Source organism: Osmerus eperlanus, chromosome 15 (genome assembly GCF_963692335.1).
Source record: "Osmerus eperlanus chromosome 15, fOsmEpe2.1, whole genome shotgun sequence".
Classification (NCBI taxonomy): domain Eukaryota; kingdom Metazoa; phylum Chordata; class Actinopteri; order Osmeriformes; family Osmeridae; genus Osmerus; species Osmerus eperlanus.
Window position 1 is genome coordinate 11,457,069 of NC_085032.1, and position 263,949 is coordinate 11,721,017.

The 263,949-nt window shown below is 46.8% G+C and overlaps 12 protein-coding genes and 1 long non-coding RNA gene across 20 annotated transcripts; 9 read left to right on the forward strand and 4 right to left on the reverse strand.

Moving 5' to 3' along the window:
- Positions 1–75,514: 75,514 nt before the first annotated feature.
- On the reverse strand, positions 75,515–102,521 carry fam49bb (family with sequence similarity 49 member Bb). Of its 3 annotated transcripts, none has more exons than XM_062480059.1 (12): positions 102,379–102,521; positions 93,866–93,960; positions 84,672–84,754; positions 83,865–83,986; positions 83,498–83,603; positions 80,655–80,794; positions 78,624–78,701; positions 76,865–76,981; positions 76,664–76,743; positions 76,384–76,510; positions 76,111–76,181; positions 75,515–75,620 (listed from the first exon to the last, which is right to left on the reverse strand). In XM_062480059.1, exons 3-12 carry the CDS (start codon positions 84,742–84,744, stop codon positions 75,557–75,559), a joined length of 978 nt encoding a protein of 325 aa, XP_062336043.1. In that variant the 5' UTR covers positions 84,745–84,754; positions 93,866–93,960; positions 102,379–102,521; the 3' UTR covers positions 75,515–75,556. The 3 variants fall into 3 exon arrangements, with proteins under 3 accessions (XP_062336043.1, XP_062336044.1, XP_062336045.1); XM_062480060.1 differs by lacking the exon at positions 102,379–102,521 and adding an exon at positions 99,603–99,811; XM_062480061.1 differs by lacking the exon at positions 102,379–102,521 and adding an exon at positions 99,479–99,526.
- Positions 102,522–103,092: 571 nt separating this feature from the next.
- Positions 103,093–105,511, forward strand: eef1a1l3 (eukaryotic translation elongation factor 1 alpha 1, like 3). The gene is made up of 7 exons (XM_062480058.1): positions 103,093–103,293; positions 103,378–103,557; positions 103,649–103,945; positions 104,031–104,179; positions 104,273–104,531; positions 104,627–104,861; positions 105,185–105,511. Exons 1-7 carry the CDS (start codon positions 103,150–103,152, stop codon positions 105,289–105,291), a joined length of 1,371 nt encoding a protein of 456 aa, XP_062336042.1. The 5' UTR covers positions 103,093–103,149; the 3' UTR covers positions 105,292–105,511.
- Positions 105,512–105,573: 62 nt separating this feature from the next.
- asap1b (ArfGAP with SH3 domain, ankyrin repeat and PH domain 1b) lies at positions 105,574–141,306 on the reverse strand. The gene is given in 30 exon segments (XM_062480057.1): positions 105,574–107,291; positions 107,586–107,708; positions 107,900–108,426; positions 108,605–108,669; positions 108,806–108,884; positions 109,536–109,688; positions 111,612–111,837; positions 111,990–112,097; positions 112,535–112,602; positions 112,759–112,874; positions 113,574–113,659; positions 115,164–115,350; positions 115,456–115,511; positions 115,513–115,548; positions 115,784–115,829; positions 115,831–115,915; positions 117,182–117,351; positions 118,126–118,174; positions 118,307–118,394; positions 119,550–119,619; positions 119,714–119,814; positions 120,850–120,936; positions 121,037–121,112; positions 122,366–122,451; positions 124,882–125,011; positions 125,430–125,479; positions 126,357–126,431; positions 128,066–128,211; positions 129,389–129,461; positions 140,566–141,306. Coding segments are annotated over 30 exon segments (3,363 nt in total). The 5' UTR covers positions 140,692–141,306; the 3' UTR covers positions 105,574–107,216.
- A 1,218-nt stretch (positions 141,307–142,524) lies between these two features.
- Positions 142,525–150,691, forward strand: nfx1 (nuclear transcription factor, X-box binding 1). The gene is made up of 23 exons (XM_062479594.1): positions 142,525–142,644; positions 143,020–144,033; positions 144,198–144,359; positions 144,511–144,588; positions 144,717–144,822; positions 144,954–145,025; positions 145,386–145,525; positions 145,663–145,762; positions 145,931–146,148; positions 146,500–146,597; positions 146,778–146,808; positions 146,920–147,002; positions 147,131–147,239; positions 147,574–147,693; positions 147,936–148,015; positions 148,119–148,349; positions 148,489–148,562; positions 148,650–148,751; positions 148,851–148,988; positions 149,163–149,229; positions 149,337–149,482; positions 149,764–149,868; positions 150,076–150,691. The coding sequence occupies exons 1-23, from the start codon at positions 142,620–142,622 to the stop codon at positions 150,149–150,151; spliced, it is 3,375 nt and encodes a 1,124-aa protein (XP_062335578.1). The 5' UTR covers positions 142,525–142,619; the 3' UTR covers positions 150,152–150,691.
- Positions 150,692–151,272: 581 nt separating this feature from the next.
- Positions 151,273–176,026, forward strand: smarcd3b (SWI/SNF related, matrix associated, actin dependent regulator of chromatin, subfamily d, member 3b). Of its 3 annotated transcripts, none has more exons than XM_062479271.1 (14): positions 151,273–151,446; positions 165,018–165,205; positions 166,979–167,068; positions 168,397–168,439; positions 169,886–170,008; positions 170,263–170,385; positions 171,024–171,119; positions 172,498–172,599; positions 172,748–172,909; positions 173,163–173,260; positions 173,376–173,511; positions 173,756–173,878; positions 174,221–174,322; positions 174,524–176,026. In XM_062479271.1, exons 1-14 carry the CDS (start codon positions 151,435–151,437, stop codon positions 174,575–174,577), a joined length of 1,452 nt encoding a protein of 483 aa, XP_062335255.1. In that variant the 5' UTR covers positions 151,273–151,434; the 3' UTR covers positions 174,578–176,026. The 3 variants fall into 3 exon arrangements, with proteins under 3 accessions (XP_062335255.1, XP_062335254.1, XP_062335256.1); XM_062479270.1 differs by lacking the exon at positions 151,273–151,446 and adding an exon at positions 160,015–160,300; XM_062479272.1 differs by lacking the exons at positions 151,273–151,446; positions 166,979–167,068 and adding an exon at positions 160,016–160,300.
- Positions 176,027–178,266: 2,240 nt separating this feature from the next.
- Positions 178,267–183,743, reverse strand: chpf2 (chondroitin polymerizing factor 2). The gene is made up of 5 exons (XM_062480410.1): positions 182,392–183,743; positions 180,867–181,431; positions 180,462–180,644; positions 179,578–180,288; positions 178,267–179,393 (listed from the first exon to the last, which is right to left on the reverse strand). The coding sequence occupies exons 1-5, from the start codon at positions 182,667–182,669 to the stop codon at positions 178,830–178,832; spliced, it is 2,301 nt and encodes a 766-aa protein (XP_062336394.1). The 5' UTR covers positions 182,670–183,743; the 3' UTR covers positions 178,267–178,829.
- A 1,590-nt stretch (positions 183,744–185,333) lies between these two features.
- abcf2b (ATP-binding cassette, sub-family F (GCN20), member 2b) lies at positions 185,334–190,978 on the forward strand. The gene is given in 15 exon segments (XM_062480411.1): positions 185,334–185,373; positions 185,376–185,459; positions 185,659–185,871; positions 186,090–186,272; positions 186,745–186,916; positions 187,690–187,785; positions 188,052–188,154; positions 188,284–188,379; positions 188,558–188,677; positions 188,826–188,915; positions 189,101–189,211; positions 189,330–189,392; positions 189,598–189,726; positions 189,892–190,095; positions 190,228–190,978. Coding segments are annotated over 15 exon segments (1,821 nt in total). The 3' UTR covers positions 190,345–190,978.
- si:ch73-173p19.1 (uncharacterized) lies at positions 190,742–199,064 on the reverse strand. Its single transcript, XM_062480408.1, has 17 exons — positions 198,887–199,064; positions 198,006–198,112; positions 197,687–197,835; positions 197,181–197,338; positions 196,828–196,986; positions 196,204–196,663; positions 195,877–195,978; positions 195,140–195,230; positions 194,711–194,934; positions 194,280–194,522; positions 193,996–194,094; positions 193,619–193,812; positions 193,255–193,429; positions 192,990–193,146; positions 192,638–192,791; positions 192,188–192,299; positions 190,742–192,057 (listed from the first exon to the last, which is right to left on the reverse strand). The coding sequence occupies exons 1-17, from the start codon at positions 198,899–198,901 to the stop codon at positions 191,885–191,887; spliced, it is 2,772 nt and encodes a 923-aa protein (XP_062336392.1). The 5' UTR covers positions 198,902–199,064; the 3' UTR covers positions 190,742–191,884.
- A 6,845-nt stretch (positions 199,065–205,909) lies between these two features.
- slc4a2b (solute carrier family 4 member 2b) lies at positions 205,910–234,173 on the forward strand. 3 transcript variants are annotated; one of them, XR_009932253.1, is made up of 25 exons: positions 205,910–206,117; positions 211,231–211,411; positions 218,116–218,281; positions 218,473–218,693; positions 219,456–219,583; positions 220,972–221,204; positions 223,853–223,989; positions 224,720–224,809; positions 225,487–225,667; positions 225,886–226,021; positions 226,391–226,607; positions 226,714–226,819; positions 226,938–227,122; positions 227,246–227,459; positions 227,786–227,992; positions 228,132–228,280; positions 228,446–228,640; positions 229,204–229,437; positions 229,611–229,700; positions 229,809–229,975; positions 230,269–230,522; positions 230,634–230,803; positions 230,967–231,140; positions 231,323–233,623; positions 233,758–234,173. XR_009932253.1 is itself a non-coding variant. In XM_062479090.1 (24 exons), exons 2-24 carry the CDS (start codon positions 211,352–211,354, stop codon positions 231,401–231,403), a joined length of 3,795 nt encoding a protein of 1,264 aa, XP_062335074.1. In that variant the 5' UTR covers positions 205,910–206,117; positions 211,231–211,351; the 3' UTR covers positions 231,404–234,173. The 3 variants fall into 3 exon arrangements, 2 of the variants coding, with proteins under 2 accessions (XP_062335074.1, XP_062335075.1); XM_062479090.1 differs by having other exon boundaries at positions 231,323–234,173; XM_062479091.1 differs by lacking the exon at positions 224,720–224,809 and having other exon boundaries at positions 231,323–234,173.
- A 4,211-nt stretch (positions 234,174–238,384) lies between these two features.
- LOC134035060 (B-type lectin plumieribetin-like) lies at positions 238,385–239,796 on the forward strand. 2 transcript variants are annotated; one of them, XM_062479853.1, is made up of 3 exons: positions 238,385–238,515; positions 238,835–238,928; positions 239,502–239,796. In XM_062479853.1, the coding sequence occupies exons 2-3, from the start codon at positions 238,839–238,841 to the stop codon at positions 239,760–239,762; spliced, it is 351 nt and encodes a 116-aa protein (XP_062335837.1). In that variant the 5' UTR covers positions 238,385–238,515; positions 238,835–238,838; the 3' UTR covers positions 239,763–239,796. The 2 variants fall into 2 exon arrangements, with proteins under 2 accessions (XP_062335837.1, XP_062335838.1); XM_062479854.1 differs by having other exon boundaries at positions 238,465–238,515; positions 238,818–238,928.
- A 1,520-nt stretch (positions 239,797–241,316) lies between these two features.
- Positions 241,317–242,606, forward strand: LOC134034960 (B-type lectin plumieribetin-like). The gene is made up of 3 exons (XM_062479699.1): positions 241,317–241,464; positions 241,786–241,879; positions 242,292–242,606. The coding sequence occupies exons 2-3, from the start codon at positions 241,790–241,792 to the stop codon at positions 242,556–242,558; spliced, it is 357 nt and encodes a 118-aa protein (XP_062335683.1). The 5' UTR covers positions 241,317–241,464; positions 241,786–241,789; the 3' UTR covers positions 242,559–242,606.
- Positions 242,607–244,301: 1,695 nt separating this feature from the next.
- Positions 244,302–245,377, forward strand: LOC134034920 (B-type lectin plumieribetin-like). Its single transcript, XM_062479628.1, has 3 exons — positions 244,302–244,489; positions 244,668–244,761; positions 244,975–245,377. Exons 2-3 carry the CDS (start codon positions 244,672–244,674, stop codon positions 245,242–245,244), a joined length of 360 nt encoding a protein of 119 aa, XP_062335612.1. The 5' UTR covers positions 244,302–244,489; positions 244,668–244,671; the 3' UTR covers positions 245,245–245,377.
- Positions 245,378–248,342: 2,965 nt separating this feature from the next.
- LOC134034813 (uncharacterized) lies at positions 248,343–263,942 on the forward strand. The gene is made up of 3 exons (XR_009932279.1): positions 248,343–249,018; positions 250,190–250,239; positions 263,913–263,942. It is a non-coding gene; the product is annotated as an uncharacterized LOC134034813 (long non-coding RNA).
- The last annotated feature ends 7 nt before the right edge of the window (positions 263,943–263,949 follow it).

The following is a 263,949-nucleotide window of genomic DNA, read 5'->3' on the forward strand; positions in this document are numbered from 1 at the left end:
AGAAAACGACAGAACATTTTGGGAGAGAAAGAGTTTGTCATAGACTTTGGGTTATGGATCTGTATGCACGTGTAATTCTTTCACTATTTTTCCAAACAATCATGTGTTCCACAGCACACAGCATTTTGAAGATCTGAATACCATCACCGGACATCATAACCTTGCTGGCCTTATACATAAATGGAACGGCTTCATGTAAATAGTCAAATGTTTTCTTGACATTTTGATGGCAGAAGCAGAATCCTGCAAACAGAGAAACTCAAGTGTTGAAGGTTCGTCCGTGGGCTCTCCAATGTGTTTGGATTCCAAACACGACTGCAGTGATCTCACAGTAAAAGTCAGCCTGAAAAGCCCTTTGTCACAATGCGACTTTTCAGGGCTGTTGGTCAATCGGTGCTCAGATGGAACACTGATAAAAAGCTGCTGAATGGCTGGAATCTGTAGGCCTTTTTGTATCTGGATGTGTGGGGGCAGTCCCAGCAGAGCAGGATGGAGAGACAGTTCTGTCATGTGTTTTATTCCAGTGATCCCCATCATGGTGTGGGATACTGGCTGGATTACCCCTAACACTCCTTTGAGGGCTTTGCTGCCTTGATGTACAATCACACAGTCACTTTTTATGCAGGGGGTTTGTGAGTCAATAAAGCCCTGTGTTAAGTTTACGTAGTCAGACAGGAAGCAGGAGGAAGCGAAGGAAGTAAGGGAGCGCGAGAGGAGAAGCAGCGGAGGAGGCTCAGGAAAGTGCAGGAAGTGTCTGCTGAATGAACAAGTCAAAAAGGACACAGTGAGTTGCAATGATGCAAAATGCACTTTTGGGTGTACAGAAGTACGGTATACTTTCTTTTTCTCTGTCTCTTCCTCTATATTTTACTCATACATACAACCTAATAAGGTCATTAGTATGAGTCAGAATGGACTTTGGCGGACAGATAGGGAGACATAGAAAGGGCAGCAGGATAGAGATCTTGCCCCACTCTCCAGGTTGTGTAGACAGTATGAGTCACACTCTGCCAACAACATGTTTGATTTTGTTGTCCATTTACCTTCAGCAACAAGGGAAAGAACAATGATTCATACCAACTGGCAGACTGAGCTACATACATTGGTATATCAAACAGTTGAAGAGAAACATTTGTGCACATTCCAAAAAATCACTTTCTTGAACTGACAAATGCAGAAAGGAAATGGAAAACTAAGGTTTTGATTAGGGGTGTGGGGAAAAATCAATTCACATTTAAGTCGCGATTCAGTCTTCTAGCGATTCACATCGATTCACAAATGTAAAACATCGTTGTACTTGTATTTTTTTTTTTTATGTTATATATTTTTTTTTTGCATTAAAAATCGCAAAAATCGATGTGTGAACCCAAGAATCGATTCGAATCGGGAGGTACCAAAAGATTCCCACCCCTAATTTTGACATATCAGTGTTTCATTGGGAAGAAAAGATAACGAATGTTTCATTCATGATATGATGGACAACAACATTTAAACACCCACAGCATTTTTTGCCTTCTAACACACACCGTGGGAAATATAAACCCAGGTATGTCTTATCTGCCTGTCTCATCGAGCAGCACGCCTCCATTCATTAATTGGTATTACGGGGTGAGATCCGACCCCATGCAGTATCGTGTGTACTGACAGTATGTGGGCCAGTTCACAGAGCACTTTAATGAGCATTAAAACAATGTTAATGAAATATTAATAGCCCTTTTTCAGGGCACGTGCCAAGTCACTCCATCAGGCGCTCAACAGGGGTCGGAGGTCACCCCTCTCCCTGTCTGGCTGCATTCATTAGCCTGAATGACACTCCTCAGTGTCTGCTGAAAGGTTAATTCACATTTACTCCAGGCCAGTCTCAGAGCGGAAATCATACAAAAATCACTTTTTCAACAAAGACCAACGTTGGATTTTTTTTATTGTTGCCTGAATCATGTGCATTTGAACTCTGAAAAAATAATTATTTGTTCCTCCAGGCGATAGTAGCCAGAGGGACTCTATTCCAGAACTCGATCTAAAAAATGACTTCATTCCATGTCTACCTGACTCTTCAGGTGTATTATTAGAGCCAGGTCTTCTGTCTTCGCCTGTGTTCCCTGGCTCCGTCTGGCCGTGTTATTTCAGAGGCTGGCATGACTACTGAGTGTGACAGCACTTGGCTCCGGAGGTGAGCGGTGTGTCGGCCATGGTGTTTCGCCAGCTGTGAGAGTGGACACTGGCGCAGGGTCACCACATGTCCCAGGGCAACCCTTCACACCTACAGATTGCCAAATGTACACCATGTAGACTAGTATATCCTTGGGCTGTCACGGTAACCCAATAGCATGTTCTCGGTCACGAAATTGAACTGTCTGCATGGCTGTGTGTTTCTTTATAAGGTTGAGGGCTACAAGGGGGAACAACATCAAGAAAGCGAGAAGCATTGTGGAGAAAAGGTTGATGGGGGGGGGGACCTTAGAGCTTTTTTGTTCATTAAGGATGTGTGACCTGCCACCTTCACCACACACCAGCTTGACAAGGTCCTCCTGTTTAGGTCTGACTAGGTCACTGGGTAGCCATGAACCAGTGTAGAGTGTCCATCCTTTCCCTTCAGGGTCTAATACTTCTATGGTGTGTCACAGACAGCCCCCGCCCACACACCCTCTCCTTTTGGCTCCGATAGCAGGTTGAGGACACTGATCGGCTTCCCTTTGGTGTGCTGACGGCCTGTCCCTTAACAGGGGGATCTGATTTCTCTCTACACCCCCCTATGTAAGGCAATAGGAGATAGACAACAGCCTGCCATCTGGGGAAAGCGATACCACTGCTGAATCATACTATTAAAGTGCAACATCTTTCTTTTTTTCAATTTTTTTGTTTGCATGGCTGTTCTCTTTCCATGGCCTGGCCTCTCATTTCAGCCATGACAGAGAGACAGGTCTATCTTATCTCCATGGATGAGATACAATGCTTCCCTGTGCCTATCAGAGCACACAGGAAAGAGAACCTTTAGACTGCCACCTCATGTCGGACTCCTTTGAAAAGTTTAATTACTCTCCTTGACTGTAAGGGCTAGCCTGCATTCTGAGAGAAGGATATGGTATGAAATGTTGGAGCCAAAGTAAACCTCCACCCTCTGAGTTCTACACACCCCATCCTCAAATAACAAAAATCCCAAACAAATATTAACTAATAGGTTAGTTTACTAACAGCCCATTAATCACCCCTTCGCTCCGCCCATCTCACCTTTTGGTGTGTTAGTGTTCTTACGGGAGACAGGTGGAAAAGGTGGAGGGTGACAGCATGATAAAAGCAGAGGAATCCTTAATCCACTCACCGGCAGTAGCTCCCACCCCTGCCCTTTACTAATGGGGCTGATGTGGGAGGAGCAGTAATAGGAGGGCTGCTGTCTCGTGGCTGTGGGACCAGCCGGCTCATCTCGGCTCTGATAAATAGTCCTGTCTACGGGGAGGGGGGGGGGGGGGGAGCTGGTAGGGAAAAAGAGAGCCGCCCTGTTTTCCCATTGATTGGGGGCCCGTTGATTTGTACCCAGAACAGATGGGCCCCCTGGGGGCCCGGCACTCATTCGCACCTCCCCTGCCTCCCTCTCTCCAGCCTCCTCCATCTTCATCAGCTCACAGGCTTCAGAGCACAGCGACCTGGCAGGCCGGTGCACAGGTCACCTCTGAGGCCGCAGAGTTGCTAGACGTACAGAAATCGATGGCCCGTTATTTCTCACAGGGAAAGAATGCCGCTGTGTTGCCGCAGCTTTACTGTAGCTTTAGCTGTATTGTTCTCCACTGCAGGGGAATCGGCATCTGGCATTGTGTGTTGCCTGGTTGTCCCTATGGGGTTTTGTGCACTGTGCATACTGCAGCTACCAGTACATTTACAGGGACCATCCTTGTCCTGCTACAGACTCTGAGGTTTTCTGGTGACAAAGGACATCCAGGCCTCTAGTGTGCAATACATTGTGTGCGTGTCCTCTTACGAAGGTCATTGTATAGGCCTGCTCTCAGATGATGCAGTAATTAGATTCAGGCCAAATATGTGGATCACTGAATAGGACATTTGTGAATGTGTTGCTTTCATCAAGGTCGGAAACTCTGACACTATGAGGTGTAGTCTTAGTCAATCTTTTAGCAATTGTTCGATGTATTGAAGACTAGAGAGCTCAGAGTGTGGCACACTGATTTCCTGTGCTGGGATGACGTCTTCCTGAAATCTAATCAGGTTCTGCAGAATCTGAAAAATGCTGCTCAGGCTCCAACGGTTTACTGTACAGCCCCCCATTCTCCTGGACAGACTAAAAGTCAGGAGATTTCAATTCATAGCACATGTTCAAGGGTGCAACACACAGATTCCAAAGATTGTTAGTGACTGACTCATAGCTGACCATTTCCTGCCACTCTTTAGTCATTGAACATAGTGCTCCATGATATCTATTAGATACAAAATGTTGTATTTAATCCATTAAGGCTTCAGTAAATATCTTGCATAAGGATCCTTTATTTTCTGTGTTGGCGCTGTCCTAATACTGAGCTGACTGAATTCCGTGGATAGGGCTTGTCTTTCCTGCCTGTGCTGATAGCTGTTAGTCTCTATCAGGGAGTCGCAGAACCACGAGACGTTTTCAGTTGCTGCTGAATCACTTCTAAACAGTACCTGCACAGCAGATTATGAAGCGGCCTTCCCAAGAAAGTGGTTGTGAAAAAGGACCCTCTTTAAACGTCCGTTGGTTGTCTTAACCACCTAGTTAAATGTTCATTGTGCTGGACTACAAACTAACTGTTTCAGTAGGACTCATTCGACCTGAGGAATCTCAATTTATGGATTTAGTCTTCACAGTGGACTGTTGTTAGAGATAGCCACCCGTTATCTGCCACCATTACACACAGATGAAACTGCAGTAGATCATCAGGAGCTAGTCTGTGTAAGTACTTCAGTGGACCGTGAGCAACTGATTAGTCTTGAAATGGGTCCGTTGCAAACATCTCAATTAAATATCTATACACACACACATTTACACATGTGCACATACACATGTACACATGCACATACACATGTACACGTGCACACACTTACACACATACTCAGTGCTCAGAGACAGACACTTCCCTGCATTAGTAATGAATGAGAGGTCAACGTATGTGGATCATTAGCCTGAACACCCAAATGCATGTGAACTAATCAAGGATTCATCAGGAGAATATGAAGTCCTTCTATTTATGTTCTGTCCATTCCTTTAGTCGCTTTCTCCTTCCCTCTCCCCCTCTCTTTTATCGCTTTCTCTGTCCCCCCTTCTATCTCTTTTTGCCTCCATTCTGTCTCTTCTTGTACGAGTTCATAACCTTCGTTGTCAACCCAACCTCTGAACAGCAGCCAAGTCCAGGTGTCAGGTTAGATACAGACACATCAATATATAACATATGAACATCCTGCTGCTACACCTGTTCGCTTGTGGTTCCACCTCAGAAGTGACATGCTGGCATATGATCAGATGGTTGGAGGCTCTCCTTTGTCCAACGTCCCATAATGTCCTGACAGGGCACTACACAAGGCTACACCTCCACGCTTAATCTCTCTGAGCCTGAGCCAACTCTAAATGCACTGATCTCTTCTTTTCAGAGAGACAGCCCTGTCAGCAGAGCGCTGAGCCCCCCCCAGCCACCTCCCCTGACTCGCCATGCCCTCAAAAGGAGGTTGAACCTGGGAGCAGTGCAGCGCAGTGTGGCCTGGTAGTCATCAGCCTCCTGGAGGTGTTTTGTTTGAACCCTGTTTTTATTAATTTACTCTACGACGCAACTGTGTCTCCGACATTAAACAAGTACGGGTCGATGTGTAAATATTTAGCCTTCTATGTTTTACAGAGTTCAAAGGCACCCAAAAGAAATGAATGGAAGATTTTCCTGCACTTCCTAATAATGCACACAGTGTTTGTGTGTCTGTGTGTGTGTGTTTGTTCTATATACTGTATCTGCATACATAGATAAAAGAATTGGCAGCAAATTGCCATATTTGAGTGTTCATGGTCCAATAAGTCCCACATTACTGCCCTATAAAGTGCTGAACTAACATTCTTTTTAACCAATAGTGGCTTCATAAAGATAAACATGGCCAATTAATTTGTGGCACATGTGGGTAGTTAGTGTTCAATGTTGAATAGAGGACATATGGTACTGGACCCATTTTTACTGTCTCCAGATTGTTAGAATTAAGATTCAGTGTAAGTCTATACACAATATATTGTCCATAAGGGACAGGTTAGTCTTAATTCTGCCAGTAGTCACTGTCAATCATCCAATTGACAGACTGTCTGAGGGATAACCGGTATTAAAGGTCAACTGATGGGGGTCATTCCCGCAGACACGAGGTCACTGACGGGGCTCAAATGTCAGTGTTGGTCCACTGTCCAGACTTCCTCACAAAGGGGGAGACCCCTCATGCATTTTAGGATTTATTGTCTCAGAATGTAAGAGCCCTCTTTTAGATGAGTATTTAAAGTAGCTGGTGTCATTGCCATATTATCTTAACATAGAAGTTGACATTGCCGCAAAGATCACTGTCAAAAGTCATGTTAAAGTAATGTTTAAAACAAGTGACTCAAACTGATATGAATATTTTTTTACGTAGTTAGGAACTGACTGGTTTTACCTCATGACAAACACATTATGGGAAACACAATGGTTAAGGTGTATGTGCAACTGATATGCAAATGTCCCTAACCCTAAAAGAGCATGCAAGTTCACACAGACATTCCCAGAAGAAAGTTTTAGAATGACGTCTAGTTAGGCTCTTCAGGCATGTTTTGGCACATTTAACAATTGTAGGTTGACGTACAAATGAAGACATTCAAATGTGTCTGCTTGTAAGTACAGCGGATGAACGATCCAGTAATGTAGGAGGATGACTTGAGATTGTTGGGTTATATACTGAGGCGACCATTAGGTTCTTCACTAGCGCACTGTCATTCCGCTTGGGGGGTTTTTCAGAGGAAGAGCAAATTAGGAGTCAGGAGACAAACAGACTCAAATTTTGCGCCTGATTCTTTTAGAATGACAATAACGTTATTCACTTAGCAGGAAGTTGAACTTCTTCTCCCTGAATACTAATGTAAAGGGTGGCTGTTCATTTATTTGATTTGCGTGGGATGCATACATAATGACTGGAAATGAAAATGAAAAAAAATGATCATGAGCAGAGAATCATAGCCCTCTGGGCCAGAAACAATTGGATCTATTACAGATTAAGGCTGTTGTCATTGCCTTGTGAGAACACCATGTACTTTTTATTAGAGTAGTAACTCTGTAAATAACTGCCGTTTGGCAGTTGTTGACCACTAGATAAGTGAGGGTTATCTGGTTAACAAGCCATCCTCTTTTCGACAGTTGGAGTGTGTAGCAACAATGAAAGAAACTAATTCAGGCTATAATAAATATTATGCAAGAGTCATAAAGCGAAGAGAGTCTTGAAACCTTTAATATCATTTTACAAACCAATGGGACAGGATATACAACACCAAGTACATAACATGGATTATTTATTTATTTAGCCGTTTGAGATGCAAATACTTTGCGTTTTGAAGAAAACCATTTGACGATCATAAGTTACACACTCTCAATCCTCCTCTGATCCTTGTCTTCCTCCTTCTAAGTCGTTGTAAAAGAAAACGCTTCTCCATTCATTTTAGGTCTGCACCTGTCGAGACGAGGGTCAGGCCTTCAGGTTTTAACGTCCTGGATTTACAGCCCTCAGCTGGAGGGGCGTCCTCTCTCCCTCCCTATTGGACGGCTGGCCGCAGCAGCTGTGATGGCGTCAATGGCACCTCCTGTCAAAGACATGGACGAGCAGGAAGGCTCTCGTTGCCTGAGAGCTGAGCGATAGCTCTCCCGATTTGACATGGCCTCGCCATCAGCTGTTCGGTTCCGTTTACGCCACAGAATCTAGGTATAAGAAGTGGGTTCAGTTTTCCTCATGTGTTTCCTTGGTATAACTCTACCAAACGGGAGTGAATATTGTATTTCACTGTCCTATGGTAGGTGCCTACTGAAGTAAGGGCATGTTTTAGCTGTGTGGTCTTTGGCTTCAGAAAACTGACTTTTATGAGCTAAGCAGTTGTGTGAGGGGAAACATTAGCAATGCTTGGTCATTACAAAGAGGGGCTAACATTTCACCAATTTATTTCTGCTGCGACTTGGCAGTTATGACATGTTGAGGGATCGGCAGTATTTCTCTAAGTGGGAGAGAGAAAAGTCTGGCTGTCATAAAGTCGGCTTGGCTCTTTCATCCATCTGGGAAGTCCTACTACATTACCCAACAGCCACTGCTACAACCCTGGCCCTGGCCCACTGGAGCAGATGTAGGTCAGAGTGTGTGTGTGGGGGTAATCCCTGAAACTGAGAGCACTAATGAGCCTGATCTCTTTTTAGGAGGGCCTGGCCCAGGATTCACACAGAGGACACTACATCATCACACACCGTTAGGTGACAAGGTTTCCCTGCTGCCATGTCTGTTCCTCAGTGTGTATTTATGCATGTGTGTTTGTGTGTGTGCGGAGGGTGGACACAGGCTGGACTGGTGGGCGTCAGTGGGATGTTTATCAGATACAATACAAAAGTACACCTCAGTGTTGAGCTCCCAACATGACTGGTGACTGGGTTGTCTTCCCTCTGTGTACGGTCTGACTCAGCCAACCAGTGTATTGACAGTACACTGCTGTGGTGGACAGAGGAGGTTGTCTGAACTTTCTCACCCAGGTCAGACTTTTAACCTGACCCCATGATCATTTCCGCTGACGGGGGCCCCCGGCGTGCTAATCTGCTCTAATGGCCTGTGGGTAATGAGCTTGCTGTCGATGAATGACGGGCAGCAGATCGTTGAAACCCCCCCCCCCGCCCCACCCCACTCCAGCAACTAGCATGGCAACTGCTGGCATGGATACTGTTGCAAATTCCACATGGATCATATAGCTGAGTCGAGATGGGTAGCACCTGGAGTTTGACAGATGACTTGCAGGGGCTGACGTTCCTTATACTAAACTAGTTACAGGCAGATGGTCCTCGATCCCACTGGCCCAGACCAGGTCCAGGCTCAATGTCACATTTAGGCTAGCAGACGACAGAAACCTTCCATGAAATTGATCATGCTTTAAAACGTTCCTGATTCCTGCAGTGGTGACACTGAACTGATGTTGCATCGAGTTTAGTGGATGGAGTTCTGAGAGTGAGAATCTGAAAGCGAACGGCAGTGTGACACTGCTCCGTAATACTTTTTGTTTCAGAATGACTTGCTGTTCTCAGGTCAAAAGGAACTGCATCCACAAGGCACTTGAGTAGTGAGCTCCAGACACGGCTACAGTAACACCTCCATCGCCCCCCACAGCTAGCTTTCCCCCTGTATGAACTACTGAGAACCTGGCAGCCCTATGTGGCACCAATATAGTCAGGTGACTTGGTTCAATTTACACCTCGTCCAATGGGATTCCTCATCCTCATCCAACCGTGCGCCGTGTAGGGAAAGTTACCGGTGTCAGCAACTGCTTTCACGCTCCGGCGCTCTAACAGTTGCAGTGCGGTTGCTCTGTGGTTTTGGTCAGTCAGAGTTCATACAAGAAAGTGCATGTACAGTATCTGTCAGGGAATGACTGTTAGGTGCTCATTCAGTTTCTGTCTCTCTCCTTCCCTCTATCTCTGCCGTTTGCTCCAGTGGTGGTCCTCTCTCGTACGTGTGTCTGTCAGTGAAGGGCTTACCCCCGCGCTGATTTAGCCAGGTCGCCTTCACATCGCGAGCGGATAACATCACATGAGCTGGGGGCGGAGGCGGCGGACGCCGTTCTTTACTCCAGTCAGGTCCTGTTTGCGACCCCCTCCCTTTCTCATGCGCATTCCTTTCATTGGTTTGTCACCCGCCTGCAAATACATCTGTACAGACGTGTGACCTCCATACCTTAGCAGCTAGTCAGCTGTCCAGCACCAGTCACTGTCCAGCACCAGTCCCCCTTGGCACCAGTCACGCCCCCTGTAGGGGCGTGACTGGTGCCAAGGGGGACATGAGGGACAATGATCAGGGCAATCAATATGTCAGAGGGAACACGATATGTGAAAGGAGGCTTTCCCGTTGGTGAGGGGTTCATGTAAGAAAACTGTGTATGTCTACTATATATATCTGTCATTGGATACAGCACCCTTGGGAAATATATGTGTCATAAAGTCATGTTTACATACTACACTAGCAGCAAAACCTCTCCTTCACTCAACCAACCAGGGTTACTTACACAGTGTGAACCACAGCAAACACAGAATCCTGATATAATATATGAGGATATATTGGCTTTTCAGGTGTTCCCAGGCTATTGTGTTTCATAACTCTGACAGAACATCTTATATTGAAAATGGTCTTGAGAAAACAGAGATATCCTTGAAAGGATGTCATTCACATTTAGTCATTTTAGCATTCACCTACAGTAGACTGCATGGAAGAGGTTTAGTTTTTGACAAAGAGTTGGCCTATTTTTTAAAAAGAGGCCAAGGACGTGGCTGAGGACAAAGAGAAACGCAGTAGTATTTGTACACATCTTGAGCAGATTTCTTTCTTGCATTCACTACAAACGTGCTGTAGATGTGCAAGCAACGGTCCTCATAGTCCTGTCAAACCACCCATTGCGAATCACCAATTGTGGTGCAACATGCTTAGAGTACAAGACATCCCAGACAAGAAATATTCCCCTCAGCAAAAATCAGTATCAGGAACTGAACAGACGGTAGCTTGACCTGTCAAAAACAATCTTCATTCTGTTCTGCTAGTTTTCAGTTTCACTGGACATCGTGACTCCTGTCGTTAGGTGTACCTAATAGATGAGGGTGCCTGTTAAAAGATAACTAAATGGTTCGAACATGCGCTTCACAAGTGCCTGTCAAAACACCACAAGTAACAAGGGTCTATAGCAGACAGTGAAGATCATGAGAACACTGTTAAAGCACCCTCTATTCATAACCAAAAGGCACCGACAGTCTTGTTCTGATATTTCTTCTGTCTGCAGATCTCTCAGTCACTTCTGCTTTTGGATTTCACTGATTCATAAGTGGACCTGAAAGTATATTTGATGCAGGCGCTGTTAAACTGTGACAGACCTGCCGGTTCTGGTAAATGCCTGCCATCTGAAGAACACTATGCTAACCAGTCATATCAGTAGCTGTTGCTCGTTCATTGCACCTCTGACACGTTTCTTCTCTGTGTTTTGCAGGAGCTTTGTTAAAGACCCCACTCAGGGCACCCAAGGACACAGAGATCTGTCAAAGACTTGGGCCTGCAAGAAAATAATGCATCTTGGAAGGAACCACTAAGGATATTTAGATTATAATTAATCACATTTTACTCTGTAACCCTTACTTCCAGCTATTAACATAATGGCCAATTTAATTTGGGACTCTTTCAGGAAAGGGTGTTCTGATTCTGTTAATCACTCACAAACAGGTTGTAGATACAGCTTACTAAACTGCCCATTTCCTTATTTCCTTTCAGTCATAATGAATATTCAAGAAAGACCCACCCTGAATGGGGCCCCTGGGGTAGTGCACACTGTGATGTGTGGTCGGGAAGTACCTAGTGTTACAACTGTCACGTTGGCCATCCGCAGCTCAGTTAAAGGAGCCGTCCCTTGTAGAGCCGCGAACAGTGTGCAAAGTTACCCAACCCTAAAACACAAAACAGCAGACAGTCAGGCTTGAGAATAGGCCAAGCAGAGAGTAGACAGGGAGCAAAAAATGGGAGGGCATGTTAACCACTTGATTTACAGTATGTCCTGAGTCATGTTTCAGAAATCCAAATTATTCAGTCAGAGGAGCACATACTGTATAAGGTGCTGTACTGTATTGTGTAAGTTTACACGAAGACCAGAACCATCTATTAATGTGGACTGATTATACATGTACTGTATATGTGTTTGTCAAGAGAATGTATTATATTTTCATATGAATTGAAATATGGAATAGGTTCTGTTTTCCTTTTTTCCTTTGCTCCATGTCTCTGTATCTTGATGTCAGACTGCCAGAAGCTTCCACGTTTAATCTCCGTGTAATCAGCTTTCTGTCAATCACATTCTCTGAACCAGGAGCCCCGAGTCTGAATAAATCACTCAAACGTTTATCAAAAGCACATTTTACTGTACTTTTTATTGTGTGATGTTTTCCTGTTGCCCTGCCACCAGACTTACTCATTCAAAACTAATTCAAACCTGGGAGATCTGCTTAACTACCTCTGAAGAGACACAAGTAGAGAAATGTAAAGGAAGGAAAGAGGACATTAAACATTGACAAACATGTTACATACCTGCATTCCTTACCCCTTAAAAAAAAAGAGATACATATCGTTAAAGTATAGAGGTATTTTGAAGTTCAAAAAGACCAATTTGAGTCATTCAAGTGTTTCCGAACAAACGAAACAAGACTCCTTTACATACGACTCATCACTGATTTGGTTCATTGTTTCTGGCTCACTGTATTTTTTCCCCTGCTGTCTGCGCCCACACACCTGTTGCCTTTCCATACAGCTTTCATCAAGTTCACTCAGCATCACTTATAATGTCCCTCACTTTATCCCGCTGGTATGTGCAACCACAGTAAATGTCATGTTTTGTGTGACTCATTTTGTTCCATTGTCCTCTCACTCTATTTCATTTTAAACTCAATTAGATATCAAAGCGAGAGAGAGGCTGAAGAAAACAGATCTAGTTAAAAGGAGGCACTGCCAACCCCCACTCTTTCAAATCAAATTTCAAATCAAATCTATTTGTATATCCCTTTTTACACGCAAGCATGTCACAGAGGGCTTCACATATGCCCATAGAACTGCCCCTCAACCAACCTAAACCCTCAAGGAAGACAAGGAAAAACTCTTTCCCTCCCTCCCTCCCTCCCTCCCTCACTCCTTCTGGTATGTTCTGTCATGCTCCCCCCCCCCCCTCCCCCCATATCTACGCTTCACTGCTATGTTAGCATCTGAAGATGTACGCTTTAGGTAATAAATGAACTGGGATGCCCACACACACACACACCTACTGGCAAAACTTGAAAAATGGAGTCTGGACAACCTGACACCAAGTGTGGCGATGGATGAGTGACTTTCCCATCATAGAGCTCTATCATGGCCCTGTACTGCTCCGGAGGTGGCTGCAGACGAGTGAACAATCACAAACACACAACCGACCACTGAACCTTGGACTCACTGATACAGAGACACACACACACATGCACGCAACTGTCTTTTACATTCAAGTACGCACACACTCTCTCCCATAGACCTTTCAGTCACACACGTCACAAAGCTATGCGTAAAAACACTACAGTTCCCAGGTGCTGTGTACCCTCCCTTCCCCCACCCCCAGCCCCTGTCAAGGTGTGGGTTACAGGGGCTTTTGGGGCCAGGAGCTGTTCTTGGATTTGATGTCATACAGTATCTTTCCCCAGTACTCCAGGACAGCTTGAGATGTGTTTGTGGCCTTCCTACACAATCTGCTGTGCATGCTTCACAGAGAGGGGAATTTACAGATTAGTAATTGAGAAATCCTCAACCTACCTCAAGCTACATTTGAGCTCTTACCGTAAAGAATCAAGATCACCATTTGTAAACTGCAGCGTAAGAGCATTTCCTCCTGCCTGCTGTGTGCCCAGCATGTTTTGAGCTCCTGTGTTTATATAGTGAAGGACAGGGACTGGCTTTAGGACAAGCAGGAATGTTAAGAGCTGAAGGAATCTCTGCTACAGAGGCTCTCAAAGGATTCATGCGTTATTTTCACAAAACCCGTTTTAATAACGCTTGAACAGTTAACTTCTCACAACAAAGCACTAGAATTGTGATCTATTGATACATCACATGGCTTCTTTACTTTCTTTCAACGAACTCAGAAATAATATTTCAGGAAATTTAGCCGACTTATGTTTGATTCAACTGCAATAAATTAATACATCTACAAAATGCCAAAAATCCCCATGAATGCTTAGCAAAAACTTTGCCTCCGGACTTGCCAGTCATGCAGTCCTGTTGGTGGACACTGAGAAGGTCAAGGATGTTGGGCTAAACAACGCATGAAGGTCAGACCCAGCGAATCCCCACAGAGGAGCCAGAGCTGTAAGCTGCAGTGAATGGCCATTCTGTCTGTCTGTCTGCCTCCTCTTGTCACAATGCCTCCCCCTCCTGCCTACAGCGGCAGCACTCCAGCCTGGTCAACGCCTTCCCTCCCTTTTGATGTGGCTGTGTGTTTGTTCACCAGCGCCAGTGGTCTGTGCTCCCATTCAGCAAAAGTGCCACAGGCTAAATCCCCGGTCCTGGCACAGGCAGGGCGGCGTATTGTTTGCCGTTCACACTCAGAGGCGTGAAACGTGCTGTCTCTTTCACCCTCCTCCTGGCCTCAGGCCTGGCCCTTGGCCCTTGGCTTCTGGCCCCTCGCCTCTGCGTCCGGTTCTCTTAGGCAAAGTGTGACTTCTCACCTGAGGTCAGGCGATCTGGAGCCTTGACCCATTAGGCTGACAGTCAGCCAGATGTAGTAACACCACTGGTAGTCTGACTATTCTTCCCTATGGTGTGCATATTGGTGTTCTCCATGCACATTATACAATGTGACACACAGTCTTAAGTCACCACTGACTGCTCACCTATGCCACCTGACTCACCAGGGAGTCAGGTGGCTGAGCGGTGAGGGAATCGGGCTAGTAATCCGAAGGTTGCCAGTTCGATTCCCGGTCATGCCAACTGACGTTGTGTCCTTGGGCAAGGCACTTCACCCTACTTGCCTCGGGGAAATGTCCCTGTACTTACTGTAAGTCGCTCTGGATAAGAGCGTCGACTAAATGTAATGTTTGTATTCTATTGATATAAGGGAATAAGGTGGCTGAGCGGTTAGGGAATCGGGCTAGTAATCCGAAGGTTGCCAGTTCGATTCCCAGCCATGTCAAATGACGTTGTGTCCTGGGGCAAGGCACTTCACCCTACTTGCCTCGGGGGAAGTCCCTGTACTTACGCTGGATAAGAGTGTCTGCTAAATGTAAATGTAAAAATGATTCAATATTTATTACATTTACATTTAGTCATTTAGCAGACGCTCTTATCCAGAGTGACTTACAGTAATTACAGGGACATTCCCCTGAGGCAAGTAGGGTGAAGTGCCTTGCCCAAGGACACAACGTCAGTTGGCATGACCGGGAATCGAACTGGCAACCTTCGGATTACTAGCCCGCCTCCCTCACCGCTCAGCCACCTGACTCCCCCCCCGATTACATATACCTACTATATATTTAATTATTTAGTTATTCAATAACTATTATAAGAATTGCATTATATTTATTCTATAACTATGTATACAGTATATACCTGAACAGATCTTTGTTCTGTGAGTGTTCACATGCAGAAACCTGAGCAATGTTCTCTTGAATTTCCTTCAGGATCAATTAAGTGAATCAAACTGAATTGAATTGAATAAGTCACAGTGAGAGGATTCAATGCCTTTGTGGTCATGTTATTGAGAGTCAACATATTGACCGAGGTTATAGATATAGACAAAGCATATCCCTTTCGAAATGATCAGTTGTTATTTGAACATCAGTTAGAATATAAAGATAAGAACACTTACAGTTTCATAAGAGGAAGTAAAGAAGTCCACCCCAATGTTATCAGACCCAGCCCGTTCGACTGGAGTTCTTTGCTTTGTTTGATATATATTAACATTTCACCTTGCTGAGTCACCACTAAGTAGAATCATTAAATGACAATCAGCGTCACATTAAAAGTCGTTTTTCACATAGGTGATAAGAATCTCAGACTGCATGGCAACAAACTAATGCAACATCAAATAATGTTTATCAAAGATTTGATCAAAGACTGAGATAAAAAGGCATATTCTCTTTATCTGCCAATCTCTTCTAAATCTCCTTTAAGAAAGGAGATGCAGCTATTTGACATTGATCTGAAAATTCATTCTGAGTCCTGATAGTACAGCCGTAGCCAAAAGTATTGGGAGCGACATTTGTGTTTGCAAAGCTTGCTGAGCCTTGGCATAAAATGACTGCTAAAATAATTTCAGTAAGTCATATCATTAGCACAGGGGAAAGTGTGAACTAGTTCTAGCCAGGTGAAATCACTCATTCTGATTGGATTTTAAGAGCAGACTTCTGTAAAAGAGGGAACTATTTGCATATATTGAAAATTTTCGCCCCAAAAAAGCTTTAAAAAATATGAAATTTTCCTTATTGTATTCCAGTATTCTATATAAACATGTGAAAACATTTTTCCTCAAATACTGAACCAGCAAATTTTGCAAAACACAACATTTGACATTGCCAAAACTTATGGCCACGACTGTATACGGTGGTGCACATTGTATGGTATAGTATTATATGGGACAGTAAAGCACAGTATAGCACAGTATAGTACAGTACAGTATATTACAGTATAGTATAGTAAAAGGGAACCAGCCCTTCTTAGCCTGATCTTCTTTTTTCGACAGCTAAATCAGACCATATAAGGAAGGAAGAGAGCTTCATTCACAAATCTGCCTTCATTGCTGTGCCTATTGGATAAAGAGTAAATCTTACAACTACAATGCAGCCATTTGTAATCACATGGCAATTTATTGCATTGGTGAATTTACGTTTACATTTAGTCATTTAGCAGAAGCTTTTATCCAAAGCGATATGTGAATCAAAAGATCAATTCCCCCAAAGTATTAAAATGCAGAAATACCCTACACATCATCTTCATCATACTGCACATTGTATTTTTTTCAGAACCTCCACCTGAACAGAACCTGCACCTGATCTGACCTGATGCACCTTGCATGTTGACAGGACAGGGCACAGGTTCTGTGAGTCATTATTGCCACATCATGGTAAGAAACCAAACTGTAAAATACCGGTTCTTTGTCCCTGTACATTTTCACTAACAGACATTCTACACTGCTGTTGTGGTGGTTTGTGGTCATAGTGAGATGCCCCTACTTTCTAGAAGCTTCCTTTTCTCTGCAACGCCTCTCGTTATTTGAAACCAAACAAGGATCACCTTATCCAATCACAGCACAGATGTTGAGTCACAACAGGGAGTGTACGTACAGGGACTTTGTCATTTAGTAGAAAATGGACTGTGTACAGGATATTCCACAAATTCTCTCAAGATGAACCTACATAATGGATTGCGCTTTGTCTTGTTAATTGACTAATCTGAAATGAATGACCCTAATTAAGTTGTCTTAATTGGCCTGATGGTCCTGCGTCAGTGGCGCGGGTCAGCACAGGTGGAGAGGGTGGTGCTACGAGGTCGCTAGCCCTTCCCATGAGCACAGTTCAATCAGTGCACTCCAGGTAAAAATAGAACAGACCCATTAAGCATTAATATTTCCTTATTAGCTAATCCTCAATTAAAATGACTTCTCAGTCCGGCAGTCATTTAATCCCTTTATCTAATGGATCAGGTCCCAGTTGACCTGGTGTGTGTGTGAGAGAGAGAGACAGAGAGAGAGTGTGCGTACTGTAAATATGTGTGTGTGTGTGTGTGTGTGTGTATGTACTCCTTACATGTGTGTGTAGATGAGGCTCCCTGTGCGTCTACCGCAGTAACCGGAGAACCGTGAGGTGGTCGGGATGGGGGGGGGGGGGGGGGGTGGTGGAGGTGCCTGTGTTCCCAGCCGTGTTCCACAGGCAGCCGAGCGGTGGGAGGTCGTCCAGATCATCCACTTGTCAGTAGTGCGTTCCATTACACCCGCTCCTCGTCTCAGGAGCCAGCCACACGGACACATGCTGCTACTCGCTCCTGTCCCACCCATCCGCCCGCCCACATGTGGGAAAGCACTCCCGAGGAATCATGCTTCACTAGCCTCCATGCTCGGCCTCTTTTATTTCATTTAAAGTCATCTCTTTGTTTGGGTTAGGGAGATTTCTTAGAATAACACAGAGGATGGCAAGGCACAGTAAAAGGGCCTTGAATTTCCAATGTAAATTCAACCTGAAGTCTTTAATCAAAGACTTGGCATCGAATCACAAATAAGTAGAATACACCTCAAAGGTACAGTATGTTTATGCTGCTGGGGCAGCTGAAGTGTATAGCAAGCTGTCAGAAGTCAGTGGAGGCATCTGTCACTATGTTTTTACACAGCGTTCTACAAAAGGGACAGTCTCTAACAACCCTGGCGTGCTGCTAAACCTGGCACACAGTTGATGGAGATGCGGTCATGACAGATGAGGTTTTAGTCAATAATTTATATGACAATGTAATTGTTAGGTGCTCTGTGACCAAATGGTGTTTACTGTGTAACTCTCAGTGCGCAGACATTCTTATTGTTTTCAAATAACATTTGAGAGGATTTATATTCACCTCTGTCATTCCATACATCTGCTATGATGACAGTATGTCGTTGTGTTGATCCAATCTCCTCTTTACTTTGATATAATATTAACTATTACTCCAATTGTGAAGGAATGGTTCACAAACCTAGACCAGCTTTTTACAGTTAGCACACATGTTTAAAACTGGGGAAATTAATGAGTCAATGTCAGAAGTATTTTGTCCTTCAAGATGTGTGAAACTAAACTAAGTGACAAACGGCAAGTGTGTCTCATTCAAGGAGATTCAACCCCTCAATCTTCAGAATGGAGGGGGGGGGGTCCTGCCGGGGGGGGGGGGGGGGGCCTACCAGACTCTTAGTTTTGACCAACAGTCTTAACCTCAACCTCACTCAACTTCGTCTTCAATTTTCTGTGGAAGGTTTATTTTTAATAGTGTGTTGAACCTGTGTTGACACGGTTTAATCTTCTAGTTAACGGCACAGAATTGATTTGCTTTGCTCTGCCATGACTATATTTCTGTTGACTACAAGGCGCTGCAGCTGTAAGATAATTGTCTGTATACAGACGTGTGAATGTTTCTCCATTCATAAACATACCAGGAAAAGGATTTGCTACCGCACGGTTGGTCAGATGCAGAGTACTATCAGGAAGTAAATGAACAGTTCTACTCTCACTTACAATACTTATCAGCATGTGATTTCCTGGTCTAAAATAGACTGCCCTGTTCACACAGCCAAGGGTGATTGTAAGTGTGCAACAGGACAGTGATATGGTAAACTGATGCAAAATATCTATCAGAGGGTCCCGTCTGCTTCGCCCATGTATGAATGTACTAACTGTACCATGGAGATACAATATTTGGAGCCAAAAAGAATTGGCTATGTACCAGAAACCTTTGTTTCCACAATGCCTGTTTGTGCATTCATTAAACAATTCAAAACTGTCTTTGTATCACTAACAGTACATACAAATATAACTTTTTCTTGTCAAATTTAGAAGTACTCTGTGCGGCCAATCTGACCAACTTTGGATCCAAAAACTCAGGGTCCACAAGAAATGTGTATACCAGCTGATCCACAGAAAAAACATAGCAGGAGGGGCAGGATAATGTGTCAGGTGAACTCTGCACATCGGTGGGGGGAACAAGCAAATTACCTGTCTGTTGACACATATGCTGCCAGTTATACCCGCACATATATGAAGGGGCCACAGAGATGACATGGGACATTCCCCAGTGTTGACAAGAGGAGGTCTTCTTGGGTAAACTTTCACTTTGAGCTGCCGGAAGATCTCAGTTAAGTTTCTTGCTCTTAGCAACAGAAGACAAAGAAAAGGGGGAGATTTTAGAGGGGTAGGTGAGAGAATTTTTTATATGGATACCAAACGTATATCCTCAGCATTTTGATGGTAATGAGCGTTAAGTGGAATCTTGATGTGATTTTGCACTTTTGAAGAATATTTATTTCACCATGTCAAATATATGGGAAGGTAAGACAATAGAGATCTTTGTTTATCCTTTTTTAATATTTCCCAAGTGTCCGGAAATATAACCTTCTAAATGACAGCACTTGAATTGCGCAATATTGCATTTGCAAAGCAACCTGGAGATGAGTTATAGCAACAAATTGTCTTTGTATTGTGGTGAGCAGGTTAACCTTGCGTCACTAAACCTCTTGCATTTGTTTGTGTTTAAGACGGCAGAAAGGACGTGAAGTGACGGAAGTGAGCTTTTACCTTCTTTAGAACTGTAGTGAGCTTATCACCACATTGACGGTTCAACCATTTCTAGGAACAATTGTCACCTATTCAAAGAATGTAGAGCACAAACTCTGTGACCTGCTCTTAAAATAAAACAAGTTTCCTATCCGTTTCTGTGTCTGACACGTGGCTATGGAAAGTAAAGTAAGCCCATTATTTTAGCTTACATGAGTAAAAAGTTGCAAACAACTTTCACTTTAAGATTAGATTGTGGTTATGCTGAGTGGAATTGTGCATTGTGCATTGTGCTTTATACTACTGCTATTTGAACATTTAGAGTCCCTGTAAAATGAAAACGAAATGTGTACAAATAAGACATCCACACAACGCTTGGCCTGATTTTTGTGAGGATATTCCTAGACGTTTGTGTGTTCATGTGTGAGTTTTGGCTACAGCAGACTCCCATGTGGACGAGATCCTGAGCGCGCTCAGGAGGATGTCAGCATTTTGGGATATTAATTGGGAAGCGGGTGGTTGCTACCCCCCCACACCCCCCCCACCCCCTCCCCCCCCCACACACACACACACTCTTGCCTGCTGCTCACCTGTTCTGTCAATGCGTTTAGGATTAGAATTGCAAATAGCAGAAATAAAAAAGGAAAGTAGAAATTATTAATGATCTGGCTGTATGAGGTTCATCAATGGGCGGTTCTAGTCCATAACTTTACATAAAACCACTTGGCATTACATGTGTTTCTATGTTATGGCTGCTTGGAAAGCAAATTTGTGGTCTACATGCTGTCAGTTGGTCCTCATAGGAATACCCAGACTGCTGAGTCTGGGTCTGATTAGACTTTAAAAATAAAAGACTTGAAGTGGGAGCCTTTGAACCCCCAAAGCAACCAATCCAAGGATATATAAATAAAACAATCCAATGGGGGTGGAGCGTAAGATTCCAGAAAAAATGAATAACAATATTGTTGTATTCTGTTGTATAGATACATACTGACTGGAAAAGGTTCTACTGTAACTTTTCCAACTTCACTTATTGCTCTCCCTGTGAGTCTGACATAGCTGTGGGGTCATGGCGAAGCTGGGATCTAAGACGCAGGCGACAGCCTTGTGACGTCCAGAAACGGCGAACGCCTCCAACCCTTTCTTTCACAGAGAAACCACAATTGGATAAAAGCGTATAATTTGCTGCGCGTTGGCGTTAAGCGTCTCTTTCATATAATGTGGCCCCTGTTGTTGGAGATGGGTAGCCCTGGAGGAGGAAGATCATCCACAAATGACAGAGGACACACAAACACGTAAACTTACGGACGGAAGTTCACTGGGTCCATTCTCCCTAGAATAGCACAGAACCCAGCTTGCTCATCAGACACTGCTCTTACAACTCTTAACTCCAATGATAAGCCCAGTAGTAAAATTAACTGTTGACTACAAATGCATACCAGCTCAGATGTGGCACAGACTATCTTCATTCTCATCCTCAGGCGTTCCGTCGATTCAGTTATTAAATTAAATCCATGGAAAACATTGTGTCTGTTTCTCCTTGTGTAATCATTTCCTGATTTATGATGCCTACTAGTCATACTTCGGTATGTAACTACAATGTTCTTACAACAGATTGTAGGAGATTGTAGACTTGTAGTAATTAATATCACCTCAAAGTGTTATCCGATAATGGTGTGAAAGAGCCTTGGGACTGCTAGCAGAAGTTTAAATAGGAACATGATGATTCAACTGAAACACATTAGCCTTTCAGTAGTCACTTCCTGTGCTAGCCTTTCAGGGGATAACCTTGGCCACTCAAGATGATAAAACAGCATACTTAGGCTGAAAGAAACGATGCGATTGTCTTGTTGTCGTTTGCCTTCCAAAAGCCCTGCAGATTAAATGTCGATTTTGTTGGTCACCACACACAAAAATAGTCCAGACAGGACAGCCGTGAGCAATGAGGATCATGTGGTACAGTGAGACAGCGAGCGTGGGGCTCGGCCGGTCCTGCCAGTGAATGGCGGGTTGTGTTGGCCCTGAGGGGAGTGAGGGCTCAGGATTCTGAGAACATGAAGGTCCCTCTGTGTTCCTGCTCAGCACACAAGTATGCATCTCATTACTGGGCCTGCCCTGAAATAACTCCTCCACTGTGGCCCTAAGACCACCTCTGCTGCTGGCCCGTGCCGTCTTGCCCTCTAGTACCCTGTTTTCCCCTGTCATCCTGCTCCATGTTACCCTGTCCTGCCCCGCAGCATCCTGCCCCTTGATAACCTACCCCTGTACAGAGCTAATCCCCCTGCTCCAGAGTGCACCTGCCAAAGTATGGCAGACATCTACAGTGGCCCACTGTCTCAGCTGAGCTGCATTCCAGGAGAGCTTGGTTAAAGTAGTACTACTAAAGGCATGGACTGTGTGTGAAGTTCATACACATTTATACTCACGTCTGGTTGCACTGTGAATGGAGTCCCACTTATTTCCACTCCAAAGCTTCTGGTTGGAATGTTATAGCTAACTGACCATCAAACAATCAACATTGATTATTCCACCACTGGGTTCATAATGCATGACTCATTCATAGAATTCACACACGCACACACACACACACACACACACACACTCACTCGCACAAACCTCACATCTACATGCTTCCGGTTCCTGGAGACATCCTGCCAGGTCTTTTTCATTTCAGTACCAGGTCATAAATCTGTCCTGGCCCCCAGTAGGAAGCTGGTTCAGCCTCTGACAAGACATGGTGGTCCTATTACACACACACACTCATGCACACACACCACCTCTATGACAGAGACCCACAGCTGCTGAATGGCTGTCCCTATCCCTCACTGTCTAAGCATGGTCCTGCCCCCAGCCCTATGCTCTCTACCTGGGATCACTGCCAGAGCCTGGGATGAGATCCAACTTGGGGCAACTAAAATGTCCAAATACTGTCTAATACCTGGGTAACCTTAATTTGGCTCACCAATGCAATTTATCCAATCATACCAGTCATATAAACCCCAGCTTACTTTGTTTTGATGGACATTGTAATTGGTCTTTGTAATTGACCCAGGTCTAGTAGTGGGGAGCCCTGAACATCATTGCAATGCTGCCTTCTCCCTTATGTCTCTTTATTTGGTCTCTCTCCTGTGCTCTTCCCATGCTCCCAGTTCTTGCCCTGATCAATCACACTGACATTTAACTGCTGATTGATGTTTAGTGACTCGTAATGTTGCCTTGACAGCTCTCTCACAGCCAGTTAGACGGAGAGAGTCAGTATTAGAGAGGGGATGGGTGTGGTGGGGAGAGATAAGAAATATTTGAGAGAGGGAGAAAGATAAAGGGAGACAGGGAAAGATATAAAGACAGAGAGACAGAGAGACAGGTGGTGGTGGTGGTGGGGGGGTGTTCAAAGATCACTAATTTCATTAGTGATGATCAAATTAATCCTCTATCTAGATAGAGATTTCTACTCAATATCAGCTAGCAGGGGTTCTCCAGCAGATACAGGAGGCCCCCTCTCTCACAAGTCAAGGTGACCCTGGAAGTGAACTCGTGGGAATCAGTTTTTGAATCATCTACCTTGAAGCCGAACATACCTCATGTGTCAAACCCATTTGAGGAACTGTTGTCACCTCAGAATAAGCACCAGCTGGGTCACTCTTGCAAAACACACCACGTCAAGCGCGCTATGCATCCGGTCCCAAAACTTGCCTGACAGTGCTATGCTATTGAAGGTAGAGCTATGCTACATGTCAAAGGCTTTTTCCACACTGTCCCGTCCCGCTCTCTTCTAGGTGCCTGTCCTGCTGTGTCAAGGTCATGCAGCTTTCTGTACACGTGTGCCTGTAGCTTTGGGTATGTACTTTCTTTCTCCTAAAAGCCTAAAAGCGACTGTAAAGACAACTTGATTTAATGTTCCTCTTCCTTGCCCTACAGTGAGAACAGCACTGTGTGTGTGTGTGTGTGTGTGTGTGTGTGTGTGTGTGTGTGTGTGTGTGTGTGTGTGTTGACACGCATGCGTGCAAGTGTGTGTAGATGTGGACTTCACGTGTAAGCGCTCCATGTGACGTACCTGCTGTTGACACGGTGTGTTCACAGGCTCCCGAGGGACCCTTGAAGTTAAGAGCCGTCCCTGAGAGCAGAGCTGCAGGGTTAGAAACTCACCTTCTGATCTCCTCCAAGAAGTCACATTCCAAGAATTCCTCACCGGCGCTTCCAGGGGCTTGCGTCTATGAATGGTTCCTAAGAAGACAGTTAACACCCTCTCGAGTCATTTTTTACTCTCTCACTTTCAGGAAAGGCACCATGGTGCACCATGGTGAAGACAGAGGACATTTCGTGCAGTTGAACTTGGAGTATTTCTTAGATAGAAAATATTTCCTCTGAAGGTCTGGTTTCTTCAGAGGAATACAGTATACTGGTTTAAATGTCACTTTCCATTCCATTTCAATTTCCACATACATTTTCTATGTTATCTCTTACATGACTTCCTCTGACTAATGTATGTCATGATGTCAAACATCTCTCATCAATCTCGTAATAGAAGGGATGATGTGTTTTACCGTATCAACCATTTTTTTACTGTCTGCCTGTCCAAGCCAGCTCTGGTCAGCCCAACTTACTGGCACTATTGGGCAATCCTGCACAAGTTTGGGAATGCTGGTGAAACTGAACCTTACTCCATGTTATCAGTAACCTCTCAGAAACTCTTGTTGCCCTGTTGTACCCTCAATCTCAACCTTTTATCACACGTCATGTGTAAAAGCCATACATGGAATATCACAAAGGGTTTTTTTGTATTCAAATTAAGTGATTAAAGAGTAAAACCTTAGGGAAATATGTTCGTTAATTCATTGAAAATGCCAGCCATCTGCACAGAAACACACATCATCCTGATTGTGTGATTAAACCTACTAGCAGATGTAGCAGCATGGAGTACTGGTTTAATGGCTGTTTCTTTCAACCATGTGCTCTCCCTCCCTCTCTCCCTCTGTCTCAACCTCTCTCTCCCTGCACTCTGCTTTCTCTCCCTCCCTCCTCTACCTGTATCTCCCTCTCTCTCCATCCCTCATTCTCTTACCCTCACCCTCTCACTCTTTCTCCCTCCCTCTCCTTCTACCTCTGTGACTGTCTTTATCGCTCTCCTCTGCCAAACCACAGTAAATGCTGATTGATTGCGGTGGATAGCCTCCACGTTTGGAGTGGTGGGCTTAGCCGAGGTTTACTGCCAGGTTATTAACTAATGGAGGAGAGATAATCCCAGGTGAGTGTCAGGCCCTGGGACCCGGCGTCCAACAGACAGCCTTCGGTTAACCTTTCAGAAAACGCTGAGGCAGCAAGCTGCTCTCTGGGTGTTGTGTCGTTGGGCAGACTTCACAACCCCGCATCTGGTCGTAAAAAATGACATGATAGGACGGCGGAGGGTCGTTCTGTTAGGGTCTGTGCACCACAAAGGATAATGCGGCATTCCAAAGATCACGGTACAAGGGCGGTTGGTGTTTCCTCTCCACCTCTGGGTCAGGAGACAATCATGGTAAATCGTATCGACACGTAATGGTACCAGTGCTGAAAAGAGCACAACAATTCATGAGAGCCTTTCTTGTTTTACCAATCACATGGGATGTGTGAGCTCCTTCATGTGAAGGTTGACTGGAGAGCAGTGTGTGGTGTTCATTAGAGGGGCCTGTCTCAACGCCCAGACGTGGCTCCCTCCGTCTGCCACTCTCTTTCACAGACCAAATGGCTTAACGACTTCATGTGTCACCTAGCCCTGCATCCATATGGTCCTTTGTTTCCTGTGGACAGTGTGTCAGTATGTCGGCGTGCTCACACAACCCCGCCAGCCCCCTGCCCCCGGCCCCCTGCCCCCAGCCCCCAGCCCGCTGCCCCCAGCCCCCAGCCCGCTGCCCCCTGCCCCCCCCCCCTCTCGCAGAGCATCTGAGCATGTCCAGAAGCAGCAGGGAAGATAGAATGCCCCCTCCCCCCACGCCCACCCCATCCCCCACACCCCCGGCTCAGGTGGGGAAGATGAATCATAACCATAGCCACAGAGGGGTGAGGGGGGTTGGGGGGGAGTCGGTAGCGCGGACCACGGGCTTTGTGGCTAGACGGTGACATCATAGGATGTATGTTCTAATCCTCTTACTCTCTACCGCTGGGGCTGCCAGGCTTGTCAGCTGACCCTCTCTCTTGTCTGCAGTAATAAACCTCTCTCTAGCCCACAGTGAAGATGGACACAGGCTAGGCTAGTTACTGATTACATTGAAATCAAGCACTTAGAAGTTGCGGAGGGGAAAGACACAGAAAGAGACAGTAGGAGAGAGAGAGAGAGAGAGAGAGAGAGAGAGAGAGAGAGAGAGAGAGAGAGAGAGAGAGAGAGAGAGAGAGAGAGAGAGAGATAGAGAGAGACAGTGTGTGTTATTGTTAATTGAAGAGTCAATGTAAGTCACTGTGTGGGCCCTTGAGATAGTAAAGGCAGTGGGGCAGTGTTACCAACCCCGACCCAGCCCAGAGTTTACACAGCAGCACGTTCTGTACCACTTTGTTCATGCTTTATGTCTTCATTGGACGGAGGGGAGCAGCTGGGAGTTTTATGGTCTGGCTCCACCAGGACCAGAGGCAGACGCCACGCTGGCCTTGAGTTATACCCACCGCCATGTCGTCCCCCTCGCAGCCCTCTTTGATTTAAACCCGGGACCGTGAGATGCTGGGAGGCCTGTGGGGAGGGGGGCTGGGGGCTGGGTGGTGGAGGACACGGAGGTAGTAGCAGGGGAGAGGATTTTTCTTGAGGTTGTCAGGACTCGTTACAACCAGGCTGGTTAACTTCCCTGGAACACAACAGGAGTGTTTACAGACCTATAGACGATGGGTCATTCAGTTCAACCTGATGGTCCTTGACGAACAGGGCCCAGAATCATGTCAACACCCCCGCGGGTTCATATAGGTAGTACAGACACACAGGAGAGGGAGAAAACAGCTTAGCCTCTGACACACTGTGCCAGGATTAGGAGAAGAAGCAGTGTTAGGAAGGGCTGACACATCACATTCCAACCTCTCTCAACAACTGAAGATTACTATTAAAAACGGACTACTACGCAGGCCAGATGCAAACCTGCTCTCACATGTGCACCACACACAAACATTGCAATCTTGTTTCAAGAGAAAGAGTAGATTGTGCATGCTGGATCCTGCCTATCTGGGGGTACTCAATACTGTTGCAGCTGCCGGCTTTCTCACAGAAGCGATTTCAAGGACGCCAAAGTGAATCAACCATACGCCAAGTCGAGGAGTAGGGCGGGCATTAAGGACAAAATCCCTAATCCACACAATCCAGTCCTCCTTGGCTAATTCCACATCTACAGCCATTCAAAAAGGGCCGCAATAAATGCATGCACACACACACATCCTCGTAAACACACGAGCGTCAACTCTCACGTTCACACACGCTCACCAACGGCACACACTTGCCTGAACACACCCACACATACTCTTTCTCAATCTTTTTATCTCTACCTCTCTCTCTCTCTCTCTCTCTCTCTCTCTCTCTCTCTCTCGCTGTCTCTCTCTCCCTCTCTTTCTCTCACTCACTTTCTCTCTTGATTTTGTTCTATTTCTCCCTCTTGCTTACACACACACACTCTACATTTTTTTTTTTTTTAGCACATTGATGTTTGATTTGCATGAAGGCTAATTAAGAGGACAGGGGATTTAGTGTGCACGCCTTACTGAAGAGGCACATAGCGGGAGGTCTCTGAAATACCAAACCTCATAGAAGATAATAAAGCTATGAATAATGATTATTTTCCCATTCATATGACAAAATTCCTTACATGAGCTGTTAAAGACGACGAACAGAGAATCCACAGTGTGATGAGATTTCAAAGTGATGCGTGTGTGTTTGTGTGTGTGCGCCATGTCTGGAGGGGAATTGATAGCAGAGTAGAGAGGAGGGAGGGGGAGAGTGTGTGTGGAGAGTGTGTGTGAACGAGCAGCCTGTCGGTGTCTGCTCCATCCTTCACCCTCCCTCTCGTCCCAGAAGGCCTTGCTGCCTCTCCTCTTCCTGCTGGATTCTTATCAGGGAGCGTTCGTCAGGGACACACGTGTCATCGCTCTGACACTGACCGTGGGTCACGGCAATGCAAACAGACGAACACACAAATCCAAATGGGGTCGGAGAGAAACAAATATTTGGCCGAGACCCCTTCACTCGAGAGCGGCCCGAACTGTTTATGACCAATTGTAACGAGGTCAAGCCAGATGGTCGCATGGCTGGGGGCGGAGCCGATCTGTTTGAACTGTTTCATTATTATTATAAAAATGTTTCTTTCAAATCCTAAGAGTGACAGACAAAGTTGGCATCATGAGAATGCTAGTATTACTACTGATAGGGAGCTTTTCAGGAAGAAGATCTGAGTTCAAACTCCTCCTCCCCTCCCCCAACCCCCTTACACACACACACGCATGCAACTTGACAGGAAACCAACAATATAATCCTGTAATAAATCATTGGCTAAAACAGACAGTTTAGTTGCTGCTGTGCCGAGCAGAAAAGAGCAAAAGCTGCCTAGCCACTGAGCTCTAGCGACATGCAACCCTCCAAAAAGCAATCGTAGTGGGCAGCACTATGACACGCACCCTCGTCACCCGGCTCTGTTTCACTCACACTTTCATTCACAACAAGCGGAACAGCAGGAGTGCAGCTCCATCTATCTACCACATCCTACAGGAAATAAAGGGATGAGATACATGGTGTGCTGCCAAAGGTCCTACAGTAGCACTGCTGACAGGGATTGACCAGGTCAGGCTGATGGAGAATCATCTAGCCAGGCCAGAGGCCCCCTGAGATGAACAGACACTCCACCTCTCCAGGTGGCACACTTAAACTGTCGTCTGTTGGTGGTGTTTTGTATGAGCTGCAGATGTTGCTTTGTAGTATCTTGTATCACCCCCAAGGTATATGTTGGGAAAGCTATCATTTTTTCCCCTTGTTTGCAAAGGATATTTGTGTGTTTGGTAGAGAATGAGAAAATAGTGTTCAAATAGTCTTTGATTCTTTTCTGGTTGGATCTCCCTGTGGGAAGATGTTTTATCTACCCTGTTTTACATTAGGTGGTTCAGGCTCTCTCTCTCTCTATTTCTTGCTCTCTCTCTCTAATTCAGCAGCACTGTTTGGTTGTTTCAGCTATACATTTACATTTAGTCATTTAGCAGACGCTCTTATCCAGAGCGACTTACAGTAAGTACAGGGACATTCCCCCGAGGCAAGTAGGGTGAAGTGCCTTGCCCAAGGACACAACGTCAGTTGGCATGACCGGGAATCGAACTGGCAACCTTCGGATTACTAGCCCGATTCCCTCACCGCTCAGCCACCTGACTCCAGCTATAGCATCGCTTCTTTCTCAGGTGTCCCTGTCAGGGGCCTGAGGGAGGGTGGCATGAGACGTGGCCATGCAGTCGTCCTCCCAGTGTTTTGTTGTGACCCTGGCCGTCCAGTTCCATGGGAGATGATGCTTCTGACATTTACAGCCTCAGTGCCTCCATCTCCTGACGCACGCACTGTTTGCTCTTTGTTTTATTGAATGTGATGAGTCACTCTTTCCCCTTTGCTGTCTGGCGTGGCCGACTCGGTTTCCAGGGCGATATTCCTCTCGGTGATGATTGATTAGAAAGCAAAGGGACGGGGGATGGCGATGGAGGTGCACCTGTGGAAGAGGCTATGTTGTGTGTGCTTGAATGTACTGGATGCAACTTTATGGAATGGGAGTTGTGTGTAGTGTGATGACCACCACATCGACCGTCCATCTCATCACAACAAATACGTATGTAACTCTCCACTAGTAGACAGAGGTGATTTCAAATGGTCTGATTCAGATTTGCCTGATTTCGATTCAGTTTCTGATTAAATCATAGATGCAGAATTCTATTTGGCATTTACAAAATGACATGCCTGAAAGTAAATTCGGATTTTGTTAGGATGTAGTCTTGATGTTTTTGTCTTGTGTTTTTGGATCTCCCCCCCCCCAATTATCGAACGTATTGTTCAGCTAAAACATTTCTTTCATCATTCAGGTCATTTTTCCTTTCACAAAATGATCTGCCCTCACTAGGGAAATGGGTGGGCATGATGAAAGGCTGCCCGTCTGTTTTCTGGGCGACCCATCACCAAAAGAGATGTTCTCCCTTGGCTGAAGCACCGCAGCACTGCAGCGCAGACACAAAAACAAGCCATGGGCCTTTGTTTGATTATCATAATGTCTGTAGCTTTAATGAGGATACCACACAGTGTGTGTGCTTTTAACGGGCCGTTTTCAACCCGAACGATGGAAGCGTGGGGTCAGGCTGAGGGGTAATGAGAGGAGAGATGCTGAGAGAATCTGACTGGGCTTGGACGTTAATCAGCACATTCCCCCCTGTTTGTCTGTAATTACACAGCACAAATGTTTCCCATAAGACAGCTGAGGAAGGGGGCTGTTCTCAGAATGCAACCTCCTTCTCAGACTTTTTTATTTTATCTGTCTCTCTTTCTTTCTCACTTTCTCTTTCTTGTTCATTCTCCCTTTATCTCTTTCTGTTTCTCTCACACGCTCTCTCACTCTCACACACGCACACACACACACACATACTCTCTCTCTCACACACACACACACACACACACACACACACACACCAGAACAAGCCATTTCCTCCTACTCTGTCTCTAAGTACCTGCAGGGTGAGTGAGTGGGCAGGCGCAGCAGTCCAAAACAGCCACAGTAAAGAGGCAGCCATTAGAGCCATGCCTTGGGAATAATTGTGTCTCTACACAACAAGTGGAAAAGAGAGAGGAGGTGTCTGACTTTCCTTTTGAGCGTAATCACTCTGAGTGGTTAGAGTGACCACCGACTGAAGAGAGGCGTGCATCAACAACCGAGACACTGTTTAGTAATGTTGTCTCCAACAGCACCACACAGGCACAGATGTCATTATTTATGCAACCAAGATAGCTTTACTAAGACATGTTTGCATAAATTTATTATCAGCCCCTGTATGGGACAAAAGGTATATCACTCTGACATTGACAGACATTGAAACACCAAGTTCACCAGAGCACAGTCAATAGGTTATTCTTGATAGACGTAATGATTGAAATAGTGGTAATTCAGATTGACACACAAGAGATTGATTGATTCCTCACAGGCTAATAAAGCTATCTGTCCGGATGGTTCAGATAACACACTGTCCTGTTTGACAGGGTGGGCCAGGACAACAAATCAATGTCTCTCAATGACACCATAAGGGATGACAGCTCATGACTTTGACAAGTACAGGAGATTCACAAAATCATCAGATGGACCCCTTTTGACCCCGTACATGAATCCTAACGGTGTCTCTTCCTCATCTTTTCTCAGTCTAATTCGCCCCTCCCCACACACATCACCCCTCCCTCTCTCTCTGCCTGGCAGTGTCCTCTCCAACAGTTACATTTAAAAGCCATCTCTAATTGCACATTATCTCCCTGGAGCTTGAAGTGCTCCTCCGCTGCAATGATAATTGATTCCTGTCTTTGTGTCACAGTCACCGCACTCTCTTGACTTATAACCCTCCCCTCACCCTGCTCACAGAGACCCCCCATCCACCCTCTGCTACACACACACCACTGTCCACATCCACCACACACACATACACACTCACACATACACACACCGCTGCCTAGAACACAAGAAGCTTCCCTGACCAGGCAGATGTCTAAATTAGCTGTGGGCGTGATGGGGGTGTTGGTGATGGGTATTAACAGTACACTTCAACAGAGGTAGAAATAGATGTTCTCCATGCCAGCCAGTGGCAGTGAGTTCTACACATAGAGGAGAAGGTCACCAGCTGCCAGGCTACCTGTGCCATGCTGAGGCAACAGGGACTGGGCATGAGGAGGCTTCAACCAGTGGCAGCAGAGAGAGTAAATCACTTTGCTCTCACAGGGACCTTTTTCTTAATTATTTATTTCATTTCAGATAATTAGGACCTTCTCTGCCGTCAATTAACCTACACATGTAAGCAGCTAATTGCAATTATTTGGTTGGTTAATCACTTGTCATAAGAATGATAATGTCTTCCCTTAAACGAAAACAGCATCTTTAACCAACAATATTACATTTAGATGGATATCTAAATGTTAGATAGATTTAGATGATATGGATAGATGGATATCTAAATGTTAGATAGATTTAGATTTATATGGATATCTAAATGTTGCAAATTATTGTAAACTGGTTAGGATCACAGAAACCTCAACTAATCTCAACAAGTGTCAGTTGCTCTATTTCCAGAGAAAGTCAAATCCTCAGTGAGTTTTTATGTAGAGTCAGAACAGTTGACGGGTTGTATTGATTGACTCAGCTTGCAGTCTGAGCAGCCAATAGCGTGTTTTCAGAACCCCCTCCAGAGTGAGGGCTGGGAAGCAGGTGGGTGTCAGCTGGTCTCATACATCACGTCCCTAACAGCCTCTTCTGCAGCTGGAGGGGGACAGGAGGAACAAAACAGAAAAAAATGTCAACAGAAAGAAGGGAAAGAGAGCCGGAGGGAGTGAAAGACCAGCAGCCCCTGACGCGAAACACATCCAACTGAAAAAGGAAATGTTAGGAAAAATAAGAAGAAAAAAAAGGGAAAAGAGAAAGAAAGAAAGGCAAAGTAAAACAAAAGAGTCAGCTGCTGGAGTAGTGCGTGAACAGCTGGTGCCAAAAACAGAGCTGAGGACAAAGTGGGCTCTGTTTGGTCTGGAGCCGGGCCAGGCCGGGCCAGGCCGGGCCAAGTCGACTGAGGGAGCCGCCAGTGGGACGTGAGGCCTACAGGAGCACTGTTATATAACTGGAGGGGGAAACCTCATAGAGAGGCAGCATCAGAAGTGTTCTGGACTCCCAAATGATATGCTTTGATTCAAACTCAAACCAGGGAGGCGAGGATTCAGATCGTTATTTATAGAATGCTGTTCTGACTTTACACCATTATGAAGGCGAAAAGTAACATGCTTTCATACAATGTGCTTATTCCCTCTTAGAGACAATGGTACTGACAAGGACTTTCTCCCTTCAGAGAGAAAACCAAACACGGTAAAATGTTTGTAGTGTAGAACACCCTGTATCAACACAGTGACTGTCTTTGCTGCCTTGGTTTGTTAGGGGTTAGGATAGGTGAACTGACTGACAATACAGATGTGTGATCTTCCTCGCAATAGAACACAGCCAAGCAAGTAATGCAAGTAGGTAATCCTGAGGTGCTCATTGTTCACCGCCAAGAAAAATTTCCTTCCATCCCAGCTAAACATTTGTCCGGCGGCTGTAGCTCACAATATAGGCTTTACCACATTGAGTCGTGCCAGAGTATAGAAATAGTAGGACATCTTACAAAAACACCACCTTTCCTACTCATTAAAACTCTGTATGAATGCATGTACAGTGAAAACCTATCTTTACAGCTCCGGAGAGAGTTAAGACAAGTATATAATGTGTGGAATACAGGCTTTCTTCATATGATGGACAGGCCTCTATGAGGCTGTTCATTTGTGGTTTGAAGCCAGTGGAGCCAGCTTACAGGCTATAAGATTACACAAGCAAGGCGGAGGGCTGAAAAGCCACTGGTTGCTTGTGTGTATATTTCCATGTCATAAAACTTACAAGCCAATGTTTTGTTTCACTGTATGGTTTCATGATTTATTTATGATGTTCATGTGGGGGTGAATTGCTGAATAATTGCTGGTGTGTCACGAAATCCTGTCATTTTTAATTACTAAATGATTTTCTCCGTCTGAGGTTTGGATGCAGGGGTCTTGTCCTCACTCTCCTTCCATCTGACCACTAAGCCTGGTCCACTCTCCCTCCATCTGACCACTAAGCCTGGTCCACTCTCAACGGCAGGTGCCTCGGCTCTTGTTCTGATACTTTGCTTCTTTTGTGTTTGTGTTTTGACTGATTCTGCTTCAGCTAACATTGGTACTCCATCATCAGGCAGCTGCTGTTGACCACAGCTCAGAGGGCAGCTGTCATGTATGTTTGAGTGTGTATTTATGTGTGTGTGCATGTACATGAAAATATGTATTAAAGGAGTATTGAGACTGCATTAATAGTGCCCATGAGCTCATACATGAGTAACTACGTTACTGTGGTTTACTAGATTGATTTGATGTTATTTGTGTGTTTTTTCAAATGGTTGGTCAAAACTGAAAACTCATTTCAAAAAGAACATTTTGAAGAATGAAAGGGCAGCTGTTGGTGCTGGTCTATTAGGTCCCCAGAGCCCAGTCCTCAGGCTTAGAACAGAGCCCAGTCTGTTGACTGTAGGCCCGGGAACTACCTACTCAAAACTGAATGGTGCCCAGCCCATGACTACGCTATGTCTAACATGCAAAATTGTGAAATTTCTGTCAATTAAATTACAAAACAGCCCAAGATTTTTCTGACTGCCCACCCAAGATATATAATCCTAGAACAATCTCAGGCTCAGTGGGTCTTAGCTGTGTACACAGTTTCACTGGTGGGTGGGAGAGAGGCACCTCATGGACATGCCCGGACCTGACTCTACTTTCATCATGCATGGGGCGTTTTAATCCTGTTTAATATCTCTGTTTGCAATCTTTCCCACTCTATTGGCACATCTTCCCTCCATCATGTATTATCTCTCCTTCTCCCACTGGAAAACCTTTAAGTACTCAGTCTGGGACAGGGCATTAGCTACTCAGCACTACAGCACCTCTCCTCACACTGCACTGCTGAGGTGAGGAGGGGAGCAGCAGAGTCTTTAGCGTGGAGCTCTGTTCTGGCTCCCCTCTCCTCTGGTCTCCTCTGGTCTTCTCTGTTCTCCTCTGTTCTCCTCTGGTCTCCTCTGGTCTCCTCTGGTCTCCTCCCCTCTCCTCTGGTCTTCTCTGGTCACCTCTGGTCTCCTCCCCTCTCCTTTGGTCTTCTCTGGTCTTCTCTGGTCTCCTCTGGTCTTCTCTGGTCTTTTCTGGTCTCCTCTGGTCTCCTCTGGTCTTCTCTGGTCTTCTCTGGTCTCCTCTAGTCTCCTCTGGTCTTCTCTGGTCTCCTCTGGTCTTCTCTGTTCTCCTCTGTTCTCCTCTGGTCTCCTCTGGTCTCCTCTGGTCTCCTCCCCTCTCCTCTGGTCTTCTCTGGTCACCTCTGGTCTCCTCCCCTCTCCTTTGGTCTTCTCTGGTCTTCTCTGGTCTCCTCTGGTCTTCTCTGGTCTTTTCTGGTCTCCTCTGGTCTCCTCTGGTCTTCTCTGGTCTTCTCTGGTCTCCTCTAGTCTCCTCTGGTCTTCTCTGGTCTCCTCTGGTCTTCTCTGTTCTCCTCTGTTCTCCTCTGGTCTCCTCTGGTCTCCTCCCCTCTCCTCTGGTCTTCTCTGGTCACCTCTGGTCTCCTCCCCTCTCCTTTGGTCTTCTCTGGTCTTCTCTGGTCTCCTCTGGTCTTCTCTGGTCTTTTCTGGTCTCCTCTGGTCTCCTCTGGTCTTCTCTGGTCTTCTCTGGTCTCCTCTAGTCTCCTCTGGTCTTCTCTGGTCTTCTCTGGTATCCTCTGGTCTTCTCTGGTTTTTGTTCTCCTTTGTTCTCTGGTCACTTTTGGTCTTCTGTATTCTGTTTTGTCTGTTCGCATCTGGTCTAATTCACCTGCTCGTCCCTTCATCCTGCTCTTACAGAGAGCAAGTCAGGAGACATGGAAGCTTGTCAGTGGCATCTGAGGTCCCTGATTCAGACACTGAATATAAAAGGAATCTGATCATCGATTTTACCATCCTCTCTGGTTAACTGGGATTAATCTGATACAGTTCATTCAAATAAATATATTAGGGGGGGATAAGACCATAAAGTAATCACACTGACAATCCATGATGTCCTTCATGATGTGTATTTAGGATGTTTTCATATTAAGCTGGTATAATCAGCCCAGAGGGCTACATTCTGTTTACAAACCAATGTAGGGCCCATTCCTTCGTTCTTTCCATGGAAAATATCTTAGTTTCACCTGGTCCTTGTTGGTACATGTTTGAGATGAATCACCTCTGCATTGTTTGATGAATCCATGCTACCCTGGGTGAGCGTGATAAGCATCCCAAAGATGACTGACACGTTTGAATGAAGGGCCTAGTTCTGTGCAGGCACCCGAGGACTGAGTGTGGCGTGTTCCTTAAAAGAGAACTTGATGACCGGTCTTGTCGTACGTTATTGCCTTCAGACATAAATACATCAGACGTCGTGGACGAGCCGCGAGACGCTGAACACCAGCTCATTTAATGAAATGGAGACGTCAGTGGGAAAATAGACGTCTTGACTGAGACGCTATCAGGCCTCGTCCACGTCTGCAACACTCCATCATCTTTGTTACCTTACCCACCTCAGCGCACAAGACCCTCTTCCAGCCTCGCAGCACATTTCATTAACTGCTGTAGCAGCGGGTCTGGCCATTACACTGACTGCACGACATACTCCCCTAATGTCTTTTCAGTGAGGATGCCATAAAGATCGGTAAATCACAACGATGGTGGACATAAAACGCTCTAATGGAAATCAAGTCTTCCGAGACAGTCTCACTCGGTCTGAATGTGAATCGGGTCCTTTCACGCTGAGGGCTTCACGCCGTGCAGGTCGTGTGTGTGCTTGTCTGGACCTCTGTCCTCAAAAGCCTCTGACTTACGGTGTTCATTTTAGGACATCCTCAGAGCTCAGACTCAATTCTCATTCTCAAACGAAAAGGCATCAGGTCTCAGACCAAAAGTCGTCAGACTCAGGCGAAACGGCTTCAGTCTCAGAAAAACCTCTGTCATTCTCAGACAAAACGCTGTCAAACCAAACGGCGTCAGAAAAACCTCTGTAATTCTCAGACAAAACGCCGTCAAACCAAACGCCGTCAGAAAAACCTTTGTCATTCTCAGACAAAACGCTGTCAAACCAGTCAAGCACATAATGTGACAACAAAAAAATAAATTATGACTTGCAAACTCACCTTATTAGAAGGCTGCACACTCAGTAGAAAGTTTGGTAGGCAGTATGTGTCGCATCATGATGACGTAGCCTACATTCGTCACACACTTTTTGACGCCGTTTGGTTTGACATCGTTTTGTCTGAATCTGAGATCTGAGGATGTCCTAAAATGAACAGTAGGGTGTTCATTTTAGGACATGGTGAAGTTTGTTTGTAGTATCCATGGCAACCGGAACTAGCTTGCAGAAAAAAACTATTTCGTATTATATCAAAAGTAAGTTTTCTTGCTAGTTTTGTTTGAGAATGACAGAGGTTTTTCTGACGCCGTTTGGTTTGACGGCGTTTTGTCTCAGAATGACAAAGGTTTTTCTGACGCTGTGTGGTTTGACGTCGTTATCACTGAGAATGACAGAGGTTTTTCTAACGCCCTTTGGTTTGACAGCGTTTTGTCTGAGAATGACAAAGGTTTTTCTGAGACTGAAGCCGTTTCGCCTGAGTCTGACGACTTTTGGTCTGAGACCTGACACCTTTTCGTTTGAGAATGAGAATTGAGTCTGAGATCTGAGGATGTCCTAAAATGAACACCGTACTGACTAGGTAAGATCAATTGTATTTCCATGTAGAAAGATTGCATATTAGGCTCCTTGCAGACTGGAAGTGACTGCTTGACACCATACTTGCATCTTTTAATAAAAGAGTGATTTGCTGGCCTCTCATTGTCCCAGGTCAGCTGACTGTATGTGACGTCAGTCCTCCCATAATTCCAACTCCCAGAAGATAAAACTAAAGTGATATAAAACCGTTAAATGAAACTGCCTCATCTACAATTAGCATTAGAGCTAGGTGTAAATATTGCTGGTGCTAAACGTCAGATTACAGTGCTGGAGGGATTTAATTGAGGAGGTATATTAATCACTTCTCTGTAATGATTACTCCGGAAACAGATTCCTACTGTACATAATCGAAGAGGAAGATTCAGCATTATCTATCCTGTGTACTTTACTTGAACCTTTATCCATTATATAGATAGCTGTTTCCCTCTCCCCTCACTCCTCTGCTCCTCCACTGACAGGATGACTCTGTTTACAGGTTGCCTTTAGCTCCGAAGCTCCAGTTGTGCTACAAGCCTTTCTTTGTTCTCGGTCTTTTGTCCCTCAGGTTTAATAGGCTCTTTTTTATTACTTCTTAAACTTCAGAGGGCAGGCGGTACTTGACTGGCCTTAAATCTGTTTGGAGATTAAGCTGCCACTAACTACCAGCTGCTCTCACTGGCACTGCCAGCGTTCCTGTTGCCATGGAGATACCCAGTCATGCCAGTCACACATAAGGCCTGGCTTAGTGCCATGGTTGCCTGTGTGTGTGTGTGTGTTTGTGTGTGTGTGAGTGTGTGTGTGTGTGTGTGTGTGTGTGTGTGTGTGTGTGTGTGTGTGTGGGTGTGTGTGTGTGTGTGTGTCTGTGTGAGTGTGTACATGTGTGTGTGAGTGTGCTTGTGCATTATTAGAGAGAAGAAAGTCAAACCATGTGGTCTGTCATCTGCCAGAGAAAGAAAAGGTTTCAGCCAAGGACTCGATTAACTGACATTACCAGCTGTTTGTTAGCCAGGGCTGGTTCTTACAAGTGGTTAAGCAGAGTGTGTGTTTGTTTGCTTGTGTGTGTGTGTGTGTGTGTGTGCCAGAGTGTGTGAATCCTTTTGAACAGTCTGTATTGATTATAATTTCTGAAAAAGATACACTGTACTGTCTCTTTAAATGCACTCTGTATTCAATTGAATTTGTGATTTTTTTACATCTAATTTGTCCTGTCTGAGCAAAACACAGACAAACTAAAAAACATTATGGCAACTTAGTACCCCAGTGAGTAGAACATGCATACAGTTTTTCACTGAGTAAATCTTGTGACACAAGCAGGGAGGAAACCGCTGTGGTCAGGTTGCTAGGGAGACCAGGTGAGAATGTGTGCTCTGTGTGTGCAGCGGATGACATAATACATTCCATGACGGCGAGGAGGTAACGGGGCGAAGAAAGAGAGTGTGTGTGTGTGTGTGTGTCTGTGTGGAAACGGGGGAGTAGATTTCCTAAGTGTACTACAACATGCATGTGTTTAGCGTGTCTCGATGCAGGCTTCCTTTGAGACACAGGAAAACAAAAAGTCTCAGATTAAGACGATAAAGTGAACCAGCCACACAAGTCACTCACAGCCACATCCTGGAGGGACTCGATGACAGTGATGTCACTGCTGCAGTCAAAGATCAAATCAGTCCCCGTCGACCGTAATATAGGTACCTTGCTAAAAGGATCATGTTTCTACTTAACACCGGACACTTCCCTTCCCCACGTCGAAGCAGAGCGGCAGAGGTGGTTGACCAGGATTGTGTTGCGCACCCTCCTGGAGAGATTCTTCAAGATCTTTTATCCCCATCCTCCTCAATGGGATCCATCGTTTTCACACCACATCCTGGCATTGTACTGCTCTCATTAATGCGTCAGTTCAAACGCTGCTTCCTCCCCCAGCCAGAGACTGGCTGTTAATGTGAGCCCTTCATCTGGTGAAGCTGCTTAGGTTTCAGTCTTGGGCCCCCATGTTGAGATGAAAGGGGGACTAATACCTAGTGTGAGACTGGTATCAGTGCATGGCTGCTACTGTGAAGGGTGGTGAGATCTTGACTTTGTGGGGCTTGATCACTGAGCAAGAGGAGTAGGAGGAGGGGCTGGAGGAGGAGGGTGGTGGTTGAGGGGGTGAGTCTCTCTAATCTGTAACCTGGTAAATGAATGACTAGGGGCATTGGGGTAATCTTCCTGTCTTACTTTCTCTCTTTCTCTTCCTCTCTCTCTCTCTCTTCATTGCTCTCTCTTCCTCTCTTTCTATCTCTTCCTCTCTCTTCCTCTCTCTCTCTCTCTCTCTCTCTCTCTCTCTCTCTCTGTCTTTCTGTCTCTCTCTTTCTTTATCTCTCTCTGTGCCTGCAGGTGGAAGATTTTTGTTCCAACTGAGAGACCAGCCATCTCCCAGACGTGTGTTGCAGAGCTACAGTCCAACCACTGTTCCTTGTTTGTTTGGGTCCCCATTAGCTGAAGCCCTAGCAACGGCTCACAGAAGACTTAGTAACAAGGATCCCTAAACCCCAACATAAAAGTCAGAAGATAAGACAGTAAACCCTCCAAATACTATCAATCTCTCACTCATCTTCTGTTGAGAAGAACCTTTTTACAGTAGCAAACCCTTTGACCATATATTGCAATTTCTCTCTGTGAGCAGTGTGATTGAAGCAAGGCTGTGGGTATCTCCAACATGTGTTGAAGAAACCCTATTATGACCGGTACTGATTTGGCTCAAGAGGTACTATCCTGCTGGGAACCCACTAGACAGCCAGCCAGGAGAGAACCAGGTGAATCTAGGAATCTCTCTTTGGACTGTAGTTGGTAAATCCACAGGGGGTCTCTTGGCCATCTCTTATCTCAGTTTATTTTTGTCCGGATGAAATGAGAGTGTGTGTCTGTGTGTATGACACGGGCTGAAAAAATCTGGTGTTGGGTTGTTCCTGGGCTCTGAAGACCTGACAATGTGGAGCTTCTGAGCCACAACTCTAATTATAAAGTCTGGACAAGCACGGTGAAAGCAAACATCACATGCTCTGTCGGACGACAATCGATTCCCTAGAATATCCAAGCCTTTGATGGTGGTAGCAAGGATTTTTTAAATCTAACACTGGAGAATGAGAATGTTGTTGCAAAATGAATATTTGATCAAGCATCTTCTTTCAGTCTAAATGTATGTAAAGATTCAATGTGAGATTTGCTGTTGATGTGCACAGAGAACCAGCATGATTCACTAGACTGTGATAATGCATGCCTTTCCTAGACACAGATTACCCTGAGTAGTTCTACAGGGACTACCAGTCCAAAATGTCATGCCTCAAACCCAATGAATTACATGAAGATCACATAATTGTGTCGTACGTTAATTATTTTAAAAAAAGGCTAGAAAATGCCTGCATGCTCACCCCAAAATCATTATCCATCTAGGGATTGTGTTCATCCTCTCTCGGGTTAGACCCCCCCTCAGTTAATCCCTGCTCTCTGGCCCCTGGCCATGGCGGGAAGGTCTAATGGAGGAGGACCGCGTGCCCTCTCTCAGCTGCCCCCCCCCCCCCCAACCCTCTCAGCCTTGCTCCGACCCCGCGGCCCTGCCTGTGAGGTCCAGCCACTCTCCCCTCGGCCCTCCCCAGGCCCTCCCCTGCCCCCTATGGATCAGAGCCAGAACAGCCAGAACACAGTGTGGGGACCGTGTCTGCACTGCAGCTGAGAGTACAAATTCACCCCAGTCAAGGCCAACTGGTTCAAACACTACTGGTGTTCCTCAAAGTTGTTATCATATACATTTATTCTCAGATTACTCTCTTTTTGTTTGTAACTTGTTGGGTGTGATTTTTTGGGATAACGGTTTTATAATGTGTTGCCTGAGACAGATGAGGAAATGTTCCTCCAAACACCAGGACCAAACAACTCCATCAAACTCTTCACGTCAGAGCTCAACAACTGTCAACAAAAATGTCAACAACTGTGCACTCTGTACACAGAGACAGTTTACCAATCTCATGCTCAAGAGGACTTCATGGTTGGATGTCAGGTGATTGCATTCAACTTTATTCATCCCTGTTGCTGTGCATGAATTCAGCAAGCAACTTCCTGATCATCACATCAATCTTGATTACCATTCAATCACACAATCTCTTCTGATTTTTACAGCGTTTAATTCCACAGCATTTCCATTAATTGTTTGATTCGATATGGGGATGTTCAGTTCCGCAGGGTGATAGAAGGGGGAGAAATAGAGTTTGTCATTCCCCAATCACATTCCCATGTCGTTGGTGTACTGTTGCGTTCCTTTGAACCCTCTCGATTCACATGCATTCCAGTCCCAATAGGAGCTGTCACTTTGTGTGGACATTGTCCCTGGAGTGTGTGTGGCTATAGGCGATGCTAAGTGTCCTCTCTGGCCAACTTGTCTCTGTTATGAATGGACAGACAATGAGACTCCCAGTGTCTCTCTCTCTCCTTGACCCGTCCGGGGTCTGATTCGCCTTGGCAAGGGGGACGGAGCTCCAAAACAAAGCTGGAGGAGACTCCTCCTGAGGGGGCACATGGGTCAGCCCCAGCACCCCGCTAACAGGCCATTCCTCCAGTGTGTGTGTGTGTGGGGGGGGGGGGGGTTCAGAGTGGAAAGGAGACGCAAAGGCGCATAGACAATGGGATGAAAGGAGGACCCTCTGAAACCATTACGTTCTGAGGAAGTGATGGCCATGAATGATGACAGTGAGTGAATAGGGACTCTTGAGGTGGGAGGTACGCAGTACTAATGGCTATGGATGCCCCATTATGGCAACACAGGGAGCTGGTGGAGAGACGGAGACGTGGCAACCATTTTTTTGTCCCCCATGAACCTCCCCCCCCCCCCCCATCCCTCACACCCCTGACTAGGGTTGCTCCTACACACAATCCACAACTGACGTAGGGATGGTAGCTGTCCCTCCATAGCCCTCCCCCCCTCCCTTCCTCTCTCACTGGGGACAACGTGACACCACCGTGGCCTTTGGGAGGGGGACACATGTAGGGACGAGTCAAATAACTGTAACGTCGAGCCTTTCACAGCTTCCCTAAGGAGCTGGGTTTGATTGATGGACTTTCTCTTTCATAATTGGGTGTCCAGCAGGATGTGCTTCATCTGAGTGTTGAGGGATTAGGGGTCTGTTGTGTGCGAGTGAACGGCCTCTCACCAGAGATAATAGATACACTTCTAATTGATGTTCGCTATTGTTATTGTCTTCCTTTGATTCGTTTGGTCTTTGTGATGAATGTTGACACATTAGTTGGAGGGCTTTTGTGAAACAAAGAGGGGTGCCATGTTGTGGATGGAGCATGGTCGTCACTCATGCTTAGAATCAGGACCAGTTGTCTATACTGTACATACATTACAGTTACATTACGGCAGCAGGAGAAGGCCTTCAAGTGATCAGTGCCGACAATGTTATCAGGATTGTTGCAATGCCTGTGTGCCATCCTCAAACGAAAAAACCTCCGAATTCTGATTCAGATTCTTATTTGACTCGTGCTCTGTTCCACACATTTCAATTGTATCATGGCCTATGGAGAAGACCTCATCTCCAGTGATTAAACACAATCAGGGCTTGGATGAAAATGCACAAATCTGTGACCTGATCTCACATGGTTTTAGCTCTACTTTAAGGGACCGTACTGTACCTTTGGGTGCACTACCATCTGGGGAAATGTGATGGTGTTTAAGCAGATTTATTCGAGTGTCTGCACTAAGATTATATCACTGCCATATGCTCTTGATTCAGAACAAGGACTTATTTATCTCTGGCAGAGAGCGTCCCTACTGTTCATCCATCTTCAAGGCTGTCTGTAGGTCACTGTTTCAATTTCTCCAGTCTGAAGCATTTGATTATGCTGTATGTCACCTTCTTATGACATTGCCACCAGAGAATGTTCAGGTGTGTATGTTATAATGGACAAACTGATTTATTTGTGTTGATTTTGTAGAAAGCTAAGCAATAAGCTGATGGATGACCCGGCATCCATCAGGGCATTTATTTTAAATGTGATATTGTGGGTAACAAAGTGAAGGTGTAACAACTATGATATTACATTGTTTGTGTTTCTGTTATTTCTGTTGCATAAAACAGCACTACCAACCAATCTGCTAGCTAACCCATGTTTTCAATTCTCAAGGGGACAATTTCCTGTATGAATACCTTTTGAAGCAATTAAAGTTGTGGATATTGTACAAAAGGACATCCTCGCCTGTTGTGTTTAAGTTCCTCACTAGGAAGAAGAGGAAAACCCATTTAAAATGTGAAAGCTCAGCTGACTAGGATTTAAGTCAAGTTAAAAAATATCTTCAAGAGGAAATGCTTTGCATTGATCTTTTTTTCCCACTCATAACTTTGACTTTTCAACACTCAATCTTCCAGAGCTCAATCCACCCTGCTCACAATTCTAAAACACCACAAAAGGCAAACGATTCACTAACTTGATCTGGGACCTTCACATAAAACACTGTCCCAGCTGGATAGACTTCATAAGTTTGACAGCCACAGAATGTTGGCGCGTATCTCTAACCAAAGCTCATTCCCAAACATTTCAGAGGATGGCCTATTTCTAACTTCCATGTTTCTTCCTGTATAACGGCCAACAGTGACAAAGCATGAGACTCCAGATCAGTCTTGGTCCAGCATGACTGGGAATGATCTGTACATTCTGATGGTGCTCCACAGATACTGGGTGTGCTGCAGAAGCACGTCTAGACTGTAATTATGTAGACCCAAATAGCCTGTTTTATTGGCCTCCAAAGGGGGCGGCCACATGTTCTGGAGGTCTTTAAAGCAACACTCCACAATCCACAGCTGTGTGTGACTCTGACACTTATAGTCTTCGGTGTAAAGAGGGCTCTGGAAAACCTCAACAGAGGTTCTTTTTTCATATTTCTTTTAATTCTTAACTGTTTCCTTTTTTTCCGGGAAAATGTGTTTGTCCAGCCACAAATAGGCATTCCAGAAACTGTGAGGATGTTTCTTGCTACATGATATCCTAGAGTAGTTCCTTGACTGCACATGGCTGAATGCTGGAACTGGGAGAGGACAGACAAGCCGTGGCCAGGATAAGGAATGCAGCTGACTGGCTGTGTGCTCTCCAAACTTAGAGCTCAGCATGGCTAGTCTGGGGCCTTCTTCCCTCTGCAAATGGACCAGGGTCAACAAAACATCCAAGTATGAGCTTCCATACATGGTGAGGCCACTTATATGCACTGGTTCACAGTTCCACATACTTTAAAGGACACAAAGCAGTACTTTGGGCCTCTTCAGGGGTAAAGGTGTCACATGTTGTTGTTTAAAGTGTACAGTATCTATAAATACACAGTGTGAAAACCCTGAAGATGCCTGGTAAGCTCTGGTCCATGTTATCAGTCGAGTTCTGCAGAAGGACTCTTTCCCCAGTTTGCACTTCAGTAGAGAAACGCTGAAAAGGCACGCCAGTCCACACATCGGCATTAGGAGGGATCTGATCAAAGACAGATCCACTCATAGTCCTGTGGAGGACGGCGCTCGCTGTCTGATGCCTTGACGTCCGGCTGTGGGGCTGACAGAGCAGGCAGAGGCAGGGAGGTTTGTACACCACCGGGGTTCAGCTGTTGGTCTGTAAGCCCAGTATGTCGATGATCAGGCCCCGGTGGGATCCGGGGTTTACCCTGGATCGTCGAACCGTTTAACATTGGCCAGGTTTCACCTCTGGGATCACCAGAGCTCATTAGCATCTCTGATGTTAATCCATGTTGACTGACAGCGTAAAGATTCTGTGAAGATCAGCGATTTATAATGCTGGCAAGGCTGTCTGGACTGTAATTAGATCTGACCAAATTATATCTAACCTTAACATGGAGCATCTTACATCTAACTATATTGTTGATCCTCATTTGCAGGAAAGATCCTTGGAGAACAAAATGTCACAAAATCCTTTTACAATTTTTATTTTTACAAAATACTTTGTAAAAATGCAATGTATTGATTTTCAGGTTGGTGAATTTTGGTATCAAAGGCACATAGATATTTTTGACTTTTAGGAAGAAAAAATTATATTTTAGACAGAAACACATCTTTTAGACAGAAACATGTTTGCCTTTCATTTTAACCCACAAAACAAGCTTCACATTTAATTGCCTTTTGTTTGCTAATTAGATAGCAAAGTGGCTTTTGTGTTCTGGTGCACTGTAGCACACATGATTACATTTTCCTATAATAACCCCTCACCCCACCCCCTGGTAGCTGGTGTCATGGGGCCTGGTGGCGATGCCCTGACCTGATCTGTGTCCTGTGGTAATTAAGGTGGACTGGGCAGGGGCAATTAACGTGTTCTAATTTCCAGGCTGGCTACAGTGCTGGTGTGACCTCTGAACTATGGAGTATGACAGGTCAGAGAGGGAGGGGAAGGACATGAAGGGAGGAACACAGTGGGATGGGGGGATAGACAAGGGCCATCCTAAACCTTTATAGACCTTCAGGAGATGCTAAGCTTACACATGGGTTTGTTGTACACTCCATAGACCACCCAGATTGTATGAATGGTAGTTATTGATTGGTTGCGACATACATTAAACACATCAACACAGCCCAGCCCGTTGTTTATTTGATTATTATAACATTGATGAATTCAGTGTTAACAAAAGAGCCAGGTAATGGCTGCTTTCTAGTCTTTTAGTCAACTGAATTTTGTGTCAATTGAATGCCACGACAGAACATAAAAACGCATGCCTTTTTTATTGGAAGCTATTTAACTGCCCTTGCTAATCAAGAAAACCCTTGATCTTCATTAGGGGCTATGACCTATTTAGGCGTCTATGGTTTTGCCTGTCTCATTAAAGGCTTCACGTCAGCTTGTATGGTGCATGCGATGCTGGTCTGTCTGAAAAGGAAAACATCCTTCTTACAGTAAATGTTGTTGAGTTTGTGTTACTATGCATTGAGTGATTCTCAATGATCTGTCATTCAGACGTTGTTCACCCCCCACCCCCTCCCCCAAAACTGTGTGATCCTTCTCTGAATCTGTCAAGTGCTGTACAACCTTTTTGGAGACAATAACAAGAAAAGCAGACTTTGGCCAATGGTGCCATATGTCAACATAGACCTTCTGTATGTGTACTGACATGGAATCGAGAATCGGCCATATGTCATGAGAAATCTCAGAACTCCTCCCCCATTACAGGATATCCAGTCCCTCAGACTTGTCTGATGATTAGGTCATTATTTAGATTCATATTTAACCGACTCAAACAACACATCCTCCTAAAAGATCATTAGATGATATCATATCAATGTCTGCGGATAGATGAACGATAATATAAGCAATTTCATATTTGTATTGATATTGTGATAGTTAAAGTAATGCTACTTTCAGTCTATTGAACACACATGTAAACATGTACATCTAAGCCCGTATGATGTTTACGGTCACAGCACATGTACAAAGAAGGTCGTCTGGAAACGAGCAAACAGGGAAAAGCAACCCTGAGCCTTAATGCACACAGTCTCCTGCCGGCATGGCAGACACAAGCGTACATACAGTAAGGAACCTTGAAGCGTTGCAAGGCCAGACATCAAACAGCAATATTAAAGATGGCTTATAAGGACCCAGAGCCAAAAATGTTATCTATGTGGTCGGGATTCTTTCTTCAGGAGAGCCCTAGGGAGAGAAAGGTGAAGGTGAAAGTATATTGTCGAAAAGTCCTTTTTATTAGATACTGTCAGTCAAACAGTATCTTTTCAAGTAGTTGCGCAATTGCAGTCAAAGCTAACATAATAATGGGCTGTATGTTTAAAGGGAAGAACAGTGTCGTTTATGATGATGGGCTGTCTCTGTAGTTGTTGCTGGCCGGAGGAACTGAGGAACAAATCTCTTCTTTGGCTTCTGGGTTGGAGAAAAGTCTTCATTCCAGAAGCTTCAAGACTTTATAATAATAATTTATATAGCACATTTCATACAAGAATTGCAGCTAAATGTTCTTTACATAAAATCAATAAAAACAATAATAATAAAAACAATAATACAAGTGATAAAAGTAATACAAATAAATAACAAAAAAATTTAAATGGAACAAAACAAAATACAAGCCGCAGTCTTTGCGGGAATCAAAAGCACATATAAGCAGCAGTCTTTGCGGTGTCTCGAGTCCGTCTTAGACTCCAGCTGCCTTTGCAGTTTACAAAACATATAACATTAATAAAAGACTTCATTCTAGAAGCTTCTGGGTTTATTTCAAGGAGCCTGCTGTCATTCTTTCTTCCTTCCTGTCTCAAATTATTATGATTTATTGATACATGTACACACTATATAGACTTGTTGCAACACAGCAGTTGTTTAACTGAGTATGAGAAAAAAATCAGACCAGACCAGAGTTCTTCCTCTGGAATTCTTTATTTCTGTTTTTCTTTCTGGGTATATACTTATTGTCACACAGCAGTTGCACGACATACAATACATGCTACACAGTTACCCCCCCCCCCCCCCCACGATACAAAGTTGCATCGTTGTAAATGCCCATATAGAAAACCCAAGCTGCACACCACCACTATCTGTCTCTGAGCAATGCTCTGACGACATGACAACATTCATGGACTTGTTTCTGGGAAGCTGTTGACTTGAGCACTGCGTGCTGGTCATCTATTAATAAACTTCCGATCTCAAGTCAAGTGTACCGGGAGAGGGGGCAGGAGAGAGGCTCTTTGAAATGCAAGAGGATGGGTGATTCCTGTGGCCCCAACCTTTATGGGAGCCCAGTCAGCAGCAAGCTGGGCTGCCTGCCAGTGATGTAATGGGCTGGATATCAGCCAAGAGGTGCAACAGGCCAAGCTGGACCCTGAGCCAGCACAGGACACACACACAGAACGTAAAGTACACAGAAACACACACACATGATGTACAGTACACACACACACATTTAATAACACACAAACACACAGACGTACATTATCACAGGACACCAATAACATCAACATTTTAGGAGGTGGTGTGGCAGGGCCTTTTTGAAAACACTCAGAGAGATGGGGTAAGATTTGGGCCAACCTAACACACAAGGGGATTCAGACCATGAATGATAGTCAGTGACAGAAGATAAAGGAACAGCATGGTCATGGGAGCTCTTCTCAAAGCATGCCTGCTTAGATATGGTAGTTCTTTATGAGCCTGTGGGTCTGAGCAGAGAAGCTTACTTTCAATAGGAGTTCTCAGAAACTGGTGTGTGTGTGTGTGTTTGTGTGTGTGTGTGTGTGTGGACTGACAGCTGATTGCCCTGTGATTTAATCTTGTTAGGGATTTTCAAAAGTGCTGTGTCCACTCCGATCTGTAGATAGAGTAGCATACAGCCTTTGTCTGACAAATTCCAACGCTCAGCTCCTCCCCCAACCCCATCCCAAATAATGTAACAATGGACCCCCTGGTGATGTCACCCCCCTGTCAGCAAGCGGGACCCTGCCACTGGGAAGGCAGGATAGGACATTCTGTTACTGTCCACAGGGGCCATCCTATAGATCTCGGACTCCAAACTCCAGCCCCTCTCTGCATCAAAGAGTCCTACAAAGGTTTCAAGTTCAAGACGGGGGGGGGGGGGGGCTGAGTAGAGGAGATATACATTAAAAGTGTTTTGAAAGAAAAAGCTAGTACCTGCCAATGAGCGTTCAAGAGCCGTACAAAGGAACCCATGGATGTCATGTTTCATGTGTGGCGTGACACTTGCATTCAGCTCATATTCAATTACCGGGAGCGGCGTGAGACTGCAGCTGCCTATGTGAACGTGAACATGGCTCTGGCCCTATATTTAACATAGGCTGACATTTTCTACCACAACTGGTTCATCATCAAGCTATAAGTACTGGTAAGGATCAGGTAAATATGTGAGGACATGTCAGTTGTGTTCCACGTGTTGCATGAATGACTGGATGAGCTTCACCTTCCACAAAGAAAGCAGGTTCCGAAATTTCCACTCGACTTGTGTGCGTGTGAACATGGACAGATGTGTCCTGAGTTGGTACACTGGGCCGAGGGGCAACTCGTGTTTCCAAGAAGTAACATGCTGCTCACTTCTGTTCAGTTTTAGGAAGTGAACCCTGAGACCCCCTGTCAACTTTAATTACAGCGCACATGGAAATACACGCAGAGCTGCCTGTTTCAGATATGGTTACACACACCGAAAGGATAGGCATAGAATGTGATTCAAGATACATATTATATGTATAGAATACTGAATTAGGTCATATCATCTTACTCTCCCGCCATCTTTCGCTCTCTCTCGTTGTCTCTCTACCTCTTTCACGCTGTCTTTCCCTTCCTCTCTCTTCCTCTCTACTTCTTCCTCTCTCCCCCTCACACATCTCCTCCCACACACCACACACATTCCTCCTCCTCACGTGTCAGTCCCAGTGGTATCCTGTTTGAGTCAGGCCTCTGCCTGACAACTGTAAATCATTACTGTGACTCTATTAACCTGACTATGGCCCAGTCCACCACCACCACCACAACTACAGCAGGTCCCACCAAGGGGGAAAGGGGGGGGGGGGGACTGTCTACAATGGCCAGTCAGGGCAATATGGAACTTACATGTAACAGTTGAAAGATAACCTTATGTCCACCTTCCCTAATAGGAAGCTGGATTCATATTGAAAGTAGCTGTGACATACTGAACACAAGGCCTCTTCCTGAACAAACCAACCAAAAGCCACCAAGCTCTGGCTCTGTCTGGGCTAGATTGAAATGTTAGCATATTTAAATGTGACACTCATATTTCACTGATGACACTCACCAACCCACATCAGACCATTTACAGAGGGATGGAATAGTATGACAAAGGAACAAAGCTGGGTGGTTTCAGAGGACATTTCAAGATCATTAACGAGCCCTGTGAACACACAAACAGTAAACACTTTAACCCAACCAGCAGCAACATTCAAAGGACATACGCCAAGACCTAGATCCAGAAAAACCACGTGTGTCTGGATGATGCAGGCCCAGATCCCCCCTCACCACCTGTAGGGGGGTGTTGACAGATGCGCCGGCGGCACCTCTCAGAGGAGCCCATGTGAAATCCATCGACGGTAAGCCACAGAAATGCTGATTTGGCTGCAAATGAAAGCGTGGGGCTTCCTGTCACCAGGCGATAAACGGAGAGCGCCTGGGCTTGTGATCCTGGGCTGGTCGTTACAGGGCCTGGGCTTGTGATCCTAGGCTGGTCCTTACAGGGCCTGGGCTTGTGATCCTGGGCTGGTCGTTACAGGGCCTGGGCTTGTGATCCTGGGCTGGTCGTTACAGGGCCTGGGCCAGGGTGCAGCCAGGGGTATCCAGAAGCTGATAGGTGCAGTAGTCAGATGGCCCCAGACATAATCAATTTGTTTGAGACTTCTGCACCAGCCTGAAAGTTCATACGGTAGACAGTTTTGACCACACAGTCCCTGAGGTAGCCAGACGTTGTAACAATGACCTTTTTGTTTTCCCAAGAGACTTAAATATGAGGGCATTGAGTACTCCAATCTGATTACAATGAAAAAAAATGTCTGTTTTAAAGAACAGAAATATAAGATTTATCCTTTCATTATTGGGTCTGTGTTCCCATCAGATCCCAAGCTGTTAAAAGCTTTTCTTTCTGAGGCCTTCTCAAGCACCTGGGCCAGAGGGCACCCAGCGGGTCAACTCCAGACCACTAATGACCACGGTGTGACAAACAGACTGAGAGACTGTAACTCTACAGCTTCTGTTTGTAATCAGAGACTCTGACTTCCCCATGGAACTGGGAGCTCACGTCTTTGATGTGAAAGTGCTCAACCTCCACAATGCCTTCATAAAAAAAGTAATATGCATTTCTCCTCTGACTTCTTCATCTGGGGGCTTGCGTTAGAACAATCTTAACCAGAACCCCCTGCGTTGCACTTTCAGGCTTCACAAAGAGCCACAATCCCCCTAAATGAGGACAAAGCATATGTTTTCCCATAAATGCTTGAATTTGGCCGGTTAACGATGCCTGCTCAAATAGCCCCAAACCAAAGTAAATAGCCTCGATTGCTAGTTAATTTATTGGAGACAAGCGCCACACTGAGATCAAAAGGGTCGTGCTCGCTCGTAGCACCTTCAGTGCAATGAATTTGCTGACCCCACAGCCCCTGTGAATATTTCCATAGGGGGCATGAGGGAGGCCGGAAAAGAGACCCCCGGAGGAAGAGGTGGAAGAGGGAGGGAGGGGCAGCACACATGAGGTTTGGGTTTGCGCAATTCTCAGAGAGGCTTGTAAATCATGTGGATGGGAATCCTGCTGCAGCCCTGCCACTGGGGCTGATCCAGACATCCAGGACAGCTATTACCTTGACAACCACCCCTGACAGAACACACAAAACACACATGCATGACAACATACAAAGGACACACACCCATGGCCCTACGATTGATGACCAGACAGATGCTGTTGACGGCAGGACCTTGCCTTTGGTGTGTTCTGAGAATGCTGCGGACATGCACACACACACACACACAGACAAACACACAGACAAACATACACACACACTCACACCCACACACATGAGTGATCTGACCACAGCATTGCTTCTTTAGGGGAAGTATCCCTGAGTTAGGGTGAGGGTTGGGTTTCATTGGGGGTCTAGTTTAAGGTTATGGGCTCTGCAGTTTCCTGCTCAGCCAACACATAAGCAGGGGTTAAATGATCAGACATGAAACACAATATTGTCAAAGACGCCAACGATGTCAGTTTAACGGGTTAACATTAGGTCACGTCTTCATGAAGCACATTGCAATTCTGGATCAATTCAGAGATAAGAAATCCCACTCAATGGTAATATAGTATAAGTAATCAGGCTAGTGGCCGAGAGCCGTTTCAGATCATTACTGACGTCATGTTTGTTTACATTAGTGACCCACAGACCCTTACGATCCCCCGTGGTGGACACCATGCCGGGCCACTTTGACCATGGCCCAGAGCGGAGCATCCAGAGGGGACTACTTCAGGGCACAAAGGAACACGCCATCCGTGCTTTTTTGCCTCGCGACATCCTGCGACATCCTCTCTGTTTACATAGTGATTTGCTACCTGACAAATGTCTAAATATAATTTGAACCAATGGCATGTGGTAAATCATTAGTCATTAAAGCTCCAGTAGCAGTCAAAATTCCACAGCAGCAGCTGCAGGGATTTTGATGTCTGGGTGTGTTTGCCATATGCTTACAAGATGGTGAAACAGGATGGACCGTACAGTACCTTCATATCCCTTTGAGGGAATTCGAAATGACTCATTTAGGACTTGTGTTCAAGCTGCTCTTCACAGCAAATTGTGAATTGTTAAAAGTGTCAATTTAACACACATTTTAATACTCTCATGACAGTTGTAAAGCTCTTTCTTGTAAGTCGCTTTGGATAAAAGTGTCTGCTAAATGACTAAATGTAAATGAGAGTGGACCTGTCTAAACAATCAACCAGTCAAATGAAAATGTTGACGTTTTTCTGTGTTGTTTTGCCGTTCATATTGTGTACTTTTTACCAAGTATGACTGCAGAAAGATCTCCAACATACTTAGTGTCTCCAGTATGAGACTACTGTTGTGCTATTGTTTTGAGTTCATGCTGAATACCAAACACAATAGGGACCCAACAGGGCTTTGCCCTCAGTGTGATGTTGATGTGTTGCATTGTATGTCTATGTGTCTGTTGTCATTTTATATGGGTGACTGTGTCAGTCAGACCATCAGTCAGGAGGTTCACTTCCTGCTGGGACTGGACCGCTTTGTTCCTATTGGACCCCCTGCAGCTCCATTGAGACACAGTGGCCAATCCCATTGAGGATCTCAATTAGGTTGTTGTGCTTATTAACTCCTATTATCAACGCGGCCTGGAGATCTGCTTGTGGCTGCTTGCTGGAGCGTGATTTAGAATGAAGTGTAAAGATCTGCACCAGACCACGACCCTAACCTTCTCTGAGTTCAGGGGTCGGAACTAAAGACATTTCTCATCACATTATTCAGTTTTTGTGTCTAAACTGGAAAGTCAATGTTCATCATTGGAGCATTCAAACAAATACATTTGTATCACAAATTGTATCACAAGACTCAACCGCAAAAAAAGAATACTCCCATTGGGCTGCTTCTGTGACTGGGCCAGAAGCAACAGAGGTCCTGTTGAGCTCGTAACAAGCATCACACTAAATTACCCTCATCACAGGAGTCTGTCACCTCCTTTAAAAGGTCTGATTGGCTGAGGATACACTTCCCTGCTCGATGTGTTGGGTTGTCATGCAGGACAGGTCCAGAGGCCCGGTTCAGAGAAAGCAGAGAGAAATTTGGGAGTCTATATGATCTTACCGATTGACTGCAAAATGATTGGTTTAGTTGAAAATTAATATCAATTGGGTGGACACAGACACACTCGCCAGACCCTGATGGAAGAACATTCAGGTCACTGAGAGAGACCAAATCTGCCCGTCTAAACCATTTGTGTGTGTTGTTGTGACACTTGTGACATCTTTAAACATAGCTTGGAAACGCTGTGCCTTTCTCAGAACATCAACCTTGTTTCTCTGGCATCAGTTTATAGTTTCCCTGGCCAGGCTCCCGTAGGATCTGGTTCAACGTCTCCAAGACGTGCGACATGGATGCCACTCGCACCTTGCTGCTCTTGCCCACTCGCACGCAGGTTCCTGGGTTACTCTGTCCACACCGAGCTACTAAAGTTGGCATTCATCGATGATTTAGAAAGCCCTGGCATTCACTGGATTTACTTTATGTCCCCTGCGGACGCCGTGCTATGTCGGGATGTAGGTAGATGCCAATCAGGTGAATCTGAAGAGAGCAAGAAATGTAGTTGTTGTGGGAATGGGAACGGTTGCATGTCTGTGTGTGTTTGTGTATGTGTGGGCAAGCATTTATGAGTATAAGTGTGAGTGCATCTGTGTATGTATGTGTGTGTGTGGGGGGGGGGGGGGGGTGAGTGCAGGGAGGCTAGCCAGTGGATAATGGAATGTGCAGGCGTAACCCTAGCCACCAAATATGTGTGGCACCCCGAACCCCTTGTGTGTTACTCTCAGCCTCCAACCGTAATGAAGGACTCCTCCACTGTGTTTCTGTTGGCTGGTTGCGTTTGTGGGATAATCTGCATTTACTAGAAACAGAACAATACAGTGTCAGAGGCAGGAAAGTTGTACAGTTCAACTGGTGTCTATGGTGAGGTAACAGACCTTTATCAATGACTCAAAATGTCTTAAAAAGCCATTGAGATGCCACTACATGTTTTGTGAGGACGGAATGGATGTCTCTCCCCGTGAAGCGATCAAAGGGAGGTATTCAATCTTTTATCTCTGTCTGTCGACTTTCCCATGGTCTCCTGTGCCCTGGCAACCGGAGATTGATGGTGACATCAGCTAGGACCACCAGGGTCCCGAATGGTCTCTAATGGAAATACTGTTTAGCAAGGAGCAAGTCAAGGTTAAAAGGCTGGTATCTCGGAGGGGCAGCGTGATAAATAACTGATGCTTCTCTGCGACTTCTGATGACATCTGTTGAGACGTGACAATGAGTGAAGGCACAGTCATTGTGAAGTGTCTTGGTTGCCACCGAGTCACACTGGATTTTCCTTGACCTTGCCGGTGGGTCATCAGGTCTGAATTAAAGGTTCAAACAGCGGTTTGACACATTTCCCCCAGTGAAAGGAGGCTGTCTGTCTGCATTTAAAATATATCTGTTTAGCCATGTCACATTCATTTCACTGTAGTTGCAGTTTTTGACAAACATGTAGACAATCAGGTGACTGTTCATTCCCTCAAACCTTGTCTTGGGTCAGACAAATGGCTGTCCCCATAAAACCATATAGTGAACTGATTTAGTAGCTTCAGAGCTGGTACTGTACACATACTGGTACATGTACATCAGTCCTGCATGATAAACATCAGCTGGCTAATTACAATCAATGCCACAACATTGCTCAGACACAGAAAAACATTTTCATGCTCCCCCCAGCCCCCCTAACCCAGCCAACCCCCCCTCCCCTCCCCCTCCCCTTTCTCCAAAGACAGCCATGCTCTTACACACTAATGCAATGCCCTGGAGAGCTTTACATATTGAATGAGCAAATCGTGCAGGAGACACACTGTCCATCCATTTTCATCCTTCCCCAGCCATCACCCCCCACCCTCCTTCCCCCAAAACCCCCTACCCCCTCAAAGACACTGGGCACCGGGGGCAGCCCAAAAATAGGTCGACACAACAGAAAGTGCTGGCAGCCAGACATTCCAGCCATCAAATGCACCTTCGTTCAGAGGAGTGCCTCCCCCATGCCCCCTCCATGCCCCCCCCTATACCCACCCCCATGCCCCCTCCATGCCCCCCCCTATACCCACCCCCATGCCCCCTCCATGCCCCCCCCTATACCCACCCCCATGTCCCCTCCATGCCCCCCCCTATACCCACCCCCATGCCCCCCCCTATACCCACCCCCATTCCCCCTCCATGCCCCCCCAGGCCCCCGCCATGCTCCCCCATGCCTCCCCATGCCCCCCCATGCCCCCTCCATGCCCCCACCATGCCCCCCCATGCCCCTGCCATGCCCCCTCCATGCCCCCCCATGCCCCCTCCATGCCCCCCCAGGCCCCCGCCATGCTCCCCCATGCCCCCCCATGCCCCCTCCATGCCCCCCCATGCCCCCCCATGCCCCTGCCATGCCCCTGCCATGCCCCAGACATGCCCCCCCATGCCCCCGCCATGCCCCCCCATGCCCCTGCCATGCCCCCCCATGCCCCTGCCATGCCCCAGACATGGAGAAAGGATGGAGGCTGAGTCGTCAGCATCTTTCCCCTAAACCATGCTATCTGCTTGAGTGAACCTCCTAAATGGAGACAGCCAGTGACCTGAGAGAGGTTGTAAAAGATGATAATGATAATATTACTGCAAATGCTGTAAAACTGGAAACAACTTAATGCAGCAAAGAACATTGTATGAATAAAATGTAATCATAATACTGATGAAAGTGGACATTTTTTGTATTGACTTTTCTACAATGACATGTTAACACTTGTCCAGGTTAAGGATGGAATCATGTTACTGTACCCCTAAAGCTTATTCAAACAATTCTGTGACCTGTGATCTGACCTGACCACTCTTAACTATTTTACAGAGTCTACAGAAGGATGTTGTGGCCCAAAGTTCCTAACATTCATTGCTTTACGTACAGTGATCTGCCTCCAGAGGAATGCTCTGGAGGCAATGTCGGAAACTAATCACAGTACAGTAAATCAAGTCATCACTTAATCATTTAAAATTGTTTCAAAGTATACCCTCTCAACATTCTTTTCATCTTTTTAAAAGTGTCTGTGGTTTGGAAACTGCGGAAGTAAATTACAACCCCTTTTGTCAAGGCCCTAGATGAATGACTTAAACATTTTTGAAAGTTTTAAATGATTTATTTGCACTTGTGTGGAATATGCACTATGAGGGTGTTCTCACTGTGAACAGGTGACAGGTGTTTCAGGTGTGTGTGCGTGCAGGCATGTGTGTGTGTGCGTGCAGGCATGTGTGTGTGTGTGTGTGTTGACAGCAGCATCTGTTCAATTGCATGAGGGCGCCCTCTTAGAGAACTTGTCCTAAAAACACAAGCCCCAACTTTCACCTCTTGTGAAAAAGAAAGTATAAACTGAATACAGAAAAACCTGCCTTTTTTTAAACATAACAGTTACTGAGTAAGGCTAGCCTCCTGCAGCAGTAATATACCTACTTATCTATGTTAAGTGCAGACAGTAGAGTGTGTACATCTATTACCAAGTATCAGGAAACAGACCTGTGGATCCATTAACATGAAGGGACGTGATAATTACACGACAACTCTGTCAAAACAGACTACTTACAACTGTCAGCAAAAAAAAATATTATACGAAGTTTTATGCAGCTGATCTACAAACTTGTGCCAGAACAGAGACCGTCTCAGAAATGTGTCTGCTTTCGTCTAACAACCCACGCCACAATTAACACTCCCCTTCCCAGCAGGTTGGCCACGTAAGGCTCCGGAGGTGTTTATTGGCTGTTGGCATCCCAGCCTTCACCCTTACACACACACACACACACACACACATGCTTCCCAGACATCCAGGCCCTCCTGATCACCTTCCAGACCAGAGCTGGAGGGGGGCCACAGGGGGCCAGTCTAGCACTTAGGCTCCTAAGGCCCAAGCAACCACGGGTGGACCCCCACAGACGTGTCACAGCTGAGGTGCCATGGAGATACCAGGAGGAGAGTTAGAGAGGAAGTGACAAGGGTTAACCCCTTCAGAGCAGAGTGAATGTCAGTAGCGTGTGGGTTTTTCACTGTGGGTCAGGCACCCATGGCTGTTGTGTTCTGTGTTTCACAATAAGGCACATTATTTGTGTGGCTTTTATCATTAATTATTTATATCTTTATCTTGCATTAGCTTGGGCAGAATTGTTTGGTAAACTGGGCATGGCCTCATAGTCTAGTATGCCGTCAGTAAAGCCCTGAGACTGACTGTGATGTCGCTGAAGTGGGGCTCATATCTTCCTGTTAAAACAATAAAAACTAGAGAGGGTACAATTTCTGGGGAAATTGTAGGGTGTGCTTGCTTGCGTCGGTTGCACAGGGGTCCGTTTTTGAATGACATTTTTTAAACTGATATTTCTGTATATTTTATATAAAAATGCATACTTATTATTTATAAAGATTACATAGATTTAAAAGCTTTTTTTTTTGCTGCTCATTTACAACTGAAAATACGAGTGAAGTGTAGAATGAAATAGATCTTCTAATTTCCCCTGCAAAAGGCATCCTCATCGTTGAATCAAAACGAATAAATTTGGCAGACCGGTGTAAAAATTGACCTAATCTCTATGACTTAAACGTCCTTTTACGTTTTTCCCTTCTCGTGATATTTTAAGGCATTTAGCCTACTCATATTGCATTCATTCATGAATAAAGAACCCCCTTTGAAGATTATTCTACGACGTTACCCGGCAGTAGAAGATTGAATCGCGATTCAAACAGTACCATCTTCTAACTGAAAATATGCCCCCAACAACGTAAATAAGCTTGACATTTATTTAGTGGAAAATCGCTTTCATAAAAAGCTCACTGGTAGCGATCATTGTCAGTAACAACGCAAAATGCGATATAGCCCTGTGTGGAGAAGCTGCCCCAGTAAATTGTACTACTAGTACAGTAGACTACTGCTGTGTTCGTCTTGGTAGCGATTGTGTTGGTTGAATTGGATTTAACGTTCCGTTGTACGGTTTAGGCTGAAATTAATTATTTTCATGAACAGATTGACAAAGCTTAGGCTGTGGCAATGAAGTTAAGGTTAGCAGTTAGATAGACTTTTGATTTAAGTAAGGGGAGTGCCGAACATGTTCTGTCGCCGTTTGACTTCCTACAGTACAGCTGTGTAGATGTTTTTGTAGTGTCTCGCGTAGGCTACAGCGTTGCAGTGAGCAACACTGGTTTGAAACCACAGGTAATGATAATTTCACCCACAAATCGTTTACTTGTAATGTAATGTCATAATAAATCCTACAACGAAAATGTATTTGTGAGGAATGTTTATTTTAAAGATTGAAAACAGATGCATCATAGACCACTGTAGTATGTGTTGCCCGGGCAACAGAGGCTAATGTCATGCTAATGCTTCAGTGAAATAGTAGACTAACGTTTCCAAAAGTAGATGTGGGCCTACTTCCTTAATAATATCAGCTAATATTGTACATTACATTTCATAATTGTGTTTCACATCACAAAGTAAAATGAGTAAATAGTTATCACCCTGGCCTCTTTGCTTGTGGCGTTTCTGCAGCTGCCTTGCAGTAAAGCTATAGTTAGCCTAGCTATCCCCCAAGTTAACAGACGTGAAACGAATGTTCTGCTACAGGTAGTCACGCGTGTTTTCGTGACGTTAGTGACGTAGTGACGTTAGTAAAGTCAGTGACTGTGGCTAGCAAATTAGCCACCGTTAGCTTCACTTTTCACCACAAAAACGCAATTTCTACTTAAACCATGCAACGGAACGTAAATAAAAATACAACCAACGCAATCGCTACCAAGACGAACCTTTTGACACCGCCGTTGTGTATGTAGTCCAAATATTGACTGATCCTTAGGGGGGCGAAAATAAACAATAACTAGAAACGGCTGTTCCTACGAAACAGCAATGAGAATGCTGAAAACCCGAATGGGGATAGCTGACCATGCTAAAAAAGCAGAAATTGTGAAAATTTAGTAGAAAGTTATAAGCTGAAGCTTCAAAGCAACCGAAAGGTTTTTTTGAAAGGGGCTGGAGCAGCATTCCAACAATGATTTGAAAGGATTTACCATTACTTTTAAAGGGAGAATAATTTGCACAAAAACCTTAATATTTTAAAAAGTATAAAAGTGAGAAATGAGAAAATACCCGCAAGCTGAAATTAATTTAAAAAATGTGTGAGTCACAAAAGAGGCAGTGTGGAAGCTGAACTGCATCATCTTAACAAAGCTAAGAGCTAAAATAGCCTACAATGCGGGAGAAGCTGAAAGCTGAACTGTTAAACAGAAGAAGAAGTAGGCTAGCTAGTCGTAACAAGAATATTATCGTTTTAACAGCTGAAATTATAGTTGGGATAGTATAGCAGTAGCAGATGTAGCCTACCATTGAGTGCGTTTACTCGGCTTTCTTAGTAGGATTCAATGTGTTGATGGAATGAAACATACAGCAGTAGAGCCGATACAGGAAGACACGGCGACACTTTGTTGCAGAAGGATGATGGTGCAAGTTTTGTCCGTGGAGCATACAACGATTAATAAAAAAGAATCATGTAGACGCGCTTATTGAGTAATCGCATAACTAATTACACATGTAAACGGAGTAATCTTATTATTGGCATAAACCGACAATTGCTAGTAATCGTGTTTCTCATGGTCAAGTAAACGTACCAATCACCTGTGTGAGAGACTGAGTGGTGCGTGTCTGTCGTTACGGTGGTGGTGCAGCTATGATTGCTAACGCGCTAGTGATGGGTCGTTCGCGAACGATCCGGCTCTAAGAGCCGGCTCTTGAAGGTGAACGTCGGGAGCTGGCTCGCATATCTGAAGAGCCGACTCTATTTTTAATAGATTAATACAGCATATAAAAACTAAATGATTATGAAATAATGAATTTTAATTGTATTTAAAATAATTGACTAATTCAAAGAACAACGAAAAAATACTTGTAGGCTTAAAGGCGCACACGATCATCGTCTGTTCCTGTCAATCCTGCATGAGGGAGGGCCGAGCCAACTCACACAGTCAGAGAGTAGTCAAAACTCGGAGGAGAGCCATGACAAATCAATGCATTTTTAAAGATATGTGGTTACGGTCGAGTAATTTAATCGAATTGTTTTCACACCTATCATAGTCAAATTCATAGTTAAAACATGTATTTTTTAAAGAGCCGTGAGGGAGCCAAAAGAGCCGACTCTTTTTAGTGAGCTGAGCCATACGAGCCGGCTCACGAAAAAGAGCCGGAATGCCCATCACTATAACGCGCTGAGGGCAGAGAATAAGAGAAATGTAGCTAGAATCCACACCTCAAACAAGATAACCTAGACGCAAAACTGTACGTCCAATCCAAAATATAAGGATATTTTCCGAGACCCAAGATTCTGCCGAAACCAGAGATATTCTTTATATGTCTGTGCAGTCAGAAATACGACTCTACCTGCAGTTTCAAAAACGTGTTCCTTTTGCTTTCCTGGTGCTTGTTTGTTTGGTTGCCACGGTGATGGCGCAGCTGTGATAGCTAACGAGCTAGGCAGAGAGAAAAACGAACATTTACCTAGCATCCACACCTCAAACAAGTTGACCTAGACGCAAAACTATACGTCCAATCCAAAATATAAGGATATTTTCCGAGACCCAAGACTCTGCCGAAACCAGAGATGTCCTTTATATGTCTGTGCGGTCAGAAATACGACTCTATCGGCAGTTTCAAAATCTTGTTCCTTCTTGCTTTCTCTGACTGATTTTACTCACCTCTCCATTGAAGTTAGTGAGAGAATTTGAAAGGCTGCTCTCGCTTCAAGGCTCATAGCTGAAAATCTGTAAATGTGAGCTCTTTAGTGGTTACATTGGCTGAAAGAGGACAATTTTTCCTACATTTTAAGGTATAACTTGTTTCTGTAAGTTAAACTATATGAACGTTAGAGGAATTTGTTTGACAAATTAGTTGAATATCAGAAAAAGAGCAGCCAGCAGAGTGTGCCACTCTGCTTGCTGCTCATTCATAAAAATCAAGAAGGAGCAAACATTTTAATGTATTTCAAACTGTCATAATTCAAAATTGGCTGAACATTTGAAAAAGCTGAATCATTTGGGAATAGCTGAATGTCTTGTGAACATTTTAAAGGTTGAATGGTGTCTCTAGCTGAAAGTAAGCTGAAGTAGTTACGTTTGAAAGAGGAGGAAGCTTTTTAATGATTTGAAAGGATTTACCATTACTTTTAATGGGAGAATAATTTGCACAAAAACCTTAATGTCTTAAAAAGTATAAAAGTGAGAAATACCAAAAGTCATAGCCATCATCTCCTGAAGGAGCTGAACGTTTTGATACAAAAGTTGTAGGAATCGGTTAAAGTATGCAGAACGAGTTAAAGGCCAAAAAACGGCGGAAGAACTGAGAAGTTGAAAAGCAATAGTGAGAATGCTTAACAGCATTCTCACAATAAATAATATATATGTGAGAGAACAAAGGTTGTGCCCTTGCCGAAGGCAAAGCACACCCAACTATGATCATTCTAATAAGCCAAATTCCATTTGACCATGCCGTTGAAATGTAACTCAGAAAGTAACTCAGAATTCCATTGTACAGTTTTGGTGCTGAAATAACCGTGTCCTTTTGGTGGTACAGTACTGCGTGTTCCTCCATCCAGAATGCAGGTGCTCCGCATCTCCGCCAGATTTAGAGCCGGCTGTCTCCTAGCAACAGCACCAGGAAAAGGAAGTCCCACCAGTTACAGTGCTTAGTGTTATTCACCAGATTCTCCTCGGGCCCTGTTTGGCTGTTTGGTGGAAAGTAGGGCACTGGTGCTGCTGCCTTAGCTGAGCTGCTGAGCGGGCAGAGATGGAAGGAGGGAGGGAGGGAGATAGTGAGGGAGGGAAGGAGGGAGGGAGATAGTGAGGGAGGGAAGGAGGGAGGGAGATAGTGAGGGAGGGAAGGAGGGAGGGAGGAGAGGTAGGTTGTCAGAAGGAGTCGAGTAGTGATAAGTAAACTAAAGAGAACAGGAAAAACAGGGAAAGAGGGAGCTGGATGAGAGAAAGAGAGAGTCACAGTACAGTAGATGGATGCCGGTGGTTCATTGGGTCACTGAGAGGCTGGGCGAGGTCAGGTTAGCTGGAGGCTTTTCTGGACATAATCCTGACACCCACGCAAACACCCACTGACATTCAAACACAGACACACTGGTATAAGATCATATTTACAGTTTTTCTCAGCCGCTGATAGAAACTTTCCAAATTTCACTGATGTGATAAAGACCGTTTCAAGAAATCAAACAAGGAAATGATGTGAACTTTCCTCTAGTATTTTTCAGTGTGATTGTTATGGTACACGCCTGCATCTCAAACATCATCACTTATTGATTTATGAATCCATACAGCGGAAGACTAGGCTCTTTAGTGTTTGACAGGGACAGTTGGCCCCTCGCTCTTTGTGGCTCCGCCCAGGACAGATTAGGGGCCTGGTCTCATGAATGACACCAAGCGGTCCTTTCTCTCCGAACCCTTTCACACACATCCTGAATAAGTGTAATTCTGAGAACTGAGTCGTTTTAACGGCAGAGGAAGCCCTCTAATCCTGCAGCGCTCCCGGGGGGGGGTTCACGCTTTGACAAACGACTTCCCAGTGAGGGGAGAGAGAGAGCCCGCAGGGAGAGAAAAGGAGTGGAGATTCTATCTCTTGGCAATCGTAAAGATTTCACACTGTTTCAATGGGAGCTCCTCCCCCCTGCTCTCTCGGTCTGGATGTCTGTAGAACCTGGGTTTGGAACCTGGAGAACAACAATCAGAAACAAAATTATGAACAGCATTTACAGTAAATCCATAGACAAAGTACATGTATCCTTCGTCTCCATGGGGAGGTGAGGTCAACATATTGTAGAGAACATATCATAAACAATAAATACAATATAGACAAGGCTATATGCAGGGAACCGTTACTGCATGAATAGTAGTTGTAAAAATGAAGGTCATCAAGGCCATGTCATGTAATTTAGCACTCTGTGGGGTGTTGATCTGTCGCTACGAACATAGAGGGTAATAATGGCTAGAACAATGTTTACAGTTCTAGAAGACCTCCCGCTCATAAAGGTCAGCCATCAAACGCCAGGGGAGTGAGTGACGATGACAGATGCTGCCTGGTCCAGTGGAGGCCTACACTACCGAGAAGCAGAGAGGAGAGGAGAGGAGAGGAGAGGAGAGGACAGGACAGGACAGGAGAGGACAGGACAGGAGAGGACAGGAGAGGAGAGGACAGGAGAGGACAGGAGAGGACAGGAGAGGACATGAGAGGACAGGAGAGGACAGGACAGGAGAGGAGAGGACAGGAGAGGAGAGGACAGGAGAGGACAGGAGAGGAGAGGACAGGAGAGGACAGGAGAGGAGAGGACATGAGAGGAGAGGAGAGGACAGGAGAGGACAGGAGAGGACAGGACAGGAGAGGAGAGGACATGAGAGGAGAGGACAGGAGAGGACAGGAGAGGACAGGAGAGGACAGGAGAGGAGAGGACAGGAGAGGACAGGAGAGGACAGGAGAGGACAGGAGAGGACAGGAGAGGAGAGGACAGGAGAGGAGAGGACAGGAGAGGAGAGGACAGGAGAGGAGAGGGCAGGACAGGAGAGGACAGGACAGGACAGGAGAGGACAGGAGAGGACAGGAGAGGAGAGGACATGAGAGGAGAGGACAGGAGAGGACAGGAGAGGAGAGGACAGGAGAGGACAGGAGAGGAGAGGACAGGAGAGGAGAGGAGAGGACAGGAGAGGAGAGGACAGGAAAGGACAGGAGAGGACAGGAGAGGAGAGGAAAGGAAAGGAGAGGACAGGAGAGGACAAGAGAGGAGAGGAGAGGAATTAAAAAAGAAAGAAAGAGAAAAGGGATGGAGGGAGGTCATAGAGCAGGAAAGAAAGAGAGAAATAGCAAAGAGAGAGAAAACAGAGAGATAGAGAGAGAGACAGAGAAAAAGGCAGTGTATTGTGGGGGGTCATGGAGGACAGAAACAGACAGCTGACTGAAGAAGAAACCATGTCCTCTTGGGCCCTAACAGCTGAGCCCAGGGCATGGCTGGGGGGGGTTAGGAGTTGAGATTCATCTTTGATGAAGGGGGAAGGGGGTGGGGTTGCGGTGGAGAAACCATGTGGAAGAAGAGAAGCAGTCTGACTTTGCCTGATGTTTCTTAAGCTGAGCGGAAACCATTATCCAAATCTCCAGAGCATTAGCACAGCCAAGAGGGCTACGCTAGCTGAGAGAGCTCAATGTCCTACCAACAGGTTGCACAACATAGGGTTACTGGCTGGTACTAGTAACCAACTGTGCTATGATTTGAGTTGTACATTCATATCAACACACAGAAGACATGTACAGGACAGCTTCTGTGTGTGTGTGTGTGTGTGTGTGTGTGTGTGTGTGTGTGTGTGTGTGTGTGTCTTTGTGGTACAGTGTCTGTGTGTATGTGTGTGTTCCTGGATCAGCCTTTGTAATATTTTGTGTGTGTGTGTATGTTCAGATTTGGAGATTAAAAAAACCGCCAAACATGTTTCCAGTACACAGTGGAGGCTACTGCATGTTGAAACACATGACAAAGGATACAAGCAAGTCAATCAATCATTTAAATCACTCCTGGCCTAAAACTGACCCTGAATATTGACAGCTTCTTACTGAGACAAAAAGACAACTACCTTTCTGCAAGACCTGCTTCACCAACTTCTCAACATGCGTTCAATTGAAGAAACCTGTTCACCATGTCGACCTTCTGCTCTCTGGTCCTTGTAAACAAAGACAGACACAAGCTCTTGACTGGAGAATCAGGAACACACTAGAAGCACTGAGACATGCTTCATGCTCAGCCATCGAAAGATCCCAGAGATGCTACAAAGTTTAGGCTTTCATTTCCAGTACACGGACGTTTATGTAAGCCCTGGGTGAATAGCAGAGACCTCTTCATGAGTTCCTGAGAACGAGATTAACAACACAAGCCTAATGCACTGTGGTATTTGATGCGTGTAAGAACCAACAAACTGACGAGTGCGGAAGCATCAACCCTCGGCTATCGGGAGGAAGAGGGTGGGCTCTGCGTGTGCTTTCGAACAGATGCAGACCGAATACATTAGCACATTTCTAATGAGCAAATAGGAGGCACAGCACTGCAGCGCCCACCGTCATCTCCACCCCTCGTCTGTGTGAGAGTGCTGGTACTCTGGGGGTTAAGGGGGGCATTAGCCCAGGGGGCCTTCTGGTGGCCGCAGGGCAGTAAAACAGAGGGGAGGAAGAGCCACCTCTGTTCAGGCTACATGACCCGTGTCAGCCAGGTGTGGTTCCCCACGTCTTCAGTACTGTAGATAGTTATCTGACCAGACCCACTCAGGGCCAACCCTGTGTTTAGTAAACCTGGCAGATCCTGCGATTCATCACTGAAGCAGATGTTGAGATGTTGCAGGTCGACTCTTGCTCACTTGCAAGGCTGGTTCCCCACTCAACTCCATTCCACCCGCACTCCCACCCCCCTATACAGACACACCCCCCCACCCCCAAAGAGTTTACAGTGACAACACATCCAGGGCATAGAGAAGTACTGCCGTCCATGTTGCATCATAGTTGTAGTGTGTATCTGTGTAACTAGTCTATAGATGTTTTGCGTGACCTTGTAAATGAGTTGTATAGTCATGTGACCTATTTTTCAGGAGGGGAAAAACATAAACACCGTTTTCTCACCGATCCTGAACTGTGTCAACACACCGGCTGTCATTTTTTTCTTCTGGTCAGAAAAATTCATCCCAATCTCGAGTTTTTACTCTGCAGGTGATCTTTTGTTGCAACACAAAACAGACAAAACCGGGCCAGCAAGTCTTTCTTTGTAAATAGAGCACATCTTAAAAATATATATATTATGTTTTTTTTTGTATATTCCATTAACCCTGATGACTTGTATACCTACAACAATGGTTCCAATCTAAACCTATAAACCAGCTATATAACAGGCTTTTATTTTTGTCCACAATATATTATACACAGTTATAAGTTAGTTACTGTCACTTTATCAGAGTTTCTTTCATTCATTTATGAGTTCATTTTTTTGGTTCTTCAGAGAAAGTAGGTTTCCATGAACAGTCAGTCCTCTTCAAGTCACACCACATATGTTTGGCTGCAGCTACCCAGTCTGCTGCTCCTCTCCACCATGGCTGGAAATGGCTGCCATGGACACCCATCTGGGTCCCATTCAGTTTCCTTTACCACTAAGCTTGTACAACAGGACAGGCGGCTTTTGACAGATTTAGAAAGAAGATAATCTGATTAGTGAGTCGTGTGGAAGTGGAACATTGAAATGATATTACATTCCCTTTTCAATATGTTAAATTGTTAACATGTTAACAACACAAAAATGGTAAAAGTAGGAACTTGTCAATACTGTGTTACGGGGTGTGAGAGCCTAATAAAAATCCTTGAGGGGAGTGGTGCTCTGGCTTGATTGGAGGGATGAAAGAATCAGAGGCTTCTACAAAGCCAGGCCTGTTACCAATACATCCACATCACAGTCATGATTTTCGGAAAAAATACGTAAACATTTGCTCAAAATACCTGAACCAGGACACAGCTGCTACTCACCACTCCATGAGCCAATCATCTCAACAAACTCCTTCCCTTATCTTTGAAGCCTCAAAAAGCTTCTGTTATTTTCTGAAGCAAAAAGAAACTAATCAAACAGGTGTAATCTCCGCCATGGCATCATCTCGTTGGAAGTCATGTGTAATGTAACCCCGCCCTAAGGTGCCATAAGGCTAAGTTCTGCTGATTGGTTGGTGAGATAAAGGTGCAGGACTCTGATATGGAAACCAACATCCAGTTCAATTCATGGAACCAAATCCATTTGGAAGCATTGGTGTGTGCTGGACACACAATAAAATCTGTGTACACCCAAAACATGAAGGCAGGCAGTTGGGGTTTGTCACATTGTTCCTATGAAAGGATGAATATACCTCATGACTGAATTCAAGCCTCAGTTTATCCTTTTCTGCCGTGTCATTCTACTCTATAGCCCTCTCTCTACTGTATGTTCTGTAAAAAACATAGTCAATTATGCAGTTTACCTCGGAAATCTGGAGAAAACGGAAGCCATAGTCTTCAAAATTCAGCCATAATGAGATTGCAGGGAAGTATTTTCATGCGTGATGTGACAGTTGTAACACACAGGAATGTAAATATTTGCATTTTTACTCTTGGTTTCAGATTGGACTGCTTGTTCCTGGTGATGGGGAGGTCGGGGTCAAGGAGGAGCAGGAGACACTGAACTGATGGGCAAGATAGAGAGGAGAGGAGAGAGTGGGAGGAGAAGAGAGGAGAAAGGAGAGGGGAGAGGAGAGAGGAGAGAGGAGAAAGGAGAGGGGAGAGGGGGAGGAGAAGAGAGGAGAAAGGAGAGGGGAGAGGGGAGAGAGGAGAGAGGAGAGAGGAGAGAGGAGAGAGGAGAGGGGAGAGAGGAGAGGGGAGAGGTGAGGAGAAGAGAGGAGAAATGAGAGGGGGGAGAGGGGAGAGGGGAGGAGATCATGGCACCATGGCTGACTCGCTGCGCTCCACTGTGAATAAAACATGTCATGGCATGTCGACGACGACGATTGAGCAGGTCTGCATTATTCATGAGGGGCGGAGGACGAGCAGAGGGGAGGGGGCGGTGTGAGGGGGACGTGTGTGTGTCTGTGTGTGTGTGTGTGTGGGGGGGGGGGGGTAATGTGCATGGGGAGGCGCAGGGGTGTGGCCGGCTAGGCGTAGTCTGCGGAGATCAGGGGGCACCCTCCTGGCAACAGGCTCTGGTCTGATGTCCTCACACGGCAACCAATGCCAGGAAGCAACCATATCCATCAATTATCCAGCATCAATTTGGAGTTTGGAGTCAGGAACTAAGGATTTCAGACTCAATCAAATGCATGTTCTTTTAATCACAACAAATAAATGAATTGTCTTTAGAAATAACTAACATGACTAACTGGATGTCTTGTATTGCTTAAGTCAAATCTCAAATATTCTGTTAAGTAGAATACATTAATCACTTAATTCATTAGATTATGGCGGAAATGTTCTATAAATGTGTACATTAAAAAGTCTAGCCACCTTCATCAAAAAATCAATACCATTAATGGTTTTCAATATAACACATTTCTGTGAATAATAATGAGAACTGGTGTGTGGGTTATGCAGTTCAAGTATGGAGTGATGAGAGTAGGGTGTGGCTGTCTCCAGCACTGGTAATGCAGCCTAGCCCTCCGAGATAAGACCCCCTGAAGAGCTGAATCAGGATTTTCCCGGTGCAGTGGAGAGCAGAGCTGAGCAGAGCAGAGGAGTGGAGAAGTGAGGAGAAAAGAGAAGGAGAGAGGAGAGGTGGGGGGTGGGGGGTGGAAACGTGTATCTGTCAGCACCTCTTCAAGTCAGGGTTAGGCTAAAGCTGGTGCTACTACTCCACCTGCAGGCATAGGCCGTGTGTTTGAGTATGTGTGAGTATGTGTGTGTGTGTTTGTGTGTGTGTGCGTGTGTGTGTGTGTGTGTGTGTGTGTGTGTGTGTGTGTGTGTGTGTGTGTGTGTGTGTGTGTGTGTGTGTGTGTGTGTGAGAGAGAGAGAGAGAGAGAGAGAGAGAGAGAGAGAGAGAGAGAGAAATATTCAGGAGAGAGCTGGACAGAAAAACGTAAAGTTTACAGGTTAGTATTGTAGTTATTTTTCAAACTACCTTTTATAAAGTTACCTTTCCACATGGTGTTTTAGCTTGTTTTGTTTTTTTAAAACCCTTCTATTTTTTAAGTGCAGCTCTTAACCTGATGCAAGAAAATAGCACTGAGGCAGTAACCATATGCTGTTTTAACCTTTCAGCTTCTCTAGGAGACACGGAGGGTCAGTATTTCCTCGAGAGAAGAAGGAGCAGAGTGAGGGAGAGGCTTATAATGACACGCCTGTCCCCCTGACAACATGACACGAGGGAGGAAGGGAATGAGGGTGGAAGGAGAGAGAGAGAGAGAGAGAGAGAGAGAGAGAGAGAGAGAGAGAGAGAGAGAGAGAGAGAGAGAGAGCTTGTTTTGTTTTTTTAAAACCCTTCTATTTTTTAAGTGCAGCTCTTAACCTGACGCAAGAAAATAGCACTGAGGCAGTAACCATATGCTGTTTTAACCTTTCAGCTTCTCTAGAGAGAGAGAGACAGAACTACATACTGCCTGGCTGACTTGCTGGGGACACAGGTCAGCTCCCATCCCTCAGATTGGAAATAATAACAGAGGTTGGAATGTGTGGAAAGACCTTATTCCAGGTAATATGATTACATATTATGGTCATTTTCTTTGGCACAGGCAGCTTTGACACTTCCTCTTTGTGGTGGCATAGACTTCCCTATTTTACCGCCTGGTTCTTACACAAAAAGAAACAGTTAGAGGACCTGAGGTTAGAACAGGACCACCTCCGAAACGGAAGCCGGTTCTGAAACATAATCATATTGCTGTGGAAAGCTCAAACCAGGAGATTTCACACAGACACACACACAGACACGCACACACACAGACACACACACAGCCAGACTCCCCATTCGGAAGGATGTTCTGTGGGACATGACTCAGTGATTGGCGTGCTGCAGAGTCGAACCGCAGCTGCACAGTCATCAGAGCTCTTCCCATGATTTACTGTCTTCCAGGCTGACAGATAACGGCCTCCTCCCATCAGGACCACACTGTGAGGAAACCACCCAAACCCCCCACCCCCCTAAACACACACACATACACACACAGACACTTCTCAGCCTGCCTGAGGAAGCCTAGAGGCTTCATGCACAGTGGCTGTGAAGGTAAGAGTGACATGCTGCGAAGGTGAGAACATATGGAAGAGTCAGGGTAGGGTAATAGTGATATCCAGCGGGTATCATGAGTGGCTGGTTATAGATACTGTCCTCCCAAAGTTGGAGGTGAAGGACAGGGTGTGGCCAGCTCTGACTGGCTTCTATCACACATAGGGGTCAGGAAGAGCTTCCCGTGGTAACTCCAAACCACACGACCAGGATTACCATGGTAATCCTCCAAACCGACGCTCCTCTTCAGGAGCAGAGGAACTGAATGTGGCCCCGCCTTGCTCCGTGCTTTAGCCCAGCTAAACTTGCGGGATCTGACGTTAATCTTGGCGACATGCTTTGGTGCAGTGTTGTCCTGTCCTGACCGCCAGCTCTGCGGAAGTGTGAACAGATGGTGGGAGGTCCAAGGTGTGAAGTCATGTGGGGGTCATGGGGACATCTCGTCAGGCTGAGCCTCACATCCCAGGATAGGTAGACATCATTACAGGAAAGACTTGCTTCAAATCCATTTTTTTTTTCTTTTTTTCGTTCAAACGTCCCTGGGTCATAATTGCTTCCTTATACCGATCGTTTGTAATGATCTTAACTGTCCAAGTCTATGCTCATCATGGCTTCTGGATATTTCAACTTCAATATTTGGAGGGCGAGGTCTCGTTTGATGTGATTAGGGCCAAGGTGAAGGCGAACGTGGAACCGAGCTTCTCCGTGCTGCTGTGACCAGATCTCTGATGAGACGCAGGCAGCAGGAGCATGGCACTTCTTCCTCCTGAGACTCAAACACACCTGTTCGTCACTCATGGTTCTTCTACTCACCATTACCTTTTGTCAGGCTTTCGTTCTAAATAAAAAGTTGTTTTAATCATTTAATAAATAATACTGAACTCAGTTATAGTTTCGCCCGAGTTTCGACAGTTCAACCTAATCTTCAATGATTTTATTCAAGAATTTTACTTATGTGTTGAAGAATAATTCTTTGAGTGTAACAGTTGGTTGTGACCGACTAGAGATCAGGTCATGACTCTGGAGAAGGAGGGGGCTCCCTCCTTTACTCCCCGAGTGGTGTTGTGACATTTTCTCTTGCATGAGGTTCCTGGCTTGTTGTCCGCAGGTCTTACCCAAGTTCACAGCACTATCAGCGTAACAGACAGAGAGGACAACATCCATGATTCAGTTTAGCTAGCACAAAATGTTAACCGTTGATGTTCTGACACGGCTGATTAACCAAATCTCTGATAATAGCAACGTTCTGGGGGAAGTGGGAAATGTGTTTTGTGTGTGTGTGTATGAGTCTTGTGTGTGTACTGTATGTGTGTGTGTGTATGTGTGTGAAAGAGTTGGGCGGTCTACAATAAGATAGCCGTTGCTCTTCTCAGAAAGAACAGAACCCACAGTTTAGTTCAGAGGCAGTATCGTACTGTCAAACCGTCTTGCATTAACTGCTGGTTATCGAGAAACTGTGAAAACAGACCAAGTATCACATGCATAAATATATTGCATACATACGTATGCATAAAAACGATTGAAAGGGGATGCAAATACAAAATTAGTTCATACATTTCTAAGATCTGTCTGTTCCAAGCCGCACAAGCAGACATATAGGACTTATTCTCACCATAAAGGTGTTTACTATGACCAGGCAAGATAGAGTTCCATTCTCTAGAAGTTGTATCCTGTGTAAAACTTGTATTTTGACCTGTGCCCTTCCTGCTGTTCTCTGTCAGAAACAGCCATCGTTCATCCTGAAACACCACCCGTTGCCATCAGAGGCCGTCTGAAGGGCTGTGACAATGCAAGCCACATGGCGACGGGCTCCCAGCACGCCCCTGACCGTCAGGGGTCGTGAGAATGAGATGTTCCAAGCAGAGAGGTGTGAGCAGCATCATAAGTCATCATAACCCCCACCCCCCCCCCGCCTTTCGTCTATTGGGAAAAGGTGTGTGTGCGTGCGTGTGCCTGTATTTGTGGGAGAGTGCAGTGTGTGTGTGTTTTCTAGAGGTCAGCGAGGCCCAGTTTCCTAGATCATGTCTGTCTGAGGTGAGCGGAACCAAGTCCTGGGAAGAGGGACCACTGTTAGCCAAACCCCAGAACCCCTCTGGGAGGGGCAGCGCAAGTTCAACAGTGGCAGAATTACGACTTGTTCCCTCGGAAACTGTGGATAACACTTCAGGATTATGGGTGGTGTAGTTTCATATCTGATGGATGAGCGGTTGAGCCAGACGAGAGGTTAATAGGCTGTCAGACCCAAGGTGGGGCCCAGTGGGTAGGAGTGCTTTCATCCAGATCTCCCAGAGCTCACGCGTAGCCTGAGGAGGAGGCATGGGAGGAAGGATAAGGACAGGAAGGAGAGAAGGGACTCCATTGAGGGGCTTTGTCGGAGGGGGGAGGGGGGGGCTAGAGAAGAGCAAGGTTCCTACAACATGCTGGGAGGTTGTCAGGGTGACGGACAGCTATCCTATCAGACATTGCTGAATGCCCAGCATGTCACCTATTCTGCAACTTGGCTATGCTTCCATTCATGTGCAGGGCCAGATTAAGGATTCTCGTGTTCAGTTTTCGCTGCTCTTGCATGCCTCCTTGGCTCCTTCACTCTCCACATCCCACCGTTCCTCAAGGAAATTCCAGACCCACTCAACAAAGCTCACTCCCTCCCTATCTCTCCTTCCCTTGCCCTTCCTGCCACCCTCTCCCTCTCTCGCTCTCCCTCTCTCTCCCTCCACGTCTGTGTTGATGCAGTGCTGCTGCAGAGCCGAGGGACACACCCATCAACTCACACTCGTCTCTCTCTCTCTCCCCCTTCACAAGCTCCTCCTCGCTCTCTCTTCTTCCTAACCTTCCTCTCTTTCTCCCCCTCTCTCTCTGACCCTGAGTGGTCCACCAACATGCTGCAGAAAGTGGTGCAATGCTCATCTTCTTACTCCCCTTCCCAACGGGGAAACAAATATGAAAGTTGTGTATGAATTAATAATATTGCTATGGATTTTCTGACTTCCTCTGAACTGTACAGCTCCTCTTAAGGATACTTTCCTTTTTCTCTCCCGTGAGGGAAGGTTATTTCTTGTTTTATCAGGATGTATCAGCTATACAAACCAGACCCCAAGTGTTTTATCCATGGGCTTTTTTAAGGGCACAGCATGGTAACAACAGTTTATCCAAACACGATTTAAGACTTGAGCTGGCAGGATCCCAGTGTAGCTATCCCAGTGTAGTGAATGAAAACCTTGATGTCAGGAGTCAGGGAAGTCCAGGTGCCTTGAAGATGAATCCACTACTGGAGCCGACTGGGATGGCAGTAGATTTGAAATGGGTCAAGGAGGCTGACGCACTGACCGATTAATCCAGAAGAATGGTGGATGTAGCATTTCATAAATTATTCAAAAATTATGTTTTTAGTATAACTGCTAGCCGCACAAACACACTTTCAATATCCTTGACGGAGGTAGTAAGATAATTTCTAACTGCAATGCAGGTTGACTAAGCTTTAAGAAATGGTGACCTCTTCTGGCCCTCCCTCCTACTTGTGATACAAGGAGTATCAGACCCAATAGACTGATCTCTCCCTAAACTAAGCTTGTGTCTCCGTGTGACCAGACAGTTGATCTGCATATCAAACATCCCATAATACGCCATAGACAGTCTCATGAGTGTAGCACAGAAGCATATCTGGAGGTTTGCATGATCCAATAATCTCATATATAATAAATGGAGAGAAAAAAAAGCCAGACGTTGAAAACAAGGGTTCTCCTTTTTTATTTAGTTTCCAGCCGTGACGTACTGTCTATCTACAGTACATACTCCCCACCATGACTCTGATTTGCACACATCACAGTTTGAATTGTCAAATGAAAAATACAACACAACTATGGAAAAAAAAGACATTTACGCACAAATCGAAACCTATAAAAAAAATATATAAAAACAAACAGTACTCTTTTTAAATCATCTCAAATTAACAAGTACCATTTTAATAACAGAACATTTAACACAGTTGAGCAGACATTTTTAATTGAACCATTAGTTTTTTTAAATAGAGGAACAATACTAATTTCATCATGCAGAAGACGCAATATTAAATAATGAATCAAACAAAAATAATATATATTTCTCTATATATTTCTCTCTTTAAAATTTTCAAGTCAAAAGCAATCCCGTCTCATTGCACAAGAAAATAAAATTACAAATAAAAAAACATAAGAGGAACCCAAAATGCTTTCATAGCTGCCATTAGTTATATGGCCTTTATCAAAAACATGAAATCTCAGGGACATCTCTTTTTTTTGGCACAGAAAAGACATTAGAACGGCAGTAGCATTTAGCATGTTTACAACCCCCCCGAAGAAAAGACAAGGGTGGAGCTGCAGCTCTTTTCCCGGTACAAAAAAGAGAAAAAGAAGCAGAGACATTCTGTGCACCACAAGGACCTGGAGAGGAGGGGCTCCTGGGGGGTGAGGGGCTTCTGGGGGAGAGGGGAGGGGCTCCTGGGGGAGAGGGGAGGGGCTCCTGGGGGAGAGTGGAGGGGCTCCTGGGGGAGAGGGGAGGGGCTCCTGGGGGAGAGGGGAGGGGCTCCTGGGGGAGAGGGGAGGGGCTCCTGGGGGAGAGTGGAGGGGCTCCTGGGGGAGAGGGGAGGGGCTCCTGGGGGAGAGTGGAGGGGCTCCTGGGGGAGAGTGGAGGGGCTCCTGGGGGAGAGGGGAGGGGCTCCTGGGGGAGAGGGGAGGGGCTCCTGGGGGAGAGTGGAGGGGCTCCTGGGGGAGAGGAGGCCATCCTGGGGGGGAGGGGCTCCTGGGGGAGAGGGGAGGGGCTCCTGGGGGGGAGGGGCTCCTGGGGGAGAGGGGAGGGGCTCCTGGGGGGGAGGGGAGGGGCTCCTGGGGGGGAGGGGCTCCTGGGGGGAGAGGGGCTCCTGGGGGGGGGGGGGGTCCTGGGTGGGGGGAGGGGGGGGGTCCTTGTCTGGGGGGGAGGGGGGGGGGGGGTAAATGAGGCAAGCAGTTCCAGTTCTACTGCAGCATGCTCTTGATTGTCTTGTTGGTTGATTCATCATTCAAATGCTTTGTTGTGTACCTGCAGTGGACAGACAACACATATCACTGCCAGGATCGCAGTGTGTACAACTCAAGGCGTGTGTGTTATCTGTAGTCAGTGAGTGTTTTAATGTGCCCTGCAGAGTAAGCCTTGTCCAGTCGTGTGCTAGGTTTTTGTTCCAGTCCTGTGGCTGGAGACTTAAGGCCCTTGCACACTGAGTGCGAATTTATCGTATGCGTTTTTTCGCAATCATCAGCCTCAACATTCGGTGGCTCTGAATTGCCCAAAAACCTATCAAAATGCCGGCTATGGATGCGAAAAACGCATAAAATCAGGAGGCAGTGTGTAAGCGCGATTGAAATAACGTGAGGTTGTATTTATTTTTTAACGTGCGAACATTTCGGACACGAATTTCGGACTCAGTGTGCAATGGCCTTAACACCTCCAGGCTCTGGTAGCTCTTCCGGGAAGGAGAACCAGGGTGAAAAGAGCCCTGTCCTACCGCTGAGGTGAAGATGGAGCCGCTTACCTGAGAGCGTTGAGAAGACCTTCCACGCTACTTGGAGGCTGGTCCCTGAGGACCTTGATGCAGCCTTTCATCTGAGGAACACACAATGTCACCAGAGATCAGTACACACACAGTGTTTGACATGTCACCAGAGATCAGTACACACACAAAAACATCAAGAGAAAGTTGAATAAATTTAATAATTTGAATACATTGAATAAATTAAGAAAAACAACTAATCAATCCCCTAAAAATACTAAGAAACTGAAATGAGAAATAACAGGTCTGACTCACATCTATTTTGGAGGACTTGGCAAAGGCCCCCACAGGGTGGACATAGTCATACAGGATGATGACGCCCACCATGACCCTCAGGCAGAAGGACACAGTCTCCTCACTGGTGAAACGACTACGATACTCCCTGGCCAAGCACGAGGGCGGAGCCAGGCACAAGGGCGGAGCACACATGTTATTAACGGATCAATAAGTGGAATATGAATTGACCCATAATTAGATTCATGAATTGATCCCTGTCAGGGTTGGCAGTGTCAGATTAGGAAGAAACGTGACTTACGGTGTTTCCAGCATGACTTTACACACACTGGCCATAGTGCTTAAACAGTCCGTTGTGTTCTCAATGGGCAAGTTCTTATTCTGAGAAGAGAAAGATAGTTCAGATTGTTCTACACGTTTCTCATCAATACATCCCTCAGTTCACCCATGTCAGTTACAGGTGTAATTTCAAACTAGCAAGTTTGTAAATCGTCTGTCCTACCTCGGACACAAACTTTGTTGTTCCATCGCTTAATGTTTTCAACATGGGTGTGGCGTCGGCGTAGAACAGAGATATCCGATTGGCCAGCTCGTTGTTCACTTCATTCTCTACCTCTGCCTGAAATGTGCCATTAGCATGAACATACATTTATATATATTCACTTTCAATATTGAGTCGCAAGGACACCTTCCTGCTTCTATCCCACCTTCGCTTTCCAAGGAAGGAAAGCCGTGAATAATTCCTTACAATGTCTGGATCACACCTTAAAATCTCATCACACATGCACTGAATACATTGATAACAGACACTTCTCGTCTTGTCCAAAATGTGGTTCAAATACCTTGACAGTGACTTAAGTGCTGAGCTGTAGGGAATGCATACTGGCTGGGGGATGGAGAGGGAAGGGAGGGAGAACAAGAGAGAGAGAAAGAGGTACAGAGAGAATGACAGAGAGGGGGGGGGTGAAGACAGTAAAAGGGAGAACGAGCTAGAGAGAGAGTGACAGGTCCTAATAGCCAGCCGTCTGGCTCCATTTGCCTAATGGCATATCCTCGCAAGGGGGAATAAAACTGCTGGCCGAACAGATCCAAACGTAGACGTGCGCCTTGATAAACATGGGGGAATTTCACTTAATTTGATTCACTAAAAGGCCTATTGAAAAATTCAACATTTCACTGAGCGCTCTCTAGAATGTTTGTGATGCTATTGGTGTCTGCTGTGGCTTTGATGTGTGGTGATGTGTACAGTCGAGATATAGGTGACTGAATGGGACTCAAATCCTTCATTGCCACAACAATAAAGACACAGCACGTCTAAACCAAAACCACTGCAATACCTATTGAGAAAAGCAGGACTTGAAATATCGGAGTTGACTTTTTTTTTGTGTCACTTTTTTTAATCTTCAAATTTAACTGCGATATTTATATCCATTTAAAAATGCAGAAAGCAAATTACACAAACAGTATGCTTTCAGTTGGGTTTCAAATCTGTGGAATCCATTTCCAGCTTAATCACTGTCAGCCTACACAGCCATCCTCCAACAGCATGTCAGGTACAACTTATGTAGTTAACATACAGCAGTTGGAATATGTAGGTGATAATGGAAGACTTAATTGTGTGGGGTTTCCCTTGTCTTCCAGTTTGTCCCAGGGGTTCAGTATTGTTGACACTCCGGCTGCCCAGGGCCTCTACCCTCCTCGGGGACCCTAGCCGGAGACACGCTACTGATCTCAAACCAGCTCCTCTCCTCTCTGTAGGCTCAGACCCATGGGGGGGTGGCTATGCTGGTGGTCTCAGATTCTGATGTGCAGCCCTCCGCTGTTACACTTGGCTACGCTCCGGCACACCTCTCAAATATACACCCCCCCCTCACACACACATACACACAACCTCTGGAGCCCACTTCCTGTCTGACACACTCCCCCTTGAACTGAAGATAAGGGTACACATCTACTCCTTCCTTCCTCCTCTCCTCTTGTGCTGTTTGACGTCAAATTAGTTACTTCTTCTCAAACATAGCTTTCCTTCATTTCTTCAATGAGGGAGAAAAGGAAGGAAGGCCAGAAGGAAGGAGAAAAGAACACGAGGATCTGGGCAGGGTGACAGTCCCAAAGGTGTGACAGAACGGGAAGGGACACAGAGTAAACCCACTCCTGGTGGCCATGGACATCATGTCCTGACTCCCTAACCATTGAGCTTGAAGCCCCAGGGTCTGGGTCTCAGGCCTGGGTCGAGAAGGGGCATGTCTGGCCTTGCTCACCGGTACGTTGTTGATCCTCATACGACTCAGGGTCCTCCGGTAGTAGCTGAAATCATTCTGAATGGCAGGATTTGTCATCTGCAAGCAAGAAGAATGAAATGAACATGTATTCATCAAATGAGAACAGGGCTCGGTGGTGGGGGGGCGGGGGAGGGAGGGGGTGTTAATAAGGTAGCGCACACGGCCTGCGGGGGAACATGGGGTTCTGGATCAAACCTGTCCGTCGTCATGATAGCACGTTTTAGGAAACAGGGCAGAATCATAGCTGCAGGCCAGTCTGACGCCCACTGGAACCCTCTCTGATTCCCATCTATTAGCTAGAGTGGGTTCGGCTTTGCGTCTGCTTCTAAGAGGCCGCTCCTGTTAGCGAGAGGCTGCCTGCCCCCCCCACCCCCTCACAGGGGGCTGGGCAGCGGAGTGGTGGGCTTTAGTGACAGGAGCATCAACAGTGGGGAGGGGGAAGGGCGTCCAGGCTGAGGGACTAGGTTAGCGACACCACAGAGAGCTCCGGGGGTAGAGGCATGGGGGGGGGGGGGGTTTGGCTCAGAAAGAGTGGGAAGCTGTCAAGAGTAAAAAGCAGCACAATGGCCATGGCCTCCCACATACACCGCACTTCACAGACACCTTTATTTATTTCAGATATTTCCTTCGGTCAACAAACGTCAAGCGCACAGACACAGGGACTAACTTTCCTTTGGAAGGTCGGAGTCGGATCATCCGCGTCGACATCTACAGCCACCTGTGTGAAGGCCTTTGCGGCGTTGCACGGTCGACAGGAGACGCTGGGTTTGTGTGGTCCCCCTCTCTGAGCAGCCCGCCTGCACCTCCCAATCACAGACAGACCACACATCTACGGAAGGGTCACCCCACACAGCTTCCTGTAAAGAGGATCATTCACCCTTCTTCCTCAACCGCACTGACCCTCCCAATAAGCCACGGGCCAATCAAGCTGCTCCAATAGGAGACGGCTGGCTAATTAACCCCCGAGTTGGCCACATTACTCCAGACCTGTGATGTCAGTCGTGTGAGCAGGGTAATCCTGCCACAGTAGACTGGTGTCCACAATCTGCCGGCCAGACAGCCCATCTCGCCAGCGAGCGTCTGAGACGGAGACACAGCCCTAAGTAGGTCAGGGCCGTGAAAGATTGATGAATGGCCCTGTCGTGCCACCTTATACCCCCCTACCTTCATGCCCCTACCACCCCAGCACAGGCAGGGGCACTAATTGGGGCGGCACAGCAGAGTGCCTGAGGGGTGACAGGGCGTTGGCGCTGGTGTGCGAGTCTGAGGGTGTATGTGTCAGGATTGGGTAGGTTCATTTCAGTTCAAAATTGCCTGGGTTCACGGAACTATTTCCCTGTCTGTCCTAATGAGCCCAGTGGGAAGGATGAGATCGCTTTTGTCTGCAGCCTCCATACATTACCACACGTCCTAACACGCCTGCTGCAGCCTCCATACATTACCACACCTCCTCACACGCCTGCTGCATCTACATGCCAGGGATTTATGCTAATTGGAGTTTGCTGTCTGGCGTTCAAACAATCGGGAGATCAGTTTGCCTCCTCCCTCCTATTGACTAATAAACGTGTGTGTGAATGTGTGTGTGTGTGTGAATGTGTGTGTGAGCCAGGGGCTTCCATCCAGTGACACAACAGGGTATTATGTTGTCTTACTCCTCACCTCAGTTCAGCCACATTTAAGGACAGGGGGCCAAATCCAAGTCGCCAATTAAATACTTATCATTAGCTCATTGGCTGCAGCTTAATCACAGAGGCACTAATTAAAAGAATAATAACACCTCGTTAGGCCACTGAGAGCTAGCAGCTTATCATAGGAAAAGTACACGGTGTTCTGGGAGAGGGCCCTGCCCACTGCAGCCCAGTGCTGGGGGGTAGAAGGGAGGCTTCACTGAGTCCGTGTTAGGCCGAGGTGAGTAGAGTGGATTGGGGGAAGTGAGAGAGAGAGACATAGACAGAGAGAGAGACAGAGAGAGAGGAAGGGAGAAAGGGGGAGAGAGAGAGAGAGACTCACCTTGAGCTCGTCAAAGCGCAGGGTGAAGTGCAGGATCTCGGCAAACTGCTTGGCCAGAGCCTGCTCCCTCTCCAGGTGCTGCGTGGGGTCATCGTACGCCTCGCTGGTCAGCGCCCCCAGGAGGCTGCGCAGTGCCGCCTCTGTCATCGAGGAGCAGGGTGAGGGTGGGGACAAAGAGTCACACTCAGGTTAGGAGCAGATTAGGGGGGGGGGGGGTGTGTGTGTGTGTACAGCAGCAGGAAGAGTCCCCCTCTTGGGCGGGTGGGGGTGCTTGGGGGTCTTCTCTTGCTCAGATGGTGATACAATATGAGACTAATTATCTCAGTGGCATGAGATTAGGCTAGGGGGTGGGGGATGGTGGCATGGCTGAGTGTGTGTGTGTGGGGGGGGGATCAACTAGGATTACACTTATTGATGTGACAGTGGATAATTCCAAAAACTGAGCCTGGCTGACACTACAGGACACACCTTGGGATGCATCAGCCCAGATGGGAGAGGGGGTCTGAGCTGTGAGGAGGAACCACGACAAGAACATGAACACTGGACATAAACCCTGAACACTTCACTGAGGGTTGGGGTTGATTACACCGTAGGTTCAGATCTGTGACATTGCTTGTTAACTCTACAAAGGACTCTACAAATGACACTTGGAATGGCTTGAATACATGTGTGAATGAATATATTACTGGAGGAATGAATAAATCATTCAAATAACCTGCCTGAGATCTTACAAACTCCAACCAACAGTGTTGTCTTAGTTCATAGTCCGAGTACAGCCTGCGTCTATCAAAGACCACGTTCAATAATTCCCAAACAAGACAAACACACGTGAGCTAATACCTAATAAGGTTGTTGGACAACAGCACCGAGGCCTGCACACAGCTGCCCCTCATCGTTATCCATCCTTCTCTACCACATACATGAACTGGCTACAGGAGGATGACCGCTCCAGGAAGAAAGAAATACCTCCCCCCCCTCCCCACTACTGTCCACTTCAGGTAACCGTGGAGGGAGTGTTTCAGAGCCCAAATGCAAGCTGGCAGGGCAGTGCAGTAAATTGAGCATGTTTGCCATTCCGTAATGACCCCTCCCTCCCCCGCCTGCTTGGCCCAGCGTTTAAGGGCCCGGCTCTGATTAAAAATGGCCTGAGTGGTGCATTTTTTCCCCCCTTCCTCCTTCGCCCTTGTCCCAGTCAAAACAGGAGTTCAGATGGGGCTGCTTTTAGAGCTGACGGGATGGAACTACTCTAGCATGTCTGGGGTCTGGGGCGGGGGCGGAGTCCGGGGGGGGGGGGGGGGGCGTCTGATCGCATCAGGTCACGGCAGAGCAGGCGAGCGGAATGCTGGCTAGCAGGCTCTTCAGCCCCGCTCGAGGGAGGGGGGCCAGGTTGGGATGTCCAAACCCCGCTGACCCATCATCTTCATCTTCCTCCTGTCCAGGAGTGAGAAGCTTTGGAATAATATGTGTTTTGAATGGTGCGTCATGTAGTCATAGTACCGGGTCAGATCAAATGTGAAGGTGGCTGATACACAACCTGTATCCACAACACAGACAGCTCTGGTGTCAGCGCCATATCCAGAAGATCCACAGCCAGCAGGGGTCTGGGAGAGGTTGAGGCTGGGGGCCTGGGAGAGGCTGGGATTGGGGGACTGGGAGAGGCTGGGGGACTGGGAGAGGCTGAGGCAGAGGCTGGGGGACTGGGAGAGGCTGGGGGCCTGGGAGAGGCTGAGGCAGAGGCTGGGGGACTGGGAGAGGCTGGGGGACTGGGAGAGGCTGGGGCAGAGGCTGGGAGACTAGGGCTGAGGACCTGGGGCTGAGACTGGAGGAGAGGCTGGGGCTGAGGATAATTGCCTGCCTAGCCTCGTTCTGAGAGTGAGGCTGACCCTGGAGTGAGAGCAGCCATGCGGAAGGCCAGGGTGGGAGGTGACCTACTTCATTACATAACACAGGCAGCCTCAGCCCTGGATGTGGCGGGCTGGCGGGCGCGCGGTCTGGCGCCAAATGTGTTCATTGACTGCTGGCTCATCCGCCGCCAGGATTAAAGGGTTAAGGTCAGGGGCGGGCTACGGAGCGGGCGACGCCCCCTGCCCTCAGGGTCAAAGGCATCGTTGGTCTCCCCCCCCCACTCCTTCCCATCTCATCCTCTCTCCCTCTCTCTCTCTCCAGTCCCTCTCGGCCTCCTCTCTCTTCCCCCCCATGCTAATGAGACCTATAGCCTATTCTGCAGGAGGAGTCATAAAGAGTGCAAGGCAAGCATCCCACTGATGAACACAGAGCTACAGTGGCTTACATGTTAGTTATTGTGTCTCCAAGCCTGAGTGTGTGTGTGTGTGTGCGCGTTTCTGCTGCTCAGCACACGATTCTGCCGACAAGCACACAGACGGTTACGGTCATGACTGTAGTGAGAGAGTGTGTGTGTGTGTGTGTGTGTGTGTGTGTGTGTGTGTGTCGCATCACTTACAGAGAAGGTGAAATTAACCTCTGGTACAGGCATGTATCTAATCTCATGCATGTGCACAGTGTTTACCCCTGAAAGCCACGGGTGAGTAGAGGGCATGTTGAATCTTCTGTCTGTGTTCTGCCTTCCCTCAGGGAGGGAGCAGGGAATGTCCTTGGATCTATCAATCTATAGGCTTGTGTGGGTGTCATTGTCGTTTTTGTACTCTGACCATGGAGAGTGGAGGAAGAGAAGGAGAGTTTGAAGGAAATAAAGGAGATGGAGGATAGGGAGGAGGAGAGAAGCAACAGAAGAAGCAAGGGGGAAGGAGAGAAGGAAGACAGCGGTGAGGAAACGAGGTGTGGACGAGGTGAACGAAGGAGGAGGTCAAGGTGATAGCACCTACCTAACCTCTGGGAGAACTCGTAGAACTTCTTGAGCTTGCCCACGAGGGGGACCACAGCGGCCCAGGCCTGCTCCTGCAGACCCTCGTCACTGGGGTTCTGTATCGCCTGGCAACAGAGGATCCAACACAACATCATCATCACCTTTACAAATAACTCGACACTCTTTCTTTTACACCAGGGCTCCATTAACCAATAACTGATCTTGTGTCCCCAGCCGCCATGTGGAAAATAAGATACAATTATTATCTAATCTTATCTGGTGGCTAATTAAGGTGAAAGAGTGTGTGTGTCTGTGTGTACAGTGTGTGTGTGTACAGTGTGTGTGTATACAGTGTGTGTGTGTGAGCATGGGTCTGGCCCGGCTACCTCTCGGATCTCCTGGCCGGCTCCCTTGTAGGCCTGCAGCTCGTCCAGGATGCCCTTGGCGTCCTTCAGAACTACGTCCACCTGCTCCCACAGCTCGCGCTCTGCCTCCGTGGGCTGGGCGTCTGGGCCACACACAGACGCTAGCATTACTAACACGGCCAAGCTAATGTATAACAGAATCTAAAAGTCAAGACGGAATCCTGCAGGAGAGAAGGTAAGCCACGCTTGGAAAATATCTCCACCCAGGAGATACCCCCCACCTCCCCACCCTCCTTCCAACACAGCCAGCGCTGTGCTGCTGCGGGGCTGTATCTAGGTCATTAAAAACACCTAGGTAAGGCTGAGGAGGGAGCAGAAGTACTCCTCTCCATAGAGATCATCTGGCTTTCTAGCGCCTCCTGTCTGCTTTGACGGAGAAGTGCTCCTGCTCTGGACTATGAGGAAGGAGCTACAAGATAAATGTGGACGAGTTCTGAGACCTGGAGCCAAATATCACTGGAAATAACTATTGGAAATAACCTCTTTGTGTGCGCACAGCACACAAAGAGGTTATTACAGCAGGGAAACTCAAAGTTAAGCAAAGTTGGAGAAGCTGACTAGAGTCTTGAGGCAGAACATGGGGTGGTGGAGGGGTAAGGAGCAGAGTTAAGTGCTTGGGTTAATAATGATTAAATATGGATGAGATCATTATGTGGAGACAGAGAGAGAGAGAGAGAGAGAGAGTAAGAGAGAAAGAAAGAGAGAGGGGAAGAGCATTATATTACATTTACAAGAGCAGTGCTATAAAAACTGAAGAGTGAGTCTCACTTTCAAAATCGAGGAAAAAGTTGGGTTCTTGTTCCAGATCTGTGCAGGTCAAAACTTTTAGGAGGTTTCCCATGTTACCACACCTGTAGAGAAACACAGAGAGATATGTGAAGAGAGAGACAGATATTATTTTGAAGAAAGAAAAACAAAGCAATTGAATATTAATAAGGGCACACCACTTACACCCCTCCCCCCACTTGGGGCCCCTATTGTATTCTGCCTCTGTGCCCCATTACCCATCTGAACCCAGTAACCCAGATGTGCCATCACACACACACACACACACACACACACACACACACACACCAAGTTCCCCTTGGACCCTTGTGGTTTTCCTGTGCCACACAGATGTCAACTCCAAATAGACTGCCACCCCTCACAACAGGGACCACTTTACGGGAACAACTTTAGACCCCCTCCTCCTCGCTGGTCTCCTCTTCCTCGCGGTCTCTCTCACACATACACAGAGAGAAGACGTTGCTCTATACAAACCAGCACATTCAATCAACCACAGAGTCCTGTGGGGTCACGTGCTGCATAGCACCATGGGGCCCCCCAGTATCTGTCCAGCAACTATGAGAACAACCCCAGGCAAATACCTAACTTTGTCCTGTGTTCCCATTGGCCGGCGACAGCAGAGTGTCCGACCAATCAGCTTCAACGGGCCAGTCACCACACAGAAACCAGATGGACCCTACAGTGTAGGTGCAGATAGAGACCATCGTCTGGAAGGTCTGGTGTGAAAGACATCACTCGGTGGAGGCCTTAGAAATGTGTCGGGTACCAGTTCCAAATTGAGAAGGAACGGTTGGTTCTTGGAAAAGGAGGCCAGAGGGGGGGGGGGGGGGGGGTTACACCACATGAGAGTTGTATCTAGTGTGAGAATCAAGCCTCCCCCCTTCTCCCCCGGCCTCCCTGCTCTCTGTGAAACCCCCAGGTGTGTTACCTGGAAGAACACACGGAAACCTCGAAACAGTCTGAGCCAGAACACAGTTCTTACAGTGGAACACCTCAAGCTGTTACTGTGTTCTACTGGGTCTCCACGGGTACATGCAACACACACACACACAGCAAGGGGTCTTGGGAAAGATAATGTCTCTCATTCTCACACACACCTAGAGGGATCTAGAGTCTCAGCAAAGATAACATCTCTCTCTCTCTCACACACACGCACACACACACACACACACACAATGTGGGTCAGTCTCATCTTATGTAAGCAGGAGTGACAGTTTGAAGACTAAGGAGCACCTCCACACGTGGTGATGTTGGGAAGCAGGCCAACACAACCAGGACAGACGGTGACAGAGTGGATATGACCAGTGACAGGTTGGTAACCTCGGTGACGGCGTGAGTTTGGTGGGTGTTGTGATGAATCTAAAGGGGAAGATTCGGCGATCAAGGAAGAACTTACTTGCTTACTCAAAAAATGGATTACAGATGTTAATGAGTTCAGGCCTGGATCATTGGTCCATCAGAGCCTGGTGCTTGGTAGTTTAATGAATGACGAGGGTATGGCTTATATACTTATATACAATGGAGTATAGTTTCCATAGATTTCCTTCCTCCTTAAGTAGTAACACAGAATGAAACACTGTTCATTTTCAGGCCTTAGAGGGTGTACTATAACAATATACATAAATAATACATACAGTCTCCTCACTATCTTAAGTTTGAAGGCTCGTTTCATGTAGAACTGAGTGACAACTGCAAGATGACTTTGACCTTGACTTAACAGGTGCCACGCCAAGGTCAAATTTATTGTTACACTGGTGGTTGGAATTTGAAAGACGTGAACATTGTGCAAGGTAAGATGAATCAAGGCCAACTGAAAGGTTTTCAAATAGCCTCGAAGCATTCTGGCCCAGGTGTGGAGTAAGACTCCCTGACTGCCCCCCCCCCCTCCCTCCCTCCCAGGACTGACACGATTTCGACACAGCTCACGGCCCACCAGGGAGGAGCCAACCTGACACCTGCCACAGCAGCCGTGCCCTGCAGCCCTCCGCTAATACACCCGGAGTGGCAGCCTGGCACACTGGCTCCTGACTGGCACCTGCTGGGCAGGGTGCAGCAGAGGGCCCAGAGTGCCCGCCAGGCAGAAGAAACTAACTTGATGTGAAGGAAATGGTGTGTTGTAGAGGTCAGGCTTAAGGAGGGCTACTAGTCTGTGATTCAGGTATTTGCATAACTGGGCTATTAAACAAATTAAATATGAATAATATACCATATACAGTGTCTGCATTGTGGGTGTGATGGTGCTGTATTATATATTAGCACACTTTCAAAAATATCTCACTTTAATTTTTTTTATCACACAAAAAAGCATTAACATTTGATTTGAGTAAATTACCCCTAGAAAAAAAGATCCAGCTCCAGCCAAATAGTGCAAGCCTTTCATTCCCAGGTTGACATGCAGTGTGAGTGGGCACTGCCTGCCCCGCCCTGCCCTTGTCCTCAGTCCTCTACTGCCATCTCTCATGCAGTGGCTGAGCACGGTAGCAGGCAGGGATCACAGAACCACCGTGCCAACGTGGGCACCGCCTGCCCACAGCTCCTCTGCGCCTCAGGAAAACGAGGTCATTTTAAGGACGGGGATTTGTGGGGCTGCAAGTCCAGTGAAGGATCTTGAAGCCTGGGGTTACAGTCACGTGAGAGATTAAATGAGGCCATGTTTTCCCATTTTTCTCCCTCTCCAGCGATCATATTATTTTGTCATGCCAGCAAAAATGTATTTTTGAAAACTGTAAAATTACAGACCTGCAGCTTACTAAGAGAACATGTTCAAGCATAAATCTGTTTAACCAGCCCTAAAAGCCTTCATATATCTATCGGTGCTGCCACATAAAAATTATAATACATCTCAATTAGCCAAAGAGTGTAACCTGGTGATTAAGGGTCATTTGTGGGCTGATAGAGTGGGTGTGTAGGGAAGAGTGGGTGTGTAGAGAAGGGAGGACGGATGGAGAGGAGAGACAAGAAGAGGAGACGAAGGGAGAGACAAGAAGGGAAGACAAGAGGAGGAGAGACAAGAAGAGGAGACGAGAGGAGAGACAAGAAGGGAATAGACAAGAAGAGGAGAGACAAGAGGAGGAGAGACAAGAGGAGGAGAAACAAAAAGGGAATAGACAAGAGGAGAGACAAGAGGAGGAGAGACAAGAGGAGGAGAGACAAGAGGAGGAGAGACGAGAAGGGAATAGACAAGAGGAGGAGAGACAAGAGGAGGAGAACGAAAAGGGAATAGACAAGAGGAGAGACAAGAGGAGGAGAGACAATAGGAGGAGAGACAAGAGGAGGCGATAGGAGAGCTGGCAGAGAGTAGAGGAATGCCAGTGAGACAGTCAGAGGAGGGTGTGTGTCTGTGTGTGTGGGGAGGGGGTCATGTCCCCCCCCTTCGTGGGTGCAGACCCTGGTAGTAGGGGGGCGTCAGCAGGGGCCAGGCTCTAGTGCAGGGGAAACAAGGCGGGGGTGTTGTTGTTTTGGACTCCCCCACTGAGAGATCGCGTGCTCGTAAGGAGAAGAGGGGGGGTTCGTCTAAGGCCAAGGGGCATTACTTCACAACCGGGTGCCCGCGAAGTGCTCTCATTGGCTGAGCTGCTCTACCCAACCCGGCGCTGTATCCATGGAGTCAAAAAAAGCTGGTGCCATTGACAACAAGCTGCCAGCCAATCAGAGGGGCGGTAAGGGAGAGGAGTGGGTACAGTTGTAGTAAGACTTGAAAGAACATGAATATATTCATACAGATGAGGTAATGTGCCAAAAAACGTCCGGATTAGAGGATGAGGGAAGGAGAGAAAGAGGGGGGAAAGGGGGGTGCTGGAGAGGATGAAGGAATGTTTACACATCACCGAGCACCAAGAATTTGCTTAAGCTAACAACAATGGGTTACGTAAAAAAAAAATATATATTATCAAATTAAGTACATTTTTAATAACCGAAAGGCAAAATGTCATTGTGTTTTTCTTGAACACTTCCACATTAATACTGACATGTTATTAATTTTTTCCCTGAACAGTCAATTTCAGAGGCTATGATTGGTCGATCAAAGGTCGATCAGAGTCCAGAATAGCAGCCGAGATGACAACAGCCTGATGATGAGGTGACGAAGATGATGAGAATGGAGGATGCTAACAGAGCCACGCCCATTTCATGTCTCAACCTTTGCATAACCCTCCAAGATGGTCAACCACACACACACACACACACACACACACACACACACACACACACACACACACACACACACACACACACACACACACACCCCTCCATATAAAAACACCCCGAGCCTTCCAGGAACAGTGCAAGGCTCTCCATTGCGTTATCCTACATAAACAGCTCGGGGTGCTGGGTAAGGGAGTGCATTCCACTACTACAGCATGACGAGCCACGTGGCCAGCCTTACTACGGCAGCCCAGCCCTGCCGTGGGGGAACCATCACGCCTCCCCTCGTGTGCCCCGCCCCCCATCCCCCGCCCCAGCGCACCACAGACAACCCGGCTTGATCTCGTGGCCGCTGCCGTCGAGTTGAGCACCCGCCTAGGGCATGGAGACGTGGGGGTGGGGAGTGCCTGTGTGCGTGTGTCTGAGAGTGCCTGTGTGCGTGTGTCTGCGCCTAGCCAAATACGACGCGCTGTTGCCTGGCGCTATATCGGAATAAGATCATGGGGATGTAACTAAGAGTGTGTGAGCAGCGCGAATGAGGGCGCGGTTGGCGTGCCGGCTTGTGCGTGCCGGCTTGTGCGTGCCGGCGCTTTTGGGGAGGGACGCACAAGGTCAAATTTATTGTTGGTCAGTGTCAGACTGCGGCAGAGAGAAAGAGGGGGAGAGAGAGAGACAGAGAGAAAGAGGGGGAGAGAGAGACAGAGATAGAGACAGAGAGAAAGAGGGGGAGAGAGAGAGACAGACAGAGAGACAGAGAGAAAGAGGGGGAGAGAGAGCGACAGAGAGAAAGAGGGGGAGAGAGAGAGACAGACAGAGAGAGAGACAGAGAGAAAGAGGGGGAGAGAGAAAGAGGGGGAGAGAGAGCGGCGCAGCTTTAAACTTGACCTAGATTCTCTGGGTGACACGCCACATCGCATTAGCCCAGTGGGCCGGGTCTGGACCCACCAGAGCTGGCTGACGCTGGTCCAATTAGACAGGCAGAAAATTTGGGAGCACTTCCTAAATACACGAACAGCCCCTCCATACCTCCTACCACACCCCTTATCCCCCTCCCACCCCGATCCCCCGGCAAACTACCCCCCACCCAGCTGACCGAGGGAGCTTACAGGGGGCACATGGTGGGGGGAGTGGATGGAGTTTGTTTGTTTATGGTTTGAACTGGATCACCCCATGGCGGCCACGCCCCTCCTGTTCAGGTTGCAGGGGTAAACACAAACCTAATGCCCCCTTCACCCAGATACGGGCTGAATCAAAACAAACGTTTGGGGGCATGTCCGATAAGGATGTGAAAGACGAGAGCCATAACAGCCCTTCAAAACCACACTCAACAACACCATAGCTGATCTCTTACAATCATCATCATCATCATCATCATCATCATCATCATCATCATCATCAGGCTGGCCTGCTGTAACCCTGCCATACTTATGCACTGCACATTTCCCTCAATCTCGCTTATTGTAGGATAATACTTTTACACCTTTTGGGGGCAAAATTCCTACCGTGGATATCAACTCATAACTCCATGTGCAACATGTCAGGACCGACAGACGAGCCTTCTATTCTGTCGTACTCCATCCTCCTCACTCCTTCCTTCTCCATCTCACTCATGTTCACTCTTCTCCATCTCACTCATGTTCACTCTTCTCCATCTCACTCATGTTCACTCTTCTCCATCTCACTCATGTTCACTCTTCTCCATCTCACTCATGTTCACTCTTCTCCATCTCACTCATGTTCACTCTTCTCCATCTCACTCATGTTCACTCTTCTCCTCCATTCGTATCATCAGAGGGATCACCGCCTCTCTGAACTGCACCTGAACAAGGCCGGAAACCATGGAAACAACCTCACGCACACACACACACACCCCAGACTGCTGGAGAAGGCCTCGTCAGTGGGAGAGACAGCAGTGAGAGGCTCTCAGAGGGGACGTTTTCATCAGTCATCCAACATCAATGACCCTCAGGCCGTCACTGAGGAGGGGCTGCGCGCGCGCGTGTGTGTGTGTGTGTGTTGGAGGGGCTTTGTGTGTGTGTGTGTGTGTTTGGGGGGCAGGCAGATTAAAGACAGCTCCTCTAGCAGAGCACCTTACACAATTATAACAGCATGTCCACAGCCCTCCTGCACCAGCACTCCTGCACCAGCCCTCCTGCACCAGCCCTCCTGCACCAGCCCTCCTGCACCAGCCCTCCTGCACCAGCCCTCCTGCACCAGCCCTCCTGCACCAGCCCTCCTGCACCAGCCCTCCTGCACCAGCCCTCCTGCACCAGCCCTCCTGCACCAGCCCTCCTGCACCAGCCCTCCTAACCTTCATTCCACCAGCAGTGTCCTCCCGCTAGCTGACTCATGCTGGTCACGACATCGTGAACATGCATCTCAGCCGAGGCGACGTGGAGTCAACCGAAATCGAGTGCGTTCCGCCACATCACCCAGCCTCGTCCCACCCGGGACTCAACCGTGTGCTTCTAGGTTTGATTTTTCCGGATTACAGTGGTAGGATTAAGGTGGGGCACGGTGTAAGCTGGTTTGAGAACAGGGGGATATTTTGGAACGGCAGCTTTATTTGCAATGCTCGGAGCGCCATCTGCGGGACGAAAAGAGAAATGCACAGAAGCTGCAGACATGGTGGAGGCGACCACTCCCAAATGATGGCTCCATCACACAGCAGAAGAACAGGCCACACACTGAAGGGACAGACAGGCCAGCACATGGAAAGTAACACACCTTTTTTTCTTCTAGTAAACTGTAAAGCCTTCACCTAAGGAATAAAGGCCCAATCCCTGAGATCCTCTTCATTTATATAGATGAAGACATAGCTTTTAATATCGTTCTTCAAACTCTTCAGAAGCATACAATTAAAGATAAACCTCTGCTTATGGATTGTAATACCAGACGGGCAAAATGGCAATGAAAGGTGATGAAGTAGAAATATAATAATAACAGCTCTGTTGCCATGCAATTCAAGCAGCTCCTTCAAATATGTGAGATGGACTTTCCAGGTTGATTTACACCTTGTGAATACTATGTAGTGAAGCTAGGAAATGTTGGCTAAGAGCGCCACCTGGTGCTCACACAGAGCTACAACAGATTTGGATTATATGGAGAAAAAAACTGGCCCATTTAAGGCAGAGAGGGAGAGAGAGAGAAAGAGAGAGAGGGGGGAAAGAGAAGGGGGAAGAGAAGAGAAGGCGAGAGAGAGAGAAGAGAAGGTGAGAGAGAAGAGAAGGTGAGTGAGTGAGAGAGAGAGAGAGAGAGAGAGAGAGAGAGAGAGAGAGAGAGAGAGAGAGAGAGAGAGAGAGAGAGAGAGAGAGAGAGAGAGAGAGAGAGAGAGAGAGAGAGAGAAGAGAAGGCGAGAGAGCGAGAAGAGAAGGCGAGAGAGCGAGAGAGAGAGATAGATGGAAAGAGAAGGAGCAGCTGGTCTAAGGAAGTAGCAGGCTCTGGGGAGCTGAGAAGGAAGGAGAGAGCATGTCTACCCCTCAGTGGTATGAATAATGCAGATAGGGGAGATCTGAACACACGCCCTTTAGGTTCGTAGTTAACCCAACAAGCCACTCTCTCTGCCTATGCCGGTCAGACATATCATCTCCGGGTACCCATGCATGGCTTCGGCTAGGGGGCTGTGGATGAGCATCACCCATGTGTAAATTGTAAGGAAAAATAATTTCAGATGTTTTAGTTAACAAAGCATATTAATGACCAACTCAGGACCCAATCGAGACCCCTAAACTGGCTTCCTTAATGTGCAGGCCCATTCAGATTGACCATCTGTAGTGCCACAACTCTACTCTGTTATTGTGACAGTTCTAACACCCTTCATCACCAGCAGCTGGCAGCGTTGCATTGTTATTACAGTAGAGCTGAACACCACAGAGCTTTACCTCAGGATCCAGCCCTCCGACATCTCCTCCTAGCTTAAACAAATCCATCCAGTCACAGTCAAACACCTACTTGCCACAGTCTTCCCGTCTCCATTTACGATACACGATTTTCAATTCCTTGGCCTACCTGTCATAAACCGTGCCAAGATTAGCTTGCCGTTCGTTCAAGTTAAGCTGTTGTATTTTCGAGTCCCACACTGAGCTTTAAGGAGACCGAGGCAGCTAGGGGATTAGCCTCAGATAACTGACTACACTGTGGTGGATCGCAAACTGACAATGAAGAAGCTGTTCTGTGGACAAAACCACCGTCAGTGGAGCCTTCACGTGGGTAAAGAAAGTGTCTGAAAAACAGACAGAGGCCTCTAATGAGTCACTCTTACCATAGAAAACAATACTAAAGAAATAATTATAATGCTGAACAGCTCAACCCCATCACAAGCTAAATACCTATAACCTTCAAATAAGAAGACAAATCTGTGATTCAGGATTGGTCCTTAGTCAAACAGGCCAACCCCCCCCCCCCCCACACACACACACACGGTCATCAGCCAGGTCTTCAACCATATGGTCAGGCTGGTGACCCTACGCACTCTGGTTACATAAGCAGTGAAGGGAGAATACAGGAAGCTCCAGTATAACTCAAGCCCGCTCTAAAACCCACAATACATTTGATTTCCGTGCCAAGGTTACAAAAACACAGAAAGGATCTCGACCCTGGTGGGGTAGAGGGCAACGGTGGCTAACTGGCCAACCTGAAAAATAGGGCCTATGTCAACAGGAAACCCGTGACAACATGGAGAGGAAAGGAAGAAGAAGAACAAAAAGGAACTGCAAAAGTGGGAACAACCAACCCCTATGTATACATCTCCTGCCAATAATTCAAATAATATTTTAACTGAGATAAAGTTGAAAGCCCTCTGCAGCTTTACATATATGACGCTGACAGCCTGTCCTAGATGTATGACAGAGACTAGTCAAGGATGCACACAGTTGAACAAAATATAGAATACTCAGGTTAAGATTTTAGCTCCACAAACTGTACAACTGCTGAGAATGAGCTGCAGGAGTGTATACTGTCCTCATTTCACCAGCTAAGCAGGACCAGGGATAGGCTGGGCGGAGCAAAATGGCGGACATGGGAGTCATATTTACCAGAAGAGGAGCAGACAGGGGCAGGAGGAGGGAGCCCCAGCCTGCCGGATGGCCGAGGATCACAGTCCTCCAGCGGAGGTTTGAGTTTCTTTCCTCTGAAAGCACAGGTAAGCACAGCACCGGTAAGCACAGCACAGCTAAGCACAGCTTCACGATAAAAAATGGGCATCGGTACAAACAGCAAGGCAAGTCACTAACAGGTGCACCCTGCTATTGTCCTTCAGCAGGCTAGTTGTCTTAAGGAGATCGTGCAGACAGACTAATGGAACACAGATAGGTCACACACACACACACACTTCCTATTAGGCAACACTTCCTCTCATTCAGTGTGTTTTTTTTTTACTTTGTTTTCCACTGCTCTCTCTGTTTCCTCCTTTGAAGGTGCACTTTACAGAACCCTGCAATTCCATTCAGGGCCTAGGCTTGAGAGGCCATCTTCATGGCTCAATAAGTTATCTGCACTCCCAATTTAAGAACAAGTTCCAACTCCCAACCGAATTATGTCAAACCACAAGCGAAGGAAATTGCTCTGTGCGTTAGGTGTGTCGACACGCCTAACTTTTAGCACCACTTGAGATTTGAGAAGTTAATACTGAGATGGTGAAACAACAGCCAACTAGGGCTGGGAAAACACAGCCAGGACAGTCGTGTGAGGGCATCACCACCCGGAGACTCCCTCGCCGCCTGCCTGCCTACAAACTGCGCTGCCAAAGTGGTCTAGTAGTGCTGGTCACGCATGAATGTGATCTGACTCCCTGGTCCGAGGCTTCCGCCTACAGCCGGGACTAACTGCGAGAGTTTAAATTGGAGAGACAATCGATGTCAACACTGCATTCGCAGTGAACTGATGGAATGGGACGTTTGAAAATGAGCACGAAGCCTCAAGAAAGCTATAAGAACTGAGAGAGGGAATACGATAGTAGTTAAGAGCTGACGCCTCACAGAGTACACACAACATCCTCTCTCACAATTCAGACGTTCCTGCAACTATGTTCTGCTTTCTCGGCCTGCTTGGAACACGCACAGAGCTACCGTACAGTGGAACCACCTGTAACACCGCTTCGTGTTCCCATTCTCTAGTGACCCAGCTTTTTTAGCTCAAAGCTAAGCAGCTCTGTTCCAGGCTAAATCCACTGGAGTGGGCTTCACTGGGAATGCTCTAATGACATCTGTGCCAGAATAGCATGGAGTCAGTTATGCATCACATACAGCTGCCAGGGATTTAAAGGGCTGTCAGGCACACAGTGGAGCCAGCCTGGTTCACTTTAGTAGCATAACGCGGGGTAAGACGTTACATTAGACCAATGCAAATACAGTTTGGGAGTTCTGGGTCATAATTGGTTTACTTTGGCAAAGATTACTCTGAAACGTCTGAACTGGTAAATACTAAAAATCTAGCCTTGTCCTTTGAATAATCCCCTTTTCCCCATATGGGAATGAACGGACAAAATCTGATAAATTTAAACAGAAATAAATGATGTGTTTGAACTCTTGAACATCAGTGTGCAGCATTCTGGGAGGGGGGGGCGGTCGGATAGTGCAGCATGATGTGAGAGCGCTGAGCTGCTCTACAGGAGATGTTTCTGTACAGCCTACTGCACAGAACAAGGTCAATATGTGGGACAGCATGTAGGCTTGCTGTAGTCCACGCGTGGAAAAATATAGGCTGCAAAACAAGCGCTCGCTATGGATTAGGATGGTAGCACTCAATAGGGTTCCCATGATGTGGGGGTCTGGTGATCCATACTGTAGTCTGTAGGAGGGTTAGGCTGCGCTTCGTAATGCTCTCCATCTCACAAACTACTGTACTTCTCAACAGGGATGTTATGAGTAACGCTGTTTTATGGTTGCATCACCATGTCAACAATACCTACAACGTCACGTTACGGTGGAAACCTCATGGCAACGTAACCGACAAAAGGCCCATTTTAGAAAACGGGCGTCAGAGGGTAACATGGTTGGTTGAGAAGGTTTTACCCTCCACTGTGAGGAACAGAAGAAAATGGTCAAGGTGTGAAACGAAATGACAAATACACAAGGCAATGGGAAGGGAGGGACATTCAGTCTAGTGTTTAACAAAATCATCCCTAGCTGGCCTGAACCACAATAAAAATTTAAAAAACCGAGAGGTTACCGTGGCAACTGCGGCTTCGGTTTCCCCTGCTGTCTGTAAGTGTGTGAGGGAGGGCTCGGAGCCGAGGTGGAAACAACGAACTGACTCACTCCCTTTTATTTGAGGGAGTGTGGAAGATTGCATTCAAAATAGAGCTGGTTACGTAAACCCTAGAGGATACATCTCCTACTGCTTATCTCCAACCAGCTCCCCAACTGACGCCTCATTTCCCTACTAAAACTCATGCAGATCAGTGTTCAGATAGGAGGAGGGGGCTTTGACACTTCGACGAATTTGTGTCACAACACATTTGTAACAGTAGACAGAGGAGATGCTTCGAGGCATCACCAGTCTTTTTCCATCACAATCACGTATACCGGGCATCAGAAACCTGAAAGTGAAGCATTCACATTGTTAACTGTTCAAAATATCCCCTACGAGGAGTTTCATACTTTGGTAAGAGATACAATACATGATGCATAAAGTATACTGAATAAGTAGACGGTTCTAGAGAGGGCGTTTTAACACAGTTAAGCCTCCTTTGATAAAAAGCCCAGAGCGGCCATTATCGAGGTCTCCTTTCTCCGTTCTATAGCTCAGAGTATGGAGGACTCGTGCGGGGGCACCGTGGCAACAGAGGTGTGAAAAATGACTTTCTGCCCCGCTGTTTTGCCATCTGTGGCATCATCTATGCTTGAGTCGCAGGCAGAGGACAGGGCATTATCATGCCTAGGTTTGCATCCTAGAGTCAAATAATTACAGCTCCCTTAGCAACACGTTGCCAGGGGTTGAGGATGATCTCTCACTGTGTTCCTCATAATATAAACCTCCGTTAGTGAAAAGGCATATGTTAGTTACACATTGAATTTCAACCCAACTTCTTTTAAAAGGGCAGTGTATTGTATCATCAGTATTGTCACCTTGCAACAAAGCATCCTGTGATGTCGCCCATCAGTCAGTCAATCCAAAAGTACTTGACTATTTACTCTTGTTCCGGTGTGTTGTGTATATGTTTGTGAGCAGTTGTGAGTCTGTGTGGGTGCAACAGTTCCTATTTTTCCAGAAGATCATAGATAATCTGTCCTTATCTTTAGAGTTATTAATAGACTTATTTTAACTCTATGCAAAAGCCATTTTGCATGTTTCCATTAGGGATGTACCGATTAATTGGCCAGCAATCAGCACTGACAGGTTATAGGCTAAACATGTTATATTCAGTATCTGACGACTACTTTAATGGCTGATTACTTGTGACCAATTCAAATGTCTGAAAAGGCATCATGTTTGCTTACCAAATGTTTTCAAAGGCCTAATGTTTTTTTCAATGGTAAAACAGGTAAAATTGTGCCTGGCTGCTTGGATAAAGTGAGAACTTTCACACTTAGTCAATAAACATGTTTTAGAAGAAAGTTTTGGATCAGGATAACATAATTGCTACTTGTAATATAACAGAAATGTCAATAATATAACAGAAATGTCAAAACAACAAGCCAGTCATTTTATCACTGTATACCTCATTTCCATGTGATGCTTAGTTAAGACACATGGGTTATGATATGCACAAATACATTTGAATTCTGCAAGACGCCATCGTTTCAAATCCCTCAAAGACAATACTCTCGAAACCAGTGGAGTTTCAAAGCACAACAGTCTGAATATGAAAAGGTAATAGAACAATTCCCCTACTCTTTACAGGCTGTTAAAAGTCACACAAAAAAGGAAGTGAGAAAGTTAAGAGGAATGTCCAACCAAACTTGCTAATGGACTACTTCCATAGCTGGCACAGTGAGTCATACTCACCACAGGGACACATCAAAAACAAACAGCCCACACTAAAACCAACACTACAACCATCACCTCAACTGGATCATCTCCCTCTGATCATTCAGTAGGACTCTTAACTACACACCAGAGACAGGAGGATGGATACCTCAGGGTTTCTATTAACCCTTGTGCTGCCTTCGGGTCACATGACCCAAAGGTTCATAACGAACCACCGTTGTGTTTACCCAATTTTACCCAATACAAAAACAAATAAAAATTATTTTCTTTTAACCATTGCAATGTGGGGGGTCTGAGACAGCCCGACAGTTAAAATAAAATGCTTCACTTTGTTTTTGTAGGAGGTACATTTGTCGCAATACGACGGTGGGTCACAATGACTGATGGGTCAGAATGACCCGAAGATAACACAAGGGTTAAGCTTTCAGAGGGAGAGGGGGGGGCACAGCAAAGGTCTCCAACAGCAAGAGGGGATCTCAGATTCCCCCCCTCCCCTCCTCCTAACACACACACCTCATTAGCATCTCCAGGGAACACTCCGAGAGACTAGAAGTGCGATGAACCCTGCCCTTCTTCCTCACATGCATGGGTGAAGTGTGTCAGCATTTCACAGTGAGTTTGGAGCCTGCAGGACATGCACAGGCATGTGCTTGAGATGAGCCACAGCAAGTTCACTGCTGTAAAGAGAGCTTTGACGTTGCTCTGTGTGTGTGTGTGTGTGTGTGTGCAGACAAATACCCACCCAAGTACAGACCAGAGTGCACATCAGAAATATCGATTCCACTTGGCTGAAATGTGAGGTCCAGGAACTTTGGGCATTTGTTTATTCAGCCCAAAAAACAAAGCAAAGCAAGAGATGCATCCTCAGAAGCTAGGCGTTAAGTGTCTTTCTAAAATGAAGGGTTATGTTACTTTGAGTACCCCCAAAAAACTTATTCTCTCTCTCTGAAGAGGGATGATACTGCTGGAGAGCCCAATGGCAAACCAATTTATAAACCAACTTTCAATAAAATGTTAAGTCTAATACTAACATGTTAGCTCTTTAGGATATGTTTAGCTCTTTAGTATTAGATTTATTTATACATTCTGCTTTTTTTAACCTTTTTTTGTTAAATTAAGATCCGTATGTTCATTGTATGCACCTTCCTGCCACAGTAAATGTGTTTGTGTTAACTTACATGGCAATAAAAACCGATTCTGATTCTGATGTACTGCATGCACGTGTTCCATTACATTTGAAGGTTCTAATTTCTGCATGGTAAAGGCATTACTCAAAGCAGGATATCATCTTGTCATGTCAGTTTCACAGGTAAACATGTGGTTCGTGTGAGAAGTATAGGCTACGGAAGTGATTAATACCGAAACACACTCAACAGATTTTCAGAACCGTGGCGTGGCGCACACCGAGATAAACGGTTCTTAATCGGATTCCTTCATAGTACAGTAGGTGAAATTCAACCTAGATTTGAGCTCTCTACCACCACACTATCTGGTGGAAAACAATACAAAATTTGAGAGTAGTTCGTTTTGCTCTGTCCATACAGTAGCCTACTAACAAGAAAACGGTCTGAAAGAACACATTTATAATACATAGTAAAACAGATCTTTCATGACAAGAATTAAAAAATATCTCACGCAGCAGCATGAGCAACGATCCAAGGTTTAGTTCAACCTTTATAGGTCGTGCAACTGTTCAAATAATTTTGTAAGTAGCATACCTCCAACTCAAGTTTTCTGGCACGCACTTTCTCCCAGTCTTCGACACATCTGCTGTACAGAATCAGTATATAGTACTACTACAATAGGTTACAATTGTCAACTGTGTCAGTTCATCATACTCACTTCTATGAACTATGGAGAGACGAAGAGAACCGCGCTGCTCACATAGCGTTGAAAGGTGCTTCCGACTGCCTCTGACACTACAAGACCACAGAAAGCATACCATATAAGAACGACCCGGTAGCTAAATGTATCGCTGCCTCAATTGTTGGGCGTGTTCGACAAAGTCGAAACTTGGATAGTAGTCTACCGCCTGCCAATTCACGCTGACGTCAATAGTCTTTGGCCGTTATGCATCTTGCCTCCCTGCTACAGGGGCAGCACACTTGCTAATGGAAAACACAGGCAAATAGCCTACTGTCTGATGGGAAGTCATCACCGATTTAGCGCCTTCAAAGCACTTTCTTGGGCGTAGCTATAGGATATTACCTACTGTTGTTGGCATGCAGGGATAAATAGGGATACAACGCCTGCTTCTATCCAACGACATGCATCAAGCGTCATGCAGCCTAGATGCCTAAGTGGTCCTGAGGAAAATGTTAACTAAGTAGGCTACGTGTTTGATTCTAGAGGCTCTCCGACAGCGCCTAAAGCTTGTCAGTGGGTGACTGTGATGACTCATAGTGAGAATACAGTGCAGGATTAATCAATGCATTGCGATGTATTGGAGAGCATAACTGGGTCAACTGAGCCGAGTTTGCAGTGCGTACAGAATTTCGTACTTATCCGTTTCAAGGGCTCTGAGGGAAAGACAGATCTCTAGCTAGGACTGATATGAATGAATCTAGGGATAACTTGTCGGGTATTATATGCTCTTAATAATATTAAATGTAGCACCAAATGTCACTACTCAACACCATATAGTTTGCTGTCATTTGAGCAGTGCTAGTACTCTGAAGAAGTCATGTCTCTCCTAACTGTGGCTCTTTTCAGACTATGTTTTGGAGCTGGGTCCTAGCTCAAATTCCATGTCCACATTCTCCAAGCTCTAATCATGCCAACAAAAACAACCTGTAGAATTCTGTCAGCAAAATGAAGACACAGACAGTTCCTCTATTGTCTACAGTTATAGTCCTCCTTCATATTCTAATTCAAGCACAGTCTCTATAAGCAAAAGTTCTCACCGTCTGATAAACCTTATCTTTCCTCAGACAGATTTATGTTGAACCATATTTGTGCCGTCACAAAGGAAGTCTGACTGAATCCACTGCAGCATTAGGTTTTGCTTCCTCAATTCAGACAATGTAGGCAACAACTCCACAATGTAGGCAACAACTCCTACAACTCCACAAGCTGGTGGTGTCGCTAACACAACACTTCACATCTACTAGTTCTGGGGAGAGCAAAAAGTTACACGCAGGTGTACATATAATGTAAACTAAAACTTCACAGCAATACACTGAGGATGCTGAGAGTCTGATTTGTGGTCATTATTCTCTCAGTTTTCAATGAACATGTGGCCGACTGACACAAAGAATCGTGTGTTTTCATAAGCAGCATCTGTTCTTACAGGAGACCGTCAGACATGTTTTCAACCCATACAGGAAGCATGCTGGCAAAGCATGTTTACCCATGACTCATGGGGGACTCATGGCTTTAAGGTCATTATAGTGTAACATCCTAGGAATGAAGGCCTTCCTACAACCCTGAGTCCCTGTCCAACATGTCTGTAACCTAGCACATGGAAAGCTCTCATATACACACACACTTTGAAAACCAAAGGTGTGAGGGCACAGTTTCGCTGCTATCTGGTTAACCAACACTGAAAATAGTTTTGTACTGCAAATTAACTACAGTATATTTCATTACATCTACAGTACTTTCTCTTTGGTCTTGTTACTACACTGGTTGTGTGCTGAAGTCTTTACTGGTTGGAACATTCTTTCACTCATTTTCTTATTATAGCTTGCCTGCTTCTCTAAATTGATTGTGTGTATGACTGTGTGTGCCAGTGAGTGAGTGAGTGAGTGAGTGAGTGAGTGAGTGAGTGAGTGTGGTAAGCATCATCTTCTTGACCTGGTAGAGACTGCAGAGAATGGCGTGAGATCTGATTTGTCACTCTGCATCAGACTGACGACTGCAGAACAACATACCAACGGCAACTTCCTGAGGATCTCTTCTACTTTCAGGGTGAAATGAAAAGGGTCAAATTATTCAGCTTGTTCTGCATGTACTCCTGTCAGTCCTATTCAACCTCCCTCGTGGGAAGCTTTGTATTTGTTAATAATATCTGACCATCTTATCTCATGATGAACCAAATCTAACAATGCCATTACTACACCTTCACTGATTCAAGCATTCTTTTCTGGTTAGAAAATACATCCGTTTCATTTTCATTTGAGGCAACCGCACCTTGCCAATTCATTCATTTATATTTCCTGTTAACGGATCGCAAACAGGTAGCTATTGCCATCTGAGTCATAGCCATGGCTACTATATCCTGTTGGAACAGTTACAATAGCAAACATGTTCAATCCAATAAGGCGAATGTCTAGTGAAAACTACAATGCATGAGCGTCCATCGGTGTACATAAGAGATAATAACAGCTGTTCATGTTTATGCGAAGTGAAAAAGGAAGTCAAATGTAGTTTACTAGTCTATCCGATATCTAAGACTGTCACCTCATCTGCAACTTGAACACACGGTATTAAAGGAATAAGTAGGGACTGGTTTATAACGTATGAGCTACCCCCAATGCATGATGCTCACAGGTCCTTGTCTCACGGCTGAATCAAATTGTTCTTACACAATTGATCAAAGTAACATGCGTTTTTGACAACTGAATTTGATAAAGTTTCATTATGGCGGACAATATTTTTGTAAGTTTTTTTTTTTTACCTTGGGGTTCGACACGCAGGGATCGGCGGTAGACGTTTAGACAACTATCCTACCACGTTAGCTACAGAACAGTCATTGAATACCGAATGCTCCTCTTACTGTCTGCCTTTTCCGGGTTTGTGGTTAGGTTCATTCGTTTTTGTTACAACAGTCAGCCTGTAACGGCACAGGCAAAGCGGTGGGGGGAGACCTGAAATTATGGGTGTCATTGCAAACAAAGATATGAAAGCAGGTCTCTTTAAGGTTGGGATGGTCCAGTGAATAATTCAAATCATTTCACGCATTATAAATAGTCAAATTGACAAAGAAAATATATTGGACACGGCTGACACAAGCTTACATCAGAATGACACTGCAGGGTATGAAATACACCGCGGGATAGCCCGGGCAAATGAATCGGAAAGCTACCTAGTAGTTGAAGGTTATTGTGCTGAAACAGAGTCTATTTGATTTACTTCACCGTACACCTTGTAGGGGAGGGATTCTCACCTCTCAAACATCCCTTGACTTAAAAAACAAGATCAAGCAAACGAATTACCCATGTTAAGTAGTTAATTCTGATACAACAGCTAAAATCACCAAATGACTAGCAGAAACATAATTTAGAACGCTCTGTGAACCATTTTCACCTGATTTTAATTAGTCTACCAATCACCTACTCCTGATTTCAATTAACAATTAATGATCAGCTATAAAGGCTAAACAAATGAGCTTCTACTCCAGACCATTTCAAATCAAGCTAACATTCAGCGTCTTATCAAGTTTAATAAAATGGGAAAAGACAAAACCCACATTAATGTGGTGATCATAGGCCATGTCGACAGCGGAAAGTCTACAACCACCGGACACCTCGTTTACAAATGCGGTGGCGTAGACCCACGAACGATTGAGAAATTTGAGAAGGCTGCAGCCCAGGTAAGAAACTGGCACGAAGGCGTGGCACTAGATTAATCAATTTTAAATTATTGAATTCAACTTAGTTATTTCTTTTCTCATTAGATGGGCAAGAGCTCCTTCAAATACGCTTGGGTTTTGGACAAACTGAAAGCTGAAAGGGAACGAGGTATCACCATTGACATTTCTTTACTTAAGTTCAACACTCAGAAATACACTATAACGATAATTGATGCTCCTGGCCATCGGGACTTCATCAAGAACATGATTACCGGGACGTCACAGGTTAGTACATGCTTGCAGAACAGGTTAACCTTCGGTTTAAAGGTAAAAGGATCAGTTATAAGTCTTAACATGAGCTGACATTTTATTACAGGCTGATGTTGCAGTTTTGGTTGTCTCCGCTGCCAAAGGCGAGTTCGAAGCTGGCATCTCGAGGAACGGCCAGACCAGAGAGCATGCTTTGCTTGCATACACCCTTGGCGTAAAGCAAGTGATCGTCTGCGTGAATAAGATGGACCTGACGGAACCGCCCTACAGCCAGAAGCGTTACGATGAGGTGGTCCGCAGCGTGTCAATGTTCCTCAAGAAGATTGGCTATGATCCCTCCTCGGTCCCTTTTGTTCCCGTTTCAGGATGGACTGGGGAAAACATGCTCACCCCGTCTCAAAAGGTAAATATTAAGTGACTCGTTTTCAAAGCCATCTTTACTTAACTTTGATTAGGTTACCCTAATCAAACATTTAACATATGTCTAGATGTCCTGGTTTAAAGGATGGAAAGTGAGAAGGAAGGAGGGCAACGCAAATGGGAAAACTCTGCTGGAGGTTCTTGACTCTGTCCACCCCCCAGTACGCTCGGCCACCAAACCCTTGCGCCTACCCCTGCAAGATGTCTACAAAATTGGAGGAAAGTTAAATTTCAATTTGAAGTTGTAGTGAATTATTACGGTCTCTTCATACCATGCCATACCAGTTAACTTACTGTTGTCATCTGTTGCAGGAGTGGGCACTGTTCCAGTGGGTAAGATTGAAACAGGAGTCCTGAAGCCTGGCATGGTGTTGACCTTCTCCCCAGCTAAGCTTACTGCGGAGGTCAAGTCCATCGAGATGCACCACCAGGGTCTGGAGACGGCGCTGCCAGGCCACAACGTGGGCTTCAACATCAAGAACGTGTCGGTGAAGAACCTTCGGCGCGGCGATGTGGCCGGCAACGCCGTGCACGACCCTCCCTCGGATGTCAGCAGTTTTGTGGCGCAGGTTGGCATGGCAACTATACCCAAGAGGGTGGGGAGTGGCATGGACTGTACTCAACTGTAGGTGAAATCCATTAACTCTTGTTCTTCCTTCCTCAGGTGATTATACTGAACCACCCTGGTAAGATCAAGACGGGCTACTCGCCTGTTCTGGACTGCCACACAACCCATGTGACCTGCCGCTTTGCCGAGCTGCAGGAGAAGCTGGACCGGCGCACAGGAAGGAAGCTGGAAGACTCCCCACAGGTCCTCGTGTCTGGGGATGCTGCCACCATCAGGATGGTCCCCAACAGACCTCTCTGTGTGGAGAGCTTCTTTGCCTTTCCCCCGCTAGGTAACGTTAACTAGATGGCTGAGCGGTTAGGGAATCGGGCTATTAATCAGAAGGTTGCCGGTTCGATTCCCGAAACAGACGTTGTCCTTTGGCAAGGCACTTCACCCTATTTGCCTCAGGGAGAATGTCCCTGTACTTACTAAGTCGCTCTGGATAAGGGCGTCTGCTAAATGACTAAATGTAACTAACATTGGTAACTGAGGAAGTAGTCTTATTGGGTGGATATGCATAAGGTGTCCCATTTAGTTTGACAGTTGCATGTTTGAGCCACCCTTTCCCATGGAACTGCAGAGGGACTAACTTGTTCCTCGTCTTCCCTTCAGGCCGGTTTGCTGCCAGGGACCTAAAGCAGACGGTGGCTGTGGGAATAATCAAGTCTGTGGAGAAGGACCAAGGATCAAAGAAGCTTGCAAGAAAAGCCCAGTCTTAAAATGAATTACTTTATTTATCAGTCTGCTGGTATGAAAAAGCGATGATGAATCTTTAAGTTAAGTATTTATATAATTTTAGTGTTGCAACACAAAAGTACTTTGTTTAGTTTTTTGGCTGAAGTGGCTTTTTAGATGGGTCTGTAAGGACTTGGTAAAATTAATATCCTATTTGTTAGGTTAAGACTGAAGAGCTTTAAAATAAAAATCCTTTGACTTGAATTGTCGTTGACGCGTCTGAAGTCTTGGTTCATTAGTCTTGTAAATGAAGTGACAACACTGGGTAATAACAACAAAACACTTTTATTAATACAATGGAATGGACATGGGTCCCATTTACATGGAGACTGCAAGTTAGTGAAGTGGAGACTACTACATGAATCCAGTTACCTAGTCTTGGGACTGGGTGTACATAGGATGTTAAGACTCGATCTTCAAAAGTCTTTGTATTACATTTAGGATTCAATGCATCCACCAACTGGCTTGTTACAGTGAACTCCAGTTCCCACGGCATCAATGTGTACTTTCTTACGTTTCAAGTTAATTTATAAATGAGTGGCATAAACCTGTGACTGGGACCAGGGGCTGGAGTGGTGGTTGTACATTGGAAAACCTCAACAGGCCTTCTGAGAAACACCATTGCTGAGATCAACCTTGTTGAGCATCCTTTATGGAAAGTAGTGGCTATCTGCGCAGGACAACCTGCCTGCTCTAAACAGTGGTTCTTGAAACCCTGAGATGAGGCCTAAAGCTGGGTTCAAGTACAACCGTGCTGAGATTCTCAGGCATTTCTATAACTGATTTTGGTAGCTGCTGCCTTTTAAAAAAATGCCTCCATTTTGAAACCTTGTTACCAAAGGGTCAAAATGAAGATGGGGTGGACATTCTAAAACCTTGCCTGGTCTCAGCCTGGTGGTGTCCTGATCCCACCTATAAGCCACGTTCTTCTCCCTTCCAGTCATTATTACACCATGCAGACAGTACTCACAACAGCGCAGGGTTAACTGTGGTCCCACAGCACTGAGACTGTGTGAAGCAGGAGGACTACTAGTGACCTGTGATGTCACACACGGTCTGATATTCCATTGCACAGAAGCTGCAGGTGTGGATAGTCAAATAGAAACCCTAATACATGTACAATTAGCAAGAACAAGAAATACATTTAATGAATATATAGTTCATCCTTAGATGAGGGTTTATTGAGGATTCGGTTGGAGTCATGAGGGTGTGACCTAGGATGGGAGCGTGCCTCCTCTGTAACATCTAGGGGGTTGAGCTCAGATCCAGGACAAGGTGGAGGACTAGTTACCTGACCCATTTCATATTCCATCTCATATTTGGCTTTTTCCAGAAATGCACTGTAAGCAGATGGTAATGGAGTTTCATGGATGACCAGTCAAATCAATACAGGTTAAGTCCAAAAACACCACTGCCCAAAACACTTGGTTATACGGCAGGCAAAGAACATGGAACATGTAACATAGTTTTACATGTTTTGTACAATAAAACATGTATGCTCTCACACACACACACTCACGCACAAATATATATACATACATATATACACAGTAACAGCATTAATGGGAGACTTTACGGTAAGTGCTAGGTGTGTAGAGAGGCTAGACTGCAGCCAGGCTATAGGATTAAGATAATACTGCAAGAAGGAGAGTAAAAACATTCTATTAACAACAAGGATGTGCTCAGCCACCCGTGGCTACAAGAGCCTACATGGGGGAGTTCTTTTCTTCTCTGTGTTTTCTTTAGAACGCTTGTTTCACGTCAGGGTTTTGTTACAGTAGCTATTTACAGGGCTTCTAGCAAGAGGGGGTGAATGGGCGGGGCTGTCGGAGAGAAGGGAGGGAGACTTCTTTAGTGCAGGCCTGTCTGGCTGTCAGTCAGGCTGTCAGTCAGGCTGTCAGTCAGGCTGTCAGTCACTCAGGATATGGACAAAGGACATGGGGAACACCCCTTTCCTCTCCGGGTGTCCTTCAACGTGGCCAATCTGGAGTAAAAGAAGGAGAAGGGGTGAGAGAGTGTGTCAGTGAGAAAGCGAGAGCAGCACTGTGTACTGATTAGCTACAGGATACTGAGGACCGAAGCTGTAAATGCCGGTTCAGAACCAACAGCAGTTCTAGAACCTCCGAACCATCTTTACATACGGTAAAGAATACCGAATAACACGTCGAGGCGGAAGCTAGGCATGAATCAAACACAATGTGGAACTTGTAGGGCTTCCGAGAAGTGTTCGTGCTGTTGCCGTTTGCTGTTGTGAGAGGTTTGTCAGGAGCGTACTCACCCACCACTCCTGGTCCTCTTCCCCAGTCACGATGATTACCTCTCCCTCCAGGAACGTCAGCTCATCATCATTGTCAGCCTGACAGTCATAGATGGTCTTCACCCGCCTGGTTTTGGTCTTACCCTGGATAAGCACATGTGCATATCACACAGGCGCGCACACACACAAACCACGTAAGAATGTCAATAGAGAAAGGCAAAGTGTGCAATTGCAGTGTGTGTTAATGTGCAATGGAGAGACAGAGTGAGAAAGGCACAGACGTAGAGAGATGTAGGGAGAAAGAGAGAGGCAGAAAAGGCCAAAGAGACATTTACCGTGTTGATCTTCCTGGGTAAGGGCACAGGTGTTTCTGCAGCACCCACTGGGCTCCCATTGGTGTCTTCGCTGGACTGTGGGGAGGGGCTTCCCGGGTCTGCTTGCTGATTGGGTACCGGCGTTTCTGGAGGATGTGGCTTGGGGGCCGGCTCTACGGGCGGGGCCCTGGGACTGACCTCTCCAGACCCAGGCTTAGGGGGGGGCACCTCGGAGAGCTGGGGCTTCGGGGGGAGGTCTTTGAGCTGGGGCTTGGGGGGCAGGTCACCTAGCTGGGGTTTGGGAGGGAGGTCAGACAGTTGGGGCTTAGGGGGCAGTTCTCCAGGCTTAGGGGGCAGTTCTGAGGGCTGTGGCTTAGGGGGCAGTTCTGAGGGCTGTGGCTTGGGGGGCAGGTCGCTGAGCTGGGGCTTGTCAGGCAGGGGGGATTTCTGGGGGGGGTCGGCTCCTGGGGGGGACTTCTGGAACACCTCTGGGGGCAGGCTGGGCTTGTCCATAGATGGGTGAATAGTGTCAATTTTACGCAGGGCCACTGGAGAGAGGAGAAGGTAAGTTTACTTTCAATGTATTCACCCCTACTTTGATTTGTGTGTGTGTGTGTGTGTGTGTTCAGGACACGACTAAACAAAATGAATGTTTGCACAGCATTAGGTGATAATGAGAGTTGTGCTACACTGATGCAGAGAGGGAGAGAGAGGGAAAGACTCTACCTTTCTGAGGTAGTTTGGGTAGAACCCTTGGACCAAGAGTCGACTTTGTATTACTTGCAGTAGTGCTGAAAACACACGTTCAACAGAAGGAAGAATGAAAAAGTCAACCAGCAATAAAAAGGACTTTACACTGTGTATTTTACACATCTTTATCTACTCATCATTACAGCAATTAATCAAAGCCTCTGGTCACGGCAGTACCTTTGCTGCTGGGGAATGCCCTCAAACTTGTTGGATGCAAGAGACATCCTGTTTCCTGGCGGAGGGGTGGAGTCACTTCCTGCGATGTCGAGAGAAACGTGAGGCGTGGATAAAAACCCTTAACCCCGTAAATATTTCCAAACCAAGCAGATCACATGATCAGGGAGAGGGCGGGGAGGGTGGGGGGGGGGGGGCATCAGGCTGAGCTTTCTGTTAGGCACCAAACAGAGTAACCATGGGAACCTGGTCGTTAGGAATGGGACCAGACTGACCAGAAACATTTACTGGTTGTGTTAGCTATTGGGAAATGGTGTTGTTTCTCACAAACAACCGTCACACCATATAGGGAAGAAACAAACAATGACACTAGTTCACACAACATTAAAACAACATTCAAATGTAGTTTACTGTCCAAACAGGGTGGCCTGCCGACTCTAATAAACCAGTCTATGACAATTGTTTGGAGTACAGTATGTTCAGCTATTGCTAAGCCTACATCTTAGCACTACAGATCCAAACCTGGGCTTGTGGGCAGGACCAGACAGGCTTTACTGTCAAATGTGGTATTCAATGTATTCACACCAAAGCCAAAGACTGTGTCCTGCACTTCATGAACACTACTTTTGATTTCCTTCTCCTGATGTGTTATTCTACTGTATCATCCGATTTATCATCAGGTCTGCGAAGGGGGCTTGTATCTGCTGGGGCGGGTGTGGGCCTCTGGACTCACCCCCGTGGGAGCCCCCCCTGCTGTGTGACAGAGGGCTGGGCGGGTCAGAGAGGGTGCGTTTGTGACCGGGGGGAGGCGGGGGGGGCCTCTTCTTAGACAGGGTGGAGCTTCCGCCCAGGGTGAGGGTGGAGGGAGGGCCGGACGAGGGAGGAGCTGGAGGGGTGACACGCACACACAGACACACACACACATTGACACACACAAACAATAATAGCACATGAGATGAAAGGACAGACAGGGGTCACTCATCCCATCCCCTTGGACACCAACGAGGAGGGACGGGTTTTTTTGTTGGGGTGTTGGGGGGATGAGGGGGGAGGGGAGGGAGGAGTCTGGCCGTCATCCTTGGGTCCGACAGAAGGAGACATTCACCCCCACAACCAAGACAACAACAAGGGAGAGACACAACAGGAACACCTGGACAGATACGGCCGACACAGGCCGGCATGGGAAACGTGGTGCATACGTTTCCCTGTGTCGTTGATGGCGAGTCAGGGAGTTCTGGTTAGTAGGTCTCTAGTGAAAGGTTCTTGTCAGATTCCTAGTGTCCCAAAGGTCACCACAGAATCATCCCAAAGAGGTAGGGAGGCTGGAGAACAGCTAAGAGAAAGCTCAGCCAGGAGAGAGGCAGCAATGGTCACACTTTCCAGCTCAGGAGGTGGTGGTTGCCTGTATCAAGCCTGATTCAAACACAACACACAGAGCAGTGGTAAGGAACCACACTTATTCTACCAACCCACTGTTAGCTAGGTGAAGGCCCCCCCTGGCTTCCCACGGTCTGTCCCCTTGAGCCGGAGAGTGAAGCACCACAGAGGGAGGGGTGTACATGAGGTGTACAGGCAGAGGGGGGAGGGGGGGGGAGAATCTAAAAAGGGGATATTCACGGATGTATGGTCGAGTGCCCGCCAGAGTGGCGTAGTGCGAGTGAGAGCCGAGGAATGCCAAGTGTGGCGCTGAAAAAGGAGAGGGAACAAAAAAGAGAGAGGGAAAGAGAGGAAGAGCGATGAAGAGTGTGGGAGGAAAATCGGTGCCAGTCTCTGCCAGAAACTCTCCCACGCTACGAAGCGCAACATGAAGTCTTAATCAGCGATAGGCAACGAAAGATAAGAGAAATGGCACAAAGCTAGGCGGCGGGAGCAGGATTATCTCCCTCAGGATAGGAGTGCGGCCCGGCCCTAGCGCTCCCACTAACTCGTTTCATATCCTCCAGCTATTCATTTACATGCGACTATGTGCTGCTGTGTGCAGTTCCCAGCGAATTGAAATGTGTATGTGTGGGTTGCAGTGTAAGGCTGGTTTGAAGGGGGGGGGGGGCTGTTATTGTTAATCAAGGTTCTGTCTTCGCAGCAGGACGCTCTCGGGCGGTTGTTTGTAAAACCTGTCAGAGATAATGAGGAAGTGCTCACGTTTTACATAATGAAGCATCTACATTGTCAAGCTCTTATCTGTTCTGTATACACCCACCCTTTTACACACCTCCCTTACCCACCCACCCTCCCTCTCACCTTACCTTCCTCTGCTCTCCCCCTCCCTCCCCCCCCCTCCCCCCCTCCCTCCCTCCCTCCCTCCCCCTTCCCTCCGCCCTCCTTCCTCCCTGGCTCCCGTCCTATACACTCCCCTGCCCTGCAGTCATCTTTTCCTGGAGGTTTCTTGTGTACGCAGCAACCGTCTCCACACTCTCCTATCCACGCATTGACAAATTACATTCCTCTTCTGGGCATGCATGTGTGTGTGTTCTGTCTGCGGTTGTGTATGAGAGTGTGCGCACGCCCATGTGTGAGTTCGTAGCAACTTGACTGAACGCCATTGACATCACTGTTGTACCTCTACATAGAACAAACATCATCAATTACACATCCTGCTGGTTATACAAATAATACCAAGAAGCTGACCACACGCTGCAGCCAAACTTGACTTCTATATCATTTGCATCATGGCGTAGACATTTGGATGGAACATTAATGCAAATCCCAAAATTGGTCCAACATGATACTGTTACAGTATGAGTCATGTCACGTTAGACAATGCAAATGCAAATTAGATCAGTGTGTTGGGTGGTGCGTGTGTGTGTTTCACCTTTTCCCTGGTTTCTGGGGGGCAGAGGAGGGGCGTCGGCCACGGGGGAGGAAGTGAGGTCGGTGGAGGCGCTGTACATCTGATTGGTGAAGGCAGTGTAGGAGAGGCGCTGCTTGTCACGGTGGCCAGCGAAGCCCGGCAGAGACAGCTTGTCATGAGGGGACAGGCTGGACGAGTGGCAGAAACTCTGGGGCCTGGGAGAGCGGTCCTTCTTTATGGGACTGGGCTGGAGAGAGAGAGGGAGAGAGAGAGCGAGAGAGAAAGAAAGAGATAGAGAGAAAGAGAGAGAGAGGGACGGTGTTTGGTCATATGTTGGGTACATCTCCCTGTGTGGAGGCTGTGCTCAGGTTAGAAACGAAGGTCAAGGTTCAGTCTCACCTTGTCGTCCAGGTCGTCATCACTCTCGTCCATCTCCTCCAGCCGCAGGCTCCACTCGTACTCCACATGGATGTGCGGGTAGAACTTGCCCTCAGCGGCCTGCACAAGCTGAGGCGCGCACACACACACATTTAGAGGTGATAATGGAGAGCAGTGGTAATCATAGCAGTGTTCTCAGCTTGCTGGATGCAGAGCTGGTCTGCTGCCACCCAGTGGTGGTGCACTGCCATTACACTGGTTAAGTGGCCACCACCAACACCTGGTCGAGGGGTGACATCAATGACCAGTAATGAGGCAATCATGAAATGTTGCCATCACACTCAAGTGCTTACTGTTTACTTAGCGTTTGTGTGAAATGATTGGGAGGACACAAGTGTTGTCAACGATGCCACTCTTTACATAATGTCAGTCTAATAAATGGATGACAGAATATAAAGCTATTATCCAAGTCTATAATTGGAGTTGGAATTATAATTAATGAATGTTTTCATATCAAAATCTACAGATGGTGCATGCTAGTACACGTTCCACAGTGAGATACGTACTCCCTCCTCGCACTGACTGTTCCTCAGTCGCCTGGCAACATCCAGCGCAGTCTCTCCGTTCTGATTGGCTGGAAGGAGGAGGTACACTTCAACATTCCAGTCTGACGTACCAAGCAATCGAGGTACGTTTGATTCGCCTCACAGTTGGCGCAGATCCATGGGCTTAATTCCAAGGAGTGACCTAAATCAAGGCGGTGTCTGAGGTAGGATGCAGGACTACTCACTGATGTCAGTGGCTGGCTTGCCCCTCAGCAGCAATTTGAGACACTCGTGCTTCTCGTACATGCAGCAGTAATGCAGGGCGGTGTTCCCCCACTCAGTCTGCTTATCCAGGTTACCACTGAAGCACACACACACACACACAGGTTAGAGCATGAGTGCTAACCCTGAGCCCATGCAGGTAAACCTGTCAAGAGTGCTCTCTAATTCCACACTGTAGCCTCCAGCAACACACTGACCCTTAAATACACATCTGTATTTCCACCTGAAAAAACCCACTTCACACCAACTCTGACTGGCCTCTATTCCAACACCCCTAGTCCCCAAATAACTACAGAAATGGCATACATTATGATGATTGGGCATGACATTGTGCAAGCATGACTTATTTAATGAGCAGCCTCCCAGTAGCAACCTGTCTCTACACCCATCTGCCAGTACCAGCCTCTAAAACTTCCTCCACATCCATCTCCTGGTAACAGCCTCCATAACTGCCTCTATCTTCTATAGTAAAGAGGGAAAAGAGGAGAGGAATACATTAAGAACACAGAATAAGTGCGTGACCCAGTTCTGTTAGCCTTGTGGGAATCTGAGCTTTGAGCTCATCTTCCTTCTTATCCCCCTCTCTTTCTCTCTCTATTTCTCAATTTCTATTTCTCAATTTCCCATTCTATATGTGTGTTATCTCTTCCTTTCTGTCTTTCATTCTTCACTTCTCTCTTTTCTCATTTGGATACATCTACGGCTAATCGTGGTAATACCATGACATGGATGAGGAAGAGACGGGGAGAGAGTCGTTGATCTGATGGGCTCACGTTACCTGTTCTGCACCAGGAAGTCCACCAGGTGCAGAGAAGTCTGGTCGGCCGTGCGCACAGAGTAATGGAGGGCTGTCTCTCCCACCTCCTGCAGGGGGCGATCACACACATCACACGCTCACCAAGAGCAGCAGCATCCATTCTCTCCCCCCTCTGTCTCTCCCTTTCTGTGTCTGTCTCTCTTTCCCCCTCTCTATCTCTCTATCTCTTCTTTCTTTCTCTCCTTTTCTCTCTGCCTCTATTTGTCTCCTCTCTGTTGCTGTAGCTCTCTCTCTCTCTCTCTCTCTCTCTCTCTCTCTCTCTCTCTCTCTCTCTCTCTCTCTCTCTCTCTCTCTCTCTCTCTCTCTCTCTCTCTCTCTCTCTCTCTCATCTCTCTCTCTCTCTCTCTCTCTCTCTCTCTCCTCTCTCTCCTTCTCTCTCTCTCTCTTCTCTCTCTCTCTCTCTCTCTCTCTCTCTCTCTCTCTCTCCCCTCTCTCCCCTCTCTCTCCCCCTCTCTCCCCCCTCTCTCTCCCCTCTCTCTTCCCCTCTCTCTCCCCCTCTCTCTCTCACACACACACACTTTCTCCGTCATATTGTTCTCATCTCAGTTTCTTGTGTTTCTCCCCCACTCCCCCCCCCCCCCCCCCGCCCCCCGTCCTTACCCCCGTCCTAACCCAAACACTAGGCACACGACTGTAAACAACTGCGGAGAAACAAAATGGCTTCTAAAAATAACATCTCCCAAGCAGCCCTGAGCAAAGTCATGAGCTTGATTCCAACATTTCTGTAATTGGGGAGATTAGAGTGTTCTAATTGGCGCAGCTGCATCTGACACACTGATTCAACACAGACTTCCACCCCCAAAATGGCTGCAAGTTACTGTTGGTTACCACCCTTGAAGTGGAAAAGTGACTATATATCCTTAAAGTGAAACCAGACATTAGTTTCAGGTTTGGGTTTAATTGTGAGGCCAAGAAGTTCCAGGACTCCAGGAACTTGGACAAACCATAATGGCCAAGATGTCATAACGCTGGCAGATCCTTAGCTGTCCAGTAATCATCCTGGCTGTCTGTGTACAGGGAGTGGTTATATCCCCCTGACATGACATGCTGGATCAGATAGCGGTGAGTCAGCTTCAAAGCTCTAATCTGCACACACACAGTGAGTCATCACACACAAGCACACATTCAGCAAGATTTTTCGGCCCCAGGGGTCTGGCATCTGACACCACTTTATCACAGCCACTGTACCTCTGGCTAACTAAACAACTATTAGAAAAGTCCCAGGAAGGACGCGGTCGACACACACTTTTAGAAGTGGATCCGAGAGGTATTCATTCATCCTGCCTTCATGAGGAAACTCCAAATCCCTACTGAAGCCCCGCTTTCATCAGGACTGTAGGCAGACACAGAGGGGAGGGGCTGGCGTACTGTACACAGACACAGAGGGGAGGGGCTGGCGTACTGTAGGCAGACACAGAGGGGAGGGGCTGGCGTACTGTAGGCAGACACAGAGGGGAGGGGCTGGCGTACTGTAGGCAGACACAGAGGGGAGGGGCTGGCGTACTGCGGCGAGACACAGCCGTGGTGGGTCGTCTGGGAGGTCACACTCACCGGCCCCGCCTCTGGGAGGGGCTCCATAAGCTCCACCCCCTCGGCGTACACCTGGATGAGGGAGAGCAGGTCGCGGGACTTGACCGCCTCACACAGCTCGCTCATCTTGGCCGAGGCTGACGTGCACGTCTTGCGTGCAAACTTGTGGTCCATGTACTTAGCGTTGATGAACTCCTTCCTAACTGTCCTGTAGTGGGGGGGGGGGATGCTTCAGTGGACTGACAGAGACCACGGCTACATGTAGGAAGTGTTTGCCGGTTCGAGGCACTTGTTTGTGAAGCTGCGTACGTACATGTCACTGGCAGGGGATGGCTTTGGGGAGGGCTGGGGAGGGTTTCCCTCCATGATCTACATTGAAACTACTGTTCCCCACGTTCTTGGCCAGCTGGAGAGAAACAGAGGGAGGGAGAGAGAGAGAGAGAGAAAGGGGGGAGGGAAAAGAGAAAGCGAGAAAGAAAGAGCAAAAGAAAAACGCTGCATTAGTATGGATCACAAACAACAGAATCTGAATGGCGATTGGCCATGTTGGCTCTTGGACCAAAAAACAAAACAAAAACAAAAGATGAAATGGACAAATCAAAAACATCAACCAAGAACATGAGTTCTGCCTCTCCCCTCACCAAGAGCTCGGAGGTGCCTAGCTTGTCCAGCTCCATGGACTGGATGGGAGATGTGCACGCCCATCTCCCTGTGGATGCCTGAGCACTCAATGCAAGTCAGAATCCCCAGGTTGGTGGACAGCCACTTGGGATCTACAAACAGAAAACAAAGAGAGAGAGCGAGAGAGAGAGACAGACAGGAAGAGATAGAATGGAACGAGAAAGAGGAAGGGAACGAGAAACAGAAAGAGAGCGAGAGGTTGTGAGCGACCAGGGTCTGGGTATCTGGGTAACCCCAATCTATTCATTCATAATGTGGTGTCACTGGAAGCTGCCAGACAGACAGACAGACAGACAGACAGACAGACACCCCGTGCACTTGGCCAGACAGACAGACAGACCACTCACAGGCCCTACAGACGGCACTGCAGGTGGAGCTGACAGTTCTGTGCCAGACAGGCAGACAACTCATGAGTCACAAACTCAGGATAACCAGACCTGGGCAGCCACAAGGTCAGGGATTGCCAACACAAACAGTGACATGTTTTCATCTGAAGCTGTTAATGATCACACTACTGATGTGTTGAATTAGCTCCATCTCTGGTAGGGAGCTTGTGGGAATGATATAACAACATGATGTAATGATGTTGTTTCTCTGTAATAGCCTGTTCCTTTTTTTATTGTTTGTTCTCTCCCCGTGGGTGTGTGTGTGCTTTTGTGCTAAGAGGGGCAGATGGGTGATTAGCTAAGGTGTGTGTGTGTGTGTGTGTGTATGTGTGTGTGTGAGAGAGAGAGAGAGAGAGAGAGAGAGAGATAGAGAGACCAAAGGCCAGGGTGCCTCTGGTCCTAGGAGTGCTGACTCTCCACTTCCACATGAGGGGGAGCTCAGTGTCAGGACGGAGGCCCTGCTTCCTGAATGCCAACACAGCCACAATCACACACACACCTTGAAGCCGCTTGTTAGCTAGCTGGAGGGGGGGGGGGGGGGGGGGGGGGGGGGGGGGGGGGGGGGGGTAGAGAACAGCCATGAAGCAAAAATCCCTATATGGTAGGGGGGGGGGGGGGTGTAGAGAGTAAAGAACAGCCAGGAGGATGTAGCGACAGTTGGAGGGCTGGCAGGGTCTGCTTGGCTGACGGACGTCCTTGAAGATGAAGAGGATGATGATGATGGAGAGGCTGGGGTGAAGCTCAGAGCAGACCTTGCTGAAGCGGGGCTGTTGTCTCCCGGCGTGACAAGGTGAACGAGTGGTGAGCAAGCACAGTGGAACCGGAACACTTTACAGACACACAGCTACAGGGACACCGACACACACACACGCATTCACTCCATATATTTCTGTCTCGATTTTATACAGACACACACTCACCATCTCCCTGTTGCCTTGACACAGACACACACAGACACACACACTTGTGTACCTGAAGCTCCACAGTCGCAGCACAGTTCGTTGCCAGGCATGCGCAGCACGTCCTCGATGATGGCCTTGGTGAGATCCTGCACGCCGTCCTCCTCCGCCCCCGCGCTCTGCTCCCCTCGGAACGCCATGTTCAACGCCTCCTCCTTGCTGTTGGTCAGCACCGAGATCCAGCTACACAAGCCGACACATACACAAACACATCTGGTATCTAGATGTTTTTTTGTTGTTGTTGTTTTTACACAGATAATGCTGCCTATCACCACTACCATCTATTTTGCTATAGGGGACTAAAAAGGGTTTTTCTTGATATAGCCTAAGCATAGTTACTTCAGTTCACACAGACAATCTTTAAAAACTTCACTAGGCCCCAGGATGTCATAGGCTACTAAGGCCACAGTTAACCATCATCCACACTCACACACACACACACACTTTACAAGTCAGACAGGCAGGAAGTAACTGGCCTTCAAACATGAGTCAACACTGCTGGAAGTACCTCCCCAGCAGTTCACCCCACCGCACAAACACACAATCTCTTTCTCTCTTTCACACCCACACACACACAAACACTTTCTCTCTTTCTCTCTGACACACACACACATCTCTGGCTCTTGCTAACTTCCCAGGCCTGGATGCAGTCCTGATGCTCCTCAGCCCTCGCAGCCCTACAAGCACCCATGTGTGTGGGCCTGTTTGTCCAAACCTGTCTGTTACTGTGCATGAGCGTGTTCATATATGTGTGTGTGTGTGTTCAGGGGAAACAAGGGTGTGTGGTTACAGGGACCTCGCTTCTTGGCAACCACAAGTCAGCGGCCTGTAAAATTGGTGTAAATAGTATATACCCTATGCATACTGTGTCTATACACTATTTTAATGTAATCTAACCTGTATTTAACGAGAACATACTGTGTGAGTGTGGTGATGTGAGAGTCCTCTGGTACTCACATGACAAACTCCTGTTCATCCTCTGCCTGGAAATGATATGTCCTGTTATCTGGGGGGGTGGGAGGAGGGAGGAAGAGAGAGATGCAGGGAGAGTGAGGATGTGACTTCACAACCAGCTCCATCTACTCTGCCGGGGTCTGGGACCGGCGGCACCTGTTGCCGTGGTGACAGGCTTACTCACGGGAAATGAGGTCGAAGCACTTCCTGTCCTCGGCACTGGGCTTCACCTGGCAGGTCAGCAGGTTGAGCTTCACAGGCTGACGGTTAGACTGCAGGGATGGAGAGAGAGAGAGAGAGATGGAGAGAGAGCGATGGAGAGAGAGAGAGAGAAGGAAAAGGGAGAGAGAGAGAAAGAGAAAGAGAAAGAGAGAGAGAGAGAGAGAGAGAGAGAGAGAGAGAGAGAGAGGGGGGGGGGGGGGGAAGCAAGATTGATAGATACAAAGATTAGACCCAATCTCCCTTCCCGTCTTATTATATAAAAAGAGCAAGAAATAAGTGAATTTGAAGCTTGCACTCGCTGCCTCCTGGCACCAGCGTCTTCACGTGCGTCTGTGGGGTCATGTGTGTGTCTGTTAATGAAACGTGAACTGTCTGTGATGAGCCCTGGGGTGGAGCTGGCAGGCTGGCATGGTGCCAGGCTCTGAATGCCACCCAGAGTTCAGAGCTGCCGCAGGGGCTGCTGGGAAAAACAACACGGACGGGCCAAACGCCTCCAGACAACTCAACACTAAACAGCCTTGATGGCTCTCTATGGATTTGGAAAAACCCTTAGGATACAGAGGCGATTCTCCATGTTCTTGTGAACACAGAGAAGGGGAGAGGGAGAGGGGGAGAGAGAGAGAGAGAGAGAGAGAGAGAGAGAGAGAGAGAGAGAGAGAGAGAGAGAGAGAGAGAGAGAGAGAGAGAGAGAGAGAGAGATGACAGGTAGGTGAGAAAGAGCAGAACAGAGCCTACTGGGATACACAGTCACATCCACATTCAATCAGCTTTAGTACAGCTTTATAACACATGTAACCCCAGTGACTGTTGACAGTCGTGATTGTACAGTAAGAGAATCTTGTGGGAGACAGTATGACACAGAACACTGTAACACATAGCAGAGCCACAAGCCAGTCAGAGAGAAGAGATCCAGCCAGTGGCACGCATGCACACACTCACATGCACACACTCACACACACACTCACAGGCACGCGCACACAAACACAGGAACAGATGACTCACTAACAGCAGTGGAAGGAGGTGGATGGTCATGGGGGGGGAGTGAGAGGAAGAGGTTGTCATGGAAACCACATCCGTGTCGATTCCTCTCAGGCAACAGATTGATACTGTCTCATTCACACGCTCCAGGCACCCAGGTTTCACAGTGTGTCAGGAGGTTGTATGTGTGTGTGTGTGTGTGGGGGGGGGGGGGGGGCTCCACTCACCGTGGCATGAGCGATGGTAAGAATGCCGCCCTTCACCGAACACTGCCGTCTCTGCCACACCTTCCTCAGCCTACAGGAAAACAATAACATCAAAAAACAACAACCACAAGTTGGTGTGTTTTGTGTGTTTGGGTTTATGTGTGTTAGGTGTTGCGTGACCCTACCCATCGCTTTTCTTCATCAGGTGACCCTTCTTCTCACAGCCAAACTCCTTGTTACCCTGCAGCTGATGCATGCTGTAGCCCCCCTTACTGCTCTGGGAGTCCTGCACACACACACACACACACACACACACGCCATACATAACAAGCATACAAACATGCCGCATGAGATCCTCTCTAACACAATCAGACACACATCAGTACGATGTCCAGGAGCTCGTCCACAGGGGGACCTGTTCTAGAGGGGCCGTCAGGACCACATGCTGCATGCTCGACGTCCTCCCTCAGGAGGGAGAGTCCCACTCATCACTCACACACCACTGACAGGGGAGCATGCCGAACGGGCACCGGAACTTACTCTTCTAGACTTGAGTCCAGACAAGCAGCAAAGGAGAGAGAGACAAAGAGAAAGAGAGAGAGAGAGAAAAAGAAAGGGAAGAGCGTGAAAGATCTAGCTGGTGAAGGGAGAGAGTGGCGTGTGTGTGTGTGTGCACAGGTATGACCGAGTGCATGCATGCTTGGGTTTGTGCGAGTGTGAGCTTGATTGCATGCTGGCCTGGCGTGTGGGTGTGTGTCCGCTTTTGTGTTTAAACTCGCGCAGGAAACCAGGGCAGTAGGTGTGTGTATGTGTGACTGAGTGGGAGGCAGGAGCGAGACATGTGACGTGAAAGCAACCTGGCAAGGCCCTCGTGCAGCTAGCTAGCTGTGAACACACATCTCGTGCAGCTAGCTAGCTGTGAACACACATCTCGTGCAGCTAGCTAGCTGTGAACACACATCTCGTGCAGCTAGCTAGCTGTGAACACACATCTCGTGCAGCTAGCTAGCTGTGAACACACATCTCGTGCAGCTAGCTAGCTGTGAACACACATCTCGTGCAGCTAGCTAGCTGTGAACACACATCTCGTGCAGCTAGCTAGCTGTGAACACACGTGTGCCTGTGAGGATCCAGCGATGACTAGCGAGCGTGTGCTTCTTATGTACGGCTGCTTGGGGTGCTCGAGGAGGTCATAGCATGTTTCGGTCTTATTTAAGTGAGCCTATCCTGGTTCGGTCTGGCCTGGTGGAAAATGGTTTAACCTAGTCTGGTCTGGCCTGGTTTGAGTCTGGTTTGGCCTGGCCCGGTCTGGCCTGCTTACCTCCTTCTGGTCCAGCTGCAGGGAGGACTTGATGAGGTCTCTGAGCGCCGTCAGCTGCTTCTTCTCCTCATCCTGGGTCTGCTTTATCTGAACACAGAAGAACACACTGCATCGGTGAGGGGCAAACACACACACACACACACACATATATATACACACACACACACACACACACACAAGCACTTACATTGTAGAGGTCAGCAGCCAGCTTCTCTATGTACTGCTTCAGTTTATCTGCTGTTTTCAAGCCGTCCTGGAAGAAGCTGAAGAAGACGGCTCAGGCATTAGAATGTCAGTGGCAGCAACATCTCTTCACAGTGATAGTTCAAAAGGCAGTCTTTCAGTATCAATTACCACTTACTAAAGGCCACGTGTCACAGTGATGCCCTGGACGTTATAGAAGGTCACAGGGACAGAGGGGACTGAATGAGAATTCAACTGCTGCAGCTTATGTTTAATGTATACCACTGTCTACTCTTCTGGCTCTTGGCAGAGTTCTCTCTCCCTCTCTATCTCTATCTCCCTCTCTCTCTCTCCCTCTCTCCCTTTCAACCTCCAACTCTCAAACTTTTCTCTCTCCTTCTCCTTCTGTGATCCATTATGGATCAGCAAGTGGCACACACCTGCATACAGCCCTGCACATCTGCTTATCATCACAAGCAGCCACCACAACTCTCTCTCTCTCTCCCGTTTCTCTCTCTGGCCTCTCGATCCACCCCTCTTCCTCTGCACCTCTCTATCTGTCTCCCTCACTCCTCTGCCCTCAGGCAACCATCCATCTCTCCTTCCTATCCTCCTCAAATAACAACTTGGTATTCCTCATAACTTTTCTTCCCCCAGCTCCACACGCAGACAGCCAGCTGCAGACACTGCCATTCTCCTCCCTCTCGCCTGTCAGCAACCCTGGTCGTCAGGTGGCCATTTTGGCTCTGGTTGAGCTGATTACCAGAGAACGACATTGCTATTGTGACAGGGTGGCCTAGCAACGAGCAGGCTGACGGAGCCGGAGAGAAACTCGTTGTACTGACGCGGCTCCGGTGCAGTAATCCTGGCACGAACGACGCCCACTATTTACCCACAAACCCCCACAGCTGTCAGAAGGCATCTGCGTGATGACCATGCATATTTATGAGGGCTAAATATGACTGCATTTCAGGGACCTGTGAATCATGCAGCAACTCATCCAAGGAGGACATGGGGGGCAGGGAGGACAGAGAGAGTTGGGGGGGGGGGGGGGGTTACAGACAGGGGAGGGGAGAGAAGGAGTGAAAGAGTTGTTCTAAGTCTGGTCCGCAAGGTGCACAGTGACATAACTCTCTCAGAAAAAACATTTTCTCAGAGAACGTATGGTGAACCCAAATGCAGTAGATTCAGCGGAGACTTGCTCCATATGGAATGTTTGCTTTGGACTGTCTGGAGGGACAGCTGGTTAGGGTTCGACTGCTAGGGGACCAGCCCATTGGTCCTTAGAAGGACAACACGGACAAAATAGTTTTTTAAATTGTATTTGACTTACTTGCACTGGGCGTGGTAATACTTGATCAAATTCTGTAGAAGATCCACTCCTTTCTTGGTCTTGATCTCGTTGACTTTGATCAGGTACTACAAGACAACCAGAAGAGGTGGACAGTTACAACCTAAAATTTAAGTAATTGGAAGAGGGTAATATTGGACCCAGAACAGAGTACTTCCACTCTGGATCATGTCCATGTTCAAACTAAGTGCTTTGAACCGCACCCATCTCTTAAGAATCGTTATTCATGGCATAAAATAGATACAAGACATCTGCCTAGTTTAGAATAATACCTCCCAGTATCATTATTGTGGAGAAGCACACGCTTTTTTGGAGAGAGCGCTTGGATTGCCGGGTGTAGAAAATTGTTGTTGGCTGGCGCGTGTTGTTATGGCAACAAACATATACATGTTTATCTTTTATACAAAGGAACAATACCTTGGTGTGACTGCAGTGACTTACTATCTGCTCTGGTGGAGAGAAAGGTTCCCTGAAATGCAGACATTTAGAAAGCTGCGGAGTAACAATCTCACCTGAGTGCACACACGCTTTTAAACACGCCTTTGATCTTTGCCTCCAAACCTGCCCGGATACCAACAGAACGGACACCGGCGAACACCACAAGACGACACTTATCAGAAAGGTTTTTATTAGAATGTCATCTTCTTCCAGGACATAAGCAGAGCAGGAATCTCTCCTACCCTGCCCTACCATAATTGTTTTTCATTTGGGAAGGTTTTCAGAAATGTTTCCTCTGCCCTCGTGATGAGTCTGGTCCTCAACCGCTAGACAACACAGGAACACTTTCCTCAGAACATCCTGCCCAGCGAACAAATAAATAAAACATAATCTTAATCTGAGTTTATCCCATGGCGTGCCAATCCTGAACAGCTTGCAAAGAGACGCAGCTAAAGACCTTTTCCAGCCCCATGGAGGAATCTAATCTATCCCAGAATGCTTCCCTTTCAGCGCCGCTGTAAAGCTTCCTTGTACTGCTTACCATGCAATCCTACGGTACAAAGTGTTTGTGTGTGTGTGTGTGTGTGTGTGTCTCATCTGGGCGTCTCTGAGTGTTCGTGCACCGAAGGCAAACACGTTTCCCCAATGTTTGTCAGGGAGCACAGCACAGGATCCCTAGGTTCCTGTGCTGTGCAGGGGGCTGTTTAATGGGGCGCTGTGTGTGCTTTGTCTGCTGTGTGGGGGTGCTGTCTGCTGTGTGTGCTGTATGGGGGCGTGGTCTGTGCTGTGTAGGGGTGCTGTCTGCTGTATGTGCTGTATGGGGGCGTGGTCTGTGCTGTGTAGTGGTGCTGTCTGCTGTGTGTGCTGTATGGGGGCGTGGTCTGTGCTGTGTAGGGGTGCTGTCTGCTGTATGTGCTGTATGGGGGCGTGGTCTGTGCTGTGTAGAGGTGCTGTCTGCTGTGTGTGCTGTATGGGGGCGTGGTCTGTGCTGTGTAGGGGTGCTGTCTGCTGTATGTGCTGTATGGGGGCGTGGTCTGTGCTGTGTAGTGGTGCTGTCTGCTGTGTGTGCTGTATGGGGGCGTGGTCTGTGCTGTGTAGGGGTGCTGTCTGCTGTATGTGCTGTATGGGGGCGTGGTCTGTGCTGTGTAGAGGTGCTGTCTGCTGTGTGTGCTGTATGGGGGCGTGGTCTGTGCTGTGTAGGTGTGCTGTGTTTGTGAATGCAGAGGCCTGCCTCTGGGTGCCGGGGCTGTGTGTGAATGAGAGGAGTCTGGTCGCAGCCAGATAATGGAGGGCCTGAACGACGCCTCCTCCAACCTGGCAACATAGCCTGGGATGAAAGATGGAGAGGATTCTCGGCTGTGTGAGTAATGCAGAGAGAAATAGAGGGGGAGTAAGGAAAAGAGGGAGAGAGAGAGAGAGAAGTGAGAGATATATAGAGAAATAAGGAGCGAGAGAGAGAGAAATAGAGAGAGAGAAATAGAGATAGGTGAGACTAACATAGAAAATGAGAAAAGATACAGTACTGCACACATTCGCCCACGCACACACATTTCTATAAGTTAGCACACAGCCAGCAGGCAGACTACACTAAGCAGCAGTTGGTCGAGCCCATGGGTCCCTTTAATCACACACTGACAAAGGGAGAGAAAGAGAGAGAGAACCAGAGAAAAATAGAAAATGATAGAGAGAGAGAGAGAGAGAGAGAGAGAGAGAGAGAGAGAGAGAGAGAGAGAGAGAGAGCAGAAGTGTGGGCGTCCATGCCCACCCATGGCTTCTCGTCTCTGGCAGCGTTAAGCAAATTGAGCTCAGCTCAACTGGCAGTTTGTTCAGTTGCTCTGGGGGCAGATAAGCAGGCAGCACACCGATACATATTGGTTTGCTAGCAGTCAGAGTCACTCGGATGAGGCCTCTTAACTACTGTAACTGCTGTCACACTGAAGATCAGAGCATGAGCCAGTCCTTCTGGTGGTCTCCATGTCTCAGAGAGAGCGGTGCCCTCGGCATGGTCAAAGAAAGGATTGTGAGCTCACATGGAGAGGAGAACAGGACTGGCCTCTGACCTCACACATCTGAAGCTGAAAGAGGCGGCGCTCCTTCTCCATCTCCTCAGCGATCTCTGCCCCGGTGATCTCCGTGCGGATCATCCCGTGCTGCTTGGCATGCTCGCGCTTCTCCTTCTCAATCTTTGTACTGATGGTGAGAGAGAGAGACAGAGACGGAGAGACACAGAGAGAGAGAGAGAGAGAGAGAGAGAGAGAGACACAGAGAGAGAGAGAGAGAGAGAGAGAGAGAGAGAGAGAGAGAGAGAGAGAGAGAGAGAGAGAGAGAGAGAGAGAGAGAGAGAGAGAGAGAGAGAGAGAGAGAGAGAGAGAGAGAGAGAGAGAGAGAGAGAGAGAGAGAGAGAGAGAGAGAGAGAGAGAGAGAGAGACAGACAGGTTGGTATTTCTTCTCTATGGTCAAAGTTGTAAGAGTCAACACCAGGGACTAGATTAATGTCATTCAATGGAAAAACTCAAATCAGTTAGTCCATACATCCCAATCAATCAACCAGGTTAATTACATATTTACACTGCATAGATATAAAATCTCTCTGTAAAGACACACTTACAACTTAGCCTCATAGTCCTTCCATGCTTTGTCGAAGGGCTTCTTGATATCCTGTAGGGAGGGACAGAGTTACATCCATTGCTGAGCCAGAGGGGGCCCCCCTATACCACAGCAGCCAACATTATTGGGAGGTGATGCAGAAAGAGACCCTACTTTCCCATCTGTATATGTGCCGAGTCAAGCAGAGTTGTTCATGGCAGAGGCGGTAAAATGTCACTTTGTCCATGGTGACAGACAGGGTCGCTGATAAGGAGCCTAGATAAGGATCTAGAACATTTGCAACAAGTGAAGATCTTGTCCCTCTTCACTATGACAACAGAGGAAGGAGGGGAGGGGGGGGGGTTGGGGGCAGGCAACGTTGTGTGTCTTCCTGGAATGCGTTTCCCATGCTCTGGCCAGGCACACAGTTGATATCCCTGAAGGCCCAGTGACCACGCCCATGGGTGTCTCCGACCTCACGGGTTCACGAACCATTTATCTGGAGCACTCGCCAATCACTCTAAGCACAGCACAAGGACGCGTGTTTACCCCTGCAAGATTTACAGGGCGATCTGTTCACCAGAGTCCCCCTCCCCCTCACGCCACACACCCTCTCCATCGCTCTCTCTCTCTCTCTCTCCCTCACACACAGTCAGGGAGGGAGATAAATGGAGAGATGTGCTGACTGGGCGTCCTCTTCCCATCCTGCTTTAATGCTGGGGCCTCCCACAGGGGCCAGGAAGAGAGGAGGAGGAGAGGGGGAGAGTGAGACAGACTGTGTGTGTGTGCAGGAGAGAGAGACTGTGTGTGTGCACGGGTAGAGGCGAGAGAGAGAGAGAGAGAGAGAGAGAGAGAGAGAGAGAGAGAGAGAGAGAGAGAGAGAGAGAGAGAGAGAGAGAGAGAGAGAGAGAACAGAGGGGCAGAAAGATTCCTTTCTTATAAATCTTACCCCTTTGACTCCTTTCAGATCCCCTTTCAGCAGTGAGTCCAGGGTGAAAATCACATTATGACTGAGGCTCTGGAGCTGCAAAGGAACACAGGAGGAGAAAGAGGGAGGGGTGAGCAGAGAGGGAGAAAAGAGGGATGAGAGACAGAGGAAAATGGTTAGAAAGTGACTACTGTAACTTTGCTGGCAGCTTCTTTTGAGTCCTTCTCTGTTCAGGCTACACTAAAGAACATGGGCACATAAACATGATATGATCGCTTCAGGTTTTGATAGGCACGGTTGACTTGTCAAATAAGGGGCTCCAATTAAGAAAGTATGTCTGTTATTTAGATTCACAGCTCCGACTGCTACAGCAGATTCTTGGAGGCCATTTGGACATAAGGATCGGAGTTCCTGTCATCCCGGGCCAAGTCCACCCGAAGACACATACAGCACTGGGCCAGGACACAAACAAAACCTAATGGACGTTAATGTGCTTCTAAAGTGGCTGTGCAGTAAACGGCCAACGTCAATATCAATCACCTGCTAGCAGCTGGTGCTCTCTTAGAGCTGACCCTGCGGCCTCTGCTAGCCGGCTCTCTGCTCTCTCTATTTCCCTCCTTACTGTCCTACTGTCTGCCTGCCTGTCCTACTGTCTGCCTGCCTGCCCTACTGTCTGCCTGCCTGTCTGCCTGCCCTACTGTCTGCCAGCCTGTCTGCCTGCTCTACTGTCTGCCTGCCTGCCATACTGTCTGTCTGCCTGCCTGCCCTACTGTCTGCCTGCCTGTCTGCCTGCCCTACTGTCTGCCAGCCTGTCTGCCTGCTCTACTGTCTGCCTGCCTGCCATACTGTCTGTCTGTCTGTCTGTCTGCCTGCCTGTCTGCCCCTCTCCTCCTCTCCTGCTCTCTGCCTTTGCTTGGCCAAGACCAGTGGTATTGCTGCCGTCAATTAATAAACTGTCCCTCCTTTTATTACACACACACAGCAACAAATGTTAGCAAAGGTTATGCTATCTGAAACAGAGAAAGGCCTTTTGTCATCATGATTTGGGGAACCCTGAGAATATATATGCTCTTCAACAAACACACACAGACATGTCACGAATGAGGGATTGTGAGGCCATTAGGAAAGTTGGAAAGTTGCTTTATTTTACCCTTGTTACTGGGGCCTACAGTAGGCAGTGCCAATAGGTGGCTGATTGAAGAGGGTTCCAAAGGAGCACACACACACCCACACCGACACACACACCCACACACACCCACACATGAACACAGTGGGTCTTGGACGTGAAGCTCAGTGTATTTCTGGAGCCTAATCTCAGTGCCAGGCCGGACACAGGAAGAGAGAGGGACCAACATCTCCTCCAGCAACCATCACTCACTCAGGACTCAGAGCCCGTTCCCCACAGAAACGCCGGGGGGAAAGGACAGGGCGCAGATAAGAATGCAGACGGTAAGCAGGCTGTCCGGGGGGAAGATAAAGCCGCAGGCAGCTAAACTGTCTGATGATTTTGTCAGTGTAGGCTTTCACCATATAGACATCGATGTGAATGTTCTTATCAGCGGAATATTGACCCGTCGCCATGTCTGACACGCACACACACACACACATTCCATTCTAGGCCAAGAAATACAATAACAATCTACTTTTGAATCTACAGGACACGGCGCTAGGCTCTCTTTTCATGGCGGTTAGCCTAGTTTGAGAAGCCTGCCAGGACGGAGAGGACTCACCAGGTTCTTGAGGAGGGTGGAGAGCTCCTTGGTGAGGGAGGAGAACTTGACGAAGGCTGTGCCCAGGTCCGGGTTGTCCCGGCTTATGAAGTTGCTGCCAAACTTGTCCAGCGCCTGGGCATAGTTCTCCTCATTCTGGACGTGGTCTGGGGGGAGGTGGAGGAGGAAAAGGAGGAGGAGAAAGACAGAAGGACAAGGAGAGGAAATGGTGCAAAAAGGGGAAGAGGAGGATAAAGGTTGTTTTAAGTCTAAGCATGTTTGATGGGAGTGCTCTGACAGCTCACAAATGTAGGGTAGCTGTGCGAGGAGTGTGATGCTACATAGCTGCAGGTTGACCTCGGCCTGGTGGTGACAGTGTACAGTAGCGGCCTGGAGGCCGGGAGGCAGAGGGTATAAGCAGAACGCCGTAAAATGAGGTCACATCTAACGCGATGATGCTGGTGGGTCCATTCTAAGAATGTGTATGTGTGTCAGTGTGTCTCAGTGTGTCTCAGTGTGTGTGTGTGTGTGTGTCAGTGTGTCTCAGTGTGTGTGTGTGTGTGTCAGTGTGTGTGTGTGTGCGTGTGTGTGTGTGTGTGTGTGTGTGTGTGTCAGTGTGTCTCAGTGTGTGTGTGCGTGGGTGTGTGTGTGTGTGTGTGTGTGTGTGTGTGTGTGTGTGTGTGTGTGTCAGTGTGTCTGTGTGTGTGTGTGTGTGTGTGTCAGTGTGTGTGTGTGTGTGTCAGTGTGTCTCAGTGTGTGTGTGTGTGTGTGTGTGTGTCAGTGTGTGTGTGTGTGTGTGTTGGTCCTGGCAGCTCCTTGTGTAAGAAGCTCAGCAGGAGTCATCAATCAACACAGAGGCATCCATCTGCCCTTGTCGTTACAGCAAAGGAACAAACCTGCAACCACAATCAGGAGTCCCTAGCCACACTGCACCGTCAGAAAACACCAGAGTATATTTACATTTTATATTCCAATATCAAATATATTTTTTCAATTTTATATTAGCAACTTTTATCAAAAGCGACCTACAAAGACTCCATAAAGGTTTGCAGAAAGAAAGTCCTAGAGTTAATCACGGGAGAGAGGATCTGACTATCTGCTTAGTCTCTACAGAATGTAGGAATGTTATTGTGCACATAAATAGACTAATGTTGTTTTAATTAGTTGAACGGAGGACTACGTGAGTATCTGTCCGTCACTTTTAACTCGCCCGGAACATTCTCATCCGTGTTTTTTTCATCCTGTCAAGTTACAGACTAAACACAACCATTCGTGACAAACTGCAGCCCAGCAAACCCACCCCTAATGCCCTGCTCACTGCAGGATAAGGGCCTTCTCTCTCACCTTGACCGGAGTTGTAGATGGCCTTGACTGACTTCTTGACCTTCTGCAGAGATGTCCTGTCCTGGTCCAATGCCTGGTAGGAGACAAGGGCAAGATGAGGAGGGAAGGGAGGAGGAGAAGAGGAGAAAAAGAGAAAGGGAGACAAGGTTGTTATGAGATTTACGGGCTTTAAGAAGGGTGAACATCAAGATCAAAACACAGCAAGCCTCCCATGCTGTAAATATCCATGAGTTTATGAAGCAGACTCTGGATCTCACAGTGTGATACTGTCAAACAATGTGGTTCAATGTGAGTGTCTCGGAGTGATCATGTTATATTTCCTCGATTTCAGTCAGTAGAAACAAGGCAGCGGAGACTCTGAACTAGAAGCAGGTGTCTATTTCTGTTAGGGATGCCTGTTGCTTTCAGCACGGTGAGACCTCTCCCATCCTCTCTCTGAGCAGGGCGTGCAATTAGGAGACTTGTGGTGCCCCGCTTCTCTCAGCCTCCCACAGCAACGCTGAAAAGGCCTGAGGGGGTGTATTGGCTTGTTGTCCAGCTGCCGTGTGCTACCGTCACAGCACTATTTAGTCAATCATCAGTAAATCAAATTGTCCACCACCAGACATGGCTGCTTCACCATGTGATTTGGATCTTTCAGAGCTTCCCAAGTCTCCAAAACCCGGACAGTCAGACAAAGACCCGAGACACAGCCAGACACAGACACACAGTCTCCTGATTATTCATGGCTTCTGTTGATCCTGCCTCTTCTCATTCAGTATGAAACACTAGGGTCTAGGCCTAAACAACAGCCACCACTGCATACCTTCCCCCATGTCAATATCAGTGAATGGAGTAAGAAACTCTGACATGGTTACTGATAGAGGCCATCAATACATAAACAGTCTGCTTTACTTCAGGCTCCGCTGGTCAGAACGGGGGAGGCACGGCCAACGTCCAGCTAATTACACTCCACCACGTAATTAATCTGACCTTGAGGTTTGTAGCCGTGGCTGGTGCTTGCATGGCTCTACCCTCATTACGGCCTCAGCACTGACCCTGCCTCCAGGCTCTCTGGCCCCGCCCACAAGCCTTTGATCTCCCACACTGGAGGAGGGGTCAAGGCCTAATTTCTTGCTCCAGTCTCTCTAACATATGCTGCTTCAGACTTGCTCTCATTAAACACACACACACACAGTGTATGGAAAGGTTTTTGTAATATGACCTCATACAATCCCATTATACGATATTATGTGTTGTTCCCAGTCTAGTCTTCGGTAGTGCTTATTTCGTAACAGCAGTTTTCCATGTTGCATGTGAGCCTATACAATCGAGGAAATGATTACCAAAAGCCCGATAACATGGATGCAGACAAGGTCATCAGGACCCGCCAACTCCCCCTCAACCGTAATCCATGTCAGATTAATACGAGGTGCAGCAGGCAGAAATGCTCCAGTTTAGGGGGAGGGGGGGATAGCCAGGTCAGGTCATATCTGAGTGGAGGAGAAGAAGAGTATCTGAGGATGTGAAGAGGGAATGGAGGAGGGAAACAGGAGAGGAGGCATAGAAGAAGAAGGCCTGGTGAGAGGAGCCCAGGGGCCAGAGTCTGGCCAGGCCACAGCGGGCAGCTTGGATCCCGGCCGGAGACCACGCCGCGACCAGCTGGCACCCCCCGCCAAAGGTCAAACCTCAAATCCGCCCTGTGTCTGTGCTGCATGTAATTAAATATTCAGCTTTGACACCAGCATGTTCTTACATTAGCGGTGTAGAACACGCACGCTGGTCTGTTAAAACGCGTTAACACGCTAACCTAACAGTCACGGAGCTCGAGCTGGAGGGGCAGAGGAGGGGGAGAGCTGCTAATGTGTTGGAGGCGACGCTTGGGGGAGGGGGTTCAAACAGGACTACCGGTACAAAGAAGCGGACCAAAGAAAGGCCCACCATCCACACAAGCGACATTTCTTAAATTTGTTTTTTAATTCTTTAAATGTAATTCGCTATGGGCTACTGTATGTTTCAGCATTACCAGAAAACATTTTTGAAACAGGCATACACAAAGTAGCAATCCAAATTTGAAGCCAGAATAAAATCAATTGAACACAGCTAGCTTGGCACACAGTCCTCTGTGCACCCTGGAAACCAGCAAGAATGCATCAAAACTCTGCCCTCTCAAAGCCTGCAAACTATTCAATATAGTCAATGCTTTGTTCTAATCTAGCAACAGCCAATAGTGAGCTCTGAAACGACCCAGTGGGAGGGGGGAGTGGGCCAGGGCCTCCGACGTTGTTCCAAGCATTCACTACTCCAGCAGGAGGAGACGATTTTAATTCATTTATTCTGATACAAGGAGAAACATTACATTTCCAGAACCCTCTGTGAGTTCCTCCTGTTGAGTAGCTCCAGGACTAAAGGCTGTGAAGTCTGACGTGTGAGTGTCAGAATGTTTTTAAGCCCCAGGCAGGTCTGACCCGAGCAGGGTGGGGCATGGGGGGTCAAGGGGCTGGGGGTGAAGGGTACTGGGGTGTCTGACGGGAGTGTCACCAGGAGAATTGTCTCTTCACACTTCCTGCCTGATCCCTTATCCTGCCTCTGCAGACGGCCTTCCCCAGGAAACAGGAAAGAGCTGGGCCTGTCGCTGAGTGGAAGTCACTTCCTGGTCCCTGTCCAATTAGATGACAGACAGGGTCCTGTCAGCTGACGAATGATAAATTCTCCCAGCAGCCGGGAAGTGGTGCTCTTTCTAGGTGATTCATGGCTGTACTGTGTTGTTCCCAGTCATTTTCTCTGCAGGATTAGTCCTCCTATCTTTCTCTCTTTCTCTCTCTCCCTGTTCCTTACCTCATTAAACCCAGGTCTGTCTCTCTCCTCTCTCTTCCTGTCTCTTCTCCCGGGTCGAACAAGATCACACGTGGCAGACAGAAGGGTGGTTACCACGGAGATGTGATATAGCTAGCAGTCTCACACATCAGCACCACATTCTTCATTTTCTGGAAGTACAAGCAACTATAGAGGAGTTGTTGAGAGTTATCTGTCTGTCTGCTTAAATGAATATCTAAAATACAACAAAAGAAACCTATGCAGTGTTAAAGGCCTCTGTCCGTAGGTGGTAATCAAACAAACACAGTTAGCACTTAAAGTGTATTTTGACAGAAGATTCTCTGGACTCTAACAGGAAGGGTGGAGAGTTTTCATTGGCAGGAAACGAGTGAACATCCCTTTAACTGGCCTGAAGCACGAGAGAAAGAGCGAGAGAGAGAGAGAGAGAGAGAGAGAGAGAGAGAGAGAGAGCCCTGAACTTTCAAATGAAAATGGGTGGATGTAACATTTCCAAAAGTAGCTGAGGTCAGGCTGCAATATCCGTCTCTTACATTGACATGATTTCAAATGATTTCAATGTTGTATAACAGCAAATGGTTTTGACAAGACAGACCATCCATTAGATGACAAAGAAACACCTCCCATGATGAAGAACAGGTCTCTGAGTGAGCAAGGTTACACTACTAAGGATTATGGGTAATGGCGAATAGTTATTTAGGCAACAGGGTCAATAGGTACGCTGTGATTCTAACTGACTTAGGGATTAGACTGCCGCCAACAGAGAGTGAGAGGGTGTTTGAGGCTAAGTCTGTCATGGCTGTTGGTGTTGGCAAGGAGGGAGGCGGAGTACAGGAGGAGGAGGAGGAGGGGAGGAAAGAGAGAAGACAAGTTGAGAGAAGTCTGTAGAGAAAGGGACAAGAACAAGTGTGACATTCATGGGCTAGTTGACAGATGTTGTGACAGAATGATGCGTGAATGCTTGTGTTAATTTCACTTGAGATATTACTTATTTATATAAAAGGAGAAGTGAAAAGGAGAGGTAGAAGTTTGAGCTGGACTGAGAGGGAAGGTGCCTGAGAGAAGACGATAAAAGCATGAAGACCAAGTCTGTCACCAGAAGCTGCTCCATGTAGCCCAGTGAAAAGAGAAACAGCAAGAGAGTAGCGAGAGCTCTCAGGCGCCAAACATCAACCTCAAGAGTCTCAAGACAAAAAAAGACCTGACATTTATCTCCAGAATGTGATCTCACTCTCTCTGTCCTTTTTCTATTTTGATAAAGGAACCACATCTGCCATTCAACAACAAAGATCACGATGAAACAGGATATCAACTACCCAGTTAAGAAAAGACCTGAAGAGGCTTGTTTGTTTCTCTCTGAAGCAAGTGTGTCACATGCCAATCAATAACAAAGACGGCCAGATGCTTGCATGGTACTTAACACAGCTACAGGGTGTCAACCAAAACCCTCTGATCATACCTCATTGCTGTTTGTTCAGCTCAAACACTGTTCAGCAACAAACTGGGTGACTGTAGAAATGAGTAGCCACCTTTCACAAACCTGCTGAACCTGAAGTCCGACGATCCCTATAAGCTGGAAGGTAAACAACCTTCTGGTAGTAAATGTTTAAAATACTTCGCCACTCACCGTTTGTCAATGTATAAACCCAGAGGATGGCATGCTAATACAAACCCCACCAGCTAATACAAACAAACCCTGGCACGTTTCAAAGCGGCCGCGTGCTTTAGCACAGATCTCTCTTATCTGTGATTGGCTGATAGGTCTCTCACCTCGCCTTCCTGGCCTCCAGAGGAGGAAATGGGCCGAATCCTGGATGTGACGACCCAGGAAGGAGCTGCCTGGCTGAGACCATGCTGAGGACCTCCTTTCTGGGTGGACAAACAAGCATTGCTAGCCATCTTTTTTTCTCATCTTTTTTTTAAAGATAATTTACATGTCTGACACGTAATGACCTGGTTAGCCAACCCCAATGTTTGGGATGGCAGCGGACAAATCTGCAACCCCACCCTGCACCACAAAACAGCCAATCAGAAGTGGCATATTTCTGTCATCCCCTGTGAAGCTGAGCGTTCAGCTCCTCGCCACATGGTCGCCTAACCCTCTCGGTCAGAGTTCCGGATCCCTGCACTTTAACAGCATTCCTTGGGAGTCCTGTGCGGACACGTCTCCAATTTCAGCTTTTATGGGATTCCGGAGTGCAGCCCTTCCACCAAACCACAGGTGTACATACAGTCCACTCCAGCCGGCTATTGTGTTCACAACACACTCGAGTCATGGTAACTAGCACCAAACTTGTTACAATGTACTTCTCCCCTAAAGACTTCGCCGTCGCTGTTGTGGATATGGCCGCAGCAGATGTGCTCACTTGAAACCATTGAGAGGACTGCTACAGCTGAAATCCTTTGGTCTGCCCTGACTCCAAGCCAACAATATGATCCTGCTGAAGCTAGCTTGTGTAACGCCGTGTCGGAGCCATGTAGCCCTCCGCCGGTAGGCATGTTCAGCTCTTCAGATGAAAAACCGTATCAAGTGCCCAGTTGATACACGCATTCACACATCAGTCAGACACATAGCCAATATATAGGTCTAAATACAGACACATGCACGTACAAATCACACACTGCACACACACACATACACACACGGTTCAGGGCATAATACCATCCACGCTCTGCTCTCAGACATCGCTGGAGTGTTTATGCCTGAAGGCAAAAGAGTATGCATCAGTGAGTCACCCTGTCTCTGCGGTCCTCAGGGCCATCCTGGAGGAAGGCCACAGACGTCAGCACGCACACACACACATGCCTCAGCACACACACACACACACACGCTAGCATGCACACACACAAACACTTCGGTCCACACGCACACCCTCACAAACACCTAAGCCCACACACACAAACAATCTCCTCAGCACACACAAATACACCACACACCTCAGCACACACACACAAACAGATAATAAACAAGCGGATGCTTATTCAATGGAAAACAACTGCTGGTGAAGCAAAGCAGATTTGGAGTTTCTTTGTTTCAGTGGTGGTGGACACCCACCAGATCCATGGCACCCCACTGACACCACACAGCCCCAGGACAAAGCCATCATCTAACCCTACTAAGACCCAAGTCTACCCCAAAAAGAAATCCTTAAGAAATCTCCGAGCCATAATTCCAATCTGTTGTGGGTTTTCCTCTTTCACAGCGGGGGTACGGGGGGGTTGGGGCAGGGGGGAGTGTTTGTGTTTTTGGTGCATTTGGTTCGCTTGCTTGTTTGTTGGGTTTGTTTGCCATCTGAGAGGAAAATCTGATAATCAGTCTGTGTGCCACAGCTGTTGGCCTACCTTCCTGCCACAGCTGCACTGCATATATCATCAAGGGCTATTAGCAGACAGCGGATTAGCCCCTGACCACGCTTAGGTCGGCCAGCGGGGCTTTTAGGCTCTGATCCCCTCTCTTTCCCTGATTTAGGCAAAGGGAGAGTGGGGGAGACGTGGGGAGGGCTTCACATCTGTCTGAGGCTGGCAGTAGGGGCCCTCTGCTGAGAGGAGGGCTGCTGTTTAACGGATGATCCTCTCCCTCGCCGGCTCTCTGCTTCCCTAATGGACACGCTGACCCACACGGATCAGTCATGGCTGACGTGCTTACTTGGCGCTTTTCAAGCTGGAACCTCCGGTTTTGCTTCCATGAGACAGAGCCTCTGGTGGAGTTATGAGGGACAATCAAAACCATTTCCTGTTTACCTTAAAAGCCGTTCTACATGATAGGCTGGTTTTAATGGTTTTAATGAGGTTTTTCCTATGACAATGTAGGTTAGGTGGCATGGAAAAGAGGAGGGTACAAACTGTCTTCCATAAACAGACCTTCTTTGACACAAGGGATAGATGAAGAAAAAAGACTGCTTCATCAATAATGTATCCAGGCACATCTGTCCTAAACTGAAAATGATGTTGAGGTACTGCAGGAAGTCTTAAATAGACGGCACTCACTATATAAAAACCTGGTATGATAAAACCTGCCTTGTTTTCATGAATAATTCATGTTTTTTGTACAACTTGTTCTAGTTGGGAAAAACGCATGCAACCAAACAAAGAGAGGACATTGGAAATATTTTATGTTGATGGGTGATGTGGTGGATGGAAAAGGAAATGTTTTCCACAGAAACAACTCACATTGACCAGTTGTCCCCTGTGGCAGTTAACAGATAACAGTTCAGTGTATCCTTGGGTCTCTTTAACCTCTGATGGTGAGAAGTGAGAACCAGAGGGAACCAGAGATTGATTGCAGTGCACTTCTGTCATTGGACATGTTGAACTAGATGAGGGGGAAAATATGTGATGTATGTCTCACTCAAATTGAGATTTAATCTCCTGTAACAGTAAACAACGTGACAAAACAGATAGTGTTTCTTGCCGGTGGCATGTAGTTAGCATATGACATGGATGAGGAATCACATGACAATGTGTCATCCGTATCGTGAGGAGCTTCCATTTTATTTTTCCAGGAAAAATCCTCTTAGCCTGTCGTTCCGATATCTTCTCCTCTTTCCAATCTCGAAACGTCATGACTATTCCATTCCATTCATGAATGCAAACTTTCCTAGTCAACTGAAACTCCCACTTTTAGTCCAAATCCGGAATAGTCTCGGCCAGTAAATTAAAAAAAAAAAAAAATCACATTAAACTGGATACTGGAGCATGAAAAAGAAATAGGGCTGTTTCATTTATTATGCTTCATTGGAAAAGCATGACTGTGACGTGGTGAGAGAAGTCTCTGCCAATATACTGAGGGGTTCCCTAGTTCTGGCTGGAAAACGTCCTGGGGCGTGGTGTGAAGCTTCTCTGATAGCTGACCCATCTGATCAATCCAAGAGTACAGAGATCGTCCGTCAGACAGCTCAGCATTGAAACTGAAAACCTAAAACCTAACAATTAGCTCGTCATATTGGGATATGTGTCCCTGTCTGGAGAGAGGGAAGCTGCAGATAATCCTGGTTTAAATAACAAACTGAGTGACGCAAACCTGCATGTGAAGGCCAGAGAGAAGGGAGGGCCTTGTAAACAAGTCACAAGTGCCTGACCCCTTATTGCTGTGATTTACAGGGTTAAGAAGATCAACAAGAGATCTTGTCAGATGCAAAGATCAGGGACCTGCTAGTTTCTAGGCCTACATAATGACCTGCCACAATGCTATAGCATAGCCATTACCCAACTAACATTTTACCAAGATGTGCTGCTTTCTCATATCAGTCAAACAGTACATAGGCCTAGTAGGATCTTTCAACAAATCTTAGGTGGTATTCCACATACTTCCATCTGTTTTATGATGTCACTTCCTGTTTTGCAAGACAGGGCGGTGGTAATCTGAGACTTATTTATAGCCGCCCTTCTCACCGCTTATTGTTTACATTTTGTTTTTTTTAAGACACTAACCCTAATGTAATGAACATGTCAGGGCAGAAGGCATACCCCCTCTTGTGAGCTTTAGTCATGACTTGAGGTCAACTGTGTGACTGGCTGGGTTCTGTTCCGCATGGTGGTCAGGGAAAACGTCTAGAAGTATTGTCTCTGAGCAGTAATCAATAATGAATGTGTTGAGTTGGAAACGGAAGGTTCTGGTGTCGCTGATGTGAGTCTGTTTTCTTGCCACCTCTCAGATGAGTAAGTGGGAACAGTGGCGAGCAGGCAGGATGACGACAGGCCCTGCAGCGGGCCAGCTATCCCCCTCAGGTTACACACCATGAAATATTCACCCTGTACCTTTGCATAATTTACCTTGTCAACATACTGAGGAAATGACTCTGAGGCACTGAGAGATCTAAGAGAAAGGTTACTGAGGGCTTGAGGGCCGCTCAAACCTTTGGGATAATGGTTTTCAGAATGACTTCAGTGAGGATGGAGAAAGCTCATTGTACTATACGAGCAATAAAATTGATTCAATTGGGACGACTATGTATAACTCCTCAGTATAAATACTACCCATCCATTATTGAATTAAAAGCTTTTGGCTGAGACCACACAGTGTTTATGGGAGGTGGACATGTGTATTTGTAGGGCAAGTGAGGTTCTAAGCAACACTGACAAGCAACACCTGGCCACCTGTGACAAACTCTGACTTTTCGGATATGAAGTCAGTATTAAACACATGTGTAGCCTAAGTCCTCTGTCCGTATGAGTTTGGAAAATGCTCCATGGCACACAAGCCTCACACTCTGTTAGAAGGCCACAATGTCAGCATCGCTCAAGTCTTGCTGTATTGTACAGAGCTGAAACTGAGTTGAAACTCGAGAAACGTTTACACCACTGCGGTACATCTGGAAGGTGTATAGCAGTACCCTAACTTTGGAACTGAGAGAAACCACCCAACTGCTGATAAATGTTTCAGAATGCTCGCTTCACTGGCGTCTCATTTTTGTTTAAAGAGGAAAGATTATACGTTGCAGGTCTTTGTTGCCATGGGTCCGACTCGTCATATGATCATGCTAGAATTCTTGAGTGGCTGTTGCAGGCAGGCGCACATGGCGGCCTTTCCGACAGATGTTTTTCGTTTGGGCTGCAGTCTCCGGGCTCTGGGGCACAGAGCCAGCGAGGTGATTCATGACGAGAGCCTTTCCTTGTTACACTAAACGAACAAAAATGTGCTCTGTGTGGAGAATAAACATGGGTCTGGCCCTGCTGTCCAGACTTTTCTATTATTGTACTATAAACCTTCAGGGAGAGAGAGGGACCTAAGATGTGGACATGCATGGCCAACCAATAGTGAAATTTGGCATTATTCCTGTACGAAGACTGCGGTATGCAGATTGATCAAATTGTGACCCTCCTACTTCAATACAGTACGGTGCCATCAAAACAGTATGTGAAGCCAACAGCATAATGCTTCCGACGACATCTATACTTGTTCTGTAAATGTATGCCTTGTCAGTGCTTGTAGAGCATCTTGGTTAATTTGTTGTTCCTGTAAAGATATTACTGCCATTAGTGAAGGAAAAATAGCATGTTTTGTCTTTGATCCACAGCTCTATGCTACTGTGGTCCACAAAATATCAAACATTGCCCTCAGCTGCAGCATCAGCTGAATGCATTTGAAGTCGAAAATGAGGTCATGTGTTAGTTTTAATATGGACTGAAAAAGGTGCGTGCATCTTTTGATGAGAGAGGCTGGGGCAGGGGGCAGGGGACAGGGAGTAGGAAACAGGAACCTAGACAACTTAGCCTTCATGGTCCTCACCTGTCTGCCCCCATTACACTCATCTGTTTGATCAGAAGCGCCATCACATCGCTGTGTGTGTCTGTGTGTGTGTGTATATGGTCTGTGTGTGTGTGTATGCAAGTTCTTTGGGCTCACATGTTGTGAGAAGACCAGGCCACTCTACAGCTTCATATGCCCAGAACAATAGAAATAGTCAAGCTGATGCCTGGCTGATGTTCAACACCAAATTTGTGTAAAGCTTCCTAATCCTCAATCCTGCTCTCTCTCTGTATACCCTGTCAGTGGCTGGATGGTCCTCTCTCTCTATCCCTCTCTCTTCCTCCTCCTCCCCCCCCCCTCCATCCATCTCTCTCTAGCTCTCTATTCCTTCACCCTCCGCCCCCCTCCCCTTCTCTCTCTATCCCTACCCCCACTCTGTGTGGACAGCCAGGGCTGCTCTCTCCTCTCCTCCCCTCTGCTCTGTAGCTGTATGAGTTATGTAACAGGGACCAGCGAGGAGTGGGCCTGCCTGCACACCCTCCTCCTACTCTGAACTATACTATTTCAATCCCATCCACCCCCTCCGCCTGGCACCCCAGTGGCAGTTTCACTACAGAATTGACTAAATCTCATCACACAGGGCTAAAATGGTACCTCTCTTTATCTCTTAACAGTAGCATGGAATTGTCTCATATGTTAGGAAGACCTCTCTTTTTGTAAGACCAGTCTCATATGTTAGGAAGACCTCTCTTTTTGTAAGACCATCACTGACATTGTGGTCCACAAACGAGGTCTTTAGGCCTTTGAGGTTAACATAGATTACATTTACCATTAAACTACTCTAACAAGGCAGTGTTTTGTGGCTTTTATGATGTCATCTACATGTAATTTGCATTTAGTGCTAAACAACACACCGCTGTTGGGATAGTTCGTCCATTGATCCACCACCAGTATGTGGAAATGGGTTGTTGGCTACTAAACCAAGGAGACATGCTTAACTGGAAGAATGGTATTTGTATGTGGATAACCTCAATTGTGGAAATTATAAAGACAACACAACGACCGTCTTTTTACAGTGATGATTCATCAGTGCGCAATGGTCCTTCTAATAGCGTTGTGCTCCATTGCGCACTTCCATCCATCTGCGACCAATGTTAACAAGATGTGGCCTTACCTCCTCCAGAACGTTGACCGTGTTCCGACAGCTCTGCAGGCGGGTAGTGAAGCTGGAAGTCGTGGGGGAATTGTAATCCTCAGTTGTTTCCGAGAGAAACTCGGACACCGATATTTGATCCGGCATCCTTCAGCAGGGAATCGCCCAGAGGATGATGGAAATAATTGCTCAGAAAGTCTAAACCATGAAAAAATAAACTGGCAAAACGGTATTACGTGATCTGACGGAGAGTATGTGTGGAAAAGAAACTGCTAGTTTACTAACGAGATAGAGATGTGACAAAGCTGTCTCTTCTCCAGTTACTTGGTAGGTCCTCCTATGACTTCACTGTCCCCAAGGGGAAAGGGGAAAGGGAATGCACACAATTTCGGTCTCCTCCCTCGGTGCGTTGTCTATCCCTTGCTATGATTATCAAAAAAAATACCGTTAGCTATGTATATTTGCCTTTAACAAAAGCTGCGAAGATGAAGGCTATGTGAAATAGCGGATTGCCTCATTACAGGCAATTTGAGGATGTTCAACAAGCCTTTCGTTGTCGTCAAAACATTCTATAATGTCCAGTATTTTCTATAATGTATCATGGTCCGTAATATGCAAGTTGTATCAATTTGCTGCAATGTCTCGGTTTTCTCTTCTTTCCCTCCTCTTCTTTCAGTTTTTTCGTTTTAAATGCACAACGCTGTCTTGATATTCACAACCACTCTCCCTCCCGCTCGCGCTCGGCCACTCTCTCACCCACCCACCTCGGATGACGGAGACAAACGAAGAAGAACTCTGCGCATGCCTAAAGGACATTATACTCAAAGACGATCAGATCTGCAGATTAAAATAATGTTTTGAGACTTGCAATCAACACACAATCAATGTACTATCCTAATGCATTCTCATTGTAACAATTGTGTACTACATTGGCATTTAACTGTTTCATAACCATTTATCAACAGCTAATTTTCAAAAGTTGAAAAGTTTTAGTAAGTTTTAGTATAATAATACATTTTTTTTACATTTATTTACATTTGACCTGGTCAAATATGTCTACAATTGTTGTAGTTGTAGTAAAGACACTGTTAAATACAACATCCACTTGACAAACTGGATGTCGAGGACCTCATGATCAGTCAGCTATTTAATCAAATAAAAAGGAGTCACATGCCACTGATGTAGAAACTGTAGGCCAAATGGTATGTTTCATACATTATTCATACAATTTAGCAAATACAGGGGTCCTGTAAACTCTTTCATCGAGGCCCCTTTTTGTGAAGTTGTGAAAACCATCTGATATATACCAGCTTGAATGATATTCCGCGCGCATCACAAGAGGCTTTTTAATTTAAGAGGGGAACAGTGACAACCCAGATCTACTTACATAAGCATTGTTTTGTGTTTAATTATTTAACTTTACCTGCCCATCCCATAAGCAATGATCAAATAAAACATGTTAAACTAAGAGAATAGAAAAATAATCATATGTACAGCTATTCTTAAGTAGTGACTGTTTAAATGATTTAAACGTTTTTTGTGGCTTTGAGTGGTGAACTCACGCATTTAATGTTTCGGGTACATAGCGCCTTCTCGTGGTAATTTATTGAACACATCTCCATGAATAAGATCAGTTGTTCTGCGCACCAGTTTATCCATATAATTTAAAAATGGCTATATACATATTGAAAATGGTATGTATACATTCACACGTAGATTATAGTTTACATTGACAGTGAAACATGCCTCTAAACAAGTTAGAACCTGTTTTTGTCAGTGTCAGCAGCATTCGTTTCAATAAAGTTGGATGACAGCTTCAGCAGGAAGCGTCGTCACACGCTTCGTGCGTGACCACAACAAGGAATAATGTAAGGCTATAGCTAGCTGTAAGTGCTTACAGTTAATCAGATAGGTGTAGTTGATATCGTGGTAGGTTTCGTTGCTATATTCACGTGTAATCTCTGTTCTTAATTTCAACAGTTTCTGTAAAAAAAAACGGCTTGCTAGTCACGAACTACGCGGGGAAAGAAGAGCGGGACCTAGGAGCGACGGTCAGCCAGTCAGCTGTGCGAGGAATGGCTGAGGGTTCGTCCGTCTCAGGTAGCTAGCTAGCTTAAGTTGTATCGTTAAAGTATCAGATAGCTATCAGTTCTGTCAGGGAACTGATAGCTATCTGGAAACTTTTTGTCTGGGTGAATGGGAAGTCATATCACAGGTCTTTCAGCATGAAGGTGCACTTTTCGTGTGCCAAATAAGCTCTCGTTTGCCACTAACTAAGGCTAGGCTGCGTTTACGCAGTGTAATGTCGACTCGGTGTCAGAGATTGCATCATAGGCAAGACCAAGTGAACTTTGACAGCCTATATATCCAACCACTAGTACACGTTTCCTAACATTTATGCGTATAAGCCTGGATATCTATTTACAAAGGTCGATCGGTAGGTCGATCACTTTCTACCTTTTTGTTCATATTTAGACTCACTGGAGCTCAATCCAGATGGGGCATCACGACAGAAGCACAACCAACACCGGTCCAGGAGGGGTCGTACCAAACCAGACCACAACCGTAACCTGAGTGGTCCCAATAACTATGGTCCAGCACCCCAACACAGTCAGTTTCATGAAGATTCCAACCCCCAATATGTCCATTACAGTTCAACTTTCCCAGGGAATGCCTACCCTCCCTTCCAGCGGGAGGATAGGGATGCTCCAAGAGGCAGAGGGAGAGGGAGAGCAAGAGGGGGAAATGGAGGTGGTGGTGGTGGGGGCCATGGCTCAGGCCCAGGATGGCAGGCTCCGAGGTGGCAGAGGCCTGGGGGAGATGTTGGCCTATCAGGGGGGTACCGTGGTGGTGGGGGCCAAAGGCCTGCAACTCCTCCTGCACAGAGGCCTGATATAGATGGTTCCAGCTGGCGGAGGGATCCTGGGTTGAGGGACATGAGGGCTCCCTGTGAGGACCACCAGGACACCCGACCCAAGAAGCCCCGCAGGTTCAGCCAGGAGCCCCATCAGGGGGAGGTTGGTGACAGGAACCAGAGAGCTGCTCACCCCTTCTTTAAGAAGGAGAACCAGGAGAACCGTGCTGCAGGAGGAGGAGGAGGGCGAGGGGGCTGGGAGTCCAGAGAGGAAGGCCGCCCATCTGATACGGGGAACCGGCATCCTCAAGGCCGGAGGGCGGAAGGCGGCGGCAACACCTCTGCCGATCTGCACAAGAAATTCCCTGAACCCAAACGACGACAGGGTCCGATCAAGGAGCCAAACCAAGCAGAGAGGGAACCAGAGAGGGGAGCAAGCGCCCGAGACTGTTCTGCCCATGACGGGGGGGGTAATGGGGTGGATGAGGAGCAGAGCTGGAAGAAGGGCAGAGGCCAGGGGAGAAGGACCCCCCTGCAAGACAGAGTGCAGAGGAGGCCCCCCCATCCGGACCACAGGTTTGGCCCTGGACAAATCAAGAGAGACGCATTGCCCAAGAACAAAGAGACACAGACAGGTGAGATAAAGATGTGCTTCTCTGTGACTAAGTTGTTTGAGTCGCATTGTACATAACAAATACACACCACAGACATTTCTTCATAGACATGTTACTTAATCGATTCCCCCCGTTCTAAATACATTTTCTAATTCCCCTTCGTCCTCTTAACCCCTTCCTCCCAGGGTGCCTGATCGAGCAGCTGTCGGAGGAGAAGTATGAGTGCATGGTGTGCTGTGAGGTCATCAGGGTCATGGTTCCGGTGTGGAACTGCCAGAGCTGCTACCATGTCTTCCATCTCAACTGCATTAAGAAGTGGGCCAGATCTCCGGCCTCGCAGGCTGACGGTAGGCAGAGCGTTCCACGGACAGATTTATATTGTAACAGGAATAAAACCTTGAGACTTAAGGAACTTAAGCAGGAAACCACCTTGAGATTCCTGATAGGGAGATGTTTTGCAATTGAGGACTGGCATGTAGACTGTGCTCTCGTCTGCAGAATCGACTGAAGGCTGGCGTTGTCCGGCCTGTCAGAACGTGGTCTTCAAGCCTCCAAATTCCTACATCTGCTTTTGTGGTGAGTGAATACTGCTTGGCCTTCACTACCACTACTATCAGTCAGATTTGTGAAAAACTGTCATCAATGAATGGTTTATTAACAAATAATAAATGAAAGTACTTTTCTATTCTCCCCCCACCCCCCAGGCAAGGTGACCAATCCAGAGTGGCAGCGCACAGAGATCCCTCACAGTTGTGGGGACATGTGTGGGAAGAAGAGGAGCGGGGCGGACTGCAACCATCCCTGTAACATGTGAGCCTGGATCCGCCATCTCAAACTCAAGACCCATATGATAATTCTCCCTCCAAATATCCACATAGGATCAGAATGGAAAAGGGTTAAGCTCCATGAAACTGAATATCTATCTGCCTTTTTGTTTGTAGTTTGTGTCACCCTGGACCTTGTCCTCAGTGTCCTGCCTTCATCCATAAAGCCTGCATCTGTGGACGAACTAGGTATCGAATTTATCCTTTCACTGAAGTCTTATCATCATAGGTCCCTATGCTGTTTAACCCTTGTGTTATCTTCGGGTCATTCTGACCCATCAGTCATTGTGACCCACCGTCATATTGCGACAGATTTACCGCATACAAAGACAAAGTGAAGCATTTTCTTTTAACCGTTGGGCTGTCTCAGACCCCCCACATTTCAAAGGTTAAAAGAAAATTATTTTAATTTGTTTTTGTATTGGGTAAAATTGGGTAAACACAACGATGGTTCGTTATGAACCTTTGGGTCATGTGACCCGAAGGCAGCACGAGGGTTAAATGATTAGGATCACTGTGCGTTGTGAATGAATGTCCTTCTCTCCGAAGCCAGCCAATGCGCTGTGGCCAGGCTACCTCCATCCACTGTGACACAGTGTGTGGAGCCACTCTCAACTGTTCCCAACACACCTGCTCCCAGGTGTGCCACAGTGGCCAGTGCCAACCATGCCAGCTCCAAGTCCAGCAAGGTGAGCGTCGGCCAGCACCACGAAGAACTATTGTGATCTGATATTCGGTTTCAGGTTGAATATCTGTCTTTCTGAAGGCCTTTTTAGCAAACGTTACATTCCTACTGTCTCTACCAGTTGCTGTCTTGTTCTTGCAGTTTGCTACTGTGGCGTTGTCACTCGTGAAGTGCTGTGTGGGACGGATAAGGAAGCGTTTGACAGCTCGGGACACTTCTCCTGTCAGAAACCATGTGGGAAGTGAGTTGTTCCAACCCGAGGCAGTCTGACATTGTAATATGTCATTCAATTAGCTTCAAAAGACTCGCTAACATTTCTGACGACCCACCTCATATGTAACGGAATCAAAGAACCAACCCTCCTCCTGGCAGTGCTCGCTACAGTATCTCCTTACCTACTCTGCTCCAGGATGTTGGAGTGCGAGGCCCACCGGTGCCAGCAGGTGTGCCACCCTGGGCCGTGCCAGCCTTGCCCTCGCTCCCCCAGGCTGGTGAAGAGCTGTCCCTGTGGGCAGACGGCCCTGGCCAAGCTCCTGGAGCTGGGCTACTCCGAGCGGCGTGTCTGCTCCGATCCCATACCCTCCTGTGGCAAGACCTGTAACAAACCCCTGCCCTGCGGGTCAAACGGTGAGGGGGAGGGACCGCTGGACTAGGTGCAATGTTTCCTTATACGGTCCTGCTATTATCTATGGTCAACACCTTGCTTCATTTTCTATGCCTGCATTTGGCCAGGGGTCAACAACTTGACTGTATTTCTCAATCTCCCTGTTGGTAATGTATGTCCAGCCTGGACCAGATGTCTGTTTGCACACTGAAGCCAGTTTCAAACCAGTTTATATCCTGGTATTGGACTTGCTTGTCGTTCGGCTGTAGAGCATCTGACAGTTGTTACTGAAGACCTGTTTTTGTTTCTCTGCCTAACAGCGGTAGACGTGTGATGATGTGTGTTGACCGAACCCTATCCCCCCCATCCCCTAGACTCCATCCACCTGTGTGAGAAGCTGTGCCACGAGGGCAGCTGTGGCCCCTGCTCCCTAACCTCCACCGTCAGGTGTCGATGCGGCTCCAAGATCAAGGTGAGCCAATTAGAGGAACAGACGGAAAGCTACCAGTGGCTACAGTCACATCTGATCTGCATTGGTGAGCTGCTGAGGCAGCGAAACCCCTAACCTCGGCATCTTCTTTAAAGGTCAGAATATAAGGGTGTTTTGTGCAGACGGCTCCGCATTAAAGACCTTTCCTTGGTTTCTTCACAGGAGGTTCCTTGTGCCACCATCCACAACGAAGGTGAGATCTGAGGAGGGGCTTCCTCTGAATACGTTCAGACTGAAAACAATGCTCTCCTGAAGCCCATCCTTGATCCACTCTTGTTAAGTTCTCTTCTTCTCTCAATTATAGACCAGCTTGTTTTTTCCTGTGAGAAGCGCTGTACTAAAAAGCGCCATTGTGGCCGGCATAAGTGTAATGAGCCGTGCTGCGTGGTGAGTGACCAGTAGGGCTCAGTTGGTGACCTGGGAGCTTATATACTTTTATACACTTCTATAAATATCATAATCCTGTCCAGCCTGGTTTCCTTGGGCCCACATTTGTTTTTTATTCCCCCCCCCAGGCTGTGGAGCACAAGTGCTCTCTTATCTGTGGTGGCAAGCTCACTTGTGGCCTCCACCGTTGCCAGGAGGTCTGTCACCGTGGGAACTGCCTGCCCTGCTGGCAAACCAGTGAGTTCCAGAACTGCTGTGCCTATGCCCCTGTGGCAATGCCAAAACACACATGTGGATGCTGACTACTTCATTAGTACCTCAAGCACGTGGAACGTACCAAGTTCCCAGGGGGCATTCTCTTGGCAATATATTTTATTAAGCCATGGATTTTCCTTTATACAATTAGTCTGAATCGTCCTAGTGGCCAGGTTAGTTCACATATTTGACAGTACTTGCACTACAGTGCCATTTCCTCAACTGGATTAGTTTGTTAGTTCAGAGATACAACATTACTCAAATACAAGACTTGTATTCTACTAAACCTCAGTTATATCAAACTATCTAACTGTAGGTTTCGATGAGCTGGCGTGTCACTGTGGTAACAGCATCTTGTTCCCGCCCATTGCTTGTGGCACCAAACCACCGGAGTGTAAGAACCCGTGTTCCAGGAGGCACGAGTGTGATCATCCAGGTAAACCTACCCCCCACGAGACATGCCTTATGCTGCACTATTATATTTGACGGGGGTCAGATGGCTGAGTGGTTAGGGAATCGGGCTAGTAATCAGAAGGTTGCCGGTTCGATTCCCGGCCGTGCAAATTTGACGTTGTGTCCTTGGGCAAGGCACTTCACCCTACTTGCCTCGGGGGGAATGTCCCTATATTTACTGCTAAATGACTAAATGTAAACTTGGTGTCTTGTATGTGTTGTCAGTCTTCCATAACTGTCACAGTGAGGAGAAGTGTCCTCCCTGTACCTACCTGACTACCAAGTGGTGCATGGGGAAACATGAGGTATGTGGAAAAAATACATTATAAACATTGTTTTAAAGCCCCAGTGAAGTCACCACGCTCTAGCTCTGCTAACCCAGGTCTTCACCCCCACGTGTCTCCGTAGCAACGCAGCAACATCCCCTGCCACCTGCAGGACATCTCTTGCGGCCTGGTCTGTAACAAGATGCTGCCGTGCGACCTGCATCGCTGTCGCCGTATCTGCCACCGTGGCGAGTGTCTGGCCGAGGCCTCCTGCCGCCAGCCCTGCGTGCTGCCGCGCCCCGACTGCGGGCACCCCTGCTCCGCCCCCTGCCACAAGGGCAGTGGCTGCCCACGCAACACCTGCACTACCAAGGTACGCCATGGCTCCACTGGTGTACTGGTCTGTGCTCGATTGGTCTCGCCTGGTGTAATGGATGAAACTGCCACGGTCAAGCTCAGTTTAGTTGGATTGCGTTTTGTCCAGTTGGTGACTTTCCATGCTTGTCCAACAGGTGGCGCTACAGTGTGAGTGTGGCAGGAGAAAGGAAATGGTGCCTTGCACAGAGGCCGCCAGCTCATACCAGAGGTCCGTCCTGTACAAGTTGCAGAGTGATAAGTGTGTATTAATTGTGTGGTTGCTATAGTTTCATCCTCTTGTATCCGTGCGTTATAGGTATGCCGCCATTGCCATGGCGAGCCGTCTGTCTGACATGCAGCTGGGAGACTCGGTAGACATCGCTCAGTTCATCACCAAGAAGGAGCAGAAGCAGAACAGGTAATCTGGGCCTGCAGCTGTCTCTTCAGACAGTAGATTTTCGACAGCATCTCTGCAGGACTTGGGAGTGTGTGGCTGTGACTGTGTTGTGTCCCCCAGGCTGGAGTGTGACCAGGAGTGTGCTGCCCTGGAGAGGAACAGGAGATTGGCTGAAGCTCTGCAGATCGACGTGTCTGTGGATCCCTTCAACGTCCGCTCCACCTCCAAATACAGCGACAGCCTCCGAGACGATGCCAGGTACCACAACATTGAGTCTGAGTGTTCCTCCATGCTAAGGCACTCACCGACATACTAACGATGTGTTTAAAGCTATTCCTAATGTCTTTTAAATCTTAACTTGAACTGCTTTTTTTTTTTGCTTTTTTTTTTTAAAGGTGAACACATTTGATAATACAATTTTCTGATTTTTAGGAAAGATTTTAAGTTTGTGAGGGAGGTAGAAGAGGAGATTAAGAATCTGGTTGAGCTGGTTAGCAAGGTAAGCATTTCTGCGGCGTGACTGTTGAGGCTAAACAACTTGACAGTTGTTCTCCTGGCCGTGTGCTGTGTGAATAAAGTGTGTTGCTGTGTGGATGGTGGTTGTAGGGTAAGCAGCCCAAGAGGAGCCACTGCTTCCCACCCATGAACCGTGAGCACAGGAAGATCGTCCACGAGCTGGCGGAGGCCTACACCGTGGAGAGTGTGAGCTACGACAGCGAGCCCAAACGCAATGTTGTCATCACGGCCACCAGGTAACTGGAAACGCTTGCCGTAACCAATCTCGACTTGGTTACGCAGGTCTGTTGCACTTGGATGTGGTCAGATGAGTTGGTCAAACTCAAGCTGTGTCAAACTCAGGGCTCGTAGGACTGAATGGTTGGCTGATTTGCGCAGTGGGCGTATTTAACTCTTTGTCCCATTGTTGCTGCTTGTTAGTTGTTACAAATGAGGATACGCTGCTTTGCAGATGTTGTCGACATCAATACATTTTGGATAAAAGAAAATGGTGTAAGTGTTTTTGTGCTGTTTCAAGGGGGAAGTCTGTCTGTCCAAATTCAACCCTCACGTCTCTGATCGAGAGAGAGACGGCCACCAGAGCACCCCCACCCATCGCCCACATCAAACAACATAGTAGCAAGTGAGTTGTCGCAGTGTTTGGCCCATAAATTGTGAATGGCTCTGCAGTTTACCCTAAACGTCTCTAGTTATTTGTTCCATATATAGTCTTCACTGTAATGGTTGTGTTCATTGGTGAAGGAATTACTGAATATTACAGTATTCTTATAGTATTTTCAGGTATATGGCTGAGTTTTGATCATTGTGGTTCTTGTTTTTGTGTTTCCAGGAGCGACGGTGGATGCAGCTGGTCTAAGATGGTCAAAGAAGAGCCTGTTATAGACTACTTTGATGTCCAGGATTGATCAAGTTCAAAACAAGGACCCTTAAGGATATGATAATGATCATTAGAAAAAAGAATGTATATTGCAGTACACCATGGCAGAATGGAGCTGTAGAGATGCAGAACTTGCGAACAACAGAAGAACCCTCTGAGTACAGGTTCCACAGAGAGTCCTTGCCAGCTTCACAGGATACTGTTTGGAACCCTAATTATTATTTTTTACCTGGAATGTGTTTTAGATATTTCCCTTTTTCCAACACACCTGATTCAAATGAGAGGGTCGTTAATAAGTTCCTGCAGAGCTTGATAATGACCCATTCATTTGAATCAGGTGTGTTGGAGCAGGGAAACATACAAGACAGTGGGCTCTGGGGACCAGAGTTGACGACCACTGCTCTGGAGGGTTCTCCTATTGTTTTTACTTTGCTCAATGTAGCTCCTTGTGCATGTCTAAAATCAACCATATCAGCTGCCCAATTTTTATTTCTGTGCCAACACATTGAAACCAGACTCATTACTTCTATATTTTTGGTTCAAATTTAAATAAAGTGTGTTATTTGAATCACTTTTGATTTCTTCATAAACAAAAAAATACTACATGATTAATATGGTAATATAGCATTTATATATAAGTTGACAAAAGTTGTATACGTGCTAGCAGCAGAAGAAGACCGTCTGTTTCTTTTAACAGTAGCATTAGTTGTGACCAAACTAGCCTTAGAATGGCTACTATGGCCTACCAGAGGAAGCCTAATAATTGGATCAGCAGAAAAGGGGCATTGTGTCTTGGCTCTTAAGGACATGTTTTTATAAGGGAGAGGTGGTTGCCTATTGTAGACCTACTGTAGCCAATTTAAATGTAGGCTAGTCTTTGAATAACTTATTTATGGCAGTGCCCCTTAACCGACTCATAATTGTATGTGTGACACAGGGAGACACAATATTTCGCACAAGCTTTGGATTTTGGTGTAACGGTTGATTTTAGATGTTGCAGGTAAGACCTGAAGTATATTTTGTTGGCAACCTAGGTAATTTGGTGACACTCCCTACCAGTTGCAATTTTTCATTCAGAGCCCGCGCCTGCGCTCCTGTCGCCGAACAAGCTTCACACAACCCGACTCCATCCCTTCCCAAATCTGCTTTTCTCGGCCAGCCCCAGACGCTTACTCTGAAGCAGTCCACCTCATGGGGGAGTGACCGCGATTCGCTACTTGAAGCCGGCGTGAGGAAGTTCTGGAGTGAGCAACCGGACAGACATTTAGGGACCATATTTACAGTGTACTGACTGATAAGACTGTTACAGCAATGGAGAGAAAGGTAAGAACTACGCTTCAGCAACGAAAGGGACGCTTTTATTGTCTTCACATCAGTTGCCTATTTTGATGAGCCTTCCACTGCATAGTGCATAATTCGGAGTCCTCCATTATTAGAACTCCGTTTGTACAGTAGAGCCCAGCCCACGGCATCTGTAGGCGCATTGCCAGCTATATTAGTGCGCACGGGAGTTTTGCGACTGGGTCTAGTTTATTATGTGTCTAAAGATGGCATTGTTGATGTTGTTGTTTCAAAATGGGCAAGTTTTTTACCTTGAATTGCGACCCTTATACATGAATTGTTATTCCTCAAAATATAAGCATTAGTGAAATTTGTATTCATCAAAGCCATTGGTGAAAAATGTGTAGCTTATAGGCTAGCCTACTGTAAATTCCTGTCTGCATCCTCATTATACAGAGCAGCACACCTCACCCTTCGCCTCTACCCCTCCCGTTTTCCAGTCGCCGCAGACACGGGCGGCTTGTTAACCTTGACTGGTGTGAGAATCCGACACTTGAGGAGCGGTGGAGTGGATGCACTGTCGGCTACGTTAAAGAGAGCAGCAGCCTCGCCGCCTCTCTGACGCAGAAGCAGAGTAGCAGACTGGATGTGAAGAGGCTCTCACACATTACTATGTTCCCTTCACTAGACAATATATTTAGTAGTAGCAAACTGGATGTGAAGAGGCTATCAAAGAAAACTAGATGTTTCCTACATTAGATCAAATAATTAGAAGGTTTGTGAAAAGAGGTCCATACATGTAGGGTTCTGAGTCGCCTCAGATTCTCAGATTCTGTTGGTGTGTGTACAGCTGAGTTGAAAAGCAATTAGGGATAATTCTTTGATATTTTTTTTTGTCTGTAACACAAGACAACAAGTGGTCCACATAGCAATGATGTTTATAAAACAGGGTAAGGCCTATGTGTTGTAGGTAAGGCATTTCATTGTGTTCTTACTTAAAGCCTAAAATTGGCCTTATACTTTATAGTTGCATGTGAATGGTCAAAGGAGATGTTAGCTTGTGGGCCTCCCGTCAAAACTCAAACATTTTGCTCCTCAGATCTCAGAGCAGGTTACGCAGTTTCATATTCATCATATCTTAAATGTTCACACCAGTTTACTAATGGGACTATTTTGATGTATGAAGGAAGGGAAACCTTTACATATGTAATCTCTGTTACTCTACACTTTTATCCTCAGGCAACAGCCAAAAGTAGTCGGTGGTTGCAAAAGATTTATAATTTATTGCAGCTGAAATTGAGCATCGATAGACCAACTACGGATGGACAATCCTAATAAATTGGTTTTGTTATTACATACACCTCTGTATGCCTCCGCTTCTCAGATGAGGCCGGTAGTTGGCTTTTCTGTGGTGTTTGCAGACAGACAGGGAGGTGTGGAATGCCCCATAGCAGTCTGGCTTCTGCATAAGGGCATATAGTTTACAGGACCATATTAAAAGCCCAGGGGCATTAATACCACAGTACTGTGCATTAGCTGCTCTCTAAGACATACTGGAACGTTCTAGGAAAACGAGCAAAGCGTGACATTTATTTCTCCATGCCTTTTTGGCAAAAGTGCGTGAAAGATTTACCACCCTATATTTTATGATTTGGCGTGTGACGTGTTTCATTACAGACCATGGTTTTCTCATTAGAGGGCCATTGAGACTGGTCGTGACTTACAGTATCAAACCAAACCACTGATGAGGCATGTTCACAGTTTTTCACAGAATACGTTTTGTGATCCATATGTCCCAGCATTCCATTCTCTTGTGTGCTTAGATTCCATTCCGACAAAGGAAAACAGTGAATTTCCAGGCAATAACCCAGTTGGAATGTGAACCTCCCGCTGTGTCCCTCTCTTAGTTCCACAAGACCAGCTCACCTACAAAGATTTCCCCAAAATAGGTTAATAATGATTATAAGTTAAACTTTTATTATCCTCCCTCATGTATTTTGGGGGTTTATTTCTTGGTTTCATTATGAGATAGGGATGAGAAGGAGACATTATACGAAAACTATTTGAAACAGACATTTATAGAGAAGACTGTGGTTGGGATGTCATACAAATGTTCTGGATGCAGACAAGTGTTCCACAATAACGTGGACACCTCGACCTCTGACCCAGCAGTCCCCTCTTCCAGCTACCGACACACAAGGCCAGTAGGATCTTACTTGGGCCTCAGACCACAAGGTCACTTCACACTGCTCTGGCTCCTCACTGACTCCCACCCCAAGAAGTCCAAGCAATGCTTGATAAAGGGTGAACTCCTTAGAACGTGAGATTTAGAACAAGGAGTTGTAGTCAAGGAGGGTAAAGCATCCAGTCATGGGCAGGCCTACCAGTGAAGAGGGGAGAGAGAGTCTATTAGTATGCATAGAACTGCTGTCACTGTTCGAGAGGCCTGATGAAGTAGCAGCTTGTCTTACCCTGTGGAGCATGTTTAAGAGGGGCTTAAAGGAAGGGTGAACGGTGATTGAGCCTCCTCCTTACCTCTCTTCTCCCTCTCTCTCCAGTTCCCTCTCTCTTTTTCACTCACCCTCCCTATCTCCCACACTGTTATCTCTCTGTCTCTCTCCACGCTTCTCTCAAATCCTTTCTTTCTCTCTGTCTCATTCTCTTGCTGTGTTTAGTCTGACAGGTGACTTATTTCAGACGCGATGTGCAGGAGGTTTGCAACTTATGTTGGGAACAGTTTATATCTTAAGAGGCTGTAAACTCAGGAGTCACTTACGTGTGACTCAAGTGTCTGAGATGTACAGTTTGGGTTTTTCCTGAACACTTATCTGATCTACTAATTTCATCGTGCTCTTGTGAACATTCGTTGGCCATTCCTTTAGTGAAAGTTTAAAACATTTTCCCCCTATTCCTCTTGAATATTAGGTCATTCTATTGAATGGTCAGTAGCTTTTGTGTTGGGGATTACTTTCAGTGAAAAGTGGACAATGGAGTGCTTCCTTATTTGGCTGCCAAGGAATTCCCTGGCTCTATGGCGAATGGCCGGGCTTCGGTTACCCAGGAAACTACAGTATTGGGTCGGAACATTTTGTGTTGATAAGCAGTTGCAGATCAGCGTTGAAAGTTAAGCAGAGAATGACTACTGGCTAGCACAGAATTGCCCCAGTTCACTGCATGTCACTAAATCAGGTTTTCTATAACTCAGAGAAACAGTGTATGTACTGTTTAAAAAGCCTTTGACGAGTGAGGAAAGATAATAAACTATGTTAAACGTATTTTCCCGCTTTCTCATTTGATCATCTCCTCCATCAAACAGTCTCTCATCAGTGAGCTATGAAAGCCATTGCCAGACAGAACAAGGAATGAACATATTTGTATTCATCATCCTTGTTTAACTTAATTACAAATGGCACTGACCCATCTCGCCCCATTACAGTTATGCGTTGGGAAACCCAAAAGGCCTACATTTAATGAATTTGCAGTTGGAAGATTTTGTAGTGCTTCTACAACAGACAAGGTCTGGGAGCCCGGCAGTACGCACATCCCAGCCTCGGAGATTGGGAGTATCCAGGAGACTGCTGATACAGGGACACTTGGTGACAGACTCAGACAGCCTGTCTGGGTTCACCAAGGCTGACCCATTTAGATGCAAATGCTCAGCACTGCACCAGAGCAAAACACGCCATAGAGGAAGAGACAGACGGCAGAGCATCCCAGTAAAATGAAACGCTAAAAAAAAAAACACTCAGACATGGCCAACAGCAATATGGATTTTATGCTGGCGCTAGCAGCTGTAATTGACTGTGTTAGTTGAGTGGTGGATGTGGTATTTGTCATCTGTATTCAATGCTGTCACAGGTACCTCAGTGAAAATAGCAAATGTATTCCTCTCGAATGTCCCCTGTGCTGCACTGTCACTGACATTTATCAACTATAAGGATGTGAGTTTCATCTGCATCCGTAAGTGCAGCATCTCATCTCGACCAGAACTAGGCCAGTTAGACAAGTGTGGATCCTGGGTTTCCAGCTCGCTGCACGCGCATCCTACTAAAAAGGATGGCGCCTCCCCCCATCATGAATTAACCAGATCCATCTCAGCCTCAGTGGAGGATTTAATACTGTATGGAGACACTGCTTCCTTCCTTCCTTCCTTTTCTCCTTCTATCATTCATTCATTCCTTGTTCTCCACATTTATAATACATCCAGGGGCTCTTTGTCTTAAGGTGGACTGTTTTGTTGGATAAGGGCCATTGGTCATAGCTGCCTATCAGACAGTGTGAGTTCAAAAAAGAAGCAAAAACATTTGTGTAACCATGGATCAGCTGGATAGAATGGATATTTGTCCTGATATGCGTCTGCGTGGGTCTCGGACTGCCTGTTTGACCAATCAGTCCTGCAATCACTCTCAACCGTTGTGAACCCACTTCAATCGGATTGTTGATTGACGATCCCCCTCAAAAGGGACGGCAGAATAACCAGTTGCCATGGTCACAGCAAACAGGAAATGTTCTTCAGAGAAGTTCCTGTGTATAGTATGCCGCTGCCCCGTGGTTGCAAGGAAACAGGCCTCCCTCATTGTGGGACTACTGCCGGAGTCTCCATCCTTTCCCACAATGCCCCCTTTCACAGCGAGAGGAGCAACGAGGAGAGCTGCCAAAGCAGCTCGAGAGAATATGTTGCTCGGATAAAGATGCTTTGTCCCAAACAACCTGGTCTCACTATCCACTATCTGATCCTGCCTGGCCTGGTCAGGTGCTGAAACCAGCCCTGGAATGCAAATGACCAGAGTATTACTAAGTATTACTAAGCATTACCAGAGTATTGCTGCTCTACCGCATCAGTGGACACAATTGTTCTGTTGTTGTCGCCGGGGTTCCATGCCAAGGCCGAGGTAGTCTTTAGTGTGATTAGGGTTTGTTAATTTAAGGCACACTGGCATTACTTATATTTAATGTGTGCAACGTGCTTGTGTTTCTGAAGGTCTAGCCCGGCACCATCAGTCTAATGAGACGACGACTAGTGTCCGGTTCTTCCCCTGTTTGTATTGGAATCTGGTCTGAAGGTGCAGTGCAGTGGTGCCATTGTGTACAGCCTCTTTGATGACTGGGGCTATTCAAGCTCTCCTGTAGTTCAGGTCTTTAAGAAGCTTAAGCTTGGTTGAGTTGGGTTTTTGTCCACAAGAAAGAGAGGGGCCCATGGCCAGGGATGGGGAACCCAGACTTTCTCCTTTCCTTCAAACTCCTCCCTCCTCCTCCTCCTCCAGCAGTCCGGCTCTGACACTAGGTTTGAGGAGGGCTTGCCTGTGTGTGTTCGCGACATATTTGTGGTGCAGTCTGCATGAGCAGTATGGTACACAAAGCGAGGCAGCATACTGTAAAGATGAAACCGCATGATTACATAGGTTTTACTACAGACGTTGTTTTTCCCCACGCTTCTCCCATGTCCTTCTCCTTCACCCAACCCCAGTCCCTCTATTTATCTCTATCACTTATTTTTTCTTCTTTTCTTACTCTCCTTTTCTGACATTTTCCTTCTCTCTTTTCTGTTTACCACCCTCCCTCCCTCCCTCCCTCCCTCCCTCCTCTCTCTCTCTCTCTCTCTCTCTCTCTCTCTCTCTCTCTCTCTCTCTCTCTCTCTCTCTCTCTCTCTCTCTCTCTCTCTCTCCCTCCCTTTCTTTCTCCCTCCATCCCCCCATTCTCTTGTTCTCTGGTTGATGCTTAGATTATTGAAAAAGGAGCTATGCTCACAAGCTTGATATAGCCAGACAGTGTATGGATCTCCACTTTGGTCTGTTCACAGAGACCCAGTATTTATACCACTCATGGTCTAACTGACTTTGGTCTGATATGACTTTGTAATATGACAAATGTCTCTGTCCAATAGCCAAAGGGTTTTCAGGCATAGAATGGGGATTTGGTCCCGGTAAATGTGACTTCAAATACTTTAGTAAACTAACTATATCAAAAATGCTGCTTGGGACCTGAAGGGAGGTTTGTAGGCTGTGAGCAGACGGCTTGGAGCCGGCTTTGTCTGCTGCCTCTCCCGCCTGTGATGCTGCCAGACGGTTCAGTCAGTGAGGGCGGGCTCCTCTTCATTCAAGTAGACATGAAGATGCTCCCCATTCACACTATTTCTGTTTGCTCCCTCTGTTGGACTGCGGTGGTACTGAAAGAGCTCCCTGAGCTAACTCCCCCAGTCCCCCCAGTCCCCCCCCCCCCCTCTACACCCCTCCGTCTCCTACAGCATTGGAGATTACCATTTGGTGGAGCTAGCATTGGTGAGAGAGACGGTGGGGGTCTGTGAGGGGGTACTGCTGCGTACGGGGCCTCCCTGAATTGTTGGATTTCTTTGTTATCTTAGAACGCCCACGTGCCGTTGCCGGAGAAACAGAACTAACTGTCTGAGCTCTATTTGGATGCATGACCTTGTAACAGATGAAGTAGATCATTATTACAGATGCAAATAATCCAGAATCCAGATCAATATAGCATAGTATAATATAGTATTTTATTTTATTATTTTAATATACATTATAGTAGTATTATAGTAATAGTATAATATACATCTGAATGTATAATAATGTAATCTTTAAGCAGATGCTTTTAACCAAAGCGATACAGTACAGCTATTCAGTTACTGAGTACATAAAAACAACAGCTTTTAGGTGCAAAAGATACTTAAATCAAGTCAAACATTTTAGACAGATTTGCATGGGGCAAGCCTGTCAATGATGAACGACAAGTGTCAGTACACTAATCTGAACACAAGGTGTCCTCCAAGAGACGATGATGTTGATCCCTTCATTTATCATGTTTGAGTAAGATCTTTCTTCTTCAGATTTAACTCTAAATCTCAGTTGATGACAATACATTGAATGATGAATGTTGCTGGATAGTGGGGGCTATCGTCCTACTATCATCCTTCCACACTCAACCATTAAGTCAGTCACTCCACAAGGGTCGAAACCTTTGACCTAGAGGTCACCAACCCATTCACTAGCTGGCCACGGACCCAGAGTGCAACAATAACGGAGCAGCACAGCTGTCATGCCTCCAGAGCAGGCCCCTCACTCAGGACCTCGTCAGCAGTTTGAGCTCTTTATTCAATTCTAAATGACTAAATGTAAAATGACTAAAAATGACTAAATGCAATTCAAACAACTCGTTGGTAAGAATTCTCAGAAATCTCCAGGACAATTCTTGATGGTATTGAGTTTACTTGTACCTATGATTTTTTGCATCCTTCTGATTCCTGATGTGTTTCATGTACCATGTTTGATCCGCCTCATGATCCACCCTTCTGCTGTTTCAGACCCGACCAGACTTGATCTAGAAATGGTATCTGGGCTTGATTGTTTTCCTCTGGTACATTTTGAACCAATGAGCACTTCCTAGATATGGTAATCCCATCCATCTGACACTCCAAGACAGACTAAAGCAGACACTGATTTCAAACAGTTTTTGGACCCAAGCTTTTGGCTGACATTGTGACGTGTGATCCCGTGTACTGGTGTGATCTTTGTGATCCTGCTCTGCTTCACAAGCCCTTCGTCATTGAAATCACATCGTGTTCATATCGTGATTATTTCAACGCTTATAGTCCAAGGAAAGGAGGGTGGAGGGGAAAGAGAGAGAGAAACAGTAGATAGAGAGAAGGGACAACGAGAGGAGGGAAAGGTAGAGAGAAAGAAGAAAAAAACAGAGCGAGTAGAAGAAAAAAATAGAGTGTCAATTAGTGTGTCAGTGTGTCAACTGGTGGTCAGGTATGTAGCACGAACAGTACTGTTATTGGACCATGTACAGAGACCACCTGGCTTTCTAGGCACCAAAACAATTTCCTTTCTGACTGTACTAGGGGTGACAAGGAGACCCAAGTCCATTGAAAGCCAGGCTGAGGACGCAGAGCCAAGTGGAGATTAGCTGGGCCATTAGGCAGGACTGTCTCTCTCTCCCATTAGGCAGGACTGTCTCTCTCTCCCAGCAAGGGCAGTCAGTCGTCCAGGGAGCCAATCAACCAGCTAGTCAGTCTCAGTCTACAAACCAGACCAAAACATATGACACATATCTAAATGTCTATGCGACTGCACAACCGATGCTGTTTCTCTGCATGATCTATCTGTGTTCTATAAACACTGTGTGTTACTGCTGTATTTATTGCTGTAAATTTGATTCAAATTCAAAGCTTGATACTGGGAGATATTTAGGGGAGCCCAATATGAAGTGAGGTGCCTTTAAGAGACTTTTTTGAGAATTACTGTCAGTACTGTGTGTGTGTGTGTGTGTACATATGTGTGTTTTCTGACCATGGCCTGGTCACTGCAGGGAGGGAATAGCTAACCGAGGCTTACCTCCAAGTCTCTGTTCAAACAGCAGTCTACAGCAGCCAGTCACACCGCATGCCCTTATCTACCAATGGAATGCAACAGCTGTGCTGGGGGCCGGCGAGGTGGGCCAGCTGGAACCTCCCTACTGGCCCCCCTACTCCACAGCCGAACAGGGCTCCTGAAAGGCAGCGCAAGTAAAAAGTGAGCGAGATAGAGTGAGAGGCTCGGCAGGGCTGCACGTTCAAAACAGAGTGCGAGAGCGAGAGAGAGGGAGGGAGGGAGAGGGGGGGAGAGAGGGGCTGAGAAAGAGAGAAAGAGAGAGAGCTGGAGAGTCAGGGACAGGCAGCACTGAAAAGGAGAGCACAAAGAGGAGGAAAGTGGAGCGAGGGAGGGGATCGGGAGACTGTGTGAAGGAAGAGAAAGGCAGGGAGAGGGGAAAGACAAAAGAAAGAGAGGGAGACGTAGCCGGGTGAACGGAGGGGATCGCCGAGCAAATGGCCACGGAGGAGACGGCGGGGGGAGCCAGGAAAGCCACCAAGAGCAAACTGTTTGAGTTCCTGGTCCATGGAGTGGTGAGTAGTGGCGTCCGTCACAGAGGACTCCTGTGCCGCGTGCGTTTGTATGCATGTCTGTGTGTCGATCGTGCGTGCGTGTGTGTGTGTGTGTCAGCGCGACAGCAGTCTGAATGTGAGAGATAGCTGGGAAAGCCGTCCATGTGAAGGTTATTTCCAGCCCCCTGGATCCCACACTGTTTTCTTTTTAAAGAAGAGAGGGAAGCAGAGAGGGAGGGAGGGAGGGAGGGCAAGGAAGACAGAGGAAGGGGGGAACAAGGATTTGTAATGCGAAGAGCGCAGGGCAGAACAGGAAAGAGGGACGAGGGGACACTGAGCATGCCTGCCCTGGAGTCAGAGAGGAAATGGTCAGTTCATTCAAAAAACAGACACACCGTGGAAGCCACACACTGCATGTTGCTGGAATCCTTCTGAACATATATGGTCATAAAGGAAAAGCTTTCATTCTTCAGACTTGGAGTCTTAGAGAGGATGCAGACCCCAAAAAGTCAAAATACTGATGCAATTCATTTAAGTACATTATTAAAATGAGTGGCACTGTTGTATTTCTTTTTGCCAGGGACTGCGTTCTTAACTGGAACGTCTACAATAATAAAGAGTTCTTCTGAATGATGTTTATTTAAACACATCAAGCTTTATAATAGCCTTTTTATACCAGACAGCAGCTGTCTGTTAGAATTCTCAACCATCTCCAGATGAGTCATTGAGTTATACAGACCTATCTGGCTTCTAAACTGTAAGATGAGGGTGTGTTTGGTTTAACCTCATAGCCAACGCTGCGTCATGGCTGGGCAAGGTGCAACCCGGCTCAGACACTTTAGGAAACAATGAACGGGAGGTGATTGATGAGTGAGATGAGTGTGTCCTCTCAAAAGACCAATTAACCTTGATGAGACTCTCACTGCTCCCAGCCAAATGTCTCCCGTTGTTAATCCTCTCTCCAGCCTGCTTCTCCTCTCAACAGAGTTCTGAGGAACTGTTATGATATTCGCGGCACGCTCCTTCCATTGTATAGACTGCAGGAAAGAAATATTTAGACTAATGGGTGTAGGAACGATTTCGTTTGTTAGTTTGTGGTTGAGAGTTGACGTTGCCTTTTCTCTTTCTTAAGCTTCACGCATAATACAGCCTGCTTTAAATGAATGCCCAGGACGGTAGGGGAAAGATAACATTTGTGTCTTTGTAGGGATGGGGGCCACAGGGCCAGCTACATTCCTTGCAAATGCAAACAAATACACACACACACACACACACATACACCCACAAACTGTTGCACCAATGCTGGGATCTGAAGGTCGAGGTGTTCCATGGTAGGACTGTTTGTCTCTGTGGAGGAGAGATCTCTGCTAGGGCCTGGTGGGTGGCCAGCCCTGAAGACTAGAGACTATCTCTCACGCTCTCTTTTTTTCCCTCTGCCACTCTCTCTTTCTCTCTTCCACTTTCATTCTCTCTTCTCTCCCTCCCTGTCTCTCTTCTCCTCTCGAACATACTAGTCTCTTACTCTTTTTATCTCTTTTTCCTTATCTCTCTCCTTCACACACACCAACACAGACAAACGCACGACTCTCGTTCCCTCTCTCCTTGACATGTTTGTATGTGGAGGTCACAGAGGGGCTTTGTCTGCTGGGATGAAGACCCTGCAGCAGTCTGTGTGGGAGATGGAGCCCAAGATGATAACAACTGTGTGTGTTTGTGTGCCAATAATATGTGCACCTGTGTACTTTATGTGTCATTGTGTGTGTGTGTGTATTGTCTACCATGAACTTTGCTCTGGCCTCCATGAAGCCTCTACGGCAGGGTTGTCTCTGGGTCAAGTTGTACGTACTAATGAAGGGCTTCGTTGGGAGGGGGGGGGGGGGGGGATTTTGTGGCTCCTCCAACCCGCCCAGACCAGAGGGGACCCAAACAGACCAACTGTGTGTTGGGTTGGGGGTTGGGGAGACTAAGCCCCACAACATAGTTTCACATGGTCTCCCTACCTCTCCTTGAGCTTTTATACTTTCTCTTTTTCTTCATCTCAATATATCTCTCTATTTACGTTCCCTCTCCCCTTCCTTCCTCCTTTCTCTCTCTTTCCATCTCTCTATCCCTGGTCAGAAGAGTCTGCTTCCAGCTGTCCCCTCCCCCACACAGGAGATTGACAGCACCTTCTGTCTCACAGATCATAACACAGTGACACAGGGTGTCAGCTACCCCTTTGGCCATTCACCGTTATAAAACACACCCACTCACCCGCAATGTTAGCCCACATTAGACCACCAGTAAAACATTCTTCCTGGCTATTATTTGATTAGTTTGAAGCATGCACGTGTTCATGTACTTGTGTGTGTGTGTTTACAGTCTAAAGTACATGTTTGATCACCCAGTAAGTCCTGTGATAGAATATCTGTAACGTATAACTGCAGACAGGAGTTAGACAACTGGGGTTACTGACATGACACAGCTGATTTATCCTGACCAAAATGTCTGGCAACGTGCTCTCTTTTTCCTCGTTTCCTCTGTCTACATTTCTCAGCAGCTCTTTACTAAATGAATTGTAATAAATATTAGGTTAATTATGATGCTTTGAACTGATTTCAATCATTTAAATGGTAATGATAATAAAAATATATTAAACTTTTATAGAGCTATTCCAAACACTCAAAAATGCGTCACTGAGTGAACACACAGGATACAACTGTTTAATATTGACATGTATCAATTAAAAACATGTAAGTAGTAAACAGTTATAGTGGCCTGTAGTTACATGTTTTGTGTATTTGTTTGTTTCTCCACGTGTCATGTTGTGTGTTTAAATGAGTTGTGTGTGTGCTGTGACTCAGTAGTTACTCATTGTCACCCCGCTATTTCTCTGTGTGAAGTGTGACATCTCACAAGCACTGGGACTCTTTCATGTAGTAGAGAGCTTCCTGTGCTGAAAAGAGAAGTGCTTTTAAAGCCCTCACACCAAGGCCGCATTTACACTCTGTTATAATTCTAATTGTTTGCTCAAATTGCAACGTTTTTCTCATGGCAGGCTCTGAGTAAAAAGCCATTTTCTAGAGGTGTATGTTTGGAAGACTAGAATTGTCTTCTTGCACACAGACAGAAACATCCTACAATTCCTTTATATAGAATGATTACATGCCTGTGTTTTCTATACAGAACATATGGAATAAGTCAAGGCTACAGTCCCTCTCCTCATGAATACAGAATCACCATGGGTCAAGTGCTTCACCTCTGTGTGTCTGCTGCTGTGTGCTACACTTCCATTCAGGGCCTGTGAAAAAGATTGTGTCCATTACTGAGTAATGATTGACTTTTTAATCTCTCTGTGCTCCAGCGTAGTAGCCGCACGGCCATCTTTCATTTATCTCTCCATAGTTCCTGTTCCCCTGAGAACCTAGTAGGAGTCTGCTCTTTGGCAAGAGGTTGAGAGAGTCACTTTTACTATGTCAACCCTTGTTGTATGCAGTAGAGTAGTCAAGATTAGGCTCAGAATTATGTTCTTCTAGATTAAAGTAATGTATTCATCCATTCTTTACTATCACTGATGTAATAGCAATACCACTGCAATCTGTGAGCTCTTAGATTATACCTACAATCTGTTACTTACCACTGCCAGCCAGCCAGCCAGCCAGCCTCCACCCAGCCAGCCAGCCAGCCTCCACCCAGCCAGCCAGCCTCCACCCAGCCAGCCAGCCTCCACCCAGCCAGCCAGCCTCCACCCAGCCAGTCAGCCTCCAGCCAGCCAGCTAGCCTCCCCAAACCAGCCAGCTAGCCTCCCCAAACCAGCCAGCCAGCCTCCCCCAGCCAGCAAGCTAGCCTCCCCCAGCCAGCCAGCCAGCCTCCACCCAGCCAGCCAGCCTCCCCCACCCAGCCAGCCAGCCTCCCCCAGCCAGCCAGCCAGCTAGCTTTCTCCAGCCACCCAGCTAGCCTCCCCCAGCCAGCCAGCTAGCTTTCTCCAGCCACCCAGCTAGCCTCCCCCAACCAGCCAGCTAGCCTCCCCAAACCAGCCAGCCAGCCTCTACCCAGCCAGCTAGCCTCCCCAAACCAGCCAGCTTGCCTCCCCCAGCCAGCCAGCCAGCCTCCCCCAGCCAGCCAGCCAGCCTCCCCCAGCCAGCCAGCTAGCTTTCTCCAGCCAGCCAGATAGCCTCCCCAAACCAGCCAGCTAGCATCCCCAAACCAGCCAGCTAGCCTCCCAAAACCAGCCAGCCAGCCTCCACCCAGCCAGCTAGCCTCCCCAAACCAGCCAGGTAGCCTTCCCCAGCCAGCCAGCTAGCCTCCCCAAACCAGCCAGCTAGCCTCCCCAAACCAGCCAGCTAGCCTCCCCAAACCAGCCAGCTAGCCTCCCCCAGCCAGCCAGCTAGCTTTCTCCAGCCAGCCAGCTAGACCAGGCGTGGCGTCTTGCACCCAGGCCAGCAGCTGTTAGCCTGGGAGGGACAGACGCAGGTGTGAGTTCTCCAGCTGTTCACGCACATCAGAGGGTCAGCAGCCGACCATGCGGATAACTATGCCACCACTGTTGGACTGTTATTCATAAGGACTGTGTGTATCTATGCGTATCTGGCAATCGTCAGATCTGATGTCAGATCAGATCTCATGTCTTTCCCCTTGCAATTGAAATGGTACCAAATGTGTTCTGAGACTCAATTTCCCTCCCTTATCCCCACCCCGCTCTCTTTCCCTCACCTATCTCCCCACCCCCCATTCTCTTTCCCTCCTCTTGTCTCCACAGCGTCCTGGAATGCCGTCTGGAGCGCGGATGCCCCACCAGGGGGCTCCCATGGGCCCCCCAGGCCCCCCGTACGGGGGCAGCCCTGCAGTGCGGCCCGGCCTGCCCACCCCCGTTATGGAACCCAGCCGCAAGAGACCCGCCCCCTCCCAGCAGGTCCAGCAGCAGGCTGTCCAGAACCGCTCCAGGAAGTAAGTCTGACTCGTTGGACCAACTGGCAACCCCTCGGCTGGGGGATCGCTATTTGAGATCCTTGATCCAAATCTTCTATCTGTGCTTAATTTATCTTGCCTGGCACTCTGGAACCAATCATCAAGTCCTTACAATGTGAAAGCCCGCCCACTACAACCTGAAATTCCAGGCATATTCAGGCAAATAAGCCTCCAAGTATTTTAACAGCGCAAAGTATCTGAAAGGATTTCAAATTATTTTGTACTTAGGTCCGTGGGTTGAAGTAAATCCATCTTTACTAGTTTCTGAGCTCTCCTCTCTTCAATCTCTCACTGCATGGCACTGTATGTCTCCTAGCCTCTCCCTCCATATTAGCCCCTAGCCTACAGCTTTATGTTAGGCTAAGCTAAGGTGAGCTCAACCAAGACAGTAGAGAAGCCCCGAGAGAACATGAGGAGGCTCTCTTGGCTGACCCCAATGTCTTGTGTCAGTATGTGACGCTGTCCAGTCCACCACCATGTCTGAGTGCGTCTCCCTGGTGCTTGATGTGTCTGTGTGTCGTCACCCCCCCACCACACCTAAAAGGCAGGTAGAGTAATTACAGAGACGATCAATAAGCACACTCACTGCATCTCTTTCTCATGCCCCATCCTTCTCTCTCTCTCTCTCTCTCTCTCTCTCTCTCTCTCTCTCTCTCTCTCTCTCTCTCTCTCTGTTACGCAGTGTAATTGATCCATTTGCAATTAAGCGACCTTGTCAAACAACAGCATAGATGAAGCGTTGTCTTACAATGAAGGCTGGGGCTGAGGCTGGGGCTGAGTTTCAGGCTGGGGCTGGGATGCCTGATCGATGGTCCAGGGTGACCCAGCCAGATGACTCTCTCTGGGGGAGCGAGGGCCTGTCCTCTGGCAGACTATGTCATACCCCCCCCCCCATCCCCCCCCACACTGCCAGCTGCCATCTGATGCCAGCCCACCTGTGTTTGCAGTGTCATTGAGTCCTCCTGGCCAGACTCTGGTCTGACTGTGCTACAGAGCCCCAGTCAAGCCTCTGCTACTAAAAATAGACCCTGTCCACATTCACAATTTACATAGACCACATAAATAGTCTGGGGTAATTATAGTGGGGGTCAAAGGTCACTGTTTGATTTTCAATCCTTTGGCCGTGCTGTCGTTGTTGGCAAGCCATGTGAGGATACCCTCAATCATTCTGGATGAAATATTAAATAATTTACAGGGTGCACATTAAATCAGCCCTGTACTGCTAGTACAATCTAAAATGACAAAATGAAAGCGTGTTGTCTGTTTGTCCCTGTGTAAGTATAGTGCTGTGTGGCATATAGCATGTGATATCCTATCTCTACTTTTTTTACCATTATTTGTGTCAAAGTGTGTAACCATCATCATCTTCATTAGACAATCTGTGATTGTGTGTGCTGATTCCTACGGTCCAATGAGAACCCTGCTGATGACCCAGGATCCCCAGACCCCCTCAGACTCCCCCTGACACCTCAACTATGTCAACCAGGGCCCCCTGTGCCCCCCTCCCCAGCTCATCTTTGGTGCATGTACACAGACACCACTCCCAGCGCTGCACATATGCCAGCTGCAAACGTGCATCTAAAACCAGATCCACACGCACTCAAACACACATGAACACACACACATACATAAACACACACACACATACATGACCGCTGAGTGTGTCCTTCAGACATCCTGCTTGCTGCCACCAAGTGTCTGTAACGCCAAACCTCTAATCGGAGAACCTTCAAATCCCCCACCAACTCTTAGGAAGCCTGTGGGATTCCCTGGAGCCAATGAGATGCCGGCGAGGCAGATGGACATGAGAGATGCCCAATCAGATCCCACGCTCGGATCAAAGTAGGAGTTTATTCTGCTGCATGTCAAGTTTTCACACGTTCTTTCTCTCTCTCGCCCCCCCCCCCCCCCCCCCCCCTCTGTCCTCTCCCCAAACCCTAGCACCTCCTAGCCTTTAGGCGGTGCACTCCCCCTACAAACCTCTGTGTTTGTCTCTAGATGTAGTCTTCAAAGACAATCTATTAACCAGGTTTTTTCATGAAACCACCTCAACATGTGCTGGTGCATGCTTCTGACTGGACTGGACTGGACTGAAGCATGGCATGAAGGGAGCACATTCTGCTGTGGGTTTGAAGTGTTTCTTCTAGGATTATCTAAGGATGGACATCTTCTATCAACCGCAGAACTGCATCACAGGAGATCTGAAAAGAGAGATTGCCCCCCCCAAGGTTGACATTCCCTCAGAGTCTTTCAGCATTCAGCATGCTACCTTAAACACTAACTCCCTTAAGAATCCACAATTAACCCTTCTACAAAGTCAGTAACCTGACTCCTGCAGTCCACGTCTGGACTGTTGCCTGGTCCTGAAGACTCCTCCTTCCTGTGCCGCAACATGTCACAGTCAGTATGATCCATAACACCCAGGTGTAAGCTTCAGCCCAAACCTAGACAGGAAACCCAGAGTGCTGACTGAACACAAACCTAACTAAGCAGCATGTCTGAACTATGCCTTATTGGGAGCTTATCTAACTATGGTAAGTATTCGTTCTGGTCCTCTAGTAGACCAACAAAGTCCATACGCTGTATACAGTTGGAATCACTTGACCGTCATAGATACATATATCTATGCATATGGCTCTGCTTTGAATAAATTTTATTTTAATAAAGTGCTGCTTCTTGTTACTTTTCAACATGGCATTGTGTCTGTCCTCCTGAAATACTGTCTTTACTATGAGTGTCCAACGGTCATCAACAGACATTCCATACATGATCCATTTCTCCAGTCCTGAGGCTGTAGGTGTCTGTCCTACAGGTTCAATGGTGATCCTGACAATCCTATCTGTGTGCGTGCATGAGGTGTGTGATGGTGTGACTGGTGACTTTGCTGATCCCTCGCTGTTCTCCAGGTGGCATTTGTGCTCGCATCCGTCTCTCTTTTTGTCTTTCTTTCACTCTCTCTCTCATTCACTCTTTCTCTGTCTCTCTCTCACACACGTACAGTCACACCAAATGCGCATACGGACACACACAAACACACAGCTGGGACGCTGAGGTGCTGGCTGGATGTGGCCCAGCATTTTAGCAGATGGCCTGGATGCTATGCTATCAGTCACCATAGTAACGTGCTCTCTTTTTCCTCGTTTCCTCTGTCTTTCTCTCCCTCTCTGTAGTGCCAAGCGGAGGAAAATGGCAGACAAGATTCTTCCACAAAGGGTGAGCTGGAATATTTGTACCTTTTTCTCTCATACGACATGTGTTTGTGTGTGATTATCCACTGTCTATCGAATATAAAATGTGTCCATTTGTGCACGTTTTGTGCTAGTTTGTGTGTGTGTGGTCTGTTACCAGGGGTTCTTGGTGGGCATGGAGGGGCAGATGATTGTGTGCTATTTACAAATGAACGGAGAAGCCTGGAAGGTTTTTGGGAAAGCGGTCGACGTTTTTTCGATGGTTCTTCATCACCATCTCTCTCAGACAGAATAGTCAATAGAACGCCAGATGAGGCCGTTTAAATGTCGACATTTCCACAGGTGTGGAATGAGGTCTAACACCAGCCGCCATTCTTACCCCACCCAGGGAGTAGCAGCCCTTACCCAGCCAGAACCACAGTTACCTGGCCCTGGGCTGGGTTTAGCGGGAGGCTGGCTGGTGACTGTGGAGCTCCATGTGGCTCCTGGATGGTGGATGTCTGTCTCTGGGTCTTATCCATAACACGAGCCAGACAGCGAGATAGCGCAGGACTGGGGCGCCACTCTGATGACTCAGGGACAGAGAATGTCCGCTGCAATGTACTCTGTCTGCCCTGCACCACAGGGTGCTGAAAGACTCGCAGATGCAGATAGAGAGAAGGGACGAGAGAGGACGATGAAGGAAGATAGAGACGGAGAGGGGGCAGAGTGAGAGAAAGAAGGGGAAATAGTGATTGATTGAGAAAGGGAGGGAAAGGATGAGAAAGGAGGGAGAGACAGAGAGACAAAGAGAGGGAGAGAGGGAAACAGGGGGATATAATGATGATGGGAGGGGGAGAAATAAAAGGAGAGTGGGAGAGATAATGCGGTTTTAGAGTGTGTGCCCATTTCGGTAAGAACCCCCTGGCGCTCCGTGGAGTCAGCATGGTAATGTGGTCAGAGCTGGTTGGCTGAAACAAGCACTTCCCAAATGCATATTCAGGACTTCCAGGATGGACTCTGCCAATTAAGATCTGGGCAATCACGCAGCCTAAAGGCTGTAAGCACCTTGTCCATGTGTCACTTAAATTAGGCATGGGTCAATTCCTTCATGTACAGGGGGCCAAGCAGAGAAGGAAACACACATTAGTCATGTCAGAAGTACTCAAGGGGGAAGGGCTCTATACCATGCAGCCATTGGTGGAGAAGGGGTCTAGAGGATATAATCACCTCTGTTATCAGTCATCCTTTGTTCATAGAATTAATTTATATAGAAAATCTCAAAGAAATCAATCAACTATAACTGTCAACAAATCAGGTTATTATTTTATTTAATTTACTGTGCGATTTATTACCAACCTTAGGGGAGTTTATATAACGAAGGCAATAAGGAGAGTAACTTTGACCTGAAAATGACAGTGTGGTCACAGAGTGGTACAAGATACTGAGATGCGTGCTGTCTATCATCTCCACCCCCTTCCTCCCCCTACAGATCCGTGAGCTGGTCCCAGAGTCCCAGGCCTACATGGACCTGCTGGCCTTTGAGAGGAAGCTAGACCAGACCATCATGAGGAAGCGGGTGGACATCCAGGAGGCCCTGAAGAGACCCATGAAAGTAACAAATACTCTGTTTGGTTTGTAGAACATCAGGACCTGGCATGCTCTAAAGTGGAATATAAACATCTCTTAAACTTTTAACATATCAACTTTGAAAAATAAAAAGACTTTCCCCTATCATTCTCATTTTGAGAGCTTGTTATTGTCTTGAAAGTGCCTTAATCAAAAGGTGACTAGTGACAATGTTGTGCACTGGCAACTAACAGGCATTTCTACTGTGTTTTAATGGCGTCTGTGTTTTTGTATTGACAGCAAAAGCGTAAACTGCGTCTGTACATCTCCAACACCTTCAACCCTGCCAAGCCCGATGCTGACGACTCAGATGGGAGCATTGCATCCTGGGAGTTGCGTGTTGAGGGAAAGCTGCTAGATGATGTGAGTATTTATCTTAATCAATGTTTATTTTTATTTTTATATAGAGTATAGCATTTTGGTATTTCATATCGAATTATTTCATGTTTATTAATCATTATTACATCTGTTCTGACTTCATAATCAACTATCTTCATTTACTTGATGTGCATGTTTAAGTTCATGTTTTTTTAGCAGTAGAATGTGTTTGCTGGGTGGTGAAAATTTATCCTAGAGTCAGACCCCTCAGGCTACTACTGGCCTGTTTGTTTTAGACTTTAGATGCAATGATCAATGCTTGGAAGAATGCATGCTTCGATTATGGATTCAGCATGCATTCAGAGGCAACACAATGATCTTTGCTGGGTTTTGTAGACTGAGGCTGTAGCTCTCATTAGAAGCAGACAGGCCTATCATTTCACTGTGGTTTGAACAGTTTGTGGTTTTAAAGGCCGCAAATATCTCTAGCGGAGGAAATGAACCTTGAGAATGTCCTGTTTTCACTTTGTGTTTCGTTGCTACTCTGTGATGCTTGTCTGCGGTGTACTGTAGCTGTGTGCGTTTGTGTGTGTGTCCTCACTCGCTTATTCCTATCATGCATACACTTTAAAAGCACTTCCTCTGTATTCGCCCCGCACCCCCCCCCCCCCCCCCCTACCCAGCCTGGGAAGCTGAAGAGGAAGTTCTCCTCGTTCTTCAAGAGCCTGGTGATCGAGCTGGATAAAGACCTGTACGGACCCGACAACCACCTGGTTGAGGTGAGCCTTGTCTTCATGACCACGACCGCCACCCCTCACTCCTTCTGTCCTCCACCCGTCTTCACCTGGTTCTCTCTGTGTTCTCTGTCGGAGCTCATCCATGTTCCCAATGTTCTGCCTGCCGAGGGGGTGTACAAATGGTTCAGAACTCCCTTCAACCATTTGTAGAAAATGTACATACACGCATACATTAAAACGCTTTGCAGTATTTGCAGTCATTTATATTGAGTGGGAAGATAGGTCAACAGATCTCCAGGCTTCCTCTAATCAGTACAACATTAAGCCATTACAACCTGTGTGGCCTAATAGAACCAGATGACTGATGCTGAGCTGATTAGCATCAAAATACAAATCTTGTTTTGTCTTGATGTCTTTAGCCTGTTTCGTGTTGTTGACTTCTTAATGACATGGCGTCGGTGTTGTTTATTTAGCAGGTGTAATTTCAGAGTTGATATTTGACTGAATATGTCCTTTTTTAGCTCGCTGTACTAGAGGAGGCTACATTGTAGAGAAGGTCCAAAGCAAACAAAAGTATTTAACAAGGTGGTGCTTTCCAAGGTGCTCTCTCTGAGAAATGTCTTTCAGCAAGGAGTCATGGCAGGGAGCTTTTGCTCAAACCATTCTTCCCTTTTGTGTAGAAGCTACTGTACCTTGACATTCCTCACAGCCATCTTTGCGTCTTTACCGAGTCACCGGTAGTACAAAAGCATTTCAGTCTCTAGAGAGGCCATTCCCACTCAGTGTTGCATGCTAAGTGGCTGTGATGCACTGTGACACAGGGAACTTTAAGTGTTTTTCTTTTCAGCTGCTGACCAGTAAAGCCAAGGTAAGATGCAGACTCAAATAACATTTCACTTCCAGTTGAATAGCAGGTAGGGTTTGATATCTAGATAACAGAGGAGAGAAATCAAACAACTCTCTGCATTGGCAATTGTTGTATTTGGCTAGGCTGGGGTACAGCTACTGGTACAGAAAGCCAGGTTCTTATCTGGCTCCAAAACATCTTTGCTGATGATAGCGAGGTCTAAAACAGATAGTTATCGGTTTGAATCGGTTTGAAACGTTTGAGTTTGAGCAAAAAGATCAACCCTCTGCTGTCTTGGTTCCTCACCGCACCATGCATGGTATCTATTATGTTTTCTTACAACGACTCAGCCTTACCAAAGACAACAGTCTAGGGGTCAGGTGCAAGGCTGCTCGCTGAAAGGGCACACATTTGGTTTTGTCTTCTTTCTTTTGTCCTTGTGTGCACATTTTGTACATCTCCTAGTAACCCAGCAGCTCCTAAGGATGATGATGACACTTAAGTCAGTGTGTGTTTATGAACCTCGGAGGTCCAAGCATTCAGGTGTGCGTGTCTGTCTCTGTATTCCATCAGTGGCACCGTACGCCCACCACACAGGAGACGGACGGTTTCCAGGTGAAGAGGCCCGGAGACGTGAGCGTGCGCTGCACCCTCCTGCTGATGCTGGACTACCAGGTGAGGGCGCCGGAGAGTCAACATTTGCACATTGGTATCAGGAAATGCCTGGCTTCAGCCTGGTGTTCCCAAGGCCAGCCTAGTTCCTGTGTAGTATGTTAGCCCAAGCTGCTAATGCTACTGTGCTAACCTGGAGATTTCCCTCCAGCCCCCTCAGTTCAAGCTGGACCCACGGCTGGCACGTCTGCTGGGCATTCACACCCAGACCCGCTCCTGTATCATCCAGGCTCTCTGGCAGTACGTCAAGACCAACAAGCTACAGGACTCCCACGACAAGGAGTACATCAACTGTGACAAGTACTTCCAGCAGGTATACAGCTCCAGGCAAAGAAGTTCTACTCTATTATTATCTATTTTATTTTATTCTCCACTTCTTTATTCTACCATCTGACAAGTAAAGATAAATAAAGTAAACATAACGATGACTTATGCATAGAGGCATACTAAAGCACGGTAAAGAATTGCATTGACCTTTTCCTACACTAGCTGTTGTGCTGGTGACAAGGTCCTAGCTTCACCACCGGGATCTTTAAGTCCCTCAATAAGTATTCTCTCCGCCTCAGATCTTTGACTGCCCCCGACTGAAGTTCTCAGAGATCCCTCAGCGCCTCACCAACCTCCTCCTGCCCCCCGACCCCATCGTCATCAATCACGTCATCAGGTGAGATCCCAACTGTCTGTCTCTGTTTGTCTTTCACTAACCTGGCAAGGACACTGTAGATGAACTGCTGATTGATATATACATATATATATACTGTATATATGTATCCACCCAGTGTGGACCCTAACGATCAGAAGAAGACAGCCTGCTATGACATCGACGTGGAGGTGGAGGACCCCCTGAAAAGCCAGATGAGCAGCTTCCTGCTCTCCACAGCCAATCAGCAGGAGATCGCCTCCCTGGACAACAAGGTGGGTCAGCCTCCGTCTCTCTCCGGGATACCGTATGTCACACCACAGAGTTCTTCCTGTGTGAAATCCCCGCATGACTGTTTTCCTCACACTTACACTGCCGAAGCTCTGTTCTCCATCTGGTCTGCTCTCATGCGTGTATTAGCCTTTGCTCGAGGGCTGAGCCTTCCCATTGGTGGGTTAGTCTGCTGCTGAGCTGGGTGCGAGCTGTTCTCTTATGCCTGCTGTAAAAATTACCTCTCAGATCCACGAGACCATCGAGTCAATCAACCAGCTGAAGATCCAGAGGGATTTCATGCTCAGCTTCTCCAGAGATCCCAAGGGCTACATCCAGGACTGGCTCAAATCTCAGAGCAGAGACCTGAAGGTCAGCACACACACGCATGCTTACACACACACACACACACACACACACTCATACACATGCACACAGACACACACACACACACACACACACACTCATACACACACACACACACTCATACACACACACACACACACACACACACACACACATACACACACACACACACACACACACACACACACGCACACACACACACGCACACACACACACACACTCATACACATGCACACAGACACTCTCACACACAGACATGCTCATACACACATACACACTCCAGTTTTATATAAACCTTCCAACATAACATTAAACCCCTCCCATCTTGACCAATTGTGTCCTCTGTAGCTTATGACGGATGTGGTTGGGAACCCAGAGGAGGAGAGGAGGGCGGAGTTTTACCACGAGCCCTGGTCCCAGGAGGCAGTGAGCCGCTACTTCTACTGCAAGGTGAGCAGACACACACTCTCCCCCTCTACCATAAGGTCAAACAGAAATACATCATTAGTTAATAAAACCGCACCACGATGACATCACCGCTCGTTAAATATCACCGAAATGGCATCGCTGTTTTAATCACCCCTTGTAAAACATCAGCGGGGGTGACCCAGTCTGTACGAGTTGTTCTTGATCACCGTGTTCTCTCTCCAGATTCAGCAGAGGAGACAGGAGCTGGAGCAGGCCTTGGCTGTGAGAAACACCTAAACCTCCCCTACACCACTTCACTGTTCATCTGGGCCAGAGCTGTGTGTGTGTTTGTGTATTTGTGTCTATGTATACGTGTGTCTGTCTGCGTGTGTCGGCTACCGTTCATCCGTTTCCCCTACTCTGGAGGACACAAGTCCACCGTGTCTTCTCTCTGGGACCACCAGTGTCCCCAGACACTGCTCTGCTCCTCACATCCTCTCACATCATCGCAGGCCCCTGATTCACACAATCCTCTAGCATGTCTCAGTGTCTTGAGTCTGGACCTTTGTCACAGACGGACTGCTCCGCTGGTTCCAGCGGGAGGTGGTGTATACAGTGTTTCTGAGTCAGAACACCTCACTGTGTCTTCAATAAGCCCAAAGTGTTCAATATGTCATGTTTGTGAGTTTTCTTTTTTGGATTGATTTTAGTGTTTAATTAGTTGTATAATTCATATATGAAGGGGTGTTATGTCTGTCTGTGGGAGGAAGGGAAAGGATGGAGGGTCCTAATGTTTTTGCTGTGGGTTTGAGGGTATCAAACCAATCTGTTACACCAGCAGACTGAAGGTCAGTTTTATAACTAGCCGAGTTGATTAAAGGACAGGATTCTATTTCCTGACTTAACCCAAACAGTAAGGTTTGTCGTTGGAAGTTGGTCAAAGAAGACAGTGTGAGATTCTTTCCTCTTCATGTAATGTAAAAATTCAACAACCATGGAAAAGATGCCAGTACATATAACCACCTTGTGTTACCACAGTAACAGTCCTGTGTGTCAGCTGAAGAGCAGACAATGTTGAAGGATAACTTGTATTTGCCGCTGACTGACGGGTGTGTGTGAGGACTTAACCATTCACACACTAGAGGTGATGTTTTACAATATACATGTCCACAGAGTAATACCAGTGAGATATACGCAAAGATATACGGTATATCAAATCAAGACAAAGTCAAGTAAGGACTTTACGTGACTTTTCTTTACAAACAGTTATCCAGAGCACCTGCCGAGCAACCAGACCAAGTATTAAAGCACCCAATCACTTGCCAGTGAAATAGCTTTAGTTGTGGATATTCGTGCTGCTATTTTAGAGGATAACTCCTTTCAGGATCTCACACCACGTGTCCTGAAAAGCGACAACAAACTTGATAAAACAGTATTAGATATCTCTTTTCTCATACCAGTGTTTTCTAACATGTTAAGAAGGTTGTTCTTTATCAAAAATGTCAGCATTGTCAGACTTGTCAGCATTAAATCTCACGTGTTGGTGTTTATTTTAGCCTGCACATAGAGCTGATCTGCGTTTCATGAAGTATATACCCACCGCAGTACCCTATCCCTTGTTGAGGTCTGACAGAATTTTGTCATTTACAGTAATGTCATGAAGAAGTTTTCACCAAAGGTTCAAGTTGATAGTATTCTAAAGTTAAAGTTGATAGTATTCTTATGATTAAAATGAACAATGAATGATCAGTTTGTCATTGTTTGGTACTGTACAGCTACATACACTGTTAAAAAAGGAAGAATGGTGAAATGAATACTTTTTGGGGGACAGATATGTGAATGTAAATAGGTAGGTCATGGTTTTTTCCTCTGTAGTGAGGGAGCCAACTTGAGCATCTGTCTGTCTGTCTATTTTAAAGAGCGGGCATTGTGGGTGAGAAAGGGTTTTAGCGCTTTTGGAAAGTGGAGTTTGTGTAGGCCTACTTTAGGGGAGGAGTGTGTCTGTGTGTGTAGGGAGGGGGGGGGGTGATCAAGATTCCACAGCATACTATGTAACTCTATGCTGTAAGTGAGACTTGTGACACATTTGTACAAACTTACATTTTTTGCTTCTAGTTTTCTAGCCTTTCGGCAGCTGTGTGTACTGTACGTATTCAACTCATTCGTCAAAAATCTGAAGCAGAATTCTCCCCGGCGTGCCTGAGCGCTGCGGTCCTGACTCAGAATAAACCAAGCTGGATTCCATGGACACCTATGCATGCTGCATGTATATGGTTTATACCTTCAAAATAGGACATTTGAAACCTATATTTGGAGATTATTCTGAGGAGTACCACTTTCACGTACAACAGATTGCCTTCTGGGACAACAGATTGCCTTCTGGGACATATTTCTGTGTTCTGTAGGCCAGTGTTGATGTGATTTTTAATCAAAGAGTATTCAAACCAGACAGGTTATATATTAGGATGTTTTATGTTACAAAGCCTACTTGTGTTGGAATCATCCACACTCATGATTCATCGTCACTGGGTCTATAGCGCCATCTAGCTGAAAAAACTGTAAACTACAACTCCTTTGTGCCCTTGGTGTCTGTTAAACTATAATGACCTACTGTAATAGAATGGGTTACTTCATTTGTGTGTTTCTCTCTTTCTTTATTGTCCCCTGCATGTTTTGAAGAGTTGGCCCTCTTGTTTTCTTTCTCTCTGATGCATTTTCTCTGTGAGTCACTTGCAAGGATACACACAAGAAATCTCACTGAATATAAAAATGGTAGGTTGCCCTGCCCTACCCCCAAAAAAATCTACAAAATAAAAAATGATTTCTGAAACTACAGCTGTGACACGTCAGACAGCTTGGATGTAAATAAAGAAGCGTTCGCCAAAGTTTGTAAATGCCATAAAGTCTCAGTTGTCTTTGTGTTGTGGAAGAGACTGTCGAATGTCAATATTCTGTTTACATTAGTTATCAGAGCAGTAGTATTTAGCTGCAACACGCAGCTAATAACACCCTTATTCTGCAGCATATGATTTATGGCATGTTGACTATGTGTGGCAGATCCTCTTACTTCAGGTAATACTGCTGACAGACTGCTGAAGGTCATCCAGTACACCCGAGTTCCAGGCTTCTAGCTTGAGCTAGAGATTCCTTAGAGATGGCAGACAGGCGATTTATTGTTGACTGGCTTCCACCCCAAAGAAACAGGTGGAGGCTTTTCCTCTGGCGGCCAGCGCTGTAATGAAGCCTGTGACCTCAATGATTTTTACCTCAGAAAGAGCCTCTTTCACTCCCCCCTCCACCTCCTTCCCACCCTCCCCTCACCTCCACCTCCTGAAGTTGGAAATGACAACTTTCTTGGAGGAGCTGAGGGAGTGGGGGGAGTAGTTTCGCCCCTGTGTGTAATCCTCATGCCCCTGGTCAAGGACAAGGTTGTGAAGTGGCTCATTCAGCTCCTGCACCCACCCTGCTGTGGGGTGGGCGAACCCTCCAAACTCCTCTTGGACCTGGGCCAGGTGGACCAGAGCCACACCCCCCCCCCCCCCCCCTGCAGCCTCGCTGTGCTCAGCCGAGCCCCACCCCCAAAACACATGTGTACAGAACTGCCAGACAGAATCCAAGGAGGCCCTGTTAAGGGGGTGGAGAAGGACTTGATTTAACATGAGAAACCGAAGCAAGCAGCTCTGGTACAAACTGTACCCTCCCTAGGCAGACAGCCTGGGAGAGTACAGAACACTGGGCTGCATATGACAAGGTGAATAACTGCTGGAATGTACAGGCTTATCTTCCAGTCCTTTCACGTTCCTGCAGCGATGGTTTGAAGTGAACCCTTCGCTAGATTTGAAGAGGAAAGAGAAGCTGGGATATATAATATATAAACATGTGGATGCATGTAAGGTCTCGGTCGTCCTGGCTTCTTTTGACTGGGAGAGAGAGAATACAATGACTCAGCTAAACCCTGAACAGAAGTAGGACTGGAGGACGTAAGCCAGGGGACATTCAGCTGTCTTTAATGACACGGCACTAAAAACAGACGGGAAACAGGTAGACAGTCGATGGCTTCTGTTTAATCCCAGTAGAACTAACAGAATAAACTCCTCACAGACTATAATCAATAAGATCGACACAATCATGAAGGAAGACATATGGCTCAAGGTCCCCCCCCCCCCCCCCCCCCCCCCCGTTTTCTTTCGTTTTTTCTATCAAGTCAACACATATTGGTGCTGTCACTCACGGTCAATGCTGTTCATTGTTCATTCAGCAGCAGGAAAAACAGCACCTGGACTCCAAACCCCAGGGTCTCTCTGGAATGGTCCATAAGCCTTTTGTCCATAAGCCTTAAAAAGGCTCGTAGTAGTTCCATGTTTCACTCTAGGGCCAGATCAGGCAGATAACTAGCCCCCGGCTGCAGCACAGGAAGCAAAGTTTCACTTTTAGATCATCCAAACAGGGTCATACAGACAGAAGGCAGCTTATCTCCCTCAGAGGGTGTGTGTGTGTGTGTGTGTGTGTGTGTATGTGTGTGTGTGTGTATGTGTGTGGTGCTCCACCTCTAGGTGCTGTTGGCCTGCTCCTGCTCGAACAGAGCCATGGCCAGGTGAGAGCGCGAGGCTAGGCCCTCCAGGTTGCTAAGAACACAGCGGTGGTAGATGTCCTCGCTGAAGCGTGGGTTACACTCCCTCCTCACGTGCTTCTGCACCAGCGCGGGCTCCACGGCCCGGAACACATGCAGCCCCGAGTAGCGCACGAAGATCTCGTACACGTCCATGCTCTCCAGCAGCTCGTCGTTGTCCAGGATGTCGGCGGCCATCTTGGTGCGGGCGGCCATGTAGTCGGCGTTGTAGAAGCAGGCCTCCTCGAAGACGTGGCGATCGAAGCGCCCGTCGCGGAGCGCCTCGGAGGAGAAGGAGGAGGAGGGGGCCGAGGGAGGCTGGTCGCGGTAGACGATGGCGGGGCTGAACTCCTGGAAGTGGATGGGGAAGAACACCTGCCAGTTGCTGATGGCGTTCATGCGGCAGCGGTTGAGGAAGTCGGCGTTGACCTCGGTCCACACGCTGGCCAGGAAGAAGAGCGTGTCCACTGGGTGCTTCTTGGAGATGATGTCCATCAGCTTCACCTGGGACAAGGGAAACACATTTTGGTCTTATTTTCCTTGATACATAACTCCTTAACCGGTTAATAACATAATAATACATAATAATCTCTCAGAATATGAGACTAGTGACTCAAAATCTGCTTAAACTGTTATTTTGGTGGTTTACAGATTAGCCGATAACAGGTTAGCCAATGTGGACCGATACCTGTGAAGGCACCTCCGTCTTCACGCTGATCCAGGGGATCTTCACGTCTCCGTAGCGCTTCTCCACCTCCCCGATCATGGCCTTGACGCCCGCGAACACGTCGGCCTGGCTGACGCGCTGCGCGTCGAAGGGGTCGTACACAAACAGGAAGGTGAGCAGCACGTTGTCGTGGGTGTCCAGCGTGTTCATGACGTACATGTCCAGGAAGTTCCCCACGTAGTCCTGCTCACGGGCCGTGACGGGCAGGATGACCTGCACCCGCGTGGCCTCCGTCACGTACGGCATGGGGATGATCTCGATGGAGCTGAGGGGGCGGAGGAGGCTGACCCGCTTGCTGATCACCTGGCTGTGACCCTTCTGGGTGTAGGCCTCCAGGGCCAGGTCCAACACGTACTCCATGCCCCGCGTGGGGTCGAAGCGCCGGTACCCGTTGAGCAGACGGCGCTTGCGGAAGCGGAGCTGGGGCTGGTAGCGCTCGTTGAGGCGCTCCACGGCCGTCTCCAGGACGGCGGTGACGTCCGCCCGGTCGGCCCCTCGGAGCTCGCACTTGGGGGAGCTGTCGGAGCAGGCGTAGATGTGCTCCTCGGTGAAGTACTCCCAGTTGATGACCTCGAAGCGGGTCTTGGGCGTGAAGGGGGGGTTGACCCCGATGGGCCAGGTGGCCCCTGCCTTCCCCTCAGGAGTCAGATCACTGAGGTTGTTAATCTGGACCTGACCACACACACAACCTCAATCAGACACGTTTTATACAGTGTGTACACTATAATTGTTGATACATATAACATCTTATAAATAAGGCAATTTGGATCAAATGTATTCAGTGGAATGTGATAAGAGGGATTCAGACCGTGATGAAAGTGATTGTGATTGTTATGATGGGTCACCTGCAGCTGCTGAATCTGCAGGTAGGTCCAGTCCAGCTCGATCTGGCTGAAGCGTTTGTGCAGGCGGTACATGAGGCTGGGCTCAGACACGGGGTGCACTGTGAAGGCATTCTTGAACTGGACACTGTCCTCGCGTTCCGGGTCAGCGTTCTTCCCCAGCTCAAAGTACCGATACGTCATCTCCTGTGGAACGAGGGGCAAACAGGATTGGGGGGACGCAAAGTAGCCAAGTGTCACAAAAGGAATCATGACGTATACAGTTTTGGATAACTATTTTGGCCATCTACATCTGATCCTGACTTATTAGGCAAAAACCTATATAACATATTCTGTCTTCTCTGTCGTTAAGTATTGGTCACAGCTCTACTATCCTCTATCTCTTCTGTAGCTGAGTGTTGATGGTACCTGGTGCACCTCCACACAGCTCAGACCCAGGAAGTCGATGATGCAGCGCCCGAGCCACTCGTCGGGCCTGACGCTCAGGATGTCGTTCCGGCAGGTGTCCAGGTGAGGCTGCAGGCGGGCCAGGAGGCTGCGTGAGAGCAGGTAGCCGTACCCGCCGTGGCAGTACCTCGTCTTCTCCTCGCCGCCTATGAACTCCTCGGCCCGGCCCATGTAGACGTCCTGGCCGGCGCTCAGGTGCCCCACCAGCTCCGCCAGGCGCTCTGCCTGGATGTAGGTGTCGTCCTGGGCCAGGTAGAACCAGTCGTAGTCGGAGCCGTAGTTCTGGTGGAGGTGGCGGACCGTCTCGTACATCAGCCAGACGGGGCGGTCGTCGCCATGGGCGACCACGGTCATGCCGTGGGGTATTTTGGTGCTGCGGAGGCCGGTGAAGAAGAAGGTGCGGTGGAAGTGGTGGGCCACGGTGCGGTTCACCGCCACGGCCAGCGTGCCGAGGGTGGCCCGCGAGCTCAGCACGCCCACCAGGAGGCGCTCTCGGATGCCCAGCTCTGTGTGGATGTAGCGGGTCCTGCCAGGCACAGAGGGGGAGGCGTCGGAGACAGCGGTTCAGGGACTTCAGTTAAATCAAACACCTTATTCTCAGTTTTGGCTGTAGTAATTTGTCATCCAGAGACGTTTGGAATGGGGAATTTAACTAAACAAATACTTAAAACTAATATAGGAAATTGTGTATGGGTGCATTGTGTCCTCTTTTGACCAGATGGCTGGGTAGGTCACTAAGTTCATCACAGGACCCCTGGACTTACCACTAATTCTACAGGAGTTTAAGATTTAGGACGGAATTATCAGGCTTTTTATAATTTACACGATTTTTTGGACAATGGCAGAATATTTGGAGGGTAAAATCATAAAGGGTCCACCTGAACCTCCTGTCTTTCTAGAGAACAGTAAATAAACAGGTTTAATGGTGGGGTCTTCTTCAGATGCTAGGCTAATTATAACTGCCCTAGCTAATAATCAGCTTTAGACGGTAGCTCAGAGAGAAGTAAGGCAATGGGGTTATAAAACCATGTTCTTTTTCAACAAATAAATGAAAGGTAAAAAGTCAGCAAAGCAGGATGTTTGTTTTTTTACCATCTAATGTCACAAATCTTGAAATTGCTTCATCCACTTACAGTAACAGTATCTAGCTTTAGGCACACATGTATACCCTGTAGGAGATGGGGGCATTGGGTGGGGGGATAAACGCATAGGCCTAAGTCTATTAAATCCCTGGGAATAAATCAGACCAAGAGAGGTGCATCTGTGATGCATCTGCAGGGCTCATCATTCAAATATCAACAAAGAATTTGGCAATGCGGGTTCCTGTGTTGCATTAGTGTTCAGTGAAATTCCATTCCATATCCCAGCAACTGCCTCAGTGAAAACTATCTTCACAGACTGGCTCGTCTACAGTGTTGGGACTGGATGTTGAGAGTGGTTGTCCTAGTTGTGTATCCAAACATACTCGGTCACTCACTCCACTCACCTGAGGACTTTTTTGTGGGGTTTGTTGGGATCCTTATGATAAGGCACAATTCGTGGTTGGAAGTCCTCATTACCACCATCATCCCTGCTGTCACCTTCTGGGTCTCCCCTATGGCTGCCCAGGAAAAGACCCCCATTGCCCAGCTCATCCACACAGGAGTCATCTGTGTCCCCCTGTGTCCAGGAGACCATCAGTAGACTCAGGCTGCATCCCAAAGAGAGGCCCAGGATGAGGGGCAGCGCAGGCCTGAACACGGCCAGAAAGGATGAGAGGCGCATAGTCCTGGCTGGATTTCAGTATGCAGTTAGGTTAGTTGGGTGTTACCAGTGTGTATCTCTCTAAAAGAGAAGTAATGTCCAAGAACATGGGTTGACCCTTCAGATTCCTTGATACTTTATGTTTTTAATTTATTCTGCTACCAATGACGGTAAAAAGCTAGTGTGACATTCTTCGTCTTGAAAAAAAAGTTCTATAATAATTTCAACTTCACTTAATAACTGCAGCCTTAAACAAATGCCACCATTCAATGGCTAAGACTCTTGCACCTTGCAAATAAAATCCAGTTCCAAAAGCCAATACCACAGTAATAGAGGTCTACAATTAGTGCAAATTATGTATGCTCTATACTGTATTACTTTCACAACAAAATGATTGGTTTGGCAGAAATTCGCTAGCTAAAGCTAGCTAGTTAGCAGCAGCTATAGCCTACAATTCCAAGACACGACGGATGATGGCGAGTAAGGTTTGCCAATTGGAAAATACAATGCCTATTGCAGTCACCAATAATATTTATACTTCCTACAGATAACACATTCACAGCAAACGGTTGTCACAGACTAGTAAGCAAGCTAACTATGATTTTATATCCTTTGTTGTGTCTGAACACTCAGGTTCCAGCAAGGCTCAACTAGGCAAAGCCAAAAGACGTCTTCATCTTTGAGAAAGCAGTTGACGACATCCATGTTCTTCTGATCGTAAAACACTCTCCTGAAGGCGACAGCGTCAGACACAAAACATTGATTGTCATTAATTTCGTAAAGTAATGTCCGCTAACATGATTCGGTCAGTTGAAGCTAGCTTGCTAGTTGCTAGCAATATCCATGTTGATGCAGCTTCTTCACATCACATTACCACTACAGTAACTTCCTCAAATGCATAGCTTTGTTTTTAACGGCAACATCAAGCAAACAATTACTTGATAGCCATTCAAACGAATTAATTAGGTAAGATCCCTGGTTCAAGAAAAGCTTCAGTTACTGATGAAAACCATTCTGCTGCATGGTGTGCATTACATCCACCGGCTGGGAAGTTTAATTGCGCTCCTGCTTGGGTGGCCAGTACAGTAGTGGGCAAAAGCAAAACCTGGCAGACACGTCATCATCTAACCGTTTTCAAGGGTCCAGAAAGAATATACTGTAGCTATTCATGATTGAAAAACGGAGGCTTTTATTTTGAACCTTATGTCCTCTATACTTCAAAGAAGTTAAAGTATAACTTGCTATTATATGAACAAGAATCTTTTTTTTCCTGTCAATTCTGTCTGTATGTTAAGGTCCCAAATGATATGATGCAATTCAATAAGGGAAACGTTGGAGCACATTCCATAACTTTCTTTACACTCATTATCCATATCGGTTATTATGTTGTATGTTTTGTAATTACCTTCCCTATTATTGTAATTACAGAGGCAGACTGGCAGAGGTACATTCTCACCGCCCCATGCCAAATATGGTCTGTCTGCTGACAGAAAGTCAGCCACCCGGCAAAAAAGTGAACACACTGCCACACCGCTCTAGTGTGAACAAACACCGTCAGAACCTGACAGTAAGGTGAGTTAGAAAAACATTTAAATGTTTTAAACGACGATGTGTAAAAAATATATTTATTGTGACCCTAGCGGTTATAATCTGATTTGTGTCCCGACCATGCACTACAATCTCAATAAATGTTAGACACTAGAAAGCTAGCTCGAGCCATTAATGGAGCTGGAAACATCTAATCCAAGCCATGCTATTTTACCAAATAATGAAAGGATAGTTCTGCTACACAGACCTAGACATTATGTTTTGTTGGGGAAGACTAACACTTATTTTATTTTCAAAACGCAAGATGACTAGTATTGCCATGGTGCCAGCCTATGTCTAGCTAGCTGATTTGCAGTGTGCGTATACCGCCATAACTAAAGCTAACTGTACTGCTGCGCTGTTATCAGGCCATGTAATTACACCTCAAGTCGCTGCGCTTGCTTAGTTTGAAGTCAACTGCGGCATATTGTTCATACCATGCGGAACGGATCAATTTACACATTATATCAGGTGAAAAAACGGCCTGATATAATGTGTATCCCCTCTGTAACTTTTGCTAGAAAAGAGCAGACATCTCCATATTATCTCAGGTTGTTCATTGTGACCAAAAGAACACAGAAAATAACACACATGGAAGGACAGACCCTTTGCATGTTCGGGAGGGGGGGTACACATTATATCAGGTGAAATAATGTGTATCCCCCCTGTAACTCATATGGTAGACAGCAAAAGTTACAGAGGGGATACATTACATTTACATTACATTACAGTAACAAAAGTTACAGAGGGGATACACATATCAGGTGAAAAAACGGCCTGTGTTAAGCCGCAGGATCTGCGGCCAGGGGATGCAAATCCTGGCGGGGATAAGTGCCTTGGCACGACATTTTGCAGTATCGCACACCCCTACTCAACATACAGTAAAGTAGAGCTATCTTTGACAACAAGAGTTATTGTTGGGCCACTGGCAACATTGTCTCCCTCAGTGTTTATCCCCAAACAGTGTTATGTTCACCAGAAACTCAGTCAACGCACCATTTACTATTTTTACATGGAAAATGTGTTCACCCCAGGTTCAGATGTGTGTAGCTCATTAAGTGTCCGCTTTCATTGACTCTAGTTTTCCCTCCAGCAACAATGCCGTCAGATTTGGCCAAGAAGAAGGCAGTGAAGAAGAAGCTCGCCAGCGCACCAAGAAACCGGACGAGATGAGCGAGGAGAGTGAACAAACGGAAAACCAGGAGACTGGAGCAGAGAGTAATGGTGAGAGAAAAAAGTATGTAGATCATTCAAATGATTCACTAATCATCTGCAGCAATTACTAGCATTTGTTCCATGGGTCAGTGTGTGTGTGTACAGTATCTATGTGGCTTGGATCAGGTGGGAGTGTCCAGTAGCCATGCTTTCTAACACTAACTTGAAATTTGCGCTCAATAGTCAACAAGACTATTCTGATTGGCAGGGGTGGCTGGCCTGGCTCAGGAACTGGATGAGTTTGAGCTGAGGAGGACAGAGGCGCGTGCGGTGACGGGGGTGCTGGCATCTCACCCCAACAGCACTGATGTCCACATCAGCAGCCTTTCACTCACCTTCCACGGGCAGGAGTTGCTTAGCGACACCAGCCTGGAGCTCAACTCTGGACGACGCTATGGCCTCATCGGACTCAACGGCACGGGTACTTTGGTGTTAACGGTTTCATGTTTTTGGTTTGATCCCCCACCTTTGACAATTGAACATGAGCTGTGTCAGTTTCCATCCGATTAAATGACACACACTCCCGAATAGAGAGCGTGTGTATAATAGCTGATACATGCAGATAATATCACTATCATGAGTCATGGGTTTTCTTCATGTATACGTGTGGCGTGCCTGTGTGTGTGGTATGGGATACAGGGAAGTCCATGCTGTTGTCGGCCATTGGTCACAGAGAGATCCCCATCTCCGAGCACATAGACATCTACCACCTGACCCGGGAAATGGCGCCCAGTGACAAGACGGCCCTGCAGTGTGTAATGGAGGTGGACCAGGAGAGGATCATGCTGGAGAAGGAGGCAGAGAGACTGGCTCATGAAGACTGTGAGTTACAGCGTCATCACCGTGGAACAGTACTTTTTTTAAACGTCGGCCAGATCAATGTACATGGTTGTATTTTAAACTACATTGTCCCTGCAAAACGAAGTAGGAGAACTTGAATGGAAAACTCTGACATGATGAAGAACACTATTGTTACATATATACGGTTAGTCATATGGTGGACATGGTCTTGACAACCACCCTACAGTGCACCGTTTGTCAGCATTGTGTGACACACATATCTCGGGGTAAGATGGCTGAGCGGTTAGGGAATCGGGCTATTAATCAGAAGGTTGCCGGTTCGGTTGCCGGTTCGATTCCCGGCCGTGAAAAAATTACGTTGTGTCCTTAGGCAAGGCACTTCACCCTACTTTCCGCGGGGGGGGAATGTCCCTGTACTTACTGTAAGTCGCTCTGGATAAGCGTGTCTGCTAAATAACTAAAATGTAAATGTCTCTCCCTCTCTGGAGCCCAGCGGAGTGTGAGAAGCTGATGGAGCTGTAAGAGCGCCTGGAGGAGCTGGATGCAGACAAGGCAGAGGTGCGGGCCTCCAGGATCCTCCACGGCCTGGGCTTCAGCGCCTCCATGCAGCACAAGAAGCTCCAGGACTTCAGTGGAGGCTGGAGGATGAGGGTGGCTCTGGCCAGGTAGGAGGAAAGATGGTGTACTCAGGGGGAACAGATTTCTCTGGAGGCCTGAGGAAAGTGGTACTGAGTCAAAACTTTTTTTCCAAAACCTTTTTTCAAAAACGTTTTTTAAACCTTTAGAAAACAAAATCCAAAACTTTTTCTAAAACCTTTAGAAACGTTTTTAGTACAGCCACAACAATAATTGTGCCAGCCCCAACATGAAACAAGCAAGACAATTGTGTATTCTATTGTGTATGTATTCACATGAGCCCCACGACTGTATGGATTACTAAAATTGTGTTGCAAATAACCTAGACCCATGTCAGAATGTCAAAATGCAAAAACACAAGAAATTACATTTTGGGACAAGTCAGGTTCAGTTTGGGACTTTTAATTTTGCACTTCGAGACGGTACTGGGACAGTGACGAAAAAAGTTAGTTGCGAGCCCTGACAAACCGTCCAGACTCCAATTATTACTTTTAAGCTCTGCTTTTCAGTTGAAAAAATTCACACTGTACAGTGTAACCTGAGCTATGTGAATGTGATGTTCTCTCTAAATGTACCTTCTGATACTCTTAATTGGTAAGATTAGGCTGTCTGTACCCTAAGCTCTATACCGACACAGTACCAGTACAGATGATCAGTCACTATCCCATTCATGGAGCACAAAGAGAGAGTTTTACCAAGTGTAGATCTCAGAGAATGGAACAGAAATAGATTAACATTTGAAATAGAACATCCTATCAAGTTGCTTGTGTCCTGTCCTGAGTGTGTCTCTGGCTTCCCTCAGGGCCCTGTTCATCAAGCCCTTCATGTTGCTGCTGGACGAGCCCACCAATCACCTGGACCTGGACGCCTGTGTGTGGCTGGAGGAGGAGCTCAAGGCGTAAGTCTGTCGCTCGCTCAGCAGCTGCTCTCGTGTTCGGGACCCCTGGGAGAGAGGCCTGGGCAATCTCCACACCAACGGTTGGGTATTTTAAATGTTAAATATTAATGAGTTGAATCAGTCGGATAACATTTGACTCAATCCAGCCTACTCTGGGTGTGTGTGTTTCTTTGGTCAACCGCCAATATGCAGAATGTTCTGGGTTCTTTTGTGTGATTATCCGTGTTCGTGTCATCCATTTCGAGTGTTCCTTGTTCCCCTATCAGGTTCAAGCGAATCCTTGTGCTCATCTCTCACTCTCAAGACTTCCTGAACGGTGTGTGCACCAACATAATCCACCTGCATCAGAGGAAGCTAAAATACTACACAGTAAGACCTCTGTGGTTGCACCATATATGGCCGCCTGCTTCACCGTGCGTCTTGCTGTCTACCGGGGGTCTCGTCCTGGGGGGGTGTCACTTCATTTGGATGACAGAGCGTGTCTATTTTGAATGGCAGGGTAATTACGACCAGTACATAAAGACCAGGGAGGAGCTAGAGGAGAACCAGATGAAGCGTTTCAACTGGGAACAGGACCAGATATCACACATGAAGGTGAAGGCCGCCACCCCGTGGCTACAATATGTATTACACTGCGATACATTACGCTGATGCACTCTGACAAGGTTGTCAACACTGAGGGCTTATATCCGACACTCATTCTCTTGCTTTATCTGTGTAATTATCGCTCTCTCATGCACTCCCCGCTCCTTCTGTGTTCTTCTCTGGGTAGAACTACATCGCCAGGTTTGGTCATGGCTCTGCTAAGTTGGCCAGACAGGCGCAGAGCAAAGAGAAGACTCTGCAGAAGATGGTGGCCTCAGGCCTGACTGAACGAGTAGTGAATGACAAGGCAAGAGACCCTCATCCAGCCAGCAACTCATCTGGGTGGACACCAATGAACACACCCGATCTCATTCATGACATCTCGTGAAGCTAAAGGCAGTGTCTCCCTATAGCGATGTACCATAACCTCTTCTCTGCCTCTCCTCCTCCCTCAGACTCTGTCACTGTATTTTCCTCCCTGTGGGAAGATTCCTCCTCCGGTTATCATGGTTCAGAACGTCAGCTTCCAGTACAGCGACAACACTGTGAGTAGGGGTGCGTTTGGGGAGTCTGTTTGGGTCGCCACACCCATCACCAGGGACGGAGCACCTAGACTGTATGTTCTCCCGCCACATCCACCTGTCTTATGAACTGTGGTTCACTGTTATGAAATGCTGTAAGGGGAATCAAGATTGACTGAAACAAACCTCTCTCTTATGTCTCATCCCAGCCTCACATATACAAGAATCTGGAGTTTGGTATCGATCTGGACACACGAGTGGCCCTGGTGGGGCCCAATGGGGCGGGGAAGTCCACACTGCTCAAACTGTTTATGGGAGAGGTAGGAGGGCCAGCGGCACTAGAGCAAAACAGTTTAGTTCGCCTGTAAGGATCCCTTCTCGGAGGTTGTGTTTGAACAGTGGGGTATGCTCCCTTTGTCTCTCCCCTGGGCTCCCCAGCTCCTTCCCACTGATGGCATGATCAGGAAACACTCTCACGTGAAGATTGGGAGATATCACCAGGTGGGAACAGCACTGAAACACGGCCGTACACACATGATTTACCGCAGTTTGCAGTAGCTTTGTTAATCAGTTCCCGCCTCTTCATCACTGAGACCAGAAGCGTGTTTCTCCTGCCCGGCACAGCGGCATGTCGTGATGTCGAGTGTTGACCTTCACTGTAGATGATAGACCCTCTCAGTAACCTCAGGACCCCTCTGGTCTGCAGCACCTCACAGAGCAGCTGGACCTGGACCTGTCTCCTCTGGAGTACATGATGAAGTGCTACCCCGAGATCAAGGAGAAGGAGGAGATGAGGAAGATCATCGGCCGCTACGGCTTGACTGGAAAACAACAGGTGAGGATTTGATTTGGTTTGACCTTGATGTGTAACCAGGAATAACCTCCACCGAGGAGCCACCTAGGTGACACAAAGCCTTTTGTAATAGGGCAGCGTCAGCTATTGTTACAGTTTGTGTATTTTGTATGTAGTTTGATCTTTTTCTTTTCCTCGGTTCTCAAGGTGAGCCCTATCAGGAATCTGTCTGACGGTCAGAAGTGTCGTGTGTGCTTTTCCTGGCTGGCCTGGCAGAACCCCCACATGCTGTTCCTGGACGAGCCCACCAATCACCTGGGCATCGAGACTATCGATGCCCTGGCGGACGCCATCAACGAGTTTGAGGGCGGCATGATGCTGGTCAGCCACGACTTCAGACTCATCCAGCAGGTGAGCAACCTTCCCCTTTCCTGGTTGTTTTGTTTCTAAAAGAGAATATTAAGTAAAGAAATGTTTAAGGTTTTGTTTGTAAAAGGTGGCTACTATATGCTTGAAGAATGTAACCTCTTTCTCCCCCCCTAGGTGGCACAAGAGATCTGGGTGTGTGAGAAGCAGACCATCACCAAGTGGAACAGGGACATTCTGGCTTATAAAGAGCACTTGAAATCCAAGATTGATAAGCAAACACATGATATCTAGAACCTCCTACCTTCCATTTGTGACACTTTGCCTCAAACCTCCTGGACATGGATATGTCAGGGATCCTGCTTTGTGAAACATCTGACAGTACTCAGCTGTAGCTGCACTCTGATTGGCTGATGTAGCATCTCAATGCATTATGGGATGCTTTTTGGTATACTGGCATCAGAAAAAAATATTTTGTATTTTTCAAAAACAAGTTACATTTGATAAAAAAAAAGCTTTCAGGTCAAATTGTATAATATTTAAAAGTACATTTCCCTACCCATATGAAAGATATTTTGCCTTGTCTTTTTATTTAACTATATGTACTTGATATAATGGTTTGTCTGAATAAATCTATTTGCAATGGGGTATTTACAGTTGCTTTGATTATTATGATGTGCATGAAACAAACTAAACATTCAAAACAGTATTTATTTCTTCTGCATTTGCCTTTGAAAATGTACAGTGCTCTTATCCAAAACCATTTACATTTTGGGGAAAAATAAACTGTCCAGTATTTTACATCTCTGTAAACATAAGAGACGCAAAACTCAATTTCATATTACAGAAGGTGCATTGGTGCTCATGAACCCAGCCACTCATGCAATATGCATCATGGCCAACTGTCGACCAACACATCGACCAACTCCTACCACAAGGGTATGCTTAAGATATCCAGTTGTAATGGAATTTATTTTCAAATGGACTTAAAAGTGTTACGGATTACAAGCAGAGTCTAACAGGAAAAACGAGGTTGAATGGACGTTAATTGTCTGGCATAGAACACATCCCCCTCACTGGAGCTGCCAGGTCTGAGGGGCTACAACTGTTTTACTGACTGAATTTTGAAGGGAAGTATTTGACATTCTAGTTAACATGCTGTGGTACATACATGGTACACACCTGGTTGTTTCATATAGTTGCCCTGCTTTAAGACATTTCATGCATACGTGTCGGCCACTTTCTGGATCTATGTGGCACGATCAAGTGGGAGGTCAGTTTGTCATCATGACATCATGTCATCATGACATCATGTCATCATGACATCAGCGGTTTGGGGGTTTGATACATGGGTTCAGGTGTAATGCATGTATAATATCTGCAGAGGCTAAAGTCAGGGGACGCAAGGCTGTGTGCTAAAGACGCCAGAGCGGGTGTGCCGCTAGCTGATGGGTTGTCTAGCTGATGCGTTGTCTAGCTGATGCGTTGTCTATCTGATGCCTTGTCTAGCTGATGCCATGTCTAGCTGATGCCTTGTCTAGCTGATGCCTTGTCTAGCTGATGCCATGTCTAGCTGATGCCTTGTCTAGCTGATGCCTTGTCTAGCTGATGCCTTGTCTAGCCGGGTGACAGACTGTCGTGTTGGAAGCAGGTGATTCTGTCAGCAGGATACTGAATAGATCACACTGAATTAAAAACGTTTGTTTGGTCTGTATGTTTGGGTAGTGGCCATCTGTGGTTCTCCATGTGTGTGGCTCTAATAAGTCTTGTGTGTGTGTGTATGTGACAGTGTGGTAGGCTGCTGGGGAGGGGGGCTGAGCGCGCTGTCCAAGTCTCACTGGGCGTCGTCGTCGGAGACCTGGTCGGGGGGGATGACCGTTGTGTTGCTGGCGCGGATGCTGGTGATGTGTGGGCAGGAGGAGATGAGGTTGGCGATGCCCAACAGTGTCACGCCAGAGCTGTCCAGGTTCACCTGGCTCAGGTTCATACGCTTCAGGTACTTCAGACCTGAGGACCACAACAAACGACCATGAGCTGAAGCTGGTAGTCGTTCATCCCTGTGCTCCATTCTGCTCGAGCCTGGTGTCAAACAGAACGGATGGCCAGGCAGTGTGTGTGTGTGCGTGCGTGATCTTACCGTGGTCAGTGATGCGCGTGCGGCTGAGGTTGAGCTTCAGCAGCTGGGAGCAGCTGACCAGACCTCTCCTCACCACCGTGTCCCCCACCTGGGTACTGGCTAGCCCCAACACCTGAGAAGAACACACCAGCGCATAGGCCTGTTCAAACACTCTTATTCAATAACATGTGTTCCAACAAAGCAATGTTTGTCCTCCTCTGATTAACCTGCTGTACCTAGCTACAGGAGGTGTGGCAGACAGGTATGGTGTGTGTGTGTGTGTTAGTATAGGGTGTGTGTGTGTGTGTGGGGGGGGGGGGTAGGGGCTCACCTGCAGGTGTGGCAGACAGGTGTGGTGTGTGTGTGTGTTTGTATAGGGAGTGTGTGCGCGTGTGTGTTTGTATAGGGAGTGTGTGCGCGCGTGTGTGTGTGTGTGTGTGTGTGTGTGTGGGGGGGGGGGTAGGGGCTCACCTGCAGGTGCGGCAGACAGGTGACCAGAGCAGCCACGCCCCTGCTGGTGACGGCCGTGCGGTCCAGACAGAGCTCCAGCAGCTCCTGCAGACACCTCAGAGAGGGCAGCCCCGCGTCTGTCACCTGGGTGTTACTGAGGGACAGCTTCTTCAGCCTGGGAAACACGTACACAACACACACACACCGCGAGTAGTTAGTCACTGTGACAGGCCGACCAATAATGCACACAAGTATTTGAAGAGATTTCAAATAGCATTTTGCACCAAGGTTTAAAAGCTACTTAGAGATATGTAATGTAGCTGCAGAGGCCATGTTGATGATGAGTAAGCTACCATAGAGGGGTGGGGTTTACCTGGTCATGGATGCCAGCTCAGAGACTCCCTGGTCAGTGACGTGTGTGTAGTCGGTCAGGTCCAGCTCTGAGAGGAGAGACAGCCTGGAGAGGAAGTGCAGCCCACTGTCTGTCACTGAGTGGCGCCCAGGAAGGGTGAGCTGGGTCAGCTTAAGACCTAGGAAGACAAAACAAACTCACCCTCAAAAAACACTCATCATTACAGTTGTATGCAATTGGTTTCTAATACACACCCGCACACACAGCTAAAAACAGAGCGACTTACCCGAGATGATCTGAAGGGCGTGGTTGCCGTCAGCGACGGGGATGCCGGCCAGGCTGAGGGAAGAGAGAGAGGAGTGGGTTGCCAGGTTCTCCAGGGAATCCTCCCTCACCCCGGTGCCATCCAGGTAAAGGGTCTGCAGGCAGGCCAGCTGTGCCAGGGCAGACACATCGCTCACCTGAGGGAGGAGCAGGGTTGGAGAGAATGACAGAACACAAAAGACATTTTTAAACGGTGAACCTTGTAGATTTATTGTCACTTAAAAGGAGAGCGAGGCAGAGCATGAGAGAGACAGGGACAGAGAGGGAATTACAGAAAGAGGAGACACAGAGGAAGCAGGGGTGTGTGTGTGTGTGGAGGGGCCTACCTTGGTGTGTTTGATGCTGAGCAGTCGCAGCTGTGGAGTGCAGGCGGGCAGCACTGCCAGGGTAGCCTCCGTCACAGACGTCTGGTTCAGACTGAGCTGGGAGAGTGATGACGGGGCTGACTGAAGATACAGCACCATTCCGACATCGCTTACTTTGGTCTGGTCCAGGGACAGGAAGCACAGGCTCTTCAGGCCTGTGGGAGAGACAGAATCCAATGCATACCATCTGTTTAATGTCAGACTCAATCTCCAGAAAGGAGGTTCCAGGACTCTAAATGAAAGCAGGCAAGCATCTCAGTACACTTGAGACAGAGCTGGAAGATAGTGAGAGAGAGATAAAGACAGGAGAAGACAGCAGATGAAGGGCGCCTGCTCACCTGTGATGTGCTGCAGACAGGAGTCTGTCAGCTTGCTGCAGGAGGCCAGGTTCAGGTGCTGCAGTTTGACCAGACAGGGAAGGAATGACAGACCAGCATCTACATGGGAGAAACACAGCCAGCCAGGGCCCTCAGTGTCATACTCATACAGACCTCAAAACAGTCATGTAATAGCAACAATAATAGGTTTGCTTCAAATTCCATGGTGCCAGACAAAACCAATCAAGCCCAGATAAGAAATAGACTGAACGAACGAGTGGTGCAGGTGAAGGTTTTCGCCGTACCGGTGATCAGGGGTGAGCTAACGAGGCTCAGGTGCTTCAATGCTGTGAAGGCGCGGAGCTGCCGCAGCAGTTCGTTGGTAGAGTAAGGGTAGCAGTTGAGGACAAACTTCTGCAGCGGGCAGCCGAAGAACAGCTCCAAGGTCCGGGGCCGCAGCAGCCTCTCACGAGACATGTGGCTGAGCAGCAGTTCGGCCAGCTCTGGGGTCAGGCACGACAGGCTGCTGCTGTACTGCATGCTGGGAGCTGAGAGACAGAGGGAGGGGCAGAGGGAGAGAGACAGAAATTAGTGGAAGGGAGAGGAATTTGGCAGGGACCGGATAAGGAGAAAAACAAGGAAGAAGAGAGATGGAGGTATTAAATTAGATATTAAATGTTAAGCTTTAGATCTCCCCGTCTTTAACTTAAGGGATGGAATGACATGGCAGTCTGACCTGTCATGAGGTGCACGGTAGCCCTGGTGGCCATGACGCAAAGGGAGGGGACGCTGGGTGTCCTGAAAGGCCTCTTGGGGGGTGACGGGTGCCCCTGGGAGGCTTGGGGGTCGTCCTGGTGGGCAGCTCTCTGGAGACGCTCCACCGCAGCCTGGCCAGCCGCCCCGGGCACCACCCTGCCTCCAGCCCCCTCTGGCTCTACGGCCTGCTCCATTGCTGCCTCCCTGGAACACACACACACACACACACAGAGTAGGTACACAAGCATTGTATATGCACACACACACCCTCAGAAGAATCTATTGCTGAGTTTACAGATAGTAACACCATTGACTCAACATATACTGGCCCATGTCATTGGTATGAGATGATCATGTTTCTTCCAATCTCAGCCTAACTCTATGTGACAGCTTCACAGGGAGTTCTGACCTGAGTCGGTTCCCCTGGTCGGGCCAGTGGTGCCGGGGCTCAAACCCAACACGCACTCGGTTCTCCAGGAAGAACGGCAATCGAGGCATACCTGTGGAAACCACACAGTTACTCTAAGTGGAAATGGAAAGACAAAAAAAAGGTATTTGAATTGCATTGCTGTAAGAATTATAAAATCTGGATATATGTACTACCATAGACGTAGATTTGTAATACAAAGTCAATACTTGTTCAAAAACCAACAAACAGTCATACAGTCAGAACTACATGAGCTTTTTTCTGATTGGCCAGTCCATGCAGTGTAAACCAGTGTATTTGGGCCAGATGAGGACATTCACCTATTTCCTAACCCAAGCATGTAACAGGTTTCTCACAGTTAGAGAGGGGGGAGAGGACACATCTAACATGTTCCTGGCCCACTTGAGTGGAACAAGTGGCACAGTGAGGTATTTGTGCAGGACAGAATGCACCAATGCCAGTGAAAGTGCAGGTGGGGCTACTGCAGGAATCCCTTGGTGTAGCTAGCAGAACTGGAGCTGCTCCAGGAATCCCATAACCGTGGAGTATACAAGCCCTGAGAGAATGAGAGGTCGTCTGTGTCTGACAGCTGGGAACAACGAGTTTTGGGAGAGGCTGACAACTGGAGACACGAGGTAAAGGAGAGGGAGGGGGAGGAAAGCGAGCAGGGAAAAGAAGAGGGGGGAGAGAGGAAGGGGAAGCTGGTAACCAAGCGGTACCATTCAGGAGGAGGGCTGGATCTTGCTGTTCCTCGGGTTGCTCGTCATCGTCAGAGCTGGCGGCCCCATCAGCATCCCCCGGAACCAGCTTGTTGCCAGGCCCTGTCCACCACAAACCTCAGCATGAACACCAAGGATCAATTCAGCTGCCCATCCAACCGCCTGCATTTAACTCAATAAACTTGTAACGGTGAACTAATGGGTTGTTATTGAAAAAAGAGCTCTGCTGAGAGCTCTGCTGAGAGCATCACAGTAGGATTGCTTATAATCAACAGTACTTCATATGTGGATGTCTCCCTAGTCCTCAGGTGCCATGGTAACCCTTACCCCAAAAGTGGGAGGGGCCAGTCAGTGGGGGGCCCACCCCAGGGATTCCTGCGTAGCCCACTGCCTCCTCCCACAACTGTTGGGGGAGGGGTGGGGGCAGGGCAGGCTCTTCCCCCATCTCCTGGACCGGGACCTGTGGTGGGAGAGGAGGGAGGTTGGGTGGAGTCACCACCTCCTCCACCGCCGCCTGACTCAACGAGAGTGGAGCGGCGGGGCTGGCCGGGTCCTGGGGTGTCTCTGGAGGCGTGGTCTGGATGCAGAGTGCGGCATTGGGGGTGAGGCCCAGAGAGTGCAGGGAGCAGGCCAGCTCCGCCTCGCCAAAGCGCTTGCGCGGGAATCCCTGGAGGAGGGAGAATGAGGGCAGGGAGGGGTGGCGGCCAGAGATGTGCTCCATCACGCTGCGCAGGGGGGCGTCTGCAGGGAAACGCTCTCTCATGGACTCCCCAGAGGGCAGACGAATCTAAGGACACACAACGTAAAACAACTTAACATAATACAACTTACCACAACGATGCCAAGCAACCCAGCATTTGGACTGCAGTCAGTTTTTTCCCCTCTAGTCAATCAGATTCATTCCTGTACAGTTATAGTCCAAGAATGTCTTTGGAGGAGGACCAGGCTTACCATGAGGATGCAGTTGTTGTCAAGGCTGGTCTGAGTCCTGCCCCCCAGCTTCTGACCCTGGCTGTCAGGAGGAGAGGGGTCTGTGGGGGTGCCTGGCTGGGTCTTCTCCAGCAGGGTCCTCCGGTCATCCGCTATTCGCTTCAGCACCAGCTCTCGCTCCTGGTGGATCAGAGATTAGAAGTGTGATGACAGAGTGTGATACCAGGTAACAAAAAGAACCAGGGGTTAAACAGTGTGCTGTGTTAAAATACATTAATGAATCTAACTGCTTACCCCACTAACACCAAATACTCTAAGTCTTTCAATAAAACATGCCTAAAGATCCAGCACAACCAGGCCAAGGCCCTGCTAACCTGTTTCTTGTGCCTCCTCTCGCTGCGGGCCTCCTGGGCCACACGCTGCCTCTGCTGCTCCTGGAAGTCACTCTTGTCCTGCCTGATACGGGACTCCAGCGGCGGGGGCTCTGCAGCTGGGGGGGAGGGGAGCGGGTGGCCCAGGACCAGAGACGGGCCTGCACGAAGGCCAAAGACAATTGCGTGAATACAGATTGTAAACAAGGGGCAGATTCATCAATGGAGTAGTAAGACCTAAGTGTTTGTGCAATGTTTTTCTTTTTAGAGTGAAGAGAATATTCTGTCAATGCTGCTGGAGAATAGGTATGTCAACTTTGGTTTTGCTTTGTGCTCTTGCCAGTAAGCATTTTTTAGGAAAAGTACATGAAAAATACATAACGAGCTTGGAAAACAATAGCTTACAGTAATTACATAACGCCTTCTGCACACAGGACCTCTTTGTCAGTAAATGGAATGGCGGCCAAAATGTTTTCACCAATTTCTTAGCAGTGTTTCAGTGATCCTACCTCCAACGTCGGAGGGCTCCGTGCGTGACGTGCTTGGGGGGCATTGTGTCCCTGTATCTTTGGGAGGGTTGAAAGCAGAAAACGCTGTTTGGACCGGCTGGGCGGGGTGCTTTACCAATTTGTGCCTCAGACTTTCTCCTTGGAGAAGCCTGTATGAAAAAGAGATGATACCGAAACACTTTCACATAACACATTTGACATGTTCAGTTATAATCAGTGTCATTCACAACTAAATACAAATTGTATTTCAAACACTGACCATTTATAATCCCTCTAGTAGTTTAACTCAGGACTGTGTTTAGAGTTTGGAAAGACTTACCACTCAGCTGCTTCTGGTACAGCGAAGTGTCCTGCCTGCACAGCTGACTGGATCTGCTCTTCCGTGAAGCCCATTTCACACAGGGTACGGAAGAATTCCCCGATAGTCTGCAACAATAACAAGATGAAATGCCAAGGCAGGGGGAAAGGAGGGCGTGTCGACGTGAACTGAACCACATCAATGGGGGAAAGCCATAGAGCCAGCAAAAGTGTACCCTTGTACACCCCCCCCCCCCCCCCCCTAAAATACTACTGTATTTCGCCAATGCTCACAAAGCTAATGTTAGCTAGTAAGCTACATGCAAAGATGCAACTGATGAAATTAATGAGGAATTTCTACTTGACATCATTGTGCAAAAATACAAACATGGGGAGCTAGCGTAATTTCCAAAAGAGCTGAACAAAGGGAATGACAGTGCCCTGTTTCACTTGTTTTGCTAGCTAGCATGACCCTCAGATAGCTTTAGGATGACTAACGTTGGCTGAACAAGCAACGTTCGCTTACTTTGGAGACGCTCGTTTTGTATCCACAGTTAGGGCCAGTTATATAGCGGCCGTATAGGACTTACACACAAAAAGCACATTTTACATGTCTGATTAAATAAAAAATAAATAATCAAAGATATTTAATAGAACTCGTTTATTATCTTAATCTCCGTTGTTAAGTCTCTCATTTAATATTTTTCTTTGTTCGCTAGCTCATCCCTGAATCAGTTACTCCTGCTAGGCTAGCACTACGTACTTCGGTAGAACGCCTTAGCTTAAAGCAGATACCCCTTACAAGCGCTGCTTAAGTTAGCTTGCTACGTTAGCAGTAGTGTTAGCAAGCTAACGTTAGCTTGTCTTGTAGGAGGCTATTTGTCATGATAACTTTCTTCTTACCGGAGTGGAATCCATGATGTGTGATTTCTTTAGGAAGAGATGACTGATGATGATATCTAATGTTAGATACACTTTTAGTTTTGCTCTGGCTACTATACAATTTCCTTGGCTTTCATTATCTCTTAAAAATGCTTCCGAGTCCAATTGCCTGTTGTTGTACTGTACTGGCCAAACTGCGATTTGACAGAAGTCAAAATAAGCCTATCAAATAGCTGACAGAGAATGGAAAACGCCCACAAGAATTCCAAGCACACATCAGACAAGCTTGTGGCAACAATATGCAAATACAACTAGGCCTGTCTAACTAACGTTATTGTTTTACCAAACAGTTACAAAGCTATAGTCAATATGAACAAAATGTCCATGTTTCTTCCTCGACACATTCCTTGATTACAGTCATGACCACAGCCAGGGCAGTCCCACTTCTTAACACGCTGACAATAATTAGGCTACCTCGAAATAACAATTCAGTAAGTATTTTAAATAGTCTTGAAACGCAGGACCTGACATGTATTTGTTGTAGACAGAAGTGTACCTACCAACTTATATAGAAGATGCATACTGTACTTGCATATAAGCAGTTATTTAACAGTTAATAAGCTTTCACAAACCAAAAGATAACGTTCCGCTACCAACTGTTACCAAACGGGGGAGCCATATCACCTCTACAGTAGTAGGAGCCAAAAATGTAAAGAATTGGGGACTACGCACGCGCTGCTGTTAGCAACCACTTCCACGAGATAGCGGGAGATGCGGCAAGAGTTGGGGTAAGAAGTATCCAGAACTAACGATGAGTTGGCACATTTATAATGTTTATGAAATGTCAACGTTGAGAATAATATTATTTAAATCATATGGAACCAACACGGAGGGCATAAGGTACTTTCTTTCCCCCCCCAAGCGACTGTCACTTGACATGGATGGAGTATACTCAAGGGGGTCTGCTGACCGGGATTTGCTAGCCAGGAAGTGTTAACGGTAACATTTACAGAAACAGAAAATGACAGTTGGGCGGTTTTGATGTCGGTTACGAGAGGATCCCCAGTATATACAATTACTCAACAACGGTAGCGTGAGCTGGCTGTACAAGCTAGTAATACTTTAAACTGTAGTCTGATTCAACTCGAGTCAAATGACTATCCATGTGTTGAATCAGATCCCCGACCATAGCTAAGACGGGGAAGGATGACAACGCTGCTCATTTATCAGTTATCATGATTGATCAAAGCAGGGTCTCCTGTAACCATCACAGTAACTTTTCCAGATTGAATATATCGAAAAGGCTAGTCGTATCAATGTGGGGGTGTGGTCAGGGAGAGCGAAGTAACGTTACGTCCATTCATTCTTTTGTTAAGCAATAGACTCATCTGTTTCTAACCTGTTTACTTAAGAGTTCGTCTGCATTTGTACTCTCAAATGGTTGCTGGGTCTACAACGGCTTCACCTAGGAAATACATATTTATATTAAACCAGATTTTTCATCATAGACTGACTGGGAAAAGCAAAACACGCGTTTATTTGCCAAGCCTCCGTTTATGAAGGCTAAAAAACCTGTCACAATTCCTGCCAGGATGGAAAGAGTACAGGATATTCCTGTTTAGCCCTCCAGTGTCGATAACCCATTTTCATCCCCCTCCATAAGCTTTGAGAAAGCACTACCACACGGAGTCCTCGTGGAATGCTGCAGAGCTTTGTACTTACCTGAGTCCTGAACAAATCATCCTGAACTGGCGTTAGCAACCAGTACTGGTTAACCATCAGATGAGAATACTGGCAAGGTAATCTTAAGGATGTACTGTCCTGTAAGCCTGTATCTTTCCTCCATGATTGTTGAGTCCCCTGTTTCTCCACTTATTATCACACTGGCAGTGTAATAGTAGGGAACACTTCATCCACTGGCAGGGGAGGGGGTGAAAAGAAAAAAGGGTTGATAAATGGAACGATAACAGTTGCATGGATTTGTTTCGGGGTGTTTGGAAAACCATTAGGTGAAAGGTTCCCAGCCCTCTCAGCCCCCGGTCCAAGAACATTGTGGCTAATGGTCTAAACATTTATATCTCCTGTTCGTGGTTGTGTTCTCTGCTGTGGTCTGTTTTCTTTGGCTCCACAAGAGGAATTCAAATGGCCCTGTTGCAAAAAAGATCATCCATTGCTGGGAGTTTTATACAACATGTCAGTGCACCACCACCAGTTTACTAAGCTCACTCTAAACTCTCCTTTCTCTCTTATCAAAAATATTCTGTGCTTTGTTTTTTACCTGTCAGAATTCCTTCACGTAGGAATGAGATAACAAATGCTTGGTTTCTAACTTCGTATACATGCATTTTCTGTTGCGTAGTGTTAGTGTAGGCCTAGTTGTACGTTTTTATATAGTTTGATCAAAGAGAGTGGACACGCTGTCCTCTTACCACCATTAAGCTTTTTGAAGTAAGTAAGTAAAGTTTATTTGTATAGCACCTCTCGCAGATAAAAATCACAGTGCTTCACAACAAAATGCAATATAACACTACAAATAAAGAATACAGGAACATTTTAAATAGAAAAACATGACAGCATCCATAAAAAAACTCTTGACTTACTAAAAGCCTGCTTGAATAGCAAAGTCTTGAGTTGCTTTTTAAAAGCTTCGACAGAAGTTGCACACCGTATAAAGGGAGGCAAGGCATTCCACAACCTAGGGGCCACTGCTCACCAGAAAGCGAGTCGGGCTATATGTTTTGTCATGTAGTTTACTTCATTTGCCTTGAGGCATTGTTCGGTGCTCATGTGGGCTATATCTCCCCGGTTTTCCAGTGTGGAGTTGCAAGTTCTGCCTGTGCTCACATGGGTTTCCTGCGCAAAGCACCCTGATAAAATAACATGCAGAACAGATTACTCTCCTGCCCATGTCCCTGGTTTGGACATGGGTGAGCAATTGAACTTGGCCGCCGGTAGCCTTGATATGGCTGGTCACTGTTCCTGGCTGCCTTGTGAAGGAAGGAAAGCAGGATGGGAGAAAAGCAGAGAAGGAATTTTATTGGTGGACATTCAAGCGTACGTGCTAATGTCACCATGTGTTTCACATCGCATGATCAATAAATGCGTTCTTCCTCATATTTGGACACACAGACTGGCCCCTTTCTCACCTTCCCCCTGTCCTATAAATCAAAACGAATCAAACTTTATTTGAACAGCTCATTTCATACACTGATGCAATACCCTGAAGCTCCTCTCTAGTATGCACACTCTTTGCTGTCAGGGTTAGATGGCTCGTATGACCTAATTGGCATACGTCCCCAGCTAGGGCCGTCCCATTTCTGTCAGCAGCTATTGTGTCACTCAGACAAATCATGAAACTAGGCTAAATATAACTGGGTGGGGTTTCTAATGTGATTGCTCACTGAAGTGTAGTTAATACTACTGTATGTTATGTCATCATAAACTACAAGTAGCTTGACGGAAAACAGAGAAGGCGATGTCCAGCTGTCCAATCAGCACTGTCCATCAATTTGGTTCTTTCCTGGGAAAAAGATCATCTTTGTTTATTGTGAAACCCAGTGTGACATTTCATGCCTGTTGTTCTGTGTTTGGGAGTGCTTGGTGAAGGATAATAGTGATGTTCTTCCTGGACTAGCCAAGGTCTCTTGAGGCCAGTACAAACAGTAAAACACCAGGTTGGAGTCTCACGTTTACTGGTGCTTCTGAGAACGTTTGACTAACCATTTGTACAAGCAGTGCAACTCGAGCTGTTTTGGATGAGGTAGACTAACAATGACACACCTTTACGCCAGACAGAGCCTGTGTCTATCTGTAATCTAGAATTTTGCAGTTTGTGTATTTATTTAAGTAGGCCTAGTTCTTTGTATTCCATAGAAAGTGATTTGGGTTCTCATCCTGGAGTAGTGAAACACTTGCTGCAACTCTGGCCATAACCAAATGGTTATTAATATAAGAAATAAACATTTGAATTTAGTTGTGGGTTGGAAAAAGCAACAAAAGTCAAAGAAATTCGATCTTTTAATTAGACGGGCTCTAGCTTACGCTGCTTCTCTTTGAAGGAGAGTTAGGCTTTGGTGTTTTTGAGAAGCTTGCACAGATCTGGCGTAGGCTAGGCTACATGTTGATCTGGATCAGGAGTTTAATTCTTCACATCGTAATACCAAAACAATCGATGCCAATTATGCAGAGAATTATTTTCTGCAAAGCAGGAATAGGCAATCAGTTTTTACACAGTATTGTGTGTTGTATAACTGTAGGTGTATTGTGTATTCAGTTGCTTCTTTTAAGCTTTTTACTACTGGCTGTTTGTAATGTGCTAGGTGGGTCTCCTTCAATATCCAAGGACGTTAGTAGAAAACTCCCAGCATGCGTTTCCCATCAGATGTTGCCTCCCTAAGGACAAACATGACAATGTCATGAGAGCATGGGGCACCGTTTTGGACACAAAGCTACGGTTGACAATGAACGTGACAGGAGAACCTTTGCTGTGTCCCGCTGTGTCCTCAGTCACCCCCTATATCCCTCCACACCCAGAGACAGGTGCTGCTGAACCCAAAGCTTGAACGGGACATGGCATATGCTGCCTGGGGACAGAAGATCTTCTGGGGTGGGGCAGAGGGGGTGGACACATTCTGTGAAAGTAGAGATGTGGGGGTTGAGGAGAGAGTAGATGGCCATACATTCTGCAGGAATAAATGGAGGGGATGGAGATGGAGTCGATGGATATGTATTCAGTCACAGCAGCTGTTGCTCAGTGATGTTGGAAGTGCTCCAGTCACTGTGTGCACACAGAACCTGCCGAAGCCCTGGCCAGCTCCCAGCTCCATGAGAAGTCTGGGGGACACAGAGCTGTGAAAAGCCTTGGAGGGACTTCCAGACCACCGTCTGTATGCTGAAAGGTTCAGAGACGACCCCTGAGCTGCTGAGCTATTCTAGGCAAGAGCAGACTTATCAACAGAGACAAAGCTATCAACACAAACCACAGCCAGATCCCCATAGAGATACACAAATAGCTGTGGAACTAGCAAACACCTTTCCTGGAATACTACTACAGTAATACCAGACTGTCCAGGGGAGTTTGGATAGAGAGCCGCACTAGTTACAGGGTAAGTGTGTGTCATCCAACCTCAATATCTTGTAAACATACTCGAGTCTTTAATCATGATGATGATTTGGTTTTCAATTTCAATTTTCAATTTTGTTTATTTGATCAAGAGGGACAGTGTACATTCATAAACATTAAAATGTAAATGCACCCAATTATAGCCAAAAGGCTAATTTCCATTGGCAGTCCCTCTGCCAGAGGGAAAAAGGCTATACAACCTAAAAAAAAAGGCATTAACGTATATCAAACATAACATTGACAATAAATACAAAAAATAAAAATAAGAAACAATAAAATAAAATACAATCCCAATATACAAGTTCTACTGCTTACCCACTAGTGATCACATTTTTGGTTATTTATCAACCATGTTTTGAGATTACTTTTAAAACAGTTGGATGAGGTTGATTCTCTAATGTTTTCACCGGGGTGTTGTAAATGCCAGCCATTTTGCCCTATTAAAGGCAGCTTACATATTAATTCATTATTTGATCATTTATAGGATATTTGCCATCGTACTTGGTGTCGGTTAAACTGTCCTGACCACAAAAGTTAGGAATTGAAATAACAGGAAGCCAGTGATAGAAAATGCTGCTCTAAGGACTTTTTGCGGTTATAAACTGTACACTGATGTGCAAGAAGAGGGAACAAGTCCAATGATCTTGTTTTTTGGACTGTGTTTAATTTAAACTTGTCAGCAGATACCTTTTGTAGTCTGTTGGTCTGGGTGTGTTACATTCAACTTTGCCTGATTTTCCTTTTGCTTGTGTTTTTTGGTGACACATGGTTACATTCTTAAATTGGACAGTGCTCAACAACAGTCATAGCTGTTTATGCAAGCAAATATGTCCAGATAAATGGACGGAGGAAAACTAGGCAGCTGTGTTACTATCTAGTGTTCAGGTTACCAAAGTGCCCTCCTTACAAATCAAGAGAGGATTCGTATTTTGGAGTAGCCTCAGTTCTTCCATGGATATTTCTATTTCTGGGCCACAATCGAGAACAAGGGAAAACCCCAGACTCTTTGTGGCTTTTTGCTGCTAGTTTGTTCCCTTAAGACTGGCATGTGACTAGCAAGTGAGCCTATTTACCCACTGACAAACAATCATGCATGAACATACACTCACAGACAGACACACACACCTACACACACACACACACACACACACACACACACACACACACACACACACACACACACACACAGGGCTTGTCACCCCTGGCCAAAGGCATTTGTTCAGCCCTAAAGTCTCATATAAGCTGATGTGGAATGCTTTCTTGTTTTGACCTTTGGCTAGCTGTGTATTTAAATTACAGGACTGTACTTTGTTTGGAGCAAAACATCAAATCCAGTACGTTTGACTGGATGTTCGATTATTTTTGGATCTCAGTAGCAATGTTGATAGCTTCAGTCTACGTATTTCTTAGTTACTCAATGGCAACTGGCATTGTCCTCATTTTGTATTGTTCGTACTGTGGACTGTTATGCCCAAGGTATTTGTGTAGGTAGACCATAAACTTAAATGATTTGTATTTGTGTGTACACATGCATTGATTAGAAGGGTTAGGTTTAACCCTATTCAAGGATGATTAAGTTATTCTCAGGAAGTTTTATTTGGTTGCATATATCCTGTGATGAAACACTAGCTAGTCAGAGAGACTGAGTTGTTATCAGTTGCTATAGTGAGCGTGTTACAACCTGTTGTGGTTTCTTAAAAATAGAGTGTAAAACAGGATGTTTCATGGCTTCATCAATGTGGAGGAAAGTTAGAGACTTTGGCTGTCTAGTCGGCTGCCTAACTTGGTGGGTGTGTGTGCGTGTGCCTAATGCATCAGAGGCCTCTGACTCAGTTGTGAGTGGTTCCTCCGGTCACATGGCCGGCTGTCAGAGGTGCGACAGCAGGAAACCTAATCCTGAATAGGAAGGGCACCGTTATCAGTCTGAGCATACTGCTCTGACACAGCACTGAGACTACCAGCGCACAGCCAGCTCTCTCACACACACACAGTCTCTTCACCGCATCTTCTTTTCTCTCTCCTTCTCTGTGTTTCTGTTTATTTTGTCCCTGGCCTCGGTCCTGCTAATGGTCTCCAGCGTTCAGCATTGCACTATGATGTCAGCGGTGGATCCTGTGGCATTAAACTAAGGTAAGATAAGCTCTGTTACTGTTTATCCTTCTTGTCACACTTGTTGGTATGCTGTTGTGCCATCATTTCAATCAAGTGCCTAATGTTTAGCTCACTAAACTGTTTAAATGTCTCTCTCTTTTACCATGGGAGCGATATTCTAAATCTGTATTTACTCAGTGCTGAAATGACTACCGCTGTTAGAGCCACTGGTGAAACTTCCTTACAAATAGAGTTATTGTATTGATTACTGTTGTCTTCTCCTGGGATGACTGAAATGGAAATCAATCGGCTTGAGGAGAAAGTAGCCCTAAAGGTGACCCAAAGCTCTCACTTTGACATTTGTTTGTGACACATCTTTGACACATCGTCCTCCGATGGCCTGAGCAGAAACACTGACCCACACACAGTGCATCAGGCCAAAAGTAACTGGATTTATGTTCACCATTATGGTTTACCATGTACCTCAGTGAATTATTGATGAACATAACTGCCATTCTGTTAGAAAGTGGTTCTGTTTACACTTTCCGGACATGTTTTCCCTCCCTCAGACCTCTCTGTGTATCACAGATTACAGCACATCACTATTACAGTTGTACAATCACATTTGTCCTGTAGAAACTTTGTTTTTGTCTGCATCTTGTAAGCACATTGATTGGAGATAACAGATAAGGGCCTGTATTGGGAACGAGGACGATCCAGACTAGAACAGACTGTCGGCCCATCAGAGTTTGTTTTTGATAAAACATTAAAGACACACAGTATCTTTAGTGACTCAAATGCCGCACAAGCTAAAAGTATTGAAGTTTTATTCTATAGTGTCACATCAAAAAACACAACCGCCAAACAATTTGTTAGCAGGAAACCCAACCCTGTATCATTTAGCATAAGGTTTTTGTAAAATCCTAAATTAGTCCTACTACTACCTCTTCCTCTCTCATTGTCTGACTTTTAAGTGGGGGCTTGTGTGTCAACTGTGGTTTCTACATTACGATCAAGTCTCTATTTCTGAATCTGCATTTCCATTTGCAGTGGTTACATATTTTATTGAACCGTTCCTAAATTATGCCTTTTGATGGAAGTGCCATATGTAATCTCTGGTCACCACACTCCAAATTTAAGAACCTACGATTATCTCTGCAACACAACATTCCTTGTTTCCCTACAGACTGTTGATTAAATCTAGAGCCAATAACTTTTGAAGGATTCAGCTTTGTCGAGAAGGATTATTCTTAACATCACCCACAGAAAAAAAACTGACCTACAAAGCCATTGGATGCTGTATTTTGTTGTATATTTATAGCCCGTTTCAGACTTCCGTCTTGAATGTCATCTTTTTTAGGCTTAATCTATAATTCATCACACAAATGAAACCTCCTTACTCATTTCATTTATCAATCACACAGTCCTCAATCGGTGCGTCAACTGGTGTGTCAACTGGTGTGTCATCATATGTATGATTTCCATCCAATGCTGTTGCGGAGCGCAGCCCACTTAAATAGCTTGCACATCAGTACAGATCAAAATGTTCAATCTGTTTCTGAGCGGGGAATGTACAATTGTACAATAACCTCCTCTTCAGACCTCCAGAGGCCGAGTCAACCAGGCAAGGTCAGGTAGACCTGGGAGGAAAAACACTTCTGAAATATAATACGTTTCGACCAGTTATTTCAGGCAGTAAGCCGGAGGCTGTCCTGAGAGGCTTCTAATTGACTCCTTGTGGGCAGACTCCAGTGTCAAAGCTTGGGTTTATGGCAGATACTCCTCTGGCGAAATGGACTTGGAAAACAATTATTAAGCAAAATCCTTGAGGAATGTTTGGTGAATCCCATCCATAATGAATAGCATGATTGAAAGTTTATATACTGTGATCTTTTCTGAAATCTGATCCTAAAGTAGTCTTAAATGTCCAAAAAGGATTACTGATAGTAGTTTAACAACAAACACAGATGAATGACCAATAGCAGTGTAAGCATCATTGCATCTGTCCCTGATGAATTGGCATCGTTTTTGCAACAACAGTTTTTGCAACATCCCACAACATCTCTATTATTAGTTTGAGAAAACGGATAAAGTTGACAGCTTCACTCTCAGCAATAGATTGAACACTGTAAATGTGCCAGAGAGTGGAAACAGACATTTAGAAGGGGAATGGCCAACACTGTTCTACCAACACAGCTTATCTGGTTTGCTGTTTGGTCTACCAAATATAGCCGCTGACTTTAAAGGCCAAGACTTTTGATCATGAACGTCCCAAATCTAGAATCAACCACTTCCGAGGGGAAATAACCAATTGCTAATCTAAAGAAAATAAACACTTCTGGATCATCCCTGACGTTAGTGTTCATGTACCCATCTGAGCTTAACGGTAAAGCTTGATTTACACCACACACACCACACTGTTTCTTTTAGAAAGCACACTTCTACTTAAGGGTTGAATTTGAGGTTTGAGATTGATTGCATTAATTAAAGCAATAGTAGCCAGGAAGTGGAGGGCTGCATGTCAGTTTGTTATCCATGCGATAACTGAGACCGTTTATTGTTCTTGTGGTCAGCGGCCACATAGCATCCCATTATAGTTTGTAATGTTGTTCTCAGGATGTCAGGTCTATCCCATCATGCTTCTACATACTCCAGGGTCTTAACTTGTATGTATTGAGTAATTGAGACTTATTATTTTGTTTTCACAGATTGTTCCAAGCAATATTTGGGGTAGGACAGGAGGCCTGTGGCCTCACCCACAGCAGTCTAAGCTAGATGCTTCCTTCCAGTATTTCAGCCCACTTCCTCTCCAAACAATACTTATCTTTGCCCTTGTATGCACACACTTTGGGCTGTTTACTATTCTGCGGAGAAGGTGAGATCTGCAGTCTCCTGCTGCTTTGCAGTCACAACAGACAGACAGAAGAAGGGGCTCTGAGGACATCACTTACTCAGGTCCAAGATGGGGCCATGTGGTGAGCCGCAAACCCACTGGTGTGGCCAGAGATTGTTTCCGATTCAGATGAGAAGAACCAAGTTAGTGAGGGAAGTAACATTTTTAAACGATTTCTCTCCTGGACCTGGCTCAGTTTTCAACTTCAAGTTCTGTAGCTAGATGATAGGAGCGTGTCCTGTGATAGGACAGTCTTGTCCATGTGCGCTCTTCATGCTTAGTACTTTTCTGGTCCTCACATTATTCTTTTGATTTGGCTTCACTGGTGTCAATTGTGTAGCGATTGATGTTTGTTGTTGCTACAGTGTGACCGTGATAATGGGTTTGGTTCCAGATATGCCCAGCCCTACGTCAGTGTGTTCCCATGCTTGTTTGGTCAGGGAGAGATTGTGCAGCAGCGTAACCTTATCTCGGAGATCCCTCCTATTTCTTCAGGAATAACTGAGGTCTACATTTACAGAGAAAGTTTGCTTGAAACATCATAGTGGATCTGTCTGTGATGTCATAGTGGATCTGTCTGTGATGTCATAGTGGATCTGTCTGTGATGTCATAGCTGGTCTGTCTGTGATGTCATAGTGGATCTGTCTGTGTGGATCTGTCTGTCTGTCACAGTAGGACGCCCCCCCCCCCCCCCCCAGAAAATAATTTTCTTTGTGAAGCTAATTTTGCAAACGGGCAGCGAGTACGGGCGTTCCCAGATGTGTTCCGCTCCGTACGAGGACTCGAACAGCGAGCGCACGGCTCAACCCCACAGAGCTTCCAAACAGCGCCGCACGTCTCGCCTAATCTCTTTGTAGTGTGACTGCACTCCATTTAATAGTCTTCCTTTTAAAAGTCTGTCTTGTAGGCAAGGTCAGTGATATGATTATGCCCTGGCATCAGTGAGGCATGTCATGATTGATAATTATTGCCTGACTATCCAGGGTGCCTTAGACTGGACATCGACGGCTTTCTGATATGGACCAGACCAGGAGATGGATAATGGCTAACATCCATAAATGAGCTCTGCTCCAGCCTCTTGTGTTTGAATGACACGGCCTGTCCTCTTAACAAGAAAGACACACACAAACGAGAGAGAAAACACACACAGACAGAGCCAGGACCGCGTTCTCGCCAAGTTTTCTGTAAACTGAAGCGTCTGAGAACAAGGACCACCTGGGATATGAAAGGGATTAAGAGGGTCATGTTCATCGGCTCAGCTCAGTTAATTACAGCCAGAACAAGAACAAGCCATCTTTAAATTCTCTTTCCAGCGGGAGTGTCCATATTAATTACACTGTAACAAAGACCACTTAAAAAGCCCATGACCTTCTTTCTGAGACTGGCTGTTACTTAGTATTCTCATGAACACTATCCAGGAATAGATCTTCAGTGCGCCGTGTCAAAAGATTCAAAGAAATGATGACCAATTTTTGTGTTTCAGTGTACGAGATCATTCCAGTCACTGACATCACTTGGTAATCTCATATCTACCCAATTGAGATTCACCAGAAAGCAACCAACCTGTCACCTTTTTCTTTGAGGAGTCATTGATCCGATGTGACAGGGTTTACTAGAAGCCGCCCAGCTGAGCACACACTTTAACCTATCCCTTCGTGTTGCATCAGAAATCCCCTGGAGGAGGAGACGGGGGAAGGTTTCCTGGTCCGGGAGGTCAGTGGGGCTAACGTCTAGCAACACTCTCCTGGCTGGAGCACGCACCGCCACTTATCACAGTGTCCTGTCCGCAGTAGCACGCTCTTATCTGGCCCTTATCGCTCTGTAGAGGTAATGACCTTGATTGCCGGTGAGGAAGTGTTATTGGCCCGCAGACCTCCCCAGCGTCCTGAGTCACACCCGCTCCAAAATCTATTTGAAGTTCGTTCAAACACTTATCCGTGCTTGATTGATCCAATGGGCTTTGCCAGGAAGTATCATCCCAGAAGTTCACACCTAAACATGGTTGAAAATCTAGGCAGATTCAAGCACAATGCTCTTCCAGAACGGTTTTAAATACTGTTTTTATTTCTGTCTGGGGCTGCACACGTCCGATTGACTTATTTTGTACTAAAACTATTCCAATCCACCTTGAGCTCCCTGAGTCATTGACATTTCTCCGAAAAGGCAATGTTTTGGGATGTTTGCGTTCGCTAGCTCTCTATTAAAGCTAGCCTACAGTAATAACACTGTCACCCTAACCCCTGACCTCTCTGTTCCAGGTTATGCTGCCCAAAAGGTCCTGTCTGAGTCCCAGCGAGAAAGAGAAGGGCTAAGGCCACACCGTCCCAGAACCACCCACGGCTCCCCTTAACCCAAACCCTGACCAAGAGGAGCGTAACCATGAGCAACCCCAACACGCATGGCAAGCTCACAGGCGCCGTGGCAGCAGTCACTCAGACGGTGAGAGCGCACGCACACCCAAACTCGCACGCAAACTCGCACACAGACACTCATTCCCTTTCGCACACACTGCACACACTGCACACACGCACTCCAATAAGGTTCGACTCCTAATGCCGACCACATGACAAACAAACACACCAAGCGTAGACATGTTCTTGTTGTGGTTGACCGTCAGAGAGAAAGGCAGACCATCTTTGATGAATCCTCAATTGTTCTACCTACAGTGAGTTCCTTTGCATAACATAATCCAACATTGTTCTCCCGGCAGTGAATGGATTTATAGCTATTATTTCATGATGGTCTCATGTTCAGTAGACCACAGTGGTTCAATGCCTGGAAGCCTTTAGTCTCTGATTACCCTAACAGAATTTTCTTTCCTCCTCCCCTGACGCGCACTCACTGCGCTGAGATTTCTGCCGTGTCAGCCCCCTACGGTCCTCTGTGTTTTGGCATCTTTAGCGTTTGTTTTGGGTTGTGCTTGTTCTTCTCTTAGCAGTGTGTGTGTTCAGAGGAAGGCGCTCTCCACAGAGTGAGTCTCCTTACTGGAGGCAATTATGGGGACCTTTTTTTATTATTAAACTTTGGCATGAAATCTGTAGTGAAATTGTTTTTTTGAATCTGTTCCCCTGAGTGCAGTTAGAAGAGTTGACTGGTGGAGTAGCGATTTATATGTAGTTTGTAACCCTGTGATGGAACACTGGGTTGTCAACATTAAATCACTGTAGTGAAGCTCTGCTAGTGATTCCTAGCAGCCAATTGGCTCCTACCATCAAAGATTAAGGACTTAATTTAGGTCCCCATGAAGCCCTAAGATATAAGATCTTGAAGGTGAGGTTAAGTGGCTGTTGGGGACTGGCAGGCAGTGACAAAGTGGCAATGAATGTATTTTTCATAGACCATTACCTTAACAATGGTTCTTTACCATAGTGTCAGAGTAAGATCATTTTCCTATGAGTTCCTAACTAACCTCAGGGTGTTTGTGTTTCCTGGTCATGAACCATGGATTACTTATTGAAGTTAGTCAGAAAATCACTGGTGCCTTTCACTGGTGCCTTTTTTTTTCGTCCAGTTTTCTACTCAGCTGAGTGTCAGCGTGTACAGGTGTTTTTCTCCTAAGTCCTCTGCTCTCTCCCTGCACGCCTTGTGTCAGCGCTCCAGCTGCACTCTACCGTTTCAAAGCCAGTGCGCAGCTCTGCCACCTCAGGAAATGCCTGCTTTCTCTGAGCAAAGCCATTTCTGTGTCTTTTTTTCAGTGCCGTCAGCTGCTTCCTATCCCATGTTACCCAATCATGTGTTAGGTCCTCCTCCAGCCCAGACTCAGACAGAGGGGAGGTCCAGCCTGCCTGGACGCAAACACCCTGGGGGGAGGGGGGGTTAGGAGGGGGGGATCTCTTCCCATGTTGGAACGAAGTTATGGCTTAGAACTGCTAGTCTCTTCTTCTGCAGGACCACAGCGTAGTCTGAATGACATCAGAGTTTCCTTCCTTTGCGTCTTTACAAGACGTGTGTGTATGATGGTACACCACAGTACAGTGTGTGTCTTGTGGGACCGTACCATCCCAGTTCTGCTTGTCCATCAAGGTACACTACTGAGAGTCATACAGAACTGGAATGGTCTCTTATTAAGGCCATGTGTATGCATTGTTATGCACTAAATGTCCTTGTTGCTAACCACCTGTGCATTTTATGACAAGGTGACTTTTCAGTATAGCGTAGAAACGTGCGTCCCAAGGCGGTTACAGAATTTGCAAAAGATTAGGTTTGTTTGCTCGGTACAACCACCGCTAAACTCTGATTCGTCGCTTTCTTTTCTTAACCTCTTCTGGGTTAATCATTATCTTCCAATAAGGGCAGTGTGGGCATGTGTGTGTGTGTGTGTGAGTGAAGTAGTAGAGGAAGTTGGAATAATTTTGTCTTGTCCTTTGAAAGATTGTGAAACTCTGTGGCGTTCCCTTCCTGTTGCGAGGCATGGCCCTTCGTCATGTGACGCGGGGGACTGAATAGAGCAGAAGGACAGGCAAAGGTTCAGGTGGCCATCCGCTCTGTTTGCTAAATAAGACTATCCACCAAAGGCAAATAAAGTAGTTATAGTTTCAGTGAGGCGCCTGACTGGATTTTCATGGATTTTCTGTACACGGAAAAGGTGAGTCTGTCCAGTTTACACAGTCGTGTTAGGACCTGGCTGTTAGGACCTAGCGAACAGTAGAGCCAGTTCCTCACATGGACCATGGCTTCTGTTTGACCGTGCCCACACAGTTGCTTCTTAGATCCACAGAGGAAGAGCAAGCAACTCCTCCTTTAATTTCCTCCTACAAACGAAACTGTCTCATGTTCTTTTATTGCTAGGGGGCCTTGAGGGATGCTTGTTGTAAATATGGCTGATTCTGGTCACTGTGGCTTCAGTCATAGTGGAATACTGAGGTAAACAAGGTGCACCCGCCCCCCACCCCAGTCAGTGTCTTAGGATTGACTCTGAATAGGTTCTGCGTAGCCCATCCTACCGTTGTCTTGGCTACCCAGAGGTGTGTATGTGATGCTTATTTTATTCAGTCAACCGCCTGCCATCAGATGAAGGCCTTGCAAAAACCGAGTGACCATTTTCATCTTAATGCTTCACTCATTACTGATGGTCAACCCTAGACTATCACTGTACTGGGTTTGTCAACAGTGAGGCGAAGCCTGTGAGTCCTTTGTAAATGCCCCACTAAGGGATTGTACCTTGAAGCCAGACAATGATTAGTGTAATTCCCTCTCCTCCTTCAACCTCGCAGGTTTCCTGTGACTCAGCCAGCGTCACACCTCCTCAGTGTCATGGCAGTCAAACACGCACCTCTTTATAGCATCGGGCTGTTGAAGCCTCAGTGGAAAGGGTTAACAAGATGTCAGTATTGACGGTTATTTCATTCAATTCTGCAATCCTGCCTGGCGACGGTGCCTGGGCCCTCTCTGCTCACAGTCGGACCTCCACATCCTGCGGCAGGGCTCTGGTGACTCAGCAGCTAGTGGAATACATCGCTTTGCAGCATCCGCTGCTGTCAGCCTGTGGTTGTTTGGTCCCCGTCCCCCCCCACCACTCCCTGCCCTGCCTCTCAAAGTGCTGATGGTGTGGGATTCGAGCCACCTCAAGGCTTAGATAATCTGTCCTGCAGCCGTACAGCAGGGCTTTCACTCAGTGCGACTTCAGGACAGCCGATTCAAGAAGTGAGACAAGCTCCTTGTCAATCTAAGTGCTTTATAGTTCATTGTTGTTTCTGTTTGTTGTATCTAGAAAGATGACACAAATGGTTTTCAAGGGGAAAGTTTAGATTGTGGGAACTGAAACTGAATTGAAACCAGCTGGAGAGCTGAAGAGCTGATTACTCATTACACACTCACCTGCACAGTTAAAGTTAAACGCTACGGTAGGTGACCTTTGACTGACCCTGACTATAAAAATAAACTGAACAAACTGTGCCCCAATTTGTTAACACCTATTACACCTTTTTATAACCTTTTTGACTTCCAAACTGGTTTTCAAAAATACTGAGAGCCTCCTCTACAACACCTATAAATATCTCTCTTCGTCATGTTCCCCATCCAGACACACTAGTTGTAGCTCTCTAGTTCTACTCCTCACATGACTCTTCTGTGTCTTACTTCCCACTGGAGGTCACCAAAAAGTCACATGACCTTGTCACAGGAAGACATCACTCTTGTCCACGAGATGGTCTGAGTCAGCATAGAAAGAGAGAGAGAGAGAGAGACCTCAGAGAGAACGTCCCTCTAGGCCCTTGGGGCTGGTAATGCTTCTGTGAAGCTCTTATGCTGCTGGATCTCTGCAGTGAGGGGATTGTGGGTGTTAGTATGTGACCAGAGAACCACAGACCAGGCCCTCTCCCTGCCCCTGCCCCCAGGCTACGATGAAGCAGGCCCGGCCTGGTGGTCACCTCCCCCTCTCATGCCACACCCTGTCTTCACCTTAAAATCCAATCTGCTCCCCACCCTCTAATGCCACTGCTTTGGCTGCCCAGCTATTACATCCTGAAAAACCAGTTAGAACCTTTTTAAGTCAGAGTCGCGGCTGTGCTGTGTGTCATTGTCCTTAAACACAGAATGAGGTTTAAAAGGAAGGATTGGGTCCCCTGGTTGAGAATTACAGAACAAGATGCAATGTGAAATCTAAAAAGACATCTGTCTGAAATGTCCTTTTCTTGCACTTAGGCCTGGTTGTTACATCATGTAATCATCAAGCTTGCCTTTGATAATATCTCTAGATGTTACCACAGGGGCTGAGGGGACTTGAAGCACCTTGGTCAATATTTAATTTGTGGCTGATAAAAATATATAATAAAAAAAGAAAAAAAAGGGAGATGAATGTTAGATATTGTTCCAAGCCAGTTCAAATAGGCTTTGTCCTTTCCAGAGCGTTTGTCCTCAAATGTGAATGAACAAAATGGTCTTGTTTATTTGGCGTTGTTGCCACAATGGACAGATAGGTATGGTGCCAGGCTGTGAAACGAGATAGCGTTCTGATTAGGGGTGTCACGGGGCTGGATCCAACAAGGGTAGAGGGCTTAGTCCTTCCTGCTGCTATTAGTCTAGAGGTGGGGAGATTCACAGCACCAGCGTTGCTGAAGAGCAGTGTGTTTTCCACTCGACGCCGTCACACTTCTGGGTATGAGTCTGGTAAGTCGATCCGTGGTTTTGACGAGCTTCTGAAGAGGGTTTTGTCTCGTCGGTTTGTAATAAATGAAGTTGACCTTCATAACGGTTTGTTGTTGTTTTCTATGTTTAGGACCTTTTGGCGTACCCACCATAGGTCCTTGTTGCAAGGCCGTGGCCCGGGCTGCGCTTGGTTTGTTTTTGCACATGGTTTTGGGTTGTGGGAAATTCTTCCACCTCTCTGAGAATCCCTCACACATCTTGTCCACCTCTTGAGATTTACTGTGAACTGAAATGAGTGCCCTGTGAAAAATAAACGCCCCTCCTGGCTCCTAGAGTCTAGAGCGGGATGTGTTTTTGAGGTCCGCTGGGCTGTCATCGGGAAGCCTCGGATTGATGCAGATGCGATCCGTCTGAGCTACATAATTACTCTGCGGATCGTCGATCTCCGCACCACAGTTATTTACGGCAGTGCTTCAGAAGTGCCTGATGCTGTGGAAGTGACAGCGACCTCACAGCTTTTAAGCCGAAGGACTGGAAACACGGAACCAAAGTCGCTTTCGAACCTGCGTTGCCAGTTTTCAACTGTGATTGAGTCATTTCGTTTTTGCTGAGATTCTTGTTTTCCATGCGGCCTTCCAGGTAAGGGTGGGGCCCTTCTAAGAAGCCTCATACCCACCTGTCACAGTGATTGATCAGGTTTTAGGAGGTCCCTGACCTTGGGTAAAAAGTGAATGGATTCAGCCTGGCCTCTCCCACAGAGATGGAGGAGAAGCCATCCTTCAGTCTTACACCCTAGTGCGGTATGTGTACATTTCAAGGTCAGACCATAACTCTTGTGTGTTTGTGCTAGACATGGTGGTGATGTGAAAATAAACAGCTCTTGCTCTTTTGAACGTCCAACGTTTTCCACTTCAAACTCATCTTGACCTTGACGTTGTCACCTGAAAAGGGATCATCAGGGAGGAAAGGCGTTTGAAGAAACGGTGAGACGTGGCATTTGGACTGTGTGGGTCAGGTTTACTGGATGGTATGGATCAGGTTTTCTACTTGGTACATTGGCCCGAAACCACGGCGCTCTGAAGGGGTCGTATAGTTTCGTAGTTTGACCAGGGGCTGTTGATGGGAGCGGCCTAATTGCATTTCACCGGCCAATGTACTTTCCCCTGCTCCCCTGAGGCACAGGGCAGAATTTAATCTGAGTGATGTGTGTAATGGCCTGAGAAGTGTTTGAAGGGGCGTCAAATGAGCCGTGGTGCCGTGCGTGTCCGGCTTATGTCACTGGAGGGGGCCGCCGCGGGGGCCTCGGGATCTATGTGCCGTTTCCACGGCAACGTCGGCCCCTCTCCTCGGGGGTGGGCGCGAGATAGTCGGCTCGTGTGGTTAGTGGGTCTGCTTGCTCCACCCCTGTGGCCCACCCCTGTCATAACAAGCACCCCCTCTGACCCCCCGAGCAGGAAAACAGATCAGTTACCTGCACGTCACAGCGAGCTACGTGACCTCCGTCCGAACACCTCCCACTGTTCTGTGATTGATCCAGGAGGGAAGCTGCTGTTTTCAGTTTGAGTGTGACGTTATGGTTGCGTGAGGTGAGGACCCACAAGTAGATATTGTGTGCTGGGAGGACCCAGACGGTATCATCTGGGATCCAGGATCCATAGGAATTTCCTCGGGACTAGATCGCCCTCTTGTGGCCGTGTTTTGAGTCACATCCTCTACTGTAGATGCAGTTGAACCGACCGCAGGAGAAGTACAAGAAGGAACCGTTTTCAGGAATACCAATCGAGATAAACAGTTATGACCTCCTATTTGTTCACACACCACAGCTGCTGCTAGAGAAGGAGGTGCTCCCCTCCCTTCCCTGCCTGTGTACACATCCAGCACACACAGCCTTCACATGACATGCAGGCAGACAGCTCCACTGTCTAGTCACTGGAACATATCTGACAGACTCTACCATATAACCACCCGTCTAATCTAGATAGCATTTCCACCGTACGACATCACAACCATTTTGCCCCCCCCCCATGACCGAGGTACCCTTTCATGTGTATTTGCAGCCGGAGCCCCCCACCTCACCCTTGCGGGGGCCGCAGCGTGTGGAGGAGGAGGATGAAGGGGACCTGAACAAAGCCCTGGGGGTCCAGAGCTTCCAGCAGATCCTGAACCCCGCCCCCAGGGTGCCTGACGAGCAGCACCGCGCCTACAATGAGGAGGACTTTGAGTGTGAGCAGGGCCTCGCCCCCGTTCACCTGACACAACCACCTGCTCGTTCCCCCCGCTCCCCTCGCTCCCTCCTGGTCTCACTCACGCTCACGCTCACGCTCAGCGTAGGCTCGATCCTCCCTAGCTGTGTGTCGCGACTCCCTTAGCAGCTGGCTTGTAATAACATCCCTCCCCCCTCCACCTCCCCCCAGATCACCGCCACTCCTCGCACCACTCCCACCACCCGCTCTCCAAGCTGCCGTCGGACGGACGCCGGAAGAAGAAGAGGAAGAAGGGGCGAGAGCGTCTTAATGACGCCGGCCCCAGCGGGGCCTCCACCATCGAGGAGGGCGAGGAGGACGAGGACGAGGACGAGGAGGGCGCGGAGGCCCTGGCCCCCGAGGACCTCGACGCACTGACGGCAGACGTGCAGGTACTGGAGTGACAGGTTCAGGTGGATGAAGGGGTTAGCAGGCCGGGGCTGTTGAACCAGCTGTAGTCTGGTCTGACACTTACTGGATCTCTTCATATAGGATTCTTTGTTTACTTACCAGATGAGTTATCACATAACAATACCACGGTTTGTATAGTATAATATTAATATTACTATATTAATTATATTAATTTTAACTACTGTACATAATAATTGAACTTGCATATTTTTTTTTATTCTATGGTGTGCTTGTCACTTATGTGACTCTTACCAAACACATAATGCAAAAGTTATATTTTAGCATTATAAACAGTAAAATAGTGTGTTTTGTTTAAACCCTTAACATAGCACCACCCCACCCCTCCCGTTCGCCCTCATCAGAATTCACAAAGCATCACCATTATTTTCCTTTGTAAATATTTCAGTAAGACCTTAATTATTGATTTCCTGGGTTTGAGGTTACAGTACAATATTATGAAGTTCACATAAGTGTTGTGTTTCACCAGAAACATTACCAGGAAAGATGTCATGCATGTGTGGAGAGTGAACACCACGTTTTTTCTAAACATGGAAGAAAATAAGTCTTGTTTTCTAAAATAGAAGAAACAGTTGATCTTGTCTCAAAAAACTAAAAACTCTCCACTCCACTCCCCTTTTTCCAGTAGACACATGTTGGTTGATAACGTCTTGGCAACAGTAGTTACCCAACCCTTCTGTAAACTCACCCAGAGTGCTCCCTCTGTCCCTCCTCTCTCCCTGTAGTTCTTTGTGTCAGACGAGGACCCCCACTTGGCCATGCCTGTCACCGACAGCCCTCATGCTGCCCGGGGGCTGGACATCGTCCCCCATTCCGCCCAGCCAGCCGACGCAGACGACACCAGCGCCACAGAGTGAGTCAACACCACACCACACCTCCTCCATCCCTCTCTCCTGCTCTCCTCCATCCCTCTCTCCTGCTCTCTCTCCTGCTCTCCTCCATCCCTCTCTCCTGCTCTCCTCCATCCTGCTCTCCTCCATCCCTCTCTCCTGCTCTCCTCCATCCCTCTCTCCTGCTCTCCTCCATCCTGCTCTCCTCCATCCCTCTCTCCTGCTCTCCTCCATCCCTCTCTCCTGCTCTCTCTCCTGCTCTCCTCCATCCCTCTCTCCTGCTCTCCTCCATCCCTCTCTCCTGCTCTCTCTCCTGCTCTCCTCCATCCCTCTCTCCTGCTCTCCTCCATCCTGCTCTCCTCCATCCCTCTCTCCTGCTCTCCTCCATCCCTCTCTCCTGCTCTCTCTCCTGCTCTCCTCCATCCCTCTCTCCTGCTCTCCTCCATCCCTCTCTCCTGCTCTCCTCCATCCTGCTCTCCTCCATCCCTCTCTCCTGCTCTCCTGCCTGTCCTGTTCACGCTGTATAGCTGGACCAGTATCCACAACAAAACGTTCATTTTTTGCTCTATTCAGCGCGCCGTAGCTTTTTTGGGGGCTGTACCTGTCATCGCTCTTTTACAGAGGCATTCTTATACGCTAACAATCACCGCCAGGGCTGTTCTGATTGGCTCAGGGAGGCCCGGTCAGACACACTGTGCGTTACCATGTCCCAGGCATCTGGCCGTCCTGCAGGGTCTTGATGTAATAGACCTGAATCATCCCCCTGAATCGTCCCTCCTCGCCCCAGGCCATAATTCACCTGTCTCCATAGAGATGTCTGACCTGAGTCAGGACCACCACACCTCTCCTTCCCCCGGCCCCACCTATGGCATTCAGTCTCCCAGCACTGTTCACTATCTCGTCTCAGATTCACCCTGGTGGGGGCCCCTTTTCTTCACCCGGCTCTCTCCTCTAATCCTGAGAGCTCCTCTGTGCTGCTGCAAGACACCCTCCTTCTTCAGACTGTCCCCCGTTTGCGATCGGAGGGGACCACAAAGTGGATTACTTTGAATGCTGAGAAAAGCCGGTATTGGAATACTTCTTTGTGTAGGTCTTTCAGCTGCGGTCGGAGGTTTTGCTTTGAGTCGTGAGGGTTTGCTGGTTTGTTTGTTTATTTGCGATCTAGACGCCCAGTCTGGCTCCTGCACTAACAGGAAATCAGTTTGATTAACTTTGATTGTTCTGTTGTTGTGTGGGAGGATCTTTATGTAACATTAGAAGAACGGCGCAGGGAAATCCTTTTCAATGTGTGTGCTCTCTGTTCTGAGACAGTGACCACACTGTTCATATACTGTACATACTTACCATTTGACGTTCCGCTGAAGTCGTCCTCTCTCTCTCTCTCTCTCTCTCTCTCTCTCTCCCCCCACAGGAAGATCCGCACAGCCTCCGGCAGCGACCCGAGCGCACCGGCCAGCCCCGCCCCCCAGTCCCCCGAGCACACGGGCCTCGCCCGGGTGTCGTCTGCCAGCCGCAGCTACGACCTGCAGGAGCGCCGGCGCACGGGCAACATGACGGGCACCGAGCAGGCCAAGTACCAGCGCATCCCCACGGACGAGAGCGAGGCCCAGACGCTGGCCTCCGCCGACCTCGACGGCATCAAGAGTGAGTGTGGAGGGGACTGGGAAACTCTCGGTTGTCATAGTCAAGAACAAGGAAACGCTATCAACATCACTTTGTTGTCTAGAGGTTGTTTTATACAGGCAATAGAAATGTGGCTACTTCATAAGGATGTGTTGTTGGAGGTAACAATCTCTAACAATTTTTTCTGGCGACAGCCACAAATGTACTATACTGTTACAGTAACTACTGTAGTCTTCATATGTCTAACAGCTGTCTGAGGTTTCCTTTTCTCCTCTTTTGTTGTCCTAATGGACAACATGTTCCATTTGGGGTTTATTTCGACCGTAACGGATTTATCCTGGGAGCTTTGTGTCCGGAATGATGTGTTTTACCCCAAAGTTCTGGGAAGTTGCCTGTCAGTCCTGCTCATGTGTTGAAGCTGCTATTGTCCTGGGAGAGATTTATATGGGAGTCCACTGCTCTGAATCTAAACTCTCCATGACCTCAAAGTGTTGGGCGATGGTGCCAGACGACCTTTTAAAGATGTCCTCTTAAATTGAACATCATCAAGTGCGGGAAGATGTTCCTTTTCCCTCGTGTGTGTGTGTGCTGTTTTCGGCCCCTTTGATATCTTACATTATTACCTCTCCTGCTGAGCTACATGATTAGACAGAAACAGCTCAACGCTGGCTGACTGATGGAATCTTCCGGGAGGGGAGAGCAAGGCAGTGAGGGGTTTAGACCCACACTACACAGGGGTACATTAATGAGGGGGCTCTGTCAGGCATCTCTCACTCATGCACACACACACACACACACACTACTGTCTCCCCTCTCCCAGGGTTTGGGTGCTGCCCTGTGAAGTCCCCCCCCCCAGCCCTACAGGGGGCGCTGCAGGGGAGCGTCCAGGTGATCCCAGTCAGGAGGTTGACCCCTCAGAGGGGGGAGGCAGCTTATCAGAGAGGGTGTAGAACAGGCTGTCCTCATTAGATTAGTCCTTCCTGACTGTCAGCTGAGGCCCTGGAAGCAGGCCTGATCACCCCCCCTCCCACCACCCTTCCTCCCAAGGGCTACTTGAGAGATCTGGCTCTCGTACCCAACCTCACAGTCATTAGTAGCAGGGAAACTCTATGACGAGCTAAGGAGTGTAAGCGTGTAGGACCGGTAGCTCTGCAAATCTGGCTGGATGGGATGTGAGTAGACAGAGAGGGGTGTGTTTGGCTGTCAAAGACCATCCAGCCAATCCAGGTGGAGGGCGTTTCCACACAGGGCGGGGTCTCTAGTAAATGGTGTCAACATCGGAACCTTCTTTTATCTGTTTCCTGCCGCTGTAAATCATCCTGGGAAAAGGGCTCGAGTGGCTGGCCATCGCTCAATAAAAGGAATTAAGACGTCACTGTCTTTCCCTCGGGGTCTGACCCTTTCGTAGTAAGCCCCTCGGACAGCTAATGCCGTCAGACGGTTTCAGCCCAGCGGTCGTGAAATGTCAACTTTTTCCTTTTCCTCCTCCTCTGGTCTTGCCGGGAACCCTTAAGGATGTTCAGGGTCACGACCCCCCCCCGCCCTCACTTCCACCCCTTCCATCTCCTCTCCCTCAAGAACGCTCCCCCCCCCCCCCCCCCACACACACACACACACACACACAGACACCGTCAAAGCCCCAGCATGGCATCACTCTCCCTGGAGCACCCAGGATTCAAGAAGCATCGAGTTGTCCCAACTAAGTTGTTCTCTAAGCGCTAAACGGACCGCAGCTACGTCAGCTCTCTCACTTTCTGCTCCTCACGGAGGAACGAAGAGAGAGAGAGAGAGAGCGACAGAGAGAGCAGCCACGGAGAAGGAGAGCGCCCCGCCGTAGACACGTCTGATTAAGTCTGAAGAGAAGTCTGGTGTTCAGGTGATGAGGCTGAGACACGAATGAAGAATCCCATCAAGCATGTTTCTGGTGAGGGGGAAAGAGGTAAGGCCTGTCTCTGCTGGTGCTGGACTACACCAGCAGAGCAGTGCTCTCTGGGCGGAGCTCTTTAAGCCTGTCACAAGTCATGTTTCTGCTTCTCCCGGCTGGCTCCTTGTGTTTTGATAGTTAGTTTCAGCCTTTCCGGTTGGGATTATGTCGGGGAGTTCAACTGGTTAAGTCAGTGCTCGGTCACTGTTTTCGGCGGTAACGCAACAGGTTTAAAAGGCTCTTTTGTTGAACTGTTCGTTGTTTTCATGTGTGGGTAGATTGAGATTGATGCTGGCTGGGCCTCTCGCGCCCAGTAGAGGCCCTGGTCTTTCATAGTTGTACGATTCATCCTCCTACCTTCCCATTGTGCTGTGAGCTGTGGTCCCCACCCATGTCAGGAGCACCTGTTACTGGTGTATCTGTCCCCTCCCGGCCAGCCTGCCTGTGTCCTTGGTGTGCAGCCAGCATGGTAACTCTACTCACCCTGCTATAAGCCTGGAGGAACAAAGCCAGTGGCTTGGGCGCTGTGACTCTGAGCCCTGTGATCTGATCTGGGGGCCAGGAAGCTGGGGTCACCCCCTCTGTCGGCCCCCTTAAGTTCTGACCTGACTTGTATAAATGTAGTTGATCGATACTTTGTGTTGCTTTGGGGATATACCTGGATTTGTTCCTTTTCTCTTCCGTGTCTCACTCTCTCTTTCTCTCTTTCCTTTTCTGCGTCTCCCTCCTTCTCTCTCTCCTCCAGGCCACCGTTTTGAGGATGTCCCCGGCATGCGTAGACACCTGGTCAGAAAGAGCACCAAGGGCCAAGTGGTGCACGTCAGCAAGGACCACAAGGAGCCCAGCGTGCGAAGCCGCAAGCAGGACCATACCCCACACGAGGTGAGCCTCAGACCCACCCCTCTCACCTGCTGCTGGTGCCGCCACCAACCACACATCAAATGCACGTTTAGATGTGCTCCTTTGCCCAATTGGTTTTGGGGATTGGGTGAGGTTGAAGAATTCTTGTTGATTTTATGTTTATGTATTTTAAATATTTTCATAATTCCATTTAAATCAAAGTCCCGATTCAGACAGTACTCCTCTGGAGGAAAGGTGTAACACGGAATATCCTGGGAAATATTTTCCACTGAGACACTCCCAGATTGGTGTTCACCCATCTCCCTCTGTGACTAGTGGGTGAGACAGGGGGCAGGACCCAATTAAAAATGAATGAGTTCTTTCCTTTCACACACCCCAAAGAGAGAACGTTGGTAACCAGACCCTGGGTGCCCCTGAGAGGTGGAGCCATGTTTTATTAACACACACACACACACACACACACACACACACACAGGCCCCCAGCAGCCAGGTACACAACAGGTTCCTCAGAGGGTAGAGGTGTGTGTGTGTGTGTGTGTGTGTGTGTGTGTGTGTGTGTGTGTGTGTGTGTGTGTGTGTGTGTGTGTGTGTGTGTGTGTGTGTGTGTGTGTGAGAAAGAGAGAGCCAGGTACACAACAGGTTCCTCAGAGGGTAGAGGAGTGTGTGTGTGTGAGTGAAAGAGAGGCATGAGGATCCCCTTCTCTCTCGGTCGGCTGTGTTTGAACCATCTCCTGCCCCCTCGCTCCTCCAGCCGGTACCGGTGGTTCTGTACCGCTCGGCTTCCCGGCCCAACGGCGTCATGCTGCTTGACTTCTCCAGCCATATGGCCCGCCACCAGAAGGTTTGACGAGTGTGTGTGAGCGAGCATGTGTTGGAGTTGGCATGGCAGTGAGAGTAGGTACTAAGTTCCATTTGACCAAAACAGGTTGTTGTGATTCCTGCTAACTGACTGGCATGGGGTTCAAGGGTCAGGCATTAACCCACCACCTACTGTAGTTCTGTGAGAGGTTTGAAAACACGATTGTCTGACCTGAGTGATGGCTGTGCTGGTTTGGAAGGCGCGAGCTTTGTGATGCCACAGAAACATAAGCTGCTTGATAGATGTGTTTATGTATCAACTGAGACTGCAGTATTGACTGTTCACCAGCCTGTTTTGAAACTATTCTAGATGCTGATCAGTTGTTTACTGAGTCACGGTTATACAGTATTGGTACTGTATGGTGGCGGTATAGTACATTTGAAACCCGCCCTGTGTGTGCATGGGTTTTCAGAAGTGAAGATTCCAATCATTCATGTGTTGCTCTGACAAACTTACTTCCAAACAAAGGACTTGAACTTACAGAAGAACAACGCCTGAGAAGGCAGAACATCAGACCAACTTCAAGTGGACAGCCACACTTTCAGTATTTTACTGAATGTGCATGCTGGTCTAACCTCTACTGTCAGTTACCTCAGCCTCACCTCACCTGTGTGTGTGTGTGTGTGTGTGTGTGTGTGTGTGTGTGCGTGTTCCTGCAGGTGTTTGTGGAGCTGAACGAGCTGATCATGGATAAGAACCAGGAGATGCAGTGGAGGGAGACGGCTCGCTGGATCAAGTTTGAGGAGGACGTGGAGGAGGAGACTGAGCGCTGGGGGAAGCCCCACGTGGCCTCGCTCTCCTTCAGGAGCCTGCTGGAGCTCCGCAAGACCATCTCCCACGGTGAGAGGGAGGGCTGTAGGATGAGGACCAGGGAGGGATGTATGGGAAGAGGTGACTGAGCATGTGCATGACAGGGGCAGGGAGGAGCAACAGCGGGAGGATAGGAGGGAGGGAGGACAGGGAGTGTGTGACAGAGAGAGAGTGCTTGCATGTGAGCGTGCAATGAGGGCGTGTGAGCCTGGCCAGCCCTGACCCCGGCCTGCTCCCTGCCCTCCCAGGCGCGGTGCTGCTGGACCTGGACCAGAAGAGCCTCCCTGGCATCGCCCACCAGGTGGTGGAGCAGATGATCATCTCGGACCAGATCAAGGCTGAGGACCGCTCCAACGTGCTGCGGGCCCTGCTCCTCAAACACAGGTGACCCCCACGTCACGAATTCGGGCTCCCTCACACGCCGCCTGTTCTTCGGCAGCTCCGTCAAAGCTGTGGAGCTCCTGCTTTGGCTCTCTGTGTACACATCTCACCCTGCCTCGGTCCCTTCCCCCCCTCCACCCTGTCTCTCCCTCTATTGCTTATTATTTTGGATATTTAGGAGGTTTATTGTATTATAGGTTAGTTTGTCATAGGTGTAAACTGTTCTGAGTACTTATATGTCATGTCATGCCAGGTTGTTTTGCGTTGTCTTGTGCTAAGAATTTCAGTGCCCAGTCTGACCCTGTGTTGGTCTCTGTACCTGACAATAAAAGACTTGAACTTGAACTCTCTCCTCCTCCGCCTCCCTCCCAGCCACCCGAGTGATGAGAAGGAGCACAGCAGCCCCTTCCCCAGGAACATTTCAGCGGCCAGCCTGGGCAGCCTGATGGTCCACCACCACAGCACCAACCACATCTCCCAGGCCGAGCCCTCCGTCACCGAGCCCCTCATGAGCGGCACCAGCAACGGGGCGGACACCGACACACACATCGACATGGACAACAAGAACGAGCTGCAGGTGCCTCTTCAGGTCCGTACTCTGAAGACTGAACCGGGCATCGCTTTTGTTGAGATACTTCAAGAGCCGGAGTTAACCCTGTCTGTGTGTGTGTGTCTGTGTCTGTGTGTGTGTGCAGAAGGAGAGCATTCCAAACATCGGAATGCACAGGTCCAAGTCTAAGCACGAGCTCAAGCTGCTGGAGAAGATTCCGGAGAATGCCGAGGCCACAGTTGTCCTCGTGGGTGAGTCTACCCTCTGGTAATGAAGATGATGATGAGGTTCACGTCTTCATTCCACCAGAGCCCTTTCCAAGTAACTCTCCTGCTCCTCCTCAAGCTCTTCCTCCTCTTCCTCCTCCAGGCAGTGTGGACTTCCTGGAGCAGCCCACCATGGCGTTCGTGCGTCTGCAGGAGGCAGTGGAGCTGGCCTCCGTCCTGGAGGTCCCTGTGCCTGTCAGGTTCCTGTTCGTCCTGCTTGGACCCCCCAGCACCAGCATGGACTACCATCAGATCGGACGCTCCATCTCCACTCTCATGTCTGACAAGGTCTGTAATCCTCGTCTTTTTCCTCTTTGTCCACGCTCGAAAACTTCCAGACGGCGACCCCATTGGCCCTGTGTGTTACATTAAAAAGAATCCCCCCCTCTCCTTCCTCCTCCTCCCCTGCAGCACTTCCATGAGTGTGCCTACCTGGCCGACGACCGGCAGGACCTGCTCAACGCCATCAACAGCTTCCTGGACTGCTCCATCGTGCTGCCGCCGTCGGAGATGGGCGGGGAGGAGCTGCTGCGCTCCGTGGCCACCTTCCAGAGGGAGATGCTGCGCAAGAGGGAGGAGCAGGACGGCAGGCTGGCCAAGGAGCCCCAGAGCCCCGAGGACAAGGGTGAGAGAGGAGAGGGGGAGGGAGAGAGGGTGGGAGAGCAGAGGGGGAGGGGGTGAGAGAGCAGAGGGTGAGAGAGCAGAGGGTGAGGGAAGAGGGGGAGGGGGAAGTAGAAAGGGAGGGGATGGAGAAGAAAGAGAATGGAAAGGTTACTGACCTTTGGGTGGGAGGGAAAGGGAGGGAGGTAGGGACTTAAATAATACATATATATTAAAATATAAAAATAAAGGATGAAAACTGAATAAAAGCATGTGCTTTCGAAGCTAACCAAGGTCACTTCTCCCAAATGTTTTCCTTCTTTGCGATATCCTGTGGTGTCTGTGTTCCAGAATCCCTACTCACGCCCTTCAAGCCCTCCGACGACCCCCTGCAGCGTACGGGACGCCCCTTCGGAGGCCTGATCCGGGACGCGCGGCGCCGCTACCCCAAATACGTCAGCGACTTCAAGGACGCGCTGAACGCCCAGTGCATGGCGGCGGTCATCTTCATCTACTTCGCTGCCCTCTCTCCTGCCATCACGTTCGGGGGGCTTCTGGGTACGTAGGAGAAGCTGGCTACTTAGATCCCTGAGTGCTTTCCAGTGAACAAATGCAGGCAGGAGACACGTGTCATCTAAAGAGGGTTCACGTTAGGAGTATAGGGTTGGTAGTCATGTGACATTGTGTCTTTCGATAGGTGAGAAGACTGAGGGGCTGATCGGAGTGTCAGAGCTGATCATCGCCACGGCGACGCAGGGCGTCTTCTTCTGTCTCGTGGGCGCCAATCCCCTCCTGGTGGTGGGCTTCTCAGGACCCCTGCTGGTCTTCGAAGAGGCCTTCTACTCCGTGAGTGTGCCGGGCTGTGTTTGAAACACGTCACTGTGCCTTAGTGATGCTGACCTGTCGGATTGCTGTTTGTTATGAGGTACCTTGTTACCAAACTGATGTTGTGGCATGCTGTGTACAGCGTGTTCAACTATTTAGTGTGTGTGTGTGTCTTGTTCTGTACAGTTCTGTAAAGGGAACGGGATCGAGTACCTGACAGGCCGGGTGTGGATCGGGTTCTGGCTCATCATCATCGTGGTTCTCATGGTGGCCTTCGAGGGCAGCTTCCTGGTGCGCTTTGTCTCCCGTTTCACCCAGGAGATCTTCTCCTTCCTCATCTCCCTCATCTTCATCTACGAGACCTTCTCCAAGCTTGGCAAGGTACCCAGGACCTCAACATGACCTTGAAACCTTAGTAACAAATGTCCGATTTCCCTGAGAGATGCACAGAACTAAAATGTTACTATCACTGCTAATATAACTTTTTTTTGTACTTTATTTTCTATTTAAGGTATTCCTTTTTTTAGCGTTTGTACTATAATAGCAGTGTTGGTAGCTGATTGAAGCAAAGTGACTTTTCTTTGGACAGCATCCAAAAGCTGGGGTTGGAAGGAGGACTTTTCCTTGCAAACGAGCTCTAAAATCTGCTGTGATTGAGTCACCCTGATCTGGGAACAAAGTAGAATGGATTGGGAGTCAAACTTTGATCCGGGCTTAATGATTTGAAGAAATGGCCCTATGTTTAGAGCTCTTTTCACACCGACTTAAGAAGGGATTTTCCTATGGATTAATCTTTTCTTCCCAGGAACAGGTTTGTGTGGGAGTTAGACAGTATGATGCCTGCGCTAATCCCTTGTTTAAGCGAACGTGTGTGTGTACATAACAATGTCCTCAGTGTGCGTGATCGATGCTCCGACATGAACTCTCTCTGTGTCGCCGGGCAGATCTTCATGGAGCACCCGCTGCAGCGCTGTTCCCTTGCCAACGGCACAGCGGGAGGCGGCGTGGCAGAGAACGTCACCGTGGGGACGGAGCTCGGTAACAGCACGGTACCGGTGCAGTTAAAGATCCAGGGACAGCCCAACACGGCTCTGCTGTCTCTGGTGCTCATGTCCGGAACCTTCTTCATCGCCTTCTACCTGCGCAAGTTCAAAAACAGTGCCTTCTTCCCAGGCAGGGTAAGATGCAGGTGAACTAGGAGGAGAGGGAGACCACACACAGAATGAATGACTTATATTATGCCTGGTGCAGATGAGAGCATTATGGTCTGTCCATGATCGTTATTAGCAGATTAGTGTTATGGTCTGTAATGGAGCCTGTCTGTGCTCACCCCTGGCCCTGTGTTCCTCAGCTGCGCCGGGTGATAGGAGACTTCGGGGTCCCCATCGCCATCCTCCTCATGGTGCTGATGGACTACAGTATCCAGGACACCTACACTCAGGTGTGACACGCCAGACCTGCTCCAATCACACACCACGTGGCATTCCCACTGAGCGAAACTCGCTAACTCCTCCCTGATGTTCCCCCCCTCCCCCCTGCCCCGGTGTAGAAATTGAGCGTCCCCAGTGGGTTCTCGGTGACCAGCCCAGACAAGCGGGGCTGGGTGGTGAACCCCCTGGGCTCTGACGGGCAGTTCCCCATCTGGATGATGTTCGGCAGCCTTCTGCCCGCCCTCCTCGTCTTCATCCTCATCTTCATGGAGACCCAGATCACCTCGTGAGTGTCCCTGCAGCGCCCACACACACATCTTACACGTACCATGGGTCCTTTCCAATCTCCAAGCACTGGAGACATTCGTAGTTGTAGTGGGTTCGTATGGGACAAGCCTATACTGTATAAAATGATTGATATAGGATCTAATATGTGTCCTTGTTGCTTTCTCCCTCATCTCTCCTTCTACTTCTCCTTTTCTTCCTCTCTCTCTCTCTCTCTCTCTCTCTCTCTCTCTCTCTCTCTCTCTCTCTCTCTCTCTCTCTCTCTCTCTCTCGCCCCCCTCTCCCTGTCTCCAGACTGATAGTGAGTAAGAAGGAGCGGATGTTGGTGAAGGGTTCTGGGTTCCATCTGGACCTGATGATCATCGTGGTGCTGGGCGGGACCTCGGCCCTGTTCGGCCTGCCCTGGATGGCGGCCGCCACCGTCCGCTCCGTCACCCACGCCAACGCCCTCACTGTCATGAGCAAGGCCGTCGCCCCTGGCGACAAGCCCCGTATCCAGGAAGTGAAGGAGCAGAGGGTCACGGGGCTACTGGTGGCCGTGCTAGTGGGTAGGTGTCAGGACTGTAGAACTTTGAACCATGGGAGGATTAGAACGTTATTCGGTTCTTCGTTTCGAAAGTTTAGTGTTGTCCTTAAAACTCTCTGTCTCTTCCCTCCAGGTATGTCCATCGTCATTGGAGACCTCCTGCGCCAGATCCCCATCGCCGTGCTGTTCGGCATCTTCCTCTACATGGGCGTGATGTCACTCAACGGCATCCAGCTGACAGAGCGCATGATGCTGCTGTTGATGCCCCCCAAGTACCACCCCGACCACACCTACGTCCGCAAGGTGAGGCCGCCGCAGACTTTCACACTGACCTGTGTGTGTGTTTGTGGGGGTGTGTGTGTGGTCTTTCTAAGGAAAACACAACAAAAGCTGTTAGTTAGAGCCCAGTGCTGGTCCTCTTCAGTGTTTCCTCGTCCCTCCAGTCCCTGACCCTCTGTGTCTCCAGGTGCGGACCCTGCGGATGCACCTGTTCACGCTGATCCAGCTGCTGTGTCTGGCGGCGCTGTGGGCCGTCATGTCCACCGTGGCCTCGCTGGCCTTCCCCTTCGTCCTCATCCTCACCGTCCCCGTCAAGATGTTCTTGCTGCCGCGCATCTTCTCCAACAGGGAGATGCAGTGTGTGAGTCCAGCCACACGGGGGCGCTCCGGGGCCAGTTGTAAACACCTGTGGCTGCTTAAGAAGAGATGCCCATCGAGTTCTTCTTCCCTGTTTTATCTTTACGTTACTTCTGATGTATCGCTTTGTTATTCAAAGGAGTTTGCCGGTCATAACATTGATACAAACGTTCTGCTCTGTTCCAGCTGGACGCAGACGAGGCGGAACCCACCTTCGATGAGAGGGAGGGCCAGGACGAGTACACAGAGATGCACATGCCTGTGTGACCCTCCCCTGAACCAAGTATATCCTTTCCTCAGTGGCCACACCTACCTGCCAATCACACTACCAGCCAATGACCTGCACAGAACTAACAGCTGCCCCAGAACACGACACACCACCCCTGGAATCTGACCCTCCTCTGTACGGTTTTGTTGGCCCCTTGCCTCCGTTGCTGTAATTACACCTGACCCAAAGGGAAGGGTGTAATATCAATATCAGAAGGGGGGTTTGCATTACTCTGCACACCCAACAAGCTTATTCTCTGTTGCAGTCACATGACCTGGGCCTGCTTCATGACAAAAGCAGGATGGGTTCACTGCTCTAGGCGATGGGGATGCACTATGCGCATCATAACCGTCTGGACTCCTAACATGACAAACAGCACTTTGCGGCACACACGTTGAAACAGAAGAGACCAACACGAACAGCAATTCTCCATTTGAAGATTTGCAAAGTTAAGTTATATAATCGAATATTTCAGTAGGTTTGCCATTCTTAACATTTCAGGGGAGGACAATCTCCCGTCATATCTGAAGGCTATGGGGATAGCAAGGTCAAAGTTGATTCTGATAACAGTGTATCGTTTGTAGTTTTCAACCCTGAAAGGTTGCTCTGATTCACATTGAATATGTGGAGGAATATGTGGGATACATTCCTGGATTCAATATATTTAACATATTGAGCTTTTCATGTCTGTTGCTTTATTTGTGTACTTGTTTTAGTTCACCAAGCGCCTTATAAAGGAATCAATAGCTGTGCTGGGAGACATTCCTCTGTCTTGTTTTAGATTGCTGCTCAGTCAAGTGCAAATCTAAGCTCTCCGCACTTTTTAAGACACCAAAGCGGGTCATTTCAAATTAATAATTTAAGTATAGATATAATAGTTTTTTGTGTGACTTCATGAAAAGCTTTTCATGGCCCCGTGACATCATCGAAAGAGAAAATGTCAAAAGTTGGGATTGTTTTATATATGTATATCTATCAATTACAAAGTGGAAACCTCTTCTTTTTTTATTGAGTTTCAAGCACGCCTGTTTTGAATTCAACTTCCTTCAATAGAGCCCAGATGCATGCTTGGCTGTTACTTGCATAGACTGAATCTCACCAGCAGAGTGCAAGCCTATGAAACGAATACATTGTTGTACCCATTGCTTTCAGAAGTGCAATTCAATTGTTCAAGGTTTTCTTTTTCTTTTCCCATACTGATACATTGAAGATCCTTAAAATGGTTCCTAAAGTGGCCTAAGGTCAAGGCTATGGTCAGCTGCAGGTACGCTTGTAGCTTCCCTCTTGTGTAGCATATCTCAAAAGCAAATTACACACTAGTCAAAGTGATCCATTGCCACATTAACCTGTCGTATTTTTTCTAGTGTTGTGCAGTTTGTCACTTCAGTAGACGCATGCCATCTCCTACTGAATCCCTATGAAGGTCAAAACACTGTTCAATTACTCTGTTTATTGGGGAGAGCACTAATTTATTTGATTCTTTTCATGTGCTGTGTTCAGTTTTCTTCTTTGCCAAATGTCTGTCATAAAAATAGTTGAGAGCAGTTACATACTTACTGTGAGGATCAATCATCTCACCTTTTTAGCCATCTAGTTTGTGTTATGTGAGGTAGGCTATTGGGTTTAGCCTATAGCTTCATTTATTTTCTTGCGACATTCCACATTTTATCATAAGCTAATTGTTTTATTTATCTCGCTAATGGCTAATTATTGATACCTTGTGTAGTAGAACATTACTTGTAAACGGATCAATCATGTCCATGTCGACCAAGTTGAAATTAATTCTATGTAGACAATTTCATTGTGCATTACCCATATGACAGGATTGAGGTTGTTGAAATGTATTATTTTATGAATATACAAGGCTGGAGAATCTGTTTATGAATGTGCAGATTAGACCTTAGACCAATACAGTTTGTATTGTTTGAATACTGGACAAGAGACCTCCATCCCTTTTCCCCTCTCTTTCACCTTCCAGTCCCTTCCCTCCATGTTGCCTCGTCTCTGTCATGTCGTTGTGCCTGTGGCTTGTGCTTTACAGTCAATCTCAAGTGCCACTGGTCACACGTGTGTGACACGTGTGACCAGATACACTTCTGCCTCCAATCAGAGGTCAACCATAGATGTGTTTGAGTGATGCCGCGTTTAACTGCTTTGTCACGTACGTTACTGTCTCTGCTCTATCTGTACTGTCTGCCTGTAGAATAACACTCAATAGGGTTCGTCTCATACATTACTGTCTCTGCTCTATCTGTACTGTCTGCCTGTAGAATAACACTCAATAGGGTTCGTCTCATACGTTACTGTCTCTGCTCTATCTGTACTGTCTGCCTGTAGAGTAACACTCAGTAAGGTTTGCATTTTTTTTTTTAAAGATGCCGCTCAGTCTGTCTCTCCTGTTTGTACCAGGAATGGCGTTATCACCTGTGATCTGGGTGTAGAAAGATTGTGTTAAACTTGTTTATCATGGCCATAGTCCGATAAGAGCAGGAAGGGGATTTGGGGATGAGTGGATGTGTGGAATGAATATTTTTGTATTTGGCTGTGCATGATGGATAGAAACATGGAGGGAGGGAGGGAGGGAGGAAGGGAACAAAGTCTTCTTGATTGTGTACAATGCTACAGAGCCTGACTGAAACACCGACACAGCACACTAAACTGTAGTTCCATTTGAAAAGCAATTCAAAGCATTCTGTGTTTATTGGTCATGTTCCTTGTACATAGTTCAAATATCAATGGCAAATAAAGATAATTTTCTATTTAACATCATCTTTGTTGTGACTTCCTACCTACATTTTGATTACATCTAGTCAATAAAAAATGTCAGTGTTGACTGTCATTTGAATCTTAAAAAAACAATGTCACATTTTAGTATCAATAGGATCAAAGCTTAAGCAGAAATGGTACAATGTCCTCAGTGTTGTGAAACCCCTCAACAGGCCGAAAAACAAGAAAGACAAACATTGTCTGTCTTCTTGACTGCTGACAAGACTGTTTGTCTCTAGTTAATGTTTTGCCTGGGGGCGTGGAGTGGGGTGCTGAATAATCCACTCAGTATGTGTGCTCCAGACAGACAGAGAGGAAGATGGCTGCCTCCCTGGTAAAGCTGCTGCTGCTGGTCACTGCTGGAGTCCTGCTGAGCTCCACTGAGGCTCAAGAGGCCTACAACAGGCTGCCAGACGGCTTCAGGAGAGGAGTGGACTTGGCGCTGCAGCAACTGCACTCTTTCAATGGAGTTCAACACCATTTTAATTACTTCAAGAGTCTCCTCAAATCCAACATTGAGGTACTGTATGATCTGCCTTTGTCTCTGCTGGGTGCTGAAAAGGTCCGTCTCTAACCACTGATACCTCTTCAGTGCCCAGAGGTTTGTCTCTACAGACAGTTAGCTAGTGTTTACACAGTCTTTTTGGAGACCCCTTGCCAAAAGTAAACAATGGAGCATTTCAGTACTATGGGTGTTATCTCAAGGAATGTAGTTTATGTAACTGTTCTGGCACTGCACTGTGGGTTTGTAAGTGGAATGATGAGATGTGCTTGTTTTCTGTCTTTCTCTAGCCTGGATTCGATGTGAGTTACATCTATCACAACTTCTATCTGAAAGCCACCAAGTGTCCAAAAGGAACAACTAGTTCCAAACAGTGCCAGTTTAGGAACGACAGAGTAAGTACGTGTGGCTGACGATAGACCCAGCCCTCAAACTTCAGGTCACCAGATTTTAGTGTTGGAAAAATGCTATAAATCCAGAAGAAATAGTTTGCTGGCTGCCAGAATGCTTCAGAAGTGTAAAAGTGAGTGTTTTTTTTCAGCCTTTGATCGACTGTGCAGTGTGCTACAAAACATTTGCCGGAGAAATTGAGAAATTACCCAAACCCTATGTTCACTGTGTCCACAAACCAGCTCTCACAGAGGTAGGTCTGCATGTGTGCCTGGTGGTTTAACACCTACGACACAACATCACACATGACGTTGTGAGTTAATACCGTATTTTAAAATATTACAAAATATCCCACGTAGAGGATGTAAATTGAGCTATGTTGAAACATGTGAAAGATAATTGTAAACGTCCTCTTTTGAATCCAAGGATATGAAGACGGCCAGGGTGGAGCACTGTAACAGCATGGCCTACACCAGTGGAGCACCTACTCTTCTGACAGTTAGAGGAACTGAATGAACACACTGACCAATGACCTTACAGCCCTTTAAAATGTAACCATACTAGGGTCATTAAACAGAGTTGAATTACATAAAAGTGTTTAAAAGAGTGAGCTGGATTTTCCCTCATAGTTGGCACCTGGGACTGGTTGTCTAAATCAAGTGCACCCAAGTATTGTTCACCAAACAATGAATGTCCCATGCAATGCTTGTATTGCTCAGAATACTCCTCATACTGGCCTCATTTTACACTTGGTTTCATTAAATCTGGTTAGTGGGTAGAGACTGGTTTTATTGTACTCTGTGTTACAGTATCAAGTACATGCTTGCAATATGAGCTCAACCCTGTAGTTTGTAGTTAGTATGTCGAGTGTGTATTGTTTTTTAAAATAAATTTAACAATGAGTGTAGTGCACTATGTTCGATAAAGGTGTTTTATTAGTCAAAAATGAATCTCATTGATTAATTGTTATTTTCAGGCAAACGCTGACAGATCTGCTATTGAGAAATATATTAAATGGTTGAATTGAAAGGAAACAACTAAAGGAGCTACATCTAAATACTAGTTACACCATCTAACTTTCGTTTCTTTGTGAACGGCAAACTCCACATCCCCTTTTGGCTGTATAAATATTTACTTGGCCTCATTGCAAGAATCTGATTAATACTCATGTTGAGACCCATTCGTGTTGAGTCAAGGGGTAGAAGGGAAGTTCCACAGACAACTGCGTTTCATCAGTCCATCTGTTCAGTCCAGACAGACAGAGAGGAAGATGGCTGCCTCCCTGGTAAAGCTGCTGCTGCTGGTCACTGCTGGAGTCCTGCTGAGCTGCACCGAGGCCCAAGAGGCCTACAACAGGCTGCCAGACGGCTACAGGAGAGGTGTGGACCTCGCGCTGCAGCAACTGCAGTCTCATCATGCTGTCCAACACCATTTTCTTTACTTAAAGACCATCCTTAAGTCAGAGTTCGAGGTAAAACAATGTATATTTTGTATATGAAAAATTACATAATGGATAGGAACTTTAATCTACATCGTCACACACTGTAGACCTGTCGTTTTGGAGTAGTCTAAGATGATACCTGTAGCCCAGTTGATTTTAATTGTAAAATATTTAAAGATGTCGTAACAGGTCACACATTTTAGTGTGGATGAAACTGAAACTAAAGTCGCATTGTGTCTTTTAGGCTGACTTCAATGCTAGATATCTCTACCATAACTTCTACCTTAAACCGACTAAGTGTTCCAAAGGCACAACGAACCCAGATCGCTGCCAGTTCAGAAATGATCGGGTAAGTGAAACCCCACTCTTATCTGAGCCTTGTTTGTGTGAAAATTCCATGTTAAGTTTTTCCAGACTGGTATTAAATCGAATATTCCAGGATATAAACAGTAGGCTACTTTGAATGGAGATTCTCACTTAGCAGGAGAGGTTATTATTTGTGTTGTGAGTGGGTTGGGTTTTTAATCACCGTTTACACCATTAGCCTACTTTCTCATCTAGCATGCCAAATAGGTTATAGTTCGTGTCATGTTGTGTTACAGCCAGTGATGGACTGTGTGGTTTGCTGCAAAACAATCGGGAACAACATAGAGAAAGACCCCAAGCCTTACGTCAATTGTCTCCACAAACCACAGGTCACACAGGTAGGTAGACACATTGTATTCTATTAGGGGCCGTTTAGGAAATGTGAAATGTTCACACACGGATTCATACTACTGAAAACGTACACATGCATATGAAATGTCTTAGGATGAGTAGAAGCTTTTAGAATGTAAGTATTCTGTATGTATTCTGTAAGTATTTAGTATGTATTGTATTCTGTAAGTATTTAGTATGTATTGTATTCTGCTCTAGGCTTCTTGTTCTCCTCTCCCCTCTCCTCCTCCTATCATATCCTTTCACTTCCAAAAAGTTGAAATTGAAATGTAATTGAAATTGAATAATGAAGAGTTGAATACAAGCGTTCATTCAGATGGTCCTCTTTGTTGCGCTACTCTTTGTCTTTTCGAATGATCTCCCATAGTCATTTTTCCTGAGTCATAAATCTGCTATTTTGTTTCGTTTAAGGATGTGAGCAATAAAAGACGGAGTCACTGCAACAAGATGAATTACAGCAGCGGAGCCCCCACTCTGCTCGCCAGCAGGGCCTGACGGGAGGCATGATGACTGGAGGCTTCTCACTAATTCCCGGCGCTCATGATAACGCCATACGCTTCGTAATCTGTTTTTGATTGTACCCTGTTGTTGTTGTTGAATAAGTGGATATCTTAGCAGTGATGAAAAGTGAAACATTGTTATTTACAAGAAGTGGGTGTACTCAGTAAAGCTGGGGACCACATGCTAGTTACTATTTTAATTAGGTCAAATACACACACATTTGAAAAGGTTTTAGAACAACTTTACAAAAATATAATGTTGCCCTATCAATATTTGAAAATTATTTGCAAATGAAACATTAAAGGTTATTATTATTTTCTAATGCAGTTAGTATCAGTATTATCTTCTCTCTACTCTGTTTACCTTTGTTTAACCCCGTACATGTAGGCCCATCATGAAGTATACACCATGTCAGCTGTACTGAGCATTATAAATAAAGAACACAAAAAGGACGAATCAGAGTGTCTCATTATGGGTGTGTTCTGCTGATTCTAAACTTATTCTCTGCCAAGTTCTACTAGCAGACTATGCAGTTCTTTTATAATACTGAACAAGACGGATATGTAAAATCACTGGTGAATGACTATGAGCCTAAGGGGCATGTATTTTGTCTTGGTCTTCATCCTTCTTGCATGTTAATTAACATGTACCTTATGGCCCTGAATGCAAATGAGCTCTTTCCTTTCAAACCTAATCCTTTCAAACTCCTGCCTGGTCTTATAAAAGTTGGGGTGCACCCTGGTCTACACTTAACTCAGAACATTCAGGTTCCTGGTTAAGGTCTTCAACGAAGTGTAAGTTGTGTCCGATTCATTGAACTGTTACTAGTTACTTGTTTGATACTCTGCATTGTAATATAACTATTAAGATATTAAGCTGTTCATTTGAATGTAAAACATTGGATACAGGAAATATTATTTATGTTATTGATATTTATGCAAGTATCAGAATGCTATAATATATGCTGTACATATGTATATATTAAATGTGTTTATATTCTATACATATTTTAGCATTTGTATATGTATAAGTAACAACAAAGGTTTGACAGATCTCTGCATATTTAGAAAATAAAACCACAATGCTACATTGACAGATCTGTATCTTGTTTAGCATCATGAGCAGAAACTATTTGTCCAAGGACAACAAGCTGACTAAAGGAGACTTTCTCCTCTCTATCAACCGTGAGTGGAAGGCTGTGTTTCAGGTCAGAATCTAACAATAAAACTCTCCTAAACCACTCTAGATTAGATCCTTCTAGGGAGTCAGGTGGCTGAGCGGTTAGAGAATCGGGCTAGTAATCAGAAGGTCACTGGTTCGATTCCTGGCTGTGCCAAATGGGCAAGGCACTTCACCCTAATTGCCTTGGGGGGAATGTCCCTGTACTTACTGTAAGTCGCTCTGGATAAGAGCATCTGCTAAATGACTAAATGTAAATGTAAATCCTTGTTAGAGGAAGATTGTGAAAAATGTGCATGCTTAACGCTCATGACTCCAGCATATATATGCAAAACCTGTTTACATATAGTTTTTTCTTTAGTCTTTTCTCCATCGTTTTTTCTTCTCAAACTACTGCTTCGCCTCGGTTCTTTTTTCTCTTCTCTTTCTTTCTTTCTTTCTCTCTCTCTCTCTCTCTCTCTCTCTCTCTCTCTCTCTCTCTCTCTCTCTCTCTCTCTCTCTCTCTCTCTCTCTCTCTCTCTCTCTCTCTCTCTCTCTCTCTCTCTCACTCTCTCCCTCTCCCTCTCCCTCTCTCTCCCTCTCTCTCTCTCTCCTCTTACAGGATGATGGTAACTTTGTCATCTATGGCTGGAAGCCCTTCTGGGACTCAGACACAGGAAGCCTCAATCCTGAGCGCCTGTGCATGCAGGCTGACTGTAACCTGGTCTTGTACAACAAGAAGGATTCACCTGTTTGGCACACCAACACCTCCAAGACCAGTTGCAACATGTGTCGCATTCAGTTGACGAATGAGGGGAATCTGATCCTGCAGAAGGACGGAGATACAATCTGGAGCTCTGCTGACTCCAAAGGCATGAAATAAAATGACCCAAAAACAAATATTTGTTGTGCTGTTATCATTTTTTCTTGTGATATTTTTTATTTTGTGTGTGCTGATGTGTGAAGTTGCATTACTTTGAAGATGGACTCTTTAAGCAACCGCTAAGTCAGTACACATTATATAATTTGATGTGATTAGATTAGTGTTAGTGTTACATTTTCAGTTCTTTGAAACATTTTCTCATACCATTACTGTTAATATTTGTGTAAGAACGTTGAGTGTAAGAACGTTATAGAGAGAACTTTAAGCACAGTCGACATTGGAAGTTTCCAACTCAGTGGCGCCCCCTCCTGGCCTTACAGTGGATGAATCCATACTGATGATATTAAGTTGACATGCCTCAGTAAAAGGTCAGATGGTGGATCAGACAGAGGGGGATTCTGCTGATGAAGACAGGGAGTTTTTCTACTGAACAGCTCCTTCATTTGGTATTGGGTAACAGTTATGAAAATGTTGCTGTGTTTCCATCCCCTCACAGAAAACACCATACTCTCACTAAACTAGATATTTACATTTAGTCATTTAGCAGACGCTCTTATCCATAGCGACTTACAGTAAGTACAGGGACATCCACCCAAGGCAAGTAGGGTGAAGTGCCTTTCCCAAGGACACGTCATTTTTCACAGCTGGGAATCAAACCGGCAACCTTCTGATTAGTAGCCCGATTCCCTAACCGTTCAGCCATCTAACTCCCAGATATAATTTAAGAACAATATCTTAATGCTCAGTCCCTTCTCAGTCATTATCTTTAGTTATTCAGACCATTTTAATACATTTTTGGATTCTTCATAGTTTTGATACATCCCATTCAAACCATGCCAACAGTTCTGATCACGTGGAGTTACCATGCCAACAGTTCTGATCACGTGTGGCTACCTCTGCTTATACTGACATTTACCAACTGACCCAAGTTCAACACTGGATTTTGGTGTTTCAACACTCATTGACACTTCCTTGATGTATGACTATGTTAAGCCTGTGTCCTGCACCTCACTTTCACCAACCGTCTCTGGAGGAGGGGATCTCTCACTGAATAGCTCCTCCCAAGGTGTCTTCCATTTTTTCGCCTCTAGTGAGTTTTTCTGGGAGTTTTTCCTCGTCTTCCTTGAGTGTTGAGGTTGGTTGAGGGGCAGTTCTATGGGTGTATGTGAAGCCCTCTGTGACATTGCTTGTAAAAAGGGCTATACAAATCAATTTTGATTTGATTTGATCACATGGAGTTGTTTCTTGGGTGTGTTCAGCTCTGCTCGTTTGATTCATTTATAGAGACATTAACCAGTGGTACTGGATTAGATTAGTTTGAGAAGAGGCTTTTTTGAGATGAATGATCATGTGTTTCCTAAAAGGAGGTTCCAACTCTCCGGTCTTTGCTTAACTATGATTACATATAACATGACATTTAACATGACAGTGGATGTAGTGATGGAGACAAGTGTGCTCTGTCATGTGCTCTCGACTTAGTTTGTCTCATATGAGACTTTTAAGTAGAAAATGATATGAGACGCTCCACTGACAAGGGAGTTGTGTTCTATTCTTAATCTTGTTCTGAGAGGAAGAGAGCAGTTTTGTCTCCTCTCGTCACCTCCCTCCATCCCTGGCTATAAAACCAGTCTGGTCCTTACTCGGAGGTGTGAAACTCTCCATCTGTCTGATCTTCTCATCCTCAGCCAGCCTGACACAGCCTGTGAGTACCTTGTCAGTGGTGTGTGTCGTCAGTACTTCTGTCTGTGGTATACATGATCAGTGCTATCTAACCTGAGACTGGAGCCAGATAGGATTCCTCTGAACAATAGTGCTCATTCTGAAGCTGACAGAGGAAGGTTGTATTGTTTGCATTGAATATTTAAGCCAACATATTGCCACATGTTGGAGGGTGGGTGGTTTTTAGGTATTGAGATGACCTGAAAGATTGATTGTAGACAGTTTCCCTGGTTGATTCTTACTGTGAACTTCCAAATGTCCGACTTTGTGTTTCAACTCTAAACGTCTTTCCTTTGTGGAGCAGAATCATGAGCAGGAACTACATGTCCAAGTTTGATGAGCTCCGCAAGGGGGACTACCTGTGGTCCAACAACAAAGAATATAAGGCAGTGTTTCAGGTGAGACAGACAGAGAGATGTGTACAGCTATCATTATCAAACGATGAGTTCTGTTTGCAAACCTAGGATGGGTGTTGGTTTAGGTTGGTTACGGTGGATGAGGATAAGGGTTCAGGTTGGTTTAGATGCAATTCTTCGGGCGTGTGTGAAGCCCTCTGTGGCATTGCTTGTAAGAAGGTACCTCACGATTCGATAAAAAATGGATTCACGATTTTTAAGAGATCTTTGAAAAAAAGAAAAGAACAAAAAAGAAAAGAAAAACAAACATTAAGAAAATCGATTCCCCCACCCCTACTATCCAATATGTAGCCCTGATCTACATGACAGACTTTCGATGAAGATTTTCTGTCCTTGTTCCTCCTACACTCTCTCTCTTTTCTCCCTACGTCTCCCTCTTCTTCTCTTCATCCAGGAGGACGGTAACTTCATCATCTACGGCTGGAAGTCCATGTGGAACTCAGACACCGCCGGCCAGCATGACGCCTGGCGCCTGTGCATGCAGGACGACTGCAACCTGGTGATGTACAAGAGGGACGACAAGGCCATGTGGCACACCAATACCCACACGTCCAACGGCTGCCGGACGTGTCGCCTCTGGCTCAGGGATGACGGCACCATGGTGATCGAGAAGGACGGCGAGGAAGTGTGGTCCTCTGCCATGTCCCGCGGACAAAAGTAAAACCGCCCCAATGATTTTTCAAACAATAAACTACAGTTGTCACTGAAACCGTTGCTTGTTCTGTTTCTTTTCATGTGTGGGGGGGACATGTCAACATGTGAACAACATTTTTGCATCTCATGGAAGTTTCCAGATTAACAATTGCCCTGCCGTTTTTCTGTGACACCATGCCAATCAAGTTTTGTTTTCAGTCACATAACATCCATGCTAAACCTAGAGTAAAAGTTCTGTGGACTAGACATTGTCATAGCAGGGGGGGGGGGACCCTGAAGCTTAGATGTCCCACATTACCCAATGTCCCAGATTACCTGAATTCACCCTACACAAGAAATAGGCCACAAGTGATGCTTTTCTATAAGCTCTTCGTGAGCAATATGCATCAATCAAAATGGTACGAATTCACCAACGACACTTCAAATACTTCTAGAAATAACCTGGGCCCGTACACACTCCGAAAATTTTTTCGCCTAAGGCATAAAACAAGTTTAGCCAAGCACACACATTCCTTCCAATTATGTGTAAAGCTTTAAAACAAGTTTATACATACTCATGTCTCACAGTAAGTAATGGGAACATTGTTTCCATGCAGCTGCATGTGTTGGAATACACAACCATGTGTACCGTATCCTTTTCAAGAAGGATCATCTAACAGTCTGCTAATACTCTGTGTACTGTTTAATTTAAGAGTTATTTGTTAATTAAATGCCTCATCTTACAAGCTTATGTAATTTATTGCAACACAAGAAAAGCTACATTACAGTAAATCTCTTTCACTCAATTTTTTTATTGGCTGATATGTTGACTGGGACTTGAACTCCGTTACCTCTCACTAATGTCCATTGCTGTTGGACCTTGATGAAAAAATGTGAGGCAGGCAAAGAAGGCCAGCCATACCCCTGAAACATCTACAGACACACAGTTGTTACTGAGTCAGCAGAGATGAGGAGCTACTTGTACTCACAATTAGACTTCACAAACACCCCATCCTTCACACTGAGAGAGCCTCATCTGATGTGTAATGTGCCCTGTGTCCTTTGTAAGTGACGGTGCATGGCATCGCATTGTGAAATTACATTACTTTAAACTCTGAAATATAATGTTCTAGTAAAGAGGTCAGTCAAACCAGAATGTGGACAGAATGCCTGTACCATGGCTGAATGATTACAGATTATATGAAGGTTTATTGTAGACAGGGCTGCAGCACATCAGTAGTGTCAGTATTTGGGATCCTTGTCTGCTTGGCATGCCATTTTTATCAAACTAGAAACACATATTGTGCAATAATATTTATTGACACCCCTCCTTTGAATATTATTGCACACAAAGATGAACATTTGGTGCACTTTTTCAATGATAGACTGAAACACCATGACATCAGTGTCTCAAACTTAATTATTTATGATATTGTTAAGACCTTCACTGTAGTAAGTGCAGAGGAGAAACTAAAAGGGATATACAGTACCTAACAAAGTATTTTCATTTTTTTTTTATAGTTTTAGGGTTGATTGAAGTCCATACATGACCTCATGGTCCAGCTTCCAGCATTTCTTTTTCATTTGAGGTGATTATAATCTTTGATCATGTGTTGAAGAAAATATCTCTGAAATGTCTCGGACACAGTTTCTCTCAGACAAACCATGTGCTACCAATAAACATAATTACAATTTACACATCTTTGAAGCGCTATCCAAACATTTTAGTGCTTTTTTCATAGCCATGGTTCCAAATTACATTAGCCTGGGTGTACTCCTCCAAATTTCTTCTCTGTAGACTTGTGTGTAACATATTTGATTATAGCTTTACAGAGAGAGTGTTCTACATCTCAGTGGTCTTTTCTTTGGCTGCTGGCTATATAAGCTGACTGAGTCTGAATGAAGGACACTTCACCCAGAACTCCAGATTCTTCAGGCTCTCCAAGTCCACTCCAGCCTGTGAGTATGTTGTTAGTCTCATGCTGTTACTCCCTCTCACATGCTCTGTCTTTTTATCTTTCTCTGTCCCTTCTCTTATAGAAGCTAAGTGTAAGTGTATCTAGGTGTAAATGTTTTTTTTGCAGTGTCCTGTGTGACCCTTAATGTAACCAACCACTTTTGATTTTTTTCTTCACAGAACCATGAGCAGAAACTACATGTCCAAGTTCGATGAGCTCCGCAAGGGAGACTACATCATGTCCAACAACCATGAGTGGAAGGCTGTCTTCCAGGTGGGCGCCTGGGACAACAACTGAACTATTTTTGAAACTGCCTTTTCAGAATCACAATGAAACCAACCTTGTGAAATAGTTCAGTTCTGCTGGACTGTTTGTGTGCTCTTGAATCAAGTTTGACCATTAACCCTCTCTCTATTTCTCTCCTTCTCTCTTTTCATCTCTTTCTCTCTCCCCCTCCCGCCCTCTCTCCTTGTTTTATGCATCCAGGAGGACGGTAATTTCATCATCTACGGCTGGAAGTCCATGTGGAACTCAGACACCGCCGGCCAGCGCGACGCCTGGCGCCTGTGCATGCAGGACGACTGCAACCTGGTGATGTACAAGAGGGACAACAAGATGATGTGGCAGACAAAGAGCCAGGCCTCCGGGGGCTTCAAGATGTGTCACCTGCACCTGCGCAATGACGGGACCATGGTGGTGGAGAGGGACGGAGAGGAGGTGTGGTCCTCCGCCCAGTCGAAGGGCTTCAAGAACTAAGCCCGCTCAGCTCTGCTTAGGGAAGCAGCACTTACACCTAAAGTAACGGTTTTTCCATCACTGCATCATATATAACTGTTATTTAACTGTTTCTCCCTTGACTTCTGTTCAATAAAGAGCATTACAAACCTGAGTTTGCGTCTTGCTGCTTCTTTCACTTCTTTGATAATCAGCCTAAGAAGTACTTCTTAGGCAACAGGAGATAGTTGACATCCACAATCAGGTTCCCTGTTTTGAATATGGAATAAACAGTGGTTTTAAGGGGGACGGAGTTAAGAGGTTATGGAGCCAATCCGAAAAATTATTCATAAATAATCAAGATCAGGAGATACCTGTCTGAGCATTCCACCCAGCTGCTAGTCCAAGCATGAGTCCTCTCCAAATTGGACTACTGCAACTCGCTGCTCGCCGGTCTCCCAGCATGCGCAACCTGCCCCCTCCAAGGGATTCAGAACGCAGCAGCCTGCCTGGTCTTCAATCTACCCAGACGCTCCCATGTTACCCTGCTCCTCATCTCCCTCCACTGGCTTCCCATCACGGCCCGTATTAGATTCAAGACTCTGGTTCTGACCTTCCGAGCGGTGAACGGGACTGCACCCAACTACATCAAGTCTTTCCTCCAGCCTTACACCCCCACCCGCCACCTTCGGTCTTCTTCTGACAACCGTCTGGTGGTCCCACCTCTCAAGAGCGCCCGCTCCCAACCCAAGCTCTTCTCCTGTCTGGCCCCCAAAGAGACACTGGCTGTCTCCCCACCTTCAAGAAAAGGCTCAAGACGCACTTGTTCCGGGAGTGCAACGGTACTTAGGAATGATTTGCTGGAACTGATGTTAGTTTCCCCCAGAAAACAATGACTCTTATTGATGGACTTGTTGCTCCTGTTGGTTAGTTGTAACTGATTTAACTTATTGTAATCGCTGTGAATTATATTATGGTTGCTTGCTTATCTACAGGAACACTCTTGCACTTCTGAGGTTCATGTTGTTTAATTGTAACTTGTTAACTACATGCTCTTATGGTTCTTCCCACTTGCACTTATTTGCTCTTCACAATGTATGCTTCATGTTTTGGCTCCCCACAATGTTTTTGGGGCTATCTCGTTGTTCATGATCATTGACCTATGCACTTTTGTAAAGCTCTCTCTTGGAAGTCGCTTTGGATAAACGCGTCTGCTAAATGAATACATGTAAATGTAAATGTCATAGATGTGATACTTGACACGCTGAAATGATTCACCACAAAGAAAAACGTTGAGTTCACCTTTTGACATGTCGAGGGTCGAGTACGCCGCTTGCCAATCAACAGCCTCATGAGGTCAGTCTGGTCTGCAGCTCTGGTCTCGATGCGCCAGGCGCATAGCTCGTCTAGACACCCCCATTGTCTCCCACGCAGCATCTTGTGCCAAGTGTAAATCTCATTAGCGGTGTGAGGGAGAGGTAAAGCCGAGGCTCAAAAGCTCTTCTCACTCAGCTCTAAAAATAGAACAAGACGTGATTAGAAGGTTGGCAGGTGAATGTCTTATTTTGAGTTTATTTTCTGTAACGCTGCGAAATCTTAAAGGGTCAAAGGGTTGTGAGATTCCGTTTCTTACACATGTTCCAGCTTTTAGGCCTTGAACAGATATTTTAATAGGGAAGAAAAATACACCCAACAGAAACACAACAAATAAAGTTTCTTCATTTTTATATAAATTGAATGTTAGTACATTTTAACCTATTGTTTATCATATGTCTTTCAGAGTCGTGTGTTACTACCACTAGATGGCATACAAAGCTCTAGTCACTATTCCCCAGGGACTGAGCAGTCAAGGGGGTATATTGCTGTAGCTATACAGTTGTACCAATATCCTAAACCTATCATGCTTTCTTTGGGTTTGAAGAAAAGTATGGAACTATCTAAATTAATCAAATCTATTGTATTGGTTGAATCGCATTCATACTACTACTTCTTCATTGACACAACCTGACAACCACTTGCTGTTTCAGAACATAACATTATTCGCACAGTGTCAAGGGATTCATGTCGCTGAATTTGAATCTCTTAGGTTTCTGCTTGGAAGAACAGGGGAAAAAAAAACAAATTTCCAGCCCCAAACAGGCAGCATAATAAACAGTGTTGTTCCTGCCCAGAGTGGTGTCCAGTTCTCAGAATTACTGCCAACTCTGGCACTTTTACCACCATCAGTTTTCCATGACTGTTCCTTTTTCTCTCTCCCAGCCTCTTGTAAAAAGCTAAGGCCTTTTTACTTCCCCTGCACGCTGCTTCAAGTGGAATAGAGACCCAGTGTCTAAGCAAGCTTCCAGTCCAGCCCCCCACTGTAGCCTAATATAATTCATGTGGTGTGTTGAGTGTCTGTAGGCATATGATCAGTACTTGATCACAATGCTGAAAGGACTTACAGTAGGAGGAAGCACTCTGTTGCAAAGATCTGGTAATGTAGTTACAAGGTAATGTTGTAAAAGTACTTGACAGTATGTTGACCAAGCTTAGAGGCTGCTGCTTACGCAAGGTGGCTAACAAATGCAAACGCTCACACACATACACACACACACACACACACTTTAACATATACTGTATGCATGCACATGGGCACACACAGCCATGAACATTCAAACAAAGCACCCTCACACAGACACAGATAGCAGTCACCCTCTGGCCTACTTGGCTATTACTGCAGAAGAATCTCCTTCTTCTCCAGTGACGTGAACAAGGTTAAAGCTTTTTACGTGTGTGTCACATCCCTGTGTGATAGAGTGGCTGTTAACTCTTTGGAGACAGCGTATTTCTTGTATTGGTCATAACAGCTTGAGCTATGAAAAGCATGCAGGCTTGAAATGAATAATTCTCGGTTGCCATTTTGTTGAACTGCATTCAGGTCGGTGACTGACATGTCTAACTTCTATCTGACATGAAAACATCTTGTTTCAGTGACAGCTAAATACTTTCACCCCCATATACTCTGGCAAGTCTGGCACATACACTTTAGATTAGCAGGAACGCCCATCGCAATGTTATTCATAGATATCTCAAGGCTCAACAACCGTATTACGGTACAGGCAACATTGCGCAGCTGTTCTTCACTTTACGGTATCCCTCTGCGCTGGGTTGCTGGATAGGAGCCTTTGCGTTCTCAGCGAACACAATGACGCGTATTTGAGATGTTAGAAATTACTTCATTCCATAGATGGGGAAGATTAATGAAGATAGAGAGAACTGAATAGACTTATTTTAAGCCTACGTTTTTGTTTTTAATATATAGCTTTATATTCCTTCAGTTGGCTACGTGGGAATTGTAAAGGGACGCGATAACAAAAACATTTCGCAATCCATTTTACATGCAGTTGAGCGCGCGGAATAGACAGGGACAATTTCCGAATGATTCTCACTTTATTATAGGCCTACTCTTACGTCCTGCTGAAGAAGAGTATTGGTCTGATTGTCCGGTTGACATTTCAATGGTGATAAGTGGGAAAGGCATTTCTTTACAATATTTTGCTACCACTTCTCAGTGCAAGATGTTTTGATTGCCGAGGGCTAAAAGAGCAAAACGGCTGGTGTCGTGTGGAATTGTACTGTCTGCTCAGACAGCTGCAACGTCTGCAATAGAATTTGCGAGAAAAACCAACAGGGAAGAATCTTCAATTACGGAATACAATGACTATGTCCGTCCCGGAGAGGAATTCGGGGTCGGAGGGAAAGGAGGAGGAGAGCGAGGATGAGAGCGAGATCCTGGAGGAAAGCCCATGCGGACGCTGGCAAAAACGGAAAGAGCAGGTAGACAGTTTATTGCTGCTCTCTGCATAGCTTAACCTTCTGGGCAGTCATTTCCAATTTGGGATATAGGAAACGTGATATAATCTGCTTGTGACATGGATCCTATCGTAGTCTGGCTCCATTGCCAATCCGAAATATGTGATATTCATCTTATCCAAAGTGTACAATTGTAAATGCCGTATGGCAATATGTGTATGGTCTTATACATGGACAGCAGAATAACAGGTTCAGGAACCGTATGAGGATATAGGCCAGGGGATAGAAATACGACAGCTTTGTCGAACCAACGCAGGATATGAATGGTTTGGTCTACTAGGGCTATTTAACCCTTTTAATTTCCCGCCCTTCAATTGTTGAGTTTTTTTCTTCCCGGAGAAGCATTACACCTTTATCTTAGAAACACAGCTCGGTTAAATGTTGGCTTGTTGAAGCAACAAAAAGGGTGCTGACTACCGGGCGACCGTTACAGTATGGAGATTGTTATGATCTCGATATGGACCCGAAACATGCCAAACGTTTACTGTATTTTTACGACTGATACGGACATGTTTGTGATATTTAGTGTGTGACGTGATAAACGCCCAGTTCCATCTCACCTTCTGTGGGTCTTATGTCCGTAATGTTACAGCAATGCTGCTTGTCCACCACAGTATGTTGTGTTTGTGTGTTGAATGTTGATGAGAGTTTGAACAATAACTTGAAGCAGCGTTTACAGAAGAGTAAGAGATGCCATCAGTCGAGGGAGTGCTGTACAATGTGATAAGGGCGTTAAACGGTTTTAAGGTTATCTTTATTCTACACATGGAGCCACTACGGCAACTTTAATCAGCTGACCTCACTGTCAGACACAGGATCATTCTTATGGCATACACGTTGACCAGCTGCAGAGATGGTTGATCGCTTGCACTCACACACACACAAATTATCAGCACCAGCACGGCCCCTCCCAGTGTTTTTCCAATCATTGATTACCCATCAGTGTGTTTTGTTGTTTCTGGGTCACCTCCCCATCCCTCACACACACACATACACACAAACACAAAGTCTGTGACATGCAACACTGTCCACATGGCAGTATTACTTACTCTACAAATGTTACAGTTGATAGGGGTTTCATTCATGTCTCACCTACTAGCCAACTCATTCACACACTGGTGTCTTACCCTCCCAGCTGCCTGGACTCTGGCTGTGCCCTGTACAGCAGATGTACTATGGTTGTAAGTAACACACCCTCGTTTAGTGTTGTTTAAATATATAACTAGTACTTAGCAACATTAGAAAACAACGTGATTTCACTGTTTACATGCTGCATTGCCCCTCTGCTCTTTGCCTGTTCCTGCACTGCAAGTGTTTGTGACTTCCCATGAGCAAACCATGATCAGTTATATATTAGATAGCTAAGTCACCAGAGGAAAGTTTAAAATAGATTATTGGGTTTCTTTTATGTAGCTCTGCCTGTAAACAAATCTCCATGGATAGAGAGCTAGTCACGTGGTAGGCACATGTTATGGTTGGTACTCTGGCTGTAATAACAGTGGGTGTGTTGGATTACGTAATGCCGTTTCCTGAAGAGTTGGTTGGCCCCTATTAACCTACCACAGTCATCAAACACTGCATTGATTTCACTCAGCTTGCTGCATGCTGGCCTGTTGAAGCTGTGCTACGACACTTTTACATGGGGCCCATATGCCGTCTGTTGTTGGCTACGGCAGCTCAAATCAGGGTTTTTCTTTTTCATTGACATCAGCATGAAGGCAAAAAGTTCAAACAAGATGTCAGGGCTAAAGACCTTTCTCAATGTCGTAAGAGGACAGAGGAAATTTTGTGTCCGTCAAAGCCGAGATCGATACTGTGTGTTGAAGGGATGGATGAAGTCACCCCCTTCCTCTTTGGCCTTTTCCGACCTCAGCCAATCAATTGCGCTGTTGTCGAGTGACAGACAACTGATGTTTCTCATTTAACAGCAAAAGGGCTTTATCTGTGGCTTGCCTTGTGTAGCTCTCTCTTTCAGCTCATTGTATCTTTGCTGCCCTCTGGCTTCCTGGATGAAACCTCTCTTGCTCATTTCATACTGCGTCCTCACCCCAAACCTAAGCCGGGACTCAACGACTCAGCAACTCATCTCCATTGCCAGTGATTACACAGCTATATCCTTGATGAATCACTGGGGGATTGCGGAGTTTTGTTCCTGCCTGTCGCTTGGGTTTGCACACACAGGAGAAACCCAGAGCACATGACAAAGACGATGTCTTTGGCTGTCCCAATCCCCCCCCCCCCCCCCCCCCTCCAAAACAACACATCTTGCCTCATCTGTAAATGTTGAAATCCTGACTTCCAGGTCAAACTAGTTCTTTGCTCTTCCATCGACACCATTAGCAGGGAAAGACTACTTGTGCAGTCTTGGTGGCTGTGCCCTTTATAGTGTTCTCTCGCCAAGTCAAGGCCTGTGCCTTGGACTAGCATGTCTAATGAGAGAGACAGAGGGAGAGAGAAAGTCAAACACACACACAGAGTGAGAAAGCTGTATCTGTATCCAGGCAGGCGGTACTACCACAGGACGGAGGAGGACTGCATGAGGACAGAATGGAATAGGCCTCTCGATGACAGAGCTTCCAAACCCCCTCTGGCTTGAACCCCCCTGAGCTGATGACCCCTCCCCTCCCCACCCTGCAATCTGGAGAGGAAGCCATTAGCAGTCACATGCTGGATGTGTGGGTCGACACTCAAGAGATGTTGGAGCTGCATCTTGCCTGCATCCATTTATGCATTGTCATGTTGGGGGGGTAGATTGGAACGCTGTGATGGATTATCTCAGAGGGAATCTGTCTAAGCAGAGGAATGAGTGAGTCTGATGACTGACACACATATTCTATTTTCTCTGCGAAGGCGAGTTACCCAGAGTTCAATTCAGGTGTCAGTGCTCGCAGGGACCTGGGATTGACTTTGAGTATGCATTTCTCCATGGCAACTTCTGATTCTGTCGTCAAGCAGGTTTTGATGTCATTTAGTTGTATAAGGCGAGAGATTAAGTGCATTTTACCAATCAGGAGCAAAATGGCTTACATCATTTTACTTCACAGTTTCTAAGATAGTAGAACGTTAATTACTATCATTAATATTTCATGAACATGTAATCATGTACTAGATCGTTTGAACACTTTATTATCTAGAATCATATCTGCAGGTTCCAATCAGGAGTTGAAGTGTAACATTTCACTACAGTATGTTTACACATTGATGCTGACTTCTGTCCATGGGTTACGTCCTCAAGTCGTCAGGACAAACGTCAGGGTCAAAGCCACAGGTATGGCCGTCGCTGTAAACCCTTGTGATGTCACGGCTGGCAGTAAGTGCTGCCTCGCTTCAGGGGATCTTTCTAAGGATCGACAAATTCCTGATGACACAGGCCCGCTGACCTCGCTCTGCCTGGCCGTCAGACTGGGACAGCTGCACCACTGGAATGACACCTGCTCAGATTTCTTCCCGAGGGGAAACGGGGAGAAGCGCAGGCCATCGCCTCCATACTCCTGTTAATGTAGTTGCACGTCCTGTCCTGCCCGGGGCCAGCAGGGCCCCCTGTCAGCCTCGTGTCTGCATGCAGTGCTTATGCAGAAGCACTCAGCAGGAAGAAGTCTGCTGAAGTTTGATCTGACAATCCTTGACTGTTTGTATTTCAGGGTGTTACTGTAAGCGTGGCCCGAGGTTTAAGATGATTGAATTACATTGCCACATTAGAAAATCTGCTGGGCTGCCCGATTCTGGAAATTGGTAGAAACCTTTTTTTTTGTTGGTGCATTTGACATTTGAATTAGAAAAGTAGAGAAGGAGAACAGGGCAGCTGGAAGCTGAACAGAATTCTAGCGGCTAGAATGAAGAAGATCATGTACAGTATGTGAAGGCCCATGGGTTTATATTCATATCATAACTGCCTGTGGTGTGTGTTGGCTTTGAATGATAAATGTTAAATTATTATCTCTGTGTTGACAGGATATTTCTCATATAGACTTATGGTCAGTGTGTGTGTGTGTGTGTGTGTGTGTGTGTGTGTGTGTGTGTGTGTGTGTGTGTGTGTGTGTGTGTGTGTGTGTGTGTGTGTGTGTGTGTGCGTGTGTGTGTGTGTAAGGGGATCACTAATTCCCGTTCTTGCCTCCCATGTACCACAAGATTTATGAATGGTTTTATCTCACTGTGGCGGAGGTGTGTTATACTAGTATCCGAGTATCCGAGCGGTTCAGACAGATATCTGATCACCCCTCGCATGCTACAACTGGTGCAGGACAGAATGTGTGTGTGTTATATGTCAGACCTGGTTCAATTATAGACATCAATCACATGAAAGCATTTAAAATTCCTTGAGGTGCATTTGACTTGCTTCACAGTTGGCACACAGATCAAATATGAACCATCCAGTATTGTCCTGTTCATATTATGAAACTGACCTGTGCGTGATGTGTTTTATGGCCCTATTTTTATGAGGCAATTTCAGCTGTGCACTTCCCAGCTCCAGGTGACCCTCTCACCTCCCCATTGATGCTGTTCTGCTGTATATGCAACCCCACAGAAGTGTGTAACCTGGAAACATGCACATGGCTTTGACCAGTTTCAGGGATGTTGACCACCACTGTAGGTTAGCCTCGGGCTGTGAGTCTTCCAGCAGGTACAGGGAATCAGGCTGTAGTCTAATACCAACACTGGCCCATGTCCATAATGGGCCTGTCATGGTCCTTGGGTTTTCCTGGGGGTGCTGTTTCTGCGAGAGAGACAGAGAGAAAGAGAGACAGAGAGAGAGAGAGAGAGAGAGACAGAGAGAGAGAGAGAGAGAGAGAGTGGGAAAAAGAGAAAGAGAGAGCGTGGGTGTGTTTGTGCGTAAGTGAGAGTCAAGAGAAAATAGAGAAGAAGTAGAGAGACAAATGGTAAAATAGAGAGAGAGAGCAGAGAAAGATAGAAAGAGAGAAGGAGAGATAATAAGTAATCCTCATGGGTTAAGATGTGTGTTTTTGTCAGGTGCACAAGTGTGGTTTTTGTTGCCAGGACACAACATGAAGCCGTCTCTGTGGCGTCGGCTGAGCCAACCAGATGGCCTTCAGAACACACTATTATGGGATGTCATTAACCATTACCCACCTCCCTGTCTCACCCATGCTGCTGATTAAATTGCCTTTCCTATCTGATCAAGGTCATGCTCACTGGATCTGAAGAAGGTTCAAATTATAGCTGTTCTCTTCAGTCCTTTGGTAGGTGATGAGTGTGTGGTTGCGGTTGTCTTGAGGCCTCAAAAGAGTCCATTAAGTTGTTGACCACATGGCTTCTGTGGATCTGGTGAAATCGTATTGAAAGTGAAATATGAGAGGGCAGCATCCATTGATGAACCTCCCCCCCCCCCCCACTCCCAGGCATCAGATGTGATGTTGGGGGAGGGGGAACTACCTGTCCTGCCAGCGTTTCCATCATTGCCTCTGTGTAAGGGATCTGCAACCCCCTCTGGGCTGCGGGGGCATGGAAAGGTATCCTCTAGAAATGGCCGACACGTTGCATGTCACAGGGCTGTCAGGGGAGCGCGTATCACATGCCAACCCTGTCGCCCCCGGATACGCACTAGTCTGAGAGCATTGTGACTGTTAGTAAAACCTCAGAGTCATCCTTTGACTCAGCTGACTGTCTTTCACTGTGATTTTTTAAGGCTATTGTTTTGCATTCATCTTTTCCTTTTTTTTCCTTTGCTTGCAACAGTTGGCTTCATTCCAGACATCAGGGTAACCATACAGTATACCTAAGTTTTGAATACTGTGCTTTCAGGATTTGCATAATTTAACTTGGCTAATGCTGCTACTTATCCATGCCTACTTTGTCAATGCTTCCTGGCATTCTCTCTTTTACCGGTTGCGATTAAATACTAATATCTTCATCACATTCCATGTCAGACTATGTTTCTATGAATAAAAGCTGATTTTAGATAATCCTTGCAAGTATTATCTTCTGTATTATTATCTGGAAGACATTTCAAAAGGCCCCAAAGCAAAGTAAAACAGAAGTGTTCAAACCAATTTAATCTCCTTGGTTGAGACCCCGGTGGTTGACTTCCTTCCCCTCACCCAGGGTGGACGTAGCAGGGGTTGGAAAGGATTAAAGGTCCTGAGAATGTCGTGACCTCCACCTCCTCCGCGGCGGGCCACCTTGGATTTTGAAGTTTGACTTGATTTGGGGATGGTTGTGAAAACATAGACCCAGAATAAACCCCCCACAATGGAACACAACAGAAATGTGCTTGCGGTCACTTAAACAAATTAATGATCCATGTCACTGGTATGAGAGGGGAAACTGAGTGATCTTAATCCATCAAGCCAGGGGGATTAAATGATTCCTGTCATAATGGTCTCTTCTGGACTAGTACCAACTGGGCCTAGATCTGGTCAAATGCTCCACAATCTTAAGAGGGACCTGGGCCGCATGGATCACGTGGCTGAGCGGTTAGGGAGTCAGGCTCTTAATCAGAAGGTTTCCGGTTCGATTCCAGGCCGTGCAAGATGACGTGTCCTTGGGCAAGGTACCTGTACTTATTGTAAGTCGCTGTGGATAAGAGCGTCTGGTAAATGTAAATCACTAGGAAACCTATCAATACCTCTGTCTGCCCTCAGACGTTTCTTTTATGTTTGTTAGCACAGAACACGACAACCCCCCCACTCCCCCTATCATGAAACGACTGCCGTCCTCCATGCACAGGGGATTAGAAGAGATTAATATTCAAATTTAAATCTTTTATTGGTTGCCGTGGCCAGGACGACAGGAAGTCTGAGCAGGTCATTTGCATGCAGGAAGTGGAGGGAACGTGATGTGACACCTAAAAAACAGAGAGATGCTTTAGAAATGAAACAGAAAGTCTGTTTGCAGTCTGAATGGCTTTCTACGTAGCGATAACGCGTATGAATAAAAACATCCTACAGGCCTAGTGCTGAATCACCCCCCCTGCCTCCCCCCCACCTCCCCAGCTTCACCCCCCAGGGCTGTAGTCCTTTCAGACGCTGTTATCCATCTTTGTCTTCTATTATTCAACTAATGGAAGCTCAAAGCATCTCTCTCACTATCTGAAGGGGTGTGGTGCCGGCATTTAAATGCAGAGCTGACTATGCCAAAGACCTCTAGACTCCTGGGTGAAGGGGGGGGGGGCAGCTCTGTCTGTCACTCAGAGAGTGTTTAGCTGCCCCCCCTCCCCCACAGGGAGAGAGCGGTCAGCTTCCCCCCCCCCCACACACACACACACAGGAAGGAAGGGGGTTGAACGGATACCCAGTACCACACTGCCAATGAACACACATGCTCGCTCTGCAACTTTCTATCTTTCAACTTTTCAACTCTCTCTTTTGTACACCTCCACCTCTCTCTCTCTTTTAGAGTCTTTCTGTCTCTGTCAATTTCTCTCTTTCTCTATCCTGTTTGTCTCTTTGTCTCTCCATCTCTCCATGGGGTCATCTTAATGAGCTTCAGGACGAGCCACTAATTACAACTGTAGAAAAAGAACAGTAGATCTTAGGAACTTTGCCCTTCAGCCTGACAACTGCTTACTCAAACGCAATCAGTCCACTGGTAAGATACTATGGTTTACACACTGTCCTATTGTTTGCTTTTTCCTGGCTCTGAAATAAGGCAGAGATGTGAGATGAAGTGCATGAAACCCGGATCGAGCTCTTAAAGTAACTGGCCTTTGCATCACATATTGAAACTGGGCCTCTGCTGAGCTTGCCTGTGCTCTGCACCTATGCCAGGTCTCTGGTTTTCATGTTACCCCAAGTAACCCCTCTTGGCCACTGGTTATGATGCACGCTGGTAACCTGTGGGTTCTGTGCTTTAAAGATAGGAATTGAGTGATCCAAAAAGCAGCTATTACTGGTCTTTATAGAGAACTTTAATACAGGAGTGCTTCCAACCAGTCCTTACAAGTCCTTTCAGGAACACAGACAGATGTTTCTAAAGAATGGGACAGGTGCCAGAATAAGGTCAGCCTGAACACATATCCTAAAACACATACTGGCTTCATAAACTCGACTTTATCTTTCTTTAATGTTGCATATACATTCTTAATGTAATTTTTGTAGGCAGTACCTACTTTTCTACATTTATCCATGTTAGTCTTATTTCAGAGGTATCTCAACTCTCAGTATCAAGTAGCACATGTTGCTCCTGGGAAGAGGAGGAGGAGGCGGCTGGCTTTGGGCCGATGGGTTGGGGTCGAGTAATGTAAGTGTTGCTGGTGAAATTGGACAACAGCTCTACAAAGTATGATATATGCAGTAGCAAATATGATGTGGTAATCCCTCCAACGTGTCCCTGTCTAAGTGTCCCCACACTATAGAGCCATATGGGAGCCTGGCCTGGAAGGAAACCCCCTCTAAATGGAGGTTTGTTGGTGTGTGGGGGAGGGGTCGAGCTTGTTACGCGAGACTTACCCCAGCAGGAGAGGTGGGGCGGGGGGGGGGCAGGGGGACACACCTCCTTTCACCTCCATTTTAGAAGCGCAATGATGAGGAGCAGAGAATGCTGTCCACTTTCCCCTCTCACATGCCTTGTTTTAAGTGTCTCACTTCACCTCGGGTACTAATATTGTTCACATGGGCCCCGTTTAAAGACAATCTGTACTTCTTCCTCTTCTTAAAAGTAGTCTAATCTCTGATCTTGACATCATTTGATAGTAAAACTCGTGCTTCTCAACATAGTTACTTGTGACGCATCTACTCATACCTTATTAGTTCCTTCTTTAAGGAAGACAGAAAGGAAGAATGCAGTGTAGTGCCGAATAATTTAATACATTGAATTAGCAATTATCTAATGTAATCAAGCTGTTATTGTTGCACTGTCTTTAATTAATTAAATGGCCTGCAAGGAATGACAATCATGGATCCGGGGTCAAGCCTGTGTTATGATAAGGCTCTTTGTTAGTTATTATGTTGATAAAGTATATACAGTACTTTGCAAAATAAACGTTCTCTCCTTTAATTCTCTCTTCTCCAGTCATGAGAGGCAAATAAATGTTCTTATCAACTATTGTCTCAACTGTAGAGGTTGACCCTGAGAAAGAGGCAGGGTTGATAGTAAGCTGTATCAGACAGCTGCAAAGTGCTGAGCCTTTTACTGTTGTGTGTTGGTTTGTATGTGCTTAAGAGGGAGTGGGGAAAAGCACATAAAGGTTACTGAATTAGAGAAGAAAAACACACAAACTGTACACACACTCAATCACATGGGTTAACCTAAGTGCACACTCCCCCACTAACTCACACTCATTTTCTCAGACTGACTCAGTGTTAAAAAAAGGCGTGTGACAACAGGCACGCACGCACAAACACACACACTCACACCCACTCATTCCCTCCCCCTATACACACTCACACACACTTAGATTATATATTCGCACACATTCCTCTGGAGTTGAAGGTGAGATCAAAGACTGGATTCTCTAAGAGAAACAAACAGGGTGACTTTCCTCACATGCTCTTGAGGCTGTTCACAACTCATAGTTCATGCGTATCACACTAGTAAGGGTGATTTTTGACCCGTACAGCAAACGTGATTTACAGTTTTAGAGATCCTTGTCCCTGTGAGACAGGGAACATGTGGCTTAGTGACAGAAGACAGACACAGGAAGAAGAACAATGAAGCCAGTGTCGTCGGATTACGCTGGTGGAGACAGAAACACCACAGCACTGGACAGACAGGGAAGAGACTGATGGCTCTTTAAACCAGAGAATCATTTAATACAACAAGTGGGTTTCATGGAGTTACATTTGAATTGAATGGAGAATAAGTGTATTTTATATATTATTTTGAAGGCTGCCTGGTAAGCTCTCTGCCCAGATTAGAGATTGAGCTCAAGGTGGCTAAGACCAAACATTCTTAAGGTTGGGTTGTTGTTTTCAAAAGTGGACAGAGAAAGTCCTGTCTATGATTACATCAAAAAGAGTTGTTGAAGAGTTGGATGGATATAGTCCTTCTTTACCAGACTCTCAGAGAAGAGTCATCCAAAAAAGTCTTAGAGGAATCATTCTCTCCAGCTCCCTCCTTTGAGTTTCATATCCAGCGGTTCTTTGTTTCGGTACCGAGCTACAGAGCACTGGGATCAGGACCCCACCGCCGCCCCCCCTCCCCCCGTCCCCCACCACCTCCCCCCGTCCCCCACCACCTCCCCCCGTCCCCCACCGCCGCCCCCCCTCCCCCCGTCCCCCACCACTACCCCCCCCTGCTGCTTGTATCTGGATCTTGCATTCCTGTGTGTAAAGAGCTTGACTGGCCTCAGAGAAAATGAAGAAGTGAGACCTGATGAAGGCTAATCTTTGTAATATCTAATCACGAAGGAGTGAAGGTCCATTAGAAAATTCCGCTCTGACCTTGTTTGTCCACTGGAAGAGCTTTAGACTGGTTTGTTTTGGAAAAAGGATTGAATAGCTGGAATCTTAAGAAAAAAAAATGAAAACAAGATGAGGTCAGGCCTGAAATGAGCAAACACTGACCCTACATCAAAGTTATTCACAAGATTCATATACATTTTGAAGGCAGTTTACAGACAGACAAGGCCGACAAAGACACACGAAGAAACGTTACGTAATAGTTGGCCAATCCAATGCTCATCCTGAAACCTTTTAAGATAATGGGGTCATATCTCTTCACAGACGTCTGTTCATCTGCTGGGATTGTTTTACAACCTCGCATGCTGTATTGTCCCCACCTACCCACCGCGTACTGTTTAATCTGCAGTGTTTCCGATCCTAGCACCTCAGGGAGACGGGGCATGGAGCCAGCACATACCAAGTCATTTACATAGCCTGGCTGTACGACTGCATAAATATTGCGCAACGTACAACAGATCTCTTCAGGCTAGGCACCAGAGGCTTTATCAGTGATTTACAGTATGTGACGCTGACGGCAGCAGCAGCGGTAGGGGGCACCTGATCTACAGTGAGGCTGATCATCAGGGAATGTGATGTGGTGTGGGAGCAGGCCGAGAGGAGGCGAGACAACCAAGGTAGCAGACTAGGGTCTTTGTTAGTGCCAGGCTAGGACTCACACATTGTATCCCACCAGACAAAGACACTCTCTCTTGTATTCGTTCTTTCACAGTGATGCTACAGAGACGACCGTGTAGGTCGATGAGCTGCCTCTGCGACGTCACCCTCCTTCGCTCCTCTCTCTTTCGGTCTCTCTATCCTTAGTCTCTCTGTCTGTTTCTCGCTCTCCCTCTATCCTTTCTCTCTCTATTTCTCTCACTCTCTCTCTCTCCTTTGTTTTGCTCTCTCCTTCATCTCCCTCCTCCCTTTCCTTTCGCCGTCTGCCTTACTCATCCGTCTGTCTCCGGACCCTCTCACAGTGAACAGGCATTCTGGCCCTGTGCCATCGAATGGGACAAGGATCTCTTCCCAGTACATTGATGTACTGATAATTGAGATATCGTTATTTTCCCAGAAATGCTTCTGTAATCTTATCTTCAGGGGAGTCATGCATATTCAGTCATCTCCCCTTGTATTATTTGAATCTAAGGTTATATAACGTGTCCTGTCCTAAACTGTAAACAAGCTGACCCCTTACCTAAATGGATGCCGGATAAAGCACTGTTTAAAGCCCAGTTGCGATTCTCACCCTGTCTTCAACCCGGCCAGCCTCATTTGCAAACATTGGTGTCACCAAGGTGACGGGCAATGCCAGTGAATTATGGGTAATCTGTGTTGATCAGCCGGGCTCAGACAGGATCCGGTAGAAAGTCTCACGCCACATTTACCTGAGCTGCTCACACACAGTGGATCTGTGGATCTAGAAGAGGGAAAAACTAGGTGGATAGACACTGCCAGCCAGCCCTGCTAGCTACCGCTGCTGCTACCTAGATAGCCCTGCTTGCAAAGACAGCAGGCAGTTGGTGTTGGTCTTTTATGTCATTACCCTTATCCTCATTATCATCACGACCAAAACCTTTATATGTCTTTGGATTCATTTGTTATTTTTCTATCAAATCAAACGATATGAGAAAGCTAAGATTCAATTTCTTCTTGGTACTCATAGAGTACAGGATATGATGCAACTATTCCTAGAAATCTCAACCCACAAGGGATATTTCAGGAGTTGCGACATATAATTTCAGGATATCTTTTTCTTGTGAGTAAAAACATGCCATAAAACCAAGTTGTAAAACCCCTTTGCTTGCATAATAGAATCTCTGTGGGCATTCAAAAACCTCAAAATCCAGAGAGTTACCTCAGGTTAACTCCGTCAGTAATCTATCTTCACTCCTAAACAGAACACATCTGAATAGAGTTGGGTTTGTTATAACATGAGGACCAAATATTCTACTTCCCCCACCCTGACCCCACCTCCTCGGCACAACCAATGAGAGTGCTGTGTTGCCACAGTTTGTTTACTGGTTCCTGTAGAACCATGACATAACACCAGTCCAGACCCTGTTAGATCCTCAGGAAGTCTAGTCCGCCCGGCAACAGGGGGTTGCTGTTATTTGCTCACAGCATTCTCGAGAAAATAAACAACCACTGAAACATGGAGTCTGGGGAAGGCCACGAAACCCTTCTCCCTCCTCTGTCTGCCCGTCGGTCTGCACATCTGTCTGTTGCTGGTGTCAGAATGTCAGACCATTGTGTTCCTGGCCTATAATACCCACAATCAGATTATAATCTTTGAGTGAGCAGAAAAAAACAGATTATATGTCATCTCATGCTCTACATGATCAAGGCCCCTCCCACACTCCGGATGAGATTGGCTCATCCGGAGTGTGGGACAGAGCTTCGGGTGTTTAGATGGGCCTATATTTCAGTTCTTGGGAAAGATTTGGTATGAAGTTTAAATCCTACATTAGGTAATGAAGCTGGCTGTCCAGTGAAAAAAACAGTGATATTAATAGCATGTTGTGTGGTCAGTCACACACTCACACACAGCTCCCCCCCCCCCTCTCTCTCTGTCTTTCTAACAGCGTAGTCCCTGGAAGTTTGGCTCAGGTTCTAGAGGAATGGTTTTCACCATGTGCCAATCGCCCACTCCTCCTGACCAGAGAGTTGTACTGGGTGGGAAGAACTGGAGCCAAGCCCATCTGGCAGAAGGCCAGTGGGACAGGAGCTGTTGTCATATGTGCCTTGTTTAATAGGACAGGAGCAGGGTTCCTAGGTTCATTTACTCATATTATCCCTGTACAAGATTGGAAAAGGAAACCTTTGTGAATCCTTGATTAACCTGATGTCTTCTGTTGTTGTGGAATCAATGAAAATATGTTGTTTTTTGCTGGTTGGACCCTGTTAACTACACATGATGTGCCCTAACCTCCACCCATAGGCTCTCAATGAATGCCTTTCATTGTATGGAGAGAAGTAAACAACCATTAGTAAAGTAAAGAAGCATTTGCCACTGTGAAAACATAAACAGCACTTAGAACACATGCCAAGAGAACAGAGACAAGGCTTTAGGTAGCTGAGAGTGAAGGAGCTTCCCTCTGGACTAAAGATAGAGAGACATAATGGAGAGAGACTCTGTTAGGTTGAAGACAGGTAATTGCATCCAGGAGGTTAAATAATGTTAGAGTAAAGATGTGTTGCAGCCTGTCACAAAAACATGGCTTTGTAACCACGGCAACAACCCTCCTGCTTCGTAAAAAGCCATTCCTTTCTTGTTGAAACACTGTTGTATCATACAGTATACTGTAACTTGTGTTTTCATGTGATCTACTGTAGGGGAATGCTACAGATTTAGTTTGTGCCATTGCGACATGATACAGTTGAAATGTAATTCTCTACGAATGGTATTCAAACTGCCTCCCTGCGTCTGTCAGGAACAGGTTTGTCCTGATTTGTTTGCAGGCAAGGCCTTTGTGACCTATAGCTCACGAAAGTATGTGTTAAGTGAGCATCAGGTAAAAGGGCTTGAAGTGTGTATTTGTGTGTGTGCATTTGTGTGTGTGTTTGTGTGTGTGTATGATGAGCGGCCCTATCTGACTGTCTGTTCTGGAACTGTTTTGTTCTGTGGGACTGTGCTGTTCTGTTCTAGGTTCATGCGTGCTCATGTGAAGCGTATGTAATAGAGCCCAGGGCTGCCTCTGACTGCCAGAACACAGACCCAGACACAAACAGTACATCTCCCCATCTGACCCAGCCTGGCTCGTTCCCTGAGTCACTGTCCTCAAAATCTCATGGCACATACTCATTCACCTCTCTCTCTCTCTCTCTCTCTCTCTCTCTCTCTCTCTCTCTCTCTCTCTCTCTCTCTCTCTCTCTCTCTCTCTCTGTCTCTCTCTCTTCCCTCCCTCTCTATCTCTCCCCCCCCTCCCTCTCTCTCTCATTCCCTAAATCTCTTGCTTTCCTCATTATCTCAAGCTCTCTCAATGTCTCTCACTCTCCCTCTTTTCCAAATCCCCCATTCATAGTCTCTCCCCTCCCCCCATCTCCCCCTCCTCCCCCCTCCTCTTTTTAATCCATCTCTCTGTGCTCCAGCGGTATCTCTGATCCGAGCCCCTTGTGTGTTTTTACATCATCATGTTACAGATGGTCACATTGCTTTTTAATGGCGGTTAATATGCCGTCAATGCTAAGGAGTTGTATATTTTCTTTCATCTCCACTGATCCTGTTTACATAAAACCCTGTTCAGCCACTGCGTGGATTTATGCTGGTACTCACTGATGTTGGATTCAATGGCTTCAACATGAGACAGATGTGCCTTACCCGGTCTCATTAATATAGATCTTCTCGAGAGACACCGTCGCCAGCGAGGTGTGTTATGTGTGACTGCCTTTCGAAACCGCTAAGTGATTCATCATAGCAGCTATACTTGCAGATGATGCCTAGAACAAGCCACCGGTCGTAGATACTTATTCATTCACCTATGAGGAGGCTCACGTGGGGGTTTGTCTCTCTCTGCAGGTCAGTCAGGGGTAATGTCCCAGGTGTGGAGAGCGGCTGGCC

Coding starts and splice junctions, on each gene's coding strand:
- fam49bb (XM_062480059.1), bottom strand. CDS start 84,744: ATGGGAAACCTCCTAAAAGTTTTGACCTGCACAGATCTGGAACAAGAA. Junction 83,987..84,671: donor CTTTTTCCTCGATTTTGAAA/GTGAGACTCACT, acceptor TGTGTGGCCCAG/ACGCCCAGCCCACGGAGGCA. Junction 76,182..76,383: donor CCAAGTCCTCCAAAATAGAT/GTGAGTCAGACC, acceptor TGTGTTCCTCAG/ATGAAAGGCTGCATCAAGGT.
- eef1a1l3 (XM_062480058.1), top strand. CDS start 103,150: ATGGGAAAAGACAAAACCCACATTAATGTGGTGATCATAGGCCATGTC. Junction 104,180..104,272: donor CAAGATGTCTACAAAATTGG/AGGAAAGTTAAA, acceptor GTCATCTGTTGC/AGGAGTGGGCACTGTTCCAG. Junction 104,532..104,626: donor TCAGCAGTTTTGTGGCGCAG/GTTGGCATGGCA, acceptor TTCCTTCCTCAG/GTGATTATACTGAACCACCC.
- nfx1 (XM_062479594.1), top strand. CDS start 142,620: ATGGCTGAGGGTTCGTCCGTCTCAG. Junction 144,823..144,953: donor TGCAACCATCCCTGTAACAT/GTGAGCCTGGAT, acceptor TTTTGTTTGTAG/TTTGTGTCACCCTGGACCTT. Junction 147,694..147,935: donor GCACGAGTGTGATCATCCAG/GTAAACCTACCC, acceptor ATGTGTTGTCAG/TCTTCCATAACTGTCACAGT.
- smarcd3b (XM_062479270.1), top strand. CDS start 160,223: ATGGCCACGGAGGAGACGGCGGGGGGAGCCAGGAAAGCCACCAAGAGC. Junction 170,386..171,023: donor AGGGAAAGCTGCTAGATGAT/GTGAGTATTTAT, acceptor CCCCCTACCCAG/CCTGGGAAGCTGAAGAGGAA. Junction 172,600..172,747: donor TGCTGATGCTGGACTACCAG/GTGAGGGCGCCG, acceptor ATTTCCCTCCAG/CCCCCTCAGTTCAAGCTGGA.
- chpf2 (XM_062480410.1), bottom strand. CDS start 182,669: ATGCGCCTCTCATCCTTTCTGGCCGTGTTCAGGCCTGCGCTGCCCCTC. Junction 181,432..182,391: donor CCCCACAAAAAAGTCCTCAG/GTGAGTGGAGTG, acceptor TGTGCCTGGCAG/GACCCGCTACATCCACACAG. Junction 179,394..179,577: donor AGACGGAGGTGCCTTCACAG/GTATCGGTCCAC, acceptor CCCTTGTCCCAG/GTGAAGCTGATGGACATCAT.
- si:ch73-173p19.1 (XM_062480408.1), bottom strand. Junction 193,430..193,618: donor TCAGCATCAAACACACCAAG/GTAGGCCCCTCC, acceptor CTCCTCCCTCAG/GTGAGCGATGTGTCTGCCCT. Junction 192,300..192,637: donor CCTGTCTGCCGCACCTGCAG/GTGAGCCCCTAC, acceptor TGTTCTTCTCAG/GTGTTGGGGCTAGCCAGTAC.
- slc4a2b (XM_062479090.1), top strand. CDS start 211,352: ATGAGCAACCCCAACACGCATGGCAAGCTCACAGGCGCCGTGGCAGCA. Junction 227,123..227,245: donor CCACTCTCATGTCTGACAAG/GTCTGTAATCCT, acceptor CCTCCCCTGCAG/CACTTCCATGAGTGTGCCTA. Junction 230,804..230,966: donor ACCACACCTACGTCCGCAAG/GTGAGGCCGCCG, acceptor CTGTGTCTCCAG/GTGCGGACCCTGCGGATGCA.
- LOC134035060 (XM_062479853.1), top strand. CDS start 238,839: ATGAGCAGAAACTATTTGTCCAAGGACAACAAGCTGACTAAAGGAGAC. Junction 238,929..239,501: donor AGTGGAAGGCTGTGTTTCAG/GTCAGAATCTAA, acceptor CTCCTCTTACAG/GATGATGGTAACTTTGTCAT.
- LOC134034960 (XM_062479699.1), top strand. CDS start 241,790: ATGAGCAGGAACTACATGTCCAAGTTTGATGAGCTCCGCAAGGGGGAC. Junction 241,880..242,291: donor AATATAAGGCAGTGTTTCAG/GTGAGACAGACA, acceptor CTCTTCATCCAG/GAGGACGGTAACTTCATCAT.
- LOC134034920 (XM_062479628.1), top strand. CDS start 244,672: ATGAGCAGAAACTACATGTCCAAGTTCGATGAGCTCCGCAAGGGAGAC. Junction 244,762..244,974: donor AGTGGAAGGCTGTCTTCCAG/GTGGGCGCCTGG, acceptor TTATGCATCCAG/GAGGACGGTAATTTCATCAT.